This window comes from Xiphophorus hellerii, chromosome 7 (genome assembly GCF_003331165.1).
Source record: "Xiphophorus hellerii strain 12219 chromosome 7, Xiphophorus_hellerii-4.1, whole genome shotgun sequence".
Taxonomy (NCBI): Eukaryota; Metazoa; Chordata; class Actinopteri; order Cyprinodontiformes; family Poeciliidae; genus Xiphophorus; species Xiphophorus hellerii.
Genome location: NC_045678.1, coordinates 9,300,472 through 9,529,584, shown reverse-complemented (window position 1 = coordinate 9,529,584; position 229,113 = coordinate 9,300,472). Strand labels below are relative to the sequence as shown.

Sequence of the window (229,113 nt, the reverse complement as noted above, 5' to 3'; positions counted from 1 at the left end):
TCACGACCCCCAATAACAACTTGTGAGGCAGACTCCGCGTTTCAATATGGCCGTTCCTCACATTAACCGCAGTAAGATGGAAATATGTCGATTTTGAAGCCGTGTAAAAGTGTGCCTAAAATCAGTGCTACATGTTGTGCCAGCAACTCTCAACTGAACTAATTAAAAATGGTGTTGGCTTATGGAAAGTAAAACTTAAACAATACTTACTGGTGTTGCCATATTGAAATTTGGACTCAAGTAGAACGCTGTTACCTTGGGTCTGACGTCAAACCCAACTCAGTGTTACGACTTCCTAGGTAACTCGAATGCAGCGTAATTGACATGAAGCCGGCTCCACCCCATGCTGTAGTAGAGCAAACCTCTGACAAATGAAGTGTTTTGACGGCAGGGGTAGTTGAACTCAATGCAATGCATTACCCGAGACATTTTTTGAGTCATTTTTGCTTCATCAGCCAACACTGAGGCAAAGACGACAGCCGAGAATATTCTCCGAGTCCTACAGCAGGACATCAACGTTAAAGCCCAAGTCTTTCGCTGCCAGAGGAAGAATGAGGGGCACAAAGTCTCCGTTGGATGTGAGTGTGAAAGCTGTGTTGGATGCATTTTGTACATGAAAAGCAGGTGAGTAACGATTTAAATAACTCTAGCTTGTAAATAGTAGCATTAAAGGTGCTTAAATGTAAATACCACAGTTACTGCAGCACGTGTTCTCATGCTACCATAGAGCTGCCATTGGAATGTACACAAATAAAATCAAGCATATCTTCCTTCACTTATTGATCTTTGATTTAATTAACAATAAGCGTCGTTGTGACAAAAAATGGGATGTTTACTACCTTTGTGCATGTGGTAGATCCTTTTGATCACAGATTCAATCAACTGCACATGAGGTCGGCTGCAAGCCTTGATCCATTTCTTGCATTATTCCAGACTCCGCTTGGGTTTTGGAAATGTACTCTTCTCTCTACACGCTCTGGGTAACAGCTGTCGAGATTGTATGTTCCCCCCTGACAGCGTTGGGCAATGATTGTCTATTATTTTCCTCGAAGTCTCTCTGTAGCATGTTGGCAAAGATGAACTCCAGCAAAGTTGATGGAGGTTCAGTTCTTCTACATAAGGGGCGTGTACTTTCTGACAAATTGCGAAAACCGATTGGTCAGTTGCTGACAAACCCGCATGATATGAAGTGACAACACCAGGACCTGCAGATAAAAGGTAAAAAGTAAAGCTCTTATGTTGTTTTTGTCCCCTCTCCTCCCCTGCCCCTTTAACTCTGATATCCTTAAATAAAGTTCAGTACAACCAATTCCCTTTAGAAGCCCCATAATTAGTAAACAACACCTACTTGTGTTTGATTTGATTTTTTGATTTTATTAAGACAAATTCCACTGAACACACCAGCTAGTGGCAGCATCATGGTGTAGGAATGCTTTGGTTTGTCTATTGCAATTTCTTTTGAATTCTGGCATTTATGAAAATGTTTAGAGGTATGTCTGGTTAATAAATGTCTGTTAATGTGCACCCAAATTGATTAATCTTCTTTGTAAACATATGTTATTTTTCTAAATAACTCCTAGTCAAACCAAACTCATAATGCAAATGGTTAATAAATACAAACTACAGTATCTGTAAGTTTCATGGAAATGTTGCAGGCTACATTTTACATTTGCAGTCATGACAGCCTGCTTTTTTTCTTGTCAGTTTATGATTAATGGGTGTCATTTCATTGATTTTTGTCGAGATGGAATTTTATACACATGATACATAATTTAAAGTGAAAATCTCTGGATTTCATTTTATAGAGCGTTGTAAATGTGTTCTGGGGATAAATCAGGTTTTTTCTAAGTTGTGAAGGGTTTCTGAACGGCTACAGCTGTTGTCCAGCTGGTTGCCCACGGTGCTTGACCTAGGAAAAATGTTTGATGAAACACATCTTGGGTTGATGCCTAAAAACAAGAGATACAGTTGGTGCAGTGACTACATCCAAGAGAGCAAACATCAAACCCCAGAAAAGCAGAATGTTCCCTTCATCACCTTAAGAAAGTTTCTGTCTTAGAAATTCCTCATTTGACTCATGTTCATTTTAAGAATTGAAAAGTTCAGATACTATGGTTAATATCTGTTTTGTATTTCTGGAAACAAACCACTTTGAAATGACCCTTTTTTTTTTTTACTTCTTTTTCACATTTCTGAACTCATAAACTCAATAGCTGCTCAATAAACGGAAAACTATCAGAACTACACACATTTTTTCTATCACCCAGAAGCATCTCATCTCAGAACCAATCTCTGAACTATTACTAAAATATTCTGATGAAACCTTTCAGACTGAGGGTTCACCTCTGCAGATTCTATCCCTGCTTTGCAAGATACAACTTATTATTAAGGGGATTTATGCATTTTGTAGTGAAGATATCCTCAATAGTCACATTAAAAATCCACTTTGTCCCCCATATTATGACCATACAATGGATTTGAGCCAACAAACACTGAAATCACACAGTCAATTCGACACTGCTGTTTTTCTCTGAACTTGCTTCCTCCCTGCATTGTCCATAGAACGCTTTCACACCTTGTAAGTCCTTGTTGTTCAGTACATAATTTGTTAATGTGATAATGCTTGCGCAGCTTTAGTGTCAGCCTAAATATGAGGCTGACACTAGAGGTAGTCAGCCTCGAGGTAGTCCTCATTAAGACTACCTCTGTTGCTTGTCATCTGCACAACGGCAGTCATGAAAAACAGTTTTCGACAGGTTATTTGTCTTGTTTGCTGCTGAATACGAGCAGATGCCAGTTTCGATTGCCTGTCGGCATCAAAACCTGAATTTAATAAATGAGGAAAAACAAACTATATTATAGTGTTGGTCAGACTCGGGCTTCCATTCTGTCCTCTGAAATTACACTTTTCTCATTGGCCCGATTTGTGCACACAAAACAGAAAAGATTAGGGTCTAAATACTTCTGAGAAGAATCCACCAAACTGGAATCAGGTCACCACTGTTTTTATCTTTCTCTGTTTTCTTACTGGTTTTACTGGAGTCTCTTCCAGTTGCCAGTGCCTCTTTCACATATATCTTTGTCCAACCTTGATGTTCAAGGTCAGATCAGGAGAACAGTGTGGGCGTGTGTGTGTTGGTGTGTGTGGGCGTGTGCACAAGTGGGTCATTTCAGAGCCGCACAGCGATTGGCTGCATGTCCTCAGGAACAGAAGGATGGGATTGGTTTGCCGCTATACAGCAAACACAGAAATGGATCCACGGGGACTTGTGAGCTTTGAGGAATTCTGGGAAACTACAGGGAGGCCCTGCAATGTAAGAGGCACTGCACAGAGAGACGGAGAGGGCTGGAAGTGGACTCCTTTTTTCTACAGCCAGTTAAAAATTTTACTGTCCAATTCAGTAATCACAAATCATTTACTCCTGCAGGATCCAAAGCTGTAACTACAGTACATACGATAGGAGTAATGTAAAACAAGCTGGAAACTCAAAACTTTGCATACATGATTAGAGTTTAATTGTTTTACATCTGAAACTCCGGTACCATCATCGGATTTATTTCTGTTTGGTAGATCTAACAAGTGGACGGATTTATCTCAACCTTAAACCGTTTATTTTGGATCTCCACCTCCTTTAAATCGAGGCATGAAATTAAATCCTGAGTTTGAACCTGCATATTGTATTTGCTCCAGGTATCTTTGTCTCATGTTGCATTTTTTTCGATGAGCTGAAGTCTGAAAGTGTGACAAAAAATGACAGAAGAAATCTCTAAGGTGGCAAATACTTTTTCTCATTGCACTGCATGTCTGAGTTTGATTTTTGTTGTTCTGTTAATTAAAAAAGGCCCAACTTGTATATATATTTTTTTACTACTGAGGAACCAAATGGTCAGAGTCAAATTCCCTGTGTTCATTAGTGTTTTCTGCCAAAAACAACAACAACAACAACAAAATCAGAAAGACCAAACCAACAGGAAGCCTGTCTCCCAGCACTTTTTTCCTTCTCTTTCAGCTGCTTGTTAGTTTATGATGAAGACAACTACTTAAAAATTGCAATTATATAAAAACATATCAGGCGAAGCCCTAAAATAGCTGGCAACTCCATGTTATCTGTGCTGCACACCTTACTACTTTTAGGCATGGATTAATACACAGTTGATGCTTCAGTCACTAACGAGGCTGGTTGATTATAAAATGTAGCAGAGCAGCAATATGAGAAATGTTTCCAGATTAAATACGAAATTATATGTTCTTTAGGTTTCTAAATAAAATAATAAAATACCAACTTTAAAGCCAAACTAAGGGTTAAAACCTGACTTGAAACCTTTTTTTTTCTTATTATTTGTAATCCTTCCCAGCTCATAATGGTAAATTACTGAGTAAATAACAGCTTTATGTAAATAAGTGAGTAATTCTGATGTGATTAAACATGTTCTAAAAATCCTCAACTCCCATCTGCCAAATTGGTTGCGTAAGGAACGAAGCATAGCAAATGCTACATCTATTTTAGTGATCATGTAATCAGGCAGCCCCCTCACTAAAGCGATGTTAGTTAAACGGTTCATTTTCTTTCTCAACATAAACAGCCACGTGAAGGATAGAGCGAGGGGTCACAGGAAAAAAGAGAAAAGAGGTCAGAGCTCGGTTTAAGGAGAGGAAACCGATGCAGGTTGGCATGAAGTGGATTTTCATAAATAAGGGGCCAAAAGAGCTGCCATCAACACCTCAGCATGAAATGTTGAGCCTGTCTGGCGTCAAGCTTCCTGACGGACATTGAAAAGTGAGGAATCTATTCTCTGTAGGACAAATGAATCAGTCCACCCTGAGATACTGTACGTAGAAGTTAAAATTGTTGCCAAATCTGCCTCTGATAAATCCACTGATGTAAATAAATGGTTTTTTTTTTAGAAATCACATGCCAGATGAGGTGCGGGTGAAGAGGAGCAGTGTGTTAAACACATGCGTGCTCCTTCATTAGTAGTCCTTTCACACAGATTTGCAAATTGCATTTTTCCTTTGAGAACCAGAAATGGTGCTGATGCGTGTTGGAGTGCAGCCCTGTAGACACTGATCACAGCTAGAGCAGCACCACTTAAAAAAAGAAGAAAAAAAAAGTTCATTTTAACATTCAAATTGTTCTTTTAAGACGTCACATCATTCTGTACTGCCTTGAAACAAACAATTTGACTTATTTATCACTCACTTTATCCTTAAAGCGGGAATGTTCACCTACATTAAAGGATGCTAGACTAGCTGGTACTAACATTACAGTTTTTGAGAACTATGGATTCGGTTTTTCAGACAGACGATTCTGAGATTACAAGGAATCCACACTGGTTCAAAGTATGTTTTGATCAGTCACTGGGAATAGGACTAAAACATACAAGCAATTGTTACTGCAATCTCAATAAACTCTGTCAAAGGATTGGTAATAATAACTTTTACGCTGGTTAATTTATGATTGTAATTAATCATAAATTAATTAATTGTTTTAGTTCAGTGCTGCTCGTCTTTCTGCTCAGAGATATTAGAAGTTAGCCTTCCCATCGATCGCTGACCGAGTTCATCACCATTCCTTAACTGGTAAGTTGTTTTTAAACAGCAGAAGAAAAAAAATCAACGTCGTCAATCACAACTTCTCCTTCTGTTCACTGATTGGACTGGTTGAAATTCTACTGGAGGAATCCAAGTCAATGGGAGAAAGTTCAGATGGAGCAGAGAAGGCAGATGAGAATCGATTGGAATTAAGTAGGAAAAATCGACCTGGGTCTACTCACCTTCTGTCTGCTTCCTTCTGACCCCAATGAAGACCACAAGCAACAACGCAAGGTTTACTTGATATATTTATTTTCTCTTGCTGCTGAGCTTTGTCACAGAAAGACGCTTCCACAAGACACTGAAGAATCAAGCCGGCCGGCCTGTACGCACCAAGATAATCTCAGATAAATGATCAAATAACTCCTGGCTGTGTAGTAATTCCTCAAAAAGTTTAGACAGGGATAAAAGACTGAAGTCATATTATGACTGAAGTCACAATCTTTCCTTGGTTTTAATTTACTCAGATTGCCTTATCACCCAGACAGCAACAGCTGTGCTATTAAGTTGAGCGTTCCTGCTGTCCAGTCAAATCTGTAACGTGTCCCGACCTGAAATATCTGCTAAGAAGAACATCAGTGACTCCTTGACTGCGGGTATAATTAAACTGTCTTTCTCTCCTTTGGGTGCAAGTTTATTCTTCCAGACTCACAACGGTACAGCGCTCTGTTCATGTATCGACTTCAAGGGTCGGAATGATAACCCGACCTCACGTCCATCTTTCTCTTGAGTCACGCTGTTTAGTTTTGAGGTAAGGCTCAAAAAAACTTGAAACATCTGTGCCACATGCAGCTAAAAAAAAGCAAATGTTAAAGAGAATGTACTTTAATAATTTTTATATGAAACATATCTAAAAGAAAGTGGGAACAAAAAAACATACATGATGCAACAGTTGTAGAGAAACCGACTCCATAAATATTTTTTTCCAGCTTTCCGGTGAGCATTTTAAGATGATCAGATCATTTGAATATCAGATTAATGTCATTTTTAAAGACTTGTTTAGGAAAAATGAAACCAAAAAATATATATTTTTAAAAATTTGGTAAATCTACTACTGATTCAGTTTACATAAATGTTACTGTGCCTATCTCATACATAGAAATCCGAACGAAATATTTCATAAATCCTTTTCAATCTTTCAAGTTTTAAAATGATTTTTTCCCCAGTGAGCTTTCCAGTAAGTGTGTAACTGGGATCAATTCAATTCAACAATATTTTATTAATGCCAGAGAGAAATTCAATGTTGCTGCAACTCGTATAGAAATTTTTTCCAGAAGTTGTAGATGCTGATGTTTGTAGGCAGAACGGATCTACTCTAGTGATCTATATTAGAGCAGACCTGAAGAGTCCCTCAGATTATAAGCTTAATATGCCATACACATTTCATTATTAACCAGCTCAGTTAACACAAAGCAAATCAAGATGAAATATCTGAAAAGAAACAGATATATTTTAGGAATTAAATTGTTGTTGCTGATTTTACATGTGAACTAAACTCCACGGTGTTTTCTTTAAATTCAACTTTCTGAGGCCACACTTTCTGTCTCTCCATGTTTCCCTTCACTGTAGCAGTTTTCAACAACAAAGACATCCATTAAAAAAGACCTTGGTAAGTGCGTCTGCAGTGAAATCCTGGTTTCTAAAGAGAAATTTGTTTTCTTCTGACTCACTCATGTGGGGAATTTTACCATTATTCACTTCACTTAATACTTTAATGTTAAAGTATTTAATGTTTTAACATTAAAATATGCTAAAGCGCATATTTTTCATGTTGAATTGGATGGCTTTCAGTTTAGCAGCTGCAGGTTCTCATGGTTAACAATGTTTACTGACAAGATGGGTAAATTAAAAAAAAAAGATTAAAATCTTAAACATTCATGAATAAAAAAAAGCTTCCTCACTTTGACTCTGCAAAAAAAAAAAAATAGCTTGTTGTGGTCCTCTTTGGAAGATGTTACATTTTTAATAACGTTTCTATTTTTCTTCTGTAGATAGTTGAGGATTCGACTCTGCAACAGAAAAGGAGAAAATGTAAATTTTCCAGTTTTTAATTTCTCTCCTTCAAACAAAATTACACTTTTTTAAAACACATCTTCATAACTGGAGTGTTGTTTTATTGATACTAAAGACAGATTTCTCTGTGACAGCTCTTAAATCTAGAAATCATCACTAAACCCCCCTTTTTATGGCAAATATTTATAGAGATCCTTCAGGGGATCCACAAGACCTCCTGTTTCCAGCTTCAGCAGCCACAGAATTACTTCTGCAATCTAACATAAAGCCAGATTATGCAATCCTGAGGGTCAGTCGGAGTGAAGTGGCACAGCAGAGACCACCCAGCAAACCCACTCAGAAACCAGAAGGAAAGTAAGATGATCCCCTCATTATGACACCTCCTCCAGACACTTGCGGAAAACTGAGTTAGTTGACTGTAAATACAAAAAGATGATGGAAAACACGGTGCGCCCCAGCCTGTATTTACAGCTGTCAGCGACAAACAGTAGAGTTCGCACACGCGAAATACGCGAAATTTGTATTTTTCCTTACATACTTATCCACTTGTACAGTTGTGTGTGTGTGTGTGGGTGTGTGCGTGTGTGTGCGTGTTTGCCTCTCTAAATACTCTATATGTCCCTGTTTCTATTTGTTGAGCGCGTTAGTGAAGGCGGGGGTCGGACATGCGCAGTGCGGAGGCAGTGTGCCGCGGAGAGCGCGCGACTCTCTCCGGCTCCGACAGAGTCCCGGAGTGTCCGGATACCTGAAGGATGACGGGCTGACTGACTGATGGCTGCTCGGCCAGAGTGCGAGCGGAACCAACGGGCTGGAGACGCTGGTCGGTTCAGGATCGATCAAAAGTGACCGACAGGGCAGCTGGTTTAGTGTGAGAGCGGAGTTGAGCGCTTTAGACCAACAGGACTCTACTTTCTTCATCCATCCGTCACCTCTTCTTCATCCGGTAAGGCACCTTGCTCCTTCTTTTCCCGACGATAGCTCTTCTATCACTCCACCTCTTTTCCTCTTTTCTTTTCTGAGTTAGTTGAAGATTTTAATGTGAGCCGAGCCCCTGCAGCTGCTGCTTTATGACCCCACAGTATGATACTGCCGTATTCTTATCCATATTATTTGTCAGTTAATTTAATCAAGTCATGTTGTCGTCTGTTTCCCATTTGATATGTCTGCTGATTTTTGGCCCTTCTGACTGGAATGATTAGTTTGATGATGTGCTTCTTCTGTCTTTTGAAGCGTCCAGGAGTAAAATAATCCCTTTAATTTGTTTAAATGGTCACTTCTTGCGCTCATTATACATACTTTTTTTTTTTTAGGTTTTAAGCATTACCTCCGTTATAGTACGTAGTTTAACATTTTATGAGAAAGTGCCAGCAAATGTAACCACTTAATTTCAAAAGCTAAATGCAAAGTTATTCTTATGTTTTGTTTTTGATTTTTTTTTTTTTCTTCTGTCAGTGTGTTTTGCTGATTAAACAAAACTAATGTGTGTTGGCAGAGTAACAAGAACTTACATTTTCATTGTAGAATTGCATGTTTTTGTTTTCTTGCTTTCGGAATCCAAAACCAACAAAAGGTTTTGTGTTTATTCTGGAAAAATGCCATAAATATACAAAAGTGAAAGACACTGAGGTCGCACTCTAAACACTTCAAGGTTAAATATAGCCCATCCTAGATACATGCATATTTAGGCATTTAATACAACAGGGTCGTGTTGTGGGTTTGACCCTGCAGCCTAGGTTCTGTTTTCAACCCATAAAATACGCTAAAAGGTCAAATATGAAGGGTGGGTTAATAAAAGGAACCAGTTGCCCAGAAAAATAGAAATGTAATGTTTGTGTTAAAACGAATGTTGTTCATCCATTGATGATTTTTTTTAAACACATTGAAAGGGATTGTTTTATCTGTCTGCAGCAGTTAGAGGCAAGGCACCTTGGTTGACCTTTCCAGAGTGTGTTGACCATCACAGGGCAACGCAGAAACACACGACATAGATAGTCACACCCACAACTCTCATCACAGAGAGCCATTGAATGAACTCACAGTATCTTCAGTCAATTAGCGTCTAATTACGGTGGCCAATTAGCCTATTATGCAGGCCTTTGGATAGCAGGAAGGAAGCCACTTTACCTGAAAGCAACAGCAGATAATTGTGTCTGAATGTTTTTTTGTTTTTAGTTACTTCTGCTTTTGAAATAATAAGGAAGAGTTACATTATAGTCTAACAGATCAAGATGCTCATCCTGCCACATATTTCTAGTTCGTGCCATACGGTTGGAGGTGCAGTCTCACATAATGAGAAAAATAATCGCAATGCCAGCAGTCTACATATTCAGCCTTCCAACAGCTGCTTCTGAAAGCTATAGACAAAAACTATAACTTTGCGCGCAGTTTTCACGCTGCTCACAGAGTACGCACTGTACATTACAGCATTTGGGAGCCTTAAGACAAAATGTACAGGTTCGCAATATAAACTTGTCCACCATGCAAACTGTATATGTTTACGTTACATTTCAAACATATCAAACATTTGCGTATCCTGTCACTCACCAGTCCTTCTAGGAAGTGACCCAAGCATGATGTTGTTATGGAATATCTCGTCTGTTGCTAACTTACTTAGCAACAGACGAGCTAAATAAGTTAGCAACTATTATTTGGAAAATGACTTCTTTAATAATCACGCAGCCCAGCGTAGTTGTGTAAACCCTAAATCACACTTCTTACTCCACTTCTCTGCCTGTAAAAGTCATTTTATCTCCCTGTACCTGCCCACTAGGATATGCTAGGGGGTGTCTGTCTATAATCACATTGCATTTGGGTTGAACAGATAGTCCAGCAGTGTTTTTGTGGTGCTGCAGAATTAAGAAAATGTGGTCATTTGGAACATGTGGGTGGATAAATTGTCTTCTGTTTATTTAATTTTGAAAGATTTTTTCTTTAGGAAGTTAAAATAAAAATAAAGTGTTACGGTCAAAGCAAAGCATTAAGTATTTTCACCATGTACAGTAAATGCTACGACTGAAAGTTTGGTGTAATTTAGCTCATTTTAAGAATATAACAAATATCTCTGCAAATCCAAGTGAACTCTGACTAAAACTCTAAAACGGTGCACTTTCTTTATTCTTTTTAGCTTTTAACTAGCAGACACACAGAGGTCGTTACAATTAGAAAATCAAATACAAATAGACTTTGCAATGTTACATCAGCCCTGTACTTCTTTGAAAATTATGCAATAAAATGTTGCATGTTTGAGATTTTCACTAAATATAAAAGAGTCTTCTCATCTCATTTCCGTTCTCATTATACGGCAGATGTAATAACTCTTTGGTGTATCCATTAAACATGAGCAGACTTCAGAAAATGTTCAAATGTTCAAATGTAGATGTAATTTATTCTCATCAATGATTCTAACATATCTCTGGTGTGTATTGAACGCACTTCATTATTGATATGAAGTCCAGTACTATGATCCACTCCCATGAACACACACACACTGACACACTCCTGTCAAAGCTGGCAAACTGGTCCTTTCCTTTCTTTTCCTTTCCTTTCCTTCCTCTTTCCTTTCCTTTTATTTTCTTTCCTTGTCTTTTTCAAATACATTGAAGTCTTTCTTTCACTGCACAATCCCGTCCTCTTTGTTCCTCGCCTGTTGCCCTCCTTCCTCAGCTCTGTATTTTTTCTCACTTATCTTCTACAGTTTTTCTCCTTCGTGTCCCATGTGGAACAAATCGGACATCAATCACTCTGTCCTTTTTACCCTTCCTACCTTTCCTTTTGTTCCCTCCATCACTCCATGCTGCCTTCAGTGCTCCAGTCTTTTTCCTGCTGTGCTGCTGCTCTTTGATTGAATGTTTAGACATTTTCACAGTTTGTGTCAGACTTTCCTTTTTCTAATTAGCACTTTTCACCTTGATTAAAGGAGAAGTACTCTGTTGCAGAAAGAGAAAAGGGGAACCTATAGTTTTGAGCAGGAATAAGTTAACAATCAATGGTACAGTTAGAAATAAATTATAAGAGACTAGTTCTTCTCTTTCTGCTGATTTATTTTGTAAGTCCATATTTACACAACGTTTCCAAAAACTTCTGAAAATAAATTGTGTTTACACAACAGTGGAATGAAAAGTCAAATAGCGATCGAAACAATGTAGTTTGCATTCCACGCCTGTAGGAGGCGATGAAACTTTATGAACTCTCTGAAACGGTGTGTTTTTGTAACCCTTTGCTTGTAAAGAGGTGTGCATTTGATTCTGTGAATGTTATGCGTCTTTGCCAACATCTTAAACAATGCACGATGAGCAGATTCTGTTTTATCTTGCCTAATAATCTGAAGAGGTGCAGCAGCACAGGCAGAACATGGAGGTTGTTGTTGTGCTGTGAATGAGTAAAAACCCGACTTGACTGACTTCATCGGTTCCAAATGTTTTCGCTTCGCCTTTACAAGGACGTGTTTGGGAAACATTTGTGTTCTTGTCCGGCCGAGATGCTGTTACCAGGTGAAGAAAAGGCCAAGGCACAACAAAACATTTGCTTCTTACTGTCCTGGCATCTTGGTATTTTTTCCCTTCCCATTTCCACTTTGATTTGGTACCCAAAAAGCAAACCTCTTCGTACCCTTGCACTTAAAACATTGCATGTGAAATTAATTTTGTTGTAATTAAATATGTTTTTTAAATTATGGGAATAATTTGTGATAGAAATGCAATACCTGAAAACATTGTCTTTTCAGCCTATTTTCATTTATTAAGATTCTGATCTCCATTTGAGTCAGCTGACCCAGAAAGAATGACACCAAAATACCTCAAAGTGGCCTCCTGCTGTAAGATATGATTTATTAATCACATTTACAAAAATTACTTTAAATTGTTGATTTTCAAGGCAAGTACAAAATGTCCCCCTATGATCCGAAACAATAATAAAGATATAAATGCACATTCTTGAGTCTTTTCATAGGTTGTCAAATTGCGTAATGTCAGCTGGTGTTCTTTAGGTTTTAGATGTGTCCCTTAATCAACACAAACAGTTTAGATAAATGGACCATTACCAGGCCTCTGCAGAATTTGATGCCATGTCCAATAAGCTGCATTGGATCAGAAACACGTTTAAACCATTCAGGACACCAGAACTGGGGACCACTGGCTGAATTAAAAGTCAAATTTATGTACAGAAATGTGTGTCTTTTGATAACTGTCTGCTTTTAGTAAATAATGAGAACAACATAGTCTTCACTATGTCACAGTCATGAATTTTGATGATGTTTTTCCCTTACAAACATTGATCATTTCAGCTCTGGGACGATATGTTGCTGGCTCAGAGACAAATCAGTGGTGACTATATTCTAAACACCTTTATTAGCCCATCCATAGTGGGTCAGTTTGGACATGATTGATTGCAAGAAGGCATCTCTGGCCAGATTTGAAAATATTGCAGCTTCTCCCAACTGGATTTATTTTTTTTTGTGCCCCACCAGGGTCTCTTTTGTGGGCTCTAGTGTCCCTTATATGATAGTAGGCTGACAGGAAACAGGGAAGGAGAGGGGGGAAGACATGCGGCAAATATCGTCGGGTCCGGGAGTCGAACCCGCGATGGCCGCGTCGAGGACTCAAGGCCTCCAAATATGGGTCGCGCTAACCACTACGCCACCACGGCACGCCCCCAACTGGATATTTTGATGGATTTGGGGGATTTATATCTAAAAATTAATTTCTTCACTTGATATTTTTGATCATACTAAACCATGAAGGCATTATCTTCTGTTATCGTATGTTTGCTCTGTACTAATTACTGAGTATCTGTGAGGTATTAACTAGAATTATGCTGCTGATGCCTGTACTATACTGATGCCAGTATAGCATTTGACAAATTATTTGCTAAATGATAATTGTTACTATTAGTCCAAAATGATGCTGATAACAGATTGTAGACGAGCTACTACTTTTGGTTTTTATTTTTTGCTTAGAGCCTCCTGCTGTGCATAAGGAGAAAATACAGCTGTTGTGTTTGCTCTGATTGTTTGCGTTGAAGGAGTGAAACAGTGTGCTTCAACATTTGTCCAATAATGAGAATAAGTTGGGATTTGTTGTTGTTGTCTATACTTTCAACATCCCTTAATCCACCCGTTGTTTTCCGCTTATCTGAGATCACGTTCTCAGTCCAGGAGGAATAATATTTTATTTCCTTTTGTACTCCAGTGAGTTTCTAGTTTGCCCCCTGGTCTGCCTTCGGGCTAACTCTTAGCCACCCTAGGAAAATAGTCTTTTACAGCCACTTCTGTCCAGTGTTCTTTTACTGGTGGTCCGTATCTTAATAACCAAAGGTGAGGGTCAAAATGTACATAGACTAGTAAATCGATAACTTCACAGTTAAACTTAGCTCTTTTTACACAATGAGAGACCAGGCCAGTGCTCATGCTACTACAGACAAGCTCTGAATACCATTATTTTCAACACGACATAGGCAAATTAAACCTTTAAAGCGGTGTTAAAAAGACATAACTTCATGCAGCTGTTACTGGTGCGGATATAAGTTTCACTTAAATTTCACATAAGTACATATGTCATCTACTGAAACTGTCCCAGAGTCTGAATGAACCACTTGAACAACTTAGCCTTCGCAACCTCAAAAAGAAAGACCATGCAAGAATAAGGAAAAAAATATCAACAGGAATGACGCTGTGATCTCTCAGAGCCAGTGTTGTTCTAAGGTAGGGCTTTGGCTGGATAAACACACTGTTTTTACTTTTAATACCGCAGATTAATCTGCCCATTGAATTAGAAAAACAACTGGCTGTTAGATAAATAAATAAATCGGCCATTAAGCTGTTGGCCGATTAATGGCCAACAGCTTAATGCTCTACAAGATGGCATTATTTTATGGCATCCCAACCTGCTGATAGATGGCATTAAATCATTGCCAGACAATAATACCCAAATGTTAGAGATTAACCTGCTATGAGACTTTTTCCTCAACCTTTCGGTCCATTTTTAACTCACAGACTGCGCATAAAAGGTCGGGTCTAAAATCCCAATAAAAAGCTTTTACAATTTTACTCTGTAGGTAGATATGTCCTTCAGTAACACACTCGCTCTTTTTTTCGTCTTCACATAAATCAATTTTTTATCTATTTATAGCTTATGACAGCATTCCTACACACAGTGTCTGCATGTGTGTTGTTGTGTGCCAGGACTCCAACAGTGGGCAGATTGAGAAGCAGCATGTTGTTACGTCAGGGCAGATTAGTTTGGAAACCTGCAGGGATCACACACACACATACACACGCACGCCCCCAGGCACCCGCACACGCCCACACACCCCCACACACACACGCCTGCCCACATGCAAAAATAAAATAAAATCACACACACAAACTGTTGTTTCTATTCTGAAGCTGCTGAGATCCTCATTTGAGTTTCTGTATGTGTGGACAGACAGCAGCAGGCAGGTGTAATGAGCTCAGCTAACAACTCCCTTCTTGTTTTGTTTGAACAGATATTCCACATCTGTCTTTAATTGAAAGCCATATTTCACACAGTTGCAGTGTTTTTTCTTCTTCTTTCATGTCAAACCCAGTGAGATAACAGTTGCTGAGAAGACACTAGCACTTAGCTGTTAGCTTAGCATAGCTTTTGGAAACATGGGACTTTGCTGTTAGCTTAATAAAGCAATCAAAAACATGGAGTTTATTTTAGCATGGCAATCAGAAACATAAAAGTTAGCTTAGCATATTAATCTTAAACTAATCTGTTTAGCTGTTGGTTTAGTTGTTAGCTTAACATATTGAGTAAAATTTCTTTTAAATTGATTTTGATGGATATAACATTTTTATGCCAACTGACGGTAACATATAACTCGATTGTGCTATGAAATGCCACAATTGTATGCCTTGAAAATACAATTCAATTCCTTTTAACTTGGTATAGTGATCAGAAACATTGGGGTTTTGCTTACCATATTGATTAGAAACATAGAACTAATCTTAGCATAGCAATCAGAAACAGCAAGCTTGGCTTAGCTTGGCAAAATGATTAAAAACATGCCGTTTAGCTTTGTAAAGTAATCAAAAACATTGGGTTTAGCTTGGCATCAGGGCATCATTCTGACACCAAACAATTACTTGTTGATAATTCAGTAGGCATAGTTTGTTTCAAAACCCCCCCTTTTTTTTTTAGCTTAGATCATAATTTTTCTCCATTCATCAACTCAGTGAAGGTTCTCAAATTGCAGCGTCATGTGTATTTTTCTTGGCCAGAATAATCAGAATTACTTTTTAAAAAGTGTAGGAACCTTTTTTTTTTTCATTCAGCTCTCCAGCAGTGTGCAGGAGAGGGACAGTATTGTGTTGCGCCATTAACATTTCGTGACATCTCTAATCTCATCTTAGCAAATTTTGAAACCCTGACTTTTTAGAACCTCTCTGTAGCTTAATGCCTGAAACCGTCTCATGCCCCATTAAGAGCAATCTCCAAGCTCTATTAAAACCAGCCACCCAGATTCAAGGCTGATGATCTTGCACATCCACTTTGTGTGAAACAACTTGTTTCCCCTCAAAGGCAGTTTTCTATCACCCTAGCAGGAACACACGGTCCACTGCGGTGTGTGCAGTGGGTAGTTTGCTGGTGCCTACAGTACAGAGTGCTAACAGTGAGCCACTTCATTACTCCCATTCTGTCTGCTGTGATTTATGGAGCTACCTGTGCCCGAGTGTGTGCATCTGCACCTGCTCCCCATGTTGTCTGAGGATATTTTTAATTAATTGCCTGTCATGTGATAAAGAGGAATAGATGACAATAATGAAACGTGATTGGGTGATTATTGCAAAAAGCAGAATTAGGCTCGATACAAGGTGTGTGTTTGTGATTGTGGGTGAAATTGTTAAGGCAGAAGTTATGAGTCGGCGTGTGCGTGCGCGCGTGTGTGTAAATAGGACGGCAGTGATGAAGTGTTTGCTCACGACTCCCGTCTCGGAGGAATTACATGCACACACACTGAGGTTGTGAAGGTCATGACGACACACACTCCTACACACATTACCTGGAAGGCTACTGAAAGTGGTGAGAAGTCTCACCAGTCAGAAAATGATGTTCAGATCTCATATTTTATCCCAAAGCAGCTCAGACTAAATCCCCGTTGCTATGTTCTGGTGTTTGTGTTCATAACAGTCGACTGCTTACTCAGCTGGCTAACACAAAACACAAACAGCAGAAAACTGGTGCTGGTCTTGTTCAAACCTAGATATCGTTTTTTTTTATCTATTTAGCTTAACTTGTGATGTTCATTGAGTAAAACAGAACATGATTTCCACTCTTGATCTTATTAGAAATATTTATTTTCTTCTTGTTGGCTATTAATGAGACTTTGTAGCTTGTTAGTGTTCAGCTACAATCACAGAGCGAAATGCTGCATGTATGCAGGACTAAATGTGAAAATATATTGCATTAGAACCACACACATGTGTAGCGATAATCTCCGCTGACACACTCAACTGGGAAAAACTTATCGCATTGATGCTACTTTTGATGACTGAGCTAGTGAAGCTACAGAACTGAGCTCACTGAGCTGCCTCTTTTTAGTCTATTAAAAATTTAAAACACGAACCTTAAAGGGATTTTTTTTAGATCTAGATCAAGTGATACATGAAAATGTATGTAGAGTGCCATAAAAAACTTTAATCTGTTTTTGCGTTCTTATTATACAATACAGCTCTGGAAAAAATGAAGAGCCCATTGAAAACCTCCTGGTTATTCCACCAAATATTGATTTCTGAACTCTCCTTGAGTTAAAACATTAGTTTTGCTGTTTCTGAATGAATATGAACTTGTTTTCTTTGCTTTATGTGAGGTCTGAAAGTACTGCATCTTTTTTGTTATTTTGACCATTTCTCATTTCCTGTAAATAAATGCAAAATGTCAGTAATTCATAGAATACAAGAACAATGTTAATTTTACTCAAACATATACGTACAAAAAGTAAAATTAGAGCAACTTATAATTTTAAGTGGTCTCTTGATTTTTTTCCAGAGCTGTTTACGTTTGAGATTGTTAATCTAAGTTTCATTTCATACATATAGTAAATTACCTGAGGACCAACAAATAGTGGTGTTTTATTTAATAAAGGAAACAAAAACTATCCACACCAACCCGATCCTGTTTGGAAAAGTAATGCCACTTCATAAATTAACTCTATTGACAGCTCGGTTTCAGTAGGCCTGATCACGGTCAAACCTTTCGAATCAAAAAGCAATTCAAACAGAACATGTCTGACAACATGAAGTAGGCTGCAGATTTCACAAAGTGACACATCACATGTCACAAGTTAAAGAAAGTTAAGACACTATCTGACACCTATCAGTCTGAAAAGCTGTTTTTTAGGCTTTGCGACGCCATGTGAATAATTCATCATAATTCAGCGCCGTAATTAAGAGCAACTTCCCTGTTTTTAAATGAGCCTGGACAGTTTTTTAACACCTGTAGCTTAAGATTTTGCATATTTAAACTGATCACAATATGTCGACATTGAAGTTTAGAAAAATATAGATAACTAGTATTTCTTCACTAGGATATCAAGTTTTTATATCGGTGCATCGGTATGAATAAGACTCCAAAGATCAGATGTTTTCAAAACCACAATTTAAGATTTGAGAACATTTTACTTTGTTCTTTGTTTTAGGCACAAAAAGAGTATTTTAATTTGTGAATCATTTAAAATTATATAAAAATATTACACGCTAATCCAACTTTAACTCTAAAATGTTGTAGTTATCCTTCTAGATCAATTATCCTCAGATCAATACTTGTTTGATCATTACGTTGTAAAGACTTTTCGTGTGCAGAGTGGGGTTAATCTAGGCAATGAGTGAGTGTTTGGTTGTGTTGGGGGTCACAGGAGGAGAGCGAGGCTTGCCCAGGGCCTGACTCATGCCAGAACCCGCCACTGCTCCCCACTGACAGGATAAAGAGCCCCAGGTTTGGTTTTGGCATCCAAAATTTACCAGATGCAAATATGACCGAGCATCTGTGGGACGTGGCTGGAGAGGCCTAATCCACGGTGACCCCACGCTGACACCCACACCCCTGAGGGACTCCCTGCCAACGCCGCAGTGCTGGGACTTTCCACTAGCCATGACCAAATAGAAAATGTCACATTAAATCATAACTGCAAATTAGAACGTGAATAACAGCCTGGAGGAAGTGAATGACTGCGGCGACGTTGTTTAAGATGTTGTTTCGATAACCTCACACCAACGATTATCCGTCACAACTCACAAAGCGTCTCAAATAAACTGTGCAATGATTACATTGTGTAGCACCTCCAAATGTATTACTGCCCATTAAAAACTCGCAAAGACCGTTAAAATGAAGTTATTTTTTATTGCAATAATTCTGTACACATATTAAAAAACCTTTCATTTATTCTCCACCTTGTTAAGCTGAAGAGAGTTTCTTGAAACGTTTATTTAGTCGTCTATAAGTTTCTGTTTCCACTGTGCCTCCAACGTATTGGCATAAACTTGCCCATATCTCCAGTCAGAGCAATAATAAAAAGTGTAAAGCTACTGTCATTGTGACAAACAATGCTGGATTAGGACCCACATTTATCTTGCCAGCACAAACGGCAGGATGCGAGGAGAAAAAAAACCCCTGAAAAACCCCTTGTTGGAGACCTGGAGGATGTTAATGAAATTATACATCTGCAATAAAGATGAATTTCTTACAAGGTTTCACACATATTTGCCTAGAGTGCCAGTAAATGTGGGGGGCATGGTAAATACTGACGATATTTTTTGGTGCAGTCACACTCAAAGTTCAAAGGGTAACTGTAGTTCTTTTGCTGCTTGTAGCTTTTTAGAACATTTCACTGTATTTTTGTCTAAACATAAATAGAGAAATGGTTCGTTTAGATGTCCATTCACAATATGATCCTGTTTGTCTGCAGAAATTGATGTTTTATGTGACGGATATATAATTCTTTTTTGTTTTTAGATCGTCAATTTAAAGTCTAAAAGACTTTTTTATTGGTCTGATGTAATATTCTGATATTTACTGGAATAAATCAGATTTTCAACCTGAACATTGACAATTAGTTACAATTATTGATTATTACTACTGCAATAATTATAATAATTGATTATCGTTTATTTTTATCAATCATAATCATTTCATCACATTTTTGGTGTTGCTCTTGTCACTGCAGCTCTGCAACACAGAGAAAGAAAACATGGCTTTAATGTAGCAAACAGTTTTTTTTTACTCTGAAAGATATTTGAGGAGGACATTTTTGGTGATAAAACCATGTTCATAGCCATGTTCATAAATGCTTTCCAAATTAAAGATTTTTCAAAAGTTAGTAGCACAACAGTATGAACGTTACAAATTGAGCTTTTGGGAAACAGTGACCTTGCAGCCCACGTCATCCACACCCACTAGTGCGTGATGAAGCCAACCAGCACTGGAAACTAATTTCTAGTGATGTAGATTTGTGCAGACGTTGTTGTCAGAACACTATCGCCATGTGCTGAAAACAGGAAGTTTGAGTTTTGGAAGAGTTTCTAGCATTGCTTAAACTCTACTTTGATAAAAATATCTAGAATCTGTGTTTATTACTACCTCATGGGTCTGTAAAAACCTGAAACTAGATACTAATTATTGGAATATTGGCTATTTACTGTATAACCAAACAAAACTAAAATATCAGAATTCCACTTTTAGAGAAAGCCCATAAATACAGTAAATCATAAGAAAACAACAAAAAAATATGCTTAATGCAGACCCAGTCAATAAATTAGAATATTATAGAAAAGTCCATTTAATTCAGGAACTATTATCAACTTTATTGTAATAAAGTTGATAATAAAGTAACTTTATTACTTTATTGTAATAAAGTTGATAATAAAGTTTATCAACTTTATTATATAGATTAATGACCCACCAATGGCTATTTGAAAGCCTTTATTTCTGCTATGATTTTATTACTTACCGGTAAAGAAACAGTGACATTTAAAATTAGAATATTACCTCAGACCAATAAAAAAACTTGCTTGAATGTCAGTTTCAAAGGAAACTTTTAATCTGACAAATGAGCCTCATGTATTGAATATGACAGTATATCGACACAACTTTAGGTCAATCAGGAAGACGAGCAACGTCTTTGCATCAGCAGGAAAAGGACAGAAAGGTTAATCAAGTCAAACACGACGTCACAGTGTTTTAAATGTCAAGGTGATGCCGTTCTTTTAATAGAAACCGAGACGCGCCTCAACTGTCAACATGCCGTCCTCTGTGATGTCACTCTGTCAGCTTCCAGCTTCACTTTGCGCTTTGAAATTCCTCAGTTAGGAGACACTTAAACGCCGCACAATGCGCGTGTGTGTTTACGTGTTTGTCTCACGTTTCTTCTCCCATTAGTTGAGTGGAACAGGTGTTGAATGTTTGATGAGTCAGCATGTTGAGGAGGAAATGATGTCATAGACGTCATCTCCTCTTTCGGTCTGCGTTGCTGCTTTTTTGCTGTGGCGTCAAGTCCTTCACTGCTCCCGCTAAGACGGCTGATTTGCACCTTTGAAGAGACTGTTGCCGTGCCAACCTACGATGGACCTGCAGGATGTATTTAACCTTTTGCAGTGACCAGTCAGATATTCTCAACTGGCCTCTGATGTCAAAAATTTGGGATTCGTGCTTAAAGCAACATGTTATTTAATAAAAATAACTTGAAATAGGACGTGATATTGTAAATTGTGTGAAGAAATTGAAAGACAACAGAGTAACGGTGTTTTTCGTGTTGCTGAGATGTGCAGAGCCAAAGTAAAATCTACAACTACTATGCAGGATTTTCCAACAGGACATTGAAATACAAAAAAATATTAGGATTAAAGTTAATGGCTTCATCTGCTTGTCATAATGCAATTAAAAGGTTTTTAAGTTAGTTTTCTATATTCTATCCAATATTCTGTCCAAAGTCAGAAAATATTGAGATAAGACTCAAATTAATAATAATGGAAAAATAAAGTTTATTCTAGACTTCTTTGGGGTCTTAACTTACAATATTTCATGAGAATCAATCCCAAATAGGGATCAGGATAAAAATAAGTGGAATTGATATACGGCAAACATTTGCACTGCATTTGTTGCCATAAAAGAACACACTTAACTTAAAAAAAAGATTATCACCTCTTTAATTAACAGGCAAATGGATGAAAAATTTGTGTTTAAAAGATAACAACGTATCTTAAACTTGAAATTTACTTTCATGTTTTAGTGAAAGTAAATTTTAACTAAAATTTACTGTAGTCAGAAATACATTTTAGTCAAAATTTGACTAAAGTACTTCCAGATGTCTCTGTTCTCTGTTCCAGCTGAACTACGTGTAGTGAGAAGAGACGGATGTCACCTCACATCAGTCTCACATCCAAAGGCCTGGCGTTCTAGGGGACCCCTAGAGTGACAAGTTTTATATAATTTAAGCATTTAATAAATGTGTTCAGAGGAGTGTTACTGGTAAAGTGCTGCAACAGGAAGCTTTAGACAGCAATGAGACAGCCACTATATACAGCTGCACCTCTTCAACTGATGGCATCACCTTAGCATACCAGCAATAATGAAAATGTTGCACAATGAGACACAAAATGTTAGATTATATCATCAAGATATAACCAGAGTGACAGGAAGTGGCTGAACAGAACTATGGAGAAAATAGAAACAAACTACTAATAATTACTCACAAAAACAGCAACTGAACACAAGTCCAAAGAAGTATAATGTTATAAGAAAGGTACAATTCAAGTAAAACAACAAAAATAAGAAAAAGACCTGATAAGTTCTATGTTTGCTCAAACCTTTGTCTAACTATGTGAAAGCTGTGAGTTCAACTTCAGCTTCCTCAAGTGGTAATTAAGTATTTTAACTCTCCGGTCGTGTTGTGAGACGGGGTTCATCGAACCCCACAAGCTTTTTATTCTGTGCGCAGTCCAGCGAGGTTGCACTGACGCCATGTGCGGTTTCACGAGGTTATTTTTCTGTCTGTGGTTTCGGGAACTGGCGGTCTGACGGGATAGCCTCCTCCACTCCCTGCTGTCCAACCATGACACCTCCTGCTCTCCTCCTGAGCGTCACACTGAAACTGCAGAAGGATTAAGGAATTATGGAGACAAAACATAAAAAATTTAACATTTTAACTGTATACTAAAATTCTAATATATATTGTGAGATTTTAATTGCATTGGTTCTGACAATTTTGTTATTTGGTGTTACTGGACTTCTACTTTCTAAAAATCCCGTCAGTGAATAATATGACAGTGTTCAGTTCCCAAAGTGAACGTTCTCTGGTACGACTCATCTTCTGGTATGTTGGGGTCAGAGGTCAAAGGAATTTCATGAATGCCTACCAGACGAGGGAGGGGGGTAAATCAGACGACAGGCACTCAGAAGTGTTCAAGTGGTAATCTCTATTATTAGACCACAGATTATACCAACTGAGCTAAAACTCACACACACAGACACTAACACACATTTATCTGAGGATTATAATCCCAATCCCACAATCTTCTTCTGGCTTGACCAATCATGTCCTACCAAATCCTACACAGCCTGCTGGGTAACCTAGATGTAGTATGTTGTGTGTGTGTGTGTGTTTGTGTGGGCGTGGGTGTGTGTGTGTGTGTGTGTTAATCTCTGACAGGCTGTAATAGAGGAACATCTGGTCCATCTCTTTCCTGTTTAGGCAGGAAAAATACTCCGTACAGATTTTCAAAATAAGGTGGAACATTATTTTTACCTTTTGTACACTTATTAGTAAAATAGACTCATGGGAATTGTAGTTTACTTTTGTTACACTGAAGCATGGGATTATATTATGTTATGTATACTTTAGGTAAAAATACCTCTGTTTTTTTATGCCACAAAATTTACAAAGACATTTAAGCTGCTACAAAATCAATATAACATTACTTATGAAAGCTTTGATAATTGACTATAACCTTTATCTATTATTATTTTTGATTTTTATAGACTTAATCAAAAATGTACAACAAACATTCTTTTAAGTCCTTGTTGTTCAGAGTATTGTCTTTTTGTTTGCAAGCTGTAGATTAAAAAAGTGATGCTCTGCGAGCTTTCAATTTCCAAATCACAAATATGAAAATAAGTCAGCCATAAAGACCTGCTCACACACAAAAAACTCAGAAAAGAGCGAACTGTTCACCACTTACTTCAGTTCAGGGTTTTTTTGTGCATTTTCACTATAATTAGCTGAATCTGAATCATCATTTATTACATAAGGACAGACATTTTGTCGTTGAATTGGTGTAACAAAGATTTAAGTATTGTGTACATATGTTCTTGTTTTAGAATAAGACCTGCATGTTTTTTTTTTATCATTTGGATCCAGCTAATTTTGTAAGGAATGTTTGACCTCGAATGTTAATTTTATTTCTACATAACTGGTAGACATCATGTAAAAAAGGGAATCTTGAGAACTATTGTACAGTTTGATTTTTTTTAAAGACATATCTTTATTACATAAATCTGCCTAAAAATCGCGATATTAGTTATAGTGACATATTCTACTTTTAATAAAAAAGAAACTTCAATTTTAAACAACACAATGATGGAAAAAAGCTCCCTGTTTCTTTTTCTGCCAATAAATTCGTTAACAGGGAAAATGGTTTTTGTCACATCCTTTGGTTTCCTTGTCCAGAGAGTTCTGTCGTTGGAGATGAGGGCCCCTTGAGTCTGAGGTGCCTTTGTGAAAACTTCAGTCCTGGATTTTTAAAGAGGAGCAGAGCTTCACCTTGAGCAGTAAGAGTCACATGGCGATGGAGCAGAGCAGCTATTTAAAGACAGAACCGAAGTCACAGTGTCCTGAAGTGAAGGTTGGACAGAACAAACCGAATGTGCATTGTTGCGCTCTCTGTGTGCGTTAGGTTTACTCCTAGAGCTGTGCTTAAATCATGCAACATCAAATCACCACTGTGAGAATTTGAGATCAGAACAAACACTCCAGACCACATCTTTTCATTTAAACATGAGCTATTGTTAGATTTTGGGGAACAATCAAATCAATATCCTTGACAAAAACAACTGCGATAGCTGGGATACATATCTCTACATGTTATGAAATCTACCCTTCAATTTTTAAAAAGAGAGCCTGTAGAATACAAGTTTTAATTTCCAGCAAAAAAAAAAAAAAAAAAAGAAGAAGAGAATAGAAACGGGAGTATTTTTAGGTAGTAAAACCCCAAAAAAGAGCGAACCTGGTCAACTTTAAAATTTCTAAACTTCTACATTGTTTTAAGGCCTACCTCTGGTAAGCTATAGCACTCCTCACTGTTCAAACCCGTTTATAGCAACACAGATCCTCTAAAATTAACAACAAAAAGTAATAATGACGTTGACGTGTCAACGGTGACAACAATGCTAATAAACATGTAAAAAAGTAGTAATATTTGATCTGAGTGCCTTGGAAATTACATTTTGAAATCCACAATTCTCTGTTTCCCTTGCATATAAATATGTTGACAGACAGATGTTTCTCTCAGCCAGTTTTTGAGTGGGAAAAACAAAAGGACGTGCCATGCAAGTGAAGCAGTGGCTATCAAAAAATAACTTCCACACTTGCCCATATCTACAGTCAGAGTACTAATTAAAAGTTTAAAACAATGGGAACTGCGGCAAACAAGGCTGCTAGAGGACCAATATTTATTTTACTTAGGAGTATTTTCTGGAAGGTTATAAAAAAAGCTGCATTTTCTTCCAGCTCCATTACATTAAAAACTGATATGTAAAAAATGGTTGGACTACGGTTTTTAAAAATGAAAACGCTATGAGTTTCCTGAAATACATTACAGATTGTCTAGATACACAGATGATGCAAAAATCCAGAGTTTTTCTTATCTATAGGAACCCAGTGCAGACTACAATTTAAGACTTTTCCTTTTTTTATTTTACTACTATATGTTTTTTTTTTGTTTTTATATACAGCACCCTGCATGCACTGTATTGCTCCCGATAAGCTGCAGCCTACACAGTTTTTTCTTTAATTACATTTCACTCGCCATCTATCAAAACACTCATCTCTGTGTGTCATGCATTCACATGCGCACACACCTGCATTGCATCATTTTATGGCTTTAATTGAAGAAGTGTGAATATACATTTCAAAGTTAACGTGTGGATCCTGACTCTTCAAATGACAGCTCACCGAAATATTCCTATTAGTATTAAAAAACAGTAAATGTAACCCTGCTGAAGAAAAAGCAACATAAATCAGATATCCTTCCTAATCCGGGGCCGTGAGGTACGGAGGGACAAACTCAAAAGGACGGAGACAAAAGGAACACTGTGGTAAAATAAAACTTAAAGAAAAAAGGATCTCCAGGGACTGACTTTCTGTTAGCATAATACCATTGGATGGAAACACAACCGCTTGAGTCATCTTTTTACTACCAAGAGTTTCTATAGCAACCAACCAACACACAGGATCCTAGATTGTCTGCAGACTCGTCTTTCCACCTTTCTGACTTGAAGCGCTTCGTTTTGCTGACATGAATGTTTTCTCGCTCTGCTTGCGTCTTTTATTTCGTCGCATGATGGCTGCTCCGATGACTAAAGCGTTGCGGCGTCCTCAAAAAGCGTGACTGTCAGAATGACCAACAGAAATGTAGTCTTTTATATGTTGCTAAAGGTCATGAGCACTTTTAAATTTGTGTTATTTAAATCTGAGTTTTTCATTTCTGATCTCTTTAGCAAGGCTTTGACCTCCAGATTCTTATAATTTCTGGTGTTTTTTGTTGATTCAAAAAAGCACTTGGGTAGAATGTTGTCTGGCTCCAACTACTCGACTTCTTGTTTTTTGAGCCAGAGAGGCAGGTGAAGAGGTTCGAGGAGCAATTGTCTGAGACCGTGAGGAAGTACGAACATCTGTACGGCTCTTCCAGATCAGCCTACAAAGATTTGCAAATGGCAACAAACTCCAGGATGGAAGTAGCACAGAAATTGTCCACAGATTTTCCAGGTCATCAATCACTATTTTTTTCAAGTTCGGTCTGATCATTCTGGGCCCTTTAGGGTGGTGGAGGGCCCCATGCCTGCACCATGACTCTAAATGATGAGAGTGAGAAAGTGCTTTTCTGACTGAAAATAGCTAACTTTGAATTTTCACTCAATAACAAACTCCACACTGAAGAGTGTGGTTGCATATGCTGCAGACATGTCGCATTCAGTTAACATAAAAAAGACCCGCTGGTTATGGTCACTGGTAATACTCAACAGTATAACCAGTGACTGTCTGATAAACTGATTTTGCCAATTTATAAATTATTTGAAAAAAAAAAAAGGAATAGACTCCTTACTGGTAGTTTAGTTTTTTGTGAGGAAATAGCACAAATATCAGAATCTTTGACATTGTTAAAAACCATGCGTCTCATGAGTATTAAGACTCAATCTCGTTTGCTGTATCGCTGACCGGACGAGGAAGGAGGCATAATTATCTGAATGGAGGTCCCTGTTTGTGTCCTCGGAGCGTCTTCAGGTTTCAGCCTCCTGCAGATTCAACTCACACAAACTGGCTGCTTGTTCTTTTAGTGGCCGTGTCACGAGTGAAGAAGACTCTTTGTCTTAAATCCGGCCTGACAGGCGGTTGTTTCTCTGAAAAAAGGCTGCGTAGGTGCATATCTTAGTTTGTGGTTTTAGGTCAGAACTGCTCCAGTTTGCGGGTTATATATAAAAGAATCTGCTCAGATATCACCTGATGGAACATTTTGAAGGTCATGAACAGCTTGTGTGAAAAGACAAGACACACATCAACGGGGAAAGAGTAGATTTATTTTCTGGTAGGAAAATACAAAGATTATAATAGATAAAGTTGCATAAACATTTCCAAATATGCTAATTGTTTTATTGGTAAAAGAAAACAAAAATTTCAGCAACTTCCCATCTTGGAATCCTACAGGAATACACATCAAACTGTGTCTTGTAGTTTGTCCCCAGCATCTCTGCTGCTGTTGGCCGCCGCTCTGCTCAGTTTGCGTGCCTTGGTGGGAGTGTGTGTGTGTTTGTCTTTGGTCACTGTTATTACCAGATCCAGGCCTCAGGGTGAGCGAGCCACTCTCAGACCCCTCTCTGTCTTGTTACATTTCCATTAGTTTCTTTGTCCTGTCGTTCCCTCAGGTTGATATGTGTGTGCGTGGGGGTGGGCGGGTGTGTGTGTGTGTCTTTGTGGACAGCAGTCTCTTTCAGGGAACTGTGCCATACATTAGTGCCCTCTGTTCTTTTATCTATAACACCAGCAGGATCCAGAGCATTCAGCCTGATTGCCCACTCCTCTGACATAAATACACAGCAGGGAAAGATAAGACATCTAACTAGGAAAGCTGTTTTCCTTTATGCTGTCATTTCCAAATTTTGTCGCTAGGACAATGTTGTGGGTGCAACCAGGTTCATATTGATCAGCTATAACATTTCTTATTTTTCTGAGTCAATAAATTCAGAAGGCAAATTTATTGAATCATGATGTATTGGTATTAACATCAATATCCACCAACGTTAATCATCTTTTAACATGTCGATATTGGTCCGATAAGTAAAACTGGACTGATATTAATAACCGATGTTTATTTCCATGTTGTTGCTGGTTGTTTATGTGAGAGGGACAGAGATGCAGTGCAGGATTGCATGGTGTTTAACTAAAGCAGAAGCAATGTCAGTTGTGTTATTATTTACAGTTGGAAAAGTGTAGGAAAATTCACATACTTATAACATCGATAGATGTAGATAAGATGCCATAAAAGCAATATTAATGTCAGATATCAAATAAAGCGTTACCTCTTATTTATATTTTGAAAAGGTTCACCTTTTGCAAAATATAACCTCCATCTTTTCCTGACATGTTAACTAATACAAAGTTAAATTTTGATATTCTAAATGCTATAGACAGATTTCTACGTTATTTTTTTTGTTTGTCATTTTCTGTATGCGTTTGTTTTTTCAGGAGTTTGGCTCCGTAGTTTCATTGAAAGGAACTTAAAGGTTCAGCATACCAAGAAGTGTTGGACAATTTAATTCAACCAACTTTAATGAACCATTTTGTCCCTGGCTGTTCCAGGGAAGAATTACACAGAATCTTCCTGATAGTAGGGGTGATCTTAGAGAGTGCATGTGCAAGCTAGGTCTTAACGTCCCACATCAGTGCCTGACCCCACAAATGCGCCTCTGGACAAATAGTCAAAAATTCCCCTAAGCACATTCAGAGGAGCTGAAGCTGCTCAAGCAGCAAAGGACATATGAAACCCTATGGATTAACAATGGGAGGTGACTAAAAATAATATGAGTGAGACAGCAAACAAGCCAAAACGTCTGGACAGAGAGTGCATATAGATGACAGACAATGCATTAAAACAGGAAAGCGTCTCTAACACTATATGTCTATGCTGTATATGTTTGCTTCCACATTCAGGAAAACATTGTCCGAAAGTGTCTTGGTATAATTTGCATCCTGGTTTTAAATGCTAAACTCATTTATGTTCTATCAGGCAACTGAAGCCTGTCAGATAGGCAGCCTGTACTTTGTTGTACCATTCATTTGTCAGAATATAAAGAATTATTCCCCTAAGCGCAGTAATTAACACACACACACAAAAATGTTGGAACATAGGTTTGGTGATCAGAGCGGATAAAACACTGACTTTTGAGTTTTTTCACACATGCATTTAAAAGTAACTGAGATATTTGTCGGCACACATTCTTCATGAACTTTAGAGGAATGTAGTGCTGAGGTGAAAGAGTTCTTGGATGATGTTAAATGTTCCTGCAGTGCAGTCCAGGACGCCTTCTCGTCAGTGTTTGCAGTGAAAAAAAAAAAAAGAAATCAAGAATTTCCATCGTGTGAGCAAGTTTTGACTGAAATGAGCAGGCGTCAGCTTTGACTCATTCATACAGCTGTGCTTAGTGCACTGATCCGAGTTCTCCTCGTCTGGATTTAGCCGTCAAAAGGTGGCCTGGGATCATCGCCGGGACAGAGGAGATGAACTCTATTTAAGAGTAACATGAAAGAAACTGAGATGAGGCTAAAACTCAGTCAGCTGCTGCTTTGAAGTTGCCACTGAGAAGCACCACTGGAAAAGATTTTTCAGCTTTTTCCTCCACAGGCAGAAATTACATTGTTGCTTGGCTGTAGTGCATGTGTGTGTGGGATTATAACCCACAGCTGGCCTCTCTGATTACTGACTGCCTGGTCAGCCTGGATTAGACTCACACACAGGACCGAAGGCAAAGGTAAATGCACACATTTCACTTGACTTTAATCCTGAACGCTCTGCTCACCGAGAGTCTTTGTTTAAATCTTACTTTGTGCGCGGCAGTGTGTTTCAGCTCCTGTATTTACCTCTGCGGCTGTGTGTGCGCATACTTGTAGGGGTGTGTGTGTGTGTAATTCCCTGTTCAGTATAGCAGTTATATTTAATCCTTCCTCTGCTGAAGCTGATGTCAGCATCAGCTGGCTCTGAGATGGTCTGTGTGCGTGTAGGCGTGTGCGGGCGTCGGGGTGTGTGTGTGTGTGTGTGTGTGTGTACAGGTAAGAGCATAAGTAGCTAATTCATCACTGTGTCTGATTAACCAGCATCTGCAGAGCTTCTCTAAATGCTAGCGACCAGCTGGAATACCTGCATGATAAAAATAACTGAAGAACTGAAATAAATATGATGTTTCAACTTCATCAGACGTTATTCTGTGTTTTCATGTGTGATTCGAAACGTTTAGGTTTTAGGCAGGCTAAAAAAACTGATTCATGGAGTGGCGAAGGGAAGTTTAAACTAGCAGATACAAGGAAACGTTATTAGATAAAATGACTTTGTAGCCTCCTGAATGCTCGATTTTGGGTTTTATTATTTATTCTGAGGTTAAATCAATCTGTGAAGCATTCAAGTCTAGATATATGTAATCATATTGATTTAACTGTCTTCTGTTTCTTCAAAGTTCACTTTTGTTGCACCACTGTAACATGTTTCTGTAAAAGTCATGAAATGAGAAAAACTGACTCGCTGAGAATCAGTTTGTGATCTCCAATTTTATAAAAATTTTGACCTGCTGATAACTTCGGCTGATTCCTTTTTCTTAAAAATAAGAGGTACTTTTTTTCCACTTCCTGGATAAGTGGAATTTAATTTAATGTGCAGTAAAATCATGCAGGTTATGAGAAAACTGAAACATTTCCATCTTTTATATTAAACAAGAAACCAGCTCATATCAGTTTTTGTATATAGAATTAATCTTCAGAAGATTAAAAACAATTGTTAAAAGATTTTGATGAGTCAAATGAAGCTTCATTGCAAAGATTAGAAGATTTTAATTCAACAACCAAAGACACAAATGTTACTGGAAGACTAGATCAAATGCTATTGATAAGTAAATACTTCAGAGTTAACTTGGACTTGGGACAAGAGACTTCAGACGTGACTTGCCGAATTTCCTGAAGCTTCTTCCTCCTTTTGTGCTTCTTCTAACTTGATTTTCACATGCTCCGTAGTTGCAAAAGAGATCCGATTGCCTTTTCAAGCACGTTTTGTTTGCAGATGCAATGCTAGCAGATGATTGCTTTTTTCCTTACAACACAAGAATCCTGAAAATATCACTGGGACATCAGGAGCAAGAGCAGCACAAATCTCTTCATAAAACGAATATATTTCCGTCCCGTGTTTGTTTAAACCACCAACTCAGATGTGCCTAGAAATTCAGCTTTGCTGCTCGAGGTTCAGCATGACTTTACTTGATTAGATGTTTTTGCAATCCAGCCATTCTTCCTGACGAAGCCGTTATATTTCGCACATCCACACAATTCTCAAGTGTTACAGTTTCATGGAGTGCACACTCAGTGTTTCTTTTTCTAACCTTGTGAACTTCTCCACTGATTTTACTTTCTTTTTTTATGTGTTATGTACTTATTTTTGAATGTGCTGATCTATTAAAACATACTCTGTCGTTGTAATAGGAACATGTACGCTTCTACAGGGAGTCAACATTGTCCTTGGATGTGGGAACCTGGGCGCCTCCACGAGAGCAGCTTCTTTTTACTTTGCTTTCACTGCTCTAACAGAACTGCTGAATAGCCCTAATGTTTGCTGTTGTTTCTATCGTTACACAATAGAGAAAAACAAACAAACATTGTACTTCCTCCTGGATATGCTTTATTTGACCATTTGCAACAAAGCCTGGGATGGAGAGTCAGTGGAAGTCTGTTGTGCTGCATCCAACTCTCTCACAAATCAATGCTGGGTGGCTCTTGCATCTCCGCTACCTGAACAATCACTGTATAATTAAAGTATCTTAACCAATCAGCTTACGGGTTGTTTTACTGATCGACAAGCTTGGCAAACGATAAGCCTCTCATTTCCTGCAAAGCAGACAAAAAAAAAAGTTTCCAGAAAAACTACTAAGTTTACTTGTCTGTCATTCACACTGCCTGCAAACAACCAATCTGTCTTTAGGCTGGATTTTGAGGCTCCGCGACAGCTTTGGATTCTGAAACCCCAACAGGCCAATTTACAAACGCAGTTGCACGAGCAGAATATTTACAAGCAGGGTTTGTGTGTCTTTCTACTCTTTCTCAAGTGAGTGGCTTTTGAGTGAGCAGTTCAATCATGCGATTGCTTTCTCGAAAAACAAACGGCAAGCAAAACTTGGAAATTGTAGAACAATTCGTTTGTAATGTGCAAAGGTTAATAAACCACCATAAAATTACTTTTTAAACATGTATGCATGACACGATCGTTGTGTTGAAGGTGAGTGGAGACGGTGCGTTTTTAAATGAAAATGACCGAATGCGAGCAAGATAACGACTTGTAAGAACTATGATTTAAAATTAGCTGGGAAAGGCTTGGGACCCGTTGCTATCTGCTTGCAGTTCTAGTTTAAATTTTAAAATTACCTTCAGATTGAATGGGAGGAAGTGGACATGTGTGTCTGTCAGTGGTCATGTGACTTGGCAAAGTTGATGGGACGACAGATGGACAGAGTCACGGACTGACCAACACACACATAGACACACAAATACCCACATCCACATATGTCCACATATGTCACCCTTCGTCTGTCCTCTTACTCATTACTTCATCACTTTCCCTTTGAGGGTTTGCTGCATCCGGTGTCATTCAGTCCGCACTCCTGTCTGTCCTTCTGTCTGCGGATTAGCCGTCCACTCTGTCTCAAGGAGAGCTTTCATTTAGTGTTATTTGGTGTCACCTTCACCCTCATGCTGTCTTCAGCAGTGGTGTGTCAGACATCACTGTTGCAAATCTGTCAGCATGGTTTTGTTGTTGTTGCTGTTTTTGTTTTTACCCAATTTATTCTTCATCAACACATGAAAGGACTTGAGATTGAAATGTTGACTTTTCTGTCAGGATGACAGCTGTTTCTCTACCTTTCATGAATCAGAGCTTAGCCATTACAAAACATAGAAGCGGTTCTGTTACAGATTTTTATATATATACATATTGCCATTTCTCCTGTTTTTTCTTAGTGATGAAGACGCCACTGAGCCCTTCTCTGCTTCTGGAGAGCGGGCAGATCTTTGCCTTTGGAGCGATGGGTCAGGAGCTAATGGACACACCCACACCTTCAGCCCTCCCTCTCCCAGTCCAGCAGACTCCATCTCCAGGTGATTGTTGTGATCCAGGATTAATAGTGCGTTAAATCTCCTGGTACCTCTCCTGCAGCTACACTCACCCCCTCCAACTCCTCCGCCTGTTCCCCCTGCTGTTTTCCTACAGGCCAGGGCGGGACATACTCGTTGTGTGAGGTGTGTAACCTGCAGCTGACCTCCACTGCTCAGGCCCAGCTGCACTACAACGGCAGGTCTCACCTCCGGAGGGTGAAGCAGCTCCAGGCGGGGCAGACACGACAACAGGCAGCAGGTGGGGTTAGTGCTGCTGGCTGAATTAAGCAGCAGCCTCCAGAGTAATCTCCATGTGGGAATGTTGTTGTCAGCTGTGGTATCAATAGCAACGCTTGCCATAGTGGCAGAAGAATATCACTTGTCAGCTTTTTGTGAGCTCTAGTGGATGTTATTGTCTTTGATTCCAGCTGGAGCTCAGACCAGGTCGCTTCCTCCAGCCGCAGGGTTTAACTGCCAGCCTGCAGGACTGACTCAGACTGGGGGACTGAATCGAGCCCTCAGTGCTTCCAGCACGACTGCAGGTAGGACAGAAAGCAGCTCGTTCTTCTGCTATGTCTGGCATGCTGCGCTTATTGTAACTGTTGATAGATTGATCGGGAAAAAAACTAACCGCATTTTTTTGCATCCATTGGTTTTTAAAAGGAAAGTAGCATTCAGAGGGTGCTAATTAAAAGAAACATAAAGTCTAGAGTTTACATGGGTATTAGCAAGATGCCAAAGAGAAAAGAGCTTTACCAACCAATGCTCACACTAATAAAATTACCTCAAAAGCCACATCTCAGATTTTTACAGGATTCCAATTTCATGTTAGATTTTAAAAACAACAGAGAAATTAGAAGCCAAAGACTCGTGTCTTGCCTGTAAACGTACAAGAGAGATTTCTTTTCGGAATGAATGTGGCAAGAAATCTGAAAAAATCTCTCCACAAGAGAGCAAAGTTTTTTTTTGATACAAGGATCTGAATTAGAGATGTTTAGCCATATTTCACAGCATCATGTTTGGAAACATGGAGGCAGGTTGTGGAGAGCCAAGCAGCGAAGTCAGACAAGGTAGATTTTAGCAAGAACTGTTTTTGTTTTTAATATACACTGCCTGGCCAAAAAAAAAGTCGCCACCTGGATTTAACTAAGCAAATAGGTACAAGCCTCCTATTGGATAAGTACTGCATAGGCGATCATCTTTCAGCTGGCAACAAGTTATTTAACCCCAGCTGATGCAATGAGTAACTCCTCATTTCTTAAACAACCATGGCAAAAGACACATCCTGTGGTCGTGGAAAAGACGTTAGTCTGTTTAAGAAGGGTCAAATCATTGGCATGCATCAAACAGAGAAAACATTTAAGGAGATTGCAGAAACTACTAGAATTGGGTTAAGAACTGTCCAACGCATCATTAAAAACTGGAAGGATGGTGGGGAACCATCGTCTTCCAGGAAGAAATGTGGTCGGAAAAAAATCCTGAATGATCGTGATCGGCGATTACTTAAACGTTTGGTCAAATCAAACCGAAGAAAAACAACAGCAGAACTCAGGAGTATGTTTAATTGTGAACGCAAAAGCATTTCCACACGCACAATGCGAAGGGAACTCAAGGGGTTGGGATTGAACAGCTGTGTAGCCGTAAGAAAACCTCTAATCAGTAAGGCTAACCAGAAAAAAAGGCTTCAGTTTGCTAGGGAGCATAAAGATTGGACTCTGGAGGAATGGAAGAGGGTCATGTGGTCTGATGAGTCCAGATTTACCCTGTTCCAGAGTGATGGGCGCATCAGGGTAAGAAGAGAGGCAGGTGAAGTGATGCACCCATCATGCCTAGTGCCTACTGTACAAGCCTGTGGGGGCAGTGCTATGATCTGGGGTTGCTGCAGTTGGTCAGGTCTAGGTTCAGCAACATTGTGTGCCCAAAGAATGAGGTCAGCTGACTACCTGAATATACTGAATGACCAGGTTATTCCATCAATGGATTTTGTCTTCCCAAATGGAACGGGCATATTCCAAGATGACAATGCCAGGATTCATCGGGCTCACATTGTGAAAGAGTGGTTCAGGGAGCATGAGACACCTTTTTCACACATGGATTGGCCACCACAGAGTCCAGACCTTAACCCCATTGAGAATCTTTGGGATGTGCTGGAGAAGGCTTTGTGCAGTGGTCAGACTCTCCCATCATCAATACAAGATCTTGGTGAAAGATTAATGCAACACTGGATGGAAATAAATCTTGTGACACTGCAGAAGCTTATTGAAACAATGCCACAGCGAATGCGGGCTGTAATCAAAGCTAAAGGTGGTCCAACAAAATATTAGAGAGTGTGACCATTTTTTGGTGGCGACTTTTTTTTTGGCCAGGCAGTGTATCATACAAGGTTACTGCTATAAAATCACTGGCAGCGGAAAACAGTTCTCCAGTACATTCAAAAAGCACAAGGGTTATGGTGCTCAAACTATCTCACTCAACCAATCAACATTTTCCAGCAGATCAATATGATCAATCGCTCTCTCTGAATCCTTCCATTGGTGATGTTCTCCATCAGCGCCAAAGCACTGTGCCACAATTAGGCCGCTCCTTTGCGCAGCTACTTATATACGTGTGATTGTATGCACACCTTGATCACCTTAAAAATAATCAAATAATCAAACCTGTTGAGCGAGGTTTTCACATGGTTTTATTTTTATTTTCTTTATTTTGTGTGCGTGTTAGCTTATTGTCTGAGGATAAATTCGGTTTAGTTTCATCGTTTACGTTTAAACGCAAAGTAAATTTTTATACATGCCGACTTGTGCGTAAAATATGGCGCCGCACATTTTTTGTGTGTACGCTTTTTCCCCTGGAGACTGGAAAAGTCATACTGACAAAAACTAGTTTGGGTGAGTGCTGCTAACGGTGGATCTTCAAGCTATTGACTCGCTGGTTATGCTTGTTGTTTTCTGAGAGACATGCAGATTTTGGTGGGTAGCAGAGGCAAAATTAAGATTCTGGCTACTGGGTGAAAATGACTTTGGATTTTAGTTAACAGCTGCTGCCCCCTAGGAAAGGTCAGAGAATGTGTTGGGGTGTGTTTGTCAGTGTGTGTGTGTTTGTCTGTTTTGTTTTCATCTCATGATTGAGTCCAAAACCTGATAGGACACAATTTATGTTGGATTTTCTGTGAATATGACCCTTTATAAATCCAAAATGACATTTTTCACAAGTGAAGGTTTGTTGTTAGAAGCCTCATTTGTAACTCCTTTAGGATTTGAGGTCATAGTTCAGGTGTTATTTGAACTTTTGAGATGCTAATTATCTGCTCCTAGTTTGTGGTATTTAGATTTTTTGGGGGGGTTAGTTTAGTTTATTCTGCTTTAGCTTAGCGTATTTCCTGCTGTCTTGGCTTCACTTATTTATTTTTTTCTTAGCTTACTTATTTTCCCATTTTTTAATCTTATTTTGTCTTGGCTTAGCCTATTTTGTTTTAGCTTATCTTGCATAATTTATGTAGTATTACATTATATTAACTTATTTTTCATAGATTATTCTGACTTAAATGAGCTATTCTTATCTTTTTGATTCGTTTTAGCTGAGCTCAGATGAATTTGTCCGGGCTCATTTTAAATTCCCTGTTGTTTTTTTTTCACACTCTAGAAAACTGTTTCTCTACTTGAGGTATGAAGAACTGGACATTTCATACTTCTCTGTGTCAGACTCCACACAAGAAAATGGTTATGCCCTGAATATGTGTCAAACACAATCTATAAGAACTGGAGCTGCCTAAACAGGAGGCCTTAAATCCTGAATAATGTGGCCACATAAATTGGCAACCTATAAAAAGAGCATAAATTATTACAATCTTATATTTTTGTTGCCAATTTTGATAACATCCAAATAATAGTAATACCTAATCTGCTAAAGCGAATTCAGAAAGCATTTCTGGAACCATTTAAGTTCTCTAAGTTGATAGAAACCTTGATTTTTATCGACCTTTGCATCCTAAAACAATTACCAGAGCATCCACCACTAGAGGACTTGCAGCTGAAGCACATCCCATCTCCCCAGCCATCTTCTGCTCTCTGGTTAGATGTGTCTGGAAGAGCTTCAGAGCATCATCAAAAAGTCAGGCACACTCCCACTGAGTCGGATTGCAGGTCATCAGAGAAAGAACATACTGAGATGTAACGGAGTTTAAGTGGAGCAGGCAGCAGCAGGTCATCGAACTGGGACACGGCTCTGCTATGAAACCACTCCGACATTTCTGCAACACATTGCTCATGTCTGCATAAGTCCAGTACTGTGTTGATCACAACACAAACCTGCTATCATGACACCTCCATTATAATCTACTGTAGTCTAGAATATTGCTTAAAATAAAAACCAAAACACTACAGAGTTATATTCACAATTAGCACTCCAGAAAAGTGACGTAGTAATCGTTGTGTGTTGCTCATTCCTTCAATGAAATTTCTGTATGTGGGATATCGGTGTCAGATAGGAAATCTCACTCTGATACACACACCCTTGTGCTGTGGTGTGTGTGTGTGTGTGTGTGTGTGTGCAGCAGCTGTAATTACATACTGTGTCTCCATATCAGTGTGCAGGCTACAATAACACTGATTAAAGATTAAATCTCTACACACACAGAGAGAGCCAGACTGACTGAATGAGTGTGTCGCTCTCTTTCTGTCTGTCCATTACGAGACACTCTCTACCATGAAAAGCTCTTTGGCCTGAACTCAGTGCTCCTCCAGGCCAGATGGAGTGTATTTTGTTTGTGGGTGTCTATGTAAGGGCGTTGTGTGTGACAATGACCTGGCAGGTCATTGCAGGTCATTGTAGATACCTGACAGATGATGTCATCTGTCAGATCAGATGACATCACTGCTAATGCACAGATCCATGCTCCAAGAACGAGCCGTCACCCCCCAGGGCTCCTCAGTCAATAATGTTCACATAATATCCAGTAAATTCAGTAACTGCGTACCGATTTATTGTGCGTTGTTTTAATTATAGTAACCCCCCAGCTGACTGTATTTTCAGCTAGGTTTATTTGAACTCTTTTTCATAATTGGCGTTTTTTGCTGGTTTGAGAACAGGTTATTTTTGCCTGAAGATTGCAGGGACTGAACCTCTGAAACACCGAACAAGACTGGGAGGGGAGAGATAAGGGATGGTTGTTTGTAAAAAAGTTAATCTAAAATAATACATAGCGGAAAGTTGGCCAGAACAAAGTAGACTTTAACTTTTTTTTATTATTTGTTGATCTAAAACAGTGATCTCAAACTGCATTTCTAGAGGCCTGGTATCCTGCAACTTGAATTAAATGGTGAAACTGACCCACTAGCACGCAGTTTTGAACAGGTTCAGGAGCTACTGTAAGATGTTGTTGTTTTAAAATCTTATATTTGAAGGTCTGTATGCTTAAGGATCTTATCATGAAGGCTTTGAGGAAGTTGTGGTTAATTTACTGCCTTTACTGCTTGTTGAACTGCAAGAAAACAAAAACAGACTCATTACTTAGGCTGTGCTGTATCAGTAGACCACTCGCTGCAATGCTGATAGTCCAAGCTAGTAAGAAGTTAGTCAGACAAAGGAGATTATTTTGAAGATCTGGCTAGACGTAAACATAGTTGGAGGACAGCTGGAGGATGAGGATTTGTTTGTTTCTGCACAGATTGAAATGGAAAACAACCTTCAAAAAAATCCTTACATGCACACTAATAAAATGCGATATGCAGCTAAATTTAACACTTTGCACACCTTGGTGGTTGATATCCATCTCACCTTCTGCAGATGCAAAGAGTGTGAGAAACCAGGAAGTGTTTATACTAACCAAATAGTAATGCTACATTTTTTACCAGTAATAATTAAAACTAATCATAATTAATTTCAGTGTAAAAGGCATACTACTGGGTTGCTTACAAGTTTGTTTTTATGCCTGAACATATTAAAGCACAGTGCTACGACTTGACTAAAAAATAGCACTGCTGCTAATTTTAACACTTGGAAGTGAAACAGAGAAAAATTATTTCAAAAACAAGTGGTAAGAAAAAGAGAGAAGCGTTGTCTTAAAATATGGCGCTGCATGCCTCACTGCAACAACACCGAAAGCTGGGATGATATCATTTGAATTCAATGCAGCTGATTTCCTAAGAGATGTAGGAGGTTTTTGTGGAAAACGTCTTACGACATCCTTCTTAGAAAAGTAAATAAAAGATCCTATCAGTGATAAAGCACACAGAGCTATAGCCGCATTGCTCAATACGTATTATACATTCTCCCCATTCACAAAGAGTCCAGGAGATACAGAAATAAAATCAAAGTTATTTAATGAAAACAACTACAAACTGCATTAGCTATGTGTTTCTTCAAGATGTCTATTTTGCTCATGTAAAAATTATGTCTGCCATTTTAAAATACAAGCCTGTTTTGACGTCTGGTAGAAAAAATTTTAACCAAATAAAGGCAAATTCTTTAAATGAAACTGTCAAATTTGAACTAAAACTACATGACCTTTGAGAGGTCAACATGTAAAAATGCCCAAACTAAGAATATATATAAATTAAAAGAACACAATAATACTACAAAACCAGAAAAAAAAAAATCATATTTACTAGAGGTAGGCCAGAATCACTGTGAAATAATGTAAAATGAAATGAAGTTTTCTATTTAAACACGTATTTACTTCCCTGTAACCACTAGGGGGCAGCAGGGACTCCACAAACAAACATGCTTGACTAATCGTGAACACACCCACACACACCCCCACGCCAACACACACCCACCCACACACACGCACACACACGCTGAATCAATAATGAGAGAAGTGAATTCCCATGATCCACATGCTCAGAACAAATAAAAAGCCTCTCTCACATGAGACCAATAACATTTACAGTATCACAGCTTCAGTCTCTATCTGATTTCACCAGCCTGTTTTTCTCCTTTATTCTTGTTTTCTTTCCTTTCTATTTCACCTTCATGCTCTCCCTTTCACCAGAAAACCTCACAGTTCATGTCTGGAGGCTTGTTCCCCCCCCCCACTTTAAAGAGTGTGCTCACATCTTTTGTTTTTAACAGGCTGGCATCAATTAGCTCTCCTTGGCTAATAAAGGTCAGTTTTGCTGCTCCGTTCATTCACTGTTCATAATGAGCTGTGAACTGGACAGATATTAATAGACATGCATGGCATCAATGAGTGTGTGTGTGGGCGTGTGTGTGTGTTTCTCTGTGTGTGTGAGAGAGATGCAGAGATTGAGCAGGTGTTGATGTGCAGTGTTTGGTTGATGTATTCAGCAGTGTATGAATAGACCGTGCTGACGGATTCTCACACTCATAAGGGCCGTATGGCGATGACAGCAGGCTCAGAGGAGGGGCCTGGGTGACAGTGTACGGTACGACTGAATTTGAACCCCAATTACTTGGTCCACCTGACTCACATTCTGAACCAAAGAACATGTCATACCAGGTTAATGCTAACTAAGACACAGCATAATATGATGGCTGAAACATCACGGACAGGTCAGGTTCGATCGGCATCAGCTTCTTTGGTCTGCTGGATCTCGGTTCGCAGGTCCTGAGACTCTTAGTGCTTTCACAGCTGATACCTGTGCCAAAAAATTTGGTCTCACGTCTGAAACTCTATATTTTGGCCAAATAACATCCCAAATCTTTTGGTAGTTTGATGGTCCATTATGTGAACCGATGGGACAAAAGTGTAGTTTTATGGAAAATGTGGGTGATAGGTCTCTTGGAGTAAAGCAAAATAAAAGCGGAGCTTATTGACATATGGTAGTAGTGTGATGTTCTACGGCTGCTTTGCAATGACTGGTTGTGTCAAGCAAGGCAAGCGAGTTATTAGCCAGTTTGGAAAGCAAAGAAAATTTCTTTGTTGATCTGATACTCAAAATGAAAGAAGAAAACCGTAAGACATCTGTGCCCAGTTCGTTTCAGATTGATTTACTACATCAAAAGCTCAACAGTCACTTGAACGACTGTGTGTGTCCAACCAGCACAGGAGCACCTCTAGAGACTGTACTCTCACTATCCATTTTTAATCTGTACACTTTCAACACAATTCAGAATATCTCCATCTATAGAGATACTCTGATGACTGTGTGTCTTGGGGTGTCTTGAGGATGGACAAGATGCTGAGTACAGAGATCTGGTGGACCGTTTAGTGGCTTGTGGGAGAAACAGTATTCCTTGTTTGGATGTGAACACTGTTGATGTCAATTTTAGTGAAGCATATTTAAAACTGCGTTTGTTGGACCAAAGTGAGGCAAAACAAACCAAGAAACTAATTAACCAAACAAACAAAAAATACAAACAAGTGAAAATGGAGATGATTGTAGATTTCAGAAGGTAGTGGAGGAGTTTGAATATCTTGCTTCTGCCCTGGACAACAGACTGGACAGGAAACGCAACAGTGGGGTCGTCTACAATAAGAGACAGAGCAGGATGCCTGGATCCTTCAAGGTTTGCAGGAAGTTGCTTCCGGTCTTCAGATGTTGTGAAGAGTGTAATCTCTTCTGCCAGTGATTTAAAGTAGCCCAACAAGCTGATGAGGAAGGCTGGTTCTGTTCTGGGGATTGTTCAGAAACAGCTGGAGATGATCAAACATAAAACGAAGAACATTATGGAAAACGGACAACAACATAGTATTTCCAGCCAGAGGCTTCTTCAGAATCACTGCAACACTGACTGCTACAGCAGATCCTTCCTACCCACAGCCATCACAATTTACAAAAACTTTGAGAAAACTCAGATAGTCTGAGTTACAACGTTTAATTTTCTTTTGGGATTAACTGTGATTCTGACACTTACAAAGTACCTTAAATGTGTTTTTTTTAAATCTGAAACAGCCCATTGGGTGTCTATTTTCCCTTTTTCATTTTTTCTTCTTTCCAAATCGTGATGCTGTGAAGCAGTGGAGCGCGTGAGCCGCACAGACACGGAGGGAGGGAGAAATAGGGATTTCCATTGAGACAAAGGGGGATGTCATCACTGCTCACCCTGCATAGCATCACCTCAGTGATTCGCTCCCGCTGTAGACTCGCGCTGTCTCTCCGCGGTTGTCCGTCGCTCGCCCTCTTCTACCCTCCCACACGCGTGTCCCCACATCCACACGCTCCAGCAGTCAGACGGCGAGCCTCCGCTGTTTGTTTTGGGTTTTCTCGTCGATGGGTTTATAGTTACCGTGGGAGCAGATGGAAGAGCAAAGAGGCAGGAGGTGGAGGCGCTGGAGGAGGTGAGACAGCTGCCTGACTGTCCGTGATGTGGAGTAGTTTCCAGAGTCGAGGTAGGAAATTCTTCCTGGGTTTATTTTCTCTTTCATCTCCACATTCGTTGTTTTTCCTGTCTGTGTCTGGCTTGAGCATTTCTTTCGCTGTGTGTGCAGACAGGTGGTGTGTCACGTTTGTCAGTGTTGCTTTCTGAAGGAGAGTTGACAATTGCTAGCCCCAGAGGCCATAACCCCGATGTGAACTTTGAACTTAGGTCCACTGTTAAATCGTGGAATCAACTCACCTGTTGAAACTGTTGAATCTTGTAAAAACTGAGACATTAACCAGTTAATTATGAGGTTTTTAGGATCTTTCTATACAAATAAAAAACACCAGATTGCCATTTTCTGTCACCGTTATTCGTGCATGTAAGTACAATTTATAATGGTTATAAATTATGGTCAAAATCTTGACAAAAATCTGATAGAAATCTGAAATAATCTCCAATGTTTTCTGGTTGGCTGTTTGAAGAAAAGATGTAGTGACAAGTGAAGAAAACTGCTTCTGACAGCAGCCTAAGTGGCAACGTCATGTTATCAGATTTTCCATTAAAACCAAAGCTAGTTTTTCTGATAATATTAGCTCCTTTTTTTTCAAAGTAACTTCCAGCATGATTTGAATTATTCAATCAAAGCCAGTTAAACTAGGAAACGTAAACATTTCTTACTTTAAGAAATCTTTGCGTTTCTGTTCCAGGTCAGTTATCCAAAATTAAGATGGTTCGTCTCTTCATTTTATGATTTATTTTTTTTTAGATGTCGACACAGTAGAGGTTGAATTTTTGGTTAGACAACTGTAAAAAATTTTGCCTTCATCAAATCTCTGCTGCAAACAGTGCAACACACTGTGCAGCGTTCCATGCTTCGCTTTCCCCCTCCCCTGTGATGATCCCGCTGCGTGTGCTTGACCTGGAAACGAGACTCGCTGAGAGAAGACGGATTTCCAGGAATGCCAAGACCAAAAAAAACAGAAATGCCTTGGAATCTCTACAGTCATATGTCTTTCCTTTTACCTTCGCTGAAAAGGATCTGCATTCGGTCCTCAATCTGTGGTTCACTTCCAGCCTGTCTCCATGAAATTCCTCTCATTATGGATAGCGTGACGGCTGTGATTACCCACACACTGCTTCTCATCATCGCAGTGCAACATGTGCATTCATGGGACACACCAAAGCACACACTGTGGATTCCCTTGTCCCACTTTCTGTCAGGTTTTATTTAATCTGTCTCAGCAGTGCCCCATGGCACACAACTGTACGTATATAGAAATAAATCTCAGCCGTTTCATCTGATGGTATGTCTTGAAATTATTGTAAAGTCAAAAGCAACAAACTTGTAGAATTTCAAATGAGCATTTTTGCTGCTTTATAGTCTCCTCTTTTGGAAAAGAAAACGATAGTAAGTACCAAATATAAAAACAAAGAAAATCTACCCTTGTTTTAAGATGCTGTTCCATATGTTTCTCTAGTGCCCTTGAGAGCCTTTGGTTTTCTTTTCTACCTGTTTCTGTAAAGCTATGACCATTCTCTTGTCTTAGCCACATTAAGATGCACTGAAATATTCCTGTCAACCTGAGTGATTGAAGTATTTTATCTTCTGCACCCCCTATGCTACTAATCAAGCCCCCTGATTGGCTGCATCAGGTGCGCCATGTGGCCACATCTGACTTGTAAATGTGTGCTCTCTCTCTTGCAAAACTCTCTTCAGAGGGATTAAATATTTTTGAGACTGCAGTTGTCAGTCTGAGTTGGATTTGGTGCTGAATTTGAATAAAAATGCTTCACTGCAAAAATAGTATTTGTGGTCTAGTTTCTAATGCAAATGTCTCAGTGTGTTTTAAATGAGACAAAACTAACTTACCAGTAACTTTTCAGCAAAATATAGGGGCTTGTTTAAATAAATTATTTAATGAAATTGATTTAAAAAAAAACAAGGTTATTTCATTTATAACATGGGAAAAGTATCTTATTGTCAAAATATGATAAATACCATCTTTAGCCAAGGCAATGAGAACCATTTGTCACTGGCACAAAGTTTTTATACCTCATCCAAACAGTTTCTCTTTCTCTTTGATTATTTATTTGGTCCAATTCAGTTTCAGATATACTTTATTGATCCCAAAGGGAAGTTAAATTGATTAATGGATGCTATTTATCAATGGAAAGAAGAATGGGACTCTTTTTGCTGTTGGAGGCATTTTCAGATGACCTTTTTTTTTTTTTTTTTAATTAAGTTCAGAATGTAACCGAAGTTCAATGCTTAGTTTTATGAACATGTGAAACAAAGATGCTCTGGTCAGGTAAAATGAAGATTAAAGCCTTTGAATGCAAAACCTTATGGCCGAAAACCAGCAGTACACATCACCGTGGAAACAACACCTTCACTCTCACACCTGGTTACGGCAACTTCACGTCGGGAGGAAGCTTTTCTTCACAGAGAAAGAGATTTCGTAAACCTTTCTTTTCTCTTCCTCTTCAAATTTTTTTTTAGAATTATTTAATTATTCATGCTGAAGTTTGTGAATACAGCTCAAGAAAAAGTTTTTAAAAAAGTTAAAAATGTGTGAATATTTTCCAGCGACTTATTATCTTGTGGGCAAATGCCTTTTGTCTTGCAAGTTTCCAGGGTCTCAGTGACAGGTGAGTTGAAATTGTTGGCAACAGATAGATTCAGTGATTAGATTTTATTACTTTTTTAAAACCCAGAGAATGTCAGGCGCAGTCTGTCTAAACGGATGAGATTGAAATCAGTTTGTCTTAGGTGTGATCCATGATGACCCTGAGAACATAAAATTACATTTGAGCCTTTCAACACAAACAAGAAGTTTGTCTTTGCAACTTTCAACATCACAAAAAAAACAAAACATTTGTATTTTTCAGTGCTTCTGCGCATCTCTACTGGTTTCCACCGAGTCTCAGACAGGAGGGCTCCTGTCTGCTTTAATCTGCCTGATCGGTCTGCTGGATGCTTGTGCATGTGTGTTCTTTTTGGATGAAGAAGGATCTGAATGTGACCTACTTAGAAACACACAGGCTTGTTATGCTAATCTGTGTTTCCCTGCATAATAATAATGCATAGTGATGTCTAATGCTGCTATCAGCAAATCCGCCCCTCTTTCTGCGAGACGCCGGCGCTCGCTCTCCCTGCATAAGGAATGTGTAAGAGGCAGATGAAGGCAGTTCGACTGGCTCTCCTCCATCAGGATCACTGGTGGATTAATGTCTGGTCTGGTTCCAGGTTTCATCTGAAGCAGCTTAAAGCAGCTGGAGGATGGTGAAAGTGACACAGGTCACAAACGGGTCCAGTTTGAGGTTTTTTTTTTATGACATCAGTGGAGAAAGCAGGGGAGATATTCAGCTCCAACTTTCTTTCTTATTAACAATGGAGGAAGACGAGTGAACTGGATTTCAGTCATGTCCCAATTTAGAAGTTGAGTCTGTAGAAAGAGCTCAAACTGCAGCTGCACTGTCTTCGCCGTCTCCTGGCTATAAAAGTTGCCACAGATTTAGTGATTCATCTCTCTCTTCCAGATCTCAGACATAGAGACTTTAGAGGTTTATTAGGTTAATGTTAATCAGGCAAGCTGTGCTTCCTGAGCGTGTCCTGTTTTTTATATTTAGATTTTTTATACTTTTTTTTCCCCCTGGTGAGGTCATGAGGTTTGAATTGCACCTAGATGTTTGTTTTTTTAAGTTTCTTACTGCCAAGAAGTAGATATGCATCCTTAACCATATTACATCACATTTTTCCTAATGTTTGTTCCTTTGCGTCTTCTACTTTGCATTTTTATGGCAGGTGAATGTGACACAAATATAGCAGGTTTATTTTTTTATGTATGGATTGTGAATATATATATTTTGATATTACAGATTATCCGATTAGAGATTCTAAGACCGATTTTGAATATCCAGTTTTATAAAGCGCCGACCTGCTAATACAGACATTAGCTGATTCTGATTTCTCTTGAAAACCAATAAGTGACAACGATTGAAAATCGCATTTAGAGGCAAAATGTGAAGCAACTGCGATGTGAATTGAACTTCTCCTTCTGGGCCAGGGGTCTGTCATTATCTCAAGAAGAAGAGTTCCTGTATTTTGATTCAAGTCATTGGCTGAGTTTCCTTTACAATTGTGCACAAAACTTTGTCAATATTCCGCTAACGTCAAAAAAAAAAAAGTGCAACTGTGGTGTTTCCTTTAAATATAAGACACAATTAAAATCACACATGAACAAGTTTGTTCCTGCGATGTCACTAAGAAACATGCCACGCCGTGATGACAAAAAACGTTTCCATCGCACCTTTGCTAAATAAACCAATTTTGATACGGCCACAAATCCACCTCATCTTAGCACCAAAACTTATTAAAAAATAAGAGTCTTTTCAAAATTGGTTGCATGAAGCGAATTTATTCTCAAAATGTGAAGTTGCGCAATTATATGGTCAATGGAAACACACTTAATGTAAGATGGAGCGTGGCATTAATAGACAGATCATCTGCAGCTGTACAGGTGCTGCTCTGGTCTCCAGGGGTGGCAAAACAGAGCAGAGCCAACCAGCGAAACACTAGATTTATTGGTCTGACTATATTCCAACCTTCATCTGTGATCAGGAGATAAGTATGGATGAAGACCAAAGTAACAAGATCTTGGATTCAAATGGCTGAAATTAGCTTCACACATAGAGTGGCTGAGCTCCACCTTTAAAAATAGGGTGATTAAGCTTCGTCACCCCGGGGGCAATTTGAGTTGAACCTGTTGCCCCTCCGTAAAGCAGTCAGTTGAGGAAGTACGGGAGTCTGATCAGGATGCATCCTGGGAGTCCCACTAGGAGAAGAAAAGCTCAGAGTTTCGTGGGACTAAATATCCTTTTTTTGTGTTTTCAGTTCTAGTCTATTCATTTAAAAAAATTAAAAAGGGAAATGTCTCCTTCATATTGACTATTTATGGAAGAATTATAGTCTCAAACAAAAGTTCTAATCTAATAAAGATGTTTTTTGTTTTTTTTTTGTGATCAATTTAAAATCCGTGGCAACTCTGTCCTACTCAATATTTGGGAGGAAAAAGCTTTCATGTGTAAATCATATATACCTTACATGTAAACAATCTTTCTTGTATCAAGCTTGTATCTTTTCTTCGCATCACTGTAAGCAAAATTACACTTCCTATTTTATATTTTGAAACACATTTTGTTTGCTTCAGAAGGGATGGAAGATATATCGTGCTTTGTCCCAGAGGTCAATAGAAAGTACACTGAAATTGGTCATACTTCCTTTAAAATCAGTCACAAAGATAGACGCATCACAGTTTATTTATCAGTAGTGTGTGAAAGAATATTTAAAGGGTCTGTGAACAGATCTGAGACGTGTGTTTATCACACTATGGTTGTGGTGCAAAACCCTGTTCCCCCAAAGACCTGCATGCTTCAGATGCGTTCATTTCTCAGCACTTAGCGCTTTGCTGCTGCGGAAACATCTTAATGGCCCACTAAGGTAAATCAGGTGCATGGCACCAAGGAGGCATCAGAAGAAAGTTGGAGTTGGTCCTGTGGTCCATCAGTTATGAAGCAGCACCAAATTGGCTTCTTTTTCCTAAACCCACACGGCCCAGTCCTTTTGTTTAAAAAAGTCACTTTTATCAGTTTCCACTGCTACGCAGAGTGGGTTCATGGTTGTTTTCTGCGGGATCATTGCCCCAAGTGTTCACAGCTACACTTTGCAAACCTTAAGCTGTGCTGCCGTGACATTTATTAGAGAGGAGCAGTATTCTCCTGACAGATCTTCTAAACAACCCATAGCTGTTAACCATGAATTAATCATACGCTCTTTGTGCTGTTTTCAGTTTGGGGGTGGATGGGAAGATGCTGGAGCCTCTGCCCTGCACTGGTCATTGCACCATAGTTCTTCTCAAAATGTACTTGCACAAATATTATTGAAAGAAATAGACATATGAGCTCAACAACAAAGATTTATTTATTTATTTTTTTCTGCTATTCAGCCATCCGATTGATGCAAAGTACCTATTTAGCTTTCAAGAGTTTCAGGAACTCCTGATCATTCATGTAACTTAAAAATACTTCTTTCAGGGGGGCTGTGGTGGCGTAGGGGTTAGCGCGACCCATATTTAGAGGCCTTGAGTCCTCGATGCGGCCGGCGTGGGTTCGACTCCCGGACCCTGCGACATTTGCTGCATGTCTTCCTTCCTGTCAGCCTACTTTTGTATAAGGGACACTAGAGCCCACAAAAAGACTCCCTGGAGGGGTAAAAAAATATATATACTTCTTTCAGTATGAGAACTGCAGACGGTCATATTAGCATTGGGGACGTCTGTGCTGCTGTAACATGTTTTACGCTTGAATTGCTTCAGTAATAAACCAACTCCTTTCAGCACAACTTTCCCACAGAAATGGTCTCTTCCAGCGTCCAATCAGAAAACTTAGTTCCCAGTGGGCCGTGAGAAGCAGCTTTGTCTTCCATTGCTGTTGCTTGCCGATGTCGCTTGTGCGTTTGATTTAAAGGCGTACCAGAAACACAATGCAATGGTTCTGGCTCTGGACTTTAGTATGTTAAAAAAATTATATATTTTTTTAATTTTTAACTCATTAAAATCTATTAAATTAATTAATTGAAATGAACACATTAATGTTAATTGAAATGCTCTGCAAGAAACAAAATATATTCCTTCATTTGTCAAACTCACTTTCGTTTTGGGCCATATCAAGATCACAAATGTTCTCAAAGGCCAGCATGGTGTGCTAGAAGGATAAAACTCATTAACAAACTGTTAAAATAATAATAAATATGTCTCTGCATTCGAAAAGTTATTCTGAAAACTAAAAAATACTGGACATCTTTCACGTTGATCCGTCCCTCCAGGATTTTGCGATTGCTTTGCTGATCTTTTTTTAACTAATTTAGAAATATTTGAAATGCATTTTTACAACGTTTGTGTTTTTTGTATCAGGATAAAAGCAACGTTTTGTTTTTTGCCGTATTGATCACGGACTATAACTTGAGATCGAGTAAGGCTGAGGCAGCAGTGTGGTAGAAGCAAGAAATGCCGCCACCTGCCAGTGGGAGTCAGCAGTAAGAAGAAACAATGTTTTTGACGGCTTTTGCGGAAGATGTGCAATAAACTCACAATTATGCGTTAGCACAAAAAAAATGCAAGGATCTGTTCATTTTGCGTGGATTTCTGCAATCGCAAAATCATGAAAAACTAGAGAGACCGATTGATGTAATTTGGCGTCTGGAGTCTAGACGGCCACATAAAAAGTTACGGCCGGCTGGATTTGGCCCAGAGCTTTGAGTTTAACACGTGTGATATAAACACATTAACAGAACCAGATTAATCTTGTGGAGGCTTAGCATCGATTAGAAATCATAAAATGACCTCCTATTCTCACCTCAAGCTATCCAATTGCCTTTAACTTAAATATTTGATAGCACAGGTGTTTTGTCTTTTTTTTTTTTTAAAGGGAGGCAGGTACCGACAACATCGGCAATACAACACGTATACACACACAAACACTGTAACATGAAACCCGTGAACCAACAACAACTGCTTTCAGATCTCATCACATGCACAGCAGCGTCTGCGGCCGGGTAATTTAATCTTTAATCCTCTTGTATAATCTGTAAGTAGTGTGTGTGGTTGTCTTTTCTCTCTCTCTGACTCTCGTTCCCCGGGGATTGAATTTCTTCTCGTTGGAGGAAGCGGCAGCGGGGATTAAGAAGTAACACACACACACACGCCTTCACACAGGCACACACCTGACGTTAAAGGTTTGAGGGCTCAGATAGCGATGACACATGCCACTCTTGCTCCAGTCACTTGATATGTTCTCTCTCTCTCTCTCTTTTACACACACACACGCACACACCCACACAGTGTGAGCTGTGGGTGTGTTTTGCTGTTCTTTGGTAAGTATGACAGCTGTGTAACAGGGCAGAGCACAGCACAGTAGATCCATACAGACCCACAAAGTAGAGAAAGAGAAGTTTAAAGATTTTTTTTTTTTTTACCCCAGATCAAGATAACAGATAAAACAATACTTCTGGTTCAGGTAGGATAATTTAATTTAATCTGAAAATCATCATTGTCATCATAGACCTTCTCCTCATCCTCATCTTCTGTACTCCTCTGCCGTCTGTGTGTGTTTGTTTCGCTTTAGCTCCGTTCCAATCACTTTACAGTCTGATTAGCAGCACCAGATGCTGCTTTTTTACTCTCTGTTGGAGAAATATATGGCGATGCTTAAATCAGTGTAGAAGTGAAGGCATAATTACGCTTAATGCAGTCGGAAAATCTTGTTACATGAATTTATTAATGAATCCGAGTCAAATGAGTTTCCAAAAATGGTATTAAAAGAATGTGATTACTCTGGCTCTTGCTATTTGTTTTGCATATTATTTAGTGCAGTGAAATATTGCCCATCCTGAATTTTATAGTTTAGTACTGCTCCAACATTTGAGCTTGTTGCTACAAAGCAATTCTAGATGATTTATTATAAACTTTCGCAATTTAACCTTTGTCTATGAGGTAGTATTGCCTGCAAATACATTAACAAAGTCTTGCTTAAATTAGGAAAAATGAAAAAATTCTAATATATCCCTATCAGATGACAGCTGTTGGTCTTTAGACATTTCCACTGCCCGATCTATTCCATCTGTTTGGGAACAAGTGTGAACAAAGGACACACAGATGTTTTTATACATTTAAAATCAAAGTTGTGAATATATGCAGAGATTACAACATTTACAAATAGTGAAGCGAAAAATCTATTCAGTGAAATCCAGTTTACCTGCACAACGCCAAATCACAACGAAATGCATCTCAGGGAGCTTTACAAGACAGAGTAATGCTATTGTATTTTATGCCTCTATGCATATTATATTGTGTCAAGATCAATTTAGTTCATTCTAATCTAATGAAATTATCAGACTCTGGTCCAGCTACATGCAATTTAATTTAATTTTGTATTGTATTTTCAAAATAAAATACAATACGCTCGAGCTAACGTGACAATTTAACATTAGGAAAACATTATCATCTGAAGGGAGTCCAGGGGATTGCATTGAGTTAATAAGTTTGCAGCAATCCCTTATGCTGAGCAAGCAAGCACTTGGCGACAGTGGAAGGGAACCATTTCCCCTTTTAACAAGAAGAAACCTGCAGCAAAATCCAACTTTCATGGTGGGGGTCGGGGGGGTTCAGAGGAAAGAGGCACAGAGAATAATTAATGCTGCAATGAACCAGGTGTATTTTATCACAGAAACTACATCTTTCTGTGATAAAGACCCACCTAAACAGTGGTGGGTTGATTTTCAGAGCTTCAGAGCGCAAAAAGCTCAGGATTAAACCAGTGCTGACAACAAACTTCACTTTCAAAGTTCAAATCTTTAAAATTACCCATTGTTCTCTCCAACAACTTTGATCTAAATTTGGTAGCTCTCTAAGCATGGTGGTAGGGAGTGAATATGTCTAAAAGCCCCAGTTTTTCAGCACAACTTTTATAAACTTTCACAATTTAGCCTTTGTTAAATTACCTACCACCAAAGCTGTAGGTATTAACCTACCACTTTGACTATGAAGCCGCACGCAATTTTTTAATCATAAATAATTTTGTTCATTCACGTCCTACCTGCACAATTCAGCATCAATCAGATATAGTGATGTTCTGTTGCACATTAAATTAAATTAGATCTTGTTTTATGTTTATATCTGATACTTGTATTGAAACATTTAGATGTGCCTTCTGGTTCCTCCAGGTGGCACAAGATATACTGCCACCGGCATCGCAGTCTAATCACTGAAGTTTCACTCATACTCAAAGTCATGAGTGCAAGACTTTACACTCCTGTGCAAGACTTTGCACTAGATGCAGCAAAGACGGCTCACATTCTGTCTGAATTTCTGCTGTGAATGGGAGCCTAAAGTATAAAATTAGCTAAATTAAATAAATCAGTTTTGATTCTGAAGTAATTTCGTGTGTGAAAGAGTTGAACATGTTTTAAACACATGAGATGCTGTGACTACCCAGTTGTACTCCCACTGTAACCAAAAGAGCTGCTGGAAACTCAGGACGCCCATTTTGATTTATGAACCTTGGGGCTGCATGAGATGTCAGCCATTTCTTAGTAACTAAACCCTCTGGACACCGAGCCGTCCAGGTCGGATCACTTTCAGGAGCTTCAGTCTGCCACTTGCAGTCCAGCACATCGCAGCAGGACATTTCTCCTTCATGCACGCTTCCATGTTGAGCCACGTTGGTGTAAATATGCGTGTGTGTGTGTGAGCCAGAGAGGTGTGAATGCCAGAGAGGACTCTGGCCGGAGCCAGAATAATAAATCAAACAGATAGCAGTTTCCTCTACAGCGGGTTGAGGAAAGTGCTATCTGACCAGCAGGACACGGGAAGGTACTAAAGAGGAAAAGATCGGAATCAGTTTATTGGTCGTTGAATCTCAGCAGCTGTGGATGTCAAGGAAGGACGTGTCAGGGAGGAAACTGATCGTATGAAAGCGTATAAACTGCGGAAATGGTTGGTTTTACAAGACTCCAGCCAAAGGCGCAGGGATTCATTTGATCTTTGCTGACAGATAATGTCTTGGATATAAAATTTAGATTTGTTTTTTGGCTGTATTAAAAACTTTGTCTTTTCCACGTCTGACCTAAAACACCAGCCTGACTGCTTTGTGACAGAAAACAGGAACTTTATTGTCTCGTTACGGCACCAGCACAGTTCAAGCCCAGTTAATCAATCAGATCATCCTTAAGTGATGCAACACCTGCAGTTAAATGTATGTTGGTATTTGTGATGGCCATTATATGTGTTTTTCTAAATAAATGCTACCTCCTGGAAAACAAAAGCTAAAATACCCAAACGCATTAGTTCAGACATGTTAAAATACAAGTCGTTAGCTTAGCTTCTTTAAATATACCGTACCATTGCATTGGTTGATGCAAAGTTACTCGAGTGCTTTTGAAAACAGCACATTCTGTGGCCACCTAAAATACATTTAAATTTATTCAATTTAAAATACCAAAAAGGTGATTTACGGAACCCCAAATTGGCACAAAGACACGACAGTGGCAGAGTTGTCAGCATCGTTGTCGTCTGGTGTCTGCGTGTTCTGCTTGTGCATGCCTGAATTTTCTCTTGGTTCTTGGGTTTTCTCCATCAGTCACAAAATATGTTTGGTAAGTTGGAGAGTCTAAATTGGCCTTATGTAGGAGTGTGAATATGAATAGTTGTCTTGCATTTCTCTGTAACAGACTGGGCGTCAGAGATTATTCAGAGTGAGCAGTTAAGCTCAAAATGATTAATGTAACTAACCAGAAATGACAGCTGAAGTGTGGACTAGTTTCCTTCATGGTATTGTGACAGTACTGCTTGTTCCTTCACCCACCTCTATTTTAGTCAGACTCTGCACCACATCCATCCACTATTTGGGACAAAATGCTCCGGTTCTGGATCCAAAGGAGCTATTTAAAGGTTCACTGAAAGAACAAAAGCAGTCGTTAACAGATCCTGTGGCCAAACACCGTCAGCTTCAAATAAAGCAGACTGGCTCCTTTCTTTGTTGCTGGCTGGCTTTCGTGCCGGTTTTGCAGACCATTTTTAAGTGAAGACACATTAGATGTGTAAGTTGGTATTTATAGCAGCTTCTTAGAACAGAAACTTTCTGTAAGGGAGAAGGGTCACGCTGTGCGTTTGCCTCTGTGTACATGTGGTTTGTAACCAGATCACAGAGGACAGAAGGACAAAATTAAGACGACTCTGTCACCATGCTATTCGTCACAATCACACCCAAGGAAAACCAGCCTCTATTTCTGCAGATAATACACAGAATGTGGTAATAGTGAGGAGTAAATGTGTTACAAGGAGTACAAACGTGTTGTGGGGCATAAATTTATGCTATAAAGTGGAGAATTCAATTTAATGCTGGTGAATGTGGTGTTGATGGATGTGAGACAGTAGTAAAACTGCTTGTGGTATGGAGTTTTAAAGGCTTAAAGGGTATTAAAGGAGGCAAAAATAGTACTATGAGGTCCTTGAAATGGTCTACGTTGGCACTGAGAAATGTTGAGAGGTTCTTAAAGAGGTTTTCACTGCGAGGTTGAAACACTTCCACTAAATTCAAAAGTCAAAACTAATGTAGGGCTAAGAGCTGGACATTAATAGGTTTCTAAAGTTGATTTTCAAGAAAAGAAGGAAGTTTGGAGGCTCATTGCAAAGTGGAGTTTGCAGGCGACTGACATGATTCCTGCTCTGTTGAGAATCAGCCTTCAGGGCTTAATAATTTAGAAAATGTTTTGCTTTAATAAGAATATGCTTCTAGATAATTTACTCTGAACCTTTTAAATGTCCAGCAGATTTTATAATTAATTATCACAACTGGGAAGTTAATTTAATATCCAAATTCCACTTTTACCCCACCTACTATAACGTCTACATCTATATTTCCTTAATAATTTCGGAATCACATCAACTTAATTTCCTCCAGATTTAAGAACAGTTTGCGTTTATGAAACCATTTTTGTAGTTTGTTCATTTCTGGTATGATTTCATGCAAGAGCTGCTGTAGGCTCTCAACTGTACAACATTTATTTGTATCATCTGCCAACAAAACAAACTTTTTTACACTTTTGAAACCTTACATATAAAATTTCTGTAGAGGATAAACAGTTTTGGTCTCAATACCGACCCCTGGGGGACACCACAAGTAATGTCCAAGCATGACGACTGATACACATTTTCACAAATTGCTGACGGCTACTTAATAGATCTTCATCCACTCCAAAGCCACTCCCAGCATACTGTAATACTCTAAGTTCATGGTTGCTTTTTAATGGGGTTCTATAAAAATGATTTCTTCTTGGCGGGCTAGCCAGGCTGGCACAAAACTCCACCTACAAAAATAGAAGCTAATCTGTATTTACTACCATGAATAATCTCATCTGATCCAGCCAACCATCTGAAATAATGAGTGACAGGTTGTGTGTGTTTTATTACAACATTGTGTTGACTCATGTTTTTCTGAACCAAATGATTATTATCATAAACGCAGACAATGACTCGCTGATCTGCTGTATGAGGACCAACGACGAACACAACAGCTTTGCACACTCTTAATCCAGACACTCTTCTTTCATCTAAACACACACTAGGAAAAATATAAAACAAACCTGTTCAATCAGCTTAATTAAATCACCTTTAAAAATTGTTTTATTGCTACTTATTAATCGTCATAGATCATAACGTAAAACTGGGTGCAAGTCTGTGATGGTAGGTATGCATTGTGAGAATTTAAGTTTGTGCTTTGATCCAACAAATTAAAATAAAACTGGCAGTAATAGTGTTAATTTTTGCAGTTTATAATTGCTCTTTAATTATTCTTTATGATCTGTATTGCATTCAGTCTGACTGTGGTTGGCAAAGTTATATCATTAGAAATAATATGATATTATTATGATAAATTTTCTGAATAACAAAATTTTGATTTTGTTATTCAGAAGACATTACAGGTAATTATCAGTTTATTATCACAGCATCTGAATAGTATTGAACTGTAATTAATTTTTTATGGCTTCCATAAAACTTGTTACGATAAATACCAGGTGCTAAAGGCAGTTGTTCAATTTTGAAATATCACGGTTATGATGATGGTTATGATGACAATTATTACTATTATTGCAATTTTATTTGTGCTAGTTGTATTTTTCAGCATTTTACTCACATCAACTGATCTGTTTTTGACTGACATCGATGAAAGTTTAATGCCTCATATTCCCAATTGGATTACTTGTATAGAAGGAAAGGTAATTCAGTCAATAAATACAATTAATAAAATTCAGCTTGCTCAGATTTAAACTTTGATTATTTCTGATGGTTTAAATATTCCCTCTGATCTTGCCAAATTGCCAAATGCTAGCAAAAAGTCAGAGCCACTGTCTTTGATGAAAGAAAAAAGGTTTCTGATAGCGATGGTACCAAATACAGTTTTAATTTGTAATATGTAATGTTGTAATTTTATCATGGCAAACATTTAAAGAGATAAAACCAGTAAATTATTTTATCCCTTATTGAGGTCATGCAATGGTATTTCCAAGTTAGTTATATTTTACAGCATTTATTTCTTTTGTAGATTGTCCGTGGATTAAAATTTTAATTTTTAAAAAGACTTTTTTTAAAGGTAAATAGGTCATTTGTCTTATAATTTTGATTAAATGTGGTTGTAAAGCATGTACAAATAATGTATATATTAGAGAGATATAATAAATATATACTAAACAGAAAAAGGTTGTCAATTTTTGTTTAACAATGTATTTAAAATTTGATTTGATATGTTTGCCTAAGTTGGAGGATTGTCCCTAATAAATTCAAAATTCAATATTTATATTCCTCCTCCTCCCACTCAGTGTCAGGACTGATTCAGTTTTCCTCCGTGTTTCCACCCACGCCCCGTTGTTATGAAAGATTTCTCTGCAGGGCTTCTACAAGCTGTGATTGTAGCAGATAGAAGAAGCCTAGTTACCTCTTATCGGATACATACTCCTCAACGCACTCTGTATGCAACACCTACTCACATTAGGAGGGTTGCGGAAGGATTCACACTTCAGCTTCTGCTCTATATTTTGCTCAAGTAGGCAGCCACTCCTTTAAGTACAACAAAAATACCACACGGCACACGCGCAGCGCTGTATGTAAAGGCTGAGACTTCAAAGACAAGCCTGAAACATAACTGTTGGGCCAATCGGTTACTCCGTACAGAACAATTCGAGCAGTTTCGAGGTTAATACGTTGTGCTCAAATGTCCAGAATATAAAACTGCACAAAAAAAAATCTTCAAGTCAGAGTCTAGACCTCAAGATCAATGTTTATGTTTAAAATAAAGAAAGGTTTGATTTATCAGAGAAGTTGGTACTTGGATTCAGGCTTGACTTCACACCCGAATTTAGCACATTCTACTTGGAAGCCGCAAAACCATTGGGATTCACGAATTGTTAAGCTATTACTGGCAAGCTGACTCTAAAAATAGAGGAACATTCTGGCTAATGTGCAATGCTACTGTATGTGTAGCACTAGTTTAATGAGACACAAACCAGCAGAAGGGCTGTTAAATAGTTAATTCCAGCCACTTTCCCCTCATTTTCTGTCCTGGGATACTAAACTAATTTCTGCCCTCTAACTTTCCTGGCTGGAATTACAATTTCAGAGAGTTTCCTTGTTTAATTTAGAGTTAGAATAGCTATAATAAATAGCTCTTAAAAATTGCACCATGGACAGAAACCAGCCAAAAACCAAAGCATGGGCACTGTGACACATTCACTTGTCGAATATGAAAGATTTACTGGGACTGTAAATGACTCTTCAAATGACAGATGACTGTAGCTCAGTGGGTCGAGTAATCCTCTTGAAATCTAAAATCTATGATTTGATTCCAGCTTCCTGTTGCCACATGTCAATGTGCCCCTGGGCAAGGCACCTAACCCCAAGTAGCTTACCAATCCGGGTATGTGTAAATGTGAGTGCGACTGAATGAATGTGGATCTGGTGTAGAGAGCGTTGAGTGGTCAGTATAAATATAAAAGTGCTATTTAAATTCACTCCATTTATCCTCTTCAAAATACCTGGCACTTAAATGATACAGCTTTGGTTTAAGTATTTGGAATCGGACCTGGCAGTAAATCAATGTGGAGGTAGATGTAAAAAGAAAACCAAAACTGGCAGCCTCATTGGTAGCTACATCCAACACTGCGCTCATTCACAATTCTAGTCAGATGGGTTAATTACCCAATAAGGAGCATGTGTACAGAAAGAAAGGCAACAAACGGGTTGAAGAGCACACCTGAGAAAATTCACCGAAAACAAAGAAAAACTCCAACAAAAATTTGATAGAGAGTACTGACTGGTCTTTTGTTGAGGGAAAAATCTTGGAAATGTGTGGGCATTTTCTAAGGTCAACTTTTCCATTAATAAAACAAACTTGACTACAAAATGCATTTTATTCATAAAATATGTTAAATATTTTTATTTTTAAACTTCTATTTCAACATCTTTGTTTCCAGGAAGTGGGAGCGGTGGAGTGGGCGGGGCGTTACCGGGTCTAATTGGCGCCACTGGTCCCTCGGTGATGATGAAACCATTCCTGCCGTTTCCCATGGAGACGACGTCGCCAGTCGGACTCTTCCCAAACTTCAATACGGTGCACGGATGCGAATTTTGTTGTTGCAGCTGTCCAGTCTGACTGAGAAAAAAGGAGCTGTCATCAGATAATCCTCTGCAGCTGTTGACCTCTGACCTCTATTTGTTTTGGAGCAGATGGATCCGGTGCAGAAGGCTGTCATTAATCACACCTTTGGTGTTACCATGGTGCCCAAGAAGAAACAGGTCATCTCCTGCAGCGTTTGCCAACTGAGGTTCAACTCTGACGTGAGTTTGTTTGATGCATGATGGTCGTCTGCATGTTTGCTTTGCAGAAATAAAAAAACCCAAGTTTTTTTTTTTTTTTTTTTTTTAAAAGTTACTGAAGTAAATGTAACAAGTTGCTACTTACAAGTGAACAAGTATCTCATACCCAAGCTGAAACACCTGATATGTATTTTATCTGAGAACCATTAGGTACTTCAGACCAATCTTGTGATTTTAGAGTCTTTTGTTTCACAAACAGTGAAATACAGCATTGGGGGGCTAATTAACGATTTGTGCAAGTTAATCCAATTTCCAGATTAAAGTCAGGACTTAGGCATAAGGATTTTAGGTGACCTTTCCTGTTTTCACAGGAAACTCAAGAAATGTCTTTAAGATCCCTCCCCATTGCTCTAAGACACTCTTCATGTATTTCTGTAAATGGAGATTAAGAATACTGGGAGGAGCCACATATTATCCGTCTCAAATTCTGCTGTCATGACAAACTAACAGTTTTACCAAATATGTAAAGAATGCAGTTTTATAAAAGTTACTTACTGCAGCTTTAAAGAGATGATAATCATTGTGGAAATCGAAATGATTTTTGTAATCCTAACTGGCTGTAAACGAGACAAGTTTGGTCTGATTTAACTTCTGACAGCGAGGCACAAAAAAAGTGCATCTGTGTATGTAAACTTCTGGTGTCGACTGTGTGTTTGGACATTTATTTTAAAACACGCTCGAGAAATGAACGTACTGCAGAAGAAGCCCTCCTCTGGGTTTGTTTAAAGACGTTTTCTGTGTGTACAATCAGGTGTAAGCGGCACTCCTCTGCACTGTATGAACACAGCGCTGTGTAAATGACACTGAGCGATTTCATGACTGCTGAGAGCTTAATGAGCTGCCTCATTACCGACACGTCCATCAAACATGACTAATCCACGAGCCGGTAAAATTATTCATGAGCGAACATGAATAGAGGAATTACTGCTGATAAGGAGGGAGTAAACAAGGAGCATTAACTCATTCTAACGAGCTGAGTAACGAGCTGGATCGGCCAATGAAGGCAACAAGAGTAGAGTCAAAGTGAGCAACACACCAGTCCCACTGCAGATAGGAAAAACTCTATTAAAACAACCGACACTTTCTGAAAAGTGGTTACGTGGAGAGTTTTCATTTTCCTGTTTCCTGTCACTTTTAGATCACATAAAGTAGTGCATAATTATGAAGAGTAAGCTTAATGGTTTACGCGGTTTTCACCTCAGCAAACTTTGAAAGTGCGATGTGCGCGCTTATCTTTTCCCCATTTTACCTCTCAAATAAAGTTCATTGCAGCCAAATGACTTCTAATTTGTAAATGGAGTCCAATTGAAAATCAGCATTGTGAAGAGCAAGGAGCACAACAGACATGTCTGAGATAAAGTTGTGGGGAAATTTTAAGCACCAAGTTTATGAAGCAACATCTGAAGCTTCAAACATTTCAATAAGCACTATTCAGTCTGAAATCTGAAAACGATGACCGCAAACCTATCAAGACATGGCCGTCCATCGTAAAAGACAGCATTTGTCAGAATGACATAACAGGTGTTATGTCATGTTTATGACAGTGTCATGTCAGTCTTATGCACACCCCTTCAAACAAAGTGTTACCAAGAGCTCTAGTTAAATGATGGATGACATTTAGAGGGCTTTATTTGGTCCACATGACCCCCAAAGTGCTTTACACTACATTCAGTCATTCAGCCATTATTCACACACTGATAGTCGTGAGCGACATTGTAGCCACAACTGGTGTGGAGTTGACTGGCAGAAAGGAACCACTGGTCCCTCTGACCACCACCAGAAGACCTAAGGACACGACGACTGAGACAGACAGCAGCAGGGTTCGAATCGTCCCCGTTAGATGAGAACAAAAGCAAACCTTTTTAATGGTTTGTTTCTATATTTGTGCCGTAAGTTGCAGAAAGCTTCTTTGGGAGCCTGTTTTTCTGACAAAGAGCATGTGTCTTGAACAAGTTGGAGATTAGAGACTCTAAACTAGATTTAGAAAGTCGTTGTTTGATGTGCCTGATGCTCTGATGGACCTCTCTCTGTTCGACAGATTTTTCTCCTTACCTCATCAGTCTAGGAGTGTGTTCGGTTATTCAGCCCAGTGTCGACAGCTGTTTTTGGTAGAGCTCTACCAACCTCACCCGAAGCCTCTGCTTCCAGGAGATGGGCTTAGTTTTTGTATATGTATTATAACAGGGATAATGCTTTGAAAGCGTCAGTATCCCCGGTAAGCCTTATTTAGTGCTGTGCTTGAAATCGTCCGGCTGCTTTGATGCCATTGCTAATGTGCTTCTCATGCTACACCTGCCATGCAGACCCAGTTAGAATCCCAGTTAGACAGCAAAGGCAGCAAAAATGTGGAATCATTGTACTGGCTGGGGTATGTGGTTGGATGCCATTAATAAGAACTAAATTAATTATCTATGTTGTCCTTGTGTTCCTGAGATTTATGGCTTGAGCTTTGCTCCTGCTGCAAAAATAGCCTGCTCTGTGTGGAGACTGGACCCTCTGTGACTGAGATCACACATTGACGCATTTACAAAGGTGCACTGAAGCAAACGTAGCAAATTAACATGGGACATTTAAAGAATTAACCATCTTTTTTTCTACCTGTGTGTTTGCGCCCTCTAGTGTCTAATTAGAAAGAATGCAAAACCTCTGGGTTCGATGTAAGCGGCGGCAGAAAGGAAGTGCATAAAGTCAAAGTAAAAAAATGTCAATAAAAAGTAAAGGTTATGTGTCATCGTTCTTTTACTTCTCCAGGCTTTGGATAAAGGACAATTTTTGTACTGTCCAAGCAATAGTTCATTTCCATATCCGAAGATGAGACGTATAAGTGCAAAAAATATAAACGTAAAATAGGATCAGCACAATGCGACACCTTATCTGGACCTTATCACTTCACACAATTACTGCTTGTTACAAAAGCAGTAAAAGCTGCTTGAACGTGGGCTCATGTGATAAGGATTCACAGGTTAACTCATCCAATGAAGAGAAGAAAGTCAGAAAAAAAAGTTGTCTGAGTGCGGTAGTTTGGAGACCTAGCAAACCGGCTCCCTACCTGAAAATTTAAAAGCACCTAAAGAGCCTGAAAGTTTTGTTATTTAAAAAAAGACAAACAAACAAACAGAAGAGCAGTGAATGGAAACAGCTGAAAGTCTCACGATTCTATATATATTCACTCTACAGAAACTCTATAAATCCGTCAACTGTTCATTTTCTGACTAATTGCGTGTGGCTCTCGAAAATTCCCTTCTAGCTGAGATATTAGAACATAACTTAAAATACTAATTTACAATTAGATTGCAGCTGTAGTTAAATATCCTTAATTTGTCTCATAAATGAAGGACTTTTTGTGGTTTAAAACCACACCGAGCGTATTCACCTGTCGTTTCCATTGGTTTTATATTCATGGGGCAAGAATGTTTCCAACACAAAGGGTGAAAGATGAAGAGAGATCTGTCCCTCTCAACTATTTTCGCATTTTTGAACGCTTGTGCTTGTTCTGTCTCTCACAAGAAGCCAAACATTCATTCACCATTTTACAAAATAAATTTTTCTTTTGTCAACAAAACAATCTTTTCTCTGTCGTAGCAACAATATGTCACAATCTTTTAACAGAAAATCTGACTTTTCTGCCTGACTTTATTTAACCTGCGTATCTTCTTTAGAAACAGTGGAGAAACGGCATTTTATTTTGTCCAAGCGTCTAAAATCTGTAGGTTTTCTGGCTTGAAACTGATATTTGGACTTTCAGCAAACTTAAATAAGCCTAAGAAATACAATTTTATGTTTTTAAGTCAAGAAAAAAATGCTTAATGCTTATAGTTCTCTATCTCCGCTTGTCTTAGTTTTGGGCTTACATATTGGAGCAGAGACAGCAAGATGACAACATTTCACAAAATGCGACATCCTCCAGTCTAATTCATCACTTTAAAGTGACGTCAATTAGATGTGACATGTGAAGCAGCCGTCACAACAATCATACTATTAGAACTGACTGCTGTCTTTATTTATTTATCTTTTTTGTTAGGGTATGGTCAAAGGTATTTAGAAGAAGGAATTTATTCAAATGTATTTATCTACAAATATTTATGACTGGGGATTGAATCTCAAAAGTTCTTCCACAGTAGAATGGGGAGGAGGACAGAGACAATGTGGAGGTAGAAACTCCTTAAAATTGAATAAATTATGTGGTGAATAAGGAATTACACAGTGCCAAATCTGCTTATTTTTAAGTAAGAAAACACAAATTATGTTAAGTAACCAAAGGGAACATTGTAGCAACAAGCTACTCCCCCCCCAAAAAAACTTGAATTCAAGTATTTGTAAAGCACATTTCAGCAACAAGAAAAGACCTGAGTGGACAGGAAGGTCCTAAAGTTTATTCAAATATATAATAAATACATTTATTTATTAAAAAAAATATACTCCCACAGACATAGAAGCCCAGGAATAACATATGTTTAAGATAAAAGAAGAGAGCGTTGCACATTTGTGTTTCTTTTAATGACAATAAACTGTTCTACAGTCACAGTAAGGTTCATTTAAAATAATAAAAATATGTTGAATTTTCTGCAGATGGTCTCTTTGGACTAGCTTCCATATTTGCAGTACATGGAGCTGCAGAGCGCTAGGAAACATCTTTGTGTAGATGCTCAATCAACAGTACAGCACTGTAATTACATGTTATGTTTTTCAGTAGAAAAGCATACGGGCAGGTCAATATTTTTTATTCTACTGCCTTTATTTTGCAAGCGAAGTGGCCTCAGCTCTGAAACTGCCTGGCTGTTTGCTCTGTAAAAATAAAAGAGTGCTTTGTGCAAATATGTTGCAAGTGAAATGAGGAAACGAAGCAGAGGGTGACGAGACAAGAAACAGGAGTGAGAGCTGAACAACAGGAGGAAAAACGAGTCAAAGCAGAAATAAAGCTGAACTCTTGTTATTTGTACGTTTTCAGTCGCAGGCGGAAGCTCATTATAGAGGCAGCCGTCATGCCAAGAAGCTGAAGTCTCAGGAGAACAAGGCCAAAGCCAAGCTGTCAGTCACACCAGAGACCAACGGGAACAGCTGCGGTCCTGCCGGTCCGGCCCATCCGCTCCCTGCTAACAGCAGCAACAGTCAGGGCACAGGTGGAGTTTATCCCCCAGACAGATTACTGAACTGAGCGCTCAAACGTTTTATTTTTTAACTCTTCCTCCCTGTCATCCTCTCTGCAGAACTGTTCTCCATCCCCCCAGACTCCTTGTCCTCCATTAAGCTGTGCCTCCCGTCCTCCACCTCCCCTCTCCCGTCCTCTCCCTCCGTTAGCAGAGCTGGCAGTGAGCCTCCGCCGTCCAGCCCGCCCTCCGCCCTTCCAGCCCCCGGCCTCTCTTCGTCTTCCTCATCCTCCTCCTCCTCCTCTTCAAAATCTTGCCCCCCATCTTCAGTCGCCCCCGCTGCCCCGCAGACCACCTCCTCTTCCTCCCAGGATGCTCCTCTCTCAGCGGAGTCCGAGGAGGAGAAGGCGAAGAAGCTGCTGTATTGCTCTCTGTGTAAAGTCGCCGTCAACTCTCTGTCTCAGCTGGAGGCTCATAATGCAGGTAAGGACAAGAATGGATGAAAATGTATATATTTCTATATGGTTTTTGGTACTTTTGCACGTTTGGTTTCACTTTGGAGTAAAGATGAGTCACATGGGTCAATATTTGTCTCTTTAGCATTTTTCCACATTCATTGACACACTTAAAACACAAAATCCAACAATGTGAGTGAATTTTTTTTTTTATTGAAGCCTTTGAGTAGTTATCATCTCACCTTTACGCTACTCTGATTGGCTAGGCTTACATAAGTACACCACTTAGTAATATTTTACATTTTTGACTTGCAAAAGTAATGCAAAAATAGTTTCAAACACGTATTTCAGGGAACCATTTAAAGACAGGAATAATTTTGGATTTATGTCTGGACTTTGACTGGGACATTATAAAATACGATTCCTGTACTCTGGACTTTAAAATACTGTTGTCGGTTTAAAAATCATTGAACCGCTTAGCACCACAATACATTAGAGATCTGCTGCTGTTGAACCATAATAAATAAAACTTTACCAACATTAAGACATTTGACAGCACCTGGTAAAATGTAATGTTTAGTTTGTTGATATGTGTTTTATGCCTTTGTATTTTTGTGTTTTTATGATGCAAAGCACTTTAAATCGCCTTGATGCTGAAATGTCCAGTATAAATAAACTTGATTGATTGATTGATTTGATATAAACTATTCCTTTGTAACTCTGTCTGTGTGTTTAGTGTTGAAAGGTGCTGAAAGGTGATTGAACGTCCACCTCAGTTTTCACCAACAGCCCAACAGATTCTCCTTCAGTATTTTTGTTTCACTGATACTCTCTGACAAACTTCTTAAGCTTTCGCCAAACCTGTGGGTTCACTCTGAAATTAGGTCACAAATGCACACCACAGCTTTCAGAAAGCATTTTATAATCTTTCCTTCCTCTTAACACAGGAGGCGCAACTTTGCATTGTTCTGTCACTTTAAAACATGAAAAAACAAAGTTTATGGTACTAATCGTAAAAAAGTGAGCAAACAAACCATGTGCTAAAAAAAGCTGAGAACAGGAAGGATATCTAAAACTGCCATATTGACTGATTTTTATTTTATTCAAGGATTAACAGTTCTGACAACTTCAGCTAATTTTGTAAATTATTCCAGGAAATACGCTTGGAATATTTAAAAACCCTTTTTCTAATTTTGTCCTGACTCGCAGGTGGTGAGGCATCTTAAGCTGAAGCTCTGAGACTCTTCTACCTTTGAATCTTTTTGACTCAATGTTTTATGCCTCTTGTAATGTTTTTTTATGTGTCTCAGGTTCAAAGCACAAAACGATGCTGGAGGCGCGCAGCGGCGCGGGGCCGATCAAAGCTTACCCCCGACCAGGGGCCAAACTGAAGAACGGCAGCAGCTCGGCCCTGAAGGGCTCCGGCCTGCAGAACAAAACCTTCCACTGCCAGATCTGTGACGTCCACGTCAACTCTGAGATCCAACTCAAACAGGTAAATGAAAGTCAAAGGCCTCTTGATCGCTGTTATTTATTTATTTTATTATTTTTTTAAAGCAACTCCAGGACAAATACTTTCCTTTGCCAGTTCGCTCCCCCACATCCTTTCCACATGTTCTCCTTTCTTCCCAACCTACTTCCCTTTTTGCACCCCCAGTGCTTACTCTTGGTTGTTTCTGATTAATTATGGAGGCAATGAAACATACAATATAACTGCAATTTTCCTGACAGTATTTCTGTGCAGTATTTTGGCAAACAATACCCTTTCAGACCATTAATACGAATCTCCTTCAGTTACTTGCAGTCAAAATGCAGCAGAAGTGCCTGCATTTTGACTGCATTTAGCGACTCTTTGCCTCCATCTCGTGGTCAGAGTGAGAACTGTATCCATTTAGTATGTTTTTGGCGTGTGAAACATTTTGGAGGAGGATGGATTGGACGGAAACCAATGTAGAAATCCAATTTCAAATAAAATCTAGAGACATTGTTTCATCACTGTTGCAGAAGATTATGCCTGTTGCTGATATTTATCATGCTTACATTTATGTGCATCATATGTGCAAAGATGTTTAATTTACTATATGCAAAAACAAGCCGTTTATTTAGAAAGCTGTACATAAATTATAGGCAGTAGGCCTCCAGGGTTTAGAAATGTGTTTTAAATTTGAGATCTAGAACCTTTTTTTTCCCACCAGAACCCCACGTTCTTCCTCCTGAGCAGACTAAAATAAGCCTGTGTTACCTCTTGCTCTCAGATTCCAGATTTTTAAGAAAAATTACTACAGCACCATCAACTATTTGCAGATTGTAGATTGGTATAAATTGATGCATGATTAGCGTGAGACAACTAAAACTTGCAAACGGGAAAGCGGTAAAGCTTAAAGTCTGATTTGTTTATGTTGTTGTTGACGTTGCAGCACATTTCCAGCAGAAGACACAAGGACAGGGTGGCAGGAAAACCCAGCAAGCCAAAATACAGCCCTTACAACAAGCAGCAGCGCGAATCGCTCACTGTGAGTGTCTCCTTCCAGCTTTCTGTTCAACTTACAGTGGAGAAATTCACCAATAGGACAGAAAGACACAAACTACCTTAAGAACATTTGCTTAAATTTGTCTTCATATTTTCTTTTTTCCCTTGTGCCTTTTCTCCTCGTTATCTACATGTTTCGTCTTTCCTTTGCTCTACTGCTGACCTTCCTGTCTCTGATTCTTTATTTTTCTAATCTAAACTTTTTTTTTCTTTCATCTTCTCTCCACTGCTCATTTCCCATATTCTTCTGTCTTGCTTGTTTTTACTTCTTCTGTTCCCTCTTTGCTTTTCCTTGTCGTTTTATTTAATCTTATTTCTTTTTATGTATGCTGTCATTTCTTATTCCACTTTATTTTCTACCATTTTCTTGTCTTTATTTTTTGCCTCACTGTTTTGCCCGCTTTCTCATTTCATCATTTCATTTCCCCTTTATTTTCTTATCTTTTTTTTATTATTTCACCTACTGGATTTTATCATATTCCTTTTCCTCTTTGACTCCCTCCGTTATCACTCGTCTCCTTGTCTCCTCAGAAGGAGCTGGCGAAGCCTTCTCTATCTCCTTCCTTCCTTTCCTCTCCTTTCACTTCCACTTCCTCGCCTCTTCCTCCCTCCATTTCCCTTCCTCCTGCCTCCATCTCCTCCTCTCCCCTCCTCTCGCACACCTCCTCGCCCCTCACCCCCACCATCTCCCTCCACCCTCGCCCTCCGTCGTCCTCGTCCCTCTTCACCGCCTCCTTCCTGCGTCCCGCTCCCGGACCCATCAGAACCAACCAAGGATCAATTCTCTTCGCGCCCTACTGATGTCCTCGGGAGCGGCGGGGAGTCCAAGCCCACAATCTTTGACCCCTAGCCCGCTGTGTGCTGGAGCTTCAGCTGTTGCTGCAGCTTGCTTACTTGACTGAATCTTCCTGCAGAGACATGAAGAGTATGGAGACGTCCTGCTTTTTTTTATCAAAGACCCTCTGGTTCCATCCAGCACCTCCAGACACGGAGGAAAGGGAGTGCCGTTGCGTTCACTGACCCGCTGATGTCGACCTGAACAGAACCAGGGGCTAGCAAAGCTCCCAGACGTACTGGAAAACAGGAGAAATGTGCAGTTATGGAATATTCATGAAGGTCCATTCAGCACCTTATAGAAAGCAATAAGTGTTACAGGAAATGGGTTCAAGACTGGAAAAAACGGCAGCAGCTCATTTCTTGAATCATTGTGCTGTTCCACATCTGGTGCCCATTTAACAAAAATATTAAACATTTTTATTTTATTTTACTGGATTAGACTTTTTAAAAAGCTTAATTTTGTTCCTCAATCATTAAATGCATCAATACTAAGGATCCCAACTAGTTTTAGTATATAAAACATGAAGTAAACGCATGCATCTCGAGGGATTTGTTTTGTTTTGTTTGGTAAAAACTAAAACTGTATGGAGGCATACAGTTGGATTCCTAAATGTGGATCCTCCTTCAGTTTTTTTTTCTCCGTTTGATTTAAAACGTCTACCTTGATGAAAGATCTGGGAGCACACATTTGTTTTTGTGTAGTAGTCCTTAAAAGGAAAATCGACATTTGTCAAAGTAACAAACAAGAAAAACCAAAATGAACAGACATCGGTACTGGCCAGGATAAGAGTCATCGGTGCAGCTCTAGATTTAATCCAAATGTCAGAAAGGGGGTGAAAACCTCGTATGGATTGTTTAGCAGGCTGATAATCGCAGGCTGATAATCCGCCTCCTCCTACTCAATAAAAAAGCAGAGGATGTAGGAACTGTTCTTCCTCCCACTGTAGAAGCAAACCAGCACTAACAAGATGTCACAAAACAAAAAGCACAAAAAAAAGACTACTGCCATCTTCTCATGGATCAGATGTGGCTTCATATATATATACTGATGAATTGTTATTGTTTTTTTCTTTACTTTAAGTAAAACAACCAAATATTGGCTCCCCCACCCTAACTGAGCGGATGTCACTTACATACATATTAAAACAGTTTCAGTACAAACATTTATGTTTTATCTCATTCAGATATTTTTTTTTCATGCACACTTCTACTGGTTGTCAGAGAGACTGCACTGAATCAAGAGCAAGCATCAAGATGTGGGCTTTGACTAGACCCAGAATTGACCATTTCTCAATTCTCAGTCGGTTGTTGCTGGATTTAAATCTAAAACTAAAATATTAATTAATATTAATATATATATATATAAAAGCCCCAAATAAAAAAAAAGACTCATATCTTTAAAATTAAACTATTAACTATTAGCTCTAATATATCATATTGATTGGAAACGATCTAATTTATAATACCTGGAAATGTGAATGTGTGCGCGGGCTTCTCGGTATGTATGTATGCAGAAATGTTTTTTTTGTATCAGAGAAAATCAGTTCCTATTGTTTTAAATATCAAACTGTCTTCTTACCTCATCATTACATTGTTTTAAATCTTACATAAAAACCTAGCCAAGAGACAAAAAAGTTTTTTGGGGGGTTTTTTGCCTTCATGTTGATGAAAATGTTCATTGTTTCAGTAAATCTACTCAAACAAAAAAATTTATAGAAATGGATCAAAATAATGCATCTGTAATCATCCTTCTTCTTTGTCCTGAAAAGCTTTGTTGTCAAAAAGGTGCACTTAACCAACATACAGAGGAAATGCATTTGTCTTATTTCTAAACTAACTAAAAGATTTTTGAGCAGAAAGTCTGAAGTGAAGAAATGAGCCAGTGGAAATGTTTTTGAGGGGTTTTGTCTGTGGTTTCAAATCCTTCACCATGTTTTGCTTTCTTCCTCCTGAACGACTTGAAGTATCCCAGTCTTCCAGTGTTGACCCGACAGGTAGAAAGACTCGTGTGTGTTTATCTATGCACCCTGTGTGACTCTCATCCGCATGACGGGCGTATTCAAGAAGACACCCAGCCAGACCGTCTGAAAATGAAACTCACGTCCATCATCTTCCTCCTCTGTCCGATGATGTCGTCATGACGCAATAACATACATACGAGCTGCCGCTTTTTCTACTCTCCTTCACCTTCTTCATCAGCAATACTGGGATCCGCAGGGGGCCGGATACTGGAACCAGGTTCCAAAACCGGTGTGAGGTTAGTAGAGATGCACTGGCGGGTAATGTTTGTTTATGTGTGATTTTAAACAAAGCCGACATAATCATTTTATATTTCTTCTCAAAATAAAAGTTTATCTTAATAAAAGGCACTGGAAAAATAGCATATAGTTGCATAAGAGCTGTACGAGGAGATCAGGAAGATTGCATTTCGTTGTACAACTTGGACGCAGGTTTTCAGTCCCACTTCAGAAGTCGTTCATACGCTGCTGTGCAAAATGTCCTTGAGAAAGGATAAACCTGCAGACAGAGACAGAAAACACATGTTGTAAAATATGCATCGAACAGATTTTAGCTTTGAATTTATTCTTCAAATGTATTTTAAAAAAAATCCTATTTGCAGATTTATCGACCTCTCTCTATGTACAGTATTTATTTCCTTTGGACTTGTTTTTTAATGCGAAATGATGAAATGGGAGATATGCAAATGTAAAATTTGTCAAGTGTCACATTTCTTTCTGTAAATTTTTGTTTTCATTAAAAATAAGTGAGCAGCATTCAAAGATCGTGTTTGTTTAGTGATCGCTCACAATCAAAAGACTGTTTTTAAAAACAAAACTGAGCTATTAGTGGATTGATTGGTAGTTTCTCTGATCTGTTTTTTTTTTTTTTTTTTTTTTTTTAGATCTGGTGTTTAAACAAACGAAATTGGAGTCAAGTTTGAATTTTACGTTGATGATCTCTAATCCGGACATCGTCAAATACGACACTGAAACTCCGTCCCATTATTCCAGGGTGTGTTTTTATTTCCCTTGTGGGATACCTTAAGGCTCATAAGTATTCCTGCAGCTGCATCAAGTGTGGCAAAAAGATAAAGAAAACTTTATATTTGAATTTGTCTGGGAGAAAGGCTACTCCCTGTCGTTTTCTTAATCGACAAAGTAGCACTTTCTCTGAATCAGTCCGATGTACTGCCAATATGTTTCACTCTTGACCTTGGGAGGACAACAACACCAGCCCTGATAGGAAGTTGCTCTCTCTTCTCCTCTCACTTCTTGTAATTCAGAATATGCAGCCTGACCTTGCAAAAAAGTAAAAAATAAACACGAGTCATATACTTTGCATTGTTACCTGCTCATATTTTCCTAGCTTTTAAACTAAATGAAGCAAATCTAAACTGAAATATAATGAAATAAAATGCAACTTAGGGTGTAAGTGTTTTGCACACTGTGCAGAAAGTTGCTAAGAGCAGAAAAACCTGAGCAAACTGGTCCTGTTGAGGACAGACCCAGAAAACTGGACTGAACTGGACATTTTTTTTAACTGGCTTGATAATTTACTGCACTCTTAGCAACTCGTGCTTTGTGTTATACAGTAAGTCCGGTTAAACTATGACCATGTTACTTTAGTGTCAAAGTTCATTTAGAAGTCAAATCAAAGCAGAAATATAATGATTGCATTATGGTTGTTTCATATAGTTTGTATTAGAAAGGCCCAAATTTCACTAGTGATCACCTGAATGTAAGTTGTGTTCAAGCTGAAGTATAATTCTCAGACATGTGGAGGAAGGTGAGCTTGTCAGCATTTTGGCCAACATGTAAAACATTGAGAGTTGAGTAAAAACGCTGCATCCTGAACATACCATCCCAGTGGTGGAGCATGGTGGTGGCAGCATCATGCTGGAATGAGGGTTTTTTTTCCACAGGAACTTGCATGAGTTCCTGTGTGTCAAAGTTAATAGCTTTAAATGAAACAAATCCATGAGTTAGGATGGTGTGGAAAAGATCCCAGATATAAATCTAGCTTTGGTTAGAGATGCTCTCCATCCAATCAAATTGAGTTTGAGCGAATTCGCAACAAAGAACGGGCAAAAGTTTCAGGCTCCAGACGTGCAAAGATGGAAGATCGCTTGCTGCTGTGACTCAGGAGAAATGTGGTCGGATACAAACGCAAGCAACACTTTTCAGATTTTTAGCTGGAAAAAAAAAAGAAAAGACGAGAATCTTGTTTTCATTATTATGCAATATTAAGAGTTTCCTTTCACGATAGAACATTTCTAGAAGTCCAAACTAATTCATTTGAGCCTTTTATTATTAAGCAACGTAAAGCAGTTTGGAATATTTCATGAAGCATGAGGTGTTTTTTTTTTTTTGCGCATATATTAGAACATAAGCTGAAGGACGCAGATAAAGTCAAACAAGTCATTTGACATCACTGCACTAAACAGCATCTCAAGCCAACCTAACATCAGCTGACTGTTTCAAATTGGTCAGAAAATATCACCTCTTTCCTCTCCTTCTCTGATAAAATTCAGCTTACATAAACAACTTGTTTGAAATGTTTTTTGTTTTGTTTTTTTCTTTTCATTATTTCAAATGTTCCTCAGAAGATAAGATCTTCTCAGGAAGAAGATACGTTTGGTTACAAAGTCACTACTGTCCCTTTTGTTGTTCTGGAGGATCCTGAGATAAAACTTTGAACTTTTTAAGACAGTTAAGACAGCAGAGCTGCTGTGACGCTGTAGTTTGAGGGTGAAGTCGTACTTTTTAAATGAGAGGCGGATGTGAGGGGCTGGATGAGAGGAGGAGTTTTTCTCTCACTTGTGGAATAAAGGCGACACGGAGCAGCAGAAAGACTCTTGACACTGCAGCAACCAGAGCACAGATGTAAGATTTATGTGCTTGGTATTGCAGACATAGTACATTATGGGGAAAATTATGTGCAAGTAGCTAAAGTACGAGTGTTTACAGTCTCCAGAGAGAGTGGCTCCCTGACCCCTGCATTATAACCAGTAGAGGAATCTGAATCTCGGATTAGTTTTGGGGGCTTAAATAAGGAAAATGCAGGATTACGAGGAGTCCGTGTTGTTTCTGGGGAGCTGGGGTCCGTTCCAGAGGAGAATCTTCTTTGTTCTTTGCCTCACCTGCGTTCCATGTGGATACAACATCCTATCTGTCATCTTCCTGCTGGCCAGCCCCCCACACCACTGTGACATCCCTGCCCACAGTAACCTGAGCCAGGAGTGGATACAGGCCAGCATCCCAGCGGAGGTATTCTGAATCTGAGCCAGTGAAGGCATTCATTTTGGCAAAACATTTCAGCCATTATAGGATGTGGAAGTTTTACTGTTATCTTTATTGTTTATGATGTTATGTAAGTAAATTGCTCGCATCTGTTCAGGTGTGAATAACAAACTAAGCTGCTATTCTCCATTTGTTTTAACTGTTCGCCCTCACATGACCGTTACTATCAATTTCCTTCGTAATATATTGTTGCATGAGGCATAAGCTGTAGCAGTTAAAGATTATGCTCGATGCAACAAATAGCAGAGGAATAAGAAATACAGTAGCTGCTAGGCACACAAAGTGTCACAATTTCAGGTCAGGCCAAAAGTAGAGCTTTAGAAGATTAAACGTGAGGTTGGAAGAATCAGACGATTGGCTTGTAACAGCTACATAAATTCATTAACTCATCTAATTTTATGTAATTACCTGATTTTTTTAGATGTGAATTGACACAAGCTCAAGATTTTGATCTAATAAGGCATTCTTATTAGATATGAGCGAAACAATCAAATTGCAAACTTCAACTTATTTATAAATAAATATTCCAGATTATAAAATTATCATAACAAATAGCATTTAGCCATTTATTTTCAATACTGCCTTGTCCTGGCCTGATCGCAGTGGCCTGATTTAGGGCCGTACCTCGTCTAGAGGACAAGTCGCCTGTCCATCACAGGGCAACACAGACACACACACACCCTCACCCACACGCTAGTGACAATTTAGATCAGCGTGTCCATCCATCCATCCATCCATCTCCAGCTAACGTTCCGGGCAACACAGAGACAGACAGGACAAACAACCATGCACACACTCACACCTACGGAGAATTTAGAGAGACCAATTAACCTAACAGTCATGTTTTTGGACTGTGGGCGGAAGCCGGAGAACCCGGAGAGAACCCACCAGGCACAGGGAGAACATGCAAACTCCTTCGATTCCCGGGAATCGAACCCAGGACCTTCTTACTGCTAGGTAACAGTTCTACCAACTGCGCCACAGTTTCCCTGCTTCAGTTCACCTGATTGCAATTGATGGCTGATTAACTAATTAGCCCAAAAATTATGTTTTAGGAGTCAGCTCAGATTCCAGAGAGTTTACTATGCTAATTTGTTACAATAGAAAAATAAAATAAACAATTTTATGTAATTAGCATTCTTTTCAAATTCACTTGCGGAGTGAAAAGGTTTAGTTGTGCAGTGTGTTCTCACATAATCACCACCAGCGTTCAGTTGATGGCATTTCTTTTTTCTGCTTCGTCTGCTTAGCACACACAGCGCTGGTCTTTGAGAAAATAAAACCATTTGCTCTGGTTGTTGTGTGTATAAAAACAGGAACACTTTCTCTCAAATGCACACTTAATAGCAGTTATTATTTATGAACGAGAAATAAAAACAAACAGTAGTTGTCAAATATTTTAAGACAAATGTTGAGAAACACCAAAACCCACAGAACAGAGTGTATATTCTACACAGTCTAAACATGATGAAGTCTGAAACATGCCCATTTAGATGACTTCTAATATGTAAGAAAATCACATTGTATTTAACTACAATGGTGCACACAAACACTCAGTAAAGGCATTTTTAGGAGCACTGTGTTACATTAGGATGCACAGATTTGTAGATATACTCAAAGCATGTACTATCAGACATAAAATACACACAGATGTGAATAATTTGGTGGAAGGTTTCATCGTTGATACAGTTCCCATTCCTGGTCAGATCTGATGCAGTCTGTTCTGGTACAGCTGCCCTGTCCTCTGTAGCAGAAAAAAAATTAATAAATTGTGGAACTGTAATTACATTGTTTCCTGGTTAGCAGGTGGCCGGGCAGCTGGAGAGAAGCAGCTGCAGCCGGTACGAGCAGGACCTGGTTAGGAACCTGTCTGCAATGGGAGCCAGTCCAAACTGGTTGCAGAACCAGTCTGTGCCGGGATCAAGGCCAGAGGTTCTCCTGTCAAGCCTGAAGCGGGAGGGCTGTAGAGATGGATGGACCTACAGTACGCAGTACTTCCAGTCCACTGTGGTCACGGAGGTATTATCACTCTCTGTTTGGAATAAAAAAGCAGCACGGAGTTAATGGTTGTTTCAGTATGGCAGTAACACACAGTAACACACACCTCAGCTGGTTCTTTATGTTCAGACTCAGTCATTCTGAACTGATTCTTACTCATAAATCACAGCAAGGTCGTGACCTTTCCCCACAATCATTGACTGCATTTTGAGCATAATATAATCATTTAAACACGCCTCATGGTTTAAAAAGAAAAAAAAAAACTTTTTGAATTTCTTTTTGTCTGAGCAGTACAATGTGTGACAGTTTGTGCTTTTGAAACATCTGAAACCGACGGCTTGACACAAAAGTTGGAGGTAGATAGAAAGATTGATGAAGCTCAACTAAGAAAACCTTCAGAGGAACAAGAAAGATGAGAGCTCTATCTGAGTGAACTGGTTAAGATGAACAAAACTGAAAGATTGAAGCTAGTTGTTGTTGGGGTTTTTTTTGTTGGGGGTTTGAGTTAAATGTTTGTTTTCCTCCCAGTTCGACCTGGTGTGCAGCGAACAGTGGAAACAGCCTCTGACTTCTCTCGTCTACTTTCTGGGAGGACTTTCTGGATGTTTCATCTCCGGACTAATCTCTGACCGGTGACTCTCCGTCTCCTCATTTGATGTTTGCAAAATGAAGTATCTACCCGTCCCCAAAGCATAAATGATTTATAAATTGGAATCATTTCTGATTTGGAATTAAATTGGAATTTCAATTCTGAGAGAATTGCCATGTTTTTTGATTGCATGTTTCAGTCTTGTACAGAAGTATAACAAATCTAAAAATATCTAATAATAATCTAAGCTAATAATGACGATTACATTTTGTTTTTTGTCAAAAAGAGGCCTTTTCATTATCGTCAAACATCTAGTGATGACCTGCTTCCTTTATCAGAGTCATTTTCTTAAAATGATGGACTGAAAAATGCTTATAATTAGCATTAGAAAATATTTTCATACAGATTATTGCTAATGTTTGGCTTTCGTTATCATAGCGTGAACAGGAACATTTATACAGTGCATTTGATTAACTGAGTAAAACCTATGAATGCAGGATGGAGGGTCTGTGTTTTTCACACATCCCTGAATTTTGAGCCTTTGTTAATTAAATAACAATTATAAAATACACAGCTGCACATTTGGTTTATCAGCAAAATTCACAATTTTAGGTGTTTGCAAAAAAATACATCATAATATAACACGATTTTACCCAAATTCAACTCTAGATCAAAGGTTGAATCACTCAGATGATTAAAAGTAGCATTTTGTGTAAGAGAGTTGCGCGTTTTAAATAGCTCCTGTTTGATTTCCTTTAGCACAAACAGCCCAATTATTTACATTTCACCAATGAACACAATTAGCAGTTGAGGTTGAATAATGATGATCAGGATATTTCCTTTTTGCCATGACTGTATCTGTTGCATTTACGCCTGAGTCCTTCTCTGTTCTGGCGCTGCAGGTTTGGCAGGAAGCCCGTCCTGTTCGGGTCCATCGCCGTCCTCAGCATCTTCAGCAGTGCGGTGGCTTTCGCTCCATCCTGGCCTGTCTTCACTGTTCTCTTTTTTATGCTGGGCCTGGGTCAGATCGCCTGCTACATTGTGGTGTTTGTGCTGGGTATGTTTGGTTGTGGATCTTTACTCTCACCATCCTAATGTGTTCATGGCCACTCAAATCAGAAAACCTCATTTGTTTGTTTAAAGGTGACTTGTTATGCTTCCTTGAATGGGATAGGTGTATAGGCTAAGCAAAACATGTTCATTACTTACATATTAGAATAAGTTGATTTAGGGCCTCTTGTCACTTTAGATCTATGTGAGTGTGGGTGTAACTCAATATTTACACCCACACTTGAAAATGACTGCAAACAGATGCACAATTATACAGCTGTGCAAATTTGAAAAGCAGAAGTGGAGCCTCCTGCACAACCAGCAGGAATGCAGCAAATGGCTTCTGGATGGTAAGTAAACAACAAAACACTTGTCCTTTCCACCTGCCATTGTTCGGTGCATGCAGTGGTTAAATCCAGCTGACCAAACTTGCTGGAGATCTACTTAGGTTGGTTAGATGAAGGCCTGGACTTGACTAGGGTTGCTAGGTAATGGTGCAGTGCCCATTCATTATGGCTCAACATTCAGGCGGTTTTTGAAACAACGAATTTTTCCACACACCAAAATTGTATTATTTTTTTATTAGCATATATAATGTATTCTGGATGTTAGAAATGGTCAGAACATATCATTTAAGCTAGAAACTAATATCAGACACAATAAAATGTCAGTGTTTTCTCCACAGGTTCAGAAATCCTTGTGGGCTCCAGCAGGATCCTCTTCTCCAGTCTGGGCCAGCCTTTTGTCTATGCATTCTCCATGATGCTGCTGCCAGGAACCGCATACCTGGTCAGGAGCTGGAGACACCTATCGCTCATCATGGCTGTGCCTGGCTTGGCTTGCATCCCCCTCTGGTGGTAAGATGGTCTCACTACACCGTTGATTTTTTTTTCCCCGCTGTCCGCATCTTTACGCCAAGACTTACAGAAGAGGGATGCAATACTGTAGTGACCGATTGATAAGGAAGCATAATCTCCTCCAAGGAAGGTGAATTTGCATCACAGTGCAAAATAAACAGTGGTGTGACACAACTAAATCAAGAACTCGCCAAGAACTGCAACACATTTGCTACTTTCAGCTGTAGTTCTTGTACTTGCTGATAAACAAACATAGTGCAATATTGTCTCACTCCGCTGTAGAAGTGACATTTAGTATAGTTATGGAGTGAGCTCACTCCTTAATTAAGCTACTGGTTTTAGTGACCAAATGTGCAAGGGGCTTCTTTCTTGGGAGCTTTTGGGCAACTGAGTCTACGTCCCTGATTGCGTGTCTAAATGTCGACCAGGCTGGTTCCAGAGTCTCCTCGCTGGCTGCTGTCTCGTGGCCGCTTGCAGGAGGCCGAGCTTCTGCTGAGGTCAGCGGCTCTGGTGAACCGAGTGGAGGCTCCTCCAGTCATTTTCCTCCCTCCCAAGGTAGGACCCACCAGCTGAACCTCGCTGGCAAATTGTAGGTGGTTTCTCACATTCTCTTGGCAGGCTGAAAAAGCAGCGACACATCAAGCAGAGTCTGTCAGCTTCCTGGACCTGCTGAAGACTGCAAAGATTCGGCATATAACACTGAAGCTGTGGCTAATTTGGTGAGCTGCAACATTTTTTTGTGGAAAACCATTTTGTTTAAGATTGCATCGTCCAAGCAGATAAAATTTGTCAAATCAAAGCTTCTTCTATTGAGAAGATTGAAAATAATTTTAAAAACTGCTATAGTCACGCCATATTTAAAAGTCTAATTTTGATCCAGTAAAAATATTTTGAGTTAACAAATAGAAATTCCTTCTGGTTGTTTACTTAGAAATCTAAAACCATTTAAAATCAATCCGGTTTGGAGTTTAAGTCCGTTTCTTTCTTTGCAGGTTTTCCATGAGTGCCAGCTACTTTGGCTTGTCCTTCAGCATGTCCACTTTGTATGGCAATCTCTTCCTGAACTACTTCCTGCTCACAGTTGTGGAGCTCCCAGCATACTTTGCCAGCTGGCTGGCTGCACGCAGCTTTCCTCGCCGTCTTTCATTCATCGGTTTCTCCCTGCTGGGGGCACTGGCGCTGCTCTTCATCCAGGGCACCATGAAAAGTGAGCATGAGAAGCATTAGACTGTATTCTCTGACTTTTACAGAAACGCACAATAAACAATAAACAACGTAAACAAGAAAACAAACCTCTACAGATCTGGGTATAAAGTGGAAAATCTGGCAAACATTTCAGAAAGCTTTACTTGAGTCAAAACTGATGTTGTTTCAATCATTGTGCAGTGACGTTATGAATGCAAACAGTGTCTAAATCTACCTTTTTTTTGTATTTAGTGTGTGCTTCTTCACTTCAACATCTTATTCAAACTCTATTAACGCCACACTAGCTTCTTCAAAATAATGAAAGATTAATGCATTAATCCAGTGCAGTGAAGAAGTATTTACCTCCTTACAGAATTCTTCTGTTTCTGCTATTTTGTCACTTGAATGTTTCAGATCATCCTCAAACATTGTATCAGACAAAATTTACTTTAGTAAGAACAAAGTGTAGTTTGTTTCATATCATTTATGAGACAAAGATGTCCAAACAAACCTGGCTCTGTGTAAAAAGGTTATCGTCTCCTGAACCTAATGATTGGTTGTGTCATTCTTGGCAGCAGCAACTGACAATGAGTTTTTTCACATCACTGTGCAGGAATTTTGTCCCACTCTTCTTTAATTTTTAATGCAACCACATTGATTAGACCACAGCAAAACCTTCATTTTGCTTTCTCGTGTCATTCATAAGAGAGTTCTTGCTAGTTGACTGTCCTGCTTGCATAACAAAAGTCCAAGATAAACTTTCATTTGTGATAGCAAGACATACTCCGACAACATGTTCTGCCATGACACTTGGTGTCAGAAAAGAATTTATGGCTCCTTCAGTTGCAACAAAGTGTCCAGGTCCCATCACCATCGCACTAAAAACATTGTGTTTGACCGAAAGCATGATATTCAGTTTTATGCCAGTTGTAGTAAAATGCACACCTTCCAAAAAAGGTCCTATTTCGTCTGATTGGTAAACTGAACATTTCTTAACAGTCTTGGGGATAATCAAATAGTTTTTTGTTGTTGTTTTCTTTTTTAAATATAAGAAAAGCTCCCAAGAGCTGAAATTTGAAAGAACGTCACTGCACTATAAAACAGCCAAGACGTGTTCCCTGCAAGATATCAGGCAGAGAATGGAGAGCAAGTGAATAATCCATGAGTCAATGACCATTAAGAGCTTCAGAAAGACATGGAATTAGCAGGTACAATTGTTTTGAAGAAAACAATAATTAAAACATTCAGCCACTATGGCCTTTATGAATACTCACTGCACAAGACTCCACTGCTGAAGAAAAGCTTGTTGAAACGAGTTTACAGTTTGCCTAGCAGCATTTACAAAAGTATTTTTACTACTTGTGGCCTCACAGCACCTCATCCTTTGTTGCAGGTTACCCAACTCTTACCATGTCCCTAGTACTGTTGGGTAAATTTGGTGTTCTGGCAGGAAATGGGGTGGTGTACACCTATACTGGAGAGCTGTCTCCCACAGTCATCAGAAATACGGCAATGTCTTCCTGTGCCATGTTCTCCAGAGTGGGTTCCTCTGTGTCACCGTATTTGCTTGAGATGGGTGAGACCTTTAAATGCCTACAGTCTGTAAGGGATCTAAAGATAATAATTAGAAACTGAGTCTAATATTTAACTCTATTCAGATGAGATTTGATTTGATTTTTGTCTCCAGCTGAGTTTAACAAGCTCCTACCCTGGATTACTTTGGGTGTTCTGTCACTTCTCGGCGTTCTTCTCTGCATCTTTCTGCCAGAAACGTTCCGACAGCCACTTCCTGATACCATTGAGCAGATGCCGGTCACACAGTGGTGAGTTTTTGCGATGCTTGAGGATATTTTGGGGGGATTTTCTGTGACCGACCAACACCAATTTGGGTACAATTGTGAGATGGAAAAACATAAATAGTTTTCAGAAATGTTGCAAAAACATTACACGTTATCTGGGGTAAAGGGATCGCTGCACTTCAGTGATCAGAAAACTAATCACTTAAAGCAGATACTGATGCATTTCTGCTCCTCTGATTTACAGGTTTGCATGTCCCTGGGCCTCCAAAACTGCTTTGAAGGAAGAAGAAAAAATCGCTAAGGAGCAGACTCCATCAATTGAGATCATCTGCACAACTTGTTTATAAAGCAACCACTGATATCATATCTACCAGTACCAAGGTACATGGTTTTTTATTTTGGAAATGCTCCCCGGTAACTGAAGGAGTTTGAAGTCATGCATCAACAACTCTTCCATACAGCACGAACGGAGGGGTTGTGGGACTCAGAAACAACCTAAACTCAAATTGACCTAAGAGTGAGAGACATGAAAGCACACGGCAGTCTGCTGCAGCAAATAACTTTTGCGCTTTGTTTTACTGAAGGACTGAAATGCTGGAACTGAGATGAGGAACATAATATACATAGAACTGAAAATGGAAGGACACTACAGAGAAATCCTATGATGGTTTTCTGACATAAGTAATTTCTGAATATTCAGTTAGTTAAATTATAAAATTGTTTTGGAAATTATTGGTGTATTGGCAGCATTTTTGTCTTTTTTTTGCACTGCACATGAACTTGAACAACATGAACTTGAACAACAGGTGTACATTTAGCATTCAGGGTTTTAATTGTGCAGTGAAGACAAATATTCAGTTGTGCATATGTCAGGTTTAATATTCACAAACCTGACATATGCACAAATCAAGAATATGCTATTTTCGCTGTTCAATAAACTTGGATCATATGTCTTTTGCATGTTGTCATGACGATATGGGGGTCGTTTTCCTGTCTATTACATCATCTTACAAAGTGTACAGTGTGTTGAAAAAGTATTCATGCCACTTGAACTTTTCCAAAATTTTCCATATTGCAACAACAAACAGCACTGTGTTCGAGTGGTGATTGTATGTGACAGATGAGCAGAAATTTGAATTCATTTTTATTCCCATTTCTTTAGTTGAATCTATTCAAATGCCAAAGTTACCACAATAGCATCAAATATTTCTTAATGAACAAGGTAATTTCCTCTGAGTAATTAAATAAAAAAGATGGGAATAATAAATGTAAAAATAAATCAGATGTTTTGAGGTTTTTAATATCTGAGAGAAATATGCTCTTTGGAGCCCCCTGCTGGCCTGAAAGCCATAAGCACCAACTTGTATCGCTAAATGTTTGGTCATGAATAACATACAGTGGCAACTGAGTAAGTTAGAATTTTTAAAAATCTATTTATTTCACAAATTTATTCAAATAGTGAAACTTGCACACACACACACTGATACATTTATGTCTGCTAATATATTTCTGCTTATTGATCATGACTGATAACTGAACAAAACTTAAAATTTTCTGAAATTTTAGATGTTACATATAACCAATAAAAAATGAATTTATAAATCTGAGTTTACTGAAAATCAGATCTACTTACTGGAAAGTAAGTGGCCTTCAGCTTGTCTTCATTTTTTACTCGTTCGTCCTGCTTACAACTTACTCTTCATGGGGCCAGTTTAACCCTAACCCATGGTAATTAATGAAGATATTGGTACCTTTGGCCTTGTGGACTGACGCCAAGTCCTGCTGTAAAAGGAAATCAGCATCTCCATAAACCTTTTCAGTAGGATGAAGCACAAAGTGGTCTAGAATTTCCTAATTCCTGGGTTGGACTTTGGTTTACAAATGAAATGCAAAAGTGTCACAGAGCAACAGTCCCTTTTCTCCTAAGCTAATGTAAAACCTTGCCTGAGCACCTTTTCAACAATGGTGTTCTTCCTTCATTCAACTTTCTATTAATATGCTCGGTTATAGCCCTGAAGGGTTATCCGCTAGACTACTGTCAATTTAACACTCTATGATTACATATCTTATAGAATGATTATAGCATGCCGTTTTTTTTTATTGGTCTCAATTAATTTTCCTAGAAACACATTTTTGGGCTTTCATCAATTACAAGCTGTCATCATCCCAATTAACAGAGACAAAACATTTAAAACATATAGCTCTGTGTCTTTGTTCATCCATATCCACTTGTCTGTTGATGGTTGGTGATTTCCAGCAGTCACTTGGCAAGAAGCAGAGTAGACCCTGGACATGTCACTGGTCAGTCACAGAAACACACAGGTCAAAGAACCATGAACAGATAGTGAGACCAATTAACCTAACGTTCACGTTTTTGGACTTTGGGGGGAAGCCCCGGTACCTGAAGAGAGCTCAGAGAGAACATGTAAACGCCAAGCAGACGAGCCTAGGCAAATCAGAACTTTTCTTGTTGTGCATGCAGTGCTACCTGCTAACTCTGCTGTATGAATTTAGTTTTAAATAATGAAATAAATTTTGATGGTGAGTTTCTTGAAGTGAGGAGTGGAGAGGTTAATGTGTGAGACTCATAACCAGATTTTAGTGTCATAAGACAGCAGATGTATGCAGCAACAGCGCCTCCTTGAGTCATATTACTGAAAACGCAACGGGTCCGGAATTCGACGTAACACCGGAAGTTGGAATTTTTGATTTGACTTTACTGAGCCTGCGCAGTGCGCAGCTCCACCGCCTGGTTTGTGTGGCTCTACTGTTGTTGAAGGAGAGGAGGGAGCAAAACTAAGGATTTCAGTACCTTTTTTTTTTAATATAAAAAGCGAGTCGTTTCCGCTGGTTAGTGAGACTCTGGAAGAGGAGAAGAGCGACAGGAGTGAAGGGCAAAAAGAAGAGAAGAAAAAGGAGGAAAAGGACTGGGAGGAGAAAATTTGAGACAGTGGAAAATGCTGCGGATTTGACGAAAAGGTAAGAAAAGCCACCGGATCAATACTCATTGTTGAAGTTGTCGGTGGTGGGCGGGTGGGCGCCGGGATGATGGAGGGTTACACCCGCAGCCACCGCAGTATGTGGCTGCAGAATGTAGGTCATTGTGTCGCTGGGTCGGGCTGAAACGAGCCGAGCCGTGTTGGGCCGAGCCATGCTGCAAGGAGACTGCAGGAACGCAGACCAAGGTGAAGCCCTGCTGCAGCAGGATAGCCTGAGTGCTGCAGTAACACCAAAATTAACCCTAATAGTCTAAAAAAAAGGGGTTGAAATAAAGGTATGGGGCCACATTGGGGCCAGTATTCAAACAGTTAAAGAAACTAGCGAAAATTTTCTTTCACTTACAAACGCACAAAGATAATAAAAACACAGCTGGGTAGTTAAGCATAACTTTTTCCTTCAGGATTTCCGTAAATGCTAAGTTTCCTAAAAAAGCGCACTGAAGAAAGAACAGCAATTGCTACTTTTTGTGTATTTGGGTCTGTGACATCACAAGAGGCACATAAACCAAGCTGGAAAGCTGGCACCAGTAAACACATTATGAAGGATTTATTTGAGTGAAAACACGCAAATAAAGAGAATGAAGGCAACATGTACCTCATGTGATGTTAACAAATGCGTGATTTTTATCTTGGTTGAAGGACAGTATGAAACAAAATAATAAAACAAATGGCATCACCTTAACATGTTTTCCTAAAGCTAGTAAACCATATCTAAAGTGAGTTTGAGAAATGCTAGTTTTATGCCGAGTCATCGGACTCCAAGAGTAACGGTACATTTGTTTGGTAGCAATGGCACAAAGTGGTCAAAAACATGCAAAAAATACTTCACTGTAATGACTGAAACAGAGAACTTTGGATTAAATCAATAATTTGATCATGAATTTTTCCGTATGGACTATCTGCGCTTTTATCACAATTTATGCACCTCACAAGGAGTACGAGTAAAGGAGCTCATACTCTTCAGGTTGTGGCCCACAGGCTGCGGAACAACTTTCCTCCCCGATGGGTTTGGATGAATCACTCCATCCTTTTAAAACTAGTTAAGAACCCGTCAGTTTAACCAGGCCCATAGTTTTGTACTTTTTCTACTGCTGGAAACATAAAATAACATAATTTGTACAGGTAATAGTATGTTTTTATTCTTATTTTGTTTTGATACATAGATGTAGTTTTGCTGTTATCCCCTTTATAGAGTCTCTCAAATATAACAGGCTGATATTATCTGCTTAATTAGTTGTGCTATCAGCTCTTGTTTCCAGCCTGCAGTTTAATGCGTTGCGGATATGCTAACCTTAGTGTTAAAGCAGGATTATCCTAATAAGAGTGATGGGCTGCAATCCTTTTTGCTTTCCACAGCATGACTGGTATGATAAGTGAATTTGGAAAGACAGTAATTCAAGTGTTAGGTATGATCTTAAATAGTAAAATTAAGAGCCAGCAGCTTACAATTATAAAGAGAAACTCACAATCTATGAGTTTTGAAGAGATTTCATCATGTCTCCAGACCACTTGCTGAGACATGAGATTTGATAGTTCACTATTACCCTGCCACAATGACTACCTTCAAAGACGATGACAGTAGGCAGGAGAAATCATTGACAGAAGAAAAGTGCAGGGTGAGCAGGCAAGCAGCACAGATGTTTCACCAGCCACTAAACCTACAGAAACACAAACCTGCTGATTTACGGTCAGACTGCTGAGTGCGACCAGGAAAAAACAAAAAACCCTGATTAAACAGGCAGTAAATCACAGACGAGCTGGAGCCAGCAACTGGAATCTGCCGGGAGGATCGCCAGCTGGGAGAAAATCTATTTGGGAAAAATAGCAGAACTGTCCCTCCCTTATTTGTTCAGCATTTCAGCTACTCTGATGTGTGTCAAATATTCTTTGAAGAAATTCAAACTTCATCTTTTCATTGTTTGACACTTATGAACTCGGTTCTATTCTTCAACTCTGAACCTCAGAGGAGAGAAGGCGACACTTTATTTCCCCCCCACAGGTCTTCTAACATCTGTGACGTCTCTGTGTTTCGAGCGCTTTTCTTTGCAGGTGGTTTCAGGTGACGAGCTGAGACACACTCATCCTCCGTCTTACTCAGGGGGTTCATCTTTGAGGTCTTCACCACAGACATTACACTCAACACCCTTTGTACACATTTGACAGCTGACTCACTAAGTTTGACAGTCAACAAAAAGCCCGCAGAGCATAAATATTTATAGAAAATTATGAGATTTTACACAAAATCACGGATGTTTTCTGCCTTCTGTAGTTTTGTAAACTAAAATTTCACCCCAAGTCAGCCTAGGATGCTTGATGTACTGTGGTTCCATTTTGTTTGTTTTCCCTCGATTATTTAGAGATTCAAAGTTTTAAAAGCTGCTTCAAACTAACAGTTTGCTTTAAATAATGATCAGTGAATATTTTAGCTCATCACAGTGTCCATGATGTGTTCAATGACCAACCAAATCAATCTTAATTTCTCATTGCTATTAAAGACCTAAAGAGTTGTTTATCCCTTCCTGAAATGAAGTGTGTCACAGGAGGGCATCTGGAGATAAAATCAAAGCAAATGGTGAAATTAATATTAATTTCCAATGCTAGGGCATCATTTGAAGTTGAGGTTGGGAAGAAAAATAAGATGATGAGGCTGGTTTTGCTTTGAGATCTCTGTTGAGATGATTACTTTTTCCAAACGCAGTAAGGAGGGAAATGTGCTGCAGCATCCTTGATGGTGGTAATATTCTGAATTCAGGGTGCACTGATTGCAGTTTTCTGGCCGATACCAATTTTTTTTTTTTTTGTCTGAAATGTTGCTCAATATAGCAAGAAAGTTGTTGAGATGGCAACAGTGGGTCACTATTTTTAATTGCAAACGTGCTGACTTAACTTGGAGGGCCGGTCCGTCAGTCAGACCTTTCTCACCGGAGAGCAAAAGAGGACAATGGTTGATTCTTAGACCTTTTCCAAACTAGATGAGATCAGTGGATAAGATCGACTTCATGTGTAAAAATCGGCCGATCATCGATCTCCCAAAATTAAAGAAACCAGCACTGATAAATCGGTACACCCCTATTCTGAATACAACAGAAAATTACGGAATTAATAGACTATTTCTATTTGTGCATCAAGGCCTTATTATAATTTTTACTTAAGTTGACTGTAAAAACGTGCAAGCTGTTGATTGATGTGGTGAGAGTCCTTAGATTAAACTCATGCATTGAACAGGAAATATAATCCTTGGCTGACTGATTTGTGTATGAAAATTTACATACACAAATCTCTGAAGTGGAGTAATGTTGTCCTGTTCCACCAAGGATATGAATAGAGTGAAGCATTTATTTAAACATTTTTTTTAGTTTAATGTGACTTCAGCTACTCGAATGTGTCCTCAATCCCAGAAGCATCGTTGTTGTTGTGCCCTGTTTATGTTGTCTTATTTCCTCTAACAATGCCTGCTGTATGTTAGTAATCTCCCCACCAAGAGTTTTGTCTCGTCAATTGGCGTTTTGGTTGAAGCCTCTTATGTCTCTCCAGATGTCTGGCGTCACCATGGAAGCGAACTCCATCCTCCCCATCCTAAAAAAGAAGCTGGCCTTCCTCTCAGGTAATAAACTGTTGTTGTGTTGCTTTAATCCCAAATCTTTGTTTTCAAATACCTAACCTCTCTGGGTGTCTGTGATAGGAGGCAAGGACCGGCGCAGTGGTCTGATCCTGACCATCCCCCTCAACTCGGACCAGACCAGCATGGAGGAGCTTGGCGCCACTCTGGACTACTTGCTCAGCATCCCCAGGTAACAGGATTCTGCTAGCCAAAGTAGCCTAAAATGCTTCTGTGAATTCTTGTTAAAGCTAAACTCCCGTTTCCCACTCCCAGTGACAAGTGTAAGGCTCGGGGTTTCACTGTGATCGTGGACGGCCGGCGGTCTCAGTGGAACATCGTGAAGACGGTGGTCCTCATGCTGCAGGTAGAAATACGTTTAACCTTCTTCCAGGCTCTGACGTGTGGCAGCTTTTATGTGGGTTTTTAATGATGGTGGTATGTGGGTGGGGTTTCAGAACGTCATCCCAGCGGAGGTGTCGCTGGTCTGTGTGGTGAAGCCTGATGAATTCTGGGATAAGAAGGTCACCCACTTCTGTTTCTGGAAGGAGAAAGATCGCCTGGGCTTTGAGGTAAGAGTCTCACCTGCTAAAGGCAAAACCGCAATACATGCAAACCAGCTTTTAATTGTCTTTATGCTTGGATGATATTTAGAAAGTAGATACCAGACATAAAAAATACAAACATAACACATAGTAATGAAATTGTAGTTTTTTCCTGAGTGTTTTAAGATCTAGGTGTACAATACTGAATTCAACCTGATAGGGGGCGATTATGTTCTGGTTTCTACGCACATGAGAAGAAGAAAACAACTGAAAATATATTTTTAAAAGTTCTTTTTTTTCTGTCATTGTGGTGCCTAAAATTAGAAAAGAACAAACTCCATATATTTCTTTAAAATAAGCATCATTGTTGTTGTTTTTCTCCTGCTTGCACTAACTTAAAATTTTTCTTTAGCTGCTAGGTGTTTTTTTGTTAGTTTTTTAAAAATTGTTGTGTTTTGCTGAGATCATCATTTCCTGTGATTTCTGGTTCATCTTCTCCCTAATTTTGGGTTCTTGTTCTTGTTCTGGTTCCCACAAAATAAAGTGTTTTTATTCTGTTAAATCTGAGGAATTTGTTTTCAAACGTTGTTGTTAGAGATTTTTGGTTTGTGTTTATTAAAACTGGTGAGATACATTGATCAATAATTACATTATGACAGACGATGGGAATAACAACGATTATCTCTGCTTCGTGTAATCTGTTAGTTGAGGAGTTACACTGGAACACAGAGAACATTTTGTGTTCGATGACGATGGGTTATTGGCAGGAAAAAGAGGCAAGAGAAAGGATTTAATTAAGTTTGACAAGAAACAGATAACTGATCTCCTCTAACGCTAGCTCTTGTGGGATGTTCCTGGATCCAATTTAAAGCAAACGAAAACAGCTTTTCTGTTTTTATATTTCAAAAAAATTCCCTTGTTCTCTCTGGAGTTGTAGACCCCTTATCCAAGTTGTCTCTGAGTTGTCTTGTTGAACATTATCGAACAAATTGACTCGTGTGTGTGTTAGCCTTTAGCATCACGGTCTCTCCTGAATACAGCCGTAGCCCTCGGATGACATTGCAGTGTGTGTTTGTGTGTTCATGTGTGATTCTTGCCTTCACCACCTCTACCAAAGACAGATGGGTTTGCTAATACAGATCTGTTGTTTGACTGACCCAAATTTCTGCAGTCGTGTTGGCTCGGCGATCGTTGCCACGGTAACCGGATCAAGTCGGCTGGTGTTGCGTGGTGACTTGGAAGTAGTTGCAGAAAGATAATCCGTCAAAGTGGATGTGAAGACAACCCTGTTTTTTAACAAAACCGGAGTCGACCGCGAGCAGCAAAGGGTTAAATCCAAGTTCAAGAGCAACAGGAATTTATATCCATTTTCTTCCATAGCCACTTTTTGGGTCAATTCAATTTGCTAAAAGTAAAAAAAAAAAACATACGTTTTGAGAGTTGTAACCAACTGTTGGTGGAATCAATCTGCTGTGTCTCTGGGCGTCTTTGTCCTCTGTCCATTCCTGGACAGAAGCAAGCATGCACAGCTGCCAGATATGGAGATCCCAGTGACGCTGCTGAAATGTGACTCATCTCAGCTATGGAGCGCGGTCTTGGTTGACACAGCAGGATGTGTGTGTTATACAGCTGCTGTAGCGCCTGACCCAGCACTTGCATCAAAAAACACACTTTCACACACTCCCACTCTGGTTGGAGTCCAGGTTTACTGCTGGCATCTTCTGCCGTGACAACTGGTAGACAGACTCTCCGCCCGCTGTCTTTTCCAGGTTTATTTCTGAGCCAGACTTACTGCACATGCGATTCATGTGATGATGAGAAAAAAAGGTTACTGTCTAAATTTGGTGCTAACTAAAAGGTGAGCTTGTTTTTTCTTTTTCTCTCTCTCTATTATAATTCTTAAAGCTTGCAGGCTGAGTTCAAACACAGAGTGCTCTGTTTTCAGATTAGGAAACTTTCAGCGACTCTGAGGCAAAAGTTCATCTTGTGATCCAAGAACTTTGGATGACAAGAATTGTATTTTGGGTCAAAAAAACATACAAAAAAACCCATAATGTAGAGTTCGATCCAAGAAAAATATCTGTAAGTTTTTTGTAGAAAGGGAAAAAAAAGTTGGTTTAAAGTATTTTGATGTAACTGTGTCAATGATTGACGCGGTGGCTTTAATAAAGACCAAAACAATGAATAGGTGTTCGTGGCTTTATTAAAGATTGTTTAAAGTGCACCAAACTGTCATGTAAACAATTTGATGAACTGTGATTATGTGAGGATTTCCTCATTGTTACTGACTCCTACTATGTTTGCAAAATAGCTTGTTTCACATTGGCAGAATGGGTTATGTTTGTTTTTCAAAGGTAAAACTCTTGATACTCACATCTGCTGCTCCACCTGCATCTTCCTTATAAATGTAGCGCAATTCAAAGGAAAATGTATTTTATTGTTGCTCTGAGTGTTGCGAGTTCAGGCAGGTAGCTGTTTCTTATTTCACACATATCTGCCTTACTTGAATGGAATGTTCACAATGTTTCCATTGTGCAATTATGCAGCTGCAATGATGGATTTTAAGATTTTTTGTTTTGTTTTTTACAGATCTGTGCCAATAATTGTGGAGAGAGTTGTTTATGAATATGATGAAAACAAAGAGGATATATTTAGTCAGTAGTTGCCGTTGAAGGAAATCAGAATAATGACTTGGGGAAAACCCAAGAGCAGAACTCCAGAGTTATTATATACGATCAACATCACAACCATGTCTCATGTTATGATTTTGGAGAATTTAGTGGAGGGCCACAGGATCTCCTACAGCTCCTGTATAATTTTGGGATATACACACAGTCTCTTATTATCCGCAGCCTCTCAAATGCATTCGCTAAACAGCCCAAAAGAGAACAATCTGCTGCCGAGTCCCAGGGAATGTGACTCAGGCGTGAGCAGAAAATTAATAACAGTTATTAAGTAAAAGAAGAAAACAGATGTGAGGGAGCAATAAATGCCTTCGAGTTGCTATAAAAGCTGTAATTAGGTTTGCTCTATTCACAGCCAGGCTGCTGTTAGGGGACGTGTAATAGAGGCTTGTTTGGAAAAATACATATTTAATCCTAGTTTTTCCATAGATAATCTAAGATGAAATGAAAAAGAGGAGAGAATGTTTGCGCACCCTACCGGTGATGGTTGTTTATTTAAGAAAAGAAAAAATAAGAAATCTGAGCAGAATTTGCTGTCTTTCTTCTTCTTATTGAACATTTATTTTGGTTTTGAGTTACGTTTGCGATATTATATTTATAGTATACCCTATTTTTGTGGTAATAGTCAATTCGGTTACCGTGCTGTAAACATATGTAGTGAAAAAATGCTTTGTTTATGTGCACTAATTGGAAAAAGGTTTTAGAGGATAATAAAATAAAATCCACTTAATTTCAAGAAATTGCAAAAGATTTCTTTTAGTGATGACAGAAGTAGAAAAGAAAAATCATACATTTAATTTTTCTTGAAGATGTGTTCTTTGTGAATGAAATTAGAAAAAATATTAAACAGATGGAAAATGGGAAACACAAAAAGAATATAAAACGTACCCAATAAAATAGTCTTAAAAGCAGTTTGGATTTTCCTTCCTTTATTTCTCTGTCAATTTTTGTTTGAATTTATGTTTTAAGACTTTGAGAGCAAGGTTTACATTTAGCTGTACCGCATGGCGCTACTTTCATTCAACAAAAGTATCACCAGCTGTTGTCAACCTTTATTCTCACCACCAACTCGTCGATTCAGGTGATCCTGGTTTCGGCCAATAAGCTCACTCGCTACATCGAACCGTGCCAGCTGACGGATGATTTCGGAGGAAGTCTGGACTACGACCACAGCGACTGGCTCAACAAGAGACTGGTAAGTGAAATATATTTAAATGACGTCTACTTTTACAGCTTACTGGATGTTGCCGTGGCATCTGGTTACACCTCATTTATTTGTCTTTCATTTCAGGTTTTTGAGAAGTTCACAAAGGAGTCGACGTCTCTTCTGGACGAGCTGACGATCATCAACGACAGTGACAAGAGCGCCTCGGTGGACAAAGACAAGTAGGCGCACTCCCTCAGGATCCTTAGAAATGTATCCAGTCACACACGCCTACAGTTTTGAAGTTCACACTCTGTTTTATCTTTGTAGGTCTACTGATGGAGCTCTCTTGCCATCTTTTGATCCTGAAACTGTCCTCCAGACTGGTAAGTATTTTTGTTTTTGAATATAAACCAGTCTTACATTGGGTCCAACAGATTTCCAGCGGCGTAAGCATTTCCACTAATACAGAGTGTCCGCACATCCTTAGTGTTGAAAAGTTTTAAATTCAATATAAATATCTAAAATTAAGGCCTTAAAATGTCTTAAATTTTAAGGAAAAAAGTAATAATTTGGTCTTTAATGTGTTAATCACAGGTCTTAAATTTTGTTGTGGTAGGACTAATTAATCTTATATATTCCATGTAGTTATCTTCGAAAGTTTGACTCGCATGCAGACGTCTCCACTGCAGCTGCCGCTAACTTGCTGCTAATACACGTTTGCTAGCGAGCTAGCTGTCTTTTTTTTTAACATCCATCACATGTAAATTCAAAAGTATCATTAGTTGACAGAACAATGTTCGTCTTTGCTATTGGCTTACTCCTGTTGCCAACCCGTACGATTTATTTATTTGAATTCTTTTTGCACATTTCCATTCTCAATGGTCTTAAAAACCTGCAGAAAGCATGAAATAACTGCAAGATTATGAATAAAATTAGAAAATAAAAAGTTGATATGTGTATGGCGAAGAATCTAGGACAAATATTGATAGATTTCCTAAGGTCACAATCAAAAATTGTTTAGGTATTTTATCATTTTTCAGGTTTTATGGGAGGTTTTAAAGTAACAATAACAGAGGACAGCTCTGTTCTTACTAATATTAATGACCCACTTTTCTACAGCAACACTCCTCAGTGATTCAAAGAGCCAAATGATAAACCGCATCAAGGTCAGGCGAGCAATGTGAGGATGAAATATTCTTCATAACGAAGCACAGACATGATGCTTCACTGAACAATCATTTCTTTGTCCTCAAGACAAAAACAAGCTTTATTCTCACAGAATCACAGTAATTGCTTTTTATTGTCTGAAGGAATTATTCAAGAAACTATAAAAATCGGTAACACAAACACTTCCTCTTGCCAAATATGGAAACATTCCTTAGAGATTTATTCTGTTTTTGCTTTTCTTTTTAATGACGTTCAGGTTTTTCAAAACATGAAACCAGTTTTATATAAACTAAAGCTGCTGCTGAAGGATTATTTTATAAGTAAGGGGAACTGGTTGTGCCGTCCTTGGCAGGAGAGATTGAAATCATGTATTTAGCATCTTGGCCCTCTATTTCTTGCAGAATTATTTTAATTCAGCCATGCTAGAGGATTTTCTAGCATGAACAGCTTCTTTATGGTTATTTCAGAGCGTCTCAATCTCATTTAAGTGTAGGCTGCAGAACCTCGTTTTGGTTTTAGATCATTTTTAGCCATTCAAAGATGGATTTCCTGCTGTAAAATCCAATTGCGTTTTTATAAAAACTGACAACCTGACATTCTGTGTTAGGTTTTTTTTTTGGTGCCATGCAGAATTAATGATTATGTGAGCTTTGCATAACTTTACATAATGTCTAAAAAATAAGAAAATGAGTCTGAACAGCCAGACAGTGTCTCCCTTCTCATGTTGCCAGTGCTGACTCTGAGAGCTAAGAAGTAGGTGTTTGACACCAACAGGCTAATTTGACACTAAACCTGAAGGCAAAGGATCACTAACAACATCTGCATATGCTGGGTGGATGTGCTCATTGAAAGGACTAGCTTGTGTGTGTTGGCCAGAGGTTAAAGGAGTCTTTGTTTGTGGTACCACCATTCTCCATTCACAAGCTTCTGTCACAATGTAACAGCATGTAAACAAACACTGACCCCTCATTGTTTCCCATATTTGTATATATATATATTTTGTAAAATCCTTTATTGTTTGAACTTCTGTGTGTGCGCAGGTCACGAGCTGCTGTCGGAGCTGCAGCAGCGCCGCTTCAACGGCTCAGAGGGAGGAGGTGGAGGACAGGCAGGTGAGGAACCAATAAAAAAAAATGGCTGCCTCGGACCTAAGAGAAACCAGGGTTTATTTTTTGTGTATTACTTATTGTGTGGTGCAAAATAAATTGGTGCTTTATAAACTTATTTTTATTATTGCTTTAGGAAACATTAAAGTCATTTAACACCACCTACTGTTAAAGCCAGTTGCTAACTTTAACAGTAGGTGGTGTTACATGTCTGCTAGCTTAATTGTGTAAGTCATCTTTAACTGCTTTCTGCCAAGTTATTAATTATATCATTAACTTAAAGCAGTTTTTTTTATTAAACAACTAAGTTGATTCAGAGATTTTTTTTTTTTCCATTTCAACCTTTGAGGTAATATTACCGTAGTTAAAATTAGCTTCCTTTAAAGTTTAAGCTAATTTTCATAGCTAGTCAGGAAGATTTCCTTTATCCTTGCTTTTCTTACATTACAGGGCTTAAAAAAAATAGTCAGGATAAATCTTTAGTTTTTCATTAAACAACTAAGTTTACTCAGATATTTTTTTCCATTACAGCTTTTGAGGTAATGTTAGTTCAAATTAGCTTGCTAACTTGAGCTAATTTTCATAGCTAGTCAGGAAGGCTTCCTTTATCCTGGCATTGTGGGGCTTAAAGAAAAAAAAAATGGTCGGGATAAATGTTTAGTTGTTTCCCCAAAGTGCTGTATAGCTTTGCAACAGTGCGTCATTGAAAAATAGATACATTTTTAGCATTTAAGTGGTTCTTTACACGCAGCATTTAGTTGAAAGTCTTTAATGAATTCCCATCTCTCCAGCTGACAATGTTATCACTAAAACCCGTTTCAAACGACTACGCACACGGGCGCGATTGACTCTGGCGTTTGTCTCTCCCAGCTCCAGCTTGGTGCCCCATGGAGGAGGAGCTGCTGGCTCAGCCTCAGGTGACGAAGCTGCTGGACTCGCTCAGGGAGCAGTACACCAAATACCAGGAGCTGTGCAGGCAGCGGAACAAGAGAGCGCAGCTGGACGAGATCCACACCAAGGTCATGCAGGTAACGAACGCACCCGTTGTACAGAGAGAACCAGAACGAATGAATTCAGTAGAAAATCTCAACAGGGGTCCAACAAATAAAATGATCTGAGTCCAGTATTTTCTGGATCAGTTCAGAAAAGGAGCAAATAAATATGGAAATCTATTTGTATTTCTAGACTTTACTCCCCATCCATTTGTACTTGTGTGTATCCATTTCATTTTCTTGAGTCCTTCCTTCGATGTATACTTCATTCTCTCCATTTCTGCCGTATGCCCTCCTACTCCTTTATTTTCCATTCTTTCATTCCTGGTGTCATCCATTTCTTCTTTTTTGTCTTTTAAATAAGCAACGCTCAGCCTGGTGGGGGCACAAGTAAAACCTGGCGGCCCACCAGGCTTATAATACACTGGGAAAAACCCTGAATTCCTTCTTTCCTTGTCTGTCCTCCTTTCCTTTTTTTCCTTTCTTTATCTTTATTTTTCTCTCTTTCTCTTCTCTTTATTCTCTTTCTTTTTTTCTTAGTTGAAAGGACTGAGAACTGAGAAAATTAATTCTTGAAAGATGTGTAGAAATCATGCAAAATGAAAAGCCAACCTGCAATCACTTCACTATATTAAGCTTTTTTTTCCATTGCAAGATGGATGCTCATCCTCATACACCTTTTAAAAGTCAGAGTTATGTTTATGAACAGGTTATAAATGTGTAATCGTGTCAGGCGGATGCTGCAGTATTCATTCCTCTGTGTATTCATCAGTTTTTACCTTCAACTCTCAGAAACTGCGCAGCTTCGGAGCTTGTCAGCACAAGAACAGTATTCTCTGCTGACTGAAGGTCTTACAGCCACAGGGGCTGATGGGTAACAACATCATCTTGGAAATGAGCCTGGGGTTGCTATAGTAACCACTACAAGTCGCCCAATAGCTCAAGAGGATTTGAGAGGGGGAGAGGGAGGGTTGGCCTAGATCTGGATCGAACTGTGGTCGTGTTTGTGTGCTGCTTAAGACGCCACTGACCTGATAAATACAATTAACTCAGGATTCTGACAGGAAAGCAACCGAACATCTGCAGATGTTACCGTTTAGTCTGATATTATGAACATTTCACCCTAGTTAACACAATTATAATAAACCTATGTAGTTTTCTTCACGCAGAAAGCTCATGAATGAATCTAAAAGGGAACCAGAAATCTGCTTTCTCTAAACAAACATGAAAATGGCTGACAAATCCATTTTGCTTTAATTTCAGCTCAAACCTTATCCTCCTATTAGTTTAACTTACCTTTTTAAAGTAAATATTCTTTTTCTGAAATGCATTGCGCTAACTTGTGACGTTGCTGGTGACGGTAACAGTGTCACTTTAGATTCAACTCTAAATTCAAACAGCCATTCTTTTCATGTAATCACAGTTTCAACTTGCTTTATCAAAAAGTAAAACCAAGATTGGCTTTTATAAAACTTTCACCTGTGACTTTCAAGACGGATTGTGTTCAAACTGCTAAGCTAAGACAGCAAAACGTCTCAGGGACCCGAGTCCCTCAAAACGTTACGAGTTCATTCACACTCGTCTTGTGGAGTGGATTACTCACAGATGTCAATGCCAGGAGTGTGTGAAAGCCAGACCTTACATAGAGCGGCAGGTAGAGCATCAGAGCCCCCTGGTGGTTGCTCCTGTGAACTACTGCCCCCTTTTTTGTTTTTTGTTTTTTTAACTCCCTGTGGAGGAGGATCCTTTGCATGTTTTAATGGACATCCTGTTAGCCTGCCTACTGACTGAACCTCATCAATACTCCTAATGTGTTGGATGAATCTGCCGACAGGCATAAAGCACTTTGAGTGGTTAAAAAAAAAAAAAATGGAGACCTCCACATAAATCCAGTTCATGTACTGCATCAGCCAGAAAGCTATGATGCGCTTGGCGTGTGATCGACATCGATGCTAACATTAACAATGTATGCTGACCGAACTGGTTGTGATGCTTTAATGGGAAGGCGCCTGGTTTTGCTGCCTGTGACTCACTCTGCTACTTTTTGACAGTTTTATTTGATATGAAATCAATAAATGTCGAGTTAAATGCCCACATTAGTTTAGCATGTATGTTTTTTCTGTTTTTTTGCATCTTTTTTTTTCCCCCATCAGGTGGTGAACTGGCTGCAGGGTCCTGGTTCAGAGCTGCTGAAGACTCAGCAAACGATCGGCGACTCGATGCGAGCGGCGCAGGCTCTGCAGCAGAAACACGAAGAGATCGAGAGTCAGCACAGCGTAGGAAAACACACGTCAACGTCTCTCAAACTCAATACACACTTCTCGTTTTTTCAGTGTTTACTGCTAGTGACAGCAGGCCTGTCATGATAACTAATTTTGCTGGACAATAAATTGCCACAGCAATTATTGCGATAAATAAAACTCTTGTTTTGAGACCATTTTCATATAATATATTACTTTATAGGTCTTAAAGACCAGTAAACTTTAATTTTGTAAAGAACTCTTCGCGCTGGAACTGGAAGATATCTGAAATACTCAAAATAAAACACCAAAAATAACAAATAAAACTGAAATAAAAACCACTAATAGCCAAAGCCATAAATAAAATGGATTATAAAATTGCCCTTCAAAGAATGTGAGTCATCAGAATGGAAATTAAGCAGCTCATTTTAATTTATTAGGCAAATAATTGATCAATTGCTCATTACGACAAGCTTATTTGACAGCAGAATTCATGTTCATGAATTAAAACTGAAGTTAGTCAAATGTTTGTGTTCAAATTAAAGAAATTTACCAATTGCAACAAATATTCAGTTAATTTTTTTTGGTAAATGTTCAGCAGTTGATCTTCCTTGTTTAAACGTTCATCAGCCTGAGGTGGATGTTTGCATCGTTTCCGTGGTTTCATGCGTACCGCCTCTCTCTCTCGCTCTCTGCGTGTGCAGGAGTGGTTCGCCGTGTACGTGGAGCTGAACCAACAGATCGCTGCCCTGCTCAGCGCTGGGGAAGAAGAGGAAGTGGCGGAGCTGAAGGCGCTGCAGCAGCAGCTGAGCGACGTCTGCTACAGCCAGGCGTCCCAGCTGGAGACGCGTCAGAACGTCCTGCAGGCGGCGCACGCCTTCCACGGCACCACACAGGAGGTAACACCGCGCCGCGCGCATTCCAGCTGTCCGAGGCCGACGCGCCTGACCGGTCCGCGCTCTGTGTCCGCAGTTGTCTCAGCAGCTGGACGGCCTTCTGGGCATGCTCTGTGCCGACGTGTCCCCCGCCGACGGGGCGTCCATTCAGCAAAACCTCAAACTGCTGGAGGAGAAACTGCAGACTGTTGGTTTGTTCTCCGAGCGAACGCATCTCCCCCTCGCTGTCCTCCGTGACGCCAACCCCCTTTGCCTGTTCTCGCCCCACGTAGAAGCAGGCCTGTCCTCGCTCCGTCAGAAGGGGACGCTGGTGCTGGAGCAGATGTGCGGCCAGGCGTCGTGGTCTCTGGAGGAGGCGGAGAGCCCGCCTGGAGAGCAGCAGGACAACGTTCAGCACGTTCAGGCTGTGATGGAGGAGATGGAGCTGCGCAAGCAGAGGTAGCTCTACACCCCTCCTCTTTATGGAAGAATGCTGGAAATCCTGGAAAATACTTGAGTTTCAATATTTAGAAAGTCCTTGAAAGTGCTTGATATTTTAATGGAACAGTTTTGAAATAAAGTGTAGTGTAACGTTTGATTAAAAGTGTTGTTTACTGTTGAACTCAGATATGTTCATACACCTAATAAAAAGACAGACACATTTTTTCCCCCCAATGTTTTGAAGTTAAATCAGAATAAACTTTTCCTGTTTTAGCTCAGCTAGAATTACTGAAATTATTTATTTTTGCTAGTTGACAGAAAACCTAGCAAGATCATATTTTAGAGATTTTCTTCTAACTTTCTTTCTGTATTGTAAGCATTTAATTTAACACAATTTGTGTGGTTCATTTCTATGTAATTAATATTTATTATTCCTAATGTCTCAAGAACTTGTTGATCTTTGTAATTGAAACAAAGGGTGGCTTATATTTTATATGCCAAACATTGTTACAGAAATTGGACAATTTTTTTCTTAATTCGTGTTTTGTTCTTGGACCGGTCGGGTGTGTAAGGGTGTGTGAGTGAGACATTTCAAAACATAAAATTCTGTCATTTGAATTTATCTTGTTTCTGCTGTAAAATAATATAGATGCTATCACAGTACATTAATAACAGTAATAAATAATATCACATAATCATGAATTGATTGTTTTTTTTAGGACATTTGTCTTATTTTTATCTCCAAAGTATGTTGCTGGAAAAATTTGAAAACTTACCTTGAAAATACTTGAAAAGTGTTTGAATGTGGGCAAAGTGTGCGAACCGGGTTTTCTGATCTGTTCATATCACTATTTATAACTGAAGATATTGAGTACAGCAGTGCTTGTACTCAGTAATAATTTAATGAACCTGTGTGTGTGTGTGTGTGTTTCAGGTGTGAGGACATGGTGGATGTGAGGAGGCTGAAGATGCTGCAGATGGTCCAGCTGTTTAAATGTGAAGAAGATGCTCTGCAGGTAAAACGTGTATGGATTTAAAAGCCACCACTCAAACACTGACGTACACTTCCTGTATTGATCAGATAATTATCTTTCTGTGTGTGTGTGTGTGTGTGTGTGTGTGTGTGTGTTCAGGCGGTCGAGTGGCTCAGTGAGCTGTTGGACGCCTTGTTGAAGACGCACGTCAGACTGGGAGACGACTCCCAGGAGACACGGACCATGCTGGACAAACACAAGAAGTTTGTGGATGTAGCTCAGGTGACAAAGTCCATAGAAAAAACTAAAAATATGTTTGTGGATATTTTTAACTTTGGCCAACTGAGACTGGAAAGTTTTATTGTTACTATATAATAAAATCTGCTCCTAATGTTGGTACTAGATGGAGATATGTTGGTTGTCTGCACCAAAATCATTTTTAGAACTTCTATTTATCACACATTAGTTTTGTCACTGATTTGTAACTGGCTCTGCTTCTCAAACTTTATTCCTGTTTTTCTCAGAGCACATACGATTACGGCCGCCAGCTTCTGCAGGCGACCGTCGTTCTCTGTCAGTCGCTGCGCTGCACGACGCGCTCGTCCGGCGACACTCTGCCGCGACTCAACCGGGTGTGGAAGCAGTTCACCGTCAGCGCCGACGAGAGGCAGCAGCGGCTGGAGCTGGCCCTGAACTTCCACACCGCCGCTGAGAGAGTGAGTTTTACAACTATAGCAGATGAGCGCATTTGATAATTGGGAAATAAAAACCTGTTTCAATGAATGAATTCATCTTACTGTATGTTTGAGTCTCACTAGCTAGTTGATTTTTTTTTTTTTTTTTGCTTTGACATATAGCTAAGCACTTTACTAAATAGTTAATTTATATATTTTTTGTAAATGTTTTCATTATTGCTCTAACTTTTAAAAGCTTTCACATGCTGATACTGATTTTAGCTCATTTCTATTCTGCTCAATAACAGTGTTTGCTATTATTTTACTATTATTTCAAAACAAAGAGACAAAAAAATATTTGAATGAGTTCACTTTATAAGCTGAATGTTGTCTCATATTAGCAGTTAGCATAATTTCCTGGAGCACTTTAGAAAAAGTGTGTCTACCTGGACAACATTGACCCTTACTATTATCACTCTTTCCAAATAGTTGCCAATATTTCTTAATGCCAGCATGCCCTCTTCTCATGTTGCATTCAGGTATAGCTGGGACAATAGATTATCAAAAAATCGAATGTCCCGGCATGTTTTTTTTTTATTCTCAATTCTTGGCACAATGTTTTTGAAAAATGTCTGACCTCTCACTCTGACCGTTTTTAAGGGGCTATATTGTTGTATATTCTACATATATCCAGCTATTGGCTGTCCTTTCATAATTTTAATTATTATTTAAAAAAATCCAAACCAAATCTTCAGTCACTTTCCCCTTTTTAATGTTTTAAACAGAATAAAATCAAAAACACTTTTCGAATTTGAAAAATATTCTTTGTTGACTACAGCCTGAATAAACAACATATAAAGACATTGCAAAAATGTACTGAACTCTGACTTTAAAACTGAAAACATACAAACCTGTGGTTGTAATATACCGTTAGTCTAAATTTCCTTTTAATTTTTTTTTCCATTTTGTTTCAGGTGCTGCAGCAGGAGCGTGTGGAGGTGGCGTCTCTGGATGAAGTCGACTCTACAGGGAGAACTCTGCTGGACAGACTCACTTTGCCCGTCATCTTCCCTGATGGGTACAAACCCAAATGTTTACTAATCTTTCACTTACTCTTTTAACCATAACCCTCCTTTATGTACGAGATCCAAACGTGTGAACAGAGCATCGGGTTCCTCCCTACATGACTATTAATCAGCTTTTTTTTTTCATTCATTCTTTTGGAAGCATTTCTTCTTGTTTTGCTTTATTTTTTTTAACAATAACATAAGTTGCATTAGTTGGCTTTTTTTTAAGTGTATTTCCAACAGTTTAAATAACTTATGTATTCAATTCAATTCAACGATTCGCTTCTTGGAAGAAGAGAAAGAGATGAAATGACAAAAAAACCTCTCGTCATTTCAGGAGCGAGCAGTTCTTCGGGAGTCCCGGCGACACGGCAGCCACGGCGGAGGGGGTTCGAGAGCGCCTCCTGCTGATCGAAGAGCGGCGGCTGCAGCTGCAGGAAGCCAGGCTTCTCAACAACGAGGAGGAAGGGGAGGAGGAAGCGGTCAACGGCCTGGAGGGGAGGCTGGATGTGATCGGGGAGGAACTGAGCGAGAAAGAGGAGCAGGACGAGGAGGAGAAGGAGGCGGAGCATCAGGACGAAGACTCGGAGCGAGCCACGCAGGACCGCTAGCGGACGCCCGGCGTCAAACCGAGCAGCCTTAATGAAGCTCGTTGGTGAGGGGCTGCTGACGTCTGGAGCGGTTCTCTCCCGAGGCACGAAGCGTCTCCGTATTCCCGCTGCAAAAGAATCAGCATTTTTCTGACCGTTTCTGCAAATTTAAACAGCACCTCTCCTCAGCATCACTGCGTAACCTCTCGTGGAAGCGGAGAAACATGAAGGGTCGTACTCCTCGGTCACTCTTTGGGACAGAAACTGTGAGGACTTGTGCCGTTTCTCTGATATCGATGGTTGTAAACAGTAAAAAGAGTAAAATCTGGAATAATTACAGCTGATCTTTCTGCTCTGTGGAGGAGAATCATTGTTTAAGGTCCTAACACCGCTGCTGCCGCCTCCTCATTTACAACTGGAGCAAATCTTCCACGGTGCTTACCCCGGCTTCTTGTTGCTCTTCGGGTCTTTCTAAGAAGCCAACCTGGTTGGAGTTCTTTAGGCTGAACATCATTCTACTTTCAGGACTCTTTTATAGCAGCTATGTCAGATAATTGGATGGCAAGTCTCAAAGAATTTCAAGAAAAAAAAAGAAGCAATTTCCAGTGAGCTGAAAGGAAACATTTACACTCTTTCTTTTAGCAATATCTGTAATCTGTTTGCTTTTCAGCAACTAAAAAAGTACAGCGTGGCAAAATCAAAGGATTCATTCAAACAAAGCAGTTCCTTAAGCAGTTTGTGTGTAAACAATTGATGTCGAGGCATCGCAGGAGCAGGATAGTTACGATTTTGACTGTCATGATTTATTTACACTCCTAAACTAAGCCAACAACGCTTAAATGAATTAAAACTACAAGTTTAAATCTGAAATATCAGCAGTAATTAAAACCTCCTGGTGCATGTTCCATCCAGCTGTTCGTTTTCAGAGTTTTCTGAATCTCTGTGGTTTTAAATACGAAGATTTTTCAGAAGGGTTGGAGTCGTTGTTGGCCAACACCTAAACTGTCTAAAACATCTTCTGTGGTAAAAATCTAAGCAGTCATATGCAGTGGATCCCTTTTTCTGCTCATATACTTTTACTTTAAGAACCATCTTTAATGTGGTTGAGTCTGTGAGAAGGTTTCTATCATTCAGATCAATTCTTGCATTGCAGCATCAAGTGCGCAATATTTTTAAGTGGATTCTGCAGAATATTATGTTGGTGACCACTGATCAAATAATTACACAAACAACATATGTGTCTTAACTTTCAGCTGGACTTGGAGAGGATGTTTCCTTCTGGAGGCTTCTCTGGGTTTTGACGGTTCTAGTCTGTGCAGCAGACAGTCTCCACTTACATTCCTGCTTCTACAACAAAATCTACATATAAAGGAGTTCAAATGTTACTGCAGACTGCATGGGGAAACTGAGACGTTTGTTCATGTCAGATGCAGACATGCAACCTCTGAAAAAGGTCAAATTTCTGTTTATTTCTATTTATTCAATATGTTTTAAGTTCAACATTTCTCGTTCCTGGTTAGTTTTTCTTAGGAGCTGCTGCTGTAAGTGTGTCCGCAAAACGCTCAATGGCAAAAACCACAACATCCTCCTCTAAATAAAGTATATGGGAAACTTGTTTGGTGTTAAAGTCTTTTTTTGTTTTTTATTTCGGAGGAATGCTAAAAATGCACAAAGCAGTAAATCATTAACAATGAAAAGCCGTGTTATGGGCTCAACACAGTCGGCCTTCCTGCCAATACAACTTCTTTCAACAAACAGCTCATTTTAGTGACAGCTGGCTGAACTCTTGTGGTTGGTAGATATGAATTTAAATGGGCAAAAAAAAAAGATTTTTGTTCAACTTGTTACATTAAATGAAGAACTTAATTTTCTTACCTTACCTAAGCCCTGTACCTTTTCAACTCAAATATAAATAGCTTTAGCTGTCACCCTAACTGTCTGTTTGGACTGTTGCATATTTTGCATTTTTATTTTTCTCCTAAGGCGATTAGATTGAATTTATTTTTACTTTGGCTAATTAAGCTCTTTACATTATAACTACGTTTTCAAAACCTAGAAAAAAGCTTTTACAATATAAGAAAAGCCTATAGACCATATTTATGTATCACTTTGCCTCTGCTTGTTTCGTTTCAGGATTTATTCACACAAATTTGAAAAAAATGAAAAAGCCATATCATTGAGTAGAGATTTCAAGATTAATGATGCTACATTAAGTAGCATTCCAGTTCTTTAAATCCTTCAACTCAACACTTTAAATGAGGGTTTTTTTGACAAACATTTTGTTAAAATCTGATCTCATATCAAGCAAGTTGCTCATTCAAACACCCAGTGTGTTAAGTGAAGACTCTTTACTACCTCCATATATTCAGCTTTGTTGTACACACATTTCTCACTCCAGTGTTTTTTAAGTACATCTTTAAACATTTTACATGCCAATATATGTACATTCAAATTAAAACGCTATAAACAAAAAATATAGACTAGCGCAGCAGCATTCTAGTCAGCAACCGCTAGAAGGCGACATTACATCTTCTCCAACCCGTTTATTTCCTTTTAACACTTCATTTCAATAAATAAAAAAGAAGTGTCTTTACTTCTGCTTTACTTATAGCCTCTAGTTTGTTTTCTATGAAAATCAGAGGATGTCCTGTCAGGTGGTGCTGACGTGATTGTTGATGCAGCAGAAATAATGAGCTGATCCACAGCGTCATCGCCGAGTCTCCTTTTCCATCAAGTCTTTAGCCTCGTTGATCTTTGCAGCGAGATATGGAGAGCCGCCTACAAACAAACATGACTCAGTCTGACCCTTTGACACTTGAAGATATTCAAACAAGCTCAAGAAAACTGATCAACGTAGCATTTAAAATTCAGGATTCCCAACGGTATTGGTGTAAATTTCATTGTGTTGTTCAACTACAGGCAGCTGCTCACAAACTTGTCAGACAGTGACGACGATGCTCAACCAACTCATAGGAGAAAAAGTTAAATTTGACAGTTTCATAGATTACTTTCCTTGTATTACTCTCTTGTGAAAATGCTTGTTTTAGGGTTGGTTTGTAGAGCAGATGGTGTAAAGTTACCTTTATCTGGATGATTTAGGACCATGATCCTCCGATGTGCCTCACGTACTTTGGTCTTTGTGGCAGCTGGGCTGAACACAACACATAAAGGTTATCGCTATTATAACTGGCCTCATGTGTTAGCATGAATGCTAACAGGCTCAAACGCTCACCTGACGCCCAGAATGAGGCCTGCCTCTCGCCTCGACATCTTCTGCTCAAAACCTCCTTTGTAATAAGACGAGAATCCCTGAGAGGACAGAAGATGGTTGGAGCTGGAGTACTGAGACGCACTGGGAAACTGAATTTGTTACTTAGACTTTTCAAGAATTTCCATGACTGCAACAATTTTCGAGCAAACTTTTAAAATATTGCAAAAAAAGCAAAATGAGAAATGCTTATTATGTGTGTTTCCATCTATTGGTTTGGAGCGAATCAACCAGGCTACGCAGAGCGTAATTTCGTCAGATATTAGACACTTAAGCATGTAGTAGAATGCAAACTAACAATTTAATACACATTTTAAAAAATGTAGAGTTCTCCCCTGTGAACTGGAAGTTTGAAATAAACTTTTTCTGAGTTTCTGAGTTTAGTAAGGCAAAGATTCTCCGGAGGATGGGGAAGTTTACTTCATTAGAGCTTGTTCACCCAATGTGTTTCCATTTTCACTTCAGCACATCAACCAAAAACCACTTCAAGCGAGTGTAAAGCTTTTTGCAAAACTGAGGAAGTTATTTTGAATTTTGCCGTTTCCGTCAACCTTCTGTTATGGAATATTTCAAAATGCACATAATAAGTGTTAATGAAAGCACGGTTTACGAGATGAACTTGGACGAAAGACATAATACAGCTTGAAAACAGGGGAATTTTACTGGTTTTTCATTCAGTGAGTGAGAAGCTCAACAAAATATTTAGCTGATCTGAACATCACAGCCACGTTCAGGTAATATTTTGCTTACTGCTGAGGGCATCTTCTTGACCGTTTCAGAGAAAGCCTGCCCCAGGGGCTTCCACAGCTGGAAAGCATAACGGCCTGGGGACAAAAAAAAACAAAAAAATATTTTAAAATAAAAGGCGGTTAAATACCTGCTTGCATTTAACCAATGAAGCTTTCAGCAGCACAGGCATTAGCAGTAAAGGAATAACTCTTAAAGCAGGTAATGTTCATTTCATCCTGGGGAATGAGGTATTTTTACCTGCAAAACCCGCAGCAGCAACACCAAGGCCGACTGCGATCAGAGTCCCTCCCTGTCCACAAGACAAGGTTAAACTGGTAAGTAAACACACCACATGAAGGCTTTGCTACAGTGTGATCCACTTCAGCCTGTAAAAAGGAACCAATCTTTATCACACTATTAAATTCCTAATGTCAGCATCCTAATAACGTTTTAGTGGCTAAAGAGGTACATCAGACGGAGGAGGTGTTTTCTTTATGCCTTCATAAAATAAACGGACTTGTGTAATCACACATCCACCATCAGTTTCCCTAAAAAAAACCATAAACTTCAAATGAACTTCATAAAATTAACGCAGGTTATTAAGTAAGTTAATGAAAGAGGAGAAATGTAATAATAAAAACTTATTAGGCAACGAATAAGTAAAACTATTCAAAGTTCCTACACATTCTTCCTGTCTAGATGTCTTCCTTTTCCACACTCAGATCTGCAGATTTCTCGTTCCGGTTTTAAAGTGGGAATAAAAGACAAACAGCAAAACTGAGTTTGAAACTAATATTTACAATTATGCACATTTTGAGTGTCTGGCTCATTTCCCCAGCCAGAGAAGCTGGTTTCAATCGGCTTTTATTTCTGTCCTTGTTAACAGCAGAGACATTTTTCCAGACTTATCCAGATCTAGAAAACACTTTCATAAAACTTTAAAGACTGCAAAGTAATCCTGACTATTACTCTGAATACCCTCAAACACGTCCAGCATGCTGCACAATGCCATATGACAGAGTTTAATCATGCTTCAATGAGTAAATTACGATTTAGTCTGGAAATAAACATTACATCATTTATACTTAAGCAGTTTATAGCAAGACTGATTACTGAATGTTATTTTTCATGAGATGCACTCAGTTTATGACTTAATATTTAAGGTTACGACACAAACATGCATTATAACCTTCAAGAGTCATTAATGTAAAATAAATAAAAAATAATACGTTTCCTCATTAAGAACTAGGTAGTAATTTTGCACCAAGCAGACTCTCCCCGCTGAATTAAAGCTGCCTCTCCTGAACTCACGTTTCTGACGTAACCGAGTTTGACGCCGTTGGCGGTCACCGCGGCGGTTACCAGCTCAGACTTTTGTCATTAAATCTCACTATATTCATCTGACAGACGCTGAAAAGCTCACCGACCACAACCCGGACACTTACCAACCGTCTGTCTATCTCTGCGTCATTCCTAACATTTGTTTTAGGGGAATATTCGGCATATCGCATAGTTTCATCCATCGCCGCTGCGCCGGTGGTCGCCATGTTGCCTCCCTGACGTCACGCCAAGTATTGCGTATCCGCTCTTTCCTTTCAAAATAAAATGCAACGTGTTTGTGGTCACTTCCTGCTAGTGCGCAAACCGTCCTAAAGTGATTCCGTTCCTTTTTTTGGGGCCTGCCATGCAAAGCAATGGCAGGAACCTATTGCTATTGTCGGAGAAAGTGTTTCTTTATTCTTTATTTTTCTTCCGTAACCGTTAATGCGGCTCATACCGCTGGGTGCACACCTACAAATGAGGTATCAAAACGTGCAGAAAATTCACGCCATTCCAGCTATTACTTCTGGTGGGATTTGGGCTTAACGTGGCGACATAATTCGCAAAAAACTACGAAAAAAACCCCATTATAAGTCAATGGGAAAAATCCTAGAAATACCCTATTTTTGAGGATTTTCTGTGTCGTCACAAATTCACCTAGAAATGCCATTCAAATTTCATTTTGTAGATACGTCTGTGATCTCTTCGAAAGTGAAGACGGCTCGTCGATACCAGTTACGGTTTGTCCACAATTTGCCTCTAAGCGACCCAAAGTTTCTCATTTTTCCTAAAGTTAGAGTGCGTCTCTGGCTGCTTAGAGTGAGAGATGAAGACAACTTTTTCAGCCCAAATCATTTTTGAAATCGCCATCACGCCCACAAATATCGCACGATTAGTATCACAATCGGTCCTGACATTGATACGCCTGTCTGCTCCGGTAAAATGTTTTCGAAATTTATCTAGACCGTACGGTTTTCTGTCACGGTGCTTCAGAGCAAAGTCATGCGACAGGATTTTCTGAGGCTGTCTGAGGCTCTCTCCCATGTATTTGAATAGAATTTCAGATCTGGGCACAACATTTCTTTCTCTCATCACTGTAAATGCTCTGAGTGAGGTACAGATATGAATCTCGGGACTATCGCAGAAGACACATTGCCCTCTCATACGCTCAAAACGCTTTTCGAATATGTATTACGGTTCCCGAACAAGAAGGATTTGTTTCCAATGCTTTTTTTCAGTAAACCGTGTTGGCTCAAACACACAATTGTGTGTTTGAGCATGTATGACTCACAGCTCACACCTGCTGAGACCATTATTTACCATGGCAACGGAACTCAAGAGGCTGTTGGCTGCTGATTTGGACTACAAATACGCATCGCTGTAGTTCTATCTATCCTCAGTTGAAACAGATCAGGACTGAGAACTGGCCTTTAGAACTACCCGCTGCTATGGGCTGTATATAACTGATTTAACTCAGTAACTGTTACACATGGGATTATTTTGGAACTTTAAAATTAAGCATACTGAAAATTTCAAAATAAAAGCCTTGAATATTTTACATGACGTAATTGCTCTTTTTGGCCGTATATGACTTTTTCATCCAAAGCAATGTTACACATGGGATTAGTTCGGAACTTTAAAATGGAGCATAATAATAATTTCAAAATAAAAGCCTTGAATATTTTTACATCAGGTAATTGCTGTTTTTGGCTTTATGTGACTTTTTCATCCAAAGCACTGTTACACATGGGATTAGTTTGGAACTTTAAAATTAAGCATACTGAAAATTTCAAAATAAAAGCCTTGAATATTTTTACATCAGCTACTTGTGTTTTGAGCATTATATAACTATTTTAACCCAAGGACTATTACGCATGGGATTAGTTTGGCCCTTTGAAATGAAGTTTAACAAAACTTCCAAAATAAAAGCCTTGACAACATTTTAAATCGTACTGAATGGTGCACGTCCGCCTCGCTTAACGTTCTTGTGGTTCTCCGCGTGCCACTGATTACGTTGCGGCGTTCTTTAGCGTCGACGCCAATTTGTGGCGTGACGACGCCGGGCCCAAGCCCGACGGGCGCGCCTTGGCAGGCCCCGGCTAAATTTCTTCAGAAATTTTGTTTTTCTAGTTTCCTGTTGATGTGCTCTTGTGCAAGAGACTTTGGAGCAGCTTCTTCTGACTTGTTTTCGTTTTTCTTTTTTTAAAATCACATATAATAATCATTTTCACCGATTGAATTAAATGAAAACAAAGAACAAGTACAGACTTCCAAGAAAAAAATTAAATATAAAAGCAACCAAGCAGACTAAATGAATTAACAATGAAAAATTAAATCAAAACTTAATTTACTAAAATTCAGCCATTAAATAAGACAATCATCTCTAATGGAAAATATATACACAAATAGTAATAACAATATAAATAGAACTGATTTTTCTTTTTCATTTTACCTTTTTGTATCAATTGTAAAAAATAAAGGAAAAAAATTTAAAAACTGAAAGCAAGAACAAAAGGTATCTATTATGCCATTCTGAATTTGTCAAAAGTCTGAGAGAAAAATAAAACTTCCACACTGATGTTCTAAAAAAACTGCAAGTGAGAGAGAAAAAACTTTTAATTCATTTTAAAGTTTCCACTTTATGTAATGGTATTTAATTCTCATTAATTTCAGTACTATTTTAACATCTCACTCTCTTTATTTCTTACATTTTTATCAAGGAATCAATTTTAATGTAAAATACTAAAGAGCCAGAAACTGAATGTCCTCTTAATATTCTACACTTTGCCTTTTCTATGTGAGGAAGATAAAAATCTTCACTTTTGCACAAACACTGCCTGTCGGACTTTCAAGGATGTATCTAGGAGCTACGTGGGAATATGGATACCTATACCAGATACCTTATAACATCTTCAGTCATATTTAGCTAATTTGCACATAGAAATTTGTTGAAGGCTGAAGCATTTTTAGGAAAGAATTTATGGGTTTTATTTTTCATTGAGGCACCTTTGAAGAGTGTTGCTTCATCTAATATAAATATGTTGAGCATCTCCTAAATTGCAAGTAGAAAAAATAAAAACATTTAGCATGTATGGTATTAGAAATTGTAAATTCAGAAGATGAAGATTTCTAAGGGATTGAAGGAAAGTTATTAAAAATACTGTTTAATTTACCTTTATTATAGTTAAAGTCATAATTTAAGAAGAATGTGCTGGATTACCTTTTTAATTTATTTCAGACGACTGAATATTCCGGTTTCATCACTGAACAATTAATAATCACTTAAGAATCTGCAGTTTAGATATTACAAAGTGTTGAGATAAAGCGTTCTCCAGGATAATGAAATGTAGGAAGAAATATTTCAATTCAGGCAAAATTATCAGATGATTAAGCAGCAATAATTTTAGTTCAAATTCAATAGTTCAATGAGTCTTTAATGTTTTATTATTAGTTTTTTTCCCCACTGAAGACATTTTCTATCTGTTGAAACCTCAAACATTTTTATCACATATTTTATTTATGTAAAATAACATTTATTTATTTATTTTTATTTGGTGGAAGCTTTTACATGCTAAACAAAGTGAATAGATCTCCAACTTAAAAAAAAATAATAATTTGTTACATGTAGTCTAATTGTGTTTGTCAAATTTACATTATGTTTGCTTAACATGGCAACTTTATAAACTTAATAAATTGACTTGGATAAACTTAAGTTGATTACTTGCAACAAATTAACTCGATCTTTTTAAGTTGGATCAACTGTTTTCTTTTTCCAGTGCAGCATCTTAACTTGTTAAATTGCAATGACTATTGTGATTTCTGCTATTTCTCTTATTATAGCTGCTTTTTGAGCTGGAAAACTAGAAAAATCCAAAATTGAATTTGACGAGTTGATAATTTATTTAATAAAAAAGTTCAACCTTTTGGTAATCCTTATCTAATTGGTTCAAACGTAAAAAGATTTCACTTTTAAATGTTACCTTTCATTAACTGCGTGCTATTGTTAATTTATAGCCGATGACATGCTGCTTTTCGATGAAAGCAGGAAACCGGGGGCGGTGATTGATACACAGCGGAGGGGAAGTTGGAAATTAGGTCTAGGCCTGTGTGTTTCTTATCACAGCACTTATTCTAAGAGTTTTAAAAGTCTGTGGCAGATTATTGCAAAGATAAACCGACAGACAAGCAGAAATATTTCCGTCTGGTTCAAAGTTTGGTTTTCTGCTTCTGTGAACCATCATAAAACTTTTCACTGCCTGACAAACAACAAAAACAAAGAAATCAGGAGATGAGAAAGATTTATCTGACATTCACGTGTACGAATACAGTGGATGTCAGATAAATCTTTCTCATCTCAAGTTTCTTTTTTGTTTGCAACCCTGCAGCAAAGAATAACATCGATAAATTAATTTTATTTTTTGCTGCGGGGTGCGTCTTTCATTAGATATTAGCTGAAATTGCTGGAATGTTTTAGAAAAAGTTGCAACAACAATATTCTAAATCATCAATAGTCTGACACTTTGTTAAAACCTCCAACCTTGTTGGTTGTCCCTGTTTTAGATTTCCAGTTTTTGCTTTCAAATCATAACCTACGTTTTCAGATAAAAATATCAACTTTATAATAATTATCAATTTAAAACTGAATGCAGCCTGATGCACTTATTATTTTGTTCTTCATTTTTTTGTTTTCAAAAGAAGTCTTTTATATCGTCAACCTAATTTTAATATCAGAAAAAGATGATCTGAGTGAACGCCACAAGCGGTTTTCAAAAGATGTTTTCAATTTTTAAGAAAAAAAAAAGATATACGAACCAACGTGATCTCAACAAGGTCTTGTAGCCTCAGATCACTTAATGCTGTGATCTGAATAACATTCGATTCAAAGCACACCAGCAAATCCACCTCTGAAAAAGATTGAGCAGCAGTAGGTTTTGAAGTGGGGCCTCCAAGTCCAGGTTTAAATCCTAATAAGATTAATCAGGTCGCTCATTCTACAAACTTCTTCAGTCTTGCTAAATTAAAGGAAGTCCACAAAATTTCCCCCACAGTGATGCAAAACACTCAGTTGATTTCAGCTGTTGCCATCAAGGGAAAACAAAATAGAGCCAGGTCTGTTGGATAGCTTTTCCCCCTAATAAATGGAAGCATTTTGTATTTTTGTCTGACAATAACATCTGCTTGATGGTCTGAAACTCCGTAACAAAAAAACAAATCTGCAGAGGTACAAAGGGTTTCACGGTGCTGTGAAACAGTATTTAAAATAACTCAACCTGATACATTTTTATCAAACCAACAAACCCAACTGGAACAGATTCCACGCTCCATGATTGTCTTGTAAACTAATTTGTACGTGTGTGAAAATCAACCCAAAGCAATATCCTTGCCAACATTTTAAGTTCGCTCCCATGCGGTGTTAACCTTCTCATATCAGAACCAAAGGCTCTGATATGAATAAAATGTGTTTTTTTTTACACATACATAAATTAAAATCATGATTAAAATTACAAAATAGCTCCTCGCCTCAAAGATTTCTGTACATTTCATAGAATAACCAACTAGAATTTAAACTAGTTTTCCTTCTTAAAACTCCATGTAAAAGTTATATCAAGTATCATCATTACAATATTCAGTTTATATTCTCGCATGCCAGAAATGCACCACAAAACGGCTCATTTGCAGAGCCGTTATCAAGCCGAGGAGAAAGCAGGATGTTGACTTTTTTTGTGTGGGGGTTTTCTTGAAGAAACCAGTATACAGAAAAACAGTTTTGCATATAAAACTGCAAACCAAAAAAAGTCCACCTTGTTGAGCAGACTCCTGTCTGATGGTGCTGCTTACCATGTCTGTGGGTGTGTCTAGTGCACAGTAAGAGTCTTTGCAAGTTGTTGGTGCTGCACAGCCTACAGCTAAACGGGTCACGATGGAGAAAAAGCACATTCACGTCCGACACAGCAGACTTTCCAATTCTGTTAATTTAAGGAACTGCAGAGGTGAGTTCAGTTCAGACCAACAACCTGGTGTTGCTTCTGGTGTCTTGACTGTAATCTTCCCTCTGTTCAGGTTCAGAGAGTCGTTTCCACCTGAGCGTTATTCTGTTCTTCGGAGTGTTCAGCATCTGCCTGCTCATCGGACTGCTGGTCGCCAACGCTCAGTGTGAGTCTGCTTAGAAACCTGAAACTATCACAACGTGTCCATCCAACTAAAGCTTTCATTAATTCAATGATTGTTAAAGACTCTTTGGACTTCTTGCTCAACACATGAAGTCAGAAAAAATATCTTGTTTATTTTTAAAGCACAACATTTTTGCCAAAAATTGAGGTTTTTGCCTAAAACATCTTTTGGAAAGAAAGTGGTGGTAATTTTTCTTTTCTTTTTTTTGCCATAAAATTACATAGGCTATTATTTTAGGATGGTGGCAATTTTCAATTATTATTTAAGTATATGATGGTAAGTTTAATATTTGATATTTGGAAGTTTCTAGAAATATAAGTAAGTAAGCTTTTAATTTTTATGATTAAACTAATGTATATGAAGGAGGGACTAAACAGAAAGTAACTATTCATAAATAGAAATCACATACGTACAGATAAGTCTATAATTGATACTACACCTTGCACAAAGGGTTAAAAGTAATTTTTGAATATTTCTATGTAATACTGAGGTTTTGCAGTGGGCCAATCAGAGTCCTGATCTGAATCCAATGCAGAATCTTTGGAAGGATCTTTAGATTAGGGTAATGGCAAAGAGGTCTTCCAAGGTCAAAGACTTACCAGAAAAAAGATCAACAATTATACAAAGTGTCACCTGATGTGTTGCAATAACAATACAGATTTTTCATTTGATTACTAAGTACGGTATAAATAATTTCTATGCCAGTTTATAATGTATATAATGTTTTTGGGGTTGTATTGTTTTGGTTAACAACTTTCCTGAAACAAAGCCAAATGAGAGTCCAGTCAGGACATTGTTGTGTCTTTGTCGTCTTTTTCTCAGTAAAAATCTATTTTCCTTATGAATTACAGACAACAACACCAAACGGCAACTGACTGAGGATCTCCAGGTCTTGACAAAGACCCTTGCCGCCAGAATTTTAGAAACAAGACAGCTGAAAATAACGCTTGATGAGAAATCTACAGAACTAAACAGAGCTCTGTCTGCACAGAGTGAGCCTTCACAATTTATGTTCTCACAGCCTTGAAGAAGTCACATTTAGTGTTAAATTCAAAGCTCTTCTGATATCTTTCTTATCTCACATCTTTTTTATTTATTTATTTCAGACAGTGACTCCAAATGTAATGCAAATGAGGAACTCCAGAGTGATCTGACTGAACGTCTCCTCGCCTGCAATGAATCGCTTTTCAACATAACCAAAGAAAGAGACCTGCTGAACAACCGGCTTATTGAGTCTCTTAAAGAGGGGATCGATGAAGGATTGTCTGAGCAGAGTAAGCCCTGAACACCACACACTATTTTTTATTTAATAAAAAAAATATTGATAGGGTAGGTATTTCTGTATTACTTTTAAAATATAAACATATGATCCAAAAACCCATGTGGTGTTGATTCATTTTTTTGTTTCAACTTTCAAGCTGTTTTTTCTGATCTATTTTCAGATAACTCCATGTTTAATACGACAGAAGAAAATGAGCTCTCCGCACTTTTAGTCAATCTGACAGCGTCTTGCCCAGAAAGTGAGAAAAAAAACTCTCTTTCCTATCCATTGAAAAAGACCTGCTGAACGCTAAGCTTGGTGAAACGACTGAAGAGTTGCTCCGGTTTCGCAATTTGTTTGAAAGGAAGTCTTTAGTTTTCTTTGGTAAAGATGGCTGAAGTGAAGTTAAAGTCAAGACAAAATTGGTTCAAATTATCCTAAGATAAATTGAAGACTTTTAAATATGCGTCCATGTAGGAATTTGTGGCATTTACAAATGTGAAATGCTTTACATTAAAATAAAACATTGTTCTAACAATATAGCAAAAGATTACGTCAGTCCAATATTTATACTGTGCTGGCAGAAAAAAAAGTAATATGTATTTTATAATAAGATGATAGGTAGTATATTGTACCGACAAAGACATAGTGTTAGTACAATAATATTTTCATGCCACAATTTGACAAAGCTATTTTTCGTTTGCTCTATGCTTCCTACGATCAAGACTATCATTCCTTGTGGCCCGCATATAAACAGTCTGAACATTTTTTAGTGATATTTCACAATGAAAAAGAAGCATTTAAAATTGACCTTCATAAGAATTTAAAACCATCTGAACTTGATTCTCTTCTTCCAGACGCCACATGTCCTGGCGATTGGTTGAAGTTCAATTGTTCTTGTTACCAAATCTCTGGTAATGGCTCCTGGGATGAAGGCAGAGAGGACTGCATGAGAAAAGGAGGAGATCTGGTGGTGATAAATGATCCTGAGGAGCAGGTGATGAGAGGTTTTAGAGGGACACCACCGATTAAGTTTATAAAAAGAGAAATTAAAATTATGATATGTAATGCAGTCAACAGGCATGTTGTTTTGTATCTTCTGTATAGTATTATGTAAAGGTAAAATCCTCAACTAGATTTTCCACTGACAAGGAGTTTCCTCTAAAACATTTAAATGAATATTTAGCAATAATTTAAGTGATCAGTCGTACAATATTTGAAGTAAGGTAATAGAGCAAGAATTAAAAAAAAAAAACTAAATTAATTATCAAAGCTAAAAGAAACCTTTTTATGTCGACATTTTACAGAATTTTCTTGCTAAATACGAGCAGGAAGCATGGATTGGTTTGAGCGACAGAGAAACTGAGGGATCCTGGCTGTGGGTTGACGGAACCGCTCTGAGTTTCATGTAAGGATCCAGTCTTTTACTCAGCGCCAACAGTGACTCTGGATGTTGTTTACTTTAGTTTGCAACATGGTTTTTTGCACAAACACTTCATATTTGACAAGTTATGTTATCAAATATGAAGTGAATATGAGCAAGAAGTTAGATCACATTAAATTTAAGTAATTTAAGTATTTCATTTGAATAAGTCGCAGCCTCAAAACCTTTGAATTTGATTTTTTTAGCATCATTATTAAGTTTATTATCTGATCTGATTAAACATTTTACCCCCAATATCTATCAGTTATTTATTATTGATACTAAAAAATAAATGTGATGTATATTTTTGAAAACTCAAAAGCTTCACAATGCAGTAGAATTACATTTGAATGGCATAACAAGTCGCTCATCAATAATAATAATGATCAGGACCCTGCAGTCTCTCTTTTCTGTCTTTTTTTTTTTAAGAGATTTAGATTTCTTTTTTTATTTTCCAAACAGAAGTTTCTGCTGGACATTCACAGCTTGGTGCTCCAACACAGGTTATTTCAGTCTAAGACAGACAGACGGACGGATCCCAGATCAATACCTGATATTGGATCATGACCCCTTTGACCTTTATTTTTTGCTCTTTGAGTGGTGTTGCATTGGTAGTGTTAAGCTGTTCATTTTCTTTAACGTTCTTATTATGAACTGCTCATGTTCAGAAACTCAAGAGTCCAATCGATGTGTCTTTGTGTCGTGTTTGAGGTGAGATCTAAGTTGGCAGTGAGGATGCACCTGAAGTTTATGTAAAATTTTAAGAATTTCAAGGTTTATTTAGTTGGTAAAACAGATTTTTTTTTTTAAAAATGGTTGCGTCTCAATGTTTTCTTCATCTGACTGCTTCTTAACTTGTCAAAATCTGAGGACACAAGACAATACGGGTTAGAAAACCACAGTTACAACTCCGACACAAACCTAATTATTGTAGGCTACAAATGATTAAAATTAAATCCTAAAGCTTTTTACTCCTTTATTCCAGGTCCTGGGGAATCAATCAGCCTGATAATGGTGGTGGAGACCCATTATGGGGTGAGGAGGACTGTGCACATATCACACAATTTGACGGCGCACAGTGGAATGATATGTCATGTAATGCTACCAAATGGTGGATTTGTGAAAAAATACCAACCATGTTTGCTCCATAAGTTTTGAAAATGATTTATTTTTATTCTTCGGCAACCAAGCATACATTACCGTGTGTAACTCACCTGTTACAAAATTGCAAACAATGAACTGTATCGACATACACAAGGGCTTTTTTTTTTCTTCCACCAACAGAAAAAGTATTTTCACTTTGCTTACTTTGCTAGCTCAGTTAAGATTAGGAAATGTTTAAGTTGCTAGAAGTCACTCGCGGCTCCTTTTCATTATGTGTATAAATAAAAGTTCTTGAATCCAAATTCTTCTCTGTTGCTGAATAAATTCTGACTTTTAGTGCGCCACACATATGTTTTCTTTTTAGCAGAAATACAACTTTAAAAGCTGCAGTGTTTGTGAACACAGAGTGAGGCAGATAAATAAAAGCGTCCGCCAAGTGTCACAGTGAGAGCTGGAAGGAAACGATTTGGGCTCTGTCTGAAATCACATGCACAAGCCCTCTCATGTAAAATATTAACGGACGAAAAAAAGATTTGTAATTGACTTTGAACCAAACAATTTACTTCACGTTTATATCGAATATGTGAATTTTGCATTGGCAAATTTGCTGAAGTCAGTTTGGTGTTATTTCCACATGCATGGTGATTGGACTCAAAAATGAAACAGCGTTGACAGGTTTACAGTCTAACAGTAATAGTTTGATCCATTGGTGGATTTATTCATTAAGCAATTTTTCTCTAATGTTCACTGGGACATCATTTTCTGCAATTGTTATATCTGGAATAATAGAATTAGAGTGTAATGGGCAAATAGACTATGAAAGACGGAAATATAACAAGGTGCTGGCTTTGTGTTGTCTATTATTTTACACTATAACATACTGTATATCAGTGTTTCCTAACCCTGGTCCTCAAGGACACACTGCCCTGCATGTTTTAGGTCCTTGCTTCAGCAGGTTATTTCAATAGACAGGTATAGTAAACCAGGGAAATATCTAAAACATGCAGGGCAGTGTGCTTTGAGGACCAGGATTAGGAAATACTATTGTATTAAAAAAAACATTAATGATATAATATATAAACATTTTATAAAAAATAAGAAATCATAATATTCCTCTATGGGAAGTTGCTCTTTCCAATGGCATATTTCATTAGGGACTCAGAACCTTAAATATGCTAAAGGAAATTAACATCCAAATTTGAAAAAATTAAAATTGGGAGCTTTAATGTGGATGAGCATTAGCTGTCTTAAATAAAGGTTTTCTTTAAGTTTACAGAACATCAATTCAAGACTATCTGGACTCTTTTAAATAGTTTCAGAACCTGTTCATGCAGGTTTTAGCAGCCTTGTGAGTCCCTGGCAGATCAGGGACACTCCGGCCTGCTGGAGACCGTTTTATTGTGATATCCCTAGGAGTGTCAAACTCCCGTCCTCAAGGGCCACTGTTCTGCAACTTTTAGATGTGACTCTGCTGCACCACACCTGAATAGAATAATTAGGTCATTAAGGCTCTGGAGAACTGATCTACACAAGGAGGAGGCAATTAAACCATTTCATTCCAGTGTTTTGTATCTGTGGCACATCTAAAAACTGCAGGACACACCGGTCCTTGAGGTCTGGAGTTTGACAGTGAGCCCCTGTTAAGTTAAAAGTGCTCACTGTGTTCAATACGCCCTCTGGTGGCAAACTGCTGCAACTACAGCTTAATGCCTCCCTCAGTACCAACAAGACAAGAGACAGTCAAGCAACAAACAATGTTTTCTGTTGGTTAAAATTTAAATTTTCTGATAAATGTGATCCATCTGGACCTTTTCGCTACCTAACAACAAAAACAAATGCATTAGGAGATCCGAACAAATTATCTAGATAATTTAAAAAAAAATGTTTTTATGTTCTTTTTTTGATGCATGTCTCATTTCCAAGCAGAAAAGCACTTCTTCATTTAATTAAAAATAATTTTAAATCTAAATCTGCTGGGCTAATAATTTGTAGGTTAACTGTATGTGACACAAATAGATAAGTGCCAATTAATGCGTAAAAGAACAAGGCCAAACATGTTGAAAAACTAGAGTTAAGGTGTAAAAAACAATCAAGAACCTATACAGTACATGACTGTAGAGTCAGTGACCCGATGGAAGTGGTTGGGCTTCTTCAGATAGAAATCTATCAAAGGAAAGATGTGCTTTCACCTCAACTGCATATTAAATTTAAAACCTAAAAAGACATACTAACAAAATTATCTGGTTTGCTGAAGGAGATTCTCACAGACCTATGAGACAGTTTGTGGTTATTTTCATAAATTAAACTATTCATAAATATTCATAAATAACTTTGCTTGGTTTTAGACGCAACGTGAGACAGACGCTTGCATCTCAGAGCTCAATTTATGTTCCTTATTTTAACCATCTATGGTCAAAAAAGAGAGAAAGAGTGAGTGTGCGGTGGTGGAGGTGTAAAGAGCGACCCAAATATGGAGGCCTTAGTCCTCGGCCGCTGAGGACTAACATGCAAAGATGGTGGGAGGAAGTCAGACAACCGGAAGAGCACAAAAAAATGACACTCCAGAATCTGCAAGTTTATTATTGCCTTTAAAAGCCACAAGGCATTTCAACGTATGTAAATGTGAGTCACTCAGACTGTGTGGACAGGAATGTGTTCATATTCACTAAGATGAACTGCTGCGCTCCACTCAGAGATGAGTCTTATTGTGGGCATTGATGCAGTTTGTATGCTGTCTAATTACAAGAGAAGAAGAAAATATTGAATGACATAATTTCTCACCAAACACACAATACATTTTTTTGTCCTCGTGGTTCCTGAGAAATAATCCAAAGGGGTCAACGAGATTTCTCCACACTGTATTTCTTATAAACAATTGTCTTGTTATTTTTCTTCTCATGATCAGTTGATTTTCTTTATTTGCTCTTCTATCACCACCATTTAAATGGTAGCTGTACTTTCATATCGTCCACACTCTGCTAGATGTTACAGATGACAGGATTTATTTCAACAGGTTTTGTGATGAAGCAGGCAGTATATTGACAGAAACAATAGGCTGTAGATCCATATTTAAGAAGGTTTTATTGTGAAAGAAATTACAATTAAATCTAATCTGCAAATTGATAATCTTTTTTTCTTTTTAGAGGCACTGTGTCTATAGAGTAATTTTTTATTTTATTTTTGCCATAATTCAAGAGCACACATTTTCAGTCTGAAATTCCCCCATGTGTATCTTTAACACACAGTACTAAAGCATTTTCAGGTATCTGCAGTGGAGTACAAAGCATAAAGCTTAAACTTAGCCTCAATTGGAAAGCAATAACTAATATTTACCGATCATTACATTGGAGCCTTTTCACAGATCCATTGTATATTAGCATCACATTTATCATCATTCCATGTCTTGCTGTTTCCCCAGATCTGTACACAATCCTCCTTTCCACCAGAATTATCAGGCTGGCCCTCTCCCCAGAATTTTTTAAGTCTGTAAACAAGAGAGTTATTTCACAGATTATATTTCATGACAAACAGAAACAAAATGTCAGCTTATAAGTTGTGATGTTCTACATTGCAAGTGGATATAAAGTAGCCGGCTTTGGACTCCAGAAGATAAATAAATGATTTACAGGGTTTGCATTAGCACAACTTCCCATATTTTAAGGATTCAATTTCTTTACTTTTGAAAGAGAAACAAAGTTGTTGTTCAAAATAAATGCAGTGTTTCCAAAAAGTCTGTTTATTATCACAATTTTCCATTTTCTTGATTATTTCAGGTTTTTTTCTTTACAAAGAAATTTATTTGGCCTGGTGCTTCTGTTTAGCTGTGACACCTTCCTGGAATGAGCATCAGCTGAGCTGTTGCTGCCAAAAACTAAACATTAGATCTCTATAGATAATGCTGCATTTGTCAATATCAAATTTGTATTTCTGGGTTTAACCCTTACAGTAGAGTTTTAGGGCCAGGATAAGAAAAAAAGAGAAATAAAATGATGAAAATAAAGCCAAATATTATGAGAAGAGACATAGTATTACTAGAATAAAGTCATAATATTACAAGAAAATAGTCGTATTAATAAAGACGTAATATTATCAGAAAGTCGTAGCTACTTGAGAATAAAGTCGTATTATTACCAGAACAAAGTTGTAATATTGTGGTAACATTTAAAGCCCTTATGGCCTTTTGTTCTGCCTCACAGTTTGACTCTGCTCTTGATTGGCTCTAATCAATTTAGATTAATTATATTTGGGAGGTTCATTGCTCCTTTAGTGTTTTTATTTTGGGTTGTTTAGAATTCGATTTAGATCGACTTGTTTGATTATTTTTGTTTAATTGCTAGGGCGCCTTGGTACAAACTAAAGTAAAGCGATCCCATTCTGGTTCATAGTCAGGAACAATATAAAAAGAGGAAAAACTTACCCAGAACTCAGAGCAGTGCCATCAACCCACTTCCAGGATCCCTCTGTTTCTTTTCTCAAACCAATCCATGCTGACCTCTCAGTAAGGGCAACAACAAATTTCTGTCAAAGAACATAAAAGAATATTGCTTTTAGACTTAAATCACAACACAGTGTGTGCATATTATGATTTTAATCCAGAAATATTGATCACTTTGAAAACTATAGCTGTCTTAAGATCCTTCCTCTCCTTCCCCCTCCAAAAGAAACAATTTTCATGCAATTGCAGTATTTGGTAGCTTTCTATTTGAGATTAATATTTCTAAATGCTTACACTCCAGACACACTATATCAAGCTATATGATGGAGTCTTTAGTGTAGTTCCACATATAAGTGTGTTATATGTGGAAAAATGAAGCATTTGAAACATCAAGGCATTATCTTGTTAATTGCTCCCTTATGGATTTTATGTTTAAATATTTTAGATCAGCCATGTTGGGACCCAGCCACGAAGGAATTAAGTGTATAGAGTTAACAAACACACTGGTATAAAGACTGCATGTCTACATCCAATCTCTCTGAAAATGAAGGCATTGCAACTTCAAAGTAACCCTTGTTGTTTGTTCTATGGGTATTTTTTCTTTCATCTCATCTCGCTAACCTGTAAAACATATTAAAATCTGTTACGATTCTAAGCTATTTTACAAAGGTAGCTCCATGCTCCAGTACTTCAAAACTTAGCTTAAACATTCATAGTTCACATTGAACTGTGACATCATTGCATGACTTTGTTCATTTTTACTTTGTATTTTGGGTGAATGATTCTAACATAGTGATTTTGTTGATTAAAGGTTTTTAACAGGAAGATTGAAATGTTGTTGAATAAACTCTTACATTTTGGAGAAACGTTGTTTATTCCAGACACATGTGAAGAGTTTGAAAACATCATTGAAGAAATGTAATCATTCATGTATTAAATGCAATACCTAAGCCTCAGTAGGCAGGCATTCATAATAAATAACAGAGACTGAAAACTATTTCCTGAAAACAATGTCCTGATGATCAGGAATTGTCCAGACTTAAGTTTACCCTAACCCTATTCACCAATTGGTGATTTTGGTCTAGATGACTATTATTGTCTATAATTAGCTTTGGTAGTTATTAATTCTTGTACATAGCAAACCAAACGAAAACAGAAAACTAACCTCAGACAAAGCTAACCTGGGAAAATCTGTACAGTATTGTAGCAACACTAGAGTGGAAAAACTCCCCTTTAACAGGAAGAAACCTCCAGCAGAACCAGAACCTGGCTCAGTACAAGTGCCTACATCTGCCACGACTGACTGGAGGTTTGAGAAGACGGAACAGATAAACAAAAACAAAAAAAAAGACACAGAAGAACTGATGTAGGATTATTTTCACTGTTCATGAAAGTAAAAAGTTAATGGCAGAGGAAAAAGAGAACGACTAGGTGACGGGTCACATCATCTCAGCTGAGATTCTCCTCCAGGAAGGAAAGTTTCAGTACAGCAGTAATGTGTTTTATCTTACAACATATTACAATAAAAAGCCAAAAAAAAGAGAAACTTTTTCTATTGATAAAAAGAAAAACAAAGTAAACATAATTCACCTGACAAATAAAACAAAGTCTAATTTTAATCAATAGCTTTAAAAAAAAAAAGTCAAAATCCTATTTTAAAATAAAAGTAACCACTTCAACTACCCTGGCATCTTAAATATCAGTTCACAAGCAATTTCCACACTTCTGTGTTTAACAAAAAAAAAAAAAGTTAAACTTTTATCTACCATAAGTGTTGGTTAAGAAAACCCAACCTCAACATGACAAATTGTGGCTGATTTAATTTGCAGAAAATTGCACAACCAGTTTTTAGTTTTAAAGACTCACTGTTTTCTCACACAGGGCAAGATGTGTTTACACAGCTTTGTCTCTTCATAAATTAAAAAAGTTTGTATCTACCCAGTTTATCTTTGATACTATTGTTTTGGCAAGTAATCAAAACAGAAAAAAGTGAACTAATTCAGTACATCTGTCTACAATAGGCATTGTAGCAGTATTGCACTGTAATAGGCATTGTAGACAGAGGTACTGCTTCATGTGGAACACATTTAAAATATGCAATTAAGTTGGAAATGTCTGTAGATTGTATTCAAATTCTAGAAACAGTATGGAAACATTTTGTAGCACAATCTTAATATTGGAGTTTGCATGTTCTCCCTGTGCATGCGTGGGTTCTCTCTGGGTACTCCGGCTTCCTCCCACAGTCCAAAAACATAATTGTTCTCTCTAAATTCTCCCTAGGTGTGAGTGTGTGGGTGTGTGTGTGTGTGTGTGTGTGCGTGGTTGTGTGTCCTGTCTGTCTCTGTGTTGCCCTGTGACAGACTGGCTTCCTGTCCAGGGTGACCCCCGCCTCTCGCCCAGAATGTTAGCTGGAGATAGACACCAGCACCTCCCGACCCCACTAGGGACCAGGGTGTTAGAAAATGGATGGATCTTTATATTAAAGCAAATAGGAAAGTATGAATCTCATTCGCAAACATAAATGAATCTCACACTGAAAGATCACGTCACCTGTTCATCATCGTCATTTATCACCACCAGATCTCCTCCTCTGTTCCTGCAGTCTTCTCTGGCTTTATTCCAGGAACCAGATGTTGTAGAGAGGAAATAACAAGAACACCTGAACATCCTCCATCCTGCAGGACAGATTTTGTCTAAAACAGCGAAAAAAATAATTAGCTTCATTTAAAAAAACAAAAAAACTTTACTAATTATTTTTGTTATTGTTAGAAGAAAACAATGTTTTCAAAATCATTTAGATTTTACAATGCAATTTTGCTTCATCACTCATTTCACTAGTCACTAAAATATGAACAAGTAGATCATTTAAAACCAACTTAAACCAATGTCTACATTATAAGGATTTTAAGTCTCTATAAATAAGCTGTTCACACAAACACTTAAGGACTTACTTGACAAACTCTGAAGCCTGGTCACTTCATTAGACAATTCTGTGAGTTTTGCATTCAGACTGTTTTTTTCCTTAGTCAGAGCAGAAAGCTGGTCTTTGCTGGACTGGAGACTATCAGTCAGATTGACTTTGATGCGATTCAATTGGTCTCTTTCTTTAGTCATGGCAGAAAACTGGTCATTGCTGGACTGGAGACGATCAGTCAGATTGTCTTTCGTATCAGAGAGACCTGCTGCCGAGCTGGATACTGCATGAGCTGAAATAATGTAAGGTAAAATATATCAGAAATGCAAAACATGTTCGTTTAAGCCTGATAAAATATGTTTACTTGTTTAAAAAATGGTCAACAGACTAAGACTTATACAACTCTGAATTTTGATAACATTGATAAAAATTTTTTTCTGATTTATAAGTAGGGCAATCATTTTCAGAGGGTTTTGTCACAGAAACAAAATTAATCTAACAGAGATCTTGCTAAAACTTTTATTTAGTTCCAAGGAAATACAGTGACTTGGAAAATAAAACTTTGGCTTATTTAGTGGGAAGAATTAACTAATAATGAAGGTTTCAGAGATGTTTTTTTTTTCTACTTTCCACCGAAACTCCTTTGAACCGGGTTTGATTGAGGGACAGAGGTACTAATTAACCAGAGATGGGGGAAAGTCCCTATAGAGAGCTGGATGGTAGGCACTGTGTAAGTGGCCGAAAATATATAAAAGGAGAATTGTATGTGTTAAGTTTCACTTCTTTTTGTATCTCTCTCTCTCACACACACTGATCTCTGAGACTTACTCTAATTTTCTAAATAAAATATCTAAAGACAAATGTGCATTTCTTCGAGTCAGTGTATCTCCCTTCATCAAAACTAAAAAGAATTTTCCTAAACACTTGTAAAGTATTAATACCCTTTGAACTTTTCTATATTTTGTCACTTTACAACCACAAAAGTATTCAACCCCATTTTTTTTTCTGAGTGCAACTAATTGCCTTCAGAAGTTGCCTGATGACTCCTAACGACTGACTAGAGTCCATGTGTGTAATCTGATCTGATCTCAGGACAAATCCAGCTGCTCTGTGACGCCTCAGAGGTTAAGAGAATATTGGGGAGCAAACGGCATCATGAAGTCCAAGCAACACACAGGACAGGTCAGGGAGAAAGTTGTGGAGAAGTTTAAAGCTGATTTACACTATAAAATATTTCTCAAGTTTTGAACAGAGCACTGTTCAATCCATCATCTGGAAATAGAGAGAGTATGGCAGAACTGAAAACTTACCAAGACAAGACCGTCCACCTAAACTTACAGGCCGAACAACCAGAGCAGGAGAGCAAACAGGCTCATCTCTGATCAGTGTCCCGCCTGATCCACAGCTCAAGTTGGAGAATCTGTCCACAGGACAACCACTAGTCATCACAGCACAAATGTGGTTCTTATGGAAGAGTGGCAAAAAGAAAACCCTAAGAAGTCCAGTTTGCAGTTGGAAGATGATGTTTTGGTCAGATGAGACCAAAATTTAACTTTTTAGCCAAAATGCGAAACAATGTGTGATGGAGAACTATCACTGCACATCACTCTGCTTGTTTATGTATATAATATAATAAACTATGGAAAAATTCAAGGGGCATGAATTATTTTGCAAGCCATTGTGTTGTTGTGATAGTATTCATTTATAAAATTATTCCTTCTCTTTATTTCAAGCCATGTTTCATGCCTTAAGAAATAAAACAAAGCAGGGTGATGAGAGATAAATGTATGACAGCAAAACTCACTGTGGAAACCAAGGCTGATGAGTCCAATAAGGAGGCCAACATTCAGGATCCCCAGAAAGATAATAATACCCACATAGATCCTCTTCTGAGAGCTGCTAGAACCTTTAGACAATTTATTTCAATACCATTAATTTCTCCTGGGTAATATTGAGAAAATAAATTTGTCCTTTTCTTTCCTAGATCATCCTTACCTCTGTCCTTTACAACTGAAATGTTGCAGAAAGAATCATTAGCATAGATTTCCTCCATTGGTTCGTCTGTCTTATCTGCAGCAAAAACAGAACTACATGAACACTGTGAAAATTGTCTTTTCATGAGGAAGTTGCAAGGTTTTAGAATGCTGAACAGTTTAAACCAAATATTGTTTTTGAGAGCAATACCTGAATCATCTTCCAACCTTATTGGTTTACTTGTGGATAATTTAGATGTTTAATGCTTAAATTGCACAGAAAGCACCGAGTGGTGCCTTTAAATTAGATAGATTGCTTCCCAACAACATGTACACTACATTTTCTGTGAAATAATTTTCTAGCAACATTGCAAAACAAGCTTGTCAATTTAGCATTTTTTAAAATAACTTCTAAAATTCACATCTAGAATTTTAAGGCCATTCCTCTTATAATAAAATATATTGATATAAAACAGTTTATACCACATAACTTCAAAGAAAATGCTAACTTGACAGTTCTTGAACCAATTAAGAAATGTTTTTTTATCCAGGCTGCTCCTTCTAGTAAATGACATATGAGTCCTATGGAAGAGACACTTAGGACGTATTTCTGACATCATAGCTTAAATTTCTCTCTGGATTACACTGTCTGACTGTCACACAACTGTTATTGTTAGATTTCAGTTTGCAGAGTACCCAAGTGTAGAGATTGACTGTGGCAAAATTTAATACTTTAATAAAATAATGAATTACTTACAACAATTAAAGCTGGTCAAGTCGAAGGAGGCAGGCAGAAAGCAGAAGAGTCCAGTGGAGAATAATGACAACAGATAAACTTTTATACCGAGGTAGAGGTGGAACTGACAGAGTAATCAGATGAGCTAATCAGACAAAAAAGAGGAACAACTGTTGCAGAATGCAGATTGGGTAAACTGAGGAACGGAGACTAATTAACACAAGAGTGTTGAATACAAACCCAAAGACACAACAACAACAACAACAACAAAAGAGTTCAAATGGGTGACCTGGTGGTCGTCCAAGGGAACTGTGAGGATTTAGGTTTGTGTTGTTTTCTAGTTAATTTAGTTCTTGTGCCCCTGATTGTTCCCACCTGTGTCTCATGTTCCCTGATTAGCCCTTTTGTATTTAATCCCACCTGTGTCTGTGTTTCCACATGGGGTACTTGTCATTGGCTTTTGTCGTGTCTGTGCCTTGTTAGTGTCCAGTGCTACCAGTGTCTGAGTTTCTGGCTTCTTTACTCACCTATGCTGCCTGGACTTCTGTATTTAGTGAGATTCATCATTAAACCACCATTTTCTCCACATCATGGGTCTACTGCATCATCCTCACCACCAAAACCACCAATTCATGTCTGGAACAAAGAGATCTCAAAATAACCTTCTGGACATTCAGGGGCTTTAGAAGAAGAAGTTATAGAAGATGACCAACATCCCGGGAGCACTGGACGTTTGTAGGGTGGGAGTGAAATCCTGTAGGCTAACGGTGGTGGTGAAGAAACCTAAGATATTCCCAACAGAGGAACCCTAAAGACCAAACAGAAGAACTTGTGGAGAAACTTATCAAGTTGTCAACTCCAAGGCATAGAAAATCCACAGAAAAACTTGTCAGGAGATCAACTGAGGAGCTCCGGAGACTGGAAAACAAAGAGAAGTCCTGGAGAGTGGTCTTGGTACCCATGAAAGATCGGAGGAGCCTTTGAGAATCTCTTAGCCGCCGGATAAACCCTTGGAATATCTATGTTGATCAAGCACACAGCAGTCTCAGTAGGCTTGGTACAATGGTTAGAGCGAGCAGCCCGTTCGTCGAATCCTGTCCTCTGTACCTTTGCTTTATGTATTTTCCCTCTTCTCTTTGCAAGAACTTTTTTTTTTTTTTAAAAAAGAAGAAAATTGTGTTACGACGCAGCTAAACTTAAAATAACTTCTTTTTCAGTTCACATGTAGAAGTTTAAGGCCATTCCTCTTATAATAAAAATAGATTGATATAAAACAGTTTATTCCAGTTCTTGAACCAATTAAGAAATGTTTTTTATCCAGGCTGCTCCTTCCAGTAAATGACATATGAGTCCTATGGAAGAGACACTTAGGACGTATTTCTGACATCATAGCTTAAATTTCTTTGTCAGTTTCAATGCCATAAATCCTTGATTTATAACACAGACCATAGATCTAGAATTTAACATTTGTTTACTGAGAATGAGAAAACTACTACATTTGACAGTTTCAGTAGAAATTAATTAAAAGATTCATTCTGAATTCGTCATCTTCAAATTGCATTAAAGTTGGTCAAAGCCTGTAAAGTCACAGGTTAAAGTGGACATCGTTCACTGGTCATTTCAAAATCTTTTTTTCAAAGTTTATGACCAAAATAGCCTTCACATTTTCTATTGAACAACGACCATTAATCTCAATACCATAGTATTTAAATATTTCAAATTGACCTTTAATTCAGTTATTGAAAAACTCCTCTGAAGGAGAGCCAAAATACTCCGTGCAGCAGGGGACCTTCTGCTTCACTCTGAACATTTTCACTGCACATTTATGGCCAAGCAGACGCATTAAATATGTCAGACAGTTAAACGTCAATATGTGGAGTACATGTACGGTCAGACATGTTGGGTTTTTTTTTGCAAAATAAAGAGACAGCAATGGGCATGAACCGCTTGCAACGTTTACTGTGTTACACAACACTAGCAGAGGTGAGGCACAGACCAGCCTAACTTTGCACTTCTTTCTTGTATTTGAACAAGCAATGGGTAAATTAAGCTATTTTGACCATAAAAATGTTGGAAAATCAGAAAAATGTATAGAAATCAAGTATACATGCTTCATCACTTCATGAGGCTTAATTTGAACATGCCCTGCAGGCAAGAATTCACACCTCTTGAAATGTTCAACATTTTTGTCCTGTTAAAGCATAAATGTCAGAGTTTGGGGCGTTAGTGTCATTGACACTTACAAGAAGTAGCACATGACTGTGAAGTGTTAGTGAAGTGATGCATGGTTTGCTCATTTCTTTGCAACTAAATCTTAAAAGAGCAGCATAGCTACGTTTGTATTCTGAGTTGATACTTTGTAGAGCCAATCGTTTGCTCCAATTACAGCTGCAGGTCTTTTGAGGTACATCTATCAGATTTAGACAATTATAGACAGAAAACTACACAAGTGTATTGCTGACCAGTCTGCTGTGTTCCTTGTTTGTTTACTAAATGTCCTAAAAACTACTGAGATTGAATTACACAAAGGCTGAGGGTTATGAGAGTATTAGGGGCTAAACTGTTTAGTTGTTGTTTTTTTATCTTTGACAACCAAGTATCATTTCCCTTTTACTTAACAATACATTGTGTATAAGATGAAGACCAGAAACTAAGGCTATTGTAGTGTATTAAAGTCAGTCAGTTTGGTCTGGTCTTAAAAATGAGTAAAAATAAGTAAATAAATAAATAAAAAGGGGGGGAATGTGAAAAAAACCCCCCAGAAACAAATAAGGTTTGCTCATATGTTTTACATAGACTTATTTATAGGCAGTATTTAGCATACAATTTATAAAAGTTTCATACACATTACATAGTTTTATGCCTTATTTGACAGACATTCCTTGCTGCACTCATCAAGAAGGAAGTTTGGATTGGTTTAAATGATAAAGAAACTGAGGGTTCCTGGAAATGGGTTGATGGAACCTCCCTGGAGTTCAAGTAAGTGATTAGTTATTTGATTCAGTGCTGAGAGGCACAAACAGAGACATGTGGTTTGACTTCTGTGCTTTAAAGCACAATCTCAGCTGTATGTTTGTGTCTGTTGTTGCGCCGTATGAAACGTGGTCTAATTCTGTCACAAATTTAACAGGAACTAGCATGACTCTCAGCCTGATAATGGTGGGACAAGTGGAAGATGGGGCGAGGAGGACTGTGCACATGTCAATAACAACGACAAAGCGTCTTGGAATGATTTTTCATGTGATGGTGATAAACACTGGATCTGTGAAAAAGTGCTGAAATTGGGTGTTTGAAAAAAAAGGTCTCTAAATATAATGTTTTATATTTTATTCTTGAGTTTTAAGTATTCCATCTCTAAAAACAAAGCTTTTATAAAGTGCTTTAATAGTCCTGCTTCTAGTTACAACGATTTTAAATATTACAATAAACTCTATTTTCTGCTTTCTGCCTGGTCACTGTTTATTACAATTTCCAATGTTAAAAATAAAGAGGCGATTCGTACACAGTAACCCACCTGCAGTATTAACTGGTGTCTGTGTGTGATTGAATGCGTCAGCTAGACAGCTTTATGTGAAATTAAGTGAGTGTAATTTGCCAGGTAAAGCAACATCGCAGAGGAAGTATTCAAATTATTTCACAGTTTGACAGAGAGCAGAGACTGCCATCTGCTGGAGACTGTAGTGACTGCACCGAGGACGTGACATGAAAACTGATGCATGGCTTGATGCTACTGGAGATGTAAATAAACCTAAAGAAAATTATGACTTTATGCAGAAAAAATTATTCAGACTGTGTCAGTTGGTGGTTTAGTAGTTGTAATATTAACTAATTTATTAATATTCGAGGATTACCTCACTGATTTCAAAGATTTGATTTCCTTAACAGCAATACTGTTAAGGAAGTGAAACATAAACATGTTTTTGTGTAGATAATGTGCTGTTATTCTGTCTAACCCAGACTGTAGTTTGTCTTAACATGCCCTGTATCTAGATTAACTCAGTAAATGAAGTACAAAATTCTTGCTTATGACTTCATACTCTTTAAAAGTCTAGAAAAGAAATCCAAACATGATTTAAGCGGCAAATGAATAAGAACATTTTTAGGAGTTGAAATACCAATTCTAATTTATATTTTTATGACATACAAAGATAGAGTTGGACTTTGGTAGACAGGAAATTCCTGACAGTATATCTGCATTTAGTACTTTAGGATAAATTAATATTTTATCAAGACTTTCCCCAGTGTATTATAAGCCTGGCGGGCCACCAGGCTTTACTTGCGCCTCCACCAGGCTAAGCATTGTTAGTTTTATTTATTGTAATGGTTTTTAAGACTTTATTGTTGGTGTTTAGGGATTGTTGATAATGTCTTCCAATAGTACATATCACTTAGCGATATTTTCAAATTTCCTCTCAACTTTAAACATTTTTTAATTCAAAAACACGGGACGAATGCCCTAGCTTCATTACCACCAGGCTTAGCTAGTTTTATGGGGGAAACCCCAATATCCTCGTCTGCAGCTTCCATTCTTCAGCTTACGACGTGGGGTCTGGATTGGGGCGATTTGCCAACTCTTCTCATATGTTGCTGTGTCTTTCTGCCTCCTTAGAGGGCTTGTTGACTGAAAGGCCTCCCAAAGGCAGGGAACACAAAGAGGAGTCTTGGGAGCAGGTTGTTGGATGCACTACTTCCAACGACTCAGTTGTTGTTGAATCATTGTCCTCCATGATGTGTGGGTTGTGTCTACATAGTGACACATTACTTTCTCTGGTCAGGTCAGAATGAACTTTGGATGCAGATCCACAACACTCCTCATTCGCACCAAAAGTACATGTGCAGTTTGAACAGTTCACCTAAAGACTTGCTAAATAAATGGAATCCCTACTGGACGGGTCGTCATTGTAGTTCCTGCTTACACACATCATCCTTCTTAAAAATCACACACTACACCTGCTCAGCAGAGACGCAGACAGCTCTTTTAATGGTCAGGTCTAAGTTAGGGATCTCGGCACAGAAATTACACACAAAAAAAATACACACATCCAAATTATAGACAGCCAAAATATACCACAATAGAAAAGGATGTAGTTGGTTTTGGACCCTAGAAGACAGAAATGGTTATTGATGTTTACCATAAACACAACAACTTCCCATATTTTAAATACAGTTTATCTACTGTTGATAGCGGTGTTCAAAGTAAAAACGGTGAACACAAACACAACTCAGAGTCTCACATTATGGATGTCAAAGACTGACAATCATAAACACATGAAACACAGAAATAATTATGAAGCTATAGTTTCTTTGTTAATGTGTTATTCAGTTTAAAAATATATGATTTTCTCATCAGGGAAGGTTAATCTGAGATGGTCTGGTATATTTTACTGAGCAGAGCGATTCTCCAAACCTCAAGGTGGAAAATGTTTTGCATTCAAACTCCATCACTGCCGTCCTGTGACATCACAGTATATCGTTTGTGTCTTTACGCTTTTATGCTGCAGCACACCTCTGCTTGCAACGAGAAAAAGATTAACTAAAATTTCTATAAATAAAATTCTGATGGTGAATCATGGAAATGACGTGATTGTGTGAAGTACATTTATGTGTTATAAATGTACTTCACACAATCTTATCTATGTGTGACCTTGGGGGTATAGTTTCTGTTATGTGTGGAGAACCTTAAATCCTCTTTTTACCAGATCACACAGATACGTTTGTAAGAATTATCAGAGGCACTGTTGCAAATTAAATACAGTTTATTGATTTGATAAGTTCCTTTGGACAGAGATAGTTTATTTTATTATACAAAATTGACCACATTACAAGCAAAAGTCTATGCTGGCCCTGGAAACCTCAAAGCTAAGAGACAATTAAACCCAATAAAACAACAGACTGTTTGGGGGATGAATAATAATAAAGAAAACACAAATACAACTAAATGCACCTAAGTGTTCCCCAACAAAAACACACTCACACAAAAAGCCCTGGTGATACAGCAAAGGAAAGAAAAACTCCCCTTCCACTAGTCTCCTCAATCTGAATAAAATAGCTTGGGACCCAGGGACAGCATAGGTCCTTATTTTTAGTGTTTAAAACAAGCCAGAAGGCTAGGCAATAAAAACTCCCATTCCTTCAACAAAACTAGCAAAAAGAAAATACTTTTAATCAATAATAACTAACCCAAAAAAAAGGAAAGAAATTCTAAACTAAAACAAAAACTGAAACTGAAACAGTAGCAGGCCAACCTACACATAAGACATCAAATTAGATAAGCACCTTAAGTAGTCAGATAATTATGAGAAACTGCCTTTACCTTCTTTAAAGCAAAACCAGTCAATGGTGCTCTGTACGTCACTCACTCTAGAAGTATCTCTCCTCTGCAGCAATCATCAGTCTGGGATCTGATCTCCTCAGCGATCTACCTGCTTTTCAATGAAACTGCTGATTACCTGTCTGGCTAACGAACCAGCTGCACTCTGTTACAGCGTCGTCCATATATGGTCAAAAGGAAGAATGCGCAACACTATACTTCCGGGACAAAATGCCCCGGCTACATATGTCTGTGGCAATGTATTTTAAGGAAGCTGTGTGATTGAAGTGTTACTTTCAGTTTGGAGGTTCTTCAGGGACTTGTGCTCAGTCCTTTGCTCTTTAATGTACTTCATCTACTCCACATGATGCATTGCCAAACTCAGCAATCAACAACTCCTGAACTTCATTAACAATTCGACAGGAGTGGGACTCATGAGAAGTAATGATGGAAATGTGTTTAGCTGATGTGGCGTAAACAATATGCTACTTATCATCAACACACTTTGATTGTGGATTTGGCTCAACTGTGAATAAGTAAGAACAGTTTAACTTCTCCCTCCACCTTCATGATGGTTTCCTTTCAAACCATCACACCAGGCTGAACCTGGTGACAGGCAAACGCTATAATCAACAGAGAGAAACAATGGGCGAGTCTAACAAGTCTCACTTCCTTTTTCTGATGCAACTTTTAAGATATTAAAAGAAGTTTCATGTGACACTTCTCACCCCACATCAGACATTAAGTGAAAGTTGAGGCCTGGATACAAATAAAATGCTGAGTTGCTTCAGAAAACTGTTAAACATGCATTTTCTCAGCTTTTCTCCTGGACTAAACACTTTCATTCAATATATTTTATGACAGGAGGAATGACCTGACATTTCTAGATTCCAACAGGAGATGTTTTGAAAAAAATATTAAATGTAACAACAAGTTCTAACTGTTTTTTACAGTTTAGTTAGAACATTAATTTTGGTCTCTTTCATTACCACATGGTTTGTAAAGATGCAAATAAGTTGTGTTTTCTGTCTTGTTTGTTAGGTCAATTTGTGCTCGAGTTCTTTGAGTTACTACTCGAGTTGAAGTCCGATATGTTGTCTTCTGTTTTTATGTTGGCCCAATTCATTATTTTTTGAAATATTGTTTTTTAACCTTTTTTTAATATACTGTATATAAATTAAGGATCTTTTTGAAACTATTCGGTATCTCTCTGGCTGGTAGGTGTTAATCCCTCACACTAGTCTATAATCTCGCATGACTAATTTTAACTCTAAAAATATTTATCTTTCTCAGAACTTGCAACTTCCTCATGTTAAACTCAGTTTCGCATTTCTCATATACTTCTGGTTTTGCTGCAGATCAGAGAGTCTACAAAACGTTCAGCATCTGTCAAAGCAATGGAGGAAATCTATATGAATGTTCATCCTGTGAAAACTGTCTGTCAAATTCCTGTTAGAAAAAATGAAGGTAAGAACAACACGAGAAAGAGAAGCAGGTCTATATTTTGTCATTATTATGCAGCAGAAATTAATGTTATTGAAATGTATTTCCTTTGATTAGGTCCTGGCAGCTCTAAGAAGAGGCTCTATGTGGGTGTTATCATCTCTCTGGGGCTTCTGAATGTTTTCCTGCTGATTGGACTCATCAGCCTTGGTGTTTTCTGTGAGTTTTGTTGTTGCATATTTAACTTTCAAGAGTCTGTTCTTTATTTTTAAAGGCAGAAAATAAAAATTAGAGTGGTTTAATTATTCTCAGCATTAAAACCAACTTTTTAAGCTAAAGTTAAATGAATATATTTTATTAAGTTTTTCTGCTTTTCTCTAATAATATACCTTAATTACATTTAACTCATGATGCAGGCAGCTTGGCAGCACATCTCACCGACACCAAAGACAATCTGACTGATCGTCTCCAGGACAGCAATAACCAGCTTTCTGTAATGATTGAAGAAAGAGACCGTCTGAATGCAACCCTCACAGAAATGTCTAACGAGATGATCAAGCTTCAGAGTTTGTTGAAGAAAAGTAAGTCTTCAGGTGTTTGTGAGAAAACCTTATTTTCTAAAAGACAGAAGATCCTTTTCATACCAGCTTTGGTTTAAGTTCCTTCCTGCAGAGTTTCACTTATTGCTTCCTCCTCCATCTGTGGGTATTTTATGCTTTTTTAACTGTTACTAAAGACCCTGGATCCTCAAAATAATCTGTTTATAGTTCAAATCTTAGTGACTTTACAAATGGGTGATTAAGCAACATTGACTTCCTGTTACTGTCAAAATTAATAAGGAGTGTTTAAAAAAAGCTAAATATTAATTTATCTTTTAGAAAAAATCTGTCCTGCAGGATGGATGATGTTCAACTCTTCTTGTTATTTCCTCTCTACATCGTCTGGCTCCTGGAATAAAGCCAGAGAAGACTGCAGGAACAGAGGAGGAGATCTGGTGGTGATAAATGACGATGATGAACAGGTGACGTGGTCCCTCAGTGTGAGATTATTCATTTATGTTTGCAAATGAGATTCATATCTTTCTTTCATAGTTTAATGTAAATATTGTGTAACAAGATGTTTCCATATTGCCTCTATTATTTTAGTACAATCCACAAACATAATCATCGTTTTATAGTATTATAAATATTTAATACAATGAAAATACACCCAAAAAATTCAAATACGTTAATGTGAACATTTTAATTTTAAACGGCACTGTCGTCCATCAGACTTCTTCTTTTTTGCTTGTATGTCAAACATATTGATACCATATTTGGATAAACTGAGTAGATACAAATCTTAGTATTTCTGACTTCATTTATTGTGCATTGTGTCGTGTTTGGGTTTGAATTATTTAGCCCACACACTGAAACACACTGGAAGAAGATGAATGTTTAACTGTGTGCTTATGTTCTTATTTTTCCTGTAAAATAAAGAAGTGTGGAACTGGCTCAAAAGAAAAGGAAACCTTCAGATTAAAGTATAGTTAAAGTTTAAGAGGGATTCATTTTTTTATGTAGACAATTAGAAAAATTTTACTGTTTAATTTTTTAGGTGGATAAATTCTAAAACCTTTAATAGAAATGTTCTTTACCTTGGTTTTTGTCATGGCATGTTATGACATAAAACAGATAACTGCTGTACTGAAACCTTAATATTTTTTCTATAATATTGACAGAATTTTCTTTCTACAATCATCAATAAAGAAACATGGATTGGTTTGAATGATATAGAAACTGAGGGATCCTGGAAGTGGGTTGATGACACTCCGCTGAATCAACTGTGAGTTTTCCACTTTATTTCTCATTCATTGCTAAGAAAAAAAACTGGGTTTACCATTCAAAATCTCACTGAAGTGTAAAAGATTAGACAGGACTTACAGTGATTAGTGGCAGCTTTGAGACATAAAATTTCACTCAAACAATATGTAAGAGTTATTATTTCTCACATTAGGAAAATGAGTAAAACATTTGTTCTTCTGAAAAGCTCATCTTATCCAATAAGCATTTGATCCACCACTGACTTTAAAACATTTTATACAAAAAAATAAATGAAACATCTCATAACTTTATGCCCGATTTATTTTAACAATGACGCATAGAATATCAAAGAAAAACTGACAAAATTGCATAAAATGAGAAAAAAATAATAATTTGCATTTTATTGAAGGAAATAAGTATTTGACCCCCCAGTGAAACATCAGTTAATATTTGGTGACAAAACCCTTGTTGGGAAGCACAGCAGTCAGACATTTCTCGTAGTTTTTATAATGTGTGCAGAACCTTCAGGAGTAATTTTGACCCCCTCTGCAGATCATCTCCAAGTTCTTGAGGTTTTAAGGTATGTGTTTGGAAACGCGAAGCCTCAGCTCTCTCCATAGATTTTCATTTGGATTGAGGTCAGGAGACTGGCTGGGCCATTCCTTGACTTTGATATGCTTCTTCTGGAGCCACGTCTTTGTTTCCTTGGCTGTATGTTTGGGTCATTGCCGTGCTGGAAGACCCATCAATGACCCATTTTCAGTGACCTGGCAGAGGCAAGGAGGTTGTCACCCAGGATTTTGCGATACATGGCAATGTTTAACTTCCTGTCAATGCGGTGAAGTTGGCCTGTGCCCTTAGAAGAAAAACACTGCCCAAACATAATACTTCCACCACCATGCTTGACAGCAGAGATGGTGTTCTTAGGGTCATATTCTGCATTTTTCTTCCTCCAATCACTTGGAGTTGAGTTGTGGCCAAAGAGCTCAATCTTGGTCTCATCTGACCACAGTACCTTCTCCCAATCTCTCTCAGAGTCATTAATAGGTTCATTGACAAACTTGTGGTGGGCCTGGACGTGAGGCTTCATGAACAGAGAAACCTTGCGTGCACTGCAGGATTTCTCAGTGTATTACCAATGGTTTTTTTGGAGACTGTGGTAAAAGCTGTCTTGAGATCATTAATCAGCTTCCCTCATATAGTTCTTGGCTGATTTTTAATTTTTCTCATGATCAATGAGACTCCATGAGGTGATATCTTGCATGGAGCTCCAGGTCTGGGCCGATTGACAGTAATATTGTACTTCTTCCACTTCTGAATATTTGCCCCAACAGTTGTCACCTCCTCAGCCATCTTCTTACTTATGGCTCTATAGCCCATCCCAGCCTTGTGTAGGTCAACAATTTTGTCCCTGACATCTTTAGACAGCTCTTTAGTTTTGCCCATGGTGGATATGTTGGGGTGTCACTGAGTCTGTTGGCAGGTGACCTTTTATACGGGTGACAATTTGGGCAGATGATTCTAATGCAGGAAACAACTTCACCGAGATCAGGTGGTCTGTGGGAGCCAACATTAGTCATCAAATACTTATTTCCCTCAATGAAATGGTAATTATATTTTTTATTTAAATATCACTTAGTTTTTTAGACTTTTTTTTATATCCTTTCTCTCACTGCTAAAATTGAGCTACCATAAAAATCACAGACTGCTAATTTATTTGTCACAGTACAAACTTTCAACATCAGAGGGGGATCAAATATTTATTTCCTCCACTTTATCTTCATATTTATTTAGAAACTGGAAAACAAACTAAGAAACACACCAATTAATAAAAAGAATATATGAAAAAAACAGCATTTTATAACAACTGAAAGCAGCATTGTGTGTGGGATTGATTATGCTGTCAATGGCACAGTTTGTAAAATACACAATACCGTCCATTTAATGGACTCAAAAAGAGACTTCACCAAATGGCTCTACATGGCCTCCTAAAGAGCTTAAAATGTCAGATTTCTTATTTCATAACATTGTTATTTACAAGCTGTGAAATGAATTTTTTTGTTTGCAGGCTTACCAAACACTGGTCAAATACCCAGCCTGATAATGGTGGTGGAGACCCACAGTGGGGGGAAGAGGACTGTGCACATATCCAGACTAATAAGTTATGGAATGATCGTAAATGTTCTTCTTCTATGCAGTGGATCTGTGAAAAGGATCCAGTCTAAATTGGGAGTGTGTTAGGAATTGCTTTACAGTTGAGACTAAGTTTAGCTTGCTCTGCTTTATGCTTGACTGCGTTGTTGTCTGTGACTGGCCTCTGTGGTCTCTGTGAACGTCGACATGAAGGCCTGATTGTAGAGACTGCAACAACTGTGTGCACCAACACTGACACTTCAAAGGGTGGCGCTAAACACCAAATTGATGTTTAATAATAATAGTAATGATGAAAATCAGTCAACTCACGAACAGAAGAAAAAAAAATACCACAAGACTTGTTTTAAGTATAACTGTGGGGAGTTTCTATTGTTGACCCATTTGGATTATTTCTCAGGAACCACAAGGACAAAAAACTGCACTGAGTGAGGATTTGGGTTTTTCTCTGTGTTAATTTAGGTTTTTGTGTCGTTTTCATTTAATTCAGTCTCCGTGTTGTCCTGTCCACCCCTTGATTGTCCCCAGCTGTCCCTTGTTTCTCCTTATTGTCTCCCTGTGTATTTAATCCCACCTGTGTTCCTGGTTCTTGTTGGGTTCTCGTCTTGTCTGCTGTCAAGTCTGTCGTTTTGGTTTAATTATCCCAGTTGCTACCAGCTCTGAGCTTTCTTGTGTCTGCTTTTCTGTGCTGCCTGGATTTCTGGACTTTGGAATTGCATTTTCACCATTAAATCATCTTTAATTCACTCCAACATGGGTCCTCTGCGTCTGCCTCACCACCTCTCTACCACAATTCATGACAAAGACAGTAAACAAACTATATCATTCTCACCATAAGACTCATCTCTGAGTGGAGCTCAGCAGTTCATCTTAGTGAATATGAACACATTCCTGTCCACACAGTCTGAGTGACTCATATAATTTCAGGTCTAAACATTTGATCATGTGATCAATTATCATTAACTAATGTGTGTTCAGTGAACTTACAACCAGCAGAACAGCAGGTACTAAAAGCCTCTTTTGGTTACTTGACAACAAAAGCTTCCATCTGCTACGTTTACTGAACTGGTTACTGTCCATGGTGATGATGGTGTTGGAAAGTGTTGTAATGGATGATATTATCTTGAAAAGTTGGATCTGTATGTTGTATTTTATTTTCTCTTTTGTAGCTTTTTAAGGCAATTAAATAGTAAGCTTTCAGATTCTGGATGTGTCTTTTTCTGTACTCTTCAAGTTCTGGTGATCATTCAGACTTCCAAAAGAATTACAAATTTTACTGGTGAGAAAAGATTTTTGAACCACTGAGCAGCATTGAAGTTTGTTCATTCATTCGATCTTTTTCTGTTTCAGTCGATCATTTGTTCACTTGTTTCTTTCTTTTCTTCTTTCTTTCTCCATTTCCTTTGCCTGTTTATACTCATCCTATTATTCCATTTTTAGAGAACGTCTCAGAGCATCAGACAGGAAATCTATTCATTAATGAAGAAGTTTTACTGTTAAACATTCAACAGTATATACACTGTTTCATTTTTCTGTCTAATTATATTCCATTTGGAAATTACACCAAACTGTCTGAAGCAAAAGGTGGCAGTAAATAAAGTAACAAAATAAATAAACACACAAACTCAGATTTGTCAGTTCAAGGTTAGTTGCCAATCTTTATATTTTACATGAGAGGAAATGTTTATCTGGTTTATGTTTATTTCCTGTGTCTAGTTATTCTTAGTTACTCTAGTTTAATCAGTGATAATGCATTGTTGCATTCTCACTGATTAAGATCCTGCTCACATTTTTCAATCATTAACTTTTTCAACTATTTCAGGTTTTATACTAATTTCTGCTTCTGCTAATTTATGCTATTTCTTTTGCTATGTTTTAGTTTTCAGCTTTTTCAACTTTTTCAGGTTCTTAGGCTTTGTTCTGCTTTTTCTTGCATATTCTGCAGCAATCATTCTGCAGATATGCATTCTCACGGCTGTTTTGCTAGGAACAGCAATTTTTCTAGTCTAATCAAACTTTTTACGAATTCTTACGTGAAACTCAGAGAGGTTCCATCAACTCACCACCAAGATCCCTCAGTTTCTCTCAAACTAATCCAGGCGTCCTTCTTAAATTCAGAAAGAAAATTCTGTAAAATGTTGACATAAAAAGGTTTCCTTTTTGTTGTTAAACAATGCAATGTGTGTTTTTTTTAAAAATCAGTTTAATCTTAAATTGTTTTTCTAATTTGTTTGCTCCATTATCTAATTTTAAAAATTGTACCACCGATTGCCCCACATATTATAACTAAATACTCATTTAAATGCTTCAAAAGAAACTTTCACAACAAAAAAAGCAGGCTGCCTTTTTGTCAGTGGAATATCTGGTGGTTGATGGTTTTAAGTTTACATAATACTATGCAGAAAATACAAGACAACATGCCTGTTGACTGTATTACACAACGTAATAAGCATAATTTCAATTTTTCTTAGCGGTGTCCCTCTAAAATCTCTCATCACCTGCTCCTCAGGATTATTTATTACCACCAGATCTCCTCCTTCTCTTTTGCAGTCCGCTCTGCCTTCATCCCAGGAGCCATTACCTGAGATTTGGTAGGACAATTGAACTTCAGCCACCCAACAGGACACGTTGTGTCTGAAAGGAAAGAATCAAGTTCAGATCTTCTTAAATTTATATGAAGATCAATTTTTAATTTTTCTGCAAAATATTCAAACTGTTTATATTCGGACCATAATGGCTCCACCAATAGCAAACCAATAACAATTGTGTTGAAATAGATTAAATGAGATCTGTTAAAGTGTTGAGCAAAAGAGAAATATAATATGAAAAGGTTATTGACAAACAATATGTTTGTCATGTTTTTATATTAAACATATCGTCTTATTGTGATGCACATATTTCTCACATGATAAAGAAAATCTTTGCATGTTAGTATATTTATATTGAAGCACCTTGATCATTTATTGAGCAAACATCAAAAGGATGTAAGTTTTTTAAATGTAAAACATCTCTTGTATAGGAATGCCATAAATTCCTCCATACAAACACATTTTAAAGTGATTACATTTATCTTATGTGTGAGCATGCCACATAATTTGGGCAAATTTATCTTTAGATGTGTCATAGTACAACATAAAAACATAAATTCCCTATATATAATATATGTAGGGAATATACTGTATATAGGGGATATAATCCAAGAAAGAAAGTCTTCTCGTGAGGTAACTGAGTCCTTTGACATGGCCTGTTGCAGGTTTTTCAAGACAGACATTGCTTCATCGATATGGGTTTCATTGGCATCAGAAATATAAGTACAACATCATGTTCCTATCATTACACACACACCACCCTGCCTAGCTGTCAGTATGTCCAACACCATTCTGTTTTGAAGAACCATCAAATGCATTTCACTGAGTTGTTTGTTCTGTCCTTCCTCAATGTCCATGGTAAGATTTAGCAGGGTCTTTATCCTGTGTCTCAATCATCAATGTGGATTTTGCTACTCCAACCCATGGAAAAAGGGACAGTCCCCATTTTTCTGCAGTACTCCAATGTTTGTGTTCCGTGGGAACATTGGAAACTCAAATAGGATCATGTGGTTGGAAAACAATTCCTGTACTTGTCCTCCGTTGCATGTGGTGGAAGTGTACTGCTGTAGTAGAGATGATGATGGTGTGATCAGAAATGAACACGGGAGCACAAGTACCTGACCAGTTCATAGGCAGCGAAGGATAGATATTGCGTCCTCCACACAGGAACCAGCCGCCCTCAGTGGATCAGCGAGGTTGGACCGAAAAAACAGAACACACACGCAGCAGCCGCAGAGCAAAAGAGGTCCCATTTCCATGGGGACCCCATTTTTGTTGGTTACAGAGATATCAGAATTTACTCAGGTCTCTATGGAACAGGGGTTAGATGGTTTCTTCACCGACATTGAGACGAGTGGTCCTATAAAACCAAACCCCTTTGTAGCCGGACTTCGCCTCTTCCACAGAAGAGGGGAGAGAGGCCAGACACGAAGAACAGCAGTCAAACAACTGTCTGGGATCAACTCCACCGGCTCTCACCTCTCAGCTGCTTTTTATTATCATAACAAGGAAAAGAGGGTTGGGTTTCTTCACATAGTCACACAGATAGTTTCGTCAGAGAATTCTGATGTTCTAGGACGCTCTTACAAGGCACAAAGCTGTCTCGTCTATGACAGGCAGTTTGATAAAACCAGAAGAGTGAGTAAGCATTTCTAATCTCCAAGCAAACATTGATAAAACAAGAAGAGTGTGTAGCGTTTCTAATCTTCAAGCAAACATCCAAAGAACATTTAATAATGTACCATAAAAGAAAAGGGGCCAAAGAAAAAACAAATAATAATAATAATATGAAAACATATAAACTCATAATTTAAATGAACTTGGATAATAATTTTTCCAACAGCATGACATAAGAAAGATCATATCAGGAGAGCTTTAAATTTCACATTAAAAATGCCTCACAAAGACAAAACTGACACTTTTATGTCTTCAAACTACACCCAAAGAATAATGGCAAAACTATTTCAATGAGCAGCAATATTTAGTATTTAAAGAAGAAGAGCATTGATCATGGAAGAGGTTTAGATTGTGAGGGCTCACTCTGTGCAGACATGCTTTGCTCTGTAGATTTCTCCTCCATCTTTATTTTCAGCTGGTCTTTTTCTGAAATTGTGGAGGCATGAGTCTTTTTCAAGGCCTGGAGATCCTCAGTCAGTCGACGTTTGGCGTCATTGTCTGCAATACATCAACATATCCAGACAGTTTTAGTTTTACTGTATATGTTGAGTGTATTTGTTTTTCAATATTGATTGTAAAGGAAAAAAAGGAAACAAACAAGCACTAAACTAATAAGGGCCGTAGTTAAGTACACAAAACAGTTGTGATAGTTTTAGGTTTCTAAGCAGACTCACACTGAGCGTTGGTGAGCAGGCAGATGCTGAACACTCCGAAAAACAGAATAACGCTCAGATGGAAACGACTCTCCGAACCTGAACAGAAGGAAGATTACAGCCAAGACACCAGACAACAGAAACATCAGGTTGTTAGTCTGAACTAAACTCACCTCTGCAGTTCCTTAAATAAACAGAATTGGAAAGTCTGCATGAATGTGTTGAACATGAATGTGCTTTTTCTCCATTGTGACACGTTGGTTGCAGGCTGTGCAGCACCAACAACTAATGTAACATGCAGGATTGGTTGCAAAGTGTCTTATTGTGCATACAACACCTCCCCTCAGACATGATAACTTGCCTAACCAGACAGAAATCAAATGGACTTTTTGGTTTGCACTTTCATATGCAAAACAGTTATTTTTTTGCATGTTGGTTTCTTCAAGAACCCCCCCATAAAAAGTCAACATCCTGCTTTCTCTGAGATTTGGTAAAATCACTGTATACAAGCTATTTCACTAAAGTCCCAAAGCCTGATAGATGTTCAATGATTTTTATTTACATTATCTTCTGTCATTAAATTTTTTTCAGATCACATCAGAAAGTGTTGCTTTTGAGATTTTGCAGCCAACCTCACTTTGGTTTGGATATATTCTTCCCTTCAATTTGAAAACATCACCTCAAAACTGCTTGTCATATTTACGTATTCATATCAGACAAGTTATCTTTGTCTGATATCAAAATTACATCGAAGATTTGAAAGATTGATTATGACAAAAAACAGTTAATTCAGAAGAAATCAGTGAGGGGGGGGAAGTACTCAAAATAATGCACAAAAACTATGAACAAAATGCAAAAATTTATTGAATTTTTTACCTGAAAAAGTAGGTTATAATTTGCAAGTCTGGTGACATGGGAGAAAAAAATGTGGCCTTGAGTTATTAATTCATTATCACAAAGTGTCAGAATATTGTTTTATATTTATAACTTTGTTGTTGCAACTTTTCTAAAAATGTCAGCAATTTCAGCTAACGAATAATTCATGCACAAAATTGACAACCAGACTTAGTTTTTGGTTATATATTTACAATTTTCAATATTGCACCATGAGATGGCTTGCTCTCAATGTTTGGATTTCTTCAAGATGCTGTTTTCTTTAAAAGAATAAAATCTGCTCTGGGATTTATAGGTGTTTCATAATCCTGTTAGGTGTGAGTGTCTTCTTTTCTTTCTCCACTGACCCCTTCATGGACCGCTGACCCCTGTCTCTCATTTGTTTGTATTAGTCCAGCTTATCCCTTAAATGTTCACTTTAAATTTTATTCTTGAAGGCTTATTACTACAGCAATAATAGATGGTCTTGCTCACAACTACTTCATAAAAAATGCCTCCTGGAGTAAAGAATAACTTCAATATTCATGAATAAAATTCTTTCCTACAGTGTTGCAAACAAAAAAAGAGAGAATGTTTTATCTAACAACCACTGTAATTGCAAATGCAGATGTCAGAAAAATGTTTCTTATCGTCTAATTTCTTTGTTTTCATTGTTTGTGCAAAGTTTATGATGGTTCACATAAACAAGAAAACCAAACTATGAACCAACAGGAAACATTGCTGCTTGTCCATTTGTTTATCTTTGCAAAAATCTGCCACAAACTTTTAAAACTCTTAGAGTGCTGTGAAAAGAAACACATAGGCTTAGACCAATTTTTCATTTTCTTTTCTGCTCTACAATGATTACTGCCCCCAGTTTCTTGTGTTCACGGAAAAACAGCATTTCATCAGTTACATGAATTGACATTTAGCTCTGTTACTGAAAGGTAAGTGAACTGCTGAACTCTTTATGTTTGAACCTCTGAGAGGATTTTCCAACATTTTTATGGTCAAAATAGCTTAATTTACCCATTGCTTGTTCAAATACAAGAAAGAAGTGCAAACTGAGGCTGGTCTGTGCCTCACCTCTGCCAGTGTTGTGTCACACAGTAAACGTTGCAAGCGGTTCATGCCCATTGCTGTCTCTTTATTTCACAAAATAAAACATGTCTGACCGTACATGTACTCCACATATTGACGTTTCACTGTCTGTTTGACATATTTAGTGCGTCTGCTTGGCCATAAATGTGCAGTGAAAATGAAGCAGAAGGTATTGGGACGCACTGATCTCATTAAAGCAGCCAGACTTTTAAAAATGAAAACAAGCAAGGATGACTTGCAAAAATGTTGCCCATTTCAGCTTCATCTTTTTATTTTTGTTTTGTTTTTTTGCTTGCCAGCGATTAGCATTTATTGTGTTTCACACTTAACTCAAGAGCACGTCAATGGGATTTTGTGGGGTCATCTGTGTAGATTGTTTTACATAGACCCCTAGTCTGTTCTTGCAGACTAGCGGTCAGCTTCATAAGTTTTTCAATAGTTATGTAAATCAGTGGGTACTGTGGTTTGCCTTTTTGTTTCCACATATCTGAGTCAGCATTTTGCCTCAGTAGTTGCGGTAGTGTATTGTTAGAGGCGGGTACGGCTTCTTCCTCTGAGTATTTTGGCTCTCCCTCAGAGGAGTTTTTCAATAACTGAATTAAAAGTGAATTAGAAATATGTGAACACAGAATTGGAAAGTCTGTGTTTCCATATTTCAAGAAAAAATATGAAGGCTATTTTGGTCACAAATTTTGAAAAAGAGATTTTGAAATGACCAGTGACCGATGTCCACTTTAACCTGTGACTTTACAGGCTTTGACCAATTTTTATTACAATTTGAAGATGACAAATTCAGAATAAATCTTTTCATTTATTTCTACTGAAACCGTCAAATGTAGTAGTTTTCTCATTCTCTGTAAACAAATGTTAAATTCTAGATCTATGGTCTGTGTTATAAATCAAAGATTTATGGGTCAGGAGACTGACTGAGTCTCAATGCCAGGAACCAAAACAGGAGCCTCCGGTCGCCGATCATGTCTTCCACAGAAGAAGGTCCAGGCCTTACATCTGTGGACCGCAAACCATGTCCACTCATAATCAGTAAAAAGACCTCTACAAAACAAAATCCATGTTTCCTGCAGATAAAACAGAAAGTCATTACAGCCAGGCAGACGCTGACCTGACAAAGTGAAGCCATTCAGTACAGGTGCCTCACAGCTGCACCAATCACATGCAGACAGTGAATTGATAAGATGATCAACTGTCCAGCACACAGCTGCTTTCAAAGAGAGGTTCAGCTCTATCCCTCAATCACTGATGCAAATTAAGACTCCTGCAACAAAGATCACCTTGACAAAAGGCCATGTCTTCCTGTGTGTTCAGACTTTCGTTCTTCAAGCTGGGTCGTAACTCAATTTTCTTTTCTTTTTTTTTAACAATTTTTTTTCTTGCAGAGAGAAGGGGGAAAATACATAAAGCAAAGGTACAGAGGACAGGATTCGACGAACGGGCTGCTCACTCTATCCATTGTACCAAGCCTACTGAGACTGCTGTGTGCTTGATCAACATAGATATTCCAAGGGTTTATCCGGTGGCCAAGAGATTCTCAAAGGTTCCTCCGATCGTTCATGGGTACCAAGACCACTCTCCAGGACTTCTCTTTGTGTTCCAGTGTCCAGACCCAGTCTCTGGAGCTTTGCAGTTAATCTCCTGACAAGTTTTTCTGTGGATTCTCTGTGCCTTGGAGCTGACTACCGGACAAGTTTCTCCTCAAGTTCTTCTCCTGGGTTTCCAGGGTTCCCCTGTTGGGAATATCAGTTCCTCAGTTTACCCAATCTTCATTCTGCAACAGTTGTTCCTCTTTTGTTTCTGATTAGCTCATCTGATTATTCTGTCAGTTCCACCTCTACCTCTGTATATAAGTTCATTCGTTGTCATTATTCTTGACTTTACTCTTCTGCTTTCTGCCTGCCTCCTTAGACTTGACCTGCGTTAATTTATTGTAAGTAATTCATTATTTTATTAAAGCATAAAATTTTGCCACAGTCAACCTCTATACTTGGGTACTCTGCAAACTGAAATCTAACAATAACAGCTGTGTGACAGTCAGACAGTGTAATCTAGAGAGAAATTTAAGCTATGATGTCAGAAATACATCCTAAGTGTCTCTTCCATAGGACTCATATGTCATTTACTGGAAGGAGCAGCCTGGATAAAAAAACATTTCTTAATTGGTTCAAGAACTGAAATAAACTGTTTTATATCAATCTGTTTTTATTATAAGAGGAATGGCCTTAAACTTCTACATGTGAACAGAAAAAGAAGTTATTTTAAAAAATGCTAAATTGACAAGCTTATTTTGCAATGTTGCTAGAAAATTACTTTACAGAAAATGTAGTGTACATGGTGATGGGAAGCAAATGATGTTTTCATGATGTGTTAAGTAAATATAAATTTAGTCTACAGTTTGAGATATCTAATTTAAAGGCACCACTCGGTGCTTTCGCTGTAATTTAAGCATTAAACATCTTAATTATGTATAAGGTTGTAAGAAGATTAAGTTGTCTCTCTCAAAAATAACATTTGGTTTTAACTGTTCAGCATACTTAAAACCTGCAACTTCCTCATGAAAAACCAATTCTCACAGTTTTCATGTAGTTCTGTTTTGGCTGCAGATAAGACAGACAAACCAATGGAGGAAATCTATGCTAATGGTTCTTTCAGCAACATTTCCGTTGTAAATGGCAGAGGTAAGAATGATCTCTGAGAGAAAAGCACAAACATATGTTTTTAATATTATCCAGGAAAAAATTAATGGTTTTGAAGCTATTCTTTATTTTTCATCAATTTGAATTATGTTAGTTCACTTTATATTTTCTTGTATTATTTACATAGTTTATTTGTTGGTTAATAGTTATTAATTATATTTATTTTTTGTTTAATTATTTTTGTTATTTGCTTTCCTAAGCAAGACAGAACTGTGGGTCCATTTTCTATCAGTACAGGGAAAAAAAAAAAACCATAAAGACATTTTCGACTTTGGACTGCTTTTGCCTATGAAACTTCACCCCAGTGCAGCAGCAACGGCTCATGGATTGAACTTTTATAGGATGTTTGGTTTGACAAACAATCACCATTACAAATGGTATTGAAATAAATTGTCCTTGTTAAGGTTCTAGCAGCTCTAAGAAGTGGCTCATTGTGGCTCTTATCTCTTTGGGGATCCTGAGTGTTGGCCTCCTTATTGGACTCATCAGACTTGGTTTTCACAGTGAGTTTTGTTGTCATTCATTTATCTCCCATCATCCTGCTCTGCTTCACTGTTTAAGGCACGAAACATGGCTTGAAATAAGCTTATTTAAAGAGAAGGAATAATTTCATGAATGAATACCGTCACAACAATACAGTGGCTTATGAAAGAATTAATGTATCTTGAATTTTTCCATATAATAATACATTCAACTTAATATGTTTCATTGGAATTTTATGTGAAAGAACATTTTTTATTTTTATCAATTAATAATTTTATTTAAAATTATTTATGATTCAAAACATTTTTTACAGATAGAAAAAAACTGAAAGGTGTGGTGTGCAAAACTATTCAGCTCCACTGGGACAATACTTTGTGGAACCACCTTTTGCTGCAAGTCTTTTAGGGTTTGTCTCTACCAGCTTTGGCATTAGAGTGATGTGAAGTGATGGTTCTTCACCACACATTGTTTTGCATTTTGGCTAAAAAGGTACACTTTGGTCTCATCTGACCAAAACACAGATGAGCAAAACAACCATAAGAAGCGGTACTTCTTATAGTTTTCTTTTTGCCACTCTTCCATAAGAACCACATTTGTTCAGTGATGGCTGCTAGTTGTCCTGTGGACGGATTCCCCAAATTGATGTGTGGATCTCTGCATTTCACCAGAGTCACCATGGGCCTGCTGGCTGCATCTCTGATCAGTACTCTCCTGCTCTGCTTGTTCGGCCTGTAAGTTTAGGTGGACGGCCTTGTCTTGGTAAGTTTTCAGTTCTGCCATACTCTCTACATTTCCAGATGATGGATTGAACAGTGCTCTGTTCAAAACTTGAGAAATATTTTATAGTGTAAATCAGCTTTAAACTTCTCCACAACTTTCTCCCTGACCTGTCCTGTGTGTTCCTTGGACTTCATGATGCTGTTTGCTCCCCAATATTCTCTTAACCTCTGAGGCGTCACAGAGCAGCTGGATTTGTCCTGAGATCAGATCAGATTACACACATGGACTCTAGTCAGTCGTTAGGAGTCATCAGGCAACTTCTGAAGGCAATTAGTTGCACTCAGAAAAAAAAGGGGGTTGAATACTTTTGCATGTCGCACTATTCAGTTTATTATTTGTTAAAAATGTTTTGAATCGTTTACAATGTTCTTTCTACTTTACAGTTATATACCGTTTTTGTGGTTGTAATGTGACAAAATATAGAAAAGTTCAAAAGGTATGAATACTTTTGAAAGTCACAGTATTTCCTTGGAATTAAATAAAAGTTTTAGCAGATTCTCTGTTTCATTTTTTTTTTTCTGTGACAAACCCTTTGAAAAGGATTGCCTTGCCTATAAATCGGGAAAAAAAATATTAATGTCATCAAAATTCAGAGTAGCCGAGGTTTTCTCAGTTTGTTGAAATTTTTTTTAAACAAGTAAACATATTTTATCACGCTCAAATAAACATGTTTTGCATTTCTGATATATTTTACCTTAAATTATTTCAGCACATGCATTATCCAGCTTGGCAGCAGGTCTCTCTGATACGAAAGACAATCTGACTGATCGTCTCCAGTCCAGCAAAGACCAGCTTTCTGCTATGACTAAAGAAAGAGACCAATTGAATGCAACACTCTTGCAACGGTCTAATGAAGTGACCAGGCTTCAGAGTTTGTCAAGTAAGTTGTGAGAACAGTTTATTTATAGAAAGTAAAAAACCAATGCAGGCTTTGGTTTAAGTTGGTTTTAAATTATCTACTTATAGTTCATATCTTAATGACTGACGAAGCAAAACTACATTATAAAATTTAACTGAATTTGACAACACTTTTTTTTTAACAATAACAAACATAATAACAAATATAAAAAATATATATACTGTATGTTTTTTTTTGTCGCTTTAGAGAAAACCTGTCCTGACGGATGGAGGACGTTCAGCTTTTCTTGTTATCTCCTCATTACTGAATCTGGTCCTTGGAAGAAAGCCAGAGAAGACTGCAGGAAGAGAGGAGGCTATCTGGTGGTGATAAACGACGATGATGAACAGGTGATGTGATCTTTCAGTGTGAGATTCATTTATGTTCAGATTAACAGATTCATGCTTTATTGCTATTTGCTTTAAGATAAACATTGTGCTACAAAATGTTTCCATAATGTTTCTAGAATTTGAATACAATCTACAGACATTTCCAATAATTGCACATTTAAAATATATAGCAGTAGTTCTGTCTACAATGCCTATTGATGCTTTGAATTTGTTCACTTTTTTCTGTTTTGATTACTTGCCAAAACAATAATATCAAAGATGAAGTGAGTAGATACAAACTTTTTTAATTTATGAAGAGACAAAGCTGTATAAACACATCTTGCCCTGTGTGAGAAATTAGACTTTAAAGTTAAAAATTGCTCGTGCAATTTTCTGCAAATTAATTCAGCCACAATGTGTCATGTTGAGGTTGGGTTTTCTTAGCCAACACTGAAAGCAGACAAAGGTTTAACTTTCATTTTTTATTTCTTGTAAAGCACAGAAGTGTGGAAATTGTTTGCCGGAGAGGGGATGTGTAAAATACCAGTTTAGTTAAAATGGTTGCGTTTAATTTAAATAGGATTTTGATTATTTTTAAAAAGACATATTAAAATTTGATTTTTTTATTTATTGATTGAATACTTTTATGCTGCTTTCTTTTTATTAATAGAAAATGTTTCTTTTCTTTGGCTTTTTATTGTAATATGTTGTAAGACAAAACACATAACTGCTTTGCTGAAATTCATAGCTTAATAGTTTTCAGTCTCAGTTATTGATTATGAATACCTGCCTATTAAGGCTTATGTATTGCATATAATACATGAATGATTTTGCATTGAAACAGCATGACTCTTCACATGTATAGAATAGACACAAACAACTTTTCTCCAAAATGTAAGAGTTTATTTAACAAAAATATTTCAACCTTAAAATCCCTTAATCAACAAAATCATTAAGTTAGAATCATTCACCCCAAATACAAAGAAAAAATTAACTTTTGACCAATAAAGTCATGCAATGATGTCATAGTTCAATGTGAACTGTGAATGTTTAAGCTAAGGTTTGAAGTACTGGAGCATGGAGCTACCTTTGTATAAATAGCATATAATCATTTCACCTTTAGAATTACAGTAACACTGCAACGGACTGGCGACCTGTCCAGGGTGAACCCAGCCTCTCGCCCAGAACGTTAGCTGGAGACAGACACCAGCACCTCCTCCTGACCCACTAGGGACAAGGTTGTGAAAACATTAATGGATGGATGGATGGAATTACAGTAACAGACTTTAGTACTTTTTACTAATTAATTTTACAGGTTAGCGAGATGAGATGAAAGAAAAAATACCAATAGAAGAGACAACAAGGGTTACTTTGAAGTTGCAATGCCTTCATTTTCAGAGAGATTGGATCTAGGCATGCAGTCGTGTCCAATGTAACCTGTAACAGCTGCAGAAAGGGAAGGAAATATAGGAAGTGGGCCACTAGGCCGTGTTTGTAATGACACATTGATCAATCTGTCACACTTCTCCTTTTCCTCATTAGACTGAAAGTGAGTTCCATCCATCCATCCATCCATCCATCCATCCACTTTCTAACACCCTTGTCCCTAGTGGGCTTGTGATGTGCTGGTGCCTATCTCCAGCTAACGTTCCGGGCGAGAGGCGGGGTCGTGGCGGGGTCAGTGTTGTACTGGGTGTACGCACCCAGTACAACACTTTCATTCTATTGGCTGAGAGGTTGCCAGGCGACAGTGCCAAAAGGCAGTTTTATGTTTCGTAAGCGAGCAGAGTTAATGCAGTTCATTTTGGGTTTAGTAGTTTTTTTATACCAGTGTGTTTGTTAACACACTGGTATAAAGCCATGGTATAGACACTGGTATAGACCCAGCCATGTTGGCTGGGTCCCAACATGGCTGATCTGAAACATTAAAACAAAAAATTTAAAAACAATTACTTTTAAATAGTACTTTACAATAGAACATTTTTTGATGTTTTATACAGTGTGCTTCATTTTTCCACATATAACACATTTATATGTGGAATTAAACACTTACACTAAAGTCTCCAACATATAAACTGATATAGTGCGACTGGAGTGTAAGCATTTAGAAATATTTATCTCAAATAGAAACCTGCAAAATAATTCAATTGCATTTTTGACAAATGAATCTTCCTGGAAATGGTTTCTTTTGGAAGGGGAAGGACAGGAAATATTTTAGAATAGTATAATTTTCAAAGTGACCAATATATCTGGATTACAATTATAATATGCACACACTGTGTTGGGATTCAACTCTAAAAGCAATATTTTCTATGCTGTTTCGCAGAAATTTGTTTTTGCCTTATCTGACAAGTCACCATGGATTGGTTTGAATGACAAAACAGAGGGATCCTGGAAGTGGGTTGATGGCACTGCTCTGAGTTCTGAGTAAGTTTTTCCTTCTTTTATATTAATCCTGACTATGAACCAGAATGGGATCGCTTTACTTTAGTTTGTACCAAGATTGGTGTTTTATTCTGTATAAAAACATTTGTGTTCAAAATAATAGCAGTCCAATATTACAAATCAGATCAATCATGGGTTTGATGGAAACTTATATTTAATTTATAATTTTTCTACATGATAAGTAAAGTAGAGTACATCCTACATCCAGTGGGTGGCGCATGTTGCTACAACCGATAGTAGTCACACAGGCACACCAGCAAGAAGGAAACAAACGCACCCAGTACAACACTTTCATTCTATTGGCTGAGACGTTGCCAGGCGACTGTGCCAAAAGGCAGTTTTATGTTTCATAAGCGAGCAGAGACCATATCTGAGCGCAAGGAGAAGTTTTGAGAAGTCCAAGCGTTACAGGTTTTGAGAAGAAAGACATGAAATCCTGCTTTCAAAATAAAAATGTAGGCAAAATTATTAAAAGTTTTGAGAACAAAAGACAAACAAAACAAAAACGGAACAAAATTCTGCTTTCAGATTGAAAATGTGTGCTCTTGGATTATGGCAGGAAAATTCCCCCTATTTTATTACAGAAATAAGGTTTTACAAACAAAACAATACAACATTACCCATATAAATAGAATATTTGGTTATTAGCAGCAATAGCTTGGCTGATGGTCAATTCAGGAAGGTGTCACAGCTAAACAGAAACACCAGGCCAAATAAAATTTCTTTGTAAAGAAAAAAACCCCTGAAATAATCAAGAAAATTTAAAATTGTGATAATAAACACACTTTTTGGAAACACTGCATTTATTTTGAATACAACTTTGTTTCTCTTTCAAAAGTAAAGAAATTGAATCCTTAAAATATGGGAAGTTGTTGTGCTAATGCAAACCATTAATGTAAATCATTTATTTATCTTCTATGCTCCAAAGCCAACTGCAATGTAGAACATCAGAACTTATAAGCTGACATTTCGTTTCTGATTGTTGTGAAAGATAATCTGTGAAATAACTCTCTTGTTTACAGGCCTAGAAAGATCTGGGGACATGGCAAGCCTCATCATGCTCATGGAGGTGAGGATTGTGCACAGATCTTGAAAACGCGCATAACATGGAATGATAATAATTGTGGTGATTCTTTCCCGTGGATCTGTGAAACAGCTCCAGTGTAATGATGGGTAAATATTAGCAGTTGCTTTCTAATTGAGGCTAAGTTTAAGCTTTACGTTTTGTACTGCAGATACCTGAAAATGTTTTAACATTACATATTATAGATACAGTGGCACCATTTCTAAAGTGCCATTTTTAAAAAAACACAAATTATCCATTTGCAAATTAGATTTAACTGTAATTTCTTTCACATAAAAGCTTCTTAAATATGTATCTGCAGCCTATTGTTGCTGCCAGTCTGCTGTCTGCTTCATTGTTGAAATTAATCCTGTCATCTGTGACATCTAGCAGTTTGTGGACGTCCACAAAAAGGCCTGATTTTTGTGACTGCAACAAATGTTCACATCAATACTGAAAGTACAGCTACCATTTAAATGGTGGCGATAGAAGAGAAAATAAAGAAAAACAACTGAACATGAGCAGAGAAACAACAATACAATTGTTTTTAAGGAATACAGTGTGGAGAGATTATATTGTTAACCCCTTTGGATTATTTCTCAGGAACCATGAGGACAAAAAACTGCATTGTGTGTTTAGTGAGAAATTATGTCATTTTCTTCTTCTCTTGTAATTAGACAGCATACAAACTGCATCAATGCCCACAATAAGACTCATCTCTGAGTGGAGCGCAGCAGTTCATCTTAGTGAATATGAACACATTCCTGTCCACACAGTCTGAGTGACAGAATGAGATCATATGATCAATTATCATTAACTAATGTGTGTTCAGTAAACTTACAACCAGCAGGTACTAAAGGCCACTTTTTGTTACTTGACAGAACAAAAGCTCCTATCTGCTACATTTACTGAACTGTGGCATTGGAAAGTGTTGTATGGATGACATTATCTTGAAAAGTTGGACCTGTATGTTGTAATTCCTTGTGGCTTTAAAAGACAATTAAATAATAAACTTGCAGATTCTGGAAGCATCATTTTTGGGTATATTTCAGGTTTTCTGACTCCCTCCCACAATATAAAAGTTTGCATGTTTTTATTTTATTTCTTTATTTAAATGGGTCAATTTTTCTGAGGGATACACTGTGAGGGTATTGTGATTTTTTTAATTACTTGTTTATAAGAGAGATATTCTGTTGTCCTACCATGGACACTTGCAGCATCCAAACTAACATTAAAACACTTTCAACACAGGTTGCTGCTTTGACACGACTGCCAAGACATATGTATAAAACCCCACAAGAGAACATAAAATATTTGAAAACCAGACACCTATGGCCTGACAAGTGAATCACAGCAACTTACTTGAACTTTAGAGAAGTTCCATCGACCCACTTCCAGGAACCCTCAGTTTCTTTGTCGTTCAAACCAATCCAAGCTGATTTGTTAGTAAATTTAGACATACGTATGATACGTTTAAATTAATTACAAATATAAATACTCTATGTCTGTTTGCTTCTGTAATGTGTGCCTTGTGAGAGATGCTTGCAGGAAGACATCTAAGAGTGTCAAATTGGAAGCTGATACCAGATGGTCTGCAGCAAGAGTGATAACTGACGTGGCAGAATAAACAATGGACGATTAAGGGTCGAAGTTTATGAACCAGAGACAGAGGAACTGTACATGAGACCATGAATGTACAAGACACCTCATTGTTCTGTGGGTTCATCAGTTCCTGCATCGTTTCTACAGAAGGAAGAAAACAAGAACTCTGAACTTTGCATTCTACATTACGGCAGCTTGTAGGTGCAACACACCTGTGACTCAAGAGAACAGAAGAAGCAGCTATGCTATGTGATTAACTCAAGATAATTAAATAGGCTATGTAACTAGGACCACCCTAAGGAAATAAAAAGAAAGGGAGCTTGCTTCAGAGCGGGTAGGAGACTGTAACTGAAGCACGCTCCTGTCCGTTCTCCTTGCAAGTAAATCTAAAACTCATTTGTCTCTCTTTTCCTTTTCAGTTTGAGAATGCTTAGGTAGATGAACCTGACAACGTCTCTGTCAAATATCAACATAAAAAACATGTTTTGAAATTATGAATCACAACACAGGAGATGCAGATTATTAGTTTCATGTTTTCAGCATTTCTATTGACATTAACATCTAAAAAGCAGAGGGATCACCAAAACACTGTTGTAACATTTTAAAAATGTTTTTTTTTTTTGTCACATTTCTTTTTAAATACAACTCAGTATTTTTCACACATTACACACCACATCACCTGTTCATCAATGTCATCTGACACCACCAGATCTCCTCTGTTCCTGCAGTTCTCTCTGCTTTTATCCAATGGGGTCAAAATCCTTAGAGATGAAATGACAAGAACAGCTGAACATCCTCCACCCTGCATATCATGTTTTTTCTAAAAGGAAAAAGAATATTTATGTCATGATTTTAGTCGTCGAGAACAATGTAGCCACTCAGAAAGACGGTAGAGGTGAGAAACCGCTTCTTTAATTTCTTCAAGTGGGATCACAAACTGACACAGACTCCTGAACTGGTAGCTCAGGGAAACTCAAATCACAGACTGAATAGACAACGAACTATCAACACAGTAAACAAGACGAAAGACTAATTACACGCGGAACATAATCGGAGAATTAGACACAGCTGAGTACAATCATCGAGACTACAGGGGAACTGATTAACTAATAAATTGGGAAAAGCAACACAAAAGCAATACAAAATCCAAAATCCCCACAATTTAGCTATTCTTAACCTTGGTTACTAATTATTACTGTAATAAGAAATCAATGGGTCAATTAATCACCCATTTGTCGAGTCATTAAAATTTGAAATATAAACAGATTATTTTGAGGATCCAGGGTCATTAGTAACAGTTCAAAAAACATAAAATACCCACAGATGGAGGAGGATGCAATAAGTGAAACTCTGCTGGAAGGAACTTAAACCAAAGTTGGTATGAAAAGGATCTTCTGTCTTTTATAAAATACGTTTTTCTCACAAACACCTGAAGACTTACTTTTCTTCAACAAACTCTGAAGCCTGATCATCTCGTTAGACATTTCTGTGAGGGTTGCATTCAGACGGTCTCTTTCTTCAATCATTACAGAAAGCTGGTTATTGCTGTCCTGGAGACGATCAGTCAGATTGTCTTTGGTGTCGGTGATTAGAGAAAAGCAGAAAAGCTTAATAAGATAAATTCATTTACCTTTAGCTTAAAAAGTTGGTTTTAATGCTGAGAATGATTAAACCACTCTGGATTTTGATGATAGAATAATTTTTATTTTCTGCCTTTAAAAATAAAGAACAGACTCATGAGAATTAAAAAAAAAAAAACTCACAGAAAACACCAAGGCTGATGAGTCCAATCAGCAGGAAAACATTCAGAAGCCCAAGAGAGATGAAAACTCCCACATAGAGCCTCTTCTTAGAGCTGCCAGGACCTAATCAAAGGAAATACATTTCAAAAATAATTTCTACTGCATAATAATGACAAATTAAATGCATGCTTCTCTTTCTTGTGTTGTTCTTACCTTCATTTTTTCTAACAGGAATTTGACAGACAGCTTTCACAGGATGAACATTCATATAGATTTCCTCCATTGCTTTGACAGATGCTGAACGTTTTGTAGACTCTCTGATCTGCAGCAAAACCAGAAGTATATGAGAAATGCAAAACTGAGTTTGACATGAGGAAGTTGCAAGTTTTGAAAAAGATAAATGTCATTCAGACAAAAACTGTTGTTTTGAGAGTGAAAAATCAAAAATGTGCTACCTATATTTATATTACCTAAATGATTGTGGTATTAATTCTAACGATGCTTTAAAATTAGTCATAAGAAGCTCTAGACTAGTGTGAGAGATTTACACAGACCAACCAGAGAGAAACTGAGTAGTTTCAAAACTGGCCAAACCTTTATGCAAACTACAATCTGGCTTAGACAGAATAAGAGCATATTATTTATATGTGAACATATTTTTATGATCTACTTCCTTAACAGCAATAATGTTTTTTTTTAAATCAGTGAGGTAATCTTCAAATATTAATAAATTAGTTAATATTACAACTACTAAACCACCAACTGACACAGTCTGAATACATTTTTCTGCATAAAGTCATAATTTTCTTTAGGTTTATTTACATCTCCAGTAGCATCAAGCCATGCATCAGTTTTCATGTCACGTCCTCGGTGCAGTCCCTACAGTCTCCAGCAGATGGCAGTCTCTGCTCTCTGTCAAACTGTGAAATAATTTGAATACTTCCTCTGCGATGTTGCTTTACCTTGCAAATTACACTCACTTAATTTCACATAAAGCTGTCTAGCTGACGCATTCAATCACACACAGACACCAGTTAATACTGCAGGTGGGTTACTGTGTACGAATCGCCTCTTTATTTTTGACATTGGAAATTGTAATAAACAGTGACCAGGCAGAAAGCAGAAAATAGAGTTTATTGTAATATTTAAATTCAGTGTATCTAGAAGCAGGACTATTAAAGCACTTTATAAAAGCTTTTTTTTTTGAGATGGAATACTTAAAACTCAAGAATAAAATATAAAACATTATATTTAGAGACCTTTTTTTTCAAACACCCAATTTCAGCACTTTTTCACAGATCCAGTGTTTATCACCATCACATAAAAAATCATTCCAAGACGCTTTGTTGTTGTTATTGACATGTACACAGTCCTCCTCGCCCCATCTTCCACTTGTCCCACCATTATCAGGCTGAGAGTGATGCTACTTCCTGTTAAATTTGTGACAGAATTAGACCACGTTTCATACGGCGCAACAACAGACACAAACATACAGCTGAAATTATGCTTTAAAGCACAGAAATAAAACCACATGTTATACAGTCAACAGGCATGTTGTCTTGTATTTTCTGTATAGTATTATGTAAATGTAAAACCATCAACCACCAGATATTCCACTGACAAAAAGGCAGCCTGCTTTTTTGGTTGTGAAAGTTTCTTCTGAAGCATTTAAATGAGTATTTAGTTATAATATGTGGGCCAATCAGTGGTACAATTTTTAAAATTAGATAATGGAGCAAACAAATTAGAAAAACAATTTAAGATTAAACTGATTTAAAAAAAAACACATTACATTGTTTAACAAAATGTAATAAAGGAAACCTTTTTATGTCAACATTTTACAGAATTTTCTTTCTGAATTTAAGAAGGACGCCTGGATTAGTTTGAGAGAAACTGAGGGATCTTGGTGGTGAGTTGATGGAACCTCTCTGAGTTTCACGTAAGAATTCGTAAAAAGTTTGATTAGACTAGAAAAATTGCTGTTCTTAGCAAAACAGCCGTGAAAATGCATATCTGCAGAATGATTGCTGCAGAAAATGCAAGAAAAAGCAGAACAACGCCTAAGAACCTGCAATATTTGAAAAGGCTGAAAACTAAAACATAACAAAAGAAATAACATAAATTAGCAGAAGCAGAAATTAGTATAAAATCTGAAACAGTTGAAAAAGTTAATGATTGAAAAATGTGAGCAGGACCTTCATCAGTGAGAATGCATTGTTGCATTCTCACTAAAAATGGAATAATAGGATGAGTATAAACAGGCAAAGGAAATGGAGAAAGAAAGAAGAAAAGAGAGAAACAAGTGAACAAATGATCGACTGAAACAGAAAAAGATCGAATGAATGAACAAACTTCAATGCTGCTCAGTGGTTCAAAAATCTTTTCACACCAGTAAAATTTGTAATTCTTTTGGAAATCTGAATTATCACCAGAACTTGAAGAGTACAAAAAAAAGACACCTCCAGAATCTGAAAGCTTACTATTTAATTGCCTTAAAAAGCTACAAAAGAGAAAATAAAATACAACATACAGGTCCAACTTTTCAAGATATTATCATCCATTACAACACTTTCCAACACCATCATCACCATGGACAGTAACCAGTTCAGTAAACGTAGCAGATAGAAGCTTTTGCTCTGTCAAGTAACCAAAAGAGGCTTTTAGTACCTGCTGTTCTGCTGGTTGTAAGTTCATTGAACACACATTAGTTAATGATAATTGATCACATGATCAAATGTTGAGACCTGAAATTATATGAGTCACTCAGACTGTGTGGACAGGAATGTGTTCATATTCACTAAGATGAACTGCTGAGCTCCACTCAGAGATGAGTCTTATGGTGAGAATGATATAGTTTGTTTACTGTCTTTGTCATGAATTGTGGTAGAGAGGTGGTGAGGCAGACACAGAGGACCCATGTTGGAGTGAATTAAAGATGATTTAATGGTGAAAATGCAATTCCAAAATCCAGAAATCCAGGCAGCACAGAAAAGCAGACACAACAAAGCTCCGAGCTGGTAGCAACTGGGATAATTAAACCTTAACAACAGACTTGACAGCAGACAAGACGAGAACCCAACAAGAACCAGGAACACAGGTGGGATTAAATACACAGGGAGACAATAAGGAGAAACAAGGGACAGCTGGGGACAATCAAGGGGTGGACAGGACAACACGGAGACTGAATTAAATGAAAACGACACAAAAACCTAAATTAACACAGAGAAAAACCCAAATCCTCACAGTCTTGTTACAAAACAAGAAGAATATAATAACATGATTTGTCAATAAGCACACAGTGCAGTTTTTTGTCCTTGTGGTTCCTGAGAAATAATCCAAATGGGTCAACAATAGAATCTCCCCACAGTTATACTTAAAACAAGTCTTGTGGTATTTTTTTCTTCTGCTCATGAGTTCACTGATTTTCATCATCATTATTATTATTATTATTATTATTATTATTAAACATCAATTTGGTGTTTAGCGCCACCCTTTGAAGTTTCAGTGTTGGTGCACACAGTTGTTGCAGTCACTACAATCAGGCCTTCATGTCGACGTTCACAGAGACCACAGAGGCCAGTCACAGACAACAATGCAGTCAAGCATAAAGCACAGCAAGCTAAACTTAGTCTCAACTGTAAAGCAATTCCTAACACACTCCCAATTTAGACTGGATCCTTTTCACAGATCCACTGCATAGAAGCAGAACATTTAAGATCATTCCATGACTTAGAAATCATGATATGTGCACAGTCCTCTTCCCCCCTCTGTGGGTCTCCACCACCATTATCAGGCTGGGTTTGTGCCCAGTGTTTGGTAAGCCTGCAAACAAAAAAAATAATTTCACAGCTTATATATAACAATGTTATGAAATAAGAAATCTGACATTTTAAGCTCTTTAGGAGGCCATGTAGAGCCATTTGGTGAAGTCTCTCTTTTTGAGTCCATTAAATGGACGGTATTGTGTATTTTACAAACTGTGCCATTGACAGCATAATCAATCCCACACACAATGCTGCTTTCAGTTGTTATAAAATGCTGTTTATTTCATATATTCTTTTTATTAATTGGTGTGTTTCTTAGTTTGTTTTCCAGTTTCTAAATAAATATGAAGATACAGTGGAGGAAATAATTATTTGATCCCCCTCTGATGTTGAAAGTTTGTACCCTGCAAAATAATTTAACAGTCTATGATTTTTATGGTAGCTCAATTTTAACAGTGAGAGATAGGATATAAAAAATAATGTAGAAAACTAAGTGATATTTAAATAAAAAATATAATTACCATTTCATTGAGGGAAATAAGTATTTGATGACTAATGTTGGCTCCCACAGACCACCTGATCTCGGTGAAGTTGTTTCCTGCATTAGAATCATCTGCCCAAATTGTCACCCGTATAAAAGATCACCTGCCAACAGACTCAGTGACACCCCAACATATCCACCATGGGCAAAACTAAAGAGCTGTCTAAAGATGTCAGGGACAAAATTGTTGACCTACACAAGGCTGGGATGGGCTATAGAGCCATAAGTAACAAGATGGCTGAGGAGGTGACAACTGTTGGGGGAAATATTCAGAAGTGGAAGAAGTACAACATTACTGTCAATCGGCCCAGACCTGGAGCTCCATGCAAGATATCACCTCATGGAGTCTCATTGATCATGAGAAAAATTTAACATCAGCCAAGAACTATATGAGGGAAGCTCAGTGGCGCAAAAGGTGGCTATGCAGTGTATGCAACGCATAGGGGCGCTGCAGTAGAGGGGGCGCAAAAACGATGTGGGGAATTTTTTTCACATAGTCAGCATTTTATGTACTTAACAGCTGTTTGTGTATGAAATGATCAATAACAGAGGAACAGCACTGATTAGGCGCCCCCCTCCCATACAGGCAGCTTGGGCAGCGGCTGAGGCGCGTTTTGTTTTCTTTTAAATTTGTAGTAATGCCTCAACAACAGGGAGCTAAAGATGGGGCGCAGAAAAAACTCCGGGGCCCAAAACAGAAAACGGAAGAGGGGGAAGGATAAAGATGTTGGAGAGACGAAGAAAAGCTTTTCAAAGTGGTTGAAAGACAGAAGGTAAGAAATGTCGGTGTATCAACAAGAGAGTTGTAAATATTCAGGTTAGCTTAAGCTAGCCTACAATGATGATGTTCGCATCCACCTCAAAAATATGTAGTTGCGGCCCTGGCTGCAGCAAACACAGTTTGACTCTGATAATGTGTCGGATGAATGAGCACGTGACGTCAGCGCAGCAGGTGCAAAGAGCCCATTGGTACATTGATCTTGTAGCCAGAGAAACTGTAATCTGTTTTGGATTCTTTAAAGTGGACTGCAAACATTTGTTTTTGTTTTATATTGGCAATAAAAATAAAGGTTTTAGGAGCAGAGCTAATGGTGCATTTGAAATCTATGAAGGCTATGTGTTCCTCTGTTTGATCAATTAATATTTAATAAGAGAGTTAGTTTTAGTTTCACTGAATCAATTAAAAGTAAGTCCTGTAGATTTAATATTTCTCTATCTTAATAAAGTTTTGTTCATTATTAAAAGAATGTTAAGATGTCCAGAATCAGCTGCAGCTTGTTTTTTTTTTTAATCTGCGCAAAGAATAATTAACATTCTTATCTAATATTTTAATTCTTATAATTCTACATAATTATTACTCAGATTTTTATAAACATCCTTTGGACCATGCAAAGCATTTTAGCTGTTTCTCTATAAGATCTATTTTCTATTTCCAGTTATTAAGTTCTTCCAAACTGCTATGAGAGCAACTTGAACACAACGATCATTTTAATTTGATATTTGTTCAAATCATCTTTCCATTCTCTTACTTTAACTCACTTGCTCCTTGCCTTTCTCCTTATTTCTAAATCACCACATATGCCTACTTACCAAACTACTCAGTTTATTAATTCCTGCAAACCATGAGCTAGTAGTTTTCATCATTATTTTTCTTTCTATGAAACTTTAACTGTTTAAAGTTTCCTCATCCTTTTCCTTCTTAAAAACACTTTCATATTCCCCTTTCTTGTGTTTCACATTCCTGTCTGTTACTTGTTTTCCTTTATGACTTTTGTTCCAGTTTTCAGATATTTTTTTATTTATTATATTCATCTACTTATTCCTGTATTTATTTATTTAGTTAGTGTTTCATTTAGTCATCTATTTATTTGCCAACACACTGTTATCACAATCTTCTGTTTCCTTAATTTCTTGGCTCTGTCTTTAGTTTTTTATTTTATCCTATAGTTCTAGTTCTATTTTAGTATTTAATTAACCTTTTAACCTGTACTTTACGATCCATTTATTCAGATATTTTGTATTTTATCAGGGTCCTGCCCTTCAACACACTCCCAATATTTTCACTGCTGTTAATCTTTTGATTTACATTTACTGTTGAAATATAAAGCAGTAATTCGTTCAATGGTTGCTATGCCGCCATCTGCTGTGTATTCTCCAGTACTGCAGTTATTTTTCTACCATTCCGGACAATTTAAATGAATTCATTTATAAAAGTAATTAAACGAACACATATTGAAACACTTCTCTCCACTTCCTGCTATTTCTACCCATTTTAAACAATTTAGACCAGTTTGTCAACACCTAGGCTGTTCTAAAAACTGGTTTCTTTTTTATAGTGGGTAACAATTAAAAATACCGATTGTGGTAATCCTTTGTTGGACTCTTACGAGTGGAGGATTCTTGCCTCTGCATCCACAATTGGTTTGCTCCTTCCAAACCCGCTACTTTAAATGAGATAAAATACCTAAAGGTGTTTATACCTCCAATCACACTTCAGTTCCGGAGCTGAAGCGTCTTCACGCAGGACTCCGCCGCCCTGTTTTTTTTACGGAATGAAACTTTTAAGACGGATTTAAGCGGCTGCTCGCTGGACTCCGCCATCCAATTATCACCACAACAGCATAAAGTTAAAGCCGTTTAGTTTCAGCTGTTAGAGCCCAGGATTCACCGCGTTTCTTACACAGGATTTCTTTTAACGCGAACGCCATCAACTCATTCACGCTTTTCTTTTAAAAGAGAATTTACTCTCAGTTGTCTCTCCCCTTCCACGGAGTCCCGTCAAGCGTCAGATTCCAGCTGGTAAACCAAATACCAGTCCCGGAAAAGGATCTAAACTCATTCTGAAGAGTTTAGCCGTGCGCACGGTCCTTCTGGATTCGGTCTCACCCGCTGGAATCCTTCAGTATCTTGGGATCCGGCTTGGAAGGACCAAATTAATGTCAGGTTCATCTACCTAAGCATTCTCAAACTGAAAAAGAAGAGAGAGACAAGTGAGTTTTAGATTTACTTGCAAGGAGAACGGACAGCAGCGTGCTTTAGTTACAATCTACCCGCTCTAAAACAGCTCCTCCCAGAGACTTTCTTTTTATTTCCTTAGGGCGGTCCTAGTTACAGAGCCTATTCAGGGGTCTCAAACTCCAGTTCTCGAGGGCCGCAGTCCTGCAACTTTTAGATGTGCCTCTGCTGCACCACACCTGAACAGAATAATTAGGTCATTAAGGCTCTGGAAAACTGATCTACACAAGGAGGAGGTCATCAAGTCATTTCAATCCAGTGTTTCGTACCTGTGGCACATCTAAAAACTGCAGGACTGCGGCCCTCGAGGCCTGGAGTTTGAGACCCCTGGATTTGGTTATCTTGAGTTAATCACATAGCAGCTGCTTCTTCTGTTCTCTTGAGTCACAGGTGTGTTGCACCTGCAAGCTGCCGTAATGTAGAATGCAAAATTCAGAGTTCTTGTTTATTTCCTTCTGTAGAAACGATGCAGGAAGTGATGAACCCACAGAACAAGGAGTTGTCTTGTGCATCCGTGTCTCATGTACAGTTCCTCTGTTTCTGGTTCATAAACTTCGACCCTTAATCATCCGTCAGTCATCACTCTTGCTGCAGACCATCTGGTGTCAGCTTCCAGTTTGATCCGTTTAGATGTCTTCCTGCAAGCATCTCTCACTAGGCACAAATTCCAAAAGCAAACAAGAGTATTTATATTTGTAATTAATTTAAACGCATCACTATCCCACAAACATCCTGTTTCCAGCAACCCAAAATATCCTTTTCTGTTAAAAAAACCCCCAAGGTGGCACCCAATACGCCAACGTTCTTGAATCATACATATGCATCAAAATTCTCCCTACTTTCTGACATACTGATAGTTCCTCTTCCTGTATATTTACCCTAACTGGTTCTTCCCTTTGCTGGACATCTTTGCTTTTTTCCACCAGCCTGGATTTGATCCTGTCATTTTTGATCTTCAGAGATACAATCTCTTTATTTAACTCCTCATTTTCTCTCTCTAGCTGCTCGAGTTTTTCTGTTTTTGCTCTTAATTTATCCTCTGCAGTGTTTCTCTGTTTTTTCCGGTACTCTTCCAGTTTAAGTGTTATTCTTAATTTGGCTTCATTATCACATCTTAGTTGGCGTATATGTTCATTTTCTTCCTCCAGGTCCAGATTAATTTTTCTGATTTGTTTTTTGTAAAATGCATTTGATTTTAGAAGTAAGCTATTTTCCTCATGCCAGTCGTGTGTCTTGTCCGTTCTGTTTAGTCTCTCTATTTTAATCTTCAGACTTTCCACAGTTTTCTGAAGCTCTTTGTTCTCCTCCTGCAGCTTGCTGCGGTTCTTCTGTAAATTGTTTATTTTAGTCAACAAAAAATTATCTTCTTCCATCTTTGCTCTCTGGTTCAAACTGCAAATGAATTTCTCTGTGGAATCTGGCAATACAAAGGCAGCCGCCAGTGATGTCATAGACAGGATGAGTGACATCACTGTGACATCAAAGCCACAAGAAGTCTGTTGGGTGTGGGGGAGGGGGGGGATGTTTTTTTTTAAAACTTTATTCACAGACACACTGTACAACGACAGAGTGAAACATTTGTTCTGCCTCCAGAAAAAAACAAATACAGATAAATATATTCAAGATGAAGAAAAAGCTACGGGGCTTCGGTTCCCAACTGTTCATTCAAAGCAGTACAGAGTTCAATTGTTTTAATAGCTATTTTCTGTCTTTGATAGTCTGGATATAAAACTTAAGTTCATTGTAAAATGCAGCAAAGCATGGCTTCCCCTACCTGGAACAATGAATATGATATTTAAATAGTGACAATAGAGGATTTATGAGAAACTCTGAACTGTTGGGCTCTTTGCACCTCAGCTTCCGCGTTCGGGGCAAAGCGGCTCAATCTTTTCCGATCTATTGAAAAAGGCTCTTTACACTGGGCGTCTGCAGGGCTTGTCCAAGGTAACAATTAATGATGAACATCGATCTGAAGCCCCAACAATAAGCTGGAGAAAGGTTTCAAGATGTTCGCCTCGTTATACACAGATACGAAGGTGAGTTTTACTTTCTTTAAACTTTGTGGCTAACATTAGCTTTAGCTTATGCTAGACATTTGTCTTGTAAAAATGTGCTATTTAAGTATCTAAACATTTTTCATCCATTCTAACGGACAATGTTTTTACCTTGTTTTCAAGTATATTATCTGCGTTTATTGTCGTTAGTGTCAGAGACCAAGTAACGGTCTAGGGTACTATAATGTCCCCTCCAGTTCTCCCCGGTTCCTACGCCTACGGCTCTGACTGTAATCCTGGACCTGTGCTTCTGTCTGCTCTGTCCTCTCAACCCTCAGCCGATCACAGTACAGTCACAACGCTCATACTGCTGTTCCTTCCTGTTGAAAGGGAGTTGTTCTCCACCACAGTCGCCCCGTGCTTTAGACGTAGAAATTGTTGGTAAATCAATAATCAGATGGGCTTCATTTATATCCACTAATCAGTTTATAACAGTGATGAACTAAAATTGTGACTGGATCTTAATCTAAGTATTTTTTGTTCAAATGAATTGAATTGATTTAAACTGAATTTAGACCAAACCAGACAAAAACTGGTTTGGATGAATTTGACCTGGTTGAATTATAAAGTGGACTAAGCTGACAGCAGTGCAGTAAATTCCCTGGTAGATGGCTTTGCTGACTTTATATTTGATAAAAACAAAGTGGACATGAACAGCAGATGGCGTTGCTGTCCAAATCCTCTCTGACTGTGGAATAAACTTCACACTGGACTTCAAGCACGGTCGATTCTGTGCCTCCACACTTTTCCTTTAGGTTCTGGGACCTTAATTCCCAAATTAAAGTCAAAATGTATTTTCATCTATAAAGACAACTGGGCAACTTTATATCCCAAGTATGACGCTCATGATGTTGTCAGATTACTTTACGACTAAGAGTCTTCAGTCAGAAGCTTCATCAAGTTTGCTGTAATGCAGAATGCTACAAGAGATCCTTCCTAACAACCATTTGAAGAACCTTGAATAACATGATATTTAACCATATTTTACTTAATTTTAGGATCAATAATGTATTCTTGAATTCAAATTGAATTTAACTTTGTATGTCTCTTGAGACTCCAGTGGTTGTCAACACCTTCTGAATCTCTCCCAAATTCTTTACTGGGCTTCGTTTCACAATCCTGACAAAATTGTCCTAGACAGTTGTGCACATTGTCCTACCACACTTTCTTTCTTCCACTCAACTTTCCATTAACACGCTGTCACGGGGTGCGGGTGGTGAGAGTGGTGAGGCAGAATGCAGCGGACCCAGGAATGATGAATATGAGGATTTAATGATGAAAAACCAGTCAAAACAACGAACAGCAGGAACAAGGACACACTGACGACAAAGAAGCTAACATTGACGAGGACCCGACGAGGAACAAGGAACACAGGTGGAGTTAAATACACGGGAGGGTAATCACAGAAACGAGACACACCTGGGAACAATCAAGGGGAGGACAGGACAACGAAGAGACTAAGGACACAGAAAACTCTAAATAAACACAGAAAAACACAGATCCTGACAGTACCCCCCCCTCAAGGGCGGCTACCAGACGCCCAAGAAACAAAAACACAACAAGGGTGGGCGGAGGGGCGCTGGACGGGGGGCCAGAGTTCAGAAAAAACAAAAAACAACCCACCGTTGTGGGCGGAAACACAGGGAGGGCCAAGAGTCCATAAACAAACAAAAAACTACCCACAGGGTGGGCGGAGGCAAAGGAGGCGGGAACCACGGAGGTGGTCTGGCGGTCGTCCGCGGCGGCGGGAACCACGGAGGCGGTCCGGCGGTCGTCCGCGGCGCTGGAGGCGGGAACCACGGAGGCGGTCTGGCGGCCGTCCGCGGCGCTGGAGGCGGGAACCACGGAGGCGGGAACCACGGAGGCGGGAACCACGGAGGCGGGAACCACGGAGGCGGTCCGGCGGTCGTCCGCGGCGCTGGAGGCGGGAACCACGGAGGCGGTCTGGCGGCCGTCCGCGACGCTGGAGGCGGGAACCACGGAGGCGGGAACCACGGAGGCGGGAACCACGGAGGCGGGAACCACGGAGGCGGGAACCACGGAGGCGGTCCGGCGGTCGTCCGCGGCGCTGGAGGCGGGAACCACGGAGGCGGGAACCACGGAGGCGGGAACCACGGAGGCAGTCCGGCGGCCGTCCGCGGCGCTGGAGGCGGGAACCACGGAGGCGGGAACCACGGAGGCGGGAACCACGGAGGCAGTCCGGCGGCCGTCCGCGGCGCTGGAGGCGGGAACCACGGAGGCGGTCCGGCGGCCGTCCGCGGCGCTGGAGGCGGGAACCCCGGAGGCGGTCCGGCGGCCGTCCCCGGCGCTGGAGGTGGCGATGAGTCCCGGGGGCCGCCCACAGACGGCGACGACGAGCCCCCCGAGGCAGGGTCTCTGGTGGAGCACAGGGGGTCTCGGTCGGAGCACAAGGGGTCTCGGTCGGAACGCTGGGGGTCTCGGGTGGAACGCTGGGGGTCTCGGTCTCGGGTGGAACGCTGGCGGTCAGGGTCTCGGGTGGAACGCTGGGGGTCTCGGTCTCGGGTGGAACGCTGGCGGTCAGGGTCTCGGGTGGAACGCTGGCGGTCAGGGTCTCGGGTGGAACGCTGGCGGTCAGGGTCTCGGGTGGAACGCAGGAGGTCTGGGTCTCGGGTGGAACGCAGGAGGTCTGGGTCTCGGGTGGAACGCAGGAGGTCTGGGTCTCGGGTGGAACGCAGGAGGTCTGGGTCTCGGGTGGAACGCAGGAGGTCTGGGTCTCGGGTGGAACGCAGGAGGTCTGGGTCTCGGGTGGAACGCAGGAGGTCTGGGTCTCGGGAGGAACGCAGGAGGTCTGGGTCTCAGGAGGAACGCAGGAGGTCTGGGTCTCAGGAGGAACGCAGGAGGTCTGGGTCTCAGGAGGAACGCAGGAGGTCAGGGTCTCAGGAGGAACGCAGGAGGTCAGGGTCTCAGGAGGAACGCTGGGAGTCTCGGTAGGAACGCTGGGAGTCTCGGTCTCTGGTGCGCCGGCTGCTACGGCCTCCGGTGCGCCGGCAGGAACGCCGGCTGATTCGGCCTCCGGTGCGCCGGCAGGAACGCCGGCTGATTCGGCCTCCGGTGCGCCGGCTGGAACGCCGGCTGAAACGCCGGCTGAAACGGCCTCGGGTGCGCCGGCAGGAACGCCGGCTGAAACGGCCTCCGGTGCGCCGGCTGGAACGCCGGCTGAAACGGCCTCCGGTGCGCCGGCTGGAACGCCGGCTGAAACGGCCTCCGGTGCGCCGGCTGGAACGCCGGCTGAAACGGCCTCCGGTGCGCCGGCTGGAACGCCGGCTGATTCGGCCTCGGGTGCGCCGTCTGCGCCGGTTGGGGGTGCTGGTCCCGGAGCTGGAGCTGGATCTGGGCTGGCGGAGAAACTGTGCGGATTGGGAGGCAGAGGGTTACCTCTCAGCACGGCAGCCGCCGTCAGGCACTCCCTCTCTGCCTCCTGTTGCAACTCCGCCAGCCCCAGATGCGGAAGTCGCGGGATCCATTCGTCCAGCATGATCACCAGGCGTGTGGCTATGTTCAGGCGGTGACGGGCGGAGTATGGCCTTGCCACCTCTTCGACATAGTCTTTTATGGTTTTCCGCAAGCCCCCTGGGTCCATGATGTAATAGCGTGCCTCACCGTACTTTTGGTCGGGTCCTTCTGTCACGGGGTGCGGGTGGTGAGAGTGGTGAGGCAGAATGCAGCGGACCCAGGAATGATGAATATGAGGATTTAATGATGAAAAACCAGTCAAAACAACGAACAGCAGGAACAAGGACACACTGACGACAAAGAAGCTAACATTGACGAGGACCCGACGAGGAACAAGGAACACAGGTGGAGTTAAATACACGGGAGGGTAATCACAGAAACGAGACACACCTGGGAACAATCAAGGGGAGGACAGGACAACGAAGAGACTAAGGACACAGAAAACTCTAAATAAACACAGAAAAACACAGATCCTGACACACGCTTGCATATAGAGCTTTGTGGCGTACCCTTCAACATTTTGTCAAGATAATAAAAATAACGTATTACATAAATCAAATATATAAATGAGTTTACTTTTTCTAACTCAAGTATTCAAATAAAACTTTTAGACAATCTTCTAATTTATTTAAACCCCTCCACATGCTGGCTTGCACGCCGAACCTCCCGGCAACTTGCAGGTGAACGGAAGAGGGGGAAGGATAAAGATGTTGGAGAGACGAAGAAAAGCTTTTCAAAGTGGTTGAAAGACAGAAGGTAAGAAATGTCAGTGTATCAACAAGAGAGTTGTAAATATTCAGGTTAGCTTAAGCTAGCCTACAATGATGATGTTCGCATCCACATCAAAAATATGTAGTTGCGCCCCTGGAGAAGCTGATTAATGATCTCAAGACAGCTTGGACCACAGTCTCCAAAAAAACCATTGGTAATACACTGAGAAATCCTGCAGTGCACGCAAGGTTTCTCTGTTCATGAAGCCTCATGTCCAGGCCCACCACAAGTTTGTCAATGAACCTATTAATGACTCTGAGAGAGATTGGGAGAAGGTACTGTGGTCAGATGAGACCAAGATTGAGCTATTTGGCCACAACTCAACTCCAAGTGTTTGGAGGAAGAAAAATGCAGAAAATGACCCTAAGAACACCATCCCCACTGTTAAGCATGGTGGTGGAAGTATTATGTTTGGGCAGTGTTTTTCTTCTAAGGGCACAGGCCAACTTCACCGCATCGACAGGAAGTTAAGCATTGCCATGTATTGCAAAATCCTGGGTGACAACCTCCTTGCCTCCGCCAGGTCACTGAAAATGGGTCATTGATGGGTCTTCCAGCGCGGCAATGACCCAAACATACAGCCAAGGAAACAAAGACGTGGCTCCAGAAGAAGCATATCAAAGTCAAGGAATGGCCCAGCCAGTCTCCTGACCTCAATCCAATGAAAATCTATGGAGAGAGCTGAGGCTTCGCGTTTCCAAACACATACCTAAAAACCTCAAGAACTTGGAGATGATCTGCAGAGAGGGTCAAAATTACTCCTGAAGGTTCTGCACACATTATAAAAACTACGAGAAATGTCTAACTGCTGTGCTTCCCAACAAGGGTTTTGTCACCAAATATTAACTGATGTTTCACTGGGGGGGTCAAATACTTATTTCCTTCAATAAAATGCAAATTAATTTTTTTTTCTCATGTAATTTTCTCAGTTTTTCTTTGATATTCTATGCATCATTGTTAAAATAAATCTGGCATAAAGTTATGAGACGTTTCATTTATTTTTTGTATAAAATGTTTTAAAGTCAGTGGTGGATCAAATGCTTATTGGATAAGATGAGCTTTTCAGAAGAACAAATGTTTTACTCATTTTTCTAATGTGAGAAATAATAACTCTTACATATTGTTTGAGTGAAATTTTATGTCTCAAAGCTGCCACTAATCACTGTAAGTCCTGTCTAATCTTTTACACTTCAGTGAGATTTTGAATGGTAAAACCTGTTTTTTTTCTTAGCAATGAATGAGAAATAAAGTGGAAAACTCACGGTTGAGTCAGCGGAGTGTCATCAACCCACTTCCAGGATCCCTCAGTTTCTATATCATTCAATCCAATCCATGTTTCTTTATTGATGATTGTAGAAAGAAAATTCTGTCAATATTATAGAAAAAATATTAAGGTTTCAGTACAGCAGTTATCTGTTTTATGTTATAACATGTCATGACAAAAACCAAGGTAAAGAACATTTCTATTAAAGGTTTTAGAATTTATCCACCTAAAATATTAAACAGTAAAATTTTTCTAATTGTCTTCATAAAAAAATGAATCCCTCTTAAACTTTAACTATACTTTAATCTGAAGGTTTCCTTTTCTTTTGAGTCAGTTCCACGTTTCTTTATTTTACAGGAAAAATAAGAACATAAGCACACAGTTAAACATTCATCTTCTTCCAGTGTGTCTCAGTGTGTGGGCTAAATAATTCAAACCCAAACACGACACAATGCACAATAAATGAAGTCAGAAATGCTAAGATTTGTATCTACCCAGTTTTTCCTAATATGGTATCAATATGTTTGACATACAAGCAAAAAAGAAGAAGTCTGATGGACGACAGTGCCGTTTAAAATTAAAATGTTCACATTAACGTATTTAAATTTTTTGGGTGTATTTCATTGTATTAAAAATGTATTTAAAAAATGTAAACTGAACCTATTCAAACAGCAATATGCATGAAATAGGCAGCGGTATTGTTGTATATGTAATAGTATAACACAATGGTGATGTCTGTGGATTGTGCTAAAATAATAGAGGCAAAATGGAAACATCTTGTTACACAATATTTACATTAAACTATGAAAGAAATATATGAATCTCATTTGCAAACATAAATGAATAATCTCACACTGAGGGACCACGTCACCTGTTCATCATCGTCATTTATCACCACCAGATCTCCTCCTCTGTTCCTGCAGTCTTCTCTGGCTTTATTCCAGGAGCCAGACGATGTAGAGAGGAAATAACAAGAAGAGTTGACCGTCCTCCATCCTGCAGGACAGGTTTTCTCTAAAAGATAAATTAATATGTAGCTTTTTTTAAACACTGCTTAACAGGAAGTCAATGTTTCTTAATCACCAATTTGTAAAGTCACTAAGATTTGAACTATAAACAGATTATTTTGAGGATCCAGGGTCTTTAGTAACAGTTAAAAAAGCATAAAATACCCACAGATGGAGGAGGATGCAATAAGTGAAACTCTGCAGGAAGGAACTTAAACCAAAGCTGGTATGAAAAGGATCTTCTGACTTTTAGAAAATAAGTTTTTCTCACAAACACCTGAAGACTTACTTTTCTTCAACAAACTCTGAAGCCTGATCATCTCGTTAGACATTTCTGTGAGGGTTGCATTCAGACGGTCTCTTTCTTCAATCATTACAGAAAGCTGGTTATTGCTGTCCTGGAGACGATCAGTCAGATTGTCTTTGGTGATGGTGAGATCTGCTGTCAAGCTGCCTGCATCATGAGTTAAAGTAATTAAAGTATATTATTAGAGAAAAGCAGAAAACTTAATAAAATATACTCATTAAACTTTAGCTTAGAAAGTTGTTTGCAAAGCTGAGAATAATTAAACCATTTTGGATTTTGATGATAGAAAATTTTTTATTTTCTGCCTTTAAAAATAAAGAACAGACTCTTGAAAGTTAAATAAACAAAACTCACAGAAAACACCAAGGCTGATGAGTCCAATCAGCAGGAAAACGTTCAGAAGCCCCAGAGAGATGATAACACCCACATAGAGCCTCTTCTTAGAGCTGCCAGGACCTAATCAAAGGAAATACATTTCAATAACATTAATTTCTGCTGCATAATAATGATAAAATATAGACCTGCTTCTCTTTCTCGTGTTGTTCTTACCTTCATTTTTTCTAACAGGAATTTGACAGACAGTTTTCACAGGATGAACATTCATATGGATTTCCTCCATTGCTTTGACAGATGCTGAACGTTTTGTAGACTCTCTGATCTGCAGCAAAACCAGAAGTATATGAGAAATGCAAAACTGAGTTTGACATGAGGAAGTTGCCAGTTCAGAGAAAGATAAATATTTTTAGAGTTAAAATTAGTCATGCGAAATTATAGACTAGTGTGAGGGATTAACACCTACCAGCCAGAGAGATACTGAATAGTTTCAAAAAGATCCTTAATTTATATACAGTATATTAAAAAAAAAGGTAAAAAAAACAATATTTCAAAAAATGATGAACTGGGCCAACATAAAAACAGAAGACAACGTATCGGACTTCAACTCGGGTAGTAACTCAAAGAACTCGAGCACAAATTGACCTAACAAACAAGACAGAAAACACAACTTATTTGCATCTTTACAAACCATGTGGTAATGAAAGAGACCAAAATTAATGTTCTAACTAAACTGTAAAAAACAGTTAGAACTTATTGTTACATTTAATATTTTTTCAAAATATCTCCTGTTGAAATCTAGAAATGTCAGGTCATTCCTCCTGTCATAAATTATATTGAATGAAAGTGTTTAGTCCAGGAGAAAAGCTGAGAAAATGCATGTTTAACAGTTTTCTGAAGCAATTCAGCATTTTATTTGTATCCAGGCCTCAACTTTCACTTAATGTCTGATGTGGGGTGAGAAGTGTCACATGAAACTTCTTTTAATATCTTCATCAAAGAAAGTAAGTGAGACTTGTTAGACTCTCCCATTGTTTCTCTCTGTTGATTATAGCGTTTGCCTGTCAGCTGTACTACAACAGTTTGACCAAAATGTGGTTCAGCCTGGTGTGATGGTTTGAAAGGAAACCATCATGAAGGTGGAGGGAGAAGTTAAACTGTTCTTACTTATTCACAGTTGAGCCAAATCCACAATCAAAGTGTGTTGATAAGTAGCATATTGTTTACGCCACATCAGCTAAACACATTTCCATCATTACTTCTCATGAGTCCCACTCCTGTCGAATTGTTAATGAAGTTCAGGAGTTGTTGATTGCTGAGTTTGGCAACGCATCGTGTGGAGTAGATGAAGTACATTAAAGAGCAAAGGACTGAGCACAAGTCCCTGAAGAACCTCCAAACTGAAAGTAACACTTCAATCACACAGCTTCCTTAAAACACGTTGCCACATAGATATTTTCAAGCTGACGACCTAACTGTTGCAGGATTGGCAGATATAGACAAGATTTTGTGAAGTACATTTATAACTCACAAAAGTACTTCACACAATCACGTCATTTCCATGATGCACCGTCAGAATTTTATTTAGAGAAATTTTAGTTAATCTTTTTCTCGTTGAAAGCAGAGGTGTGCTGCAGCATAAAAGCGTAAAGACACAAACGATATACTGTGATGTCACAGGACGGCAGTGATGGAGTTTGTATGCAAAACATTTTCCACCTTGAGGTTTGGAGAATCGCTCTGCTCAGTAAAATATACCAGACCATCTCAGATTAACCTTCCCTGATGAGAAAATCATATATTTTTAAACTGAATAACACATTAACAAAGAAACTATAGCTTCATAATTATTTCTGTGTTTCATGTGTTTATGATTGTCAGTCTTTGACATCCATAATGTGAGACTCTGAGTTGTGTTTGTGTTCACCGTTTTTACTTTGAACACCGCTATCAACAGTAGATAAACTGTATTTAAAATATGGGAAGTTGTTGTGTTTATGGTAAACATCAAAAACCATTTCTGTCTTCTAGGGTCCAAAACCAACTACATCCTTTTCTATTGTGGTATATTTTGGCTGTCTATAATTTGGCTGTATGTATTTTTTTGTGTGTAATTTCTGTGCCTAGATCCCTAACTTAGACCTGACCATTAAAAGAGCTGTCTGCGTCTCTGCTGAGCAGGTGTAGTGTGTGATTTTTGAGAAGGATGATGTGTGTAAGCAGGAACTACAATGACAACCCGTCCAGTATGGATTCCATTTATTTAGCAAGTCTTTAGGTGAACTGTTCAAACTGCACATGTACTGTTGGTGCGAATGAGGAGTGTTGTGGATCTGCATCCAAAGTTCATTCTGACCTGACCAGAGAAAGTAATGTGTCACTATGTAGACACAACCCACACATCATGGAGGACAATGATTCAACAACAAATGAGTCGTTGGACGTAGTGCATCCAACAACCTGCTCCCAAGACTCCTCTTTGTGTTCCCCTGCCTTTGGGAGACCTTTCAGTCAACAAGCCCTCTAAGGAGGCAGAAAGACACAGCAACATATGAGAAGAGTTGGCAAATCGCCCCAATCCAGACCCCACGTCTTAAGCTGAAGAATGGAAGCTGCAGACGAGGATATTGGGGTTTCCCCTATAAAACTAGCTAAGCCTGGTGGTAATGAAGCTAGGGCATTCGTCCCATGTTTTTGAATTAAAAAATGTTTAAAGTTGAGAGGAAATTTGAAAATATCACTAAGTGATATGTACTATTGGAAGACATTATCAACTATCCCTAAACACCAACAATAATGTCTTAAAAACCCTTACAATAAATAAAACTAACAATGCTTAGCCTGGTGGAGGCGCAAGTAAAGCCTAGTGGCCCGCCAGACTTATAATACACTGGGGAAAGTCCTGGTAAAATATTCATTTATCCTAAAGTACTAAATGCAGATATACTGTCAGGAATTTCCTGTCTACCAAAGTCCCACTCTATTTTTGTATGTCATAAAAATATATATTAGAATTGGTATTTCAACTCCTAAAAATGTTCTTATTCGCAAGAATTTTGTACTTCATTTACTGAGTTAATCTAGATACAGGGCATGTTAAGACAAACTACAGTCTGGGTTAGACAGAATAAGAGCACATTATCTACACAAAAACATGTTTATGTTTCATTTCCTTAACAGCAATACTGTTAAGGAAATCAAATCTTTGAAATCAGTGAGGTAATCCTCAAATATTAATAAATTAGTTAATAATACAACTACTAAACCACCAACTGACACAGTCTGAATACATTTTTCTGCATAAAGTCATAATTTTCTTTAGGTTTATTTACATCTCCAGTAGCATCAAAGCCATGCATCAGTTTTCATGTCACGTCCTCGGTGCAGTCACTACAGTCTCCAGCAGATGGCAGTCTCTGCTCTCCGTCAAACTGTGAAATAATTTGAATACTTCCTCTGCGATGTTGCTTTACCTGGCAAATTACACTCACTTAATTTCACATAAAGCTGTCTAGCTGACGCATTCAATCACACACAGACACCAGTTAATACTGCAGGTGGGTTACTGTGTACGAATCGCCTCTTTATTTTTGACATTGGAAATTGTAATAAACAGTGACCAGGCAGAAAGCAGAAAATAGAGTTTATTGTAATATTTAAATTCATTGTAACTAGAAGCAGGACTATTAAAGCACTTTATAAAAGCTTTGTTTTTAGAGATGGAATACTTAAAACTCAAGAATAAAATATAAAACATTATATTTAGAAACCTTTTTTTTTCAAACACCCAATTTCAGCACTTTTTCACAGATCCAGTGTTTAGCACCATCACATGAAAAATCATTCCAAGACGCTTTGTTGTTGTTATTGACATGTACACAGTCCTCCTCGCCCTATCTTCCGCTTGTCCCACCATTATCAGGCTGAGAGTGATGCTAGTTCCTGTTAAATTTGTGACAGAATTAGACCACGTTTCATACGGCGCAACAACAGACACAAACATACAGCTGAGATTGTGCTTTAAAGCACAGAAATAAAACCACATGTTATACAGTCAACAGGCATGTTGTCTTGTATTTTCTGTATAGTATTATGTCAATGTAAAACCATCAGCCACCAGATATTCCACTGACAAAAAGGCAGCCTGCTTTTTATGTTGTGAAAGTTTCTTCTGAAGCATTTAAATGAGTATTTAGTTATAATATGTGTATAATATGTGGGGCAATCAGTGGCACAATTTTTAAAACTAGATAATGGAGCAAACAAATTAGAAAAACAATTTAAGATTAAACTGATTTTTTAAAAAACACACATTGCATTGTTTAACAACAACAAAAAGGAAACCTTTTTATGTCAACATTTTACAGAATTTTCTTTCTGAATTTAAGAAGGACGCCTGGATTAGTTTGAGAGAAACTGAGGGATCTTGGTGGTGAGTTGATGGAACCTCTCTGAGTTTCACGTAAGGATCCGTAAAAAGTTTGATTAGACTAGAAAAATTGCTGTTCCTAGCAAAACAGCCGTGAGAATGCATATCTGCAGAATGATTGCTGCAGAATATGCAAGAAAAAGCAGAACAACGCCTAAGAACCTGAAAAAGTTGAAAAAGCTGAAAACTAAAACATAGCAAAAGAAATAGCATAAATTAGCAGAAGCAGAAATTAGTATAAAACCTGAAATAGTTGAAAAAGTGAGTTAATGATTGAAAAATGTGAGCAGGATCTTAATCAGTGAGAATGCAACACTGCATTATCACTGATTAAACTAGAGTAACTAAGAATAACTAGACACAGGAAATAAACATAAACCAGATAAACATTTCCTCTCATGTTAAATATCAAGATTGGCAACTAACCTTGAACTGACAAATCTGAGTTTGTGTGTTTATTTATTTTGTTACTTTATTTACTGCCACCTTTTGCTTCAGACAGTTTGGTGTAATTTTCAAATGGAATATAATTAGACAGATAAATGAAACAGTGTATATACTGTTGAATGTTTAACAGTAAAACTTCTTCATTAATGAATGGATTTCCTGTCTGATGCTCTGAGACGTTCTCTAAAAATGGAATAATAGGATGAGTATAAACAGGCAAAGGAAATGGAGAAATAAAGAAGAAAAGAAAGAAACAAGTGAACAAATGATCGACTGAAACAGAAAAAAATCGAATGAATGAACAAACTTCAATGCTGCTCAGTGGTTCAAAAATCTTTTCTCACCAGTAAAATTTGTAATTCTTTTGGAAGTCTGAATTATCACCAGAACTTGAAGAGTACAAAAAAAGACACCTCCAGAATCTGAAAGCTTACTATTTAATTGCCTTAAAAATCTACAAAAGAGAAAATAAAATACAACATACAGATCCAACTTTTCAAGATAATATCATCCATTACAACACTTTCCAACGCCATCATCACCATGGACAGTAACCAGTTCAGTAAACGTAGCAGATAGAAGCTTTTGTTCTGTCAAGTAACCAAAAGAGGTTTTTAGTACCTGCTGTTCTGCTGGTTGTAAGTTCACTGAACACACATTAGTTAATGATAATTGATCACATGATCAAATGTTGAGACCTGAAATTATATGAGTCACTCAGACTGTGTGGACAGGAATGTGTTCATATTCACTAATATGAACTGCTGAGCTCCACTCAGAGATGAGTCTTATGATATGATATAGAATGATATAGGTTGTTTACTGTCATTGTCATGAATTGTGGTAGAGAGGTGGTGAGGCAGACACAGAGGACCCATGTTGGAGTGAATTAAAGATGATTTAATGTTGAAAATGCAATTCCAAAGTCCAGAAATCCAGGCAGCACAGAAAAGCAGACACAACAAAGCTCCGAGCTGGTAGCAACTGGGATAATTAAACCAAAACGACAGACTTGACAGCAGACAAGACGAGAACCCAACAAGGAACCAGGAACACAGGTGGGATTAAATACACAGGGAGACAATAAGGAGAAACAAGGGACAGCTGGGGACAATCAAGAGGTGGACAGGACAACACGGAGACTGAATTAAATGAAAACGACACAAAAACCTAAATTAACACAGAGAAAAACCCAAATCCTCACAGTCTTGTTACAAAACAAGAAGAATTGAATAACATGATTTGTCAATAAGCACACAGTGCAGTTTTTTGTCCTTGTGGTTCCTGAGAAATAATCCAAATGGGTCAACAATAGAATCTCCCCACAGTTATACTTAAAACAAGTCATGTGGTATTTTTTTTTCTTCTGTTCATGAGTTCACTGATTTTCATCATTTTTATTATTATTAAACATCAATTTGGTGTTTAGCGCCACCCTTTGAAGTTTCAGTGTTGGTGCACACAGTTGTTGCAGTCACTACAATCAGGCCTTCATGTCGACGTTCACAGAGACCACAGAGGCCAGTCACAGACAACAATGCAGTCAAGCATAAAGCACAGCAAGCTAAACTTAGTCTCAACTGTAAAGCAATTCCTAACACACTCCCAATTTAGACTGGATCCTTTTCACAGATCCACTGCATAGAAGAAGAACATTTAAGATCATTCCATGACTTAGAAATCATGATATATGCACAGTCCTCTTCCCCCCTCTGTGGGTCTCCACCACCATTATCAGGCTGGGTTTGTTCCCAGTATTTGGTAAGCCTGCAAACAAAAAAAATAATTTCACAGCTTATATATAACAATGTTATGAAATAAGAAATCTGACATTTCAAGCTCTTTAGGAGGCCATGTAGAGCCATTTGGTGAAGTCTCTCTTTGAGTCCATTAAATGGACGGTATTGTGTATTTTACAAACTGTGTCATTGACAGCATAATCAATCCCACACACAATGCTGCTTTCAGTTGTTATAAAATGCTGTTTATTTCATATATTCTTTTTATTAATTGGTGTGTTTCTTAGTTTGTTTTCCAGTTTCTAAATAAATATGAAGATACAGTGGAGGAAATAATTATTTGATCCCCCTCTGATGTTGAAAGTTTGTACTGTGAAAAATAATTTAACAGTCTATGATTTTTATGGTAGCTCAATTTTAGAAGTGAGAGATAGGATATAAAAAATAATGTAGAAAACTAAGTGATATTTAAATAAAAAATATAATTACCATTTCTTTGAGGGAAATAAGTATTTGATGACTAATGTTGGCTCCCACAGACCACCTGATCTCGGTGAAGTTGTTTCCTGCATTAGAATCATCTGCCCAAATTGTCACCCGTATAAAAGGTCACCTGCCAACAGACTCAGTGACACCACAACATATCCACCATGGGCAAAACTAAAGAGCTGTCTAAAGATGTCAGGGACAAAATTGTTGACCTACACAAGGCTGGGATGGGCTATAGAGCCATAAGTAAGAAGATGGCTGAGGAGGTGACAACTGTTGGGGGAAATATTCAGAAGTGGAAGAAGTACAACATTACTGTCAATCGGCCCAGACCTGGAGCTCCATGCAAGATATCACCTCATGGAGTCTCATTGATCATGAGAAAAATTTAACATCAGCCAAGAACTATATGAGGGAAGCTCAGTGGCGCAAAAGGTGGCTATGCAGTGTATGCAACGCATAGGGGCGCTGCAGTAGAGGGGGCGCAAAAACGATGTGGGGAATTTTTTTCATATAGTCAGCATTTTATGTACTTAACAGCTGTTTGTGTATGAAATGATCAATAACAGAGGAACAGCACTGATTAGGCGCCCCCCTCCCATACAGGCAGCTTGGGCAGCGGCTGAGGCGCGTTTTGTTTTCTTTTAAATTTGTAGGAATGCCTCAACAACAGGGAGCTAAAGATGGGGCGCAGAAAAAACTCCGGGGCCCAAAACAGAAAACGGAAGAGGGGGAAGGATAAAGATGTTGGAGAGACGAAGAAAAGCTTTTCAAAGTGGTTGAAAGACAGAAGGTAAGAAATGTCGGTGTATCAACAAGAGAGTTGTAAATATTCAGGTTAGCTTAAGCTAGCCTACAATGATGATGTTCGCATCCACCTCAAAAATATGTAGTTGCGGCCCTGGCTGCAGCAAACACAGTTTGACTCTGATAATGTGTCGGATGAATGAGCACGTGACGTCAGCGCAGCAGGTGCAAAGAGCCCATTGGTACATTGATCTTGTAGCCAGAGAAACTGTAATCTGTTTTGGATTCTTTAAAGTGGACTGCAAACATTTGTTTTTGTTTTATATTGGCAATAAAAATAAAGGTTTTAGGAGCAGAGCTAATGGTGCATTTGAAATCTATGAAGGCTATGTGTTCCTCTGTTTGATCAATTAATATTTAATAAGAGAGTTAGTTTTAGTTTCACTGAATCAATTAAAAGTAAGTCCTGTAGATTTAATATTTCTCTATCTTAATAAAGTTTTGTTCATTATTAAAAGAATGTTAAGATGTCCAGAATCAGCTGCAGCTTGTTTTTTTTTTAATCTGCGCAAAGAAAAATTAACATTCTTATCTAATATTTTAATTCTTATAATTCTACATAATTATTACTCAGATTTTTATAAACATCCTTTGGACCAGGCAAAGCATTTTAGCTGTTTCTCTATAAGATCTATTTTCTATTTCCAGTTATTAAGTTCTTCCAAACTGCTATGAGAGCAACTTGAACACAACGATCATTTTAATTTGATATTTGTTCAAATCATCTTTCCATTCTCTTACTTTGACTCACTTGCTCCTTGCCTTTCTCCTTATTTCTAAATCACCACATATGCCTACTTACCAAACCTACTCAGTTTATTAATTCCTGCAAACCATGAGCTAGTAGTTTTCATCATTATTATTCTTTCTATGAAACTTTAACTGTTTAAAGTTTCCTCATCCTTTTCCTTCTTAAAAAAACTTTCATATTCCCCTTTCTTGTGTTTCACATTCCTGTCTGTTACTTGTTTTCCTTTATGACTTTTGTTCCAGTTTTCAGATATTTTTTTATTTATTATATTCATCTACTTATTCCTGTATTTATTTATTTAGTTAGTGTTTCATTTAGTCATCTATTTATTTGCCAACACACTGTTATCACAATCTTCTGTTTCCTTAATTTCTTGGCTCTGTCTTTAGTTTTTTATTTTATTCTATAGTTCTAGTTCTATTTTAGTATTTAATTAACCTTTTAACCTGTACTTTACTATCCATTTATTCAGATATTTTCTATTTTATCAGGGTCCTGCCCTTCAACACACTCCCAATATTTTCACTGCTGTTAATCTTTTGATTTACATTTACTGTTGAAATATAAAGCAGTAATTCGTTCAATGGTTGCTATGCCGCCATCTGCTGTGTATTCTCCAGTACTGCAGTTATTTTTCTACCATTCCGGACAATTTAAATGAATTCATTTATAAAAGTAATTAAACGAACACATATTGAAACACTTCTCTCCACTTCCTGCTATTTCTACCCATTTTAAACAATTTAGACCAGTTTGTCAACACCTAGGCTGTTCTAAAAACTGGTTTCTTTTTTATAGTGGGTAACAATTAAAAATACCGATTGTGGTAATCCTTTCTTGGACTCTTACGAGTGGAGGATTCTTGCCTCTGCATCCACAATTGGTTTGCTCCTTCCAAACCCGCTACTTTAAATGAGATAAAATACCTAAAGGTGTTTATACCTCCAATCACACTTCAGTTCCGGAGCTGAAGCGTCTTCACGCAGGACTCCGCCGCCCTTTTTTTTTACGGAATGAAACTTTTAAGACGGATTTAAGCGGCTGCTCGCTGGACTCCGCCATCCAATTATCACCACAACAGCATAAAGTTAAAGCCGTTTAGTTTCAGCTGTTAGAGCCCAGGATTCACCGCGTTTCTTACACAGGATTTCTTTTAACGCGAACGCCATCAACTCATTCACGCTTTTCTTTTAAAAGAGAATTTACTCTCAGTTGTCTCTCCCCTTCCACGGAGTCCCGTCAAGCGTCAGATTCCAGCTGGTAAACCAAATACCAGTCCCGGAAAAGGATCTCTAAACTCATTCTGAAGAGTTTAGCCGTGCGCACGGTCCTTCTGGATTCGGTCGCTGGAATCCTTCAGGATCTTGGGATCCGGCTTGGAAGGACCAAATTAATGTCAGGTTCATCTACCTAAGCATTCTCAAACTGAAAAAGAAGAGAGAGACAAGTGAGTTTTAGATTTACTTGCAAGGAGAACGGACAGCAGCGTGCTTTAGTTACAATCTACCCGCTCTAAAACAGCTCCTCCCAGAGACTTTCTTTTTATTTCCTTAGGGCGGTCCTAGTTACAGAGCCTATTCAGGGGTCTCAAACTCCAGTTCTCGAGGGCCGCAGTCCTGCAACTTTTAGATGTGCCTCTGCTGCACCACACCTGAACAGAATAATTAGGTCATTAAGGCTCTGGAAAACTGATCTACACAAGGAGGAGGTCATTAAGTCATTTCAATCCAGTGTTTTGTACCTGTGGCACATCTAAAAACTGCAGGACTGCGGCCCTCGAGGCCTGGAGTTTGAGACCCCTGGATTTGGTTATCTTGAGTTAATCACATAGCAGCTGCTTCTTCTGTTCTCTTGAGTCACAGGTGTGTTGCACCTGCAAGCTGCCGTAATGTAGAATGCAAAATTCAGAGTTCTTGTTTATTTCCTTCTGTAGAAACGATGCAGGAACTGATGAACCCACAGAACAAGGAGTTGTCTTGTGCATCCCTGTCTCATGTACAGTTCCTCTGTTTCTGGTTCATAAACTTCGACCCTTAATCATCCGTCAGTCATCACTCTTGCTGCAGACCATCTGGTGTCAGCTTCCAATTTGACCCGTTTAGATGTCTTCCTGCAAGCATCTCTCACTAGGCACAAATTCCAAAAGCAAACAAGAGTATTTATATTTGTAATTAATTTAAACGCATCACTATCCCACAAACATCCTGTTTCCAGCAACCCAAAATATCCTTTACTGTTAAAAAAAACCCCAAGATGGCACCCAATACGCCAACGTTCTTGAATCGTACATATGCATCAAAATTCTCCCTACTTTCTGACATACTGATAGTTCCTCTTCCTGTATATTTACCCTAACTGGTTCTTCCCTTTGCTGGACATCTTTGCTTTTTTCCACCAGCCTGGATTTGATCCTGTCATTTTTGATCTTCAGAGATACAATCTCTTTATTTAACTCCTCATTTTCTCTCTCTAGCTGCTCGAGTTTTTCTGTTTTTTCTCTTAATTTATCCTCTGCAGTGTTTCTCTGTTTTTTCCGGTCCTCTTCCAGTTTAAGTGTTATTCTTAATTTGGCTTCATTATCACATCTTAGTTGGCATATAGTTGCATTTTCTTCCTCCAGGTCCAGATTAATTTTTCTGATTTGTTTTTTGTAAAATGCATTTGATTTTAAAAGTAAGCTATTTTCCTCATGCCAGTCGTGTGTCTTGTCCGTTCTGTTTAGTCTCTCTATTTTAATCTTCAGACTTTCCACAGTTTTCTGAAGCTCTTGGTTCTCCTCCTGCAGCTTGCTGCGGTTCTTCTGTAAATTGTTTATTTTAGTCAACAAAAAATTATCCTCTTCCATGTTTGCTCTCTGGTTCAAACTGCAAATGAATTTCTCTGTGGAATCTGGCAATACAAAGGCAGCCGCCAGTGATGTCATAGACAGGATGAGTGACATCACTGTGACATCAAAGCCACAAGAAATCTGTTGGGTGTGGGGGAGGGGGGGGGATGTTTTTTTTTTAAACTTTATTCACAGACACACTGTACAACGACAGAGTGAAACATTTGTTCTGCCTCCAGAAAAAAACAAATACAGATAAATATATTCAAGATGAAGAAAAAGCTACGGGGCTTCGGTTCCCAACTGTTCATTCAAAGCAGTACAGAGTTCAATTGTTTTAATAGCTATTTTCTGTCTTTGATAGTCTGGATATAAAACTTAAGTTCATTGTAAAATGCAGCAAAGCATGGCTTCCCCTACCTGGAACAATGAATATGATATTTAAATAGTGACAATAAAGGATTTATGAGAAACTCTGAACTGTTGGGCTCTTTGCACCTCAGCTTCCACGTTCGGGGCAAAGCGGCTCAATCTTTTCCGATCTATTGAAAAAGGCTCTTTACACTGGGCGTCTGCAGGGCTTGTCCAAGGTAACAATTAATGATGAACATCGATCTGAAGCCCCGACAATAAGCTGGAGAAAGGTTTTAAGATGTTCGCCTCGTTATACACAGATACGAAGGTGAGTTTTACTTCCTTTAAACTTTGTGGCTAACATTAGCTTTAGCTTATGCTAGACATTTTTCTTGTAAAAATGTGCTATTTAAGTATCTAAACATTTTTCATCCATTCTAACGGACAATGTTTTTACCTTGTTTTCAAGTATACTGCTCAAAAAAATAAAGGGAACCCTTTAAGTGTTAAACACCTATTTAAGTGTTCCCTTTATTTTTTTGAGCAGTGTATATTACCTGCGTTTATTGTCGTTAGTGTCAGAGACCAAGTAACGGTCTAGGGTACTATAATGTCCCCTCCAGTTCTCCCCGGTTCCTACGCCTACGGCTCTGACTGTAATCCTGGACCTGTGCTTCTGTCTGCTCTGTCCTCTCAACCCTCAGCCGATCACAGTACAGTCACAACGCTCATACTGCTGTTCCTTCCTGTTGAAAGGGAGTTGTTCTCCACCACAGTCGCCCCGTGCTTTAGATGTAGAAATTGTTGGTAAATCAACAATCAGATGGGCTTCATTTATATCCACTAATCAGTTTGTAACAGTGATGAACTAAAATTGTGACTGGATCTTAATCTAAGTATTTTTTGTTCAAATGAATTGAATTGATTTAAACTGAATTTAGACCAAACCAGACAAAAACTGGTTTGGATGAATTTGACCTGGTTGAATTATAAAGTGGACTAAGCTGACAGCAGTGCAGTAAATTCCCTGGTAGATGGCTTTGCTGACTTTATATTTGATAAAAACAAAGTGGACATGAACAGCGGATGGCGTTGCTGTCCAAATCCTCTCTGACTGTGGAATAAACTTCACACTGGACTTCAAGCACGGTCGATTCTGTGCCTCCACACTTTTCCTTTAGGTTCTGGGACCTTAATTCCCAAATTAAAGTCAAAATGTATTTTCATCTATAAAGACAACTGGGCAACTTTATATCCCAAGTATGACGCTCATGATGTCAGATTACTTTACGACTAAGAGTCTTCAGTCAGAGGCTTCATCAAGTTTGCTGTAATGCAGACTGCTACAAGAGATCCTTCCTAACAACCACTTGAAGAACCTTGAATAACATGATATTTAACCATATTTTACTTAATTTTAGGATCAATAATGTATTCTTGAATTCAAATTGAATTTAAGTTTGTATGTCTCTTGAGACTCCAGTGGTTGTCAACACCTTCTGAATCTCTCCCAAATTCTTTACTGGGCTTTGTTTCACAATCCTGACAAAATTGTCCTAGACAGTTGTGCACATTGTCCTACCACACTTTCTTTCTTCCACTCAACTTTCCATTAACACGCTTGCATATAGAGCTTTGTGGCGTACCCTTCAACATTTTGTCAAGATAATAAAAATAACGTATTACATAAATCAAATATATAAATGAGTTTACTTTTTCTAACTCAAGTATTCAAATAAAACTTTTAGACAATCTTCTAATTTATTTAAACCCCTCCACATGCTGGCTTGCACGCCGAACCTCCCGGCAACTTGCAGGTGAACGGAAGAGGGGGAAGGATAAAGATGTTGGAGAGACGAAGAAAAGCTTTTCAAAGTGGTTGAAAGACAGAAGGTAAGAAATGTCAGTGTATCAACAAGAGAGTTGTAAATATTCAGGTTAGCTTAAGCTAGCCTACAATGATGATGTTCGCATCCACATCAAAAATATGTAGTTGCGGCCCTGGAGAAGCTGATTAATGATCTCAAGACAGCTTGGACCACAGTCTCCAAAAAAACCATTGGTAATACACTGAGAAATCCTGCAGTGCACACAAGGTTTCTCTGTTCATGAAGCCTCACGTCCAGGCCCACCACAAGTTTGTCAATGAACCTATTAATGACTCTGAGAGAGATTGGGAGAAGGTACTGTGGTCAGATGAGACCAAGATTGAGCTCTTTGGCCACAACTCAACTCCAAGTGTTTGGAGGAAGAAAAATGCAGAAAATGACCCTAAGAACACCATCCCCACTGTTAAGCATGGTGGTGGAAGTATTATGTTTGGGCAGTGTTTTTCTTCTAAGGGCACAGGCCAACTTCACCGCATCGACAGGAAGTTAAACATTGCCATGTATTGCAAAATCCTGGGTGACAACCTCCTTGCCTCCGCCAGGTCACTGAAAATGGGTCATTGATGGGTCTTCCAGCACGGCAATGACCCAAACATACAGCCAAGGAAACAAAGACGTGGCTCCAGAAGAAGCATATCAAAGTCAAGGAATGGCCCAGCCAGTCTCCTGACCTCAATCCAAATGAAAATCTATGGAGAGAGCTGAGGCTTCGCGTTTCCAAACACATACCTTAAAACCTCAAGAACTTGGAGATGATCTGCAGAGAGGGTCAAAATTACTCCTGAAGGTTCTGCACACATTATAAAAACTACGAGAAATGTCTAACTGCTGTGCTTCCCAACAAGGGTTTTGTCACCAAATATTAACTGATGTTTCACTGGGGGGGTCAAATACTTATTTCCTTCAATAAAATGCAAATTAATTTTTTTTTCTCATGTAATTTTCTCAGTTTTTCTTTGATATTCTATGCATCATTGTTAAAATAAATCTGGCATAAAGTTATGAGACGTTTCATTTATTTTTTTGTATACAAATTTTAAAGTCAGTGGTGGATCAAATGCTTATTGGATAAGATGAGCTTTTCAGAAGAACAAATGTTTTACTCATTTTTCTAATGTGAGAAATAATAACTCTTACATATTGTTTGAGTGAAATTTTATGTCTCAAAGCTGCCACTAATCACTGTAAGTCCTGTCTAATCTTTTACACTTCAGTGAAATTTTGAATGGTAAAACCAGTTTTTTTTTCTTAGCAATGAATGAGAAATAAAGTGGAAAACTCACAGTTGAGTCAGCGGAGTGTCATCAACCCACTTCCAGGATCCCTCAGTTTCTATATCATTCAAACCAATCCATGGTTCTTTATTGATGATTGTAGAAAGAAAATTCTGTCAATATTATAGAAAAAATATTAAGGTTTCAGTACAGCAGTTATCTGTTTTATGTTATAACATGCCATGACAAAAACCAAGGTAAAGAACATTTCTATTAAAGGTTTTAGAATTTATCCACCTAAAATATTAAACAGTAAAATTTTTCTAATTGTCTTCATAAAAAAATGAATCCCTCTTAAACTTTAACTATACTTTAATCTGAAGGTTTCCTTTTCTTTTGAGTCAGTTCCACGTTTCTTTATTTTACAGGAAAAATAAGAACATAAGCACACAGTTAAACATTCATCTTCTTCCAGTGTGTTTCAGTGTGTGGGCTAAATAATTCAAACCCAAACACGACACAACGCACAATAAATGAAGTCAGAAATGCTAAGATTTGTATCTACTCAGTTTATCCTAATATGGTATCAATATGTTTGACATACAAGCAAAAAAGAAGAAGTCTGATGGACGACAGTGCCGTTTAAAATTAAAATGTTCACATTAACGTATTTGAATTTTTTGGGTGTATTTCATTGTATTAAAAATTTATTTAAAAAATGTAAACTGAACCTATTCAAACAGCAATATGCATGAAATAGGCAGCGGTATTGTTGTATATGTAATACTATAACACAATGGTGATGTCTGTGGATTGTACTAAAATAATAGAGGCAAAATGGAAACATCTTGTTACACAATATTTACATTAAACTATGAAAGAAATATATGAATCTCATTCGCAAACATAAATGAATAATCTCACACTGAGGGACCACGTCACCTGTTCATCATCGTCATTTATCACCACCAGATCTCCTCCTCTGTTCCTGCAGTCTTCTCTGGCTTTATTCCAGGAGCCAGACGATGTAGAGACGAAATAACAAGAAGAGTTGAACGTCCTCCATCCTGCAGGACAGGTTTTCTCTAAGAGATAAATTAATATGTAGCTTTTTTTAAACACTGCTTAACAGGAAGTCAATGTTTCTTAATCACCCATTTGTAAAGTCATTAAGGTTTGAACGATAAACAGATTATTTTGAGGATCCAGGGTCTTTGGTAACAGTTAAAAAAGCATAAAATACCCACAGATGGAGGAGGATGCAATAAGTGAAACTCTGCTGGAAGGAACTTAAACCAAAGCTGGTATGAAAAGGATCTTCTGACTTTTATAAAATAAGTTTTTCTCACAAACACCTGAAGACTTACTTTTCTTCAACAAACTCTGAAGCCTGATCATCTCGTTAGACATTTCTGTGAGGGTTGCATTCAGACGGTCTCTTTCTTCAATCATTACAGAAAGCTGGTTATTGCTGTCCTGGAGACGATCAGTCAGATTGTCTTTGGTGATGGTGAGATCTGCTGCCAAGCTGCCTGTATCATGAGTTAAAGTAATTAAAGTATATTATTAGAGAAAAGCAGAAAACTTAATAAAATATACTCATTAAACTTTAGCTTAGAAAGTTGTTTGCAAAGCTGAGAATAATTAAACCATTTTGGATTTTGATGATAGAAAATTTTTTATTTTCTACCTTTAAAAATAAAGAACAGACTCTTGAAAGTTAAATAAACAAAACTCACAGAAAACACCAAGGCTGATGAGCCCAATCAGCAGGAAAACGTTCAGAAGCCCCAGAGAGATGATAACACCCACATAGAGCCTCTTCTTAGAGCTGCCAGGACCTAATCAAAGGAAATACATTTCAATAACATTAATTTCTGCTGCATAATAATGACAAAATATAGACCTGCTTCTCTTTCTTGTGTTGTTCTTACCTTCATTTTTTCTAACAGGAATTTGACAGACAGTTTTCACAGGATCAACATTCATATGGATTTCCTCCATTGCTTTGACAGATGCTGAACGTTTTGTAGACTCTCTGATCTGCAGCAAAACCAGAAGTATATGAGAAATGCGAAACTGAGTTTGACATGAGGAAGTTGCCAGTTCTGAGAAAGATAAATATTTTTAGAGTTAAAATTAGTCATGCGAAATTATAGACTAGTGTGAGGGATTAACACCTACCAGCCAGAGAGATACTGAGTAGTTTTAAAAAGATCCTTAATTTATATACAGTATATTAAAAAAAAGGTTAAAAAACAATATTTCAAAAAATGATGAATTGGGCCAACATAAAAACAGAAGACAACATATCGGACTTCAACTCAGGTAGTAACTCAAAGAACTCGAGCACAAATTGACCTAACAAACAAGACAGAAAACACAACTTATTTGCATCTTTACAAACCATGTGGTAATGAAAGAGACCAAAATTAATGTTCTAACTAAACTGTAAAAAACAGTTACAACTTGTTGTTACATTTAATATTTTTTCAAAATATCTCCTGTTGAAATCTAGAAATGTCAGGTCATTCCTCCTGTCATAAAATATATTGAATGAAAGTGTTTAGTCCTGGAGAAAAGCTGAGAAAATGCATGTTTAACAGTTTTCTGAAGCAACTCAGCATTTTATTTGTATCCAGGCCTCAACTTTCACTTAATGTTTGATGTGGGGTGAGAAGTGTCACATGAAACTTCTTTTAATATCTTCATCAAAGAAAGTAAGTGAGACTTGTTAAACTCTCCCATTGTTTCTCTCTGTTGATTATAGCGTTAGCCTGTCAGCTGTACTACAACAGTTTGACCAAAATGTGGTTCAGCCTGGTGTGATGGTTTGAAAGGAAACCATCATGAAGGTGGAGGGAGAAGGTTGCACTGGCTCCAGCCTGCTGAGAAAGTTCATCCTCTGCAGATAGTTGTTGAATTAACACTGTATAAACTGTTCTTACTTATTCACAGTTGAGCCAAATCCACAATCAAAGTATGTTGATAAGTAGCATATTGTTTACGCCACATCAGCTAAACACATTTCCATCATTATTTCTCATGAGTCCCACTCCTGTCGAATTGTTGATGAAGTTCAGGAGTTGTTGATTGCTGAGTTTGGCAACGCATCGTGTGGAGTAGATGAAGTACATTAAAGAGCAAAAGACTGAGCACACGTCCCTGAAGAACCTCCAAACTGAAAGTAACACTTCAATCACACAGCTTCCTTAAAACACTTTGCCACATAGATATTTTCAAGCTGAAGACGTAACTGTTGCAGGATTGGCAGATATAGACAAGATTGTGTGAAGTACATTTATAACTCACAAATGTACTTCACACAATCACGTCATTTCCATGATGCACCGTCAGAATTTTATTTAGAGAAATTTTAGTTAATCTTTTTCTCGTTGAAAGCAGAGGTGAGCTGCAGCATAAAAGCGTAAAAACACAAACGATATACTGTGATGTCACAGGACGGCAGCGATGGAGTTTGTATGCAAAACATTTTCCACCTTGAGGTTTGGAGAATCGCTCTGCTCAGTAAAATATACCAGACCATCTCAGATTAACCTTCCCTGATGAGAAAATCATATATTTTTAAACTGAATAACACATTAACAAAGAAACTATAGCTTCATAATTATTTCTGTGTTTCATGTGTTTATGATTGTCAGTCTTTGACATCCATAATGTGAGACTCTGACTTGTGTTTGTGTTCACCGTTTTTACTTTGAACACCGCTATCAAAAGTAGAGAAACTGTATTTAAAATATGGGAAGTTGTTGTGTTTATGGTAAACATCAAAAACCATTTCTGTCTTCTAGGGTCCAAAACCAACTACATCCTTTTCTATTGTGGTATATTTTGGCTGTCTATAATTTGGCTGTATGTATTTTTTTTGTGTGTAATTTCTGTGCCTAGATCCCTAACTTAGACCTGACCATTAAAAGAGCTGTCTGCGTCTCTGCTGAACAGGTGTAGTGTGTGATTTTTAAGAAGGATGATGTGTGTAAGCAGGAACTACAATGACGACCAGTCCAGTATGGATTCCATTTATTTAGCAAGTCTTTAGGTGAACTGTTCAAACTGCACACGTACTTTTGGTGCGAATGAGGAGTGTTGTGGATCTGCATCCAAAGTTCATTCTGACCTGACCAGAGAAAGTAATGTGTCACTATGTAGACACAACCCACACATCATGGAAGACAATGATGAACAACAAATGAGTCGTTGGACGTAGTGCATCCAACAACCTGTTCCCAAGACTCGTCTTTGTGTCCCCTGCCTTTGGGAGGCCTTTCAGTCAACAAGCCCTCTAAGGAGGCAGAAAGACACAGCAACATATGAGAAGAGTTGGCAAATCGCCCCAATCGAGACCCCACGTCTTAAGCTGAAGAATGGAAGCTGCAGACGAGGATATTGGGGTTTCCCCCATAAAACTAGCTAAGCCTGGTGGTAATGAAGCTAGGGCATTCGTCCTGTGTTTTCGAATTAAAAAATGTTTAAAGTTGAGAGGAAATTTGAAAATATCACTAAGTGATATGTGCTATTGGAAGACATTATCAACAATCCCTAAACACCAACAATAAAGTCTTAAAAACCCTTACAATAAATAAAACTAACAATGCTTAGCCTGGTGGAGGCGCAAGTAAAGCCTGGTGGCCCGCCAAGCTTATAATACACTGGGGAAAGTCTTGATAAAATATTAATTTATCCTAAAGTACTAAATGCAGAAATACTGTCAGGAATTTCCTGTCTACCAAAGTCCAACTCTATTTTTGTATGTCATAAAAATATAAATTAGAATTGGTATTTCAACTCCTAAAAATGTTCTTATTCATTTGCCGCTTAAATCATGTTTGGGTTTTTTTTCTAGACTTTTAAAGAGTATGAAGTCATAAGCAAGAATTTTGTACTTCATTTACTGAGTTAATCTAGATACAGGGCATGTTAAGACAAACTACAGTCTGGGTTAGACAGAATAACAGCACATTATCTACACAAAAACATGTTTATGTTTCACTTCCCTAACAGCAATACTGTTAAGGAAATCAAATCTTTTAAAAAAGTGAGGTAATCCTCGAATATTAATAAATTAGTTAATATTACAATTACTAAACCACCAACTGACACAGTCTGAATACATTTTTCTGCATAAAGTCATAATTTTCTTTAGGTTTATTTACATCTCCAGTAGCATCAAGCCATGCATCAGTTTTCATGTCACGTCCTCGGTGCAGTCACTACAGTCTCCAGCAGATGGCAGTCTCTGCTCTCTGTCAAACTGTGAAATAATTTGAATACAGGACTATTAAAGCACTTTATAAAAGCTTTGTTTTTAGAGATGGAATACTTAAAACTCAAGAATAAAATATAAAACATTATATTTAGAGACCTTTTTTTTCAAACACCCAATTTCAGCACTTTTTCACAGATCCAGTGTTTAGCACCATCACATGAAAAATCATTCCAAGACACTTTGTCGTTGTTATTGACATGTACACAGTCCTCCTCGCCCCATCTTCCACTGGTCCCACCATTATCAGGCTGAGAGTCATGCTACTTCCTGTTAAATTTGTGACAGAATTAGACCACGTTTCATACGGCGCAACAACAGACACAAACATACAGCTTAGATTGTGCTTTAAAGCACAGAAATAAAACCACATGTTATACAGTCAACAGGCATGTTGTCTTGTATTTTCTGCAGAGTATTATGTAAATGTAAAACCATCAACCACCAGATATTCCACTGACAAAAAGGCAGCCTGCTTTTTTTGTTGTGAAAGTTTCTTCTGAAGCATTTAAATGAGTATTTAGTTATAATATGTTTTTTTATGTCAACATTTTACAGAATTTTCTTTCTAAATTTAAGAAGGACGCCTGGATTAGTTTGAGAGAAACTGAGGGATCTTGGTGGTGAGTTGATGGAACCTCTCTGAGTTTCACGTAAGAATTCGTAAAAAGTTTGATTAGACTAGAAAAATTGCTGATCCTAGCAAAGCAGCCGTGAGAATGCATATCTGCAGAATGATTGCTGCAGAATATGCAAGAAAAAGCAGAACAAAACCTAAGAACCTGAAAAAGTTGAAAAAGCTGAAAACTAAAACATAGCAAAAGAAATAGCATAAATTAGCAGAAGCAGAAATTAGTATAAAATCTGAAATAGTTGAAAAAGTGAGTTAATGATTGAAAAATGTGAGCAGGATCTTAATCAGTGAGAATGCAACAATGCATTATCACTGATTAAACTAGAGTAACTAAGAATAACTAGACACAGGAAATAAACATAAACCAGATAAACATTCAATCTTATGTAAAATATCAAGATTGGCAACTAACCTTGAACTGACAAATCTGAGTTTGTGTGTTTATTTATTTTGTTACTTTATTTACTGCCACCTTTGCTTCAGGCAGTTTGGTGTAATTTTCAAATGGAATATAATTAGACAGACAAATGAAACAGTGTATATATGTTGAATGTTTAACAGTAAAACTTCTTCATTAATGAATGGATTTCCTGTCTGATGCTCTGAGACGTTCTCTAAAAATGGAATAATAGGATGAGTATAAACAGGCAAAGGAAATGGAGAAAGAAAGAAGAAAAGAGAGAAGCGAGTGAACAAATGATCGACTGAAACAGAAAAAAATCGAATGAATGAACAAACTTCAATGCTGCTCAGTGGTCCAAAAATCTTTTCTCACCAGTAAAATTTGCAATTGTTTTGGAAATCTAAATGATCACCAGAACTTGAAGAGCACAAAAAGAACTGTTGGGTTCCGGGGTTTTTATTTTTCTTTGTTTGTTTGTTTTTGTTTTCTCTTGCTGTTTCACCGTTCGTCCACCAGATGGCGACAGAGGCTGCTTTTCTGGAGGGGCAGTACATGGACCTTACCACAGGGGCCGCTTTTCATTGGCTGATGCCCATTCTACGTAGTAGCGCGGCTACCACGTCTCACAAACACACTTAGCTTCCTGTTAGCTGTTACTGGTTTTCTCAATGGTTGATTATGGTATATTTTGTTACTTTTTATTTGTGTGTTTTTTATTATGTAAAGCACTTTGAAACTACATTGTTGCTGAAATGTCCTACACAAATAAACCTGATTGAAATGGAGCCAGCAAGAGGAAAAAAATCAGACATCTGGGAATAGTTGAGATGATCGCTCACAAGATTCTTAAATAAAAACAATTTACCCCTTCACCTCCAAAATTCTCACCTTCTTGAAATTTCCACTATTTCTTTGTTCTGCAAAGATATACTAGTCTTGCACAGCAGAAACAGACTTAAAGCTGTTGGAAGAATAACATTCTGGCCTGATGAGAAAAAATATAAGGGATCAAATCAGAGAGCCAATAGGAATCCAAGAAAAAGAGAATTTTTGAAGAATTTTAGTTTTTCAGGAGGCAAATCAAAACTCAAAGAATACTGTTTGCCCCCAAGAAGCACCGCACTCCAAATACACTAAAACAAATTGTCTATTGTCAAATCAGTCGATGACAAAAGAAAACAGCCAACAGTCAACATATACCAGGATTAGCTACAAATAATTTTAATAACTAAAAAAGATTAGTTAAATAGGGTTTAATTGACTCTCCTGTTACTAAACATGAGTTTGACAAAAACTCATGTTTTTAAACATTAGTATGTTTAAAAAAACATACAAATTTTTTTAAGTATGTCTATCTGAGTGACAAGGCTGCCACAGTTTCAACAGCAGATGTCACTAGTGAGAAATGAATGAACCACCGAGTAATGAACCTCTGGGCAAAGCAATGGTCTGGGAAGCTTCATTGCTTCACGAGGCTTCATTTGGCCATCACTACTCTCTGTGTTTTTCTCTTGAGAAATATTCTGTGTAATTCCTCTCGTTGTCCTCCCTCTTCAGGTGTTTCTTCGTGATGCCGTGGATCCTCGCAGAGAAGATCTTGTCCTTGTTTTTTTGGATTTCACTCTCCTCGTGACGCCGTGGATATTACCCACTGGTTGCCCGAGTTTCACCCTCACCTCTTCAGTCTGATCACAAGCATTTCCTGGTTTCTCTGACTGGCAGTCGGACCGATCCTCTGTCTCCCTCCATGCCAGAACTTACCTGTCCGCCCTCCACGTCTTCTTCTGGATCCCGCTCAGCCTCCCCTCCCCTCTGGAACCTGGACCTGCTTAAGGATTTTCATAAGAAGACCAAAGCCCTGTCCCCCGCAGTCAAACCCCTCCCAGACCGAGATCATCATTTCTACAAGTAAGATCAGTCCAATTCATCTCACAACTCCCGTTTCCAAATACCCTAAACTCACCATCTCTTTTTGCTGCCCCATAGTGTGCTGATGACTCCGTGAATCTTCCCAAGGAACCATACCCTCTCCACCTCTCTTATCTCTGTATTTCAATAAACAATCTTTAGCTGATTTTCTGTTCTGCATGTGGGCAAAGAAAATGGATCCCAAGATGACAAAAAGACACCTCCAGAATCTGAAAGCTTACCATTTAATTGCCTTTAAAAGCTACAAAAAATAAAAATAATACAACATACAGGTCCAACTTTTCAAGATAATATCATCCATACAACACTTTCCAACGCCATCATCACCATGGACAGTAACCAGTACAGTCAATGTAGCAGATAGAAGCTTTTGTTCTGTCAAGTAACAAAAAGTGGCCTTTAGTACCTGCTGTTCTGCTGGTTCTAAGTTCACTGAACACACATTCATGATCAAATGTTCAGGCCTGAACGTATGTAAATGTGAGTCACTCAGACTGTGTGGACAGGAATGTGTTCATATTCACTAAGATGAACTGCTGCGCTCCACTCAGAGATGAGTCTTATTGTGGGCATTGATGCAGTTTGTATGCTGTCTAATTACAAGAGAAGAAGAAAATGACATAATTTCTCACTAAACACACAATGCAGTTTTTTGTCCTCATGGTTCCTGAGAAATAATCCAAAGGGGTTAACAATATAATCTCTCCACACTGTATTCCTTAAAAACAATTGTCTTGTTGTTCCTCTGCTCATGTTCAGTTGTTTTTCTTTATTTTCTCTTCTATCGCCACCATTTAAATGGTAGCTGTACTTTCAGTATTGATGTGAACATTTGTTGCAGTCACAAAAATCAGGCCTTTTGGTGGACGTCCACAAACTGCTAGATGTCACAGATGACAGGATTAATTTCAACAATGAAGCAGACAGCAGACTGGCAGCAACAATAGGCTGCAGATCCATATTTAAGAAGCTTTTATGTGAAAGAATTTACAGTTAAATCTAATCTGCAAATGGATAATTTGTGTTTTTTTAAAAATGGCACTTTAGAAATGGTGCTACTGCACTGTATCTATAATATGTAAAGTTAAAACATTTTCAGGTATCTGCAGTACAAAACGTAAAGCTTAAACTTAGCCTCAATTAGAAAGCAACCGCTAATATTTACCCATCGTTACACTGGAGCTTTTTCACAGATCCACGGGAAAGAATCACCACAATTATTATCATTCCATGTCTTGTTGACTTCCAAGATCTGTGCACAATCCTCACTTCCATTAACATTATCAGGCTGGCCATGTCCCCAGAACTTTTTAAGCCTGTAAACAAGAGAGTTATTTCACAGATTATCTTTCACAACAATCAGAAACGAAATGTCAGCTTATAAGTTGTGATGTTCTACATTGCAGTTGGCTTTGGAGCATAGAAGATAAATAAATGATTTACATTAATGGTTTGCATTAGCACAACAACTTCCCATATTTTAAGGATTCAATTTCTTTACTTTTGAAAGAGAAACAAAGTTGTGTTCAAAATAAATGCAGTGTTTCCAAAAAGTGTGTTTATTATCACAATTTTAAATTTTCTTGATTATTTCAGGGGTTTTTTTCTTTACAAAGAAATTTTATTTGGCCTGGTGTTTCTGTTTAGCTGTGACACCTTCCTGAATTGACCATCAGCCAAGCTATTGCTGCTAATAACCAAATATTCTATTTCTATGGGTAATGTTGTATTTGTCGATACCAAATTTGTATTTCTGGGTTTAACCCTTACAGTAGTAGTACAGTAATTTTAGGCCCAGGTTAAGAATAAAGTCATAATATTACAAGAATACAGTCATACTAATAAAGTCGTAATATTATCAGAAGAAAGTAGTAGTTACTCGAGAATAAAGTTGTAATATTATGGTAATATTTAAAGCCCTTATGGCCTTTTGTTCTGCCTCACAGTCTGACTCTGCTCTTGATTGGCTCTAACCAATCTAGATTGACTTGTTTGGTTATTTTTGTTTACTTGCTGGGGCGGCACTTAGCCAGCTCTAGTCCTTTTATTTTTGAGTGTTAATTGGATTAACGTGTAATATGTTTTGTTTGTAAAACCTTATTTCTGTAATAAACTATGGGGGAATTTTCCTGCCATAATCCAAGAGCACACATTTTCAATCTGAAAACAGGATTTTGTTCTGTTTTTGTTTTGTTTGTTTTTTGTTCTCAAAACTTTTAAGAATTTTGCTTACATTTTTATTTTGAAAGCAGGATTTCATGTCTTTCCTCTCAAAACCTGTAACGCTTGTACTTCTCAAAACTTCTCCTTGCGCTCAGATATAGTCTCTGCTCGCTTATGAAACATAAAACTGCCTTTTGGCACAGTCGCCTGGCAACCTCTCAGCCAATAGAATGAAAGTGTTGTACTGGGTGCGTTTGTTTTCTTCTTGCTGATGTACCTGTGTGACTACTATCGGTTGTAGCAACATGCGCCACCCACTGGATATAGAGAGAAACAACGACGTCTTGACAGTTGGGTCTGTATATTTTCTGTTACTCTACTTTACTTATCATGTAGAAAAATTATAAATTAAATATAAGTTTCCATCAAACCCATGATTGATCTGATTTGTAATATTGGACTGTTATTATTTTGAACACAAATGTTTTTTATACAGAATAAAACACCAATCTTGGTACAAACTAAAGTAAAGCGATCCCATTCTTGTTCATAGTCAGGATTAATATAAAAGAAGGAAAAACTTACTCAGAACTCAGAGCAGTGCCATCAACCCACTTCCAGGATCCCTCCGTTTCTTCACTCAAACCAATCCATGGTGACTTGTCAGATAAGGCAAAAACAAATTTCTGTGAAACAGCATAGAAAATATTGCTTTTAGAGTTGAATCACAACACAGTGTGTGCATATTATAATTGTAATCCAGATATATTGGTCACTTTGAAAATTATACTATTCTAAAATATTTCCTGTCCTTCCCCTTCCAAAAGAAACCATTTCCATGCAGACTCATTTGTCAAAGAAATGTAATTGAATTACTTTGCAGGTTTCTATTTGAGATAAATATTTCTAAATGCTTACACTCCAGTCGCACTATATCAATTTATATGTTAGAGAGTTTAGTGTAAGTGTTTAATTCCACATATAAATGTGTTATATGTGGAAAAATGAAGCACACTGTATAAAACATCAAGAAAATCTCAAAGTACTATTAAAAAGTAATTTTTTGTTTCAATATTTCAGATCAGCCATGTTGGGACCCAGCCATAGAGTTAACAAACACACTGGTATAAAAACTACTAAACCCCAAATTAACTGCATTAACTCACTATCAGCACCCCACCTCTCGCCTGGAACGTTAGCTGGAGATAGGCACCAGCACATCACAAGCCCACTACAGACAAGGGTGTAAAAAAAATGGATGGATGGATGGAACTCACTTTCAGTCTGATGAGGAAAAGGAGAAGTGTGACAGATTGATCAATGTGTCATTACAAACACGGGCTAGTGGCCCACTTCCTACATTTCCTTCCCTTTCTGCAGCTGTTACAGGTTACATTGGACACGACTGCATGCCTAGATCCAATCGCTCTGAAAATGAAGGCATTGCAACTTCAAAGTAACCCTTGTTGTTTGTTCTATTGGTATTTTTTCTTTCATCTCATCTCGCTAACCTGTCAAATTAATTAGTAAAAAGTACTAAAGTCTGTTACTGTAATTCCATCCATCCATCCATTAATGTTTTCACAACCTTGTCCCTAGTGGGTCAGGAGGAGGTGCTGGTGTCTGTCTCCAGCTAACGTTCTGGGCGAGAGGCTGGGTTCACCCTGGACAGGTCGCCAGTTATGTGTTTTGTCTTACAACATATTACAATAAAAAGCCAAAGAAAAGAAACATTTTCTATTAATAAAAAGAAAGCAGCATAAAACATATTCAATTAATAAATAAAAAAATCAAATTTTAATATGTCTTTTTAAAAATAATCAAAATCCCATTTAAATTAAACGCAACCATTTTAACTAAACTGGTATTTTACACATCCCCTCTCCGGCAAACAATTTCCACACTTCTGTGCTTTACGAGAAATAAAAAATGAAAGTTAAACCTTTGTCTGCTTTCAGTGTTGGTTAAGAAAACCCAACCTCAACATGACACATTGTGGCTGAATTAATTTGCAGAAAATTGCACAACCAGTTTTTAACTTTAAAGTCTAATTTCTCACACAGGGCAAGATGTGTTTACACAGCTTTGTCTCTTCATAAATTAAGAAAGTTTGCATCTACTCACTTTATCTTTGATATTATTGTTTTGGCAAGTAATCAAAACAGAAAAACGTGAACAAATTCAAAGCATCAATAGGCATTGTAGACAGAACTACTGCTATATATTTTAAATGTGCAATTATTGGAAATGTCTGTAGATTGTATTCAAATTCTAGAAACATTATGGAAACATTTTGTAGCACAATGTTTATCTTAAAGCAAATAGGAAAGCATGAATCTGTTTTGTAAACATAAATGAATCTCACACTGAAAGATCACATCACCTGTTCATCATCGTCGTTTATCACCACCAGATAGCCTCCTCTCTTCCTGCAGTCTTCTCTGGCTTTCTTCCAAGGACCAGATTCAGTAATGAGGAGATAACAAGAAAAGCTGAACATCCTCCATACATCAGGACAGGTCACATATTTTTCTAAAGTAACAAAAAATATATATTTATATATATTTTTTATTTTTATTATCGTTAAAAGAAAACAGTGTTATCAAAATCAGTTAGATTTTATAATGTAGTTTTGCTTCGTCAGTCATTAAGATATGAACTATAAATGGATAATTTAAAACCAACTTAAACCAAAGCCAGCATTGGTTTTTAACTTTCTATAAATAAACTGTTCTCACAACTTACTTAACAAACTTTGTAGCCTGGTCACTTCATTAGACCGTTGCAAGAGTGTTGCATTGAATTGGTCTCTTTCTTTAGTCATAGCAGAAAGCTGGTCTTTCGTATCAGAGAGACCTGCTGCCGAGCTGGATACTGCATGAGCTGAAATAATGTAAGGCAAAATATATCAGAAATGCAAAACATGTTCGTTTAAGCCTGATAAAATATGTTTACTTGTTAAAAACAGGTCATCACACTGAGAAGACTTTTGACACTCTGAATTTTGATGACATTAGTATTTTATTTATTTATTTATTTTTCGATTTATAGGCAAGGCAATCATTTTCAAAGGGTTTTTGTCACATCGGTAGCACTATTTGAAAGGGGTGTGCATAAGACTGACATGAGACAGTCATAAACATGACATAACAGCTGTCATGAATATAAAGGAGTCTTTATGTATGTTTATGACTGTTGTCATGAAGTGTCATTCGGTAAATAATGACATTTTTAATACAAAGTTGACACTTGTAATTGACTTTTTGTATAACTTTTAGTGCATCTTTGCGTTAAAATTGTTGCTATTTGCCGAGTGACACTTGATGACAAGAGTCGTAAGCATTTATGAAGACTCCTTCATATTTATGACAGTCTCAGGTCAGTCTTATGCACAACGTTATTTACACTGTTATATAAGCTACACTTATGTAGCTTATATAACAGTGTACATTTATTATTACTCAAAATAACTATACAGCCATTAATGTCTAAACTACCGGCAACAAAAGTGAGTACACCCCTTAGTGAAAGTTCCTTAAGTGTCAATATTTTTGTGTGGCCAGCATTATTTACCAAAACTGCCTTAACTCTCTCTGTAATTCACAGTAGTATTGGAGTTTACGAAATGTAATTCCCCAACACCTGCTGCACTCATGCAGGCCCAGACCATCGCATTGCCATGGCAAATAAGCTTATTTCAAGCCATGAAAGTGAAGCAGAGCAGGATGATGGGAGATAAATGAATGACAAAACTCACCGTGAACACCAAGTCTGATGAGTCCAATAAGGAGGCCAACACTCAGGATCCCCAAAGAGATAAGAGCCACAATGAGCCACTTCTTAGAGCTGCTAGAACCTTAACAAGGACAATTTATTTCAATACCATTTGTAATGGTGATTGTTTGTCAAACCAAACATCCTATAAAAGTTCAATCCATGAGCCGTTGCTGCTGCACTGGGCTGAAGTTTCATAGGCAAAAGCAGTCCAAAGTCCAAAACGTCTTTATGGTTTATTTTTTTCCCTGTACTGATAGAAAATGGACCCACAGTTCTGTCTTGCTTAGGAAAGCAAATAACAAAAAAAATTAAACAAAAAAGAAATATAATTAATAACTACAATGCTCAAAAAAATAAAGGGAACACTTAAACAGGTGTTTAACACTTAAAGTGTTCCCTTTATTTTTTTGAGCAGTATATTAACCAACAAATAGTAATCGGTAAATAATCACAAAAAAAATGTAAATAAACTAACATAATTCAAATTGATGAAAAATAAAGAATAGCTTCAAAACCATTAATTTTTTCCTGGATAATATTAAAAACATATGTTTGTGCTTTTCACTCTGAGATCATTCTTACCTCTGCCATTTACGACTGAAATGTTGCTGAAGGAACCATTAGCATAGATTTCCTCCATTGGTTTGTCTGTCTTATCTGCAGCCAAAACAGAACTACATGAAAACTGTGAGAATTGGTTTTTCATGAGGAAGTTGCAGGTTTTAAGCATGCTGAACAGTTAAAACCAAATGTTACTTTTGAGAGAGACAACTTAATCTTCTTACAACCTTATAGATAATTTAGAAGTTTAATGCTTAAATTACAGAGAAAGCACCAAGCGGTGCCTTTAAATTAGATATCTCAAACTGTAGACTAAATTTATATTTAATTAACACATCATGAAAACATCATTTGCTTCCAAACACCATGTACACTACATTTTCTGTGAAATAATTTTCTAGCAACATTGCAAAATAAGCTTGTCAATTTAGCATTTCTTTAAATACCATTTGAGGTGTACGGAGCCCCGTGCTGGAAGAAAAACGACGAGTGACTGAGGGTCATTGCGTATAACACAAACCCTGTAAATTCTAGACACTAACAGGTACCATAGAATTGCACAAAAATCCGTGAGGGACGGCGGAGTCCCAGCTCGAAATTCTGTGAAAGAGGTGTACGCAGCCTTGTGCCAGAAGAGCATTAAAATGCTGTCTGCATCGTTTTAAACTGTGTGATTGTGAGCGTGAGTGGGAATAAAAATAGCAACAGGTATTTTGTTCCATATAACACAGTAGGAGTGTAACAGGTAAACCTTCTATGGATGCAAACTCGACTAAAAGCCCACCTGTGTAGGATTGTATTTGAAACGTAATCAATTACAAATTTATTGATGGAGCCTGAATTAATGTCGTGTTTTGATTGTTGATTCTATGTTGCATTGTGTTTCTGTGTTTGATATGATGTAAAGCACTTTGAAATGCTTTGCTGCTGAAATGTGCTATACAAATAAAATTTGATTGATTGATTAAAATAACTTATTTTTCAGTTCACATGTAGAAGTTTAAGGCAATTACTCTTATAATAAAAATAGATTGATATAAAACAGTGTATTCCAGTTCTTGAACCAATTAAGAAATGTTTTTTTTATCCAGGCTGCTCCTTCCAGTAAATGACATATGAGTCCTATGCAAGAGACACTTAGGACTTATTTCTGACATCATAGCTTGAAATTCTTTCAGTTTGCAGAGTACTCAAGTGCAGAGATTGACTGTGGCAAAATTTAATGCTTTAATAAAATAATGAATTACTTACAATAAATTAACGCAGGTCAAGTCGAAGGAGGCAGGCAGAAAGCAGAAGAGTCCAGTGAAGAATAATGACAACAGATAAACTTTTATACAGAGGTAGAGGTGGAACTGACAGAGTAATCAGATGAGCTAATCAGAAACAAAAGAGGAACAACTGTTGCAGAATGCAGATTGGGTAAACTGAGGAACGGATATTTCCATCAGAGGAACCCTGGAGACGCAACAGAAGAATTTGTGGAGAAACTTGTCCGGTGGTCAACTCCAAGGCACAGAGAATCCACAGAGGAGCTTGTCAGGAGATTAACTGCAAGGCTCTAGATCAGGGGTGGGCACTCCTGGTCCTCGAGGGCCGGTGTCCTGCAACTTTTAGATGCATCTCTACTTCAACACACCTGAGTCAAATAATGAGGTCGTTAGCAGGACTCTGGAGAACTTGACTGCACTTAGGAGGTGATTCAGCTGTTGGATTCAGGTGTGTTGGACCAGGGAGACATCTAAGAGTTGCAGGACACCGGCCCTCGAGGACCAGGATTGCCCACCCCTGCTCTAGATGCTGAGGATCTAGAGACTGGAACACAAAGAGAAGTTCTGGAGAGTGATCTTGGTACCACTAAATGGTCGGAGGAGCCTTTGAGAAACTCTTGGATGCCAGATGAACCCTTGGAAGATCCATGTTGATCAAGCACAAATCAGTCGTAAAATGTTTGTATATACAATTATTTTCCACCTTTTTTTTTTTTTTTAAAACATGGCGCACCACATGGCACAGTGGTTAGAGTGAGCGCCCTGTACTTTGAATCCTGTCCTTGGTTCCTTCGCTGCATGTGTTTCACCTCTTCTTTCTGCACTCTGTTAGCTTGCTCACAAATGAAGGCCACTAGAGGCAAAAAAATAATAATTCTTGGGGAAAAATAAAAAATCATGTAAGATGATCAACTGTCCTGCTCTTTTAAAGCAGCTGTGCACTGGACAGTTGATCATCTTATCAATTCACTGTCTGCATGTGATTGGTGCAGCTGTGAGGCATCTGTACTGGGTTTTCAGTCAGCATGGCTTCACTTTGTCAGGTCGGCGTCTGCCTGGCTGTAATGACTTTCTGTTTTATCTGCAGGAAACATGGATTTTGTTTTGTAGAGGTCTTTTTACTGATTATGAGTGGACATGGTTTGCGGTTCACAGATGTAAGGCCTGGACCTTCTTCTGTGGAAGACATGATCGGTGACCGGAGACTCCTGTTTTGGTTCCTGGCATTGAGACTCAGTCAGTTTCAATGCCATAAATACCTGATTTATAACACAGACCATAGATCTAGAATTTAACATTTGTTTACAGAGAATGAGAAAACTTCTACATTTGACGGTTTCAGTAGAAATAAATGAAAATATTTATTCTGAATTTGTCATCTTCAAATTGTAATAAAAATTGGTCAAAGCCTGTAAAGTCACAGGTTAAAGTGGACATCGTTCACTGGTCATTTCAAAATCTCTTTTTCAAAATTTGTGACCAAAATAGCCTTCATATTGTTTCTTGAAATATGGAAATATGGAAACACAGACTTTCCAATTCTGTGTTCACATATTTCTAATTGACTTTTAATTCAGTTATAGAAAAACTCCTCTGAGGGAGAGCCAAAATACTCAGAGGAAGAAGCCGTACCCGCCTCTAACAATACACTACCGCAACTACTGAGGCAAAATGCTGACTCAGTAGTTGCTGACTCAGAGAAAAGAAAATACAACATACAGATCCAACTTTTAAAGATATTACCATCCATTACAACACTTTCCAACGCCATCATCACCATGGACAGTAACCAGTACAGTAAACGTAGCAGATAGAAGCTTTTGCTCTGTCAAGTAACCAAAAGAGGCTTTTAGTACCTGCTGTTCTGCTGGTTGTAAGTTCACTGAACACACATTAGCTAATGAAAATTGATCACATGATCAAATGTTGAGACCTGAAATTATATGAGTCACTCAGACTGTGTGGACAGGAATGTGTTCATATTCACTAATATGAACTGCTGAGCTCCACTCAGAGATGAGTCTTATGGTGAGAATGATATAGTTTGTTTACTGTCTTTGTCATGAATTGTGGTAGAGAGGTGGTGAGGCAGACACAGAGGACCCATGTTGGAGTGAATTAAAGATGATTTAATGGTGAAAATGCAATTCCAAAGTCCAGAAATCCAGGCAGCACAGAAAAGCAGACACAACAAAGCTCAGAGCTGGTAGCAACTGGGATAATTAAACCTTAACAACAGACTTGACAGCAGACAAGACGAGAACCCAACAAGAACCAAGAACACAGGTGGGATTAAATACACAGGGAGACAATAAGGATAAACAAGGGACAGCTGGGGACAATCAAGGGGTGGACAGGACAACACGGAGACTGAATTAAATGAAAACGACACAAAAACCTAAATTAACACAGAGAAAAACCCAAATCCTCACAGTCTTGTTACAAAACAAGAAGAATTGAATAACATGATTTGTCAATAAGCACACAGTGCAGTTTTTTGTCCTTGTGGTTCCTGAGAAATAATCCAAATGGGTCAACAATAGAAACTCCCCACAGTTATACTTAAAACAAGTCTTGTGGTATTTTTTTTTCTTCTGTTCATGAGTTCACTGATTTTCATCATCATTATTATTATTATTATTATTATTATTATTATTATTATTAAACATCAATTTGGTGTTTAGCGCCACCCTTTGGAGTTTCAGTGTTGGTGCACACAGTTGTTGCAGTCACTACAATCAGGCCTTCATGTCGACGTTCACAGAGACCACAGAGGCCAGTCACAGACAACAATGCAGTCAAGCATAAAGCACAGCAAGCTAAACTTAGTCTCAACTGTAAAGCAATTCCTAACACACTCCCAATTTAGACTGGATCCTTTTCACAGATCCACTGCAGAGAATCAGAACATTTACGATCATTCCACACCTTATAAGTCAGGCTTTGTGCACAGTCCTCTTCCCCCCACTGTGGGTCTCCACCACCATTATCAGGCTGTTTATGTGCCCAGTGTTTGGTAAGCCTGCAAACAAGAAAATCATTTCACAGCTTATTTATAACAATGTTATGAAATCTGACATTTTAAGCTCTTTAGGAGGCCATGTAGAGCCATTTGGTGAAGTCTCTCTTTGAGTCCATTAAATGGACGGTATTGTGTATTTTACAAACTGTGCCATTGACAATCCCACACACAATGCTGCTTTCAGTTGTTATAAAATGCTGTTTTTTTCATATATTCTTTTTATTAATTGGTGTGTTTCTTAGTTTGTTTTCCAGTTTCTAAATAAATATGAAGATACAGTGGAGGAAATAATTATTTGATCCCCCTCTGATGTTGAAAGTTTTTACTGTGACAAATAATTTAACAGTCTATGATTTTTATGGTAGCTCAATTTTAGCAGTGAGAGAAAGGATATAAAAAAAATCTAGAAAACTAAATGATATTTAAATAAAAAATATAATTACCATTTCATTGAGGGAAATAAGTATTTGATGACTAATGTTGGCTCCCACAGACCACCTGATCTCGGTGAAGTTGTTTCCTGCATTAGAATCATCTGCCCAAATTGTCACCCGTATAAAAGGTCACCTGCCAACAGACTCAGTGACACCCCAACATATCCACCATGGGCAAAACTAAAGAGCCATCTAAAGATGTCAGGGACAAAATTGTTGACCTACACAAGGCTGGGATGGGCTATAGAGCCATAAGTAAGAAGATGGCTGAGGAGGTGACAACTGTTGGGGCAAATATTCGGAAGTGGAAGAAGTACAACATTACTGTCAATCGGCCCAGACCTGGAGCTCCATGCAAGATATCACCTCATGGAGTCTCATTGATCATGAGAAAAATTTAACATCAGCCAAGAACTATATGGGAGAAGCTGATTAATGATCTCAAGACAGCTTGGACCACAGTCTCCAAAAAAAACCATTGGTAATACACTGAGAAATCCTGCAGTGCACGCAAGGTTTCTCTGTTCATGAAGCCTCACGTCCAGGCCCACCACAAGTTTGTCAATGAACCTATTAATGACTCTGAGAGAGATTGGGAGAAGGTACTGTGGTCAGATGAGACCAAGATTGAGCTCTTTGGCCACAACTCAACTCCACTTGTTTTGAGGAAGAAAAATGCAGAATATGACCCTAAGAACACCATCTCTGCTGTCAAGCATGGTGGTGGAAGTATTATGTTTGGGCAGTGTTTTTCTTCTAAGGGCACAGGCCAACTTCACCGCATCGACAGGAAGTTAAGCATTGCCATGTATGGCAAAATCCTAGGTAACAACCTCCTTGCCTCCGCCAGGTCACTGAAAATGGGTCATTGATGGGTCTTCCAGCGCGGCAATGACCCAAACATACAGCCAAGGAAACAAAGACGTGGCTCCAGAAGAAGCATATCAAAGTCAAGGAATGGCCCAGCCAGTCTCCTGACCTCAATCCAAATGAAAATCTATGGAGAGAGCTGAGGCTTCGCGTTTCCAAACACATACCTTAAAACCTCAAGAACTTGGAGATGATCTGCAGAGAGGGTCAAAATTACTCCTGAAGGTTCTGCACACATTATAAAAACTACGAGAAATGTCTGACTGCTGTGCTTCCCAACAAGGGTTTTGTCACCAAATATTAACTGATGTTTCACTGGGGGGGTCAAATACTTATTTCCTTCAATAAAATGCAAATTATTATTTTTTTTCTCATTTTATGTAATTTTCTCAGTTTTTCTTTTGATTTTCTATGCGTCATTGTTAAAATAAATCTGGCATAAAGTTATGAGACGTTTCATTTATTATTTTGTATAAAATGTTTTAAAGTCAGTGGTGGATCAAATGCTTATTGGATAAGATGAGCTTTTCAGAAGAACAAATGTTTTACTCATTTTCCTAATGTGAGAAATAATAACTCTTACATATTGTTTGAGTGAAATTTTATGTCTCAAAGCTGCCACTAATCACTGTAAGTCCTGTCTAATCTTTTACACTTCAGTGAGATTTTGAATGGTAAAACCAGTTTTTTTTCTTAGTAATGAATGAGAAATAAAGTGGAAAACTCACAGTTGAGTCAGCGGAGTGTCATCAACCCACTTCCAGGATCCCTCAGTTTCTATATCATTCAAACCAATCCATGGTTCTTTATTGGTGATTGTAGAAAGAAAATTCTGTCAATATTATAGAAAAAATATTAAGGTTTCAGTACAGCAGTTATCTGTTTTATGTCATAACATGCCATGACAAAAACCAAGGTAAAGAACATTTCTATTAAAGGTTTTAGAATTTATCCACCTAAAATATTAAACAGTAAAATTTTTCTAATTGTCTACATAAAAAATGAATCCCTCTTAAACTTTAACTATACTTTAATCTGAAGGTTTCCTTTTCTTTTGAGTCAGTTCCACACTTCTTTATTTTACAGGAAAAATAAAAACATAAGCACACAGCTAAACATTCATCTTCTTCCAGTGTGTTTCAGTGTGTGGGCTAAATAATTCAAACCCAAACACGACACAATGCACAATAAATGTGTAATGATAAAAGCAGAATCAGCCAGAACCCAAAACGCAGCCACAACAAGAGGATGGTTAACCAAAAAGTTTTATTACTAAAGTAAATGGTGTAGAAGGATGTGGTCACACTAGTGGGTCAGGGACGAGGAATCCACAGGGGTCAGGAGTCCAGCCGGGGGAGGGGAGGGTGAATGGACAAGGGGAGATCTGTGGGAGTCTCAGGGGACAAACAGACGACAGGGGCAAAATCCACCAACCAGAGGCTGAGTCGTGAAACGGTCCAGGGTCATGCACGGGGGGGTCTCAGGCAGTGAAAATCCAGAATCCAGAAGGCAGGAGGCAGGGTCAGAAACAGGCAGGGTTCAGCAACAGGACTTTCAACAGCAAAAGGATTAGGCAAAAATCTGTGGTCAAAAACAGGCAGGATCAGAAACCAGAAAACACTTTGAAACATGAGACAAGGCTTGAAAGCTGTGACAGGGGCAACAGACGATCTCGCACTGAGCTGGTGACGAGCAGCTGATTAAGTAGGGACCAGCTCAGTGCAGGTGAGGGCAATGAGCAATCAGCACAGCCAAGCCAGAGCTGAAGGGCTGGAATCATGACATCACCTCCCCCTCAAGGGGCGGCTCTTGACGCCCCTCTGGGCTGGTCCGGATGCTGGCAATGGAAATGGCGGATGAGGCCCTTATCCAGGATCAGGCGAGAAGGCACCCAGGACCTCTCCTCAGGACCATAACCCTGCCAGTCGACAAGATATTGGATGCCACGGCCCCAACGTCGGGAACGCAGCAAGCGTCTCACAGTAAAGGCAGGGGCTCCATCAATGAGTCGGGGGGGTGGAGGGGGTCTGGAAGGAGGGCAAAACCTGGATGACCTCACAGGTTTGACCTTGGAGACATGGAAGGTGGGGTGTACACGCATCGAAGAGGGCAGATGGAGACGCACCGCTGCTGGGTTAATAACCTTGGCAACAGGAAATGGACCCACAAAACGGGGTGCCAACTTGCGATTCTCTACCTTGATGGGTAGATCCTTAGTGGATAACCACACCTTCTGACCCACCAGGTATCTAGGGGCTTGGGATCTGCGGCGATTGGCATTGCGGGCATAAACAGCAGAGGTCTTGCAGAGAGTCGCTCTGGCCTTTCTCCAGACTCTGAGACAACGTCGTGCTGATAAATGGGCAGCAGGAACCTTGGTAGCCCCTTCCTGAACAGAGAAAATAGGCGGCTGATAGCCAAAAACGACATGAAATGGTGACAGACCTGTGGCACTTGATGGTAATCCATTGATGGCGTACTCAACCCAAGGTAAGTTCTGGGACCAGTGACTGGGAGCATCCATGCAAAGGATGCGCAACTTGGACTCAACCTCCTGATTCATCCTCTCTGTCTGGCCATCTGTCTGAGGGTGAAAACCTGAAGAGAGACTGACGTTAATGCCGAGAAGGGTGCAAAACTCACCCCAAAAACGGGAAATGAATTGCGGCCCTCTATCAGAGACAATGTTGCGGGGGATGCCATGAAGTCTGAACACTTCTCGGGCCATCACTTCAGCGAGATCAGGTGCTGAAGGTAACTTGCGTAGAGGAATGAGGTGGGTCATCTTAGAGAATCTGTCAACCACCGTGAGGAGTACAGTGTTACCTTGAGAGGGAGGCAGGCCAGTGACAAAATCCATAGAGAGGTGGGACCACGGTCGATGTGGAATAGGCAGGGGCCTTAGTAGACCGGCTGGGGGACGTCTGGAGGGCTTTACTCTGGAACACGTGGTGCATGCTGACACAAACTCTCGTGTGTCTTTTCTGAGAGTGGGCCACCAGAATCCTGACTGGACCACTGCTAGAGTCTTGGTTATACCTGGGTGACAGAAAAGTTTAGAGCCATGGCAGAACTGAAGGACTTTAGACACCATCTCTTCAGGAACAAACAGAAGACCCGTAGGACACTGAACTGGAGGTGGATGTTTCTGATGACTCCTCTTGAGCAAGGTCTCAATACTGATAAGAGCTAGCCTGGTCTTGGAGGGAAGGATGTAGTTATGGTCAACAGAATCAGAAAGACAGACAGAAGATTGATGGAGTCTAGAAAGGGCATCTGGTTTGACATTCTTGCTGCCAGGTCGATAGGCCAGGGTGAAGTCAAATCTACTAAAGAATAGTGCCCACCTAGCTTGGCGTGGGTTCAGTCTCTTGGCAGACTTTAGGTATTCCAAGTTCTTATGGTCTGTCCACACAGTAAAAGGATGTGTGGACCCCTCTAGCCAGTGCCTCCATTCCTCTAAGGCTAGCTTGATAGCCAACAGTTCCCTGTCTCCAACGTCATAGTTACTTTCGGAGGCAGAGAGCCGGCGAGAAAAAAAGGCACAAGGATGTAACCTGGCATCATCTGCGAACCGTTGAGATAGGACTGCGCCGACCCCAGTGTCGGAAGCATCAACCTCCACCACAAAAGGGTTAGATGGATCAGGAAAACGCAGAATGGGAGCTGAGGTAAAGAGATGCTTAAGCTTACCAAAGGCTTGTTTAGCCTCTGAAGACCACTTGAACTGAGTCTTAGTAGAAGTGAGTTGATGAAGGGGGGCAGCCACTGAACTAAAATCCTTGATAAAACGGCGATAAAAATTGGCAAACCCAAGAAACCGTTGAAGCTCCTTCAAACTGGATGGTTCTGGCCACTCCAAGACTGCTGCCACCTTAGATGGATCCATGTTAATCCTGCCGGGAGCAATAACAAACCCCAGAAAAGATACAGATGACTGGTGGAATGCACACTTCTCAGCCTTAACAAATAGTTTATTTTGGAGCAGCCTGAGAAGAACCTCACGAACATGCTTGATATGGGTAGGAAGATCCTTCGAAAAAATCAAGATGTCATCAAGGTATACAAACACAAATCTGTTAAGCATGTCCCTTAAAACATCGTTAACCAATGCCTGGAAAACGGCTGGAGCATTAGTGAGCCCAAAGGGCATGACCAGGTATTCATAATGCCCTGAAGGGGTATTGAATGCTGTCTTCCATTCGTCTCCTTCTCTTATGCGGACCAAATGGTAAGCATTACGCACATCCAGTTTAGTGAACACCGTACTACCTTGAAGGAGCTCAAAAGCCGAAGTCATGAGAGGCAGAGGGTACCTGTTCTTGATGGTAATCTCGTTAAGGCCTCGATAATCGATGCATGGTCTAAGAGAGCCATCCTTCTTGCCCACAAAGAAGAATCCTGCTCCTGCTGGGGAAGAAGACTTTCTGATTAGTCCTGCCTTGAGGGCGTCAGAAATGTATTCCTCCATAGCCCCTCTTTCAGGACCAGAAATGGAATACAATCTGCCCCTAGGTGGGGTGGTTCCAGGGCGAAGGTCAATGGTACAGTCGTACTCTCTATGAGGAGGCAGAGAAGTGGCTTTAGACTTATTAAAAACCTCACACAAATCATGATAAACCTTAGGGACCCTAGACAAATCTGGGTAATCATGGTTGATCTCACAGGGAGATGTCATGATGGGAGCTTCCCTCAAACAAGAAGTGGAGCAGGATGGTCCCCAAGACTGAACCTCACCCGTTAACCAATTAATGACTGGACTGTGTTTGATGAGCCAAGGGCGTCCCAGAATCACCGGAATCTCTGGGGACTTGGTCAGCAGAAATGTGATCCTGTCATGGTGGTTTCCTGAAATCAGTACAGAAACAGGCTTAGTGCAGTGAGTTATGGTATCAATGAGATGCCCATCAATGGCAAAAATCTCACGTGATTTCTCTAGAAGTTCCAACTCCAGGGCGAGCTTATGAGCTAGGCTGACATCAATAAAGTCAGCATCAGCCCCAGAATCAATAAAAACAGGAACTTCCCTCCCTTCAGGAGAGTCAGGGAATCTGATGGTGCACTGATTGTGGGAATGGTTCTGATGTCTGAGGATAGGGCTCAGTAAAGACCCCCTGAGCCTTACTGAGCCTGTTCTTTTTGACGGACAGTTAAGAGCTCGATGGTTCCTCTCTCCGCAGTAAAAACACAGGTGATTTCTGAACCTCCTCTCCCTTTCTTCAGCAGAAAGCCGGGTCCTACCCAACGGCATGGGCTCCTCAGTGTTAACAAGGGGGGGCGTGAAGACTTGGGGCAAGCTGCTTGGACTGACCTGAACAGTTGAGACCCTTCTTTGATAATTAGATGGAGACCTCTCCCTCTTACGTTCACGAAGGCGTTGGTCAATCCGCGTGGCAAGCCTTTCTAAGGCCTCGAGGGACACAGGAGGGTCACGGGTAGCAATCTCATCCTTGATATCATCTGACAGGCCCTGGTAAAAAATGTCAAACATGGCTTCATTATTCCAAAGACAACTGGACTTCAAGGCATGGAAATTGATGATATAGTCAGAAACAGGTCGAGAGCCCTGTTTGAGAGAAAACAGTCTCCTGGCAGCCTCTCTCTCGGGACGGATAGGATCAAAAACCCTCTTCATCTCATCAGAAAACTCTAAAAATGAGTCACAGCTGTCAGCAGCACTCTCCCACTCAGATGTTCCCCACAGCTTAGCCTTACCAGATAGTAGAGAGATGGTATAGGCCACCTTGGCCCGTTCAGAAGGGAAGGCTGAGGGCTGGAGTTCAAAATGCAGAGAACACTGGGTTAAAAAAGGTCTGCATTGTTCAGGATCCCCATCAAAACGCTCAGGTGGGGGAATCTTGGGTTCGTTGTTAGCGTTAACCATGGGAGTGGCAGTAAGTGGGAGTGGCCGCATAACTGAGGGCCTAGCTTGGGTTTGGGAATCCCTTAGAGAAGAAAGTCCCTGTAAAAGCTCCTGGACATTTCTTTCTAGGCCGGTAACAGCATCCTCTACTTTAGAACACCAACCGGGATTTGGCTGTGGGTTCATACTGGCGAGATCGTACTGTAATGATAAAAGCAGAATCAGCCAGAACCCAAAACGCAGCCACAACAAGAGGATGGTTAACCAAAAAGTTTTATTACTAAAGTAAATGGTGTAGAAGGATGTGGTCACACTAGTGGGTCAGGGACGAGGAATCCACAGGGGTCAGGAGTCCAGCCGGGGGAGGGGAGGGTGAATGGACAAGGGGAGATCTGTGGGAGTCTCAGGGGACAAACAGACGACAGGGGCAAAATCCACCAACCAGAGGCTGAGTCGTGAAACGGTCCAGGGTCATGCACGGGGGGGTCTCAGGCAGTGAAAATCCAGAATCCAGAAGGCAGGAGGCAGGGTCAGAAACAGGCAGGGTTCAGCAACAGGACTTTCAACAGCAAAAGGATTAGGCAAAAATCTGTGGTCAAAAACAGGCAGGATCAGAAACCAGAAAACACTTTGAAACATGAGACAAGGCTTGAAAGCTGTGACAGGGGCAACAGACGATCTCGCACTGAGCTGGTGACGAGCAGCTGATTAAGTAGGGACCAGCTCAGTGCAGGTGAGGGCAATGAGCAATCAGCACAGCCAAGCCAGAGCTGAAGGGCTGGAATCATGACAAAATGAAGTCAGAAATGCTAAGATTTGTATCTACCCAGTTTTTCCTAATATGGTATCAATATGTTTGACATACAAGCAAAAAAGAAGAAGTCTGATGGATGACAGTGCCGTTTAAAATTAAAATGTTCACATTAACGTATTTGAATTTTTTGGGTGTATTTCATTGTATTAAAAATTTATTTAAAAAATGTAAACTGAACCTATTCAAACAGCAATATGCATGAAATAGGCAGCGGTATTGTTGTATATGTAATACTATAACACAATGGTGATGTCTGTGGATTGTACTAAAATAATAGAGGCAAAATGGAAACATCTTGTTACACAATAGTTACATTAAACTATGAAAGAAAGATATGAATCTCATTTGCAAACATAAATGAATAATCTCACACTGAGGGACCACGTCACCTGTTCATCATCGTCATTTATCACCACCAGATCTCCTCCTCTGTTCCTGCAGTCTTCTCTGGCTTTATTCCAGGAGCCAGACGATGTAGAGAGGAAATAACAAGAAGAGTCGACCGTCCTCCATCCTGCAGGACAGGTTTTCTCTAAAAAATAAATTAATATTTAGCTTTTTTTTTAAACACTGCTTATTAATTTTGACAGTAACAGGAAGTCAATGTTTCTTAATCACCCATTTGTAAAGTCACTAAGATTTGAACTATAAACAGATTATTTTGAGGATCCAGGGTCTTTAGTAACAGTTAAAAAAGCATAAAATACCCACAGATGGAGGAGGATGCAATAAGTGAAACTCTGCAGGAAGGAACTTAAACCAAAGCTGGTATCAAAAGGATCTTCTGACTTTTATAAAATAAGTTTTTCTGACAAACACCTGAAGACTTACTTTTCTTCAACAAACTCTGAAGCCTGATCATCTCGTTAGACATTTCTGTGAGGGTTGCATTCAGACGGTCTCTTTCTTCAATCATTGCAGAAAGCTGGTTATTGCTGTCCTGGAGACGATCAGTCAGAATGTCTTTGGTGTCGGTGATTAAAGTGTATTATAAGAGAAAAGCAGAAAAGCTTAATAAAATATACTCATTAAACTTTAGCTTAGAAAGTTGTTTGCAAAGCTGAGAGTGATTAAACCATTTTGGATTTTGATGATAGAACATTTTTTATTTTCGGCCTTTAAAAATAAAGAACAGACTCATGAAAGTTAAATAAACAAAACTCACAGAAAACACCAAGGCTGATGAGTCTAATCAGCAGGAAAACATTCAGAAGCCCCAGAGAGATGATAACACCCACATAGAGCCTCTTCTTAGAGCTGCCAGGACCTAATCAAAGGAAATACATTTCAATAACATTAATTTCTGCTTCATAATAATGACAAAATATAGACCTGCTTCTCTTTCTCGTGTTGTTCTTACCTTCATTTTTTCTAACATGAATTTGACAGACAGTTTTCACAGGATCAACATTCATATAGATTTCCTCCATTGCTTTGACAGATGCTGAACGTTTTGTAGACTCTCTGATCTGCAGCAAAACCAGAAGTATATGAGAAATGCCAAACTGAGTTTAACATGAGGAAGTTGCCAGTTCAGAGAAAGATAAATATTTTTAGAGTTAAAATTAGTCATGCGAAAGTATGACTAGTGTGAGGGATTAACACCTACCAGCCAGAGAGATACTGAGTAGTTTTAAAAAGATCCTTAATTTATATACAGTATATTAAAAAAAGGTTAAAAAACAATATTTCAAAAAATGATGAATTGGGCCAACATAAAAACAGAAGACAACATATCGGACTTCAACTCGGGTAGAAACTCAAAGAACTCGAGCACAAATTGACCTAACAAACAAGACAGAAAACACAACTTATTTGCATCTTTATAAACCATGTGGTAATGAAAGAGACCAAAATTAATGTTCTAACTAAACAGTAAAAAACAGTTACAACTTGTTGTTACATTTAATATTTTTTCAAAATATCTCCTGTTGAAATCTAGAAATGTCAGGTCATTCCTCCTGTCATAAAAATATATTGAATGAAAGTGTTTAGTCCAGGAGAAAAGCTGAGAAAATGCATGTTTAACAGTTTTATGAAGCAACTCAGCATTTTATTTGTATCCAGGCCTCAACTTTCACTTAATGTCTGATGTGGGGTGAGAACTGTCACATGAAACTTCTTTTAATATCTTTATCAAAGAAAGTAAGTGATACTTGTTAGACTCTCCCATTGTTTCTCTCTGTTGATTATAGCGTTTGCCTGTCAGCTGTACTACAACAGTTTGACCAAAATGTGGGTCAGCCTGGTGTGATGGTTTGAAAGGAAACCATCATGAAGGTGGAGGGAGAAGTTAAACTGTTCTTACTTATGCACAGTTGAGCCAAATCCACAAAGTATATTGATAAGTAGCATATTGTTTACGCCACATCAGCTAAACACATTTCCATCATTACTTCTCATGAGTCCCACTCCTGTCGTATTGCTGATGAAATTCAGGAGTTGTTGATTGATGAGTTTGGCAACGCATCATGTGGAGTAGATGAAGTACATTAAAGAGCAAAGGACTGAGCACACGTCCCTGAAGAACCTCCAAACTGAAAGTAACACTTCAATCACACAGCTTCCTTAAAACACGTTGCCACATAGATATTTTCAAGCTGAAGACCTAACTGTTGCAGGATTGGCAGATATAGACAAGATTTTGTGAAGTACATTTATAACTCACAAATGTACTTAACACAATCACGTCATTTCCATGATGCACCGTCAGAATTTTATTTAGAGAAATTTTAGTTAATCTTTTTCTCGTTGAAAGCAGAGGTGTGCTGCAGCATAAAAGCGTAAAGACACAAACGATATACTGTGATGTCACAGGACGGCAGTGATGGAGTTTGAATACAAAACATTTTCCACCTTGAGGTTTGGAGAATCGCTCTGCTCAGTAAAATATTCCAGACCATCTCAGATTAACCTTCCCTGATGAGAAAATCATATATTTTTAAACTGAATAACACATTAACAAAGAAACTATAGCTTCATAATTATTTCTGTGTTTCATGTGTTTATGATTGTCAGTCTTTGACATCCATAATGTGAGACTCTGAGTTGTGTTTGTGTTCACCGTTTTTACTTTGAACACCGCTATCAACAGTAGAGAAACTGTATTTAAAATATGGGAAGTTGTTGTGTTTATGATAAACATCAAAAACCATTTCTGTCTTCTAGGGTCCAAAACCAACTACATCCTTTTCTATTGTGGTATATTTTGGCTGTCTATAATTTGGCTGTGTGTATTTTTTTTGTGTGTAATTTCTGTGCCTAGATCCCTAACTTAGACCTGACCATTAAAAGAGCTGTCTGCGTCTCTGCTGAGCAGGTGTAGTGTGTGATTTTTGAGAAGGATGATGTGTGTAAGCAGGAACTACAATGACGACCCGTCCAGTAGGGATTCCATTTATTTAGCAAGTCTTTAGGTGAACTGTTCAAACTGCACATGTACTTTTGGTGCGAATGAGGAGTGTTGTGGATCTGCATCCAAAGTTCATTCTGACCTGACCAGAGAAAGTAATGTGTCACTATGTAGACACAACCCACACATCATGGAGGACAATGATTCAACAACAAATGAGTCGTTGGAAGTAGTGCATCCAACAACCTGCTCCCAAGACTCGTCTTTGTGTCCCTGCCTTTGGGAGGCCTTTCAGTCAACAAGCCCTCTAAGGAGGCAGAAAGACACAGCAACATATGAGAAGAGTTGGCAAATCACCCCAATCCAGACCCCACGTTGTAAGCTGAAGAATGGAAGCTGCAGACGAGTATATTGGGGTTTCCCCCATAAAACTAGCTAAGCCTGGTGGTAATGAAGCTAGGGCATTCGTCCCGTGTTTTTGAATTAAAATGTTTAAAGTTGAGAGGAAATTTGAAAATATCACTAAGTGATATGTGCTATTGGAAGACATTATCAACAATCCCTAAACACCAACAATAAAGTCTTAAAAACCATTACATTAAATAAAACTAACAATGCTTAGCCTGGTGGAGGCGCAAGTAAAGCCTGGTGGCCCGCCAGACTTATAATACACTGTGGAAAGTCCTGGTAAAATATTCATTTATCCTAAAGTACTAAATGCAGATATACTGTCAGGAATTTCCTGTCTACCAAAGTCCAACTCTAATTTTGTATGTCATAAAAATATATATTAGAATTGGTATTTCAACTCCTAAAAATGTTCTTATTAATTTGCCGCTTAAATCATGTTTGGGTTTTTTTTCTAGACTTTTTAAGAGTATGAAGTCATAAGCAAGAATTTTGTACTTCATTTACTGAGTTAATCTAGATACAGGGCATGTTAAGACAAACTACAGTCTGGGTTAGACAGAATAAGAGCACATTATCTACACAAAAACATGTTTATGTTTCATTTCCTTAACAGCAATACTGTTAAGGAAATCAAATATTTGATAACAGTGAGGTAATCCTCGAATATTAATACATTAGTTAATATTACAACTACTAAACCACCAACTGACACAGTCTGAATACATTTTTCTGCATAAAGTCATAATTTTCTTTAGGTTTATTTACATCTCCAGTAGCATCAAGCCATGCATCAGTTTTCATGTCACGTCCTCGGTGCAGTCCCTACAGTCTCCAGCAGATGGCAGTCTCTGATCTCTGTCAAACTGTGAAATAATTTGAATACTTCCTCTGCGATGTTGCTTTACCTTGCAAATTACACTCACTTAATTTCACATAAAGCTGTCTAGCTGACGCATTCAATCACACACAGACACCAGTTAATACTGCAGGTGGGTTACTGTGTACGAATCGCCTCTTTATTTTTGACATTGGAAATTGTAATAAACAGTGACCAGGCAGAAAGCAGAAAATAGAGTTTATTGTAATATTTAAATTCATTGTAACTAGAAGCAGGACTATTAAAGCACTTTATAAAAGCTTTGTTTTTAGAGATGGAATACTTAAAACTCAAGAATAAAATATAAAACATTATATTTAGAGATCTTTTTTTTCAAACACCCAATTTCAGCACTTTTTCACAGATCCAGTGGTTATCACCATCACATGAAAAATCATTCCAAGACACTTTGTCGTTGTTATTGACATGTACACAGTCCTCCTCGCCCCATCTTCCGCTGGTCCCACCATTATCAGGCTGAGAGTCATGCTACTTCCTGTTAAATTTGTGACAGAATTAGACCACGTTTCATACGGCGCAACAACAGACACAAACATACAGCTGTGACTGTGCTTTAAAGCACAGAAATAAAACCACATGTCAAACCACATGTCTCTGTTTGTGCCTCTCAGCACTGAATCAAATAACTAATCACTTACTTGAACTCCGGGGAGGTTCCATCAACCCATTTCCAGGAACCCTCAGTTTCTTTATCATTTAAACCAATCCAAGCTTCCTTCTTGATGAGTGCAGCAAGGAATGTCTGTCAAATAAGGCACAAAACTATGTAATGTGTATGAAAGTTTTATAAATTGTATGCTAAATACTGCCTATAAATAAGTCTATGTAAAACATATGAGCAAAAAATCAATCATTTCAACAACAAAAAAATTTGAATTTTTTATCACATTTTCCCCCCTTTTTATTTATTTAGTTTTAGTCATTTTAAAAAATTAGCCTTAGTTTCTGATCTTGCCAAGCTTCACTGTATTTCACAGGGTTGTCATGTGATACACAAACACAATGTATTGTTAAGTAAAAGGGAAATGATACTTGGTTGTCAAAGATAAAAAAAAAAACAACAACTAAACAGTTTAGCCCCATTTACTCTCATAACCCTCAGCCTTTGTGTAATTCAATCTCAGTAGTTTTTAGGACATTTAGTAAACAAACAAGGAACACAGCAGACTGGTCAGCAATACACTTGTGTAGTTTTCTGTCTATAATTGTCTAAATCTGATAGACGTACCTCAAAAGACCTGCAGCTGTAATAGGAGCAAACGATTGGCTCTACAAAGTATCAACTCAGAATACAAACATAGCTATGCTGCTCTTTTAAGATTTTAGTTGCAAAGAAATGAGCAAACCATGCATCACTTCACTAACGCTTCACAGTCATGTGCTACTTTGTGTAAGTGTCAATGACACTAACGCCCCAAACTCTGACATTTATGCTCTAACAGGACAAAAATGTTGAACATTTCAAGAGGTGTGAATGCTTGCATTACTTTTTTTTTGGTAATATAAAGCATGTAACATAACATTAAAGATTTAAGAAACTTATGGACTTATTTTGCACACAAATAAAATCCATCTGACTAATAAAGAGAACGCAGCACCTTCTCCTCAGCATTGTTCATCACTAGCAGATCTGCTCCTCTGTGAATGCAGTCGCTCCTGGCTTCATCCCAGGAACCGGCTTCGTTAGAGAAATAGTAACAGGAAACGCTGAACACTATCCATCCTTTAGGACATGTTGATTCTACAAGAATAAAAAAAACAAACAGAGTTTTCTCTTGTATCGAGAGGGCTGACAGTCTTTCAATAACATGAATGGCTAAAATTTCATAATATGCTAAAAAAAATTCTGTATTTAGTGTCAGTTCTATTAAATAGATTTTTTATTTTTCTGCTTAAAAAGCAGGAGCTATTTTGAGTTTCTGTCGCCAAGGCCAACTATTGTAAGCGACTTTGGGCTTGCTTTTTCTGAAGTCGATTGCAAATGTAAAGAGTCACGGGTTGCGTTTTTTTTTGGGGGGGGGGGGGGGGGGGGGGGGACTTGTTTTTAAATGTTAAGTTGCTCATTTCGGCTTGGAAATCAGCAGAGATGCAAAATAAATACCAGAATTTGTCTGATAACCAGGTAATTTTAGTCAAATCTGTGCAGCGGGCCATCTGAGTTGTGGAGCGGCAGGAGGAGCTCTGTGCGCTGGGCTCTCACAGCAAACGCAGGGCTGTAACGCAGAGCCTGACTATTATAACCATTAAACAATCTCCCATACAGTTCAACCTTGTAAGTGGAGATACATAGTTTATGTTAGCATTATGAAATAACTTGCAATTAAGTATTGGCAAAGCTCAATGTAATTTTCACAGGTGGTGGAACATTATTGTCAACAGTTGCTGAAAGTTACTTGTAACCTAACTAAGTTACTTTCCAAACCAAGTAATCAGTAATCTGATTAAAGTTACCTTTTCAAAGTAACTATGCTATCACTGCAGACTTCAACACTAAAAGATTGTCTAAGCAGACGTCGATTGGAACTCAATTTAATCTAATAAAACATTAATCGACAATTCCTCATTAGTCGAAAAATTGTTTGCATCACCAATCGCCGTCGCCGTCCAGTACCAGAACACGACTCATAAAAGAAATGAAGCTGTCTGGACAAACCTCGAAGCTTCATCAGCTCTTTAGTAACTGCAGTGAGGTTGGCATTCAGCAGGTCTCGTTCCTCAATCAGAGATGACATCTTGTTATTTCCATCCTGTTGACATCCAGTCAGATTGCCGCTGGCGCTGAGACCTGCGGCCATATCATCTGTTTTATGATCTGTTAACAGCAGAATATGTTGTTAAAAAAAACATGTAGTAAATTTGAGCTTATAATATTTAAGCTAAAGTCCCACATTATGTCATTCTGGAAGATAGTTTCAGGAAATTAGCACACAACCAGTACAAAGAAAGAAATGCAGCATACCATAGATTGAGTTTGGTATGAGATTAGCCTCTTTTAAAACAAAAACAATTACGTTTCTGCTACCGAGTCGATGCTTTCTAACAGACTATTTCCAAGAAAGTTTTGCAGCGTGTCCTTTTAGCTCTTACTTATCAGAAATGTTCAAACTGGAAACAAGCTGTTCTTCCGTTGTTAACTTTCACATCTTAAATAGTTTTCACCACTGAATTGGTGAAACATGCCATTTCAAGCAGTGGTTATTTAGTTTTAATCAAGAGGCTGAAGAAATCCAAAAGACAGCAGCAAAAAGTTCACTTTGTCCATAGTTAGGCTAAAGACAGTGGGAGGGTAAACTAAAGGCAGTCGGACTCACAGTAGACACCAAGGACGACCAGTCCAGCCAGGAGGGAAACATTAAGGAGCCCGAAAGCAATAATAATACCTAAATAGAGCCTCTTCTCAGAGCTGCTTGGACCTTAGCAAAGATTAAAAACAAATACATGTGAATTCTACTGAAAAAAATGACGAAACACATTTGTATCTATAGGTTGTGTCATTCTTACCTCGGTAATTTGGTGCAGAAATTTGGGGAACAGGTTTGACAGATTGAACATTAGCATATACTATATCCTCCATTGCTTGAAAGGGGAGCTGAATATTTTCTTTCCAGCCAGATCTGCAATCAGTAGCTGAACTGAACACTATGAAAGTGTGGTCGGAGCGGTGAGGTATAACACGGTGTTCAGATCAAAGTTTGAGGAAGGAAGTCACACAGAATAAAAGTTTGAACCAAAACTTTAGCACCTATTTTAAGCGGGTCTAAGCTGTTCACCAACCAACACAGTAGATTTTACTGACAAGACCAAAGTGCATCTGCACAAAGAGTGTGTGCGTCCAGTTTTGCGTGAACAGATGAAGAAACTCTGGCCTCTTCACATTTAATTCACACTAGTCGTGAACTGAGACGAAGACAAGAAGCAGATTTATTTTGCATCCGTTTTATGTTGTTAACTACTAAAAAAGGATTTACACAACAGCAAATATTACTTGAAAACAAATGTGTTTATGTGGTGGAGTTTGTACAGACAGAGGATGGCACTGTCACCATCACCGAAGAAGGAAAATGAAACCCAAATCAGTTTTTTTTTTTGCCAAAATGCTACCTGTATGACCTCAGTCTAAATGGCCCAGTTTTGATCTTTTCTCCTCATGTTGGACTTGTGTTTTATTTCTATGTCTATGTTGGAAAAAATATTCTTGCCCAATTAATTGATAGAAGAAGGGCCCCGTTCCACGCCCCTCTTTCCACCCACAATGGGTCGGGAACAACTGAGGATATATGTGGTGAAGAGTTGAGAGAGCACAAAGAGTTTGAAAGAGAGCAGAAGTTTTGGGTGTAAGCATTGCAAGTTTTGAGAGCAAAGAGATGAAACGTCACCATAAGGACATGGAGGCAGAGGCAAGTAAAGGATGAGAATCGGTTAAAAGTCATTATTTGACTGAGGAGCAGCTTATTTAGCTAAATTGTTATTGTTGGTTAAATATCACTGAGGTGCACAGACAGACCTCCAGACAAAAACCTAGAAAATATTTTTTTTAAAAGAGAGAGAAAAAAAATTAATTGAAAATTTCCAACATTTCAAAGTGTTTTAGAGGCCAGTGTTGAAGAAAGTATTGCTGTAAGATAAATATGTTTTTAAGGTCATTGCGGTTAAAGGTACATATTTTATTAAAGCAGTGTGAATGGGTGACATGCAAAACACTGATTTTGTTGATTATTGGGAATGGAAGAAAAGGCACCTGTCATATGCAAGTATTATTGCATATGACAAAGAAATACATATATTTTTTTTTTTGAACAGTTCTGAAAAAGCAAGAGTTGCATTCAAAATTCAAAAATAAGACTAGCAGATTTAATCTTCCTCCTGTTGTATTGCTACAACATGCATCTGTTTAATGCCACTAAAGAGATAAATCAGAGCAGAGGAGACATTAGGATCAAATGCATAATGAATGTTAGATTGTTAGAAATGATTTTTTAAAAACTAATCATATTAATAGCTTAATAGTTCAAATATTTTGACTTAAACGTTTCCACGCTGATTTTTCTACCAGTGATGTTTAGTTATTTTATGGATCAAACGTTATGCAAGTTTCTTAAGGAATGTTTTTGATTATTAACAACATATATGTAACACGCACATACAAAATTCAAATCAAGAGAGATCGGGGAATAACTATCGCATAAGTGCTGCAAACAGTCTTGAAATATCCCAGCCGTAGACTATTCTTGGACATTTCCAAAGGACTCCAACCACAGATCAGACTGTACTGATTGAGAACTCTACACACACAAAGCAGGCAGGCTCCAGTACAAATACGCCTTGATTGAAGCAATAGTTTGGGTTTCTGAAAGATATGTGTGACTGTGGAACAAGGCAGGTTTGCTAGAAGAACCCTCCACATTGGCCCGAATAAAACAGGAAAAAACAGATATTAAAGCACTGAGCAAGAGTCATAATTCCTTTGATTGGCCAAATCCGTTATGGGCATGCAAAATTGGAATGCATAGCACTTAAAATATGAAGTACTTAGATCAAAAATTGCTTCCAAGCATCCATTACAATATTGCAAATACTGATATTGTGATGACAACCAAACATTTAATTGTGCAGCTCCAGAAACAATGAAATAGTCAATCAACATTTTTCTTTAGCTCTGTAGCCCTTCACGAAATCAAAACATAGAATAATATGGAATAACAAAAATGTGAATAAGTGTCATATGCATAAGAAAAAAATGTTTCCCCATAACAGAACACTCAATTGACACTTTTGCCAAGCGTCTGATCCGCCTCTACACACTGCTGTAAACACTGTCCTATTTGAGCTCTTCACAAGAAGCATGCAAAAGTAATAAAGCTAAATAACACGGAGACCTTAAGGAACACGGTCATATTTTTCTAAAAGCAACAACTTTGAACCTGAACAATCAGCTGAACTAAACTTCGACACCGGAGCTGCTCTACTGTTAAGCTATGGGCTTGTTGTTCCTCAGGCTTCAGAAGCAAAAAGCCTGAACCATAAAATCCCGTTACTTGGTCTCTGACACTATGGACAATAAACACACATAATATATTTGAAAATAAATACAAAATAAGGTAAGAACATTGTCTGTTAGAATGGATTAAAATGATACTTAAATAGCACATTTTTACAAGAAAAATGTCAGAGAATATTGCCTACTAGCATAAGCTAAAATTAATGTTAGCCACAAAGTTTAAAGAAAGTAAAACTCACCTTCGTATCTGTGAATGTATAACGAGGCGAACATCTTAAAACCTTTCTCCAGCTTACTTGTAGGGTCTTTGGATCGAGGAACATCATTAATTGTTACATTGGGTAAGCCCTGCAAGCACCTAGTGTAAAATGCCATTTTCAATAGACCGGAAACGACAGAGCCGCTTTTCCCCGAACGCGGAAGCTGACGTGCAAAGAGCCCTAAACAGGCATTCTCACAAGCAGCTGAGGACTTACTTTGTCTAAGCTGCTCAGCTCTTCATGCATGTCAGTCAGGTTGGCATTCAGTCGGTCTTTCTCTTGAGTCACCGAAGAAAGCTTGATGGTGAAATCCACTAACAAATTGCCAGTTTGATCACCTAAAATGAAAAAACATTCATAATAAACTCGAAGATTCAACATACGTAAGTGATATGGTGCTGTGTTTTCTTGTTCAGTACTCATGTTCACAATGAATCACACTTCGCTTCGTCAGATAGCTGTATTCAAGAACTCGCTCTCAGTGCCCCCAGTGGACAACTGCAGTACAACATGTACATGCATAATATTAAACAGAACAAGGATACAGAAATTGCAGCTGTGCCTTTCAAAACAAATCAGAAAACATGAACACATAGCACAAAACAACTCAAAGGCGAGTTAAGATGAGAACACATATGGTTATACGTAACGAAGCCAAAAATGGAAATATGTTTGTGTGACAATGACTAGTTTTTTGGGGGAAAACTTTTCTATTTGATTGCCTGGGATCATCTAAGTCTGTGTCTTCACTACCTCATCTAGCTTGAGGCAAATTATAAAACTTTCAAAACACCTGAGCATCATTATGGGAATCTCATACTGGTCTATGCTTACTGTAGGCTATCCCTGTTGGTGGGGTCTGCAGCTTGGAATCAGCACATCACGCTTTTGGCTTTAAAAATAGGTTTACATTATTATGTTTGAGGAGGAAGAGTTTGATATAAAAGGGAAGCAGCACAGAGTTTATTCTGTATATGTGAAGACAGTTAACAATGAAAGCATTGATTTTGGAGAACCAGACTCACAGTGGATAAGAACATAGATCAGTCCAACCAGCAGGAAAGTAGTCAGGAGCCCCAGTAGGATAACACCGACATAAACTCTTGAGTTTTCTAAACCTTAACAAAAAAGAAATGGGACTCAAACACAATTTGACATTTAACAATGGCTAAAAAATACAAAAACATATATCCACCTTGCTCTTTTCTACACTCATTCTTTCCTCCCAGGGTTATTTCTGGACCTTTAGAGACAAATTCGATGGGTTCGTTGGTGTAGATGTTCTCCATTGTCTGGACAGATGTTGCTCCTGTGCTTGATTGTCAGATCTGCAGAAATAGCATTCAGGAAAAAGGCATCCAGTTCGACCTCTTACCATTTGAGGAAGTCAGACGTCAGAGGTGACCATATCTTTTCTCAAGTAAAGTTTCACATTTCGTAAACATTAATTATGTTTCCTTGAAGGAAATGTATCACATTTTGTAAAAACAATATGCATATTGTGAATGTCACAGTTGAAATTGTGACATAAATTATAAACAGGAATCCCCACACATCTAATGTTTAATTTTTTTGTTATTATTATTTAGAGTCTAATTAAATATTTTTATAAATGCCTCCCATCAATCCTGAAAAAATGCAGCAAATATGGAAAAAAGAAATCTAACGTAAACACATTTTGCTTAGCAATTTATTTTTGCATCTTCCTTACATTTATAGTGTCAATATGCAGCAGTTGAGCACATTGTTAAAAATGTCCTGCCTGAAAAACTCACAAGTGCCAGTTTGAGAGTCAAATTTTTGCGCAAACACTAACTTGATAACTTTTGCACAAAGGTTTGCTGCTTCTGTATTTTTATTTCTGGCCTTCTCGCTGCTGTTGATGACAGAGGAAGTGCAACACTGCCACTAATTAATCCACTAATGATACTCTGAACCTGCACTCTCA

General features: G+C 38.3%; 10 protein-coding genes and 1 long non-coding RNA gene across 16 annotated transcripts; 7 read left to right on the top strand and 4 right to left on the bottom strand.

The window, feature by feature from the left end:
• The first annotated feature begins 8,288 nt into the window (after nucleotides 1-8,288).
• Nucleotides 8,289-70,660, top strand: znf385b (zinc finger protein 385B). Of its 2 annotated transcripts, none has more exons than XM_032568105.1 (11): nucleotides 8,289-8,549; nucleotides 33,098-33,235; nucleotides 33,348-33,491; nucleotides 33,661-33,774; nucleotides 58,575-58,711; nucleotides 58,828-58,938; nucleotides 63,926-64,097; nucleotides 64,185-64,547; nucleotides 65,830-66,014; nucleotides 66,937-67,032; nucleotides 67,584-70,660. In XM_032568105.1, the coding sequence occupies exons 2-11, from the start codon at nucleotides 33,100-33,102 to the stop codon at nucleotides 67,848-67,850; spliced, it is 1,725 nt and encodes a 574-aa protein (XP_032423996.1). In that variant the 5' UTR covers nucleotides 8,289-8,549; nucleotides 33,098-33,099; the 3' UTR covers nucleotides 67,851-70,660. The 2 variants fall into 2 exon arrangements, with proteins under 2 accessions (XP_032423996.1, XP_032423994.1); XM_032568103.1 differs by having other exon boundaries at nucleotides 8,290-8,549; nucleotides 67,581-70,660.
• Nucleotides 70,661-71,423: 763 nt separating this feature from the next.
• Nucleotides 71,424-81,615, top strand: LOC116723305 (solute carrier family 22 member 4-like). Its single transcript, XM_032568107.1, has 11 exons — nucleotides 71,424-73,153; nucleotides 74,990-75,205; nucleotides 75,713-75,816; nucleotides 76,676-76,830; nucleotides 77,509-77,680; nucleotides 78,109-78,235; nucleotides 78,299-78,399; nucleotides 78,673-78,887; nucleotides 80,259-80,441; nucleotides 80,553-80,688; nucleotides 80,909-81,615. The coding sequence occupies exons 1-11, from the start codon at nucleotides 72,944-72,946 to the stop codon at nucleotides 81,009-81,011; spliced, it is 1,722 nt and encodes a 573-aa protein (XP_032423998.1). The 5' UTR covers nucleotides 71,424-72,943; the 3' UTR covers nucleotides 81,012-81,615.
• A 1,774-nt stretch (nucleotides 81,616-83,389) lies between these two features.
• Nucleotides 83,390-103,378, top strand: sestd1 (SEC14 and spectrin domains 1). The gene is made up of 19 exons (XM_032568102.1): nucleotides 83,390-83,643; nucleotides 87,198-87,267; nucleotides 87,346-87,454; nucleotides 87,538-87,628; nucleotides 87,720-87,833; nucleotides 91,572-91,685; nucleotides 91,782-91,876; nucleotides 91,965-92,020; nucleotides 93,845-93,916; nucleotides 94,781-94,938; nucleotides 97,056-97,178; nucleotides 97,847-98,041; nucleotides 98,115-98,229; nucleotides 98,311-98,476; nucleotides 99,393-99,474; nucleotides 99,592-99,714; nucleotides 99,957-100,148; nucleotides 101,081-101,184; nucleotides 101,511-103,378. Exons 2-19 carry the CDS (start codon nucleotides 87,198-87,200, stop codon nucleotides 101,782-101,784), a joined length of 2,253 nt encoding a protein of 750 aa, XP_032423993.1. The 5' UTR covers nucleotides 83,390-83,643; the 3' UTR covers nucleotides 101,785-103,378.
• A 504-nt stretch (nucleotides 103,379-103,882) lies between these two features.
• Nucleotides 103,883-107,333, bottom strand: dnajc15 (DnaJ (Hsp40) homolog, subfamily C, member 15). Its single transcript, XM_032568106.1, has 6 exons — nucleotides 107,206-107,333; nucleotides 106,019-106,070; nucleotides 105,782-105,855; nucleotides 104,996-105,072; nucleotides 104,844-104,914; nucleotides 103,883-104,541 (listed from the first exon to the last, which is right to left on the bottom strand). Exons 1-6 carry the CDS (start codon nucleotides 107,305-107,307, stop codon nucleotides 104,471-104,473), a joined length of 447 nt encoding a protein of 148 aa, XP_032423997.1. The 5' UTR covers nucleotides 107,308-107,333; the 3' UTR covers nucleotides 103,883-104,470.
• A 5,543-nt stretch (nucleotides 107,334-112,876) lies between these two features.
• LOC116722618 (asialoglycoprotein receptor 1-like) lies at nucleotides 112,877-117,586 on the top strand. Its single transcript, XM_032566784.1, has 8 exons — nucleotides 112,877-113,070; nucleotides 113,141-113,233; nucleotides 114,103-114,243; nucleotides 114,358-114,525; nucleotides 114,694-114,771; nucleotides 115,370-115,509; nucleotides 115,820-115,920; nucleotides 116,921-117,586. The coding sequence occupies exons 1-8, from the start codon at nucleotides 113,001-113,003 to the stop codon at nucleotides 117,084-117,086; spliced, it is 957 nt and encodes a 318-aa protein (XP_032422675.1). The 5' UTR covers nucleotides 112,877-113,000; the 3' UTR covers nucleotides 117,087-117,586.
• A 2,068-nt stretch (nucleotides 117,587-119,654) lies between these two features.
• Nucleotides 119,655-205,412, bottom strand: LOC116723410 (CD209 antigen-like protein C). Of its 2 annotated transcripts, XM_032568269.1 has the most exons (7): nucleotides 205,224-205,412; nucleotides 203,994-204,068; nucleotides 203,392-203,490; nucleotides 124,426-124,680; nucleotides 124,025-124,167; nucleotides 121,457-121,557; nucleotides 119,655-120,523 (listed from the first exon to the last, which is right to left on the bottom strand). In XM_032568269.1, the coding sequence occupies exons 2-7, from the start codon at nucleotides 204,049-204,051 to the stop codon at nucleotides 120,379-120,381; spliced, it is 801 nt and encodes a 266-aa protein (XP_032424160.1). In that variant the 5' UTR covers nucleotides 204,052-204,068; nucleotides 205,224-205,412; the 3' UTR covers nucleotides 119,655-120,378. The 2 variants fall into 2 exon arrangements, with proteins under 2 accessions (XP_032424160.1, XP_032424161.1); XM_032568270.1 differs by lacking the exons at nucleotides 119,655-120,523; nucleotides 121,457-121,557; nucleotides 124,025-124,167; nucleotides 124,426-124,680; nucleotides 205,224-205,412 and adding exons at nucleotides 197,680-198,787; nucleotides 200,220-200,320; nucleotides 202,018-202,166; nucleotides 202,380-202,517 and having other exon boundaries at nucleotides 203,994-204,244.
• Nucleotides 129,992-130,539, top strand: LOC116723415 (uncharacterized). The gene is made up of 2 exons (XR_004339976.1): nucleotides 129,992-130,076; nucleotides 130,228-130,539. It is a non-coding gene; the product is annotated as an uncharacterized LOC116723415 (long non-coding RNA).
• LOC116723411 (CD209 antigen-like protein C) lies at nucleotides 134,704-140,007 on the top strand. 3 transcript variants are annotated; one of them, XM_032568272.1, is made up of 6 exons: nucleotides 134,704-134,874; nucleotides 134,968-135,069; nucleotides 135,300-135,431; nucleotides 135,729-135,871; nucleotides 136,571-136,674; nucleotides 138,721-140,007. In XM_032568272.1, the coding sequence occupies exons 1-6, from the start codon at nucleotides 134,805-134,807 to the stop codon at nucleotides 138,875-138,877; spliced, it is 708 nt and encodes a 235-aa protein (XP_032424163.1). In that variant the 5' UTR covers nucleotides 134,704-134,804; the 3' UTR covers nucleotides 138,878-140,007. The 3 variants fall into 3 exon arrangements, with proteins under 3 accessions (XP_032424163.1, XP_032424164.1, XP_032424162.1); XM_032568273.1 differs by having other exon boundaries at nucleotides 135,267-135,431; nucleotides 135,810-135,871; XM_032568271.1 differs by having other exon boundaries at nucleotides 135,267-135,431.
• Nucleotides 146,845-155,424, top strand: LOC116723412 (C-type lectin domain family 4 member E-like). The gene is made up of 7 exons (XM_032568274.1): nucleotides 146,845-147,637; nucleotides 148,311-148,385; nucleotides 148,808-148,906; nucleotides 150,376-150,546; nucleotides 150,772-150,914; nucleotides 153,220-153,320; nucleotides 154,361-155,424. Exons 2-7 carry the CDS (start codon nucleotides 148,328-148,330, stop codon nucleotides 154,503-154,505), a joined length of 717 nt encoding a protein of 238 aa, XP_032424165.1. The 5' UTR covers nucleotides 146,845-147,637; nucleotides 148,311-148,327; the 3' UTR covers nucleotides 154,506-155,424.
• Nucleotides 194,521-224,777, bottom strand: LOC116723414 (C-type lectin domain family 17, member A-like). 2 transcript variants are annotated; one of them, XM_032568278.1, is made up of 6 exons: nucleotides 224,409-224,777; nucleotides 224,219-224,320; nucleotides 223,561-223,719; nucleotides 222,506-222,648; nucleotides 221,546-221,649; nucleotides 194,521-194,775 (listed from the first exon to the last, which is right to left on the bottom strand). In XM_032568278.1, exons 1-6 carry the CDS (start codon nucleotides 224,479-224,481, stop codon nucleotides 194,769-194,771), a joined length of 588 nt encoding a protein of 195 aa, XP_032424169.1. In that variant the 5' UTR covers nucleotides 224,482-224,777; the 3' UTR covers nucleotides 194,521-194,768. The 2 variants fall into 2 exon arrangements, with proteins under 2 accessions (XP_032424169.1, XP_032424168.1); XM_032568277.1 differs by lacking the exon at nucleotides 194,521-194,775 and adding an exon at nucleotides 221,220-221,382.
• LOC116723413 (CD209 antigen-like protein C) lies at nucleotides 207,835-218,081 on the bottom strand. The gene is made up of 6 exons (XM_032568276.1): nucleotides 217,607-218,081; nucleotides 217,412-217,513; nucleotides 217,078-217,209; nucleotides 216,636-216,778; nucleotides 210,298-210,401; nucleotides 207,835-208,265 (listed from the first exon to the last, which is right to left on the bottom strand). The coding sequence occupies exons 1-6, from the start codon at nucleotides 217,674-217,676 to the stop codon at nucleotides 208,109-208,111; spliced, it is 708 nt and encodes a 235-aa protein (XP_032424167.1). The 5' UTR covers nucleotides 217,677-218,081; the 3' UTR covers nucleotides 207,835-208,108.
• Nucleotides 224,778-229,113: the final 4,336 nt, after the last annotated feature.

Coding starts and splice junctions, on each gene's coding strand:
- LOC116723413 (XM_032568276.1), bottom strand. CDS start 217,676: ATGGAGGAAATCTATATGAATGTTGATCCTGTGAAAACTGTCTGTCAA. Junction 217,210..217,411: donor CATCAGCCTTGGTGTTTTCT/GTGAGTTTTGTT, acceptor CCGACACCAAAG/ACATTCTGACTGATCGTCTC. Junction 216,779..217,077: donor TCAGAGTTTGTTGAAGAAAA/GTAAGTCTTCAG, acceptor TTTATTTTTTAG/AGAAAACCTGTCCTGCAGGA.
- LOC116723414 (XM_032568278.1), bottom strand. CDS start 224,481: ATGGAGGATATAGTATATGCTAATGTTCAATCTGTCAAACCTGTTCCC. Junction 223,720..224,218: donor GGTCGTCCTTGGTGTCTACT/GTGAGTCCGACT, acceptor TGCTGTTAACAG/ATCATAAAACAGATGATATG. Junction 222,649..223,560: donor AGAGCTGATGAAGCTTCGAG/GTTTGTCCAGAC, acceptor TTATTCTTGTAG/AATCAACATGTCCTAAAGGA.
- LOC116723411 (XM_032568271.1), top strand. CDS start 134,805: ATGGAGGAAATCTATATGAATGTTCATCCTGTGAAAACTGTCTGTCAA. Junction 134,875..134,967: donor TCCTGTTAGAAAAAATGAAG/GTAAGAACAACA, acceptor TCCTTTGATTAG/GTCCTGGCAGCTCTAAGAAG. Junction 135,432..135,728: donor TCAGAGTTTGTTGAAGAAAA/GTAAGTCTTCAG, acceptor TTTATCTTTTAG/AAAAAATCTGTCCTGCAGGA.
- dnajc15 (XM_032568106.1), bottom strand. CDS start 107,307: ATGGCGACCACCGGCGCAGCGGCGATGGATGAAACTATGCGATATGCC. Junction 106,071..107,205: donor CAGAGATAGACAGACGGTTG/GTAAGTGTCCGG, acceptor TCTTGTGGACAG/GGAGGGACTCTGATCGCAGT. Junction 105,073..105,781: donor TCAAGAAGATGCCCTCAGCA/GTAAGCAAAATA, acceptor CTGTCCTCTCAG/GGATTCTCGTCTTATTACAA.
- LOC116723412 (XM_032568274.1), top strand. CDS start 148,328: ATGGAGGAAATCTATGCTAATGGTTCTTTCAGCAACATTTCCGTTGTA. Junction 148,907..150,375: donor CATCAGACTTGGTTTTCACA/GTGAGTTTTGTT, acceptor AAATTATTTCAG/CACATGCATTATCCAGCTTG. Junction 153,321..154,360: donor GGCACTGCTCTGAGTTCTGA/GTAAGTTTTTCC, acceptor TCTTGTTTACAG/GCCTAGAAAGATCTGGGGAC.
- LOC116723410 (XM_032568269.1), bottom strand. CDS start 204,051: ATGGAGGAAATCTATGCTAATGGTTCCTTCAGCAACATTTCAGTCGTA. Junction 203,491..203,993: donor TTCAGTCGTAAATGGCAGAG/GTAAGAATGATC, acceptor GTCCTTGTTAAG/GTTCTAGCAGCTCTAAGAAG. Junction 124,168..124,425: donor CAGGCTTCAGAGTTTGTCAA/GTAAGTCCTTAA, acceptor TCGCTGTTTTAG/ACAAAATCTGTCCTGCAGGA.
- LOC116723305 (XM_032568107.1), top strand. CDS start 72,944: ATGCAGGATTACGAGGAGTCCGTGTTGTTTCTGGGGAGCTGGGGTCCG. Junction 78,236..78,298: donor TCATTTTCCTCCCTCCCAAG/GTAGGACCCACC, acceptor TTCTCTTGGCAG/GCTGAAAAAGCAGCGACACA. Junction 80,442..80,552: donor ACCGTATTTGCTTGAGATGG/GTGAGACCTTTA, acceptor TTTTGTCTCCAG/CTGAGTTTAACAAGCTCCTA.
- LOC116722618 (XM_032566784.1), top strand. CDS start 113,001: ATGGAGAAAAAGCACATTCACGTCCGACACAGCAGACTTTCCAATTCT. Junction 114,526..114,693: donor TGAAGGATTGTCTGAGCAGA/GTAAGCCCTGAA, acceptor ATCTATTTTCAG/ATAACTCCATGTTTAATACG. Junction 115,921..116,920: donor GGAACCGCTCTGAGTTTCAT/GTAAGGATCCAG, acceptor CCTTTATTCCAG/GTCCTGGGGAATCAATCAGC.
- znf385b (XM_032568103.1), top strand. CDS start 33,100: ATGAAGACGCCACTGAGCCCTTCTCTGCTTCTGGAGAGCGGGCAGATC. Junction 33,236..33,347: donor CCAGCAGACTCCATCTCCAG/GTGATTGTTGTG, acceptor GTTTTCCTACAG/GCCAGGGCGGGACATACTCG. Junction 58,712..58,827: donor TCTTCCCAAACTTCAATACG/GTGCACGGATGC, acceptor GTTTTGGAGCAG/ATGGATCCGGTGCAGAAGGC.
- sestd1 (XM_032568102.1), top strand. CDS start 87,198: ATGTCTGGCGTCACCATGGAAGCGAACTCCATCCTCCCCATCCTAAAA. Junction 99,475..99,591: donor GTGAAGAAGATGCTCTGCAG/GTAAAACGTGTA, acceptor GTGTGTGTTCAG/GCGGTCGAGTGGCTCAGTGA. Junction 99,715..99,956: donor AGTTTGTGGATGTAGCTCAG/GTGACAAAGTCC, acceptor TGTTTTTCTCAG/AGCACATACGATTACGGCCG.